Here is a 237,315-nt window from a genome sequence, read left to right as displayed (position 1 = left end):
ATTAATGACATCATTTTCATTTTTGGGTGAACTAACCCTTTAATGTTTTGAAGCGATGAGAATACATTTTGTGCTCAAAAACAAAACAAAAATAAGGACTTTATTCTACAATATCTTCTCTTCCCTGTCATTATCCATACACAGGTGACGCAGTAAGCACAGTGAAGGCCTCCGTGTTTACGTCTGAATGCCGGCTCAGTATTGGTCAAAGCTGATCAGGTGAGCGCATGTGTGTGATGCTGACGCAAGAGCCGGCCAATAATGAGTCAGCGTTCTGACATAGAACCTGTGTTCTGAAGATAAACGAAGGACTTACGGGTGTAGAACAACATCAGGGTGAGTAATTAATGACAGAATTTTTATTTTTGGGTGAACTAACCCTTTAATGCTCAGTTGTGATGATGACTTTACATGTAGTGATTCAGGTTTTGGGACACAGAGTCACTGGAATTGAATTTGCCCTTGGAATATTTGGGATGGAATATGAGATGCATCATGTCTGGAATAAAAAGAATGAAAAGAATTAGGGAAAAATGCAATGAAGAGATAAAGAGAGAAGCCAAAATATCACCAGTACACATACTTGTTCAGTGGAAGTTGCTGCCTGTGTGTGAACACGGCTTCATGGGTCATTAAATATGAATACTGTCCTTGTAATTTGAGGCCAAAAGAATTACGGCGGTACGGTAGCTGTAGGAACGACCCGTTTCTCTGAGATTGCCATTATTAAACGTGTTTGTGCATCTTAAATTCTGCGTAAGCCGCCTGCCGTGCAACATGTCCCTCACATCTGCATGGTAATGAGTTTCTGAAGAGCGCAAAAGGAAGAGAAATACAGCTAATGACCCTGAACCGTTAACACAGAACAAATTTAGCACTAAAGACCCCATTAGATGCTAACCAGAATTTAAATAAGAGTAAAAAACATCCCTCCGTTTAACTTTCAACTAAATGCAATGTATTTACTACTGCATTGTGCTATATATAACTTCAAAAACACAATGGACAGTGAACATGAGATGTGTTCATGAAATGTGTGTACAGAGGTCAATTTCACAAAGGTATAAAGGTGAGTTCACATTCTGATCATGAAGATGGCTTCAAATTCTGTGATAGCTGTTGATATAGGTATTCAATGATAACATCAAACATTCTTTGTTTTTACTCAAAATATAGAACAGACGGGTCTGCTATGGGCAATGGATGTAATGCTACAGTTTTAGAGCAGAAATGAGTAACAGCAGACATACTACATACTACATACTACATACTTAGGCAGCTCCCTAAACTTGCCTGAAATGTAAACCAACTTGTTGGTGCAGCCCATGTGTGTCCTTTAATATGACACAAATGTTTAGAGGATTAGAGCATTGTTCCACTGGTATAAATGTACCAGTAATAAAGTAATACAAATAAATGAATAAAATGTATTTATATTAGTTGTGTGTGTGCGTGTACTTGTTTTGACTATACTTGTGAGGACCAAATGTCTTAATTATATTGTGGAATACTTTCACAAGCCACTAGTGAGGACATTGACTGGTCCTCACTATTTTAAAAGACTTATAAATCAACCAGAAGATGTTTTTATTTAAATCTAGTGATGGTTACATGCTTCTGTAAAATCAATGGAAGTCTATGGAATGTCCTCACTAAGATAGCAAAACAAACCTGTGTGTGTGTGTGTGTGTGTGTGTGTGTGTGTGTGTGTGTGTGTTCTTGTTTATATTACATTGTGTGGACCAAATGGCCCCACAATGTAATAAAAACCTGAGATCACCTACATTGTGGGGTCCAGCCAGCGGTCCCCACGAGGGAAATGGATTAATAAACATACTAAAAGATGTTTTTTTGAAAATGTAAAAATGCAGAATGTTTCCTGTGATGGTTAGGTTTAGGGATAGGGGTAGGGTAGGGGGATAGGAAGTACGGTTTGTACAGTATAAAAACCATTACGCCTATGGAGAGACCCCACTAAGATAGGTGCGCCTGTTTGTGTGTGTGTGTGTGTGCAAATTGTTTTGCAGAGCCTTTTTTCTGTACACAAATCTGAACTTTTATCAGCTATTGTTAAACATAAAGGGTAGGTTGGGTTAAGATGTCCCCAGGGGCAAGATGACCCGCCTTATTTTTTTCTCTCTTGACCATAGATGGCACAAAATTTCATCACAGCACTTTTTATAACTGGCTACGCTATTTGTAATTTCATCTGAATATCAACATTTGTGAGATTTAGATTTTAGGTTGACTGATCTAATTTTGTGTCTCTGGAAAATAGTGATCTATGACGTATTATGTTGGATATCACAGTTTTGTTGTGTCTATTTGAAGACTTCAGATGCAAAAGCCTCTAAGCCACCTGATGTCACCTGATGGAGTTTGGGTTCCTTGCCGCTGTCGCCTTTGGCTTGCTTAGTTGGGGACACTTGACATTTGATATTCAATAGTATTCTTGACATTTATTCAACAGTGCTTCTGATCTGCCTGCATTGACACTATTATTTAAGAGCTGCTGTGCAGCCAAATTATGTACCAGTTATCAATGTAAAGCTGCTTTGACACAATCTGCATTGTAAAAAGCGCTATATAAATAAAGGTGACTTGACTTGACTTGACTAAGTGCCATCTGAATTTTTCTTCTAAAATGAGCATTTTTATCAAGCTCATATGTTTAGGTTCTGTAATTTAACTTTAATGGCAATTAATAGTCCTTTTCATTGCCATTAAAGTGAAATAACTGAACATAAACATACAAGCTTGATAAAAATGCTTATATTAGAAGAAAATTTCAGATGGCACTTAGAGGCTTTTGCATCTGAACTCTTCATTTGTTAATGAGGGATTTGTGGGCACATTCATGTTTTTAGATTTGTGGAGTAAAATTTATAGTTTTTAAGTAAAAAGATAAAATTAGACCCCTCCCATTTACATACAGACATCTTTGTACATTTCAGACATATTTGCTTTTAATAAAACCTAGTAGAGTGAAATAATTAAATTTGCATTCACAGTGTTGCTATTATGACATACCTTCAATTAAAATATGGGGAATTAAATAAGTAAATATTCATATGCCCAGTGTTGGGGAGTAAGTAGCAAAATCCCCAGAGTTAAATCAACTCTGCTCAGAGAACATATGGCCCCTCTCTACATAGAGGTAAAATAACACTGAAGCAGAGTTAATGTTAATGAGATAATATGCTGTTTGTGTATTTGTTTATTCAGAGCTTGAAAGATTTAATGTCTTTTATCTTCAGTTGATTTCATCTAAGACTGTGGCTGGAAGTCATTTGTAGTTATTGTGTTTCTATTCAGTGATTCTGCTTGTTAACAGCAGGTGTTCATCACTAATGCTCAATCATAACTTAATTAATCACTTATTATTTCATTAACTTTAACTCTGCTTCAGTGTTACTTTAACACTATATAGAGAGGGACCATCTGTAATCTGAGCAGAGTTGATTTAACTCTGGGGATTTTGCTGTGTACATGTAATGGCGTTGTGTAATTTAATTACAAAATAAATGTAAATGTAATCCACTGAGAAAAAAAATGTGTCATTAAATTACAGTTACTTATGAAAATGAACGATTACAAAGGGGGTTACATCTGAATATTTTCTGTAAAAAGCTAGGATATGTTGAATAATATTAATTTGCTGCTTTTAATTTGCTGTATTTAACCTCAGAACGATCTTAAAGTAAAAAGAGGTGCTAAAGTCTGATTTTGTTGTGGCTGTGCTTTAAAATTAAATAATTATAATCTTAATTCAAGTGATGAAGGATTTTAGTGTTAAGGTTAACCCTGCCTACATGTTTGAAAATGATTAACAGTTGAAAACATTCCTTAGAAATTTAGAAAAGTAATCAAAAAATAATCAAATGTAATCAGTTACATTACTTTAAGTAACTGAAATAGATACACTACGTATTACATTTTAAATATGGTAACTTGTAATCTGTAACCTTCCCAACACGGCATATGCATGTATAAGTTATAGAATAATTTTACCTTTCAGATTAATCTTTTTTACTGGTTTTCTGCTTTGTCTGTCATCAGTTATTCAATTATTATTATCTAAATTGTCAAAATAAAATTTTAAACACAAGTTTATTTAGTATTTTTACATTATTGACACTTTAAAAATATATAAATATTAATAAGAATTAATTTATCCAGGAAGGGGGCCAACTTACCTCTGTTTTAATACTTGACATTTTGTGCTATAACTAAATTAGCAAATGTGTGTATTTCCTATAATAACACATTGGCTGATGCATCATCATCCTACATATGCTAAACTTATATCTAAATATGTTACAATTTAAAAGAAAATCCACATTGTTCCTAAGGTGGGCATCTTCCCCATCCTACCCTATTTTGTTTTTTTCTATTTTGGTAGTACTTTACATTATTGAGTCATGTTGTCTCAAAAAGGCAAGTTGTGTTAAATGAATCTTTTTACTTGGCAATAATGTTGTTTTATTGTCTATATAGTAATAATGTTAATGTTCATTGTGTAAGTGATTAATGTTTGTTAATGTTATTAAAGAAAGTTTATACTAATGTTTTAGGTCAATTCCCGAATATAAGACTTTCATCATCAAAGCCCCATTCAGTCATTTCTATAGAAATGACACAACTAAAGCGACATGTTGTTGAAAGTGAAAGTTTCCCATATTGCGACAACAGAAAATTAAACTTTTTATATCCTGATGTTTGCAGTTTTGTCAGTATTTTTAGTTCTAAACAACAGAAATCATTATTAAAATGATAAACATTATAATAGGTCTAATAAACTGTTGGAATATCACCTCCAAATTTCCTACAGATTTTAATTTAATTTGTAGCAAATAAATTTATATTGAAGTTTGAGACATTTTAATATGCTTTTCACCCCTGAATCTAAATAAAACTACAGTAACATGGCATTTCGTTAGAAACTAGGTTACTAAAGTACACTTTTCGTAAGGCAGAAGCCTACGGAATTTCAGACGTCCACTGACAGTGCGCATGCGCAGTGCAACTTTTCCGCATTGGGCTCCTTCACGCTTCCTCATTGACAGCGCCTAAAGGAAGAAAGCAGCGTTCCCCTGTTTCATTTGCAGTTTTATATCGCTTTTACGTACTTTTGACATTTTAAATAACTCAGAAGATTTCTTTAAAAGTCTTGGAAAGTTCAGAAATGTCAAAGCCTCCCCCCAAACCAGCTAAACCAGGTAAGAGGTGCGCGTGGAGGAAAAAGCCTCGCAAACCTACTAAAGTTTCATTATACATTCACATATTTTTGCATTGTTTCGTTGCCTAATAGCTGTACAAACACGCGGATATTCGATGTCATGCAATGAAATGTATATAAGAGCATGCAATTCCGTGTCTTAGTGAACTTTCTACTGCGGGTGGAGTTTGGCGTTTCTCCAGCGCAGCGCAGCGCAACTTTCTTTGCGCTTTTGGAGCTTTTCAAACGATTGTTCTCGGTTAACATGCGTAAAACGATCAAATCTTGGCTTCAGTGTTCAACAGATAAAATAAAACGATTGAAACGCCTTGCCATAGACGGCAGGATTGGGTTTGGAAAGAGAAATATCACTCAAGCAAGCCACTGGCTGTGTTTCAGAACCTAGTGAGAAGCCTAGCTAGACAGCGCGAGTGGTCAACGTAGACGCACAAACCATTTTTGGAAACCGCATTTCAGTTGCTGTTCGCGCCCTTGATGCCCAAAATGCTGTTTAGTTAGAAATCTCAACGGTTTTAAGTCACTACCCTTGTTCGAGTAACCAGTTACTTCCCTAAATGAAAGAGCAGCTTCACTGTGCTTAGTGTACAAAAAAACACATGACATTTGGACTGGACTGGTTGTGCACAGTCAAAGATATGTGCTGGAGGGACAGGTCAACCAATATTGTTTGTTCACAAATGATTTTTGACACAACTAAATCTTTAGATTACAAAACTAAAGCATAAGGTTCATTATGACTATATTCTTTTTATTATAATAATGCAGTTATTGTATGCAAAATCATTTGAATGGTCCAAGTAGTCGCAAATTGGTTGAAGAACCAATTAAGTTGAAAACAGAATATTTAAATGCTTATTGATCTCTAGTCATACACTAGGATGACCTCTTAGTACAGTTTACTCAGAATGTGGGTCTGCGATGTCCACCAGGCAAATGTTACAATTTGCGTAGGATGGAATGTTTGGAATATTTAACATGTAATGTTTAGAATTGGCCAAGACCAGAGTGTTTCCATTTCACAGTCTGATATGTGTAGGACGTTTGGGAGGAGCCTGTTGGATCCCACTTGGCAGGGCTTATTTGGTTGTTACAGGCCACATGGAAATACCTTTGCAGTCAGGAAATACCCTTTGTTGTGCTTATAATGGTTTGTTTATTTATATATTTTGACCTCAGGCCTTGGGTTCCTGTGGCCTTGAGGCTTACACACTTTTGTCATGTGGTTCGCTACGTTTAGTTCTGATGTGATGGTGTTTTGCATATAGATGGGCTGATAGGTGAAGATAAGGGTTTAACAGGTGAAGTCTGTTTTGCCTCTAAACAGGCAACACTGGACCTAAAAATGTGTATAAAATGCTTTGGATTTCCTGTAAATGATCCTTTGAAACATGTAAGTAACATCCATATGTTTTAAACAGGTCAGGTCAAGGTGTACAGGGCTTTATTCACCTTTGACCCAAGGACGGTGAGTTTCATTCTTACAAGTTCCCTTTTGTTTAGATATTGTTTTAGCTCGACAGGAGTGAGCTCATCATGTATGTTTTCCTCTTTTTCAGCCAGATGAACTGTACTTTGAGGAAGGAGACATTCTGTACATCTCAGATACTGTACGTTTATGATCTCTCTTGGTACTGCTTAGAAGTACTGATACTTCCTCCTGTGATTATGTTGATATTCATGATTTCCATGATTTTCTAGTGATTGCTGGGTTTGTTTTCAGAGTGACAGTAACTGGTGGAAAGGGACATGCAGGGGAAGGACTGGTCTTATTCCCAGTAATTACGGTAAGGAAAGCAAGTGGCAAACTAGAACCTACAAACAATCAAACCTTATAGTACACCTTCAGTGACTTTTTGGCTTTTGTAAAACGTTAACGAAATGTGTATATAAATGTGACGTTTAAAGACTTTTATGATGTCGGGAAAGTTTTATTAGAGATGTAACTGTTACTATTGCGCATATACTTTAGGGTTAGGGAACGAATCCCAGCCTTAATTATAAGCAAACTTTTCTGCATATCTTTTCATGTGCTATTATTGTTTATAAGTGAACAGACTTCTGCTTGGCAGAAAATAAAATGAGTGAAAATAGCATTGCCGTTGGTATACATTAGGGATGCACCAATATGAAAACTTTGGCCTATACCGATAATTCTTTATATTTGAAAGCCGATAACCGATATATTGGCCGATAAATCTAAATCCGCATTTTTATATAATTTTTGAGAGCTTGTTTACAAAAACAAAAGTCTCCCCATTAAAAGCCATGTCCAAAGCACACAATTACAATGTTCTCATTATAGTATTATGTAGCATATATGATAGACTTGTGCTCCACACGTTCAACTTAACTGTATTTTCCTTTTTGAAGTGATTTCAATCATATTTCAAGCAATTCAAAACCATCATGGTGAACATTGCGCATCTGAAGTGTCTGAAGCCATTATTTATCAGCTTTAATATATATCGGCCAAACTTTCTTAATATTTTTATTTTATATATCGGCTGATACCGATATGGTGGCTGATATATCGTGCATCCATAGTATACATACATCTTTCAGAGTGTCATTCTTAAGTTGGTGTGATTTGTCTTTTTCCAGTGGCTGAACAAGCAGAGTCCATAGACAACCCCATGCATGAAGCGGCCAAGCGAGGTACTCAAATTCAGACCCATTTAGCATTTTGTTTGTTTGTAAAAGTGGTGAAACAATCAGATGTTTTGTGGGAATGCAGGTAATCTGAGCTGGCTCAGAGAGTGTTTGGATAATAAGGTTGGCATCAACGGACTGGACAAAGCAGGGAACACCGCTCTCTACTGGGCCTGTCACGGAGGGCATAAAGGTAAAAGATGCACACATCGGTAAAAACACATACTTGGACTGTTTACAATTGCTAATATCTGAGGCGCAGCAGTAGCGCACAAGCTTGCCACCAATAGGAATTCAATTTTGTCTATTAACGGCACAGAAAAAAGCACCATAAATGAATTTTATGCAAACAGATGAGTAAAATAAATCGTTTGTTCTTAGATGTGGTGGAGATTCTGCTGAGTCAGCCAAACTGTGAGCTCAATCAGCAGGTACGTCTAATGTTGGTTAAAATGTTTTTGATGAATCAATGTTCTGGAGATCAAATGCATTTTATGAACATTGAGATGGTGTGTATGCAAAAGTGACAAAGTGATTGCAAAATTATAGATTTTTCAGGAAACGGTTCTTTATATTTGACTCAGTGTATCAAATGACGTGCGTTCATTTCCACAACAGAATAAACTGGGAGACACGGCTCTACATGCAGCTGCCTGGAAGGGTTATTCAGATATAGTTGAGATGTTGCTCAATAAAAGTAAGTAAATACATTTTTCCTCTCATTAAAGGATTAGTTCACGTTCAAATACATTTTTCCTGATAATTTACTCACCCCCATGTCATTCAAGATGTTCATGTCTTTCTTTCTTCAGTCGAAAGGTAATTAAGGTTTTTGATGAAAACATTCCAGGATTATTCTCCTTATAGTGGACTTCAATGGCCTCCAAATGGTTGAAGATCAAAATTATAGTTTCAGTGCAGCTTCAAAGGGCTTTTTAAATGATACCAGATGAGAAATAAGGAGTCTTATCTAGTGAAACGAACGAACACAGCGCCAGTTCCATTTTTTCCGTAAGTAGAATAGGGAAGGCGTAGGACAAACAGCGTAAGCTTTTTGAAGAATAAGAAAGTGCGGTTTTGGCGGAAGCACTTGGTAGGCGATCATTTGTGTTTATAAAGCATATACATTTACTTTTTTTCGAAAATGACCGATGGTTTCTCTAGATAAGACCCTTATTCCTCGTCTGGTATCGTTTAAAGCTCTTTGAAGCTGCACTGAAACTGTCATTTTGACCTTCAAACCGTTTGGGCGGTTCCATTGAAGTCCACTATAAGGAGAATAATCCTGGAATGTTTTCATCAAAAACCTTAATTTCTTTTTGACTGAAGAAAGAAAGACATGAACATCTTGGATGACATGGGGGTGAGTAAATTATCAGGAAAATGTCATTTGAAAGTGAATTTATCCTTTAAACGCATTCATTTTCTTACACACATTCTGTGATACAAGGATGGGGTAAAAATATTGATGAACTAATTAAGTTTCATCTTAAAATATCCAATATTTGTTCTTTGTTACGTTTATTAGTAGTGTTTTAGTAAACGTCAAGGTTTTTTAGGGCTTATATTTAATCCAAAGGGATATTTTCACCAAAAATGAAAATGATCCCATGATTTACTCAGCATCAAGCCTTCCTAGGTGTATATGACTTTCTTCTTTCAGCCGAACACAAAACTTTATAAACTATTATCACTGGCTTCCGACAACAGCCGTACGCGCATTTGCAAGAGAGTCAAGTTCCTGTGGAAGGGTGACCTCTGACCCAACGTATGGCGTAGGAAGCTTAGGTGAGAATCGCCGCCTCTCACAAAAACCATGCAACTCGCTAGTGAATACCAGTGGAAGCCAGTGATTATAGTTTATAAAGTTTTAAATATGGATATTTTTCTTAAAAAAAAAACACATTGCGTCGCTTCAGAAGGCCTTTATTAACCCACTGGAGTCGTATGGATTACTTTTATGATGGATGGATATGCTTTGAAGCTTGGAAGAGCCAGGATATTATTTAATATAACTCTGATTGTGTTTGGCTGAAAGAAGATAGTCATATACACCTAGGATGGCTTGAGGTTGAGTAAATCATGGGATAATTTTCATTTTTGGGTGAACTATTCCTTTAAACCATTAATATTTTAGTAATGCATGGAATTATTCATAAAGAATTTCTTTAATATCAAAGCAAAGTTAATATTGTAACTGGATTATTCTTAATTAAAACTGGAAGCGACCAATGGCAATCTTTATCATGCCAAAACAGAACTTGAAGCTTGACTTTAGCAAAAGTCAAATAAAAGCTAATGTTAAAAATTAACTTCACATGGATTATATGAAAATAGTGAAATCATTTTACACAAAATGGGCCTCATGAAACATGAGCAGGTTCGTAAAATGATTCTTATGCAAAGTCATATTATGCGCGATGTCTTTGTAATAAATCAAGTACCAATGTGTGATATTTTTTTTTATCTGTATCTGCATCTTTTTTCATTGCTTATATCGCGTATTTGTGTTTATATCGTAGATGCCAGGACAGACATCCTCAACAATGAGAAGAAGACAGCTCTGGATATGGCCACCAACGCACAAAGTGCCTCTCTGCTAAAGAGGAAACTGGGAGGAGGTGAGTCAAAAGGCATCTCCTTTCAGTTACCTCCTTCAGATGTCACTTCCTGTGACATTCACATAAATAACTGTGTCTGTTGAATTTACAGTGATTCTGCGCACCCACAGTAATGCCGAGGAGTATCTCGATGATGAAGACTCTGACTGAGAGAAGAGCAGCACTAATGAAGTCCATTCATTCCTACACTCATTCCAGCACAAACCATTATATGTATATAGATCTGATATCTGTGCGAGAAACATTACTTACAAAGGTTGGGAGGATTGCCACTGGTTGCCGCTGTCTGATAGTCTCAGCTTTCTTCTTTATTCCAGTTCATTGTAAAAGTATTGCAGTACTTGTCTGTTCAGTACATGTTTAGGATGGACACAGTGAACATTTGTTCTTCTATTTGCTGCTCCTCTCTTAACTGTATTTATTCTGTAAAATTGTCTTTTTGGTTTTAAAGTGCCTTCTTTAATAGGAAGATCGCCCAGGCAAAACGTCTCAGAGCCCTGGGTCTTTTTATTCCAATAGTTTTATGCACATGTATGTGGGGAAGCGTGTGTGTACACTCCTGAGCATTTTACATTTTTGATTGTGTTTGTGTGTATGTGCATGTGTACGAGATGTTCTTGATGATAGAATTGCATGTAAATCCAAACATTACAACTATGCAAATAAATCAGTGGCATTTGCTTGATATGCAAGACTCAAGCTTGGAGCTTGAATGCATGGGTATTTTAAAGTGTACTCTTTAGGGCCCAAGCGAAAATTCGCGCAGGGCCCTCTTGTTCTTCTAAGGATTATTATTATTTTTTTTTTTTTTTTTTTTTTTTATTTTTTTTCCGTCTTCCGGGGCTTTTTGGGGGCCTTAACATGCTCAAAAACTCTTGAAAATTGGCACACACATTGGAATCCGCGGCCATTAGGACGCCGGAGAGGCTGGTACCCGGGCGTGGCAGGGGGGCTCGACAGCGCCCCCTTGAAAAAAGTCTGAAAATTTGGTCCATATATTAAACACGCTTGCACGTATTAGTATGAAACTCAGTACACATATAGACCTCATCGGGCCGAACAACTTTCGTGCTCTAAGTTAAACACCACGCCAACAGGAAGTCAGCTATTAAGGGTTGTTTGAAAAACGCATGCTCTGGAATTTGATATACTCCTCCTAGACGATTAATCCGATCGCCACCAAACTCGGTCAGCATGAAGTCAAGACACTGATGATTAAAAATTGCCAGGGGATTTTTGATATCTCGAACGGTTTGGCCGTGGCGAGGCAACGAATTTATGGCGAGAAAAAGGAAACAGGAAATGTGTTATAACGTCTGCATACATATATTGATCTTTATGAAACTTCACGAGTGTGTTCGTTATAGGAGTCTGATCACATGGATGTGACTATTGTGAGTCAAAGTTATAGCGCCACCAACTGGCAGCAGGAAGTGTATCACTTTTTGAAATGTTTTGAGATCACCCTCTTATTTTTACCTGATTTGCTTCAAACTTCATCAGTGTAATGTCAATACACAGCAGATGTAGACCTATGACAGGATTTTTGATATTTGAAATATTGTTGCCATGGCAACAGGTCAAACTGTAATAATATTCTTGAGTGTTTTTGAGGCTCTTAACATGCTTCAAATTGCATGAAACTCGACACACACATCAATATTGTCAACCAGTAGACATGGACAAAGCCATAGAAATGGGCGTGGTGGAGGGGCTCAGTAGCGCCACCTTTTGACAAAAGTGGGGGGTTAGTTTTTCCTACAATCACCAAACTCGGTACACATATTGTTCTCATCAAGCCGGACAATTTTCTAATTACATTCATTAGCTCCGACCAACAGGAAGTCAGCTATTTTGGTTTGAATGTTAATTTTTTGAAAAAACAGGCTATGAATTTTATACTACTGCTCCTACAGGGTTTATCCAATTTACACCAAACTTTTTTTAACTTGTTGCTAACACATTGAAGTTGTTTAATTGCAAACGGATTTTGGATATCTCAAACGGTTTGGCCGTGGCGAGGCAACGAATTTATGGCAAGAAAAGGGAAACAAAGTGTTATAACTTCTGCATACATTAATTGATTTTGATGAAACTTCGGCTTAGTCTTCGTTGTACAAGGCTGATCACATGGATGTGACTATTGTGATTCAAAGTAATAGCGCCACCAACTGGAAGCAGAAAATGTGTCACTTTCAGCATACATTGAGATCACCCTCTTATTTTTACCTGATTTGCTTCAAAATTCATCAGAATAATGTTAAAACTTGGCACATGTAATCCTTTGAAAATGGGCAGGGAGGAGGGGCTCTATAGTGGCACCTTGTAGTGCAGTAAATGTGGAGTGAATTTGACATAGTCCTTTGATGTTTAACCGTTTTAAGTGCCTATTGCCCGCTGTGCACAGTTGCCCTGAAGCCACCGGGGTGGCGGTGCCACCGGGCTTGGGCCCGCCATCGCTGCTCGCAGCTATATTTTTACCTTGTATGCATTAATTTAGCCTTATTTTCTTAGGTTAAAAAAAGGGTAGTTGACTTAAAAGGCTAGTTCACCCAAAAATGAAATTTCTGTCATTAATTACTCACCCCCATGTCGTTCCAAACCCGTAAGACAAGGAACACAAATTAAGGTATTTTTGATGAAATCCAAAAGGTTTTTATCTCCCATAGAAAGCAACATAATTATAATTAAATAATAATTAATTATAATGAATCATTTAAGGTCCAGAAAAGTAGTAATTGTTAAAATAGTTAACTGCTCATGTGTTACAGCGTCAGCCAATACTGAGTCGGCGTTCTGACGTAAAACCTGGAAATGCTGTACGTAAACAGTGTAGCAGTAAGGCAGGTGAGAGAAGATATTGTTGAATAGTTGTTTTTGTTTTGTTTTTGAGCACAAAAAGTATTCTCAACGCTTCATAACCTCAAGGTTGATCCACTGTAGTCACGTTGACTAGTTTAACAATGTTTTTACTACTTTTCTGGAACTTGAATGATGGTAATTACGTTGCTTGCTATGGGAGATAAAAATAAAAAAACCTCGGATTTCATCAAAAATATCTTAATTTGTGTTCCGAAAGTGAACGAAGGTCTAATGGGTGTGGAACGACAGTCATAGGGACAGAAATTTCATTTTTGGGTGCATTATCACTTTAAGGACAAGCTTATTTATTTATTTATTTAATCATTTATTGGCGTCTTGTGATGGTTTTTATGAATGTTGGCTTTGAGAGCAGCAGATTAATGCCAAAGAAATTTAATTTTACAATTGCTCTAGGTCTTAGTTTATTAATCCAGCTTAATGTGGCTAAACTCCATCTTAATTTAATGTTATTAATCAATTTACTTCAATAATTTTTGAAAAGAAATTGATAAAATTTGTCGTGAAAAGACTTACCTCAGAAACTCGCGCCGCTTGCTGGAGCTAAGCGCGCGCATTTAATATTAATTACCAATTTAATAAAATAAAATAATTAGGAAATGTTGAAAATAACCTAGCCATAAAATAGATTTTTTTGAAAAGAAATAGATACATTTTGTCGTGAAAAGACTTACCTCAGAAACTCGCGCCATTACTGTCAGGAAACGCTTGCTGGAGCTAAGTGCGCGCATTTAATATTAATTACCAATTTAATAAAATAATTAGGAAGTGTTGAAAATAACCTAACTATAAAATTGAACAACCCAACTCTCACCGAAAATTAAATTTAAAATCTTCGGATATGCATGAAGCATTGAACTTGACTAACACAATTTGCTTGCTTGAATTTCTTTACAAAACTATTTTCTTTTTAAATAGAGGAGTTCGAGTGGATAGTAAATTAAGAAAAACCACCAGCAACATATGCATTCCCAGGGTGTTTTTTTTTTTTTTTTTACTGGTTATTACATAATTCCATTTACACTGGTGTTATTTCTTAGTTTTGATGTCTTAACTATTATTCTATGAATATGCAAGATAATAGCAGGGCTCTCAAGTGTCACGCATTGAGCGTGACAGTCACTCATTTCGGTCTTTTGTCACGCACTCACGCCACACATTGTATTTCTCACGCAGAAAAACTATTTATCATATATTTAATATGCCGCAGCGCCCAAAATGTATCTGGCCGCGCCGCTCTCTATGGAACCGGACAGGAATCAAGCGCGTCTCGAACCTGCCACTTATCAGCCAATCAAAAAAAAAGAAAGAGGCTACACAATAGCCAATCAGAAAATAGCACTATTGTATCTGGGTAAGATTTAACGCAACAACCAATGAAAAAAAAGCATATCCTGGAATTGTTCACCATCATCCTCGTTCACCCACAGAGGAAACCACTGGAGCTCTGAGCATCACTTTGAGCACAAAGTCATGATCTCCTGTTTTAATGTTACAACAAATTCACAACTTGTTTGACACAAACAATGACAACTTGACTGCTGTTAGATAATCAGATAATCAGCATCAGTTTTTCATCAGTGTCTGTAACTTAGACAACAGTTTTACAGCCTGTTCACTGACAACACCTGCTCAGAACAAGTAGTCTAGGCCTAGTTATATTTTCCTATCACACGATGACTGACATTTTGTTACATTAAACATCTCTCTCTCTCCAAATAGTTTTAATAATTTTATTAGCACTAAATAAATTAAAGTGTATTGCATCGTCAATGTTATAGGTCACTTTTTAAATCATGTCACATTTTATATCCAGGCCATGGATCAGTGTTTCCCATACATTGACTAGACTGTAGCAGCCCGCCACATTCTAATTGGTCCCGCCACAGTCTCAAAATATGAATACGGATATGACGCGATATTTAAATTACCGTCTGATAATTGCGCTCCTTTAGATGGCAAAAGTGGGAGTCATAGAGCAAAATAAGTAGACTAGTACCAATTAAGTTTTCGTGCATTATATTCAAAGTCATCTGAAGCCATTCCATAGCTTTTTTTTTTTCTTCCAAGAATTAGGCTAGAATACTTTTTGCTGCTGAATTATATACTCACCTAGTTTACTTATTTATTTATTGGTCAGCTTATGATTATATATTTTTATTCATTTTTTATTTGTATCTATAATGAAGTGGTGTGTTTAGTGTATTCTGGATTGGTTAACAAATCAAAGAGTGACCATTAGTTCCACAAATACAGACACAGGCTCCCACTAATACATTAATTCAACAAAGGTAACCTCTTTTGCTACATATTTTTAATGGTTTAAATGTGTACTCTACATGTTTGACCACTTACGAACTCTCAATTAGCCTACTATATGTTGTGTACATGACTAATGTGCCCAACCATCAGCAATAAATAAATTACTTTTAGAGCACAAAATTGTTTACAATAGAACAAATTTCTTCATTGATCTAGTCACTTAATTTTGCTCTTAGAATGCACTAGATTCATGCATTTAAATTTAAAATGTACAAAATTTTCCTCCGGGAGGGCATGCCCCCGGACCCCCCTAGAGGAACCGATGTCCACCCACTACAGTCTCACGAAATCCTGTGGGAAACACTGTGGATTCATTAATCAAAGGTGTCAGGTAAAAGGCAACTAATAAGCATCATCTCATTCACCCTGGATGCTAGCCCAGAGAAGGTGGCGAAAGTTTTTTTATTTTCCTGCTAACCTGGAAAATAATTCAACATAACTGCATTTAGTGACCTCTTGTTACATTTTACCAATTCAACAACAAAAAAAAGTTCTTAATTTGCAGACTTTCCTTTTTGTTCTGCCAGTCTCAACTGACGAAAGTGCATTTTAGATTACGATACTGAATACACTAACGACGACACAATATCAAGTTAATCATTTTAGTGTGTGATGTATTCAAGATGTGAATTTTTGTATTAATTATAACCACAGGCCTGAGCTCAGACATACTGAATACATATTGAACACATATGAACAACAAATTCTGTCATAAGGTGGCGCTACAGAGCCAGACAACAGACAGTTGCACTTAAAATTTAATTAAAATTTAGTTAAATTTAAAATTTGATATCTGAATGTATTCTGTAAGCCTAGAAGCATGAGTCTTACTCAAAAAAAAGCTCTTTAGCATACTATAAAAAGCTATTTTGGATATTTTAGTGTATCTGTGATGGGAAGCATTGAAATTTATGCATTTGGCAGATGCCTTTTGATGCATCGGTTCATGCATTCCCTGGGAATGGAATTCATAAGTTATGAATTTATACACAACATGACTTTAATACTGATAGAAAACATTACATTTTATCAGCTGTTAATGGGACTTCAATGCAAATACATCGCATAAAATAAAGAAGCATAAATCAGTAAATGAGATCCTGGTATTTATTCAATGCCTTGTACAATCCATTTAGACCCCATGTTTTAAATACAATGTGCATGTCATAATTCAATTTAGAATAAAATATGACATCACTCTGAAGAAGAAAATCTTTAAATTACTAAAATGGGGAAAAAAAGTTGTGTAAAGCTTTTGCCATCAATTATAATTCATAAGACTTTAATATATTTACTTGCATACAGTAGGAAATCATATGTATGGAAAAGGGGAAAAATGCATATCACAAAATTATTAAAACTTATTACATACAAGAACTTAAGACAACAATCATGTAAGTAAATCGCACATTTTGCCCGGTGGCAATAGGCACAATGTGGAACGCCACAAACTCAACGAAATGGGCATCTGAGCCCAAACTGGTATCTTTAAGAAGGCTTTTCATAAGAATGAAATAAGTATTATAACAGCAGAAGTGATTCTGTTCCACAGTCAAACTCTCATAAAGGCATAAGGATGGAAGCTCAAACCACTCCAGCCATCCAGATAAACAGAAACCTCCCATGAATATAAAAATAGAAACAATCATCAAAAAAAAAAAAAAAGAAAGAGCACACTTTATAAAGTGATCAGACAGAGAAATGCATGCACCATAAGATCAGGGCTGACAAAACTCTTGAGTACCAAAAATTATAAAAATATACAGAATATGGCATTGAGATTTTGATGATACCAAGCAGTTATTGCACCTTTGAGAAAACCTGATGTGGCCAATGGAAGAAAGAAGCAAAATAAAATAGCAGAGTGTGTCGTTACCCTAGAAAGCAGCAAGAACAGGGTTTTAGTCTGAAATGTGCAAAGAGATGTGTATGTTCAAGTTAAGCTCAATGTGTGTGTAACAAGTACAAAAATAGATCTTGATTTGTCCAATGCAGTCGATCATATCCAAAATAGCTCCACGCAATTTAAAGACCTAGTCTGATAACATCTGGATCTTTAAAAAGGCTGTTAAAAATCATAATGGCCTCCCTGAAGATCTACACTTGTCTGACAGTGCTTTGGCACAGGAACAAGCTGGTGTAATGCTCACTATCACCACAAGATGACACAATTTTAAAACTCGACCCTCGGGACTGATATTGGCGCACGTGCTCAAACACACACTTTTAACACTATCAGATTCTAGCTGAAGAGCTTGACAAAGCAGCTTTGGCAGTAGGGTTTGTCATTCTGCTCTTTGAATGTGCCTTTGTTCAGCTGTTTAAGGCAGAAGGCGCAGACGAAATGCTCGGGGTGAAACTTCTTGCCCATGGCAGTGATGCAGCGGCCGGTAATGGGTTTCTGACAGCCGGAGCAGAGGGAGCCGCGGCGCTCGTGGTAATGAGCCTCACAGTAGGGCTGCCCTTCATGCTCGAAGAAACTGCCGTTCACAAATGGAGTGAAACACTCCTGTGGAGGAGAGAGAAAACAGAAATCAGTCAGTTATATACAAATGATGCTACAAATAAAACAACACAGCAATATAGACATCTGATATCGAAATGAGCTCGTGTATAAATCCAGAACACACAGATAGCATCATGAACACCACAATTATTCCAAAACTGATACTAATATCTAGAGAACAGCATGGCTGATGGTTGATAATGTGTATATGAATGAAGATCCTGAGTATTTACTTATAGATCTTGAATATACACCAATCAGGCATAACATAACATCTTCCTAATATTGTATTGGTCCCCCTTTTGCTGCCAAAACAGCCCTGACTTGTCGAGGCATGGACTCAACTAAACCCTGCCCTGAAGGTGTGCTGTGGTATCTGACACCAAGATGTTAGCAGCAGATCCTTTCAGTCCTGTAAGTTGCGAGGTGGAGCCTCCATGGATCGGACTTGTTTGTTCAGCACATCCCACAGATGCTCGATTGGACTGAGATCTGGGGAATTTGGAGGCCAAGTCAACACCTCAAACTTGTCGTTGTGCTCCTCAAACCATTCCTGAACCATTTGGGTTTTGTGTCAGGGCGCATTATCCTGCTGAAAGAGGCCAAAGCCACCAGGGAATACCGTTTCCATGAAAGGGTGACCATGGTCTGCAACATCGCTTAGGTAGGTGGTACGTGTCAAAGTAACATCCACATGGATGGCAGGACCAAAGGTTTCCCAGCAGAACATTGCCCAAAGCATCACACTGTCTCCGTCGGCTTGCCTTCTTCCTATAGTGCATCCTGGTGCCATGTGTTCCCCAGGTAAGCGACGCACACGCACCCGGCCATCCACGTGATGTAAAAGAAAACGTGATTCATCAGACCAGACCACCTTCTTCCATTGCTCCGTGGTCCAGTTCTGATGCTCACGTGTCCACTGTTGGCTCTTTCGGCGGTGGACAGGGGTCAGCATGGGCACCCTGACTGATCTGCAGCTATGCAGCTCCATACGCAACAAACTGCGATGCACTGTGTATTCTGACACCTTTCTATCAGAACAAGCATTAACTTCTTGAGCAGTTTGAGCTTCAGTAGCTCGTCTGTTGGATCGGACCACACGGGCCAGCCTTCGCTCCTCACATGCATCAATGAGTCTTGGCCACCCATGACCCTGTCGCCGGTTCACCACTGTTCCTTCTTTGGAGCACTTTTAAATATTGGGATATTAATATGCATAGCTGATATATCAGTCAATCACATACTGTACACACACCCCTACATCAATGCATTCTTACACAGACAAACACACACATACTGACCCTGCAGACAAAACACTCTGGGTGCCAGAGAGAGTTGAGGGCTGAAATGTAGTTCTCCAGGATGGCACGGGCACAGCCGCCACATTTAGGGGCAAACATGTCAAAGTAGTCCTTCCTACAGTATGCCTTTCCCTCCTTCTCATGGAAACCTGCAGGAAATAGAGGTTGCCAAAGGCTTAAAACCTTTTAAAGAAAAAATAGCTTGGTAAAAAAAGAAAGAAATAGTAAAGGCCAGCTAAAGAGAAGAAAAGAGGCTGAGAAGAGTGGAAGCTGCTTACCCTCAGGCCCAAAGAATGACCCGCACTGGGCACAAAAGAAATGCTCTGGATGCCAGGTCCTGTCTAATGCGGTCACCACCCTCTGCAGGATGAAATAAAGGCAAATGTACAATTCATGACAATGAACTGATGGCAAAACTAGAACAGAAAGCACAATTTAAATGTCAATGAATGAATTCAAAATTAAGATATCCAAAACAAAGAATAAGACAATTACTAACCATTATTGGTAATAGTGTTCATTTCCCATTCCAGAAGTCATGTTTCAATCACATACTTCCTCCATTCAGACAGAATTGAGTGATTCAGGTAGTCAGGAATGGTATTTTAGCCTTTAGTTAAATATGCTTGTTATTTTTTTTCTTATGCATATGTTGTGAATGTGATTATTTTATGATCATTTCAATTCATTTTCTATGTAAAGCACTTTGAATTACCATTGTGTATGAAATGTGCTATATAAATAAACTTGCCTTGCCTTACATAATTCTGGTTTAGCAATGTAAACTACTCCAATCCTTACTATATACTAAACAAAACAAAATATATGCTTTTTTTGCGATATACACTACTGCTCAAAAGTTTGGGATCGGTAAGTTTTTTAATGTTTTTAAAAAGTTTCGTCTGCTCACCAAGGCTTAATTTATTTAATTAAAAATACAGTAAAAACCGTAATATTCTAAAAAATTATTACAATTTAAAATAACTGTTTTCTATTTGAATATATTTTACAAAGTAATTTATTCTTGTGTTGGCAAAGCTGAATTTTCAGCATCATTACTCCAGTCTTCAGTGTCACATGATCCTTCAGACATTATTCTAATATGATTATTAGCTCCTCAAGAAATATTTGTTATTATTATCAATGTTGAAAACAGTTGTGTACTTTTTTTTTTTCAGGATTCCTTGATGAATAGAAAGTTCAAAAGAACAGCATTTATCTGAAATACAAAGCTTCTGTAGCATTATACACTACCGTTCAAAAGTTTGGGGTCAGTAAGAATTTTTTTTTTTATTTTTTTTTTAAAGAAATTAAAGAAATTAATACTTTTATTCAGCAAGGATGCATTAAATCAATCAAAAGTGACAGTAAAGACATTTATAATGTTACAAAAGATTAGATTCACTGTTCTTTTGAACTTTCTATTCATCAAAGAATCCTGAAAAAAATATTGTACACAAATACTTTGTACAATTTGCAGCAAATCATCATATTAGAATGATTTCTGAAGGATCATGTGACACTGAAGACTGGAATAATGATGCAGAAAATTCAGCTTTGCCAACACAAGAATAAATTATATTTTCAAATATTTTCAAATAGAAAACAGTTATTTTAAATTGTAATAATATTTCACAATATTACTGTTTTTACTGTATTTTTAATTAAGTAAATGCAGCCTTGGTGAGCAGAAGAGACTTCTTTTAAAAACATTAAAAATCTTACCGATCCCAAACTTTTGAGCGGTAGTGTACATCTATGGAAAACAAAATTCCATTATGGAAAATCTTGTGTTAATGTGTATATTTATCTATATTTATCATATAGTGTAAACGTACAGTCATAAGTAAGTCAACATTTCTCTTTAAAAAATCTTGCTTTAGGCTTCTAATTAGTGACCAGTGATTTGGAAGACTCAGGATATTTTTAAATATATCTCTGATTGTGTTTATCTAAAAGAAGATAGTCATATACACCTAGGATGGCTTGGTGGTGAGTAAATCATGGGATAATTTTCATTTTTGGGTGAACTATCCATGTAAAATGATTTATTTACATTCTCAGCAGACTCTATCTATATGCATGTGTTGAGTTCGATGGCAAAGACCTATTTAGACTGTATTTAAGTGACTGTTTATGTTTACAGGAAACCTGAAGCCAGAGGTAAAGTGTGAGCAGCTATAGTAAGCACCATCACTATTGGGTGGTGACATACGAGACACACACAAACACAGGCCTGTGAATGCCCTGTCTGTGACCGCTTAAGGTGGTGATAGGAAGCATAATCCTTACGTCCAGAATGGGTCCGTTGCAGTAGTAACAGCGTGGAGAGAAGAGGCTGTGGTAGTCCTTTTCACAGTACGGCTGGCCGTCTCGCTCAAAGAAGTTTTTGGAGCCTATTTCCTCCTGACAGTGAGTACACACGAAATGTTCCGGATGCCACGTCCGACCCATTGCTGTCACCACCTGAATGAATCAAAGAAAACGAGGATGGAAGTGTACAGCTATACTTAAAGTAGTAAACAACAAAAGTAATAACTGAATATCAGTGTCTTGAGATGCTATTCAAGCTACGAAAGTTTGGAATTATTACAATTTTTGAATGTTTTTAAAAGTCTATATTTATTTGATCAAAAATACAGTGAAAACGGTAATATTATGAAATTAAAAATAACTGATTTATGTGTGGAAACCAATACATTTTTTTTCTTACATGAATAAAAAGTTATCAACATCAATAATAAGAAATCAGCAAATCAGCATATTAGAATGATTTCTGGAGCATCATGTGACACTGAAGACCACAGGAATAAATTACATTTTACAATATATTCAAATAGAATAGAGTTATTTTAAATTGTAATAATATTTCACAACATAATGCAGTTTTGATAATAAATGCAGGTTTAGTGAGCATAAGTGACAAAAACAATAAAAAAAAAAAAAAATTTGAAACGCACAAAATTTATATTCACACACACAGACATGAAAATATTCTTTGGTGGCTTTTTGGTTTGCTTTGGAACAGAGCTTCCGCTCTAGGGCATAATATCCTAAAAATCCAAATGGAATGTAGGTCAGGATAATGATTTGGGCATTAAATGAGATCATCTCTTACCTGGCCAGCGATTGGTTTCTTGCAGGCTCCACAAACACCTTTGGCTACAGTCTGGACACCCAGGCGGTTGAGGTCTGACTGCAGGCTGCCCAACATGTTATCCAGTTTATTCCCCTGCTTCGGGACGCTGGTGGGGGAACTCTTGCCCTGAGCCATAATCTACAGAAAAAGGAAAAGAATTTTCATGTTTTAAAGTCTGTCTGCGAAGAAAATGTGGATGCAAATCCCACTCTGCACACGCAGATACAAAACAAGCAGCTTTGTTTATGATAAACACTTTCCACTTGGTACACATAACTAATATTACTACCAATTAGTCATTTAGCAGATGCATTTATCCAAAGTGACTTTCAATACACTTTTTACCAGGTCAGTCTTCCTGGAGTAACATGGGGTTTAATGCCTTGATCAATGGCACAATGTTGATAATTCATGGCGAAACACATGCAGGATTTGAAGCCACACCATCCACTGATACTTGACTTGTTTTGGAGAACTCAACACTGAGAAGTCAATATAAATGTACCCCTAATATGGAGTGTAGTTATTTAGATATTTTGGTGTGCTTCACTTTGTACCATGACTATGTTCAATCAACTTTATTTTTTTAAGTCAAAAATTTCCCAATATAACCATCACCACGTGAAAAGGGTATTTTCAAACTCCTAATCAATCAGCATGTACATCAAGAGCTTTTTCCTTCAAACAAACAGAACTGGAGATGTTGAAGTGCACACATTTAATTGCATCATTTATTAGCCAATCCATTACAGGATGTTAGTGGTTTTTAAACTACACTAGTAGTTCTCAGCTTCGCAAAAATACTCCATCACTTATTTGGAATCAATTGAATTACCATGCATTGCTATGGCAATGGAAATGTTTACTGCATTTGTCTCATTTCACAGCCTTAAAAGCAAACAGCAATCAACAGCCAGCAGAGATACATGATCCTGCACAAACAAGAAATAGGCAGCAAATCTGGTTAGATTTTATGCAACATTTGCAATTCTATATTTCAGTTTATTTCACATAAATGGAAAGGCTTTTGAATCATGTCTGCTTTATTAATCTAAGGAAACCAATCTCATGCTCTCTGCGTACCCTTCCTTAAATACAACAGGACCAAGAAGGTGCTAAATACATAATCAGATGACAGACCAAGCAAGGCCAAGAGTCAAAAAGTGCTGGTGTAACAGTATCCCCATCTCTGTTCTCACAATTCAAAGAACTGTGACACAGAAGCATTATTCACAAATCAAAAATAGCAACCTACACATCCTCTGTTATTTCTGCTTATGATCTCACACTTAAACAAGCTACTTCTGAAGTACTCCAGCGCAGCCTGACTATTAACTTGCAGCATTAAGCCTGGTTCATTCTGCAGCATTTTACACAATTTTTGCAGACTTGTTTCAGAGTCGAAAATCTACCAAAAAAACAGGAAGAACACAAGTGTAGATGGTAACAAATGTAATAAAACTCTTATGGAGTAGATTACATACAAAGTCAATGCAAAGACGCAAAAAGACGTGAATTGGGCAACACGATTTGCCACGAATGCACGATATTCGCCTCAAAAGATTTCAACTCGAGTAATTGATAACCAATTTAGTTGGCAACAGAATTTGCTCACGTTCCAGGAATCTAGAGGAAAAACAAGGGAAAACAGACTGTCTTCATGGGACATGTTGGCACCAGCAAAATATGTAATAAATGCTGAGACACTCCTAGTGCGAGCGCTGTTTGGAGGTCAAACACATAACTGTGTGCACTCAATAAGCAACATGCTAGAAACCATGAAAGAATGGATGGAAAAGGCACAGGGTCTATCTGACCAATGAATTTTCAAAATATTTTTCATGATATTTTGTGATTACTGGATAGGAATCATTCACTTTTACATTCACATTCAAATTCAGAATGATTCACTATAGATTCATTCAGACTGATCAATTCAACAGATTCACTTGAAAGCAATCCACTCATTCAATGATCATTCCTTTAGGTCTCTCCCAAGGTTTTTTCCACTACAGTCACCTGGTGGAGATTGCTTTCTCAGTTTGGGTTTAAAAGACAATTAAAAGGTGCCCAAGAACATGTTTTCAAAAGATGTAATATAAGTCTTAGGTGTCCCCTGAATGTGTCTGTGAAGTTTCAGCTCAAAATACCCCATAGTTTTTTTTTTTTTATAAATTTTTTTAACTGCCTATTTTGGGGCATCATTATAAACGCGCCGATTTATGCAGCGCGGCCCCTTTAAATCTCGTGCTCTCCGCCCACGGAGCACGTGCTTGCCTTAAACAGCATAAACAAAGTTCACACAGCTAATATAACCCTCAAAATGGATCTTTACAAAGTGTTCGTCATGCAGCATGTCTAATCGCGTAAGTATGGTATTTATTTGGATGTTTACATTTGATTCTGAATGAGTTTGATTGTGCTCCATGGCTAAAGCTAACATTACACACTGTTGGAGAGATTTATAAAGAATGAAGTTGTGTTTATGAATTATACAGACTGCAAGTGTTTAAAAAATGAAAATAACGACAGTCATGTCTCCGTGAATACAGTAAGAAATGATGGTAACTTTAACCACATTTAACAGTACATTAGCAACATGCTAACGAAACATTTAGAAAGACAATTTACAAATATCACTAAAAATATCATGTTATCATGGATCATGTCAGTTATTATTGCTCCATCTGCCATTTTTCGCTATGGTTCTTGCTTGCTTACCTAGTCTGATGATTCAGCTGTGCACAGATCCAGACGTTAATACTGGCTGCCCTTGTCTAATGCTTGAACATGGGCTGGCATATGCAAATATTGGGGGCGTGCATATTAATGATCCCGACTGTTACGTAACAGTCGGTGTTATGTTGAGATTCGCCTGTTCTTCGGAGGTCTTTTAACCAAAAGAGATTTATATAAGGAGGAGGAAACAATGGAGTTTGAGACTCACTGTATGTCATTTCCATGTACTGAACTCTAATTATTCAACTATGCTGAGGTAAATTCAATTTTTGAATCTAGGGCACCTTTAATATAAAGATGGTAAAGTCTTATACACTTGTGGCAATCATTTTGCTCCAGACTGCCTCACAAACAAGGGTCTTTTCAAAGAATCTGGTTTGAACATATAAGGCTGAACACCGCTACTGACAGTTTCTGACATTTTCAGTGCGTGAGATTGTCCTGTTTTGTTGTTTCCAGTGTTCAGGCAATCTGTCCTACACTGGTATGCTGGAGCATGAGCTCTTGGAGCCCTGCCCTCTTCTTGAAAGAAGCTCAATTGCATTTAAAGGGGTGGGCACACAAAAATGGTGCATTTGTACTCACCCCCCAAAAATGGCAATTTTAACATGCTATAAAAATGACCTGTGGGGTATTTTGAGCTAAAAATTCACATACACACTCTGGGGACATCAGATACTTATTTTACATCTTGTAAAAAGGGGCATAATAGGTCTCCTTTAACTAAAAAAGCACTACATTTGCAACATCTACACTGTTATTGAACTGAACTGAATTGAGCTAAATAATGACACTATTGTCTTTTTAGAACTCCTTTACACCTGAAATTGAATTGGTTTCATAATTGATGACTTCTGTATCATTTACATTTTCCTGTTTATCAATGTGAGATCAGGTAAGATCTTACAGATTTATGAATGAACTGCTCTAGGGTTGGGCGATGTCCCCTAAATTGGCAGTTGACGATGTTTACAGTAAAACATCGCGATGGACGATGATATCGTCGGGCGGGGGTGGGGGGAGGATAATGTACATTTGAATGTACATTACATTCAAATGTACATGTGTGCTTTGGCTGGCGCTAAACCAGAGACAGACGCGCGCAGCAAATATGCAGCAAGTATAGACGGACGCGCGCAACAAATATGCAGTCTTTTCAACCACATAATGTTTATTTTAGGTTTCGGATGTTTAAATACATATAAATACAAACAAAACAATACATTTAGAGTTTGTAAAATACACATTGATGTATATAGAAGCGGCAATAACAATTCTTTCCATTATAAATTAGAGGACACGTTTTATTCATATCAGATACACATTGTGTAAGTAACTTTAAAGTTTACTCTATTCTATCGGAATATCAGATATTTCATGTTATAGTTAACACATTTGTGAATATTTTGAATAAAAAAGGAAAACTGAAATAAAAGCAGATTATCAGTCATACAGCGCTGCAGGGTGACATGACAAACAATGACGCGTCACCATGGAAACAATAAAGTGATACGTTCTAAATAACGGTCGCCAGAATATTTTAAACTTACGTGCGAAAGGGTTATTTTATTTCCCAACTAATGACTCATACGGGCTTTCCAATAGGTATGCCTGACATGGTATTTTCACAGACTAACACACGTCTCTGGCATAAACTACAGTATTTAAAATAGCATATATGCATTAGTTATATTCTCTATTTAATTTACAGAGCAATTCCTGCAAAGATTTTAGGTTAAGTATAGTCTATTGAAGAGACCAGGATTAGTGTGTCGACTCGCAAGACTCGCAGCGGAGCGGGACGGGGGCGGGGGCGTGGCATCACGATGGTGTCTCTCCATCGTGATTTCGGTCAGCCATCACGATGGACGATGATATCGTCCATCGGCACAACCCTAAACTGCTCAAAATCTTCCTGGTCTACTGACATTTGTTATGACATCCGCTTCAAACATTACAATGCTCATGATAACTTTCGATAACTAACTCTACAATAAGTAAATCCACTTCACAAGCTAATTACTCTTTGACAGCGATGCCATAGAAATACAGAGCTAAAGCAAGGTCAAACACAAAATTCTAAAGATAGCAGCACATAAATAAATGTGACTTGACTTGAATGACTCACTATGGCTTGTGAACTAGTTTTACTCTACACTATCCCAACATACAACCAGACTTTTCCAGGCCTATCAAATTCCCTGATATTTCCATGCTTTCCATGACCGTGCAAACCCCTATGACAAAGATGCAAGCTCGGATCAGATGCAGATAAACAGAGAGCAAGTTCATGCCTGTACCGGTGGAAAAAGAGGTTCGTATTCCGTTTGGCAGCCCACAGATGATAAAACCTTTGGTGGAGGGGGTGGGGTCACAGGTTTGGGTGGAGGGGATGGAGGAGGGGTGGGGTCTTTAAGTGGAGGTGGGGCTGGAACTGGAGGAGCGGGAGGAGGAGGAGGAGGAGGAGGAGGAGGAGGAGGAGGAGGAGGAGGAGGAGGAGAGGGCTCCCTAGGAGGTGGAGGTGGTGGGGGGAGAGGAGGTGGCATCTGTACCACAGGCACTGGCTTTTTTGGGGCAGGATTGGTTAGGACTTTTTTCGGAGGACTGGGTGAGTCTGGAGGAATGATGATCTGATGGACAAAGAAATGTAAAACACATAATAGGAAGTGAAATTGGCACAACACGCATAATATTGTGCAACAGTCAGGTTCCAGAAGTAAAAAAAATAATCACATTCATTTTCGCCATAGGAAGATTGGGTTTTTTTTTTTAACGATAACCGAGGTTGAGGTTGTTAAAGAATGGTATATACTTTTGCTGAAGTCATCAGCTTACATTATTTCAAATTACAATATTATATAATAATATAATATATTGTAAATACTTAAACATTTGTATATTTTTGCATATTTGCAATAAACTTAAAATATATTTTTTCTATATATAAAAAAGGCAACTTTAAATGAATAATTTAATAGTTCTCCATAGTTTTTCATTCAATTGCCATTATGTTCATGGGATTGTAGCCTTTGTCATTTTGTCTTGTGTCTGTCTTTTTGTTTGATTTTAAAATACTTTTTTGCTTCAAATAAAAGTTTGTGATGTTGTGATTCATGTTGGTTCATGGCTTATAACACTTTATGACTTTTTTTAAAAGTGCTCTATGGGACAAATGAATGGAAAAGATTCTTCCAGAACTAACGCCATTGAAAAAGTGGACACGCATTGTTGCACTCTATTTCAAAACATTTTATAAAGGTTAAAAAGCCAGTTTTTTTATATAACAAACCAATTCAAAAAACGGTTGTCGTGCAAGCTTTTTGTTAGTTCCACCAGTAATCTTGTGACTTACGCTACCTTATCAACCGTTGGTGATACACCACCTTCCTCTCTTAAGCGCTGTGGGTTGGAACAGACAATGACCCCTTCCGTAAGCCAATCATCTGGCCGTTTTCGTGGCCGCTCAGTGCGACCAATTCCCAGTTTCCCTTGCAGCTCTTCAATGAGTAGATCTTGTGAATTACTCTTGTTGAGAATGAGTGGGCCCATTTTTCTGCGCATGTGGCCATCACGAAACATTGGGTGAACGTTGGACGTTTCCTTTGTGCGTCTGATGACCGATTTAAGCTGCGGAGAAGCAGCATTAATGAAGTCACCACTTTAAATTTTTAGATCATGCAATGCTTTCTTTGCAAATGCCATTCAAGAACTCAGAGTCCAAAGGCCTCTAAAAAGCAGGCAGCATGATACAAATCAGTACTGTAACCTCACACCTATCAAAGCTGGGCCAATGTAATGCATAGCCTAAAGCTTCCTTATAGTGACTCACAGAAGGAACATCTCTAACCTTTAACAAACAATCTGAAATGATGCAAGAGTGGGTATAAAGACCATGAAGCCAACACAACATGCCAAAGCAATGCAAAGCAAAATTGTCAACTGACCCTTCGTCGGGAGTTTGATTGACAAACGATCTAACCAATCAGAACGCCGAATTTGCCATTTTGTCCGACAAAGCAGTCAGGAGTTAGAAGATTAACCTCGGTGGACTTAAACTTGAACAATGGTGTGTATTGACGTCTTTCCGCGTTTGAAACAACTTTCCTTCTCATGTTCATTCATGTTTATTTGATGCTATAAATGAACTAGTAGGAAGAGATGATTGGTTTACGAGCCTCTTGAGCTGAGGCGCTACAGCGATCTGTCACGACACATTAAAGAGAGACAAAAAACGTTTTTTATTGTTTGAATTTCTTAAAATAAACTACACAGTTTGAAAGCTGGGACTTTGTTTAATATCATAAGTAACCTGCTCTGTCTTGTCTGTCGACGTGTTGTCAGTATCCTCTTTGCTCTGCGATGTATTTTCCACTGCGTGTGGCTTGACAGCGCCACAGCTTGTCAGACAAAGCAACAGTAACTAAGGGGGCGGGTCTTTGCAAAGGGTAAATTGGACTAAAAAGCAATTGAAATCACTACTAAAAATGCAAACTTTGGGCTGTAATGATATCAGGCGTTTAGAAGCCTCAGACTGCTGAATCGATATTATATTTAGCATTTTAAATTAGTTACTGGTGAACACAATTTATGATTTAAAAGTTATATTTCAAGATTGATTTTCATTTTTATTTTACCTTTATTTTACCAGGCAAATTATTAAGAACATGTTCTTATTTTCAATAAAGGCCTGTAATGCATAATAATGCTTCGAGAAAATGACTGAACGGTTACACCTTTTGACTTCACACATCAAATTTAGCAACTGCAAATAATTTTCATCATGCAAGAATATGGGACCACAGTAAATAACCACTAAAAAGCATCATGTGCACTGAAGAAAGAAAGAAGTGAAGATGGAATGCAATTGCACAATGAAACTCCACTGCAAAACTACAAAGAAACAAGCAAGCCTAGCCTTGTTGTTCATTTAGCGGCATACACCTCTTTGAGGAAGCACGTCAGGGCATGCATTTGAACATCCCAAAGACTCCTTCCACAGAATATTATCCATTTCATGCACCACACATACTTTGGATTCCTCATTCCTCCACCTTTCCAACATGATACAAAGCAATGCAACTGAATAGAGCAGTTACAAACCAAATGAAATGACTAGCCCTCCAATTTTAGGAGCACTAAGTGACATTTGTGCTTGTGTATCAGGTTTTTGAGAGGCATATTTAACTTGCTAATGGTTGGTGCTTCTATCTGAGCAGGATGGAAAGGTTCAGATTGGATATCAACAGGCCCCTTGACCCAAGGATCAGGCTCATGTATTTGAGAAAGCATAAACAGCCGTACGTGGTTCAGCATGCTTCTCGATCATGCTCGCTAAATTTAGGGGTGCAAATTGGAGACAGTCTGACAGAGTTGGTGCGCCTCATACTTGTCCAGAAGCGGAGAGCCTTTCAACCGCAGATGGCTGAAGAAGTGGAAGGTCCAGAGAAACATCTGACGCTCCAGGGTTAAAGGGGTCGTCTGTCCAACTGATCTCAGTAAAGGGGATTTGTGTGTCTTTATAGCCACCCCGTGGCGTCGATTGATGAAGAAGTGCCAGAATGTCATCGTTCATTTCCGGTGAGGCAGGATATCCTTCAAGCAGTTTCACTGGCTCTGGTTGGGAAAGACTGGACGTCAACAGCTTGTCCAGAGCTTCCTCCAGAAGAGGCTTGGGGCAAGGAAGACTTATTCCCAATATGCCAGGTTCAGAGGTCTCAGGTTTCTCTTTGGAAGGCTTGGGAGTTAATGTTAGGGTTGAAACTGGAGGAGCGGGTAGTGTAATGAGATTTGGCACTGGACTCTTGCTAGTAATCCCTGGCTCGGGACTTGGGCTCTTGGCAAGGACTCCAGGGACTGGACTTTTGGTTGCTTTAACAGCTGTAATGGGGCTTGGGCTCTTTCTTACCACAACTGGACTAGAGGTTTTAGCAATTGTTCCAGGACTAGGACTTTTCACATCGACAATTCGATTTGAGCTCTTCATAACCTCTGGTGGACTGGGGCTTTTAGCCACTGGGCTAGAAATCCTTCGAATGGTAACTGGTGAGGAGGCCTTTGCTACCACAGGTGGACTGTTTTTGGAAACCAAAACTGGACTTGAGGATTTTAGATGGACGGTCTTGGGTGAACTGATTTCACGTTTGTTTAAACTTGATGCCGGAAGGCTTGAAGTTTTTGCAGATGGTTCTGGTGATGAACGAGACTCAGGGGCTGGACTCTTTGCACTAGAAACTTCCAGTGGTTTATCCGAATCGGTCTTGGAGGAAGTGCAGATCACCGTGGAGCTGGACATTTGAGCTACAGTTGTTGATTCCTCAACAATGTGGAGCTCTAGCAGAAGTGGTGCACAATTAGAGGAAGGAGAGCTGTGTTCAGAAACCTCTGCTTCTGGGACAGAAGGGACTGTGAGGCTCTTAGTCACCACAAGATTGGGAAGTTCTGACCCTTTAGTGGATAATGAGTCCTCTTGAACCGACACAGAGCCAGACTAGACAACCAACAGTAAGACAACAATAATCAAAAAGAAAGGGAGGAAAGCATTTGAGTAGAATCATGAAGGCATGCTGGGAATGATCCATTATCTTATTTTCAAATAAAAAATTATGCATGAAAGCCAGTGGCATAATGCAGCGAGTTATGTAATATCTCAAAAAGCTTGAATCATTTGGTCAATAAAAATGTATTCTAAGAATGCAACAAAGTACAAGTCGGATATTTGGTTTACCAACCTGAAAGCAAATATGATCACCAGAATTTCCAGATATAACATGACACCACAACCACAACATTCCAGATTCTTTTTGACCGCAGCGTGGCTCACGTCCAAGACAGATATGTTAACAAGACCTTCATAATGGCATGCCCTCATCAAGCATATAACCCTTTATTCATTTCAAAGGCCTTGACTGATAATCTACTACTGTTTACTATCTGATTATCATTATCAGCACTCACAGACATGCATATAATAAATCACAACATTAAAACATAAAACCAATGACAACTCATTCAAAAAGCCTTTGTAATGCTATAGGCCAGATTAAAAATTAAAAACGTGTCTATTTCTATTAATAATTTCTAAACACAATCTATTCCATCAGAGCGGCTTTCAAAAATAAAAACTTTTTGGAATAAGACTTATATTCTACTGTGTGGTAAAGCAATGGATCATAGTTTAGGGAACATTCATAGAAAATGTAAAAAAATAACAGGTAATGTCATTCGTCTCTCTTGCTCCACGACTTACATTGCTCTGAACTTTGAAGTCAGACAGTGAAGCCATGAGTTCGTCGAGTTCTCGCGTGGCTGAGGAGGCTGAGATTCTGGCCTGCTGCTGGGTGGGGGTCTCTTCCTGAACTTCTCTCAATTCAGGAACCATCGGCACTGATGGGGCGGGTCTATGAATTTTACAATATTAAAAATGGGATGTAAGAAAAGGTCTAGCACACAGAACATCAATGTTAACGACAGTGGAGTACAAATGACCACAAAGAAAATCTGGGATTCAAAGTCTAATTCTCAAAAAGGATGAATTTAATTTAAACAACATATTAGAGGTGGGCAATACGACCAAAATCTTATTGCACAATATGAGAAATTTTATTTCATAATAATGATATACAATATAACACTGATATTTTTAACGTAATGTACGTCCCGCTCTTTATTTTTTCATTCATGCATGTCTCTTTATCATTCTATTTCTATTTCATTTCTATTTCGTGTCAATATCTTTAAGTAGTACTGTGCTATGCGAATATATTTACATATTGATATAGCAAAATCTCTAACGATAGACACTTTATATCATTGCCATGATGTATATCATCACACCGCCCAGCCCTACAACATATGATCAACTTTTGTCATTATTACGAAAAAATAAAATAATATTTTGTTTCTACTCACTAAAGGTTGTAAAAAAAAATAAATAAATAAAAAAAAAAAAATATATATATATATATATATATATATATATATATATATATATATATATATTTTAGAACATAAAAATCTTAAATGTTATATAATAATAATAATAAAAAAATAATTAAATGTTTTCAGCAGTGTGTAAGCTTACGCAGGGGCCGGCACGGAGCTCTCCAACTCGTTTAACAGGCTCTCCACACTGGGTCTGACATCTTCTATCCCCCGACCAGGTGCACTGCGTTTGGGTTTGTCCATCTTAGGAGGAGGTGCTTTTACTCCTGATGAAACACCATTTTCTGGGACATAGCGCTGGGCGTTGCTGGCTGGTTTGGGTGGGTAGGTCTCTGTGAAATATAAAATGGAAAAACATTCACATTTTAAAAACTGTGAAAAACAGCATCTGATGTTTGTAGTGCTTTAACAACCCTGACTTTTGAAGGGCTCACCTTCAGTAGCGAAGGAGGGTGTGCTGTGCTGTACGGCGTTGAGCTCCAGCAGCAGACGGTCCAGCTCTGACAGGTTACTGCCCAGTGATGAGCTCATGACGGCAGTGGGGGAGTCAGTAGTCTTCTGCTTGTTGGGGAAACTATAGACGTGCTCTTCGTCGGTCTGTGACACACGAGGACTGGCGCTTTTCGGAGCCGAGCTGAAAGACTTGAGGAAAGAAAATATAGTTGTTTAACATTTAAGCACTTTTACTTTATAGATGGGAGAAGAAATAGCAAAAATATCACATTAAAAAAATAACGATACACCTGGGGTCTCAAAGAACCACTTAATGTTAACAAGACACTTAGCTCAAAAGACGAGACAAGACACGAGATTGGGCTCATGAGAACGAGACGAGATTTTTGCATAGTATTTTTAAGAAATCCGCCACTCATGACTGGAAAAATAGTGTGCAGGTGCATTTTTAAACGTTTTAACTAATCATCTTGTAATGAATGTCATTTTAGTTCTACTTTCTGAGTATGAATTATCATATGCATTCAAAGACAACAATATAATGCTGTATTTTCAGTTCTACATTCTGAGTATAAATTATCATATTCATTGAAACAACAATAATACAAAAATATACAAGCACTGAAAAAGTGAAATGAATTATGAGCTTCCAGAACTTCTGATTGAAGCTGTGTGTGACCTCCTAATTTAACTCCTTTCCACAAATTGGAACAGAGAAATAAAAACCGTATAAACAACAAAAATAACAGTTTTAAGTACAAACAATAACCGCAACCATAATCAAAGTACTCCCACAAAATTCAAACTGCAAACAGAGACCAGAGTAAGAGGTGGTTACAATTACACAGCCCAGCCTAAGATAGGTTTGATATTGGGAGACAGGCTACTGTATGTAGCCTAATTTGCGCGCATCAGGGGAGTTCGCATTATACTTTCACTTTTGAATTCGCAATCGCACATACTCTGTGTATAGGGAGTGGTAGTGCCTAGTGCACATACAAGACAAGTCATTTATCTGTCGCTTAGGCTCTGTTGCACAACGAATCCTCAACCATGGTCTTGTCAGTCGTCTCACCTTATTCTCGTCACATGATCAGTGAACTGTAGGGAACTAAAATGTGACGAGATTTCTCGTCGAGGCGAAAAGTAGTCTCGTGATGTTGCCATGACAGAGTGTTAGGATGATTAGGAAAGAATATGCCACCGCTACGTTTACATTACGCCTCCACTGTCATTTTGCTTTGTATTTAAATAAAAAACATTTAATTCAGTTGGATAACGGTCGCAGACACTCCATATTTACAGAGTACGCACGATCGTGAAAGTGAAAGTAAACGCGAGCGCGCATTCAAACGCGATTTCAATACCCCGCATTTTGAAAGCGGCTCCCTGATGAATGCAGATATCTCTCAATATGAAAGCTATTTTAGGCTGGGCAGTGTAGTTGTAACCATCTCTTAGCTCTGTATCAAAGAAAAATTTGGTCTTATTTGCACTTTGAACATTGAGAGAGTGCGATTATGGTTGCACGTGTTGTAAAGTGTTACCATAAAAAGCAGTTTTCTCTTAATCTTATTAAGCACAAACAGTAAGGTTTCATTTGTTAACATTAGTTAATGCACTGTGAACTATCATGAACTAACAATGAATAACATAAAACATAAACAAAGATTAATAAATACTGTAGCACATATATTGCTCATTGTTAGTTGATGTTGGTTAATACATTAATGTTAATAAATGAGACCTTATTGTAAAGTGTTAACATTTTTATTCATACTGTTTTATTTCTATGATCAGTTTGTGGAAAGGAGTTCAGTTAGGAGGTCAAAAGTTGTAGAAGCTCATAAATCATGTACAGTAAGAGACTGAAATCATACAGGAGAGAAGCCAGTCAGTTGAGTTTGTAGCAAAACCTTTTACAGTGTTTGAGTATTGTTGTCTTTTACTGCATATGATAATTCACACTCAGAAAGCAGAACTGAAATGACATTCATTACAAGATGATTAGTTAAAACATTTCAAATACACCTGCAGAATATTTTTTCTAGTCATGTATTTCGCCATTGAAGATTTCTTAAAAATAGTGTGTAAAAATCTTGTCTCGTCTCGTTCTCGTGAACTCAAATAGAAATCAAAAATAAGAATAACATATATTTAAAAACAGTCAATCAATAAAAAAATACATAGTGCACAATTTTGACGAAAGCAAGTTTAAACAAGTGAGTTGTTAACTGCTTTTTAAAAATGTCCACAGAGTCCACAGATCAGACAGCATTCCACTCCCATTCCACTTGGGAGCAACTACCTCAAAAGCACAGTCATCTTTAGGCTAATCTAGAATGAGGGACGAGCTAACAAGATCTGTTTGGAGGATCTCAGATTCCTGCTGGAGTTATAAGGTTGCAACAACTCTAATATAAACAGGAGCTTGACTATGCAATACTCTAAACACATGCACAAGTATATTAAATTTAATACCAAATTTGACTGGGAGCCAATGTAGGGAAGTTAAAATTGGTGTTACGTGTGATCTCTTTGATGAATTTGGGGGCAGCATTTTGAACCACTTGTAACAGTTTAAGGGATGAATTACTAAGACGAGTAAAAAGAGAATTGCAATGATCATGATCTCTTTGATGACTTAGTTAAAAGCTTGGCGGCAGCATTTTGAACCACTTATAACCTTTTAAGGGATGAATTAGACAAGTAAAAAGAGAATTGCAATAATCAAGGCGGGAGGAAATAAAAGCATGTATAATCATCTCCATGTCCACTGTGGACACAACTGTCCTTAGTTTTGCAATGTTTCTCAACTGACAAAAACAATTGCAAACCAGAAAATGTATATGTTGATCAAGACTAAAAGCCTGACCCATATAAGCACCTAAATTACAAAGGGTAGGTTTAAAAGAATGAGATAAGGAGTCAAAACTGTCCATCACCTTTGGGAGAACACCAGCAAGAGCAGAGATAAGTACTTTTTTTTTTTCAATATTTAACTGCAAGTAATTGTTTGCCAATCATTTATAGAGTTAATACAGTTTAAAAGAATAGACAATTTTGTGATTTTGTGGGTTTTAAAAGAAATATATAATTGAATATCATCTGCATGGCAATTGTAGCAAATATCCTCAAAAGTACTTATCAGTTGTCCTACAGACAGCAAATACAATGCAAAAAGCAATGGGGCCAAAACAGAACCCTGGGGAACACCACAGGACAGATGTGCTATCATGCCCAAAAGGCTGAAAACGGGCACTTAAACATCCAAACGTAGTCTATGCGACATCCATCAAAAACATTTGATGTCCAGAACATTTACTGAAACTAAGCTACAAATACAGCTCCAAACTGTGAGCTCATTAACATATGACCACCTGCATTTACATAACAACTAGTGATGCACCGACATTTCGTCAACCGAAAATTTTCAGCCGAAACAGCAACTTTTGGTTTCGGTTGAAATTGTTTTGGAAGGATAAAATTGTTGACCAAAACAGTGATGTTTCAGAGCAATAAGATTTGTGCTTTGTTACCTTTAACATGAAGTCTCAGCTTTCAAATTCTGACAATTTTATCATACAAATAACAATAAATGTTGTTTGATGCACTTGAATAAAACTGCTTGTAAACAATGTCACATTATGTTATATTTAACTCGGGGGACGCCTTTGAACGTCCATAAACTCAGTAGTCTGCTAGAAAAATAACTCTAGAGAGGAGCATTTTGTTAAATATATATGCACTACATAACATATTTATTATATTTTTACTTAATCTGTTCTAAAGCTTCATTATTTAATGTATGTTAGAATAATGAAAATAATATTTTTATTACAGCCACTGTTTAAATGTTTATATTTCATCAACAAATTGGAGTACAAATATAATTCTGTGATAAAGCTGATATAAAAACTGGCCTCATGTACAAATTTAAATGTTTGCAAAACTCAGTTTTTATTTGAGTGTTGATTATTAAATACATCTGATAAATTAATTGATTATTTCATAAACTATTTGGCTAAATTAAAACTTTTTTTTGTGCATCAGTAATATCAATACATATTCATTACTGTCTTAAAGGTACAGCAGCATAAAAAGTCAGATTAATTCTTAGGATCATTCAGAGGGTGGAAAATGTCCATGAAAGTTTTTACTTTTTTGGTCCAAGAAAGCTTGACTAACATTATAAGCGAATTTAAAAAAAACAAAATGCTACAAATATGTAGAATATGGCCCCATTAAAGAAACCCTGAACCTGCTTAATGGCGCAAGTTTCTGGAGCAACTGAAGATGAAGAAGTGCTTTGCTCGAGGGCACGACAGGCAGAAAGTGGAACAGGACGGCATCTGGTATTTGCTGTAAGGTTAAAGGATAACCAAGTTGACTCATATAAAGACCAACAAAAACCCTGCCGAATAAAGAAACCCCTTCAGGAAGTAATGGTGCATTTTACCTGGGTTGATGAGTGCTTTGATTCTGGCTTTTCTACCCAAGATCCATTCAGTGTTTCAGCAGGAGGGGAAGTTACTCGAGGTGGGGAAGACACGTCCTGATAAGAGTCACTTCCTGTGGGGCAGGAATATGGCGTCTCTTCTGGCAGAAAAACAGCTTGTTTGGAAATGTGGGAGGTTGTGGACTCCAAATCCGCAAGAAGAGCATCTGTAAAAAAGAAAAAAAAAAAAAAAAAAAAGAAAAAATTCATTCTCAGGGAACATGTACTGATAAAACTTTGGATAATGGTGTATATCAAATACATAAAGTAAATGTAAAAATCTGAAGCTATGGATTCGAAGGTCTGTTCAAATCCATAACCTCAAGTATTCACATATACGCATCAGATTCACATTCCCTGGAGTTGTTCCGCGCATAATTAAATATGTCAGAAATCAAACGGGTTGTTGTTGAAAATAACCCTGATTCAACGTGACTTTGTCAAGTCTGTCCAAAACACGGCTCTCTCGGCTGGATCGGATCCTGGAGCGGTTATTATGAATCACATGACCGGGATGGTGAAATCACTGCAGGCTTCACTCATATGGGGTGTGGCGGAATGACAACCTCACATGTCAAGACTGCTCTAAAACTGCTTGCCTACAGGGATAGATTCAGCAGGAAGTAAAGCGCAAAATGCATGTGCATAAATGGACACACCTCTTAATGCACACATAAATCAATATTCAAAAGCCATACGCTCAGGAATAGAACAGAAAGCACTTCCACAAACTACTAAGTAAGCTTGTAAAACATGCTCTTAAGGTGACTATAAACACTTTTCCGACCATCACTGGTTTAAAAGTCCTTCACATAACAATTACTTCGGCGATAAGGCACCTTTAGATCTCGGTTGCATCACCATCCTTTCTACCAAGCGTGTTACGTCGGTCGTGTCTACACAGGAAGTGATTAATGTCACATTGCAGCATGACAGCTCGAGGTTCTTGATACTTAAAGCAGCATATCATCGCAATTTGTTTGTCAGATAGAACCAGTTGAGCTGAGCTGTAAGCCCAATGGTAAACTATGAGAAATGTGTTAAAAACATTTCTGAATAATGGAAATCTATCAGTATAAAAATGGACTAAAATACTCATATATTTAAAAGTATATATATATATATATATATATATATATATATATATATATATATATATATATATATTTAAAAGTATATATATATATATATATATATATATATATATATATATATATTTAAAAGTATATATATATATATATATATATATATATATATATAAAAAGTGAGCCATAAACATGGTCAGAGGATATTTAAATACAAAACATATAAAGTTTAAAGCATATTAATTGGAAAATATATTACATATAAAAATTCAGAGCAAACTAATATTATAAATATAAATATTTATCTCATAAAATCCAGAGTAAATTCATTCATAAATACATAATGCAAAATATTCAGAGCATATTAATTCAAAAATATATCAATCATAGCAAAGTAATTCATAAACATATAATTAATCAAATTCAGAGAGAATTAATTCTTGAATATACAACATATAAAATTCAGAGCATAATAATTCAAAATATATAATGCATATTATTTAGTGCAAGTTAATTCAAACATTTAATCAAATTCTGATGAAATTAATTAATGACAATATACTAAATTCAAAGCATATTATTTAAATAAATAAATAAATATATAAAGTATAAAAAACAGAGCAATTAATTCATACATTAATCAAAACTATAAATAAAGTAATTTTATTCCAGACAAATGGGAAAAATGAATACAGCTAGAGTAGCCATGCAGTATATAAATAATATAAACGGGGTGTCCGTCAAATGAAGCTTCAGTTGTCAGTGTTTGTGATTTATGAGTGATTTAGTTTTGATGCTTCTCAAGCCGCTAATGTTGGGTGTCGACGCCTAGATCTATTACCATTCATGTTATACAATCTAAAACTCACACAAGACACACGAGTGCAACAAAACATCAAACTTCACCAATTTCTGTAAGCCGAAGACACATTTTTTTCAGTTCAGAAACACACAACACTCTGTTAATCACACAATATCAACCACCAATAACTGAAGAAGCCAAAAATCACCATTACAGGCACAAACACAGTCCCAAAGACACTTTCCCAAGAGACAACCAACTAAAGGCAAATAACAGCAACAGAGTGAAGCTGGTTACTTACACTGTGAGAGGGACAGACAGTAACGCCCTGCTGATCTGTGTGTCTTTACCTTCGCACTTTATCTCAGACGGGAGGAGCTACAACAAGGAGTGGGAAAAAACAGATAGGATAAGAGTGGAATATGAAAGAGAGAGAGAAAGATCTAGAAAGAAGAAACAGAAGGAAAATGTACTTCAAGACAGGACAAGAATCATAAAGCGGCAGCGTTCAGTAGCAGTGACTGTGGAGTGAGTCGTCCGAGGGGAGGGCGAGCTGTTTTTCGGCAGGTGCTAACTTTAACTACCCCTCCACATACCAGATACTAAAAAGGTTGCGGTATATGACCTGTCTGCAAATGTGTGTACAGGTCACTAATCTGAGTGAGAGAAAAACACTGCTACCATTAGACAAACAGATTAACTTTCTAGATATTCACTCAATAATGCTTTAGCATCACAATTATGTCATTTGCACAATAAATGTGAATATTAGTAGAGAAAGGAAAGCAAGCAGGAAGACTTTGAGACTTGTATCTGATCGTATCTCGACTGTTTGTTCAGCACTCGGCCTGATGAGGGAGTGGCAAAGGAAACATTAACCCATATTTCTCTCTGCTGTTTCTTCATCTACATCCATTATATTGATAATAGAAATCACTCTGCTGCATGTTGAAATTAAGCATCTCTTTGGCCTAATATCAAATAATTTGACCAACAAAAAGGGATGTATCACACTCTTAAACCAAAAAAAAAATATATATATATATAATAAAATTCAAATAAAACACCACTTTATAGAGATTGCACTAAAAAAATAGCAATTACTAGTCACTGAAACATAACTAGAGTAAATACTCTATATTTTCCAGTTGCATGGTTGGAAATCACAATTTATAAATTCCCTTATTTTTCCAGGTTTTCATGACTGTGGGAACCCTGGTAATTTTGTGCACAAACATCTGATAAACATGTTAAAATGAGTGGATTGTAAATAATAAACACTACTCTCACATCCACAAGTGGATGTTTAAGTGACGTTCTGGTTCCTAAAATTACACGGTCTAAATGAAAAACACATTGAATGGACACTGCAGTGGACATGGAGTAAATAAACTTCCCCAATAAGATGCTGAGATGTGCAAAACTACAGGTGCTGGTCATATAATTAGAATATCATCAAAAAGTTGATTTATTTCACCAATTCCATTCAAAAAGTGAAACTTGTATATAGGGTTGCACGGTGTACCGGTACTACGGTAGTATCGCGATACTAAAGCTTCAAAATACTGGCGATGCCATTGTATTTTTTAAACGGTAGTATCGTCAGTACTGTAAGGAATGTTGTATGTGCGGCAGATACACTTCAGTTGAACGTGTGCCTGCAAAAACATTACAAGAGACTGCCGTTGACTGTCTGCTGTGCCCTGTGTAGTAAATGCTCTGTAGATTTAGCGCCTTATTGTTTCCTGATGCTTCAGTTAATTTTGCAATGAGATAAAGTTGCACTTGCACGTTGTTGTTCACAGTGCATTTTAACTGGAGAAAGGGTCTGAAATTCACTCAGTTAACATCATAAAATCTTTATATAAGAATGAATTCTCACAGTTTTTACGTTGCTCATTTGACCACTTCTGGAAAAGATTAAATAGTTTGTTTCTAGAAACATCTTTGCGAACACGATTCAGAAAAATGCGATTCCATTCATCAATAAGCTATAGCGGGTTTGCACTCGGTTCTTATCAATCATACCAATCGTGATTTTATAAATCTATTATATGTTTTAATATACATACTGCTCTCCAGTCAGGGTTAGATATTTCAAGATAGGCTGGCAAAAATGCTCCTGATAGTTCGTGACACGAGCAAGAGCGCTGTTTTTGTTTCGTTTCTAAATGAATCTGTTTTTGAACAAATTGGACGAGTCACTGACTCACTAATCCATTCATTAAGATCATTCCTGAATGAATCAGCCGTTTTGAACGAATCGGTTGAATGATTCATTGACTTAATCATTAACACTTGCTGCCACCTATTGGCGACTTTAGTCTCCCATCTAAAAGTATGCCTATTCTATCATTTTTTTACCATCTAAAAGTAGGTCTATTCTATCATTTTTTTTCCGCCAACATTTTTATTTCTATATTCAAATTTTTATATTTGAACCATTAATATCATAACATTATTTATGCAATTGTAATTGAAGTGTAAATGCATAAATGCTACATCGTAATGTCAGTTCATACAGCTTCTGTGCAGTGCTAAGATGAATTTTGTTTACAATGATTCATTTGATTGGTAATAAAAGCCTGTTATTCATTCTCATTAATGAAATATTCAGAGAAAAATCTGGTCTGTTTTCATGTTTTTATGAAAGTTTGGTTCATTTTGTAGACTGCATGGTATCGCGATACTACTTGGTATCGTGATACTTCAGCTGGTATAGTATCGTAAGACATGTTTATGGTATCGTGACAACCCTACTTGTATATTATATTCATTCATTACACACATACTGATATATTTCAAATGTTTATTTCTTTTAATTTTGATGATTATAACTGACGACTAAGGAAAATCCCAAATCCCAAATTCAGTATCTCAGAAAATTAGAATATTGTGAAAAGGTTCAATATTGAAGACACCTGGTGCCACACTCTAATCAGCTAATTAACTCAAAACACCTGCAAAGGCCTTTAAATGGTCTCTCAGTCTAGTTCTGTAGGCTACACAATCATGGGGAAGACTGCTGACTTGACAGTTGTCCAAAAGACGACCATTGACACCTTGCACAAGGAGGGCAAGACACAAAAGGTCATTGCAAAAGAGGCTGGCTGTTCACAGAGCTCTGTGTCCAAGCACATTAATAGAGAGGTGAAGGGAAGGAAAAGATGTGGTAGAAAAAAGTGTACAAGCAATAGGGATAACCGCACCCTGGAGAGGATTGTGAAACAAAACCCATTCAAAAATGTGTGGGAGATTCACAAAGAGTGGACTGCAGCTGGAGTCAGTGCTTCAAGAACCACTACGCACAGACGTATGCAAGACATGGGTTTCAGCTGTCACATTCCTTGTGTCAAGCTACTCTTGAACAACAGACAGCATCAGAAGCGTCTAAAGACAAAAAGTACTGGACTGCTGCTCAGTGGTCCAAAGTTATGTTCTCTGATGAAAGTCAATTTTGCATTTCCTTTGGAAATCAGGGTCCCAGAGTCTGGAGGAAGAGAGGAGAGGCACACAATTCACGTTGCTTGAGGTCCAGTGTAAAGTTTCCACAGTCAGTGATGGTTTGGGGTGCCATGTCATCTGCTGGTGTTGGTCCACTGTGTTTTCTGAGGTCCAAGGTCAACGCAGTCGTATACCAGGAAGTTTTAGAGCACTTCATGCTTCCTGCTGCTGACCAACTTTATGGAGATGCAGATTTCATTTTCCAACAGGACTTGGCACCTGCACGCAGTGCCAAAGCTACCAGTACCTGGTTTAAGGACCATGGTATCCCTGTTCTTAATTGGCCAGCAAACTCGCCTGACCTTAACCCCATAGAAAATCTATGGGGTATTGTGAAGAGGAAGATGCGATATGCCAGACCCAACAATGCAGAAGAGCTGAAGGCCACTATCAGAGCAACCTGGGCTCTCATAACACCTGAGCAGTGCCACAGACTGATCGACTCCATGCCACGCCGCATTGCTGCAGTAATTCAGGCAAAAGGAGCCCCAACTAAGTAATGAGTGCTGTGCATGCTCATACTTTTCATGTTCATACTTTTCAGTTGGCCAAGATTTCTAAAAATCCTTTCTTTGTATTGGTCTTAAGTAATATTCTAATTTTCTGAGATAATGAATTTGGGATTTTCCTTGTTGTCAGTTATAATCATCAAAATTAAAAGAAATAAACATTTGAAATATATCAGTCTGTGTGTAATGAATGAATATAATATACAAGTTTCACTTTTTGAATGGAATTAGTGAAATAAATCAACTATTTGATGATATTCTAATTATATGACCAGCACCTGTACATATCCTATATGGAAACATGCCAAAACATATTACCAAAGCATGCTAACATCATCTCTAAATCTATATTCATCCCCTTTAAATCGCTTATATTAAAAATATTAAGGCTGATACAAAAAGAAACAAACAAAAAGAAGAAGTCCTGATAGTCAACCACACTTGGGGGTTGGGTTGTAAACATTTGTATCTGCTGCTGTATATTATAAACAGTATATGTTTTTTGGTGCATTAGCTGTCTGCTGCCAAACTGGACCACAAGTTACTGCTGTATATGATTAACAAATATAAATGCACATATCTAAATGTGTAACTGTGCAAACGAACAAAAAAGGAAGCATAACTGCAAGTATAACTGCATTTATGCTTCCTTTTTTCACACTGCTCTACTTGATGCCACTAATCAGACATTGAAAATGCTAAATCGGGATGCACTGATCAAGATTTTACAATCAAATAGGCCGATTCCGATACCAGTTGCCTTTTTTGTCGCCATTATTTCAGAGGATCTGTTTACAGACGTTGTTATATTTCCAAACAAATAACACTTTGGGAAATGATTGCAATGCAAGTCCTCAACAGAGACCGGCCAAATGAAAACAAAAAAATGATGGATGGCCAATCGACCGATGCGTCTACAATGCTAAACTTTGATTGGTGTGAAATGTCTGAAAGCTAAAAGAAACCTCAGGTCATATAATCATTGCATTTTCACAATCAATCTGGGTTCGTTTCCTGAAAGCATTGTTAGCCAACTATAAATGCAAGTTCCGTCATTATCAGTATCAAGTCTGTTTCCTGAAACAATAGTTCCAGCAAACAACATTCGCAACAACAGTGTTTAGAAGTATAGTTTCTTGTTTTTATGTGGATTTCTTTTATGACTTGTGAAATCCTTGAGCTAAATAAGCAAGCTGGCATTGAGTATTTTTTTGTCAAGAGATTTAAAGCACCCTTTTTGAAGAATGCACATGTGCGTATGTGCTCTCGTATGTAAGAATGAGCCAATGACTGAATCTGGAAATAAACCAAAATAGCAGAGAAAAATGAGAAATAGTCCTCAGATGGCAAAATCTACTGATTCGTTCTGAAACATTAAAGACCCACTGAAGTGCCTTGAAATGCCAGCATTACTTAATGTGGTGAAGTAGTTTCCACTGAAACAGGAAGACAGGGCAGAACATATCGAACAGCTCCTTCCTTTTTTTTAAAATAACCAACAGTGTTTTGTTTATACCACAGCTCGGTCAGAGTAGTTGAGTTTGATAAAACCTCAATTTCCTTCTAATCTCTAACCGTTTCTCCTCCTAATCTCCTCTACATTGCTTTAAAATACAGCATTCTGTGCAGAATTCAAATGGGTCCGATACGTTTTGTGGTCTGCGCCACCTTGCGCATATGATCCGCTCTGTGCTATCATGCCTCTGGACCGGAGCAGACTGTGTGTGCGTGACTAACATGAAACCAGACTTCATTCGCCTCAATGGAAAGCATATTTACACTGTCTTAATCTGCCCTGTGTGGTATTGACCATGTAGAAAATAGCAAATGTGTGAACAAGTGACCAATTTCAGCTGCAGCTTCAGCGTCTATTTATAATGTAGGGGGCGTGATGCTTTAGATTCTAGAGAGCATTTGATTGGGTGGAAGTGGAAGTGGTATTGGTGGAAGTGAGAGACTAAGTTTTGAACGCTTTTATCTACTACAGTAGGTGGACAACCAAAATGGGTATTACCGCCGCGCATACCGCCGCCGCAGGGCTGTTGCGTTAACTGAAATTCAGTCGCGTGTAAAAAACTACCGCCAGGTGGCGCAAAGGGACGGATTGGAAAGTGACTGTAATAATAAAATGTTGGTTTGTAAACGATGAAAGGACGAAGTAAAACAACAATAACATTATTATATAACATTTTAACATCCTTAAAAACCATTAGAAAATTTTAAGTGAGAGTTAATTTCAAAACGTGGGATAGTCTACAGTCTATGCATCAAAAATTAAAAGAAAGACCTTTACACAAAGCGGACATGCTATTGTCATTAAACAGTCATTACTAGGCATATATTATTTGTCTAGAAGGGAACCTTATATAGCCTAGCCTATACGCAAATTTGTGTCTAACTTAGAATTTAGACCACCTAAAATATATTGTTAGACCAAAACATCTTATCAATTAATTAAGTAATAAAGGCATATATTTAAGAAATTTAATAAAAACAGGAAGACGTCTATTGCTTCAGCTTTATTCAAAGGCCGCGGAAACATGAGTTCGTTTGTTACGCACTTCAATCCATTCCACACCCGACGGTCATGGTTTTCTTCCTAATTATTAATAATTGGTTGATGAAACATTGATTGAAATTAAGATACAATTTCTACAAAACGAAATTCGTTTTAAAGAAAGACTTACTATAAAACAAAACTTAATGAAGTGGTCGAACACATGTCTAACCCGCTGCATTTGTCTCCCAACATTGCGCATCCGTCATGCTATTCACTTTTCATAATCAACATTGGTGACATATTAAAAAAAATTATATTAGGCTATAGCCCAATATTTAAATATAAATATGAAACTAAATTGGCCACATTTTATCCCTCTGGCCGACGAATGCGCTGGCGCGTTCTGATGGATTTTCTCCTCATGACAGCTGAAACAACTTAAAACAGGCCTTCCGTCATTTTTGGCGATAGCCTACAGATTAGTGCAAGACTAAAATGGTCTACTTTTATTTGTGTACGCTCACAATAACAACAAAACCTTGTACTTTTGAAAAATAAAATAAAATAAAATAAAATAAAAAACAGGGTGCGCTTTCAGCTGTCTCTCTGCGAGAATCTGAAACGTCTCAAAAGTGAACTTAAACTCAGCGAATAATTGTACCTAAAAAGAAAGAAATATCTCAATTCGATAATAAATTCGTAGGTCTGTGTTAAATAAGAGGCGATCTATCCGCTGGAATGTGTTGTTTCTGAATTTTATATTTGATATTTGATATTTTAAGGAATAGAATACACTCCTGCATTTTTATGACGTTTTATTAATTCGTCCATTCTTTTTAGTTTCAATGATTTAGCTAAATCGTGCCTTAATAATGGGAGCGAAATTATTCAGTGACTCACGTTTTACTAAAATAAAGGATATAATTCATGAAACACGAAACAATTTCTTAATCAGTGTCCAAACAGATAGGCTATATTTTTCCTAAGTAGTTATCTGTCAAATAAAGGACAGGTAACAAATAACAAAGTATGTGCGTGTCAAAAATCCATGCTGTTTTATTAAAGGAGTTTAAAATATAAATAAAAAATGTATTTGTGATAAATATAGGCCTAATATGTGAGAAAATTAACATTTTGCATAAAGATAAATGTGCTTTAATGCATTGGTTGGATAACATGTGGTTAAAACGCCACTCAGCGGTCAAAAGCTGCAAATGCACTTTGCGACGCGGCGGTGGCACGCGCGGCGGTAGAAACACCGTTTTGGATGGCCACCTACTGTAAATAGAGATGCACCGATTGACCAGCAAGGGATCGGACGATTTTTTGCATGATCGGCCCGGATCAGTGACCAGCCAGTCAGTCTCATGTCTTTTCAATTGACCCTTCACCAGGAGTTTGATTGACAGGCAATCTAACCAATCATAATGCCGAATCTGCCATTTTATCTGACAAAGCAGTCAGGAGTTAGAAGATTAACCTCGGTGGACTTGAACTTAAAAAAATGGTGTGTACTGACGTCTTTCCGCGTTTTAAACAACATTTCTTCTCATGTTCATTCATGTTTATTTGATGCTATAAATGTAAGAACAGATGATCAGTTCACGAGCCGCTTAAGCTGAGGCGCTATAGCAATCTGTCACAAAATATTAAAGAGCCACAAAACATTTTTTATTGTTCGAATTTCTTAAAAAATACAATGGGACTTTGTTTAATATCATAAGTAACCATGCTCTGTCTTGTCTGTCGATGTGTTTGTCAGTGTCATCTTTGCTCCGTGATGTATTTTTCACTGTGTGTGGAGTGACAGCGCCACGGCTTGTTGGACAAAGCAACAGTAACTAAGGGAGGCGGGTCTTTGCGAAGAGTCAATTCCGAGCCGATCCGTTTTGTTGCCAGCAGCGCAAGCATTAATGTCAGCTGCAAGTTCTTGCTCTCTTCTGTCCTACGGCGAAGTGACACACACCCTTCTCCTCTCAGTCGCTCGTCTCATTCACTCCGGTAAAACGGGCTTGTATTGCACATCATTTTAGTAATTCCCGCAGGTTTCGCACTCACACCAAAAGCTCGCGCACCACTGATCTGTACAAGGAGCACACAATCTTCTTCTCAGTCTCAAACAGAATGTGAGTTGCAAGTACCAAAATGAGTGGCTTACTGCGCTTAAACGGTCAAATACACACAAAATTATGCCAAAATGCCCATATAGTTGAGTATCCAGTTAAACACAGTCAGTTTTGGAACATTAAACATGCAAAATGGGTCCCTGCATAAACTCTTAGGGTGCTTTCACCCTTGGTTCGATTGCCTGGACGGAACCAGAGTTCGATTGCTCCCCCCTCCCACTGGACTGTGTTCACATTATATTATTTGGGTCCGAACTGCGGTTCGTTTGCGTCATCAAACCAGCAGCTGTTTACTACATTGCTTAGTAACGATGGCGCAGGAGAAGGTGGCAAAATGGATAACGTTGCTCTCCTCACTTTTATATTTTTGTTTTTGAACCGTTGATTTTGTTCATAACGGCAAGTGCATCGATCTGCCGCAAATGTAGAACGCTGAACCAGTGTTATTTTACATGATTACTTTATTTCTGTAGTATTAGCTTAAGTATCTTAGCTTAATAATAACTTACTGTAAGTCCCAAATGAAAAATTAGTTTTTGTTTGTATATGCTGTCAACTATACTTCTTAGAAAGAAAATCGGTACTGGCAGGTCACACTTACAAAAAAAAAAAATCAGAAAACAGAATTGGCCATTAAAAAATTGCAATTGGTGCATCTCTACTTCTAAATACGAATTTTGTCAGTGTTTTGGAGCACACTAGCTTATAGATAACAGTAAGGCTAACATATTCATAGTAAAAGCAAAAAAAAACTTCAATTTTGATTACATGGTGACTTTAAAATAAGTTATAAGTTACCTGAGTGACATCATTAACCAACGTGGTTAAACGACAAATTTGCAACAATACGTTTCGGGAAATTTCATGATTAGCGAGTTGATTTTTTCAACGATGCATCGTACTATGGTAGTTAAGCAGCGAGTTACGTCATTGTTAGGGAAACGCACCACTGAATAGTCAGGTACTTGTGCCCATCCTCATCGCAGATGAGCAAAAACTCACATATCAATCAGACTGATTTGCAAGCACATGTAGGTTTTTGGCAAATAAATATGCACATTAACTTAACTGCACAGTGTCAAGAAAATAATAGCCAATCCTACCTCTCCCTGTCACCCAATCTGCATCTGGGATCATGTACGTCCCGTCTGAATCAGACATGCTGGTCGATTGAACGGCAGAACCTGACAATGACTCTCCAGCATGTGCTCCTTTAGTTTCCAGAGCTGTGTGTGTCTCTGATGCCTCCATGTGTGCTGAATCTGGGGCTGAATGTGGGTCAGGAGCGGATGTTAATGATGGAGCGACTGAATCCACCTCTAAAGTTGAAACTGATACAGACTCAGCAGCTAAATCAGAAATAGTCTCCTTTTCTAACATATCTTCAGTGGCATCTGTCACAGAAGTGGAAACAGGTATGAAATCATCAACCACGGTTAAATCTGGTGACGTCTTCTCTGGTAAAGTTGATATATTGGTCTCGGAGACCTCAGTTCCTTCAGACTGTCCCGCTTCTGGTGTGAAATCCTGCATGTCGAATTCTGATAAAACCTTTTCGAACTCCTCAACGGCAAATGCTGATGCCGTTTCTTCATCCATCGGGGAACAAATAAGGAACCACACCCGAAGGAATCGAGCAGAGGATCCGGAAAAGTCTGGACTCGAGAGTGGGATGAGGAAAGGAAGGGTCGTTCCTGTTCCAAAGCATTCAAAACATTCCACAGGGCTCGATTATGTATACAGCCGGCAGTTCGCTAGATAACGGTTACTCTCAGGGGGATTTGCTTACATAAGCTATAGACACTACACAAACCCATATATGACCACGTTTTAGGGTGTACAAAAATGTACTACGGGGAAAAAAATTCCCAGACGTTATCTAGAAAGAAAGTTATTCCGAAAATCCCTAGAAAACCCTGCAAGAGCCAGAACCTTCATTCCTTTGAATGACTATACAGGATGCCACTTATTTAAACATCGTTTATCACTGACAATTTGTCGGACAATCTCTGCTCAGCTTCAAAAGGGGGACAGTCCACTCAAAATCAGTTATCAGCATAACAATCAGGTCTAACTGTCCCTCCATAGAATCCTATTCCCTTCTCAATGCATGCTTAAAGGGATAAATTAAAATTTTGTCATCATTTACTCACCCTCAAGTTATTCCAAACTTGTGTGAGTTTCTTACGTCTGCTGAACACAAAGGAAGATATTTGGAAGAAACTTTGTAACCAGGCTGCCATTGACTTCCATAGAAGAAAAAAAAAATATGGAAGTCAATGGTGCCCCAGAACTGTTCAGTTTCCCTTAATCTTCAAAATATCTTCCTTTATGTTCATCAGAAGAAAGAAATGTATACAGGTTTGGAACAACTTGAGGGTGAGTAAATGACAGAATTTCCAATTTTGGGTGAACTATCCCTTTAAAGTCCACATGAAACGGACGTTGTGATATATAGTCTTTTCTTCCCCATTTGTGACGTATATGAGTGAAATGGCTTCTCGAACATGAACAAATGTAGGGCGGGACTTGATTTTGTCCATCAGGATTAATTGAATGGTTATGGTTTGCTATTGGAGGATCATTAGAGAAGAGAGAAGAGATGCCGTTGCAACAGTGAGGAGAAGTTATTTTGATTTAAGATTATGAGAATGCATGAATGATGTGCATAGATAAATCATTTATAATAAACACTGCAATATTTCATAAAAAAAAAAAACAAGAACTGTAAATTTTGATTTCATGGCATGTTATCAAGATATCTTGTTCTAGTTGGGCTGGATGATTATGGCCTAAAATAAAAACCTCGATTAATTGAACATTTTACCTAGCTGACAAGGTTTATACTGTAAATATGATTGACTATTAAAATTGAGATTGCGTGTGTAAATTAGTCAAATAGTTACTTCAAAAGTAGAAAAACATATGCTATAATAAGTTTTGAATTTCTAAGCTATTTTAGTGATAAATCACAGGACAGCGCTGACAATGAGTTCATCTTCATTGCACGATCTTCACGTTTTGTGCAGCTACTGTTTGTATGAGTGTTTGTGCCACAATGCAGCTGCACGAGCACGGTAGCTCGATATAATATACATCCGATCGTCTAAAATCGCTTGAATGTCCAAACTGGCAAACCTTAAAACAAATACAACTGACAAAGTTTAGTGAAGATGCAAGGCTCACCGCTCGTGCCATCACTATGTGTTGAACCCCTCCTTGTTACTTTTATGCCACTGACTGGACGGGGTGGAGTCACGTGGCTACACACGCGGTAGTATGTTTTTAAGGGGGAAGTATTAACAGGATTAAAAAACGATTTAACGATGAAATACAGGGCTGCATGATTAATCAAAATAAAACTAAATTTGCAATATGTCTTAGTGCTATTATCAAATTGCAAAGGCTGTGATTTAATCAAATAAATATATGCGCTACTTGTTTCAGAGTGAAGCATGGCACTGTGTTCTTAAACTAATGCCTAGTTTACACTACAGGAATTTTAAGTCGTCTATGGGAAGCAGCAATAACAATCGATTCAAATATAATTTGCCGACGTTTATTCCTATCAGATACACATTGTGTAAGTAAATATAAAGCTCACTCACTCTATTGTTCTCCCAGTTCAGCGGCCACATGTATTTCAGGACAAATGGAGGAATTCATGTTATATATTAAAGGGGTCATGACATGAGAAATCAAATTTTCCTTGAGCTTTTGACAAGGGTTGCCACCTTCAATACAGAAAAATAAGGGACGCCAGCCTGTAGCAGGGGCCACACCCCTCAGGGCCACGATGACCACAGTCCCAATGGCGTGCCAGTGGTGTTAGTCATAACTTAAAAGCATATTTTCATAAAAATATTAAGATTGATACCAATGGACATTAGAATAAGATTCTGCTGTTAAATCAGCTGTGAACATATGCAGTCTCAGGTGTCACAACTTGAAGTGGTCATATTGAATACACAGCTATGACAATAATAAACATAGGCCAACAAAGTGTGACTGAGACCCAAAAAAATAAGCTTTTGGAGGAACTTGTGAGATGTGAACCATATTTTATTAACTGCCTATTAAATTGGGGCATCCATTAACTTATGCACCGATATATAAGGTTGCAGCCCAAATTGTAAATTGTCATTTGTTCCCCCGCCCCAAAGAGCTTGCGCTAAAATATTTGTCATTGTTTGCAGTAACAGCCATCCAAACAAAGTGAAACACACCCTAATATAACCCTCAAAATGGATCTATCTACAAACATGTTCGTCATTGCATGCTAAAACACTTAACATACATTTTTATTCATTAGTGAGTAAATGTATTTATGTTGGATGTATTACATTTTTATATTGTCTGAATTGTTAATTCTATAGTATCCGTGGCTAATGATGCTAATTATTTACACACTGGTTGGAGAGATTTATAACAGAATGAAGTTGTGTTTATGCATTATTCACATAGGTACTGCATAGTGTTTGATTAAATATGTATTAAATATAGCGACGGCTCTTGTCTCTGTGAATTAACAGTAAGGAACTTATGTGTCTGACTTGTAACCAACATTTAACAGTACATTAAACAACATGCTAACCGATAACATGATTAATGTACTTTATTAGACATTATTTCACTTAATAGGCAGCATATGAAATATCATGTTATCATGGATCAAAACTTGCCAGGTTAATTAATCGCTCCATCTGCCATTTTACACTATCTGCCTCTTGCTTGTTACCGGCGAGGCGGCGTTCCGCCCTCCTCTGACTCTGATTGGCCGTGACGTTCACGGCCCTTGTGTAACCTGAAACAAACCAATCAAACCATGATGGCAGCGAATATTACCCAATCATTGGGGGCAGTACACCCAGGACGTGTCTTCACGTAATGCGGGTGGGGTGATTTGCATGGGATGCTGCATAATATGGACCGTATGTAAAATACGGGACAAATCGCGTCCTTTTAAACTGTAAATACGGGACGATTCCGTATTTCACGGGACAGGTGGCAACCCTGGACTTTTGAACACTCATAAGTAGGTCATTTCCATACTATAAGAATATCCTGTAAGTTATTCAACTATGCCAAGATAAATTAAATTTTTAATTCTAGGGCACCATTAATTGACACCAGACCCAGAAAACGACAGGATTTACAAAGTGGGGATCTTTGACGTCAAAGGGCAGCAAGCACCAGCCTCCGCAGAAGAAGATCAACGGCCTACTTCATCCCTGCCTGTTTAGCCCCTGCCCACCGAATCGTGCACATAAGTAACATATGTGGTGCTAAACCAGACTAAGCTACTAAGTAATAAACATGCTGTTGAGGATTACAAAATATTGTGCAGTGTCTGGACTTGACAGTAACGCAACAACATGTGAGTAACAGTGTTGATTCTAATGCCTGATCTGATATTAATGATTCATGTATAGTCAGATGATCTTTGTCTGTGTGTCAGTAAATCACACCTGTGACTAAATGTCACCTTGCATTGTTTCTCTTAGTAGGATGAAAATAATCAGTTATTTAACAGTGATTAAATTATATAAAGAAAGCTCAAAGAAAGCCCCCTTTGTAATCGTTGGAGCTGTCAATCAAACAGCGTGAGTTTATCAGTGACTGACGCGCAAAATTCCCGTTTTGTTCAACGAATCTTTTAGTTATATCGCGTTTGCACTGTTAGAAGATGAAAGATGAAAGCATTTGTTAGTGTACAGAAATTGAGTTGATATGACAAGATCACTGCTTTCATGCGCTCAACAACATGTCTGTGATCTGCTACAATGTTCATCTCTGCAACCTTTCATGCCACTATCTAAATATAATGCAACACTTTTCACGATTCGTTAACCTTAGAGCTGTAACAGTAAAAACGCGCTAAAAGAGAGAGTAATACTTGGACATTTTCATATGCAAAGATGTTAGCCAAATCACAGCAGTGGGCGTTTACACTGAAGTCTCACAGCAGACACGCCCCTTAAAATGGAGCGTTTCAAATCAGAGGCTAAAATCAGGGTAGGAAAAATGCCTTTTATTCATGAATTATGACAATTTTGGATGTAAAAAGCATACTAACATTATAAGTGCACCCCAGGAAACATTATAAGACAATAAAACAACGCAGTTCATGACCCCTTTAAGATTAAGGTCATTATGAAGGTTTTTAAATGACAAAACACTCACTTGTACATATTTGAGATTTAGAATATTAGATAGTTGATGGCATGGTTAGAAAAGCAATACATCTGTCATATAGTGTGGCCAGCTGGCCGCGGTGTGTCATGTGACAATCATGACACGTCCTCATGGAAACAATAAAAGGAAACCGTCTAAAATAACAGTCGCCTTAACTCTGGGATGTCAGCCAGAATGTTTTAAACTTATGTGTGAAAGGGTTATTTTAATTTTAATTAAGTTGAATTTAGGGCTGTCAAACGATTAATCGCGATTAATCGCATACAAAATAAAAGTTTGAGTTTGCCTAATATATGTGGGTGTACTGTGTGTAATTATTATGTATATATGAATACAAACACATTCATGTATATATTTGAGAAATATTTACAAGTATATGTATTTATTTATATTTTTATATAATTTATATTATATATAAATAAAAATATTTTGTACATAAATAACATATTTCTCTTAAATATATACATTAATTTGTGTATTTATATATACATAATAATTACACACAGTACACCCACATATACTATGCAAACTCAAACTTTTATTTTGTATACGATTAATCGCGATTAATCGTTTGACAGCCCTAGTTGAATTCAAAATGTAATCTAATTTCCTCCCAACATCTATTTTCAAATAAAGTCTTTGGGTGACAGCTGTCGTCAGCTCGTGTAGTGTGTAACCTCCTGTTGCGGATCATACAGGTAGTGTCTAGGGTTGCAAAATTCCGGGAATTTTCAAAGCTGGAAACTTTCCATGGGAATTAACGGGAATAAATGGGAATTAACGGGAATATATGGGAATTAACGGGAATTAATGGGAATAAACAGAGAATTTGCAAAATTACAGGTTAGCCTATAACAGGGTACTTAAATGTAGTTGAAAAGAACATCTTGCTGCATAGTTTTGGTTAAACAACCATATTTAATGCAATTTTAGTTACATTTTTACCCTGCACATTCCTCAATCACAGTCACATGACTTATTGCAGGGCTATTGAGGCCACGCCCCCTGCATGCTCTGTGCATTCCCCCAGTCCATAACATGCACATTTGATCAGAAATACATAAAAAAACAGTAATATTGTGAAACATCAATACAATTTAAAATAATGGTTTTCTATTTTGATATACATAAAAATATAATTTATTCCTGTGATAAAGCTGATTTCAGCATCATTACTCCAGTCTTCAGTGTCACATGATCCTTCAGTTATCAATGTTTGAAACAGTTGTGCTGCTTAATATTTTTTATAACCTGTGATACTTTTTCAGGATTCTATAAAAATTTAAAGAACAGAATTTTTTAATAGAAATCTTTTGTTACAATATACACTACCATTCAAAATTTGGGGGGTCAGTTGATTACTTTTATTCAAGGATGTGTCAGATTGATAAACAAAAAGTGATATTAAAGTGATATTGTTAGAAAAAATTTTGAATAAATTAATAACTTTTTGTTAATCAGTGAATCCTGAAAATAGTATTACAGGTTCCAAAAAATATTCAGCAGCACGACTGTTTCCAACAATGTTAAAAACTGAGTATCAGATCAGAATATTAGAATGATTTCTGAAGAATCATGTGATACTGAAATAAATAACACATAACAATTGCTGCAATAAAAATATATTTATTTTACATATTTACTAAATTAGAATTAATTGAATGCGAAAAATAAATAACTGTTATTTCATGTTATGACCAAACAAAATTAAACATTTTTTTATTTGTTTTTATATGATACTTTTTATATAAATATTATAAATTTAAATAAATTTCCCAAAATTCCCATAAATTCCCATAAATTCCCATAAATTCCTGTAAAGTTTCCAAATTGGAATATTTCCAAAATTCCCCAGCTTAAGTTTCCGTGGAAAGTTTCCGGAAATTTACCGCAAATTTACCGGAAACTTTCCGCCCCTTTGCAACCCTAGTAGTGTCACACAGTGTAAACATCACAACAACTTCAAGACTTCACAGCAAGTCACGTAGTCTGAACAGCACAGTCCTGTAGTGTAAACTTGGCTTAAGGCAGCTCATGATTACAGCGTTTCGGTTCACTGTAAGTTTGGAACGCAACATGCACCAACCTTCCTCCCAAACTTGTAATGAGAAGCATTTATCAAAAAAAGAGAATCTTTAAAGAAATTTCTGTCATTAATTACTCACCCTCATGTCGTTCCAAACCCACAAAACCTTTGTTCATCTTTGGAACACAAATTAAGATATCTTTGATGAAGTCCGAGAGCTTCTGACCTCCCTATACACAGTAATGCCATAACAAATTTCAAGGCCCAGAAAGGTAGTAAAGACATTGCTAAAAAAGTTAATGTGACTATAGTGATTCAACCTTAATTTTATGAAGCGACGAGAATACTTTTTGTGCGCAAAAACAAAACAAAAATAATGACTTTATTCAACAATCCTTCTGTGTTTTTCTTTTACGCTGTTTATGTCCAGTGTTTCCAGGTTCTACGTCAGAACGGCGAATCATTATTGGCTCCTGTGTCAGCATCACACGCATGTCGTGCTGCTCATGTGAACAGTGTCGGCCAATACTGAGCCGGCATTCGGACGTAGAACCTGGAAGCACTGGACTGTGTTTACAACGTTAACAGCGTCGGAGACTGACAGGGAAGAAAAGAAATTGTTCAATAAAGTCGTTATTTTCGTTTTGTTTTTGCACACAAAAAGTATTCTCGTCACTTCATAAAATTAACGGTTGAACCACTGCAGTCACATTAACCCTTAAATGCATGACTGTTTCACCAATCATTCTTACATATTCGGGTCTTTATCGACCCAGATCTATATCTAACACGGAAGGATCTCTACCTGTCGTGATAATATAAAACTCTTCTGATTATAGAGTAACAATTACAGAAGAATAAAATAAAGCATATTTTGTTAACCTTTTTGGAGCTTGAAAGGGCTCCGTTTGAGCAGATGTTTTATGCCATCATCACTGTCCTTCGTCAGAGCTCATTTCCCAGTAAATTCAGCAAATAATGGGCTAGTTTTATGTTTGAGGTCACAAATATGAGCCCATTCGCGATCTAAAACGTATTCTCAAAACTATATAATTTTCAACATCTTCAAAATCAATATTTCGATCGCTAACAGCTTCTCCAGATCCATCCAGCAACAGTTACAGTCATATTTGATTGCGTTCAGTACTTGCTCTGCAGTAAATCGCTGAGCCATTTCATGTTTTTCTTATTATTTAGTTTTCTGTCTGAATGAGTCGTCACTTCAGCATTGTGTTTCAGACATTGCCACCTTGTGGAATAAAGGTGAATTGCACTTATTCCGTCATCTAAGATTCAATTTTTGTTGTGCAGAAAAAATATACTTCCACTCATACACACCTCGGGTCGTTAGCGACCCTATACAATTTTTACAAAAAATGAATACAAAAATAGGCATTCTTTTAAAATTTTATGATTTTTTTCTTGTTATATTTTTTATAATGAATTGATTGAGGAATATCAAGAAGGTTGATGTCTAACTTTAAAAAATGAACGAGGAGGAGGGTAGTGAATGGCGTCCCGGGTCACTAAAGACCCGAGGTATGCATTTAGGGTTAACTATTTTAACAATGTCTTTACTACCTTTCTGCGCTTTGAATGTGGTAATAACGTTGCAGTCTTTCGGCAGTCAGAAGCTCTCAGATTTTATCAAAAATATCATAATTTGTGTTCCGAAGATGAACGAAGATCTTGCAAGTGTGGAACGACATGACAGAAATTTCATTTTTGGGTGAACTAACCCAAACTAACAACTAATGAAGACTTTATAACAGCGATACATATCAGTGTTGTAATTTCACAGTTGTAATGAGAATTTAAGAAGTTTTTCTGAAATACTATGTTTTGTATTTCATTACATGAGATTTTGGTAATATCGCCCACCCCTAACTTGATGTAATTGAAAAGACAGGAAACAAATAACATTAAATATTTTCATGATTAAGAATAAATATTTCATGTATTTTAGTTAGCTACACTGCAAATATACAGCCAATGCAAACATAACTTTACGCTGACATAACCTCAGTGTTAGGAAAGTGCTTGTGCAAAATTCAACGACTAGGATTATTAGTGGATCACACTGATTATGTATCGTAAAAATGTTGAAAAATAGAAAGTATTTCATAACACTCAATTTCACAATGCACCACGTTTATATGCTGTAGGTCAGTAAATCTAATTCTGAGATGTCATTCATGATGGGAGTAAACAAAGCTGGAAATACACATCTAGACTGCCAAGGCCTGTTATCTCTTTGCCTTAAAGGCCTGTTGTTATTGCCATTTTTATAATCCATTCACATGTATACTTGTACGCCCCCATCTGGTAAATGAGTGGAAATGCAGATAACATTTTCTACACCTAAAGAGACAATAAAACTTGAGCTGAGAAACAAGTCTTTAAAATGACTCCAACTATTTACTCCAGTCTTAATTGCAGGAAACTCAATCTACACAGACAGATCAAACCTGAGCGATTAAGTGTCTAAATTTGGCCAACTGACATTTTGGCCACAAGAAGACTCATTTATGACAGTAAAATATAGATGTTCTCAACTCCGAAGTCCTTCCTAAGATCTGACCTTCTGAGATTTGAGACCACCAGGGTGGTCAGCCAAGGAGGGAGACCCAAGACCCCTGTGCTAAAATAAGAAGCCTCCAGTCCTAAACCTGCCACAGAGAGACGATGAAATACATCCCATGCTATAAAACCTGATAGATTCGAGAGAGTAAAGCATTAATAACCCTGAATTCTTGAGCATTCGGTTCTTGACATGTGACACAGATGTCAAACCAGCAAGAATGAGGGAGAGTATCGCTATTACACATTAAGGAAATGAGACAATCTGTTTTTCCACAACAAGAGAGGCGACTAAGTGTACATATACATACATATAAACACACACACACTTATAAGAAAATTAAAACTGATACTTTTCATGTTTGATTGATACTGTTATCATTTATCAGCAGCAGTAAATTCTATGGTTCACACATTTTTAAAATTATTTATTGCATTTTATTGATTAACATTATAATGAAAGTTAATAAAAACCAATTATATTAGTAAAAAACTATTTCTCAAGATATATCAAAACGACAGTGTATTGCTCCACTTATAATATGTGACAGTTTACATAAGCAAACATTCAACCTAGGCTTGTTAGTTACTTTAAAATCTACAGAAAGAGAGAGAAAGACAAGAGAAAGTGATGTTCCTCGGTGGAGATTGTGTCCTTTGGCTCCTCTATATTTAAGGCTGTGTGTTTTTTAATTATTATTCTGTCAGAGTGACGCCATGTGGGACCAATTACCAGCTCTGAGTGAAACACACAGACAGAAAGAGAGAGAGAGTGAGAGTCCAGTATCATTATCAAAACTGCTATTTATACCAGTGGACCAACTCATTAATAACCTGAGAATTATAAGTTATATTTAATTTAAAATGATAGCCTTCTCATGAAGAGAATCTGTTGCTGTACAATATATTTGTGTAACATGGTCAAGATCTTGAAATTAACCATAAGGCAATGATGAAGCAATGCAGAAGTGGAGGAATATGGAGGAAGTGAAGACACATAGATGGACAGTTATTATGAGCTGAAGCACAAATGATCCATCCTGAACGTTGCCAGACAACAACAGTTATTATAACTCAAAAATAATCTCAAAAATATGACTGTGGTGTTACCGGCCCCTATGATTGTGATTTTGACTCTGAACATGGAAAGGCATTCACAGGCTATTTTACCTAAAATAAATGATATAAAAAAAAATTTAAAAAATGGAAAAATAAAATTTAAGAAAAAATCAAATGAAATATAAAATGAAAAATAATTAAAAATATATATAAAAAATAAAACAAAAAATATGAAAAAAAATAATAAAATAGGAAGTTAAAATAGTGAAGTTCTCATTAAATGGAAAGACAAAGTACTCATTAAGTAGTTTTTGTTCCAGCTGCCATCTACAGGTCTATCTGAGTGAACACAAGAGCAAAGGCCCAAACTATCTCAGTCGACACCGCCTGCAAAAACTGAAAGCCATAAAAGTGGTTAAGCATATTCATTTTTTAACCTACCCAATCTTGGCCTATTCAAACAGATAAACAAGATACGTGCAGGCCTGACCTGACCTGAGAGTCATTGTACTTTCAATAAAAAAAAGCACAAAGGAACACAAGATAAATGTGCAAGTCTCTACTTAACATTCCTGCATCCAGCCGTTCTCCCATGAGCTCTTTCACCCTCCCAATCCCTCCGTCTCCCTATCTGATGGGCAGAAAGGTGTGCTGGGAATTCCTCAAATGTTTCAGCCTGTTTAGACTCGTGCAGAACGTCTCTGAACGTCCTGCCAAAAGCATCACTTAGATTAAGATGGAGAAAATGCAAGGCTAATTCTGGGAATAGAAAGACTTCACGGACTCGTCTAGTGATTATCCTTACAGTAGAACTTGTCAGAGGCGTTAAATTTATCTAATTAGGTTATACAAGACATCTAACCTTTACATGTCAGTTATGCTGTAATTTTACTTTGGGTGATGAGATGCATTTAAAAAGACATTAATTGTTCCTTTCTTTTTAAACAATTTGAATGATGCAATTTAAAAGATGAATGACTAACAAATGTGATCACTTGGCCAGCTGGAAAAACCAACTACTGGAAAAAACAGGGACATTTGTTCTCCAATGAAAGAGCTCCCAATTACATTCTGCACAGACCAGAGCACAAACCACATGGCATCTGTCTAAACAATATGTTTATTGATCACAGTAAAAAATAAATATAATATTTAAAGGAGAAAAAATAAATATAATCCAGTGTATTTAAGAAGAAAAAAAATTATATATATATATATATATATATATATATATATATATATATATATATATATATATATATATATACACACACACACAATATTGCCCAAAGTTTTGGGACGCCTGCCTTTACGTGCACATGTACTTTAATGACATCCCATTCTTAATCCGTAGGGTTTAATATGGAGTCAGGCAAGTACCGTTCTCCTGGCAACCGCCAAACTCAGACTCGTCCATCGGATTGCCAGACAGAGAAGCGTGATTCGTCACTCCAGAGAACACGTCTCTGCTGCTCTAGAGTCCAGTGACGGTGTGCTTTACACCACTGCATCTGACGCTTTGCATCGCACTTTGTGATGTAAGGCTTGGATGCAGCTGCTTGGCCATGGAAACCCATTCCATGAAGCTCTCTACGCACAGCTCTCACGCCACAGGCAGTTTGGAGGTCTGTAGCTATTGACTCTGAAGAAAGTTGGCAACTTCTGCGCACTGTGTGCCTCAGCATGTGCTGACCCCGCTCTGTGATTTTACGTGGCCTACCACTTCATGGCTGAGTTGCTGTTGTTCCCAATTGCTTCCAATTTGTTATGATACCACTAATAGTTGACCGTGGAATATTTAGTAGTGAGGAAAATTTCACAAATGGACTTATTGCACAGGTGGCAACCTATCACAGTACCATGCTTTCTTTCACAAATGTTTGTAGAAGCAGTCTGCATGCCTGGGTGCTTGGTCACGCCCACTGAGTGGCAAAAGACTGAGCGGCAGCATTGGTTTTCAGCGTGAATGCTGTGAAATACACACAAAACGGGAAGGAGCTTTGTGACTGACTGTACAAATAGATTTGACACAAAACCTGAGGTATATATTTAAAGACTGCCGAAAGCTACAGAAAAAAAGCAACAAACAGATCAGTGCAATTCACAGAAACAGCTGGACTCCAGGCAGAGAAACATGGATTAGCAGTTATTATTTTGTGCAAAAATTGTTGGATTTTGAGGTAAAATCATACCGTATATATTGTGTTGACAAATCATCAATTAAATATTTACCATCTTATATTCTGCATAATTTGGTGTTTTAAAATAAACACTGACAAAACTATACAAGTTTTAGGGCTGGACGATATAACAATATATATATATATATAACACTGATATAGTGATTACTCGGATTTAAACCTACCTATATTGCTGTTATATAAAATATTGCAGGCAGATTTGCTTTATGTATTTCCCCGGCGTCAAAATCAGACACAAATAAATAACAGGAAACACGACTCCAGGCTGCATGTCAATATCCATGGATTAGGTTTATTTGACAAGTTGCAAGAAAAACTTTCAAGTCCAACCTTTAGTGAAATTCGTTAGTTTTACTCGCGTTTTCGCAGTTTCCCCTATTAAATCCAGTCACGCAGCAGGTTCTTTTGCCACTCAGTCCAGCTGAGGGAGCGCATTCCGGCGGGAAATTGACGTCGATGCATACCCTCTACTTTACTTTTCGCAATATAGTGTATATTTTAATATAGTGTATATCGCAATATAGTGTATATCGCTAAAAGCCACCTCCGTCAAAAATGCTTTCCGCACATAGTATACGTTCATCAAATACCTTCGCTTCAAATCCGCTAAATCCTAGCGTCAGTACATTTAGAAATACCAGTTCGTTGGCAGAAACCTCTAAATGCCACTTTCTTTTGTCAGCAAAAGTCTCTAAGTCCACAGAAGACACGAATCGAATCATATGATTTCAAGATGAATAATAGTGGGCGAAGCTTCGAAGCTTTACAAATCTTGTTTCTCTTTTTTTATTAGTGCAAGACAATGAGACATACAGTGAAAACATAACACAAAAAAATAGACATTAACAGTGCAGTACAAATAAACTGAAGATTAACATAAGTACACAACAAAAACACTATTTACATGTAATTATGTGAAGGGTATGAGTTACGTATATGTATGTATAATATACCTCTCTATTGAGAGAAATAGGTAGGAAAGAAAAAATAATAAATAAATAAATAATAATAATAATGATATTGAATATTCAATATTATTATTAAATCTTTTGTTTCTAATCAGTGGTTCTGAGTGCGTATCAAACTGCCAAAGTCTTGTGATTTCAGTAAACGAGGCTTCGTTACGTCATACGCGTTTCGAAATTTCAATGGTTCACCACGGGGGTTTGGCAGTTTGATAAAAGTTTCGTAAATGCAGAAACACACCAAGCCGACGCCGACAAACTAGTGGTGACGAAAGCAGACTGCGGGGTCGGCTCACGTCGGCAGCCGACGGCCAAGTAGCACGTCCGTTCTGCGCTTGCGTAAGATGAAATGCCTTTCCGAACCAGCAGGTTAAAATAGCTGCCAATCAGCCAATCAGAATGATCAGATGGCCTGACAGACCGACAGCGATTCAACATGTCGAATTGGCCGAAAAAAAGCAGACGAGGACCTACTTCAGCCAACAGTGAGGAACACACTGAGAAAACTTAAATCACCCGACAAACAAAAACTGGCCGACGGCTGACCATCGGCTTGGTGTGTTCCTGCCTTAAAGCTTCATGAAGCAGTGTTTTGAAATCGCCCATCACTAGATATTGTTGAATAAAGTCGTTATTTTGTTTTTTTGGAGCACAAAGGTATTCTCGTCGCTTCATAACATTAAAGGTGCCATCGAACGTTTTTTTACAAGATGTAATATAAGTCTAAGGTGTTCCCTGAATGTGTCTGAAGTTTCAGCTCAAAATACCCCATAGATTTTTTTTAATTAATTTTTTTAACTGCCTATTTTGGGCCATCATTAAATATGCGCCGATTCAGGCTGCGGCCCCTTTAAATCTCGCACTCCCCAGCCCACGGAGCTCGCGCTTGCCTTTAGCAGCATTTACAAAGTTTACACAGCTAATATAACCCTCAAAATGGATCTTTACAAAGTGTTCGTCATGCATGCTGCATGCATACATTGGATTATGTAAGTATTGTATACTGTTATATTGTTTACATTTGATTCTGAATGAGTTTGATAGTGCTCCGTGGCTAACGGCTAATGCTACACTGTTGGAGAGATTTATAAAGAATGAAGTTGTGTTTATGATTTATACAGACTGCAAGTGTTTAATAATGAAAATAGCGACGGCTCCTGTCTCCGTGAATACAGTAAGAAACGATGGTAACTTTAACCACATTTAACAGTACATTAGCAACATGCTAACGAAACATTTAGAAAGACAATTTACAAATATCACTAAAAATATCATGTAATCATGGATCATGTCAGTTATTATTGCTCCATCTGCTATTTTTCGCTATTGTTCTTGCTTGCTTACCTAGTCTGATGATTCAGCTGTACACATCCAGACGTTCTGCCCTTGTGTAATGGCTTGATCACGGGCTGGCATATGCAAATATTGGGGGCGTACATATTAATGATCCCGACTGTTACGTAACAGTCGGTGTTATGTTGAGATTCGCCTGTTCTTCGGAGGTCTTTTAAACAAATGAGATTTATATAAGAAGGAGGAAACAATGGGGTTTGAGACTCACTGTATGTCATTTCCATGTACTGAACTCTTGTTATTCAACTATGCCAAGATAAATTCAATTTTTAATTCTAGGGCACCTTTAAGATTGAACCACTGTAGTCACATGAACTGTTTTAAATATGTCTTTAGTAGCTTTCTGAGCGTTTGAAAGTGTTAATTATCTTGCTGGCAATGGAAAAATATCTTAATTTGTGTTCCAAAGATAAACGAAGGTCTTACAGGTGTGGAACGACATGAGGGTGAGTAATAAAAGACAGAATTTTCATTTTTGGGTGAACTAACCCTTTAAGACATGCCTTCACAAGCGCCCGTTGGAGCTTGAGTTGGGGGAGGTGAGATATGTGAACCATGCATTTGCAAGGTTGTTTCAAAACATGCCGCAGAGACTAAATACTTCACTTTTAAGGAAAAAAATATAATATTAAAAAATGTCAAAGTCCTGATCATTCTTACTTTACAATAATGAATGTACATTATTTTTTTCTATAATCTACCTACCTTGCAACATTACTTAAAATAATAATAAATATTGTGTTAATACTTACAGTAACTTAATTGTATTGTATCTCAAACACAAAACCTATTGTTGATTATAACAGCATAGTATGTGGTATCCTAAAGATAGATAAGATAAGCATTCAGCCGTGAGAAACATTAGGCCTATATGTTGTCTGTATCTGCAGTGCAAATATGTGATTCTGTTGATAAATTCAAGATAACCTGAATGTGAAAGTCAGTTATTGACCGTTATAAAACAGAACATGCATAAACATAAGTTAAACAAGATAAGCTGTACGTAAAATCTCAAAAAGTTTAATTAAGTGTTACTTGCTGTTTCTTTGTAATTATTTGTAAAATTTACTAGCAATTTCTGAGTGAAAATTGTTTCTTCTACACCAAATTTATTTTAGTGTAAATTCAATTTCATAGACACAGGCTTTTTTTGCTTTTTCTCACCATAATGCATACAAACATGTCACAGTTTGAGCATGTACATTTCACCATAAAGCCTGTGTATGTGTGTGTGTGTGTGTGTTGAGGTTGGAGCGTTTCACCATTCACCAAACACTCTGTGTTTACACATCACAACCAAACGCTCTTTCCCAGAAAAGGAACCGGTGCAAGAGCATTTGCTATGTGACTAAGAATCATGAAGGGGAGTTTATACAGTCATTTTTACTCATCCAGACAGATCAGTGTTAGTCTACTTTAAAAGAGTAGTTCTCCCCAAGATAAGATTAATTAGTAAGATTAGAAAAATTATTCACATAACACAATGAAAACAAATGGTGAATCATATATACACGCCATGGCCACACACCAAAAAGTACAAAAAAGGCATTATAAAAGTACTTCTTTTAACTTGTACACTGTTTATATGAACTTTCTGAAGTCATACAACAGCTTTGTGAGTGAAATTTAAAGGGATAGTTCACCCAAAAATGAAAGCTCTGTCATTATTTATATTGATGTACCGATATGAAAATTTTGGCTGATACCGATAACCGATAATACTTTATATTTGAAAGCCGATAACCGATATATTGGCCGATAAATCTAAATCCAAATTTTTATATCATTTTTGAGAGCTTGATTACAAAAAAAACAAAGTCTCACTATTAAAAGCCATGTCCCAAACACACAGTTCTCATTATAAGATTATGTAGCTTATATGACAGACTTGCACTGTATGTTGTACTTAACTGTATTTTCCTTTTTGAAGTGATTTCAAACATATTTCAATGGGGGTCTTATGGTAATAAAGGCCTTCCGAAGCGATGCGTTTGTGTAAGAAAAATATCCATATTTAACTAGTTATAAATTAAAATAATGTAGCTTCCGCTAGAACACCTTTCATATTCAACTTATGAAGAAAGTGTAATGCTTCTCACAGTTCAAAAGGCTTACGCTACGACCTACGCCTTCCCTATTCAACTTACGGAAAAGCTTAAAGAGTTAGTTCACCCAAAAATGAAAATTATGTCATTAATGACTCACCCTCATGTCGTTCCAAACCCGTAAGACCTCCGTTCATCTTCGAAACACAGTTTAAGATATTCTAGATTTAGTCCGAGAGCTTTCTGTCCCTCCACTGAAAATGTATGTACGGTATACTGTCCATGTCCAGAAAGGTAATAAAAACATCATCAAAGTAGTCCATGTGACATCAGTGGGTTAGTTAGAAGTTTTTGAAGCATCGAAAATACATTTTGGTCCAAAAATAACAAAAACTACGACTTTATTCAGCACTGTATTCTCTTCCGGGTCTGTTGTATATCCGCTTTCACTCCACAGTGATGCTGCTGATTCCTGTTTTACAGCGGTTGGCATCCAGCTTATTGGTGCATTACCGCCCCCTTCTGCTCCGGACAGTGACGCTGCTGACGTGTTATGTAGTGCGCCCGAGCTTCGTTTACAGTCTGAGGGAGACGCACGCTGTATTCAAGCTATTCTACATTGTTTGTATTTTGATATTGCTATATTTTTTAAAATGGTGCGTAGGTGTGCATGTCGCGGATGTCCTAATCGCGCCACTGTCCGGAGCAGCAGGGGGCGGTAATGCACCAATAAGCTGGATGCCAACCGCCGTAAAACAGGAAAGAAGCAGCAGCAGCAGCGTCACTGTGGTGTGAAAGCGGATATACAACAGACCCAGAAGAGAATACAATGCTGAATAAAGTCGTAGTTTTTGTTATTTTTGGACCAAAATGTATTTTCGATGCTTCAAAAACTTCTAACTAACCCACTGATGTCACATGGACTACTTTGATGATGTTTTTATTACCTTTCTGGACATGGACAGTATACCGTACATACACTTTCAATGGAGGGACAGAAAGCTCTCGGACTAAATCTAAAATATCTTAAACTGTGAGGTCTTACGGGTTTGGAACGACATGAGGTTGAGTCATTAATGACATAATTTTCATTTTTGGATGAACTAACCTTTTAACTGACAACACCATCAGTTGAATATAGAAGGCAGTCTGGCGGAAGCTAGATATTTTACTTCGTAACTTCTTAAATATTTATATTTTTCTTACACAAATGCATTTGCTTCAGAAGGCCTTTATTAACCCCCCAGAGCCGAGTACGTTTATGATGGATGGATGTAGATGGAGGCACTTTCTTCAGCTCATACTCGTTGGTCCCGTTCACTGCCATTATAAAGCTCGGATGCATCAGGATATTTATTACTGTATTTCTCTGATTGTGTTCATCAGAAAGAAGAAAGTCATATACACCTAGGATGGCTTGAGGGAGAGTAAAGCTTGGGCTAATTTTCATTTTAAAGTGAACTAATCCTTTAATATAATTGGCCAAATTTTCTTATCAGGTCGATAACAATAACATTAAAAATCAACATATTTTATTAATGAATTTGAACTCAGTAATATTTTTTCCTATATTTTCCTTGTGACAATTTTATGATTGGTTTATGTACTACAAACACTTGTGCATTAAAGGGATAGTTCATCCAAAAATGAAAAATTCTGTCAACATTTACTCACCCTCAAGTTGTTCCAAACCTGTGTGAATTTCTTTCTTCTGCTGAACACAAAAGAAGATATTTTGAAGAGTGCCGATAACCAAACATGTCCTGGTCCCCATTGAGTTCCCTAGTATTTTTTTCCATACTATGGAAGTCAATGGGGTCCATCAACTGTTTGGTTACCCATATTCTTCATGATATCTTCTTTTGTGTTCAGCAGAAGAAAGACAACTTGAGGGTGAGTAAATGAGGAACTTTCATTTTTGGGTGAGCTATCCCTTTAACTCACAGATATCAGATCATCAAACCACAGTGTTGCATTTTAATGCATGCAACAAACAACAGTTTAAGTGCTAATATCTTCACATATCATGTGTTTTTGAGACAACCACAACTTCACACTTATACACAACAGAATAGAGCAGCAAACATCAGCAAACTCACAAGATGGTTTAGGTCAGACACAAAATAAAGCTTAATTACACACAGTCACCGTAATTCAGATAAATGTCATCTTGAGCACACATGGGCGGCCAGGTTAAACATCGCAGGCCTTGATCATACAGACTATCATCATCAAGCTTGGACTAAATGACAGGTCACTCTTTAACCCGGGTGACAGGACGATTACAAATTCAGTGTACGAGAAAAGACGATACATTAGGATAAATACTGTGTTATAGTTCATGAAAGGGCCGGGTAATGTATTTAATATACTGGTAAGATTTTAATGTTTTTGAAAATAAGAAGTTCTGCTCACCAAGGCTGCATTTATTTGATCAAAAATACATTTATTTGATTTAAAAAGTATTTTCTTTTTGAATATTGTAAAATGTAATTTATTCCTGTGATCAAAGCTGAATTTTCAGCATCATTACTCCAGTCTTCAGTGTCACATGATCCTTCAGAAATCATTCTAATATGCTGATTTGCTGCTCAAGAAACATTTCTGATTATTATCAATGTTGAAAGCAGTTGTGCTGCATCATATTTTGTTGGAAAACATGATACATTTTATGATTTTTGATGAATAGAAAGTTCAAAAGAAGCATTTATTTGAAGTAGAATTTTTTTGTAATATTATAAATGGCTTAATTCAATATTATTCTGTTGCCGAAATGAAATTAGGCTACAATCAATGTGGTGTGGTGGTGATTTTAATACATTTTTTAATAGTGGCGATTACAATTCCTAAAGACATAATTTAGCTATAACACTAAACCAAACAAACTCAAAAATAAAAATCATTTTAATTTCCAGTCATAAATATATGAAATTGACTTATCTATGTCCAACTAAATTTTACATTACATACAATATACAGTATACAATCAATATTAATGATCAGTCCAAATTTCACCACACAAATAACATTGTGATAAACTCTGTTTCTTATTGTCATTTTTAATATTTAACAAATGAATAGCATTTTAGTAAAGATGCACTCAATTGATCAAAAGTGACAGTAAAGACATTTACAAGATTTCTATTTCAAATAAATTCTGTTCTTTTGAGCTTTCTATTTATCAAAGAATCCTGAATAAAATGCAACACGGTTTCCACAAAAATATGAAGCAGCACAACTGTTTTCAACACTGATAATAATCATAAATGTTCCTTTTGCAGCAAATCATCATATTAGAATGATTTCTGAAGGATCATGTAACACTGAAGACTGGAGTAATGATGCTGAAAATTCTGATTTGCATCACAAGAATCATAATATTACTTGTAACTAGTGTTGTCAAAAGTACTGATTTCGGTACAGAGTCAGTACTGATTTTTTAAAAATGTGGCAATACCAGCATTTCCCCCTAGCATTTTGAGCACTGTTGAGCGGATTCTTAAACACCTCTGATTGGCCGTTGTGTTCACGCATTCAACAGATATGTCTGTAATTGGCTACAATGTTCAATGCTTCAAAAAAATGTTGTAATATAGACATCTCTAATCACAGAGTGCTTACACAGAAACAAATGGGAGCGTTTGTAAGCAGATCTATCATCAGATCCCCAATAGCTGATAGACACCTGCTTTCTTTTTACAACATGTTTTTCAAGCGTTATCACAGACATATCTGTTGAGCGTGTGAACACAATGGCCAATCAGAGGTGTTTAAGAACCCTCAAAATGATAGGGGAAATGCTGCTGGTATCATCACATTTTTAAAATTTCACTACTTGACACTACTTGTTACTGTATTTTTGATCAAATAAATGCAGCCACTGGTTAGCAAAACCCTTACTGACCCCAACTGGTAGTCTAATCCTTTACTGAACGAACCGATTTGCTAAAATGAATCAGACTTCTCTTCTTTAAGAGACATACATTGACATATTTGTTACATCAACAGTCACAATACACCATCACTGAAAAGGAAGCTGACGTACAGGTTTATTAGGTTCAAACAGTCCTCCACGGCCCACAATGCAGGTTTACGGTTACAGAAGAATGGCCTGGCAAAAAGAAACGCTCACACCTGCGATCTCAATGTTCGCCTCGATCTATGCTCCACTGCTGAGGATAAAGCGACACTGTTTGTGTGCCATTTAGGACACATCGACGTGGGCCTGATGAAAACAGGTGAAAGTGCACTCAAGTCAACATGAGCATATTTACATTCTTCATGCACGCTCTTGGTCTTATTGTGCACAGAACTCAATAATAAAGATTCACTGAATAATTGTGCAGAGACGCAGTGAAATCAGATTGTGATGCTGCCACTGCAAACAGCATTTTCAAGTGCACTTTAAGCTTTTTCTAGAGGCCTGTTTCTCATTGAAAATGTCTCATCATTACAAAAAATGTGTTTATGTATATACATTCTGTTTATGTATATATGGTATTCAATATACAGTACCAGTCAAAAGTTTGGACACACTTTCCATTTGTGGGAAGTGAACTATAATATAAACGTAAAGAATATCGGCTGATATATCGATATCAAACTTGTTTTTACTTCCTAATATTGGCATTGGCCCCCAAAAACCCATATCGGTCGGGCTCTAGTGCAAACCAAAGTTCACTTTAAGATTTTTCTAGAGCCATGTTTCTCACTAAAAATTTCTCAACATCACACTAATATTTATCACAAATCTTTGTGTTATGGAAGCTTATTTCCAACATGGAATAAAAAAATAAAAAAAGGTAATTGCAACTTTATATCATGCAATTCTGACTTTATATCACTCAATTCTGACTTTTTAACTTGCAATTCTGCAATTCTGTCGCAATTCTGATAACTCGCAATTCTGACTTTATATCACGCAATTCTGACTTTATATCACTCAATTCTGACTTTATATCTCGCAATTCTGACTTTATATCACTCAATTCTGACTTTATATCTCGCAATTCTGACTTTATATCACGCAATTCTGCAATTCTGACTTTATATCACTCAATTCTGACTTTATATCACTCAATTCTGACTTTATATCTCGCAATTCTGACTTTATAACTCGCAATTCTGACTTTATATACTCAATTCTGACAATTCGCAATTCTGACTTTTATCGCAATTCTGACATCTCGCAATTCTGACTTTATATCGCAATTCTGACTTTATATCACTCAATTCTGACTTTATATCACTCAATTCTGACTTTATAACTCGCAATTCTGACTTTATATCACGCAATTCTGACTTTATATCAATTCTGACTTTATATCACTCAATTCTGACTTTATATCTCGCAATTCTGACTTTATAACTCAATTCTGACTTTATATCACTCAATTCTGACTCGCAATTCTGACTTTGTAACTCGCAATTCTGACTTTATATCACGCAATTCTGACTTTATATCTCGCAATTCTGACTTTTTATCTCGCAATTCTGACTTTTATACTCAATTCTGACTTTATATCACTCAATTCTGACTTTATATCTCGCAATTCTGACTTTATATCTCGCAATTCTGACTTTATATCACGCAATTCTGACTTTATATCACTCAATTCTGACTTTATATCTCGCAATTCTGACTTTATATCACTCAATTCTGACTTTATATCTCGCAATTCTGACTTTATACGCAATTCTGCAATTCTGACTTTATATCACTCAATTCTGACTTATATCACTCAATTCTGACTTTATATCACGCAATTCTGACTTTATATCTCGCAATTCTGACTTTATAACTCGCAATTCTGACTTTATATCACTCGCAATTCTGACTTTTATCACTCGCAATTCTGACTCGCAATTCTGACAATTCTGACTATCTCGCAATTCTGACTTTATATCACGCAATTCTGACTTTATATCTCGCAATTCTGACTTTATATCACTCGCAATTCTGACTTTATATCACTCAATTCTGACTTTATATCTCGCAATTCTGACTTTATATCACTCAATTCTGACTTTATATCTCGCAATTCTGACTTTATATCACTCAATTCTGACTTTATATCACTCAATTCTGACTTTATATCGCAATTCTGACTTTGTAACTCGCAATTCTGACTTTATATCACGCAATTCTGACTTTATATCTCGCAATTCTGACTTTATATCACTCAATTCTGACTTTATATCACTCAATTCTGACTTTATAACTCGCAATTCTGACTTTATATCACTCAATTCTGACTTTATAACTCGCAATTCTGACTTTGTCTCGCAATTTGTAACTCGCAATTCTGACTTTATATCATTCGCAATTCTGACTTTATAACTCGCAATTCTGACTTTATATCACTCAATTCTGACTTTATATCACTCAATTCTGACTTTATAACTCGCAATTCTGACTTTGTATCACTCGCAATTCTGACTTTATATCTCGCAATTCTGACTTTATATCACGCAATTCTGACTTTATAACTCGCAAATCTGATTTTATCTCACAATTCTGACTTTATATCATGCAATTATGACTTTATATCTCGCAATTCTGACTTTGTATCTCGCAATTCTGACTATATATCTCGCAATTCTGACAATTCTGACTATATATCTCGCAATTCTGACTATATATCTCGCAATTCTGACTATATATCTCGCAATTCTGACTATATATCTCGCAATTCTGACTTTATATCTCGCAATTCTGACTATATATCTCGCAATTCTGACTATATATCTCGCAATTCTGACTTTACATCACGCAATTCTGACTTTACATCTCGCAATTCTGACTTTACATCACGCAATTCTGACTATATATCACGCAATTCTGACTATATATCACGCAATTCTGACTTTACATCTCGCAATTCTGACTTTACATCACGCAATTCTGACTTTACATCTCGCAATTCTGACTTTACATCACGCAATTCTGACTTTATATCACGCAATTCTGACTTTATATCACGCAATTCTGACTTTATATCACTCAATTCTGACTTTATAACTCGCCAATTCTGACTTTATATCTCACAATTCTGACTTTATATCTAATTCTGACTTTATATCTCACAATTCTGACTTTATATCACGCAATTCTGACTTTATATCACGCAATTCTGACTTTATATCACGCAATTCTGACTTTATAACTCGCAATTCTGACTTTATATCACACAATTCTGACTTTATATCACGCAATTCTGACTTTATATCACGCAATTCTCACTTTATAACTCGCAATTCTCACTTTATATCACACAATTCTGACTTTGTATCACTCAATTCTGACTTTAATAAACGTAATTTTGAGTTTATGTCATGCAATTCTGACTTTATAACTCACAATTGTGAGTTTATATCTCACAATTCTAAGGAAAAAAGTCAGAATTGTGAGAAACAGTCGCAATTACCTTTTTATTTATTTTATTTATTAACAAGCGTCCGTACTTTGTGACATTTGTGCAAAAGCACGCTCTTTAAATAGACCACCCACCAAATCGCTTATTATCATACATGACAATCTGTGTCAAATTATCAAATTGCCAGCAGACAACGTCAATGGAGCAAAAGCATAATTAAGTTTCAGAAAAGTCGTGCAATGAAAAGACACTTAAGACGCCCCATTTATGCCAAAATCTACATTACAGAGTTTAAACTGTGCCTGTGATCAGTAAGCGAACAGATCTTTAAAACAGGACAGATAAGTGTGACGGACACTAAAGCGCTGTCAGGATGATACTGCTGTACCCCTGCTAAAAATAGGTTTGTGTGTTTGAAAGACTGAGGCTTTGCACAGCATCTTGAGTCATTCGGTGAACTTTTTTTTCTGTATAGAATCACATGACGATTAGCTCATGCAAGACTCTTTGGTTGCAATACGACACCCAAAGCAGTTTAGTACTTTAATTTGGGCATTTTAGTCCCCAGTCCTGGTTAATTTCTGACCTTTGCAGCACATTAATGTCTAAACTCTCTGAGCCAAACAAATGCTTGTGGTTCTTTGTCACAGGTGAGCGCAAATAACATTACTAAACAACATGTCACTCATGAAGACTCAACAGCCTCAAGGCACTAATATTGAGACTAGTTAGATTAGGCAGTGCTGCTCTTTTTCTCATTGCCCTGGGCAACAAGTCAACAAGTTACAACATCAAGCTGTAGTTTATGGGATCAACTGTCTTACAGTAAGCGAACACAGTTAATTGGCAACAACAACTACCAGTTTTGCTGCTGATTTTAAAACATAAGTGTCTTGGCAACCCATGTGTCTCGATTCCTCCATTAAAGCCAATGCAATCAACTGCACACTATCAAGACCAACAGCAAGTTTTGGTCAATATTTGTGAAGTTTGGAGGTCGGCTGCGAAATGACACATTGTTGTTTTGTTGACACATTGCAGAAACTGTACTGAAAACTAACCAGACAGGAACTATACATGCACATAAATCAGCAAAAAAGTATTTTCTACACTTCTGCATTTAGGGACAAATATAAAGCTGGTTTTGCACTAGTAAGGGTCTAATATTAATCACATACCGTAGTGCTGCAAGAGCTGCAGCTGTAAAGACTGAATCAATTTGACTCTTGCAACACTGCAGCATCAACGCAGAACACCAAACACCTTAAGATACACGAATATAACGTGTAAAACCAGCTTTAAATAGCCATTCAGACGCGCGAGCATGTGTTTTTCAGCATGTTGCTGCAGTCGAGCATCGGCGCGCGCTGACGTTGGCAACAGCACCGCGCTCCATCCGCTTCTACAGTGTCAATTCAGCGGTCTAGCGTCGCGTCAAACTTCTCCTCTCGCGATTATCCGATGTCAAACGTCACAGCAGCTCGTACTTACCTAAATCGTCCATGTTTTGAGGTGGTTTTGATTCGGCAGCGGGAGCAGGAGCCCGTGATTTACCGCACGATTCTGTTTCGGGTCTCGTGTGCGCTCCGCAATCGCACGCGGAGAAGTTTTCAACTCAAGTGCACGAGCTGCGCGAGCCCGTGATGAGTCAAGCACACGCCGCGCCCGCTCACCGTCCTGTTGACCGAAAGCGGTTCAGAAACGCGTCTAAAACAATATATTAATAATAATAATAATAAAGATTATAGAATTAATAAAAACAAAAAATATACAAAATAACGCAAATAAATATAGTGGGTGCAAATATTTACATATATATAAAACTCAAGAAATATTACAAATAATAATAGCTGGTTATAATATTCAAACAATACATTTTAATAATAATAATAAAAATATTACAAATAACAATGGGTGCTACTTTTCAAACAAATACATTTTTAATAAAACAATATACCTATAAAATATAATAATATAACAATTATATATAAAATACTACAATTTAACATTAATACAAATAATTATAATGGGTGCAAATATTTACTAAAATAATAGAATTATTCAAACAATAAATGTTAATAAAATGATAATATATAATAATTAAAAAATATTTATATTATTATATAATATATATATATATATATATATATATATATATATATATATCATATAATTTTAAAAATATTACAAATAATAATAATAATGGGTGCTAATATTCAAACAAATAATATACCTATAATATATAATAATATAACATTTAAAAAATTCTACAATTTAATAATAATTAAATGAACAATAATGGGTGTTAATATTTAATTTAATAATTAAAATTATTAAATACATAATTAAACAATACATACAATATATAATATAAAAACAAAATATAATAATATATTCTAATATTTAAATATAAAATAACATAACATATCAATGTATATAGAAAAATATATGAACTAATATTAAGGACAACTAGTAAAATAAAATTTAAAATAATAAAATAAATAAAACATTTAATTAGATAGTGTACAGACTATTAAAATACTTATAAATATCTAATAAGTCTAAATTTAGCATTTTTTCATTACAAATCAGAAACACAATTTGATTTGTTAAGTTATGCATATATGTACAGTATCTGCATTAATTCATAGGAATCACGTGATAAATTTGCTGATGCAGGTGTCTGAAGCTGTCTTTCCTTCACTTTTCCCCAGGTGTTTAACTCATTTGGACAGCAGTAATCACCCACAGATGAAATGTCACTCCACATCGTTCATGCCATACCATGTCAACTTATACATTACATAGTGATCAAGTCATCAGAGCATTGCACAACAGCTTCAACATGTTGTTATGGATTCTGCAGTGCAGAATTCCAGTAATGACAACAGATATGCAATGAATTTCAGTGGTAGATGTCTCACTGGTCTTTGTTTAATGAGAAGAAATCTTTTTATCATCTTTAGTCCTTTCTGTTATGAGGGGGAGGTTGTGTGTGTTGGTGTGCGGGCCCGTAGCTCTTGGCTATCATTAGACACTGGGATATCCCATGTTTCAACAGCTGTGAACGGGCTGCTGAAAGCTTCAGGATCTTTGGGAATCTACTGAACACACTCTAAATTCACACGTTCATTTCCATGTCTGAAGTGAGCGGCGGTCACAGCTGTACTATTCCTGCATTTTAATACTGTATTAAGACAGAATTTCCTACTTATTGCATAACTGTAACTACTCATTTTATCAAACATCTAAGAAATATCATATATTTGTAACAATAATAAATGTGCAATATGTGCTGTACACTACCATTTAAAAGTTTTTTGTTTCTTGAGCAGCAAATCATCATATTAGAATGATTTATGAAGGATCATGTGACACTGAAGACTGGAGTAATGATGCTGAAAATTCAGCTGTGATCACAGAAATAAATTATATTTTAAAATATGTTTACATAGAAAACAGTTTGGTTAAATTGCAATAATATTTCGCAAAATTACTGTTTTTACTGTATTTTTATAAATGCAGCCTTAGTGAGCAGAAGAGACTTCTTTCAAAAATATGCAGAATGCAAATTAAATACCTGGATGAGCTGCTACAAATGCCAAAATGTAACATAATATTTAATATATTTATTTGCTAAAATTTAATCCATAATATTTAATTACATAATAGACCGTGTTGATTGGTTTCCAGTGTGAAGGAATCAGACTACCATAAAATTAGATTAAAAATGCAAAATTAAAAAAGAAAGAAAGAATAAGCACTAGATATGCATGCTGTTTTCAGAACAGAAAAGGCCCGAGTACAAAGCAGAGGAAACTATCTTATGACATCACATTGTGTGTAATGATTTGAAATGCCAGGAAATCTCATAATTTCACAACTGCCGAAGCCAACTGGATGAGTAACAAAACATTCTGAGCAACAGAGCACATCTAACTTTACCAAAAAAACACACAATGACCTGGATCACACTGAACCTTCTCAGACCGAAAAAAAAAAAAGAAACATACAAATGAAAAATGAAAGAATAGGGTTATTGAAGGCTCTTGGGGAAACATGTCAAAAAAATCAATTGATTCTAAAATAGAATCCTTGTCTGAAAATACAACATGTTTCTGTTCTTCTGCTGTTTTTAGCAACTGCAGTCAGTTCCACGGAAACTCTTCTTCCTCTCAAAACCAGCAACTGAGCCGACACGGGCTAGAAAGAAAGCGTTTATTTAAAAACTCATTTGAATAAATGTCAAACATCTGTTCTCTTTTACACGGAGGTTGTTTGCGGCACCATCTCAAACCATTGCAGAGAGAAAATAACGTTCTCAGTCATTTACAAGATAATACATCATAATAGAAAGCTGGAAAATGTGGATTTTTAATTAAAAATCTTTCCAGAAGAGGGCGGAGCTTTAAAGGTGCTAAAGAGGATCTTTTCGTCGACTGAGAAACCAAAGACTGTTAGTGAGTTTTTGAAATGAGCGCATGCGTAAGATCAACCCCCCTCCTTCACAGATCGTTTCGAGGGAACGCCTCCCAAAACTCGTGCACGAGTATTGGAACACGAGTGTTTACCACCGGCATTCGCTGTGTCGTGTTAGTGGATTCATTATGTCGGACTCACCGCAGTAACTCATAATCTGCAGTTGTTACTCCTGTCTCCTGACAAAAACATTGCATGCGGCGCCTGTAGAGTGTGGAAAGTTACTGGAGCGCGCAGCCGCGCTCGTCTCTCACAAGGAACGTCACGGCAGTGATTGACAAGCCAGAGGGCCAATCGTTTACGCGATGATCGCGTAAACGATTGGCTGATGTTTTTAAGGCCCTACCTCGTGCACAGATGATGTATATTAATATTATTCCTTTCAGTGCACCAAATAAATAGTCTTTTATCAGTTAGTAAAGACAGTTTCAAGTAATATTGCAAAAATGTATAAAACAAAACATCCTCTTTAGCACCTTTAACAGCTCGAGCTTCGGTTGCTCAACAACAACAAAGCTGGAGAATCTCACGCAGCCAAAATGTCGACACTGATGGAGAGACTCAGGAAGAAGTTACAACTTTTAGAATGAATCTGGATGTTTCTGAACGGTTAGTGGATAAATTTATGTAGTTGCTGTGGAGTTGATTCAACTCATCGACTAGCATGTGCCGTCATGTTCATCTTTTGTGTTGAATCGACCCTCGTTTGTGAAGCAGTCCAGCGTAAAATGACGGCATGACAACAACACTCTACTACAACAACTCTTCCTCTTCTCTAAAGCAGCCCAACATGGCCCCGCCCCCTTTGTTGTGTGTTCTCGGGGCGGGGTTTATGTACATTTTGGGGTTTGTGATGTCACTAACCTGGGAAGAAACTCGTTGTAGTCCCTACCAGCCATTTGTTGTAGTCCTTAAACAGAGAATTCTGTAAAAGAAAATATCTCCCTTTGCATTGAACTTTGTTCTTTACAGACATTGTTTATGCTAAAAGGGCAACATTATACACTAACTAAAGTTAAAAACGTGAAATCATAATCAACCACCCCTTTAAAATTAGGCAAAAACAACCTCAACACATGACATATTGCACTGTGTCATTATTTATTTAACAAAATCTAGGCCAAATTGGACAAGCCATAGGTGACAAGCACCCTTCCTGATTCTATAGGAATTAAGAGGGTAAGTAATAGTCAGACACTGCTAATCTAATGCCTTTGATCATCAGCAAGCATGACCAATTCTATAAAAGCAGAAGTTTTGGCAGTGTACTGGTCTGGAGGCTTCAGGTGTGTGTTAACACAATGCCAAGGAGGAAAGACATCAGCAATGATCTTAGAGAATCGATTGTTGCTGCCAACAATCTGAGAAAGGTTATACGACTATTTCCAAACAATTTCAAAGTCCATCATTCTACAGTGAAGAAGATTATTCACAAGTGGAAAACATTCAAGACAGTCGCCAATCTTCCCAGGAGTGACATAATGCTCAGAGAAATCGCAAAACACCCAAGAACGACATCTCAGACTCTACAGGCCTCAGTTAACATGTTAAATGTTAAAAGTTCATGACAGTACAATTAGAAAAAGGGGGGAAAAGAATGGCAAGTTTGGAAGGGTTTCCAGGAGAAAGCCTCTTCTCTCTAAAAAACAACAACATGGCAGCACGGCTTGCAAAGTTGCATCTGAACAAACCACAAGTCCCACTTCTGGAACAAATTCCTAGTTTTGACAGACGAGACCAAAATAGAGATGTTTGGCTATAATGCACAGAAAACCAAACACAGCATATCAGCACAAACACCTCAACTGTCCATCACAGTGGTGAAGTGGTAATGATTTGGGCTTGTTTTGCAGTCACAGGACCTGGGTATCTTCAGTCATTGAGTCGATCATGAACTCTCTATAGCAAAGTATTCTAGAGTCAAATGTAAGGCGATCTGTCCAACAGCTAAAGCTTGGCTCATATTGGGCCATGCAACAGGACAATGATCCAATGATCAAGGTGTTTCAATGGCCCAGACAAAGTCCAGACCTCAATCTGACTGAAATGCTGTGGCAGGACCTTCAGAGAGCCGTGCATAAACAAATGCCTGCAAACCTCGATAAACCGAAGCAATGTTGTTACAGTTTACACAATGGCTTGCAAAATATTTAGTTCAACAAGAGTCTCATCTGCTTTTTACTACCAAAATCCGCCTGTACTAGTAGTTTGGCAAGGTGTAGAGAGGCCTAGTCTGGTTTGGTAACCTCATAGGTATGCCATGGATAGGCAGTTTGGACCGGCAGTGGAAGCTTGCCATATTTTTTTTCATCATCAGCTCTGATATCGATGCCAAACCATGCCAAGCCCTGGCCTGGCCACACCAGACTGGAGTTATTTCATTAGTAGTCATTTTTGGAGGCTGCCATGCTTTGTTCTCCGTTCACATGACTCAGCTGAACTCCTGCCAAGAGCCAGTGACTTACAAAGAGACAGGAAAGACATAAAGATGATGAAAGGAAATAAAGGAAAAATACACACACATGCACACCAAAATGGACAATAGCTGGCCTATTCATTGACTTTAGAAATATAGACATGAAGCCAACATGAAAAGCCATTCGCAACTCGTTTTACTTCCATAATCAGAAACAAGGTATTAAAAAGGGATTTTCTGGCTACGTATACCACAGTGGAGGTGATTGAAGCAAACAGGGTTAAAGTTATTTCAGAAGTACAGCAAGTTAGGTCAGGTCAGTTTTCATTTCATGTGGACTTAAAGGGATAGTTCACCCAAAAACGAAAATTTTGTCACCATTTACTCACCCTGTTGTTCCAAACCTTTATGAATTTCTTTCTTCTGTTGAACAGAATTGCTTGATTAGAATTGCGTGATATAAAGTCACAATTGCATGTTATAAATTCAGAATTGTGAGATACACCGATCAGGCATAACATTATGACCACCTTCCTAATATTGTGTTGGACCCCTTTTGCTGCCAAAACAGCCCTGACCCATTGAGGCATGGACTCCACTAGACTCCTGAAGGTGTGCTGTGGTATCTGCACCAAGATGTTAGCAGCAGATCCTTTCAGTCCTGTAAATTGTGAGGTGGAGCCTCCATGGATCGGACTTGTTTGTTCGGCACATCCCACAGATGCTCGATTGGATTGAGATGTGGGGAATTTGGAGGCCAAGTCAACACCTCAAACTCGTTGTTGTGCTCCTCAAACCATTCCTGAACCATTTTTGCTTTGTGACAGGAGCATTATCCTGCTGAAAGAGCCACAGCCACCAGGGAATATCGTTTCCATGAAGGGATGTACATGGTCTGCAACAATGCTTAGGTCATACATGTCAAAGTAACATTCACATGGATGGCAGGACCAAAGGTTTCCCAGCAGAACATTGGCCAAAGCATCACACTGCCTCCGCCGGCTTGCCTTCTTCCCATAGTGCATCATGGTGCCATGTGTTCCCCAGGTAAGCGACGCACGCGCACCCGGCCATCCACGTGATGTAAAAGAAAACGTGATTCATCAGACCAGACCACCTTCTTCCATTGCTCCGTGGTCCAGTTCTGATGCTTATGTGTCCACTGTTGGTGCTTTCGGCGGTGGACAGGGGTCAGCATGGGCACCCTGACTGATCTGCAGCTATGCAGCTCCATACGCAACAAACTGTGATGCACTGTGTATTCTGACACCTTTATCAGAACCAGCATTAACTTCTTGAGCAATTTGAGCTTCAGTAGCTCGTCTGTTGGATCGGACCACACGGGCCAGCCTTCGCTCCTCATGTGCATCAATGAGTCTTGGCCGCCCATGACCCTGTCGCCGGTTCACCACTGTTCCTTCCTTGGAGCACTTTTGATAGATACTGACCACTGCAGACCGGGAACACCCCACAAGAGCTGCAGTTTTGGAGATGCTCTGACCCAGTCGTCTAGCCATCACAATTTGGCCCTTGTCAAACTCATTCAAATTCTTATGCTTGCCCATTTTTCCTGCTTCTAACACATCAACTTTGAGGACAAAATGTTCACTTGCTGCCTAATATATCCCACCCAATAACAGGTTCTGTGATGAAGAGATCTCATGACCTGTCAGTCGTCAAAAAGTCGCAATTACCTTTTTTATTTTGTGGCAGAAACAAGCTTCATGCATAAGAGACTTCTTTCAAAAACGTCTTTTTAAAAAGATCTACTTGTGAACAGTAGTGCATTATCAGTCTAGCAGAGCAAATGAAAGCAGACACGAGCCAAAGGTCAGAGATCAAACCATGGGGCCGAGGCCTTTATTTCCAATGATAGACACACAAGAGGCAAGGCAGTCACTTTTGCTTTCGAGCTTTCTTCGCGGCCCTCTGAGCAGGTGCAGGGCAGAGGTCATCGGCGACGGGGCGGGCCGCCCTCCTTCAGCTGCTGGCAGGCGTGGTGGTTGGGGCAGGAGGAGCGGGATTGGGGGCTGGATTGGGCGCGGGATTGGGGTTAGGATTGGGGTTTGGATTGGGGTTGGGATTGGGTTTGGGAGCTGGGTCGGGGACGGGGACAGGGACAGGGACAGGGAAGCAGCCCCGTTTGTGCCACTGCATGTCGCGTACACGTCGGACGGACTGCAGCTGTGGTTCTGTGGCTCCCCATTCGTTCCAGTGTTTGTAGTCACCATGTTCAAACACGAACTGACGGCCGCGGTAGCCAGGGTACATGTAGCCCACCCACCTGAGAAAAGAGATCGGAGTGATACTTGAGTTTGCAAACCAATCTGGGATCTGCCGTGCTGATCCGGTCTTCAGTGCAATACCAGAAAAAAAGGAAATTAAATAGCAAAAAGAGGAAATAAACTGTGATGCACAGTAATGGCATGGAAGATGGAAGACATTTGTGGTTCCCCAAAAACATTTAAATCAACATTTCTGAAAATATCCACTTTTTTCTTAGTGTGAAGAATATTTTAATTATCTAAAGAAATTTTTTCCACTATAAAGTTTTTACATGACGTCAAAGCGGGTACTGGAAATTTTAAAAATGTGACAATACCAGCATTTCCCCCTAGCATTTTGAGGGTTGTTGAGCAGACACCTCTGATTGGTCACTGTGTTCACGCGCTCAACAGATATGTCTGTGATTGGCTACAATGATCAACACACGGAAGTGTTTGAAAGCGTTTGAAGCATGCTCCTGTGTGTATCTGTGTCAGCACTCGGTGAAGAGCATCAAAGATGTCTATTTACAGCATGTTTTTGAAGAGTTGATCAATCAGAGGTGTTTAAGAATCTGCTCAACAGCGTTCAAAATGCTAGGAGGAAATGCTGGTAATGTCGCAATGTGCAGTTTCTCCTTAAGTGTTTTTCCATAGAAAACCATTATAAAGAAAACACTTAACCATTTAACACATTGCGTTCATATTCTGGGCTCATGTAGACTAGTATTCAGCATCAATAAGGAGTATACTGAATTTGGTGTTTTAATATAACTGTTTTAGTACATTAAGGCACATTAAGTGTTTTTTACAGTGAGCATTTTAGAACATCTCGCTGTTTTTAGTGATTGAAATACTGCAGCAGGTGCTGGACTCACAAGTGCCTAAAACTTGCATTTTATTCACATTTTTCTTCTTTTTTAGATGGAAAATTGACAGGCCTATAATGCAGTTCTATGGATGTTTTGCCCAACCGGTCATATCATGTGACTGAAAACTATTCCGAATGTTAATGTTAAAGTGGTTTCATGAATGTTCTTCATGGAAAAACTGATGCCAATAAAGAACCTTTTTATGAGTGTATTTAAAATTGACAAACGTTTAAGTAACAAATTATTTCAGGCTATCTCTATATGAACAAAAATGAAGAAACTGATTGCTTGGTGAAGAGATAATGTCAAAACCCGGAAAACTCATTCACCACTGGTTCCCTTGAGATTTTCCTATGGAGTTTTTCAATTTATGAGTAAAATAAAGCCTGTGGTAAACATAATTGATGAAACTTGAATGTTTTGTTCTACAACGTAAATGACACACATCCATATCAAAAACATGAATTTTGAAACTGTTATGTTTATTTAAAAAAAAAAAACATATGTTTCTAATAAGTTACTAGATAAGCGCATTGAGTGTTTGTAATCTTCGTTGTATATATTGTAAATATTGTAAATATCGGAGTATCATCAATTTATGTTTACAACAGACCTTATTTTACTCATCAATTGAAAAACCCCATTATAAAACCCCATAGGAAAATCTCAAGGGAACCAGGGTGAATTAGTTTTCCGGGTTTTGACGTCATCCCTGCAACCCACTCTATTTGTTTTGTCTTGTGAAACAGGATATTTAACAAGAAAATCACAAGACTTCATTTTATGATTGAATGAAGTGGGCATTTCATATAAGAATGGAGTCAGATTTGAGTTTGCTGTGGATTGTGGGGAACTAGCGGCGCCCGCTTTATCTAACATTTCTTTATCAAATCTATCCTTGTTTGTTATTATTGCTGTAATCTTTATTAGATTAACATTAATCAACAAATTACTCTTTTGAAAGGTCGCAACCTCAGCCTTCCTGTGGGTCAAACAATGTAAAACATGGTGCTAAGAAGAGGTTGGGTTTTTGAAAGTCTCTTCTGCTCACCAAGGCTGCATTTATTTGATCAAAAATACAGTAAAATTAGTAATATTGTGAAATATTTTTCAATTTAAAATAGCCATTTTTCTATTGTAATACAGCTTAAAATGTAATTTATTTCTGTGATCAAAGTTGAATTTTCAGCATCATTACTCCAGTCTTCAGTGTCACATGATCCTTCAGAAATCATTCTAATATGCTGATTTGATGCTCAAGAAACATTCATATTTTTTGTGGAAAAAATGATACATTTTTTTTCAGGATTATTTGATGATTAAAATGTTCAAAAGAACAGAATTTGCATCCTTACTGAATAAAAGTTTTTGTTTTTAATTTACTGAATGCAAAATTAATCTTACTAACCCAAAAATGAAAACTCAAGGCCATCTTCAAAAAAAATGAAAGGTTCATAAGTCAATGGACTTTGGATAACAACTCACGTTCCATTGACAACTTTTGCACTGGCCACACGGTCCTGGAAGCCGTGAACCCACAAGCTGGGAATGTCATCATCCACGATTTCCATCTTTCTTCCAGCAAAGCCGCTGTTCTCAAACAGATGTAGTTTGTGGTCGGCACTGTCCTGGTAATGGAGCATAAACACAAGACTCAATGGACCGTGACAGCAGATCAGACCCTTAATAGCGCGTGCGGTGTGAACGAGTCTCTCACCACTCTCAGGGGTCTAATGGACAGGAGGCAGTTGCTGCTCTGGCTGTTGGTCCAGGTGGTCCAGCGAGGATATTCTCCTTTCTCCAAAACAAACTGCTCTCCCAAAAAGCCTTTCTGCTCAAAGGCGACCCATCTAAGACAAGAACACATTCACAGGCAAGCTCATTATATCATGATGGATAAATGGATGATTGCTTTTGATTAAAGCAGGGATTCCCAAACTTTTTTTGTCAGATGCATTCACTAGAAGATTAACTGAGATTTTCAGTATAATAATTTAATAATGACTTCACATTCACAATTCATATGACATGCAAGTATTATTCATATACTGTACTACTATAGTTTTTCTTTAATATTTTAAATAAGATTTTTATATTTTCTGCTTTCGTTTTAATTTTAGTTAAAGTTTTAGTAATTTTGTTGTGTGTTGTATGTCTGGAGTATATATTATGTTCACGTTTTTTCACTGCAAAAATGTTGTTTTTTCTCAGTATTTTTGTCTTATTTTCCAGTTCAAATATCTAAACATTCTTAAATCAAGATACATTTACTTCAGAAGCAAAATGACTTAAGATAATACATCTTGTTTTCTAAAAAAATGCATCTAAATTAAGTAAGATTTTGCTGAAAACAAGAAATAATTTCTGCCAGCGGGGTCAGAAAAGTAAACTTAGTTCAAAGGGAAAACAAGATTATTTTTTCTGTCCCCAGTGGCAGATATTTGTTCTTGTTGTAAGCATGTCACTTCATTTTTTGATGTATTTCGATGCATTTTTCATTAAACTAGACTTAATATCTTAAGTCATTTTGCTTCTCAAGTAAATGTATCTTGATTTAAGAATATTTAGATATTTGTACTGGAAAACAACAAAAATACTGAGGAGGAATATCATTTTTGCAATGTAGTTATTTAGTACTTTATTTTAAAAGAAAATGAGAAATATTGTCTTGGAAACCAGCTGAAATAAAATAATTTTACGTTTTTTTTTTTTTTATTTCAGTTAATGTTTATTTTATTTCAAGTAATGAAAATGTTTTTAGTTTTAATCTTAGATTTAGTTAAAGACTAACTGTCAGTCAAAAAAATAACTCTTTGAACGAACATAAAAAAAAATCATGGAAAGGATTTCCACATGATTAAGTTGCTTTATTTCAGCATTATGCAATTCTGTTATTCCAATTTAATGTACTTACGTTGGGTCAACTTAATTTATTAAGGTTGATTCAACTTATTTACTATGGTTGGGCACAGCTTAATTTAATAGTGTCAGCCCAACTAATTTGCAATGTTTTGGACCAACTCATTTACTTAAGTTGATCCAATCTATGCAATTTAAGTTAGCCTAACAAGAGTGCTTAATGCTGAAAGAAAGCCTTTTAATCACACGGAAATCCTTTCCATGATTTAATTACATTAATTCAAAGAATAGCTTTTGAGTGTACACTAAAACCACTAATATAGTCCACTTGAAGGAGTGAATGAAAATATAATAATATCTTGAACTCTGTCATGGAAACTAGCATGTATAAACCTTAATAAACAATTTAATAATCAATTAAAATGGAATTTATACCTATATGATATTATGATGTACCCACATCGGACCAGCGGTTTAGAAAATGAATGGATGATTCAGTTGTGGGTGGCATCTATTGGCGAGACGCGGGAATTCATTCTGCGCAACCATCACAGTGCATTATGGGTATTCTCTAGCCGTTGCGTGTACATCAGTTGTACACTCGTTATTGCGGTGCATTACGGGATTGAATGAGAGCACTAGATAACATCAACTATATTTTCGGACAGCACTACAAATGGCTGTCCCCTCAAACAGTGCCCTATTTCAGTGTATAGATTAGCTTGTTTAAGTGCGTTTGATCAGGGTTGCAGCAATACTTTGCAGGAAAGCGGATCTCGAGAGAACGTGTACTCACGGGCAAGACTCAACTATGACTGATCCAACTTTTTCCAAGTTCTTCTCAATCAAGTCCTTGCATTCTGCTGACAGCTCGACCTTTTTTCCTCTGAAGTTCTCGAATTCATACAGTGAGACCTGTTAAGATAATTCAATACATTTTAAGTCATAAACTGTTTGGGTTCAGCATTTACATGTAAATAATTTAGAAAACCATTTATGGAAATTGTCAGAATCACTTCAATAAAGAAATGTGTCCTTCTCTTGTTTCATGAATTGCCTCAGTTCAATATTTTAGAGTATGTGAGCAGACCAATAGATCACAGATCTGATAAAATCTGAAATATTTGCATCATCTTCCTAAACATTGCTGTATTAGATTGGTAATACTTTACAATAACGTTCCATTTGTTAACCACATTACTTAAAGGATTAGTTCACTTCAGAATTGAAATTTCCTTTCTTTCTTCAGTCGAAAAGAAATTAAGTTTTTTGAGGAAAGCATGCAGGATTTTTCTCCATATAGTGGACTTCACTGGGGTTCAACAGGTTGAAGGTCCAAATGTCAGTTTCAGTGCAGCTTCAAAGCTTGACATAGGTGGAAGTCCCGCGGTAGAGCAAAAAACTCCATCTCATTTTCTCCTCCAACTTCAAAATCGTCCGACATAGTTGTTTTATCTTTTTTTGTAAAGGCTGTTTGACTTAGTCTTTGCACGTTCACTTTGTAGAAACTGGATCGGTACTTCCGCCTGACCTTTCCAACATGATTATGTAATGTGTGGTGCATCACAGAGCAGTGCAAGATGAGCATTTTTGGTTAAAAAGTATATATATTAAGAATTTATATATATATATATATATATATATATATCATATATATCAGGACTAGCGAGCTGGCAGTGGTGACGGACGCAAGAGCGCGTGAGTGTTTTGCTTAATATCTGTTCTGAGTCAGTTGCTTCGTTTATTCTTTGCTGCTAGGAAGGATTTAATTCGTATCTGTGTTTGTCCTATTTCCTACCTCGACTATATAGAATTGTATTTTAATTGTACTTGTTTAGAATAACAGCTGCGTTTGCAGACTTTATTGGTGTTATTGCCCGCACTTAAGCTTTAGTTAGTTTCGGTTTTCAGCCATTCACGGGTTTAGGCTTTTGCACTGCTGATTTGCAAGGCGGGCCTAGCTCGTTTCAATCACGTGTTAATAAGCAGTATATTAATTGTGTGTGCGCGCTGTCGCGGAAGCGTCAGCGGGAGCGTTCGGCCTCCTCGTGTGAAGACCGACTCGGGTAAAGACCTGCGACTCTACCTGCGCGACTCCACCGAGCAACGAAACCGGTAGGCACTTAAGTTTCTTCCCTCCTCTCACACTTTTCCTTCTTCCTCAGCATGTGCTTTCAACTCATTCCTGTTGTCTCTCGGCAACGCTCCACTAACCCACGTAAAAGGCAGCGCAATGTTTCTAACCTGCGTCCTGTTTACTCCTCTTCTAACACTAATACTCCTCTCTCTGTCTCTGTGGGTCTATGGAATTGTCAGTCAGCAGTTAACAAAGCTGACTTCATTCCAGCCTTTGCTACTAATTCTTCTCTTAATATCTTGGGCTTGACTGAGACCTGGATTCGTCCAGAGGACTCAGCAACTCCTGCTGCTCTCTCCAACAACTTCACTTTCTCTCATACCCCTCGCCAATCTGGTAGGGGTGGGGGCACAGGTCTTCTCATTTCTGACAATTGGAAATACTCGACTCATTCCTCTCTTTGCAACTACAGTTCATCTGAGTTTCATGCTATTACAATCGCAATTCCTGTCAAAATTCATATCGTAGTAATTTATCGCCCCCCAGGCCAACTGGGTACCTTTGTAGAGGAACTGGACATGCTGCTGTCCTCATTCCCAGAGGATGGTAGCCCACTTGTAGTTTTTGGCGATTTCAACATTCATCTAGAGAAGCCTTATGCTTCAGACTTCCACTCTCTTCTAGCCTCATTCGATCTTAATCGGCTCATTTCCACAAGTACACACAAATCTGGCAACCAGCTTGATCTCATTTACACACGCAACTGCATCACCGACAACATTCTTGTAAAACCTCTGCACATTTCCGATCATTTCTTCATTACTTTTAATCTACAACTCCCCATTTGTTCACCACCAACCCCGCTACCAGTTACCTTCAGACGAAACCTGCGCTCTCTTTCTCCACTGTATCTTTCTGATCTTTCCTCCACTGTATCATCCTCTCTTCCCTCACCCTCACAATTCGCATCTCTAGATGTGAATACAGCAACAGACACTTTATGTTCCACATTAACTTCTTCTCTAGATAGTATCTGTCCTCTGTCATCCAGGCCTGCACGTGCCACTCCCTCTAATCCCTGGTTATCTGATGTTCTTCGTGAACATCGGACCAAACTCAGGGCTGCAGAGAGAAAGTGGCACAAATCAAAAGACCAATTTGACCTAAGTAGCTATCAATCTCTGCTCTCATCCTTTTCTGCTGAAATTCATGCTGCTAAATCTTCCTATTTCCACAACAAAATCAACAGCGCTCCAAACACACGCACACTTTTCAAAACATTCAACTCTCTCCTCTGCCCCCCTCCACCACCACCCACCTCATCCCTTACTGCTGATAATTTTGCTACATTTTTCACTGATAAAACATCTACCATCAGCAGTCAGTTCTCCGCTCCACACACACAGGAACTCAGACCAACCACACACACAGCCACACACCTCCTCTCTTCATTCTCCCCCCTCACTGAGACAGAAGTATCCAAACTTCTCCTCTCCAGCCATCCCACCACCTGCCCTCTAGATCCCATCCCCACACACCTTCTACAAGCCATCGCTCCCACACTTTTACCAGCACTGACACACATCATCAACACATCTCTCCACACTGGCACTTTCCCTAACACATTCAAGCAGGCTCGGGTAACCCCACTGCTTAAGAAACCCACATTAAACACGTCTATTGTAGACAGCTACAGACCTGTTTCTCTCCTACCATTCATAGGAAAAACACTTGAACGAGTTGTTTTCAACCAGGTGTCATCTTTCCTCTCACAGAGCAACCAATTGGATGTCAATCAATCCGGTTTCAAGAGTGGCCACTCGACTGAGACTGCACTGCTGTCGGTCACTGAATCCCTGCGGATTGCAAAGGCTGATTCCAAATCATCAGTTCTCATTCTGCTCGATCTATCTGCTGCCTTTGACACGGTGAATCATCAGATCCTCCTGTCCACCCTCTCATCACTGGGCATCACAGGTACTCCGCTTCTCTGGTTTGAATCCTATCTCACAGGAAGGTCTTTCAGGGTTGCCTGGAGAGGGGAGGTATCCAAAGCTCATCAACTAACCACGGGTGTTCCTCAGGGTTCAGTTCTTGGACCCCTCCTCTTCTCCATTTACACTACATCACTTGGTCCCATCATTCAGGCACATGGTTTCTCCTACCATTGCTATGCTGATGACACACAACTCTTCCTTTCATTCCAACCAGATGATCCCACAGTAGCTGCACGAATCTCAAGCTGTCTGGCGGGCATCTCGGCATGGATGAAAGAACATCATCTACAGCTCAACCTGGCTAAGACTGAGCTTCTCGTCTTCCCTGCCAATCCGACTCTAAATCACGATTTCAGCATCCAGATAGGTACATCCTCAATTACCCCGTCAAATTCGGCCAGAAATCTTGGAGTAATCCTTGATGACCAACTGTCCTTCAAAGACCACATTGCAAAGACAGCTCGGTCATGCAGATTTGCACTATACGACATCAGGAAAATCAGGCCCTTTCTAACAGAACATGCAACACAACTTCTGGTCCAGGCCCTGGTCATTTCTAGGCTTGATTACTGCAATGCTCTTCTGGCTGGACTGCCATCATGCACAATCAAGCCTCTACAAATGATTCAGAACGCTGCAGCACGTCTCGTCTTCAACGAGCCCAAAAGAGCCCACGTCACGCCTCTCTTCATCTCTCTTCACTGGCTACCACTTGCTGCTCGTATCAAATTCAAGGCGTTGACGCTTGCTTACAGATCTGCCACAGGCTCAGCACCCTCCTACTTCCACTCACTCTTACGAGTCTACACTCCTACCAGAAACCTGCGCTCATTAAAGGAGCGAAGGCTTGTGGTACCATCACAGAGAGGCACAAAATCACTTTCCAGAACGTTCTCGTTCACTGTTCCTTGCTGGTGGAACGATCTTCCTGCCTCCATCCGGAATGCGGAATCCCTGGCAATATTCAAAAGACAGCTGAAAACCCATCTCTTTCGTGAGCACTTAACCTCATCTTAAAAAAAAAAAAAAAACTTCTTACTCCTATCCTTTCACTTCCTCTAATCCCTCTCTATTGTAGCTTAGGATAATCTGAGCACTGCCTATAACTTGTATTATGAGCACTTCTTGTCTATTTGCCTTGTCATGACGACTCGCTTGTTGTATTCCTCACTTGTAAGTCGCTTTGGATAAAAGCGTCTGCCAAATGAATAAATGTAAATGTAAATGTAAATATATATATATATATATATATATATATATATATATATATTAAGAAAATGACCGATTGCTTCTCTAGATAAAAGCCTTATTCCTCGTCTGGGATCACGTAGAGCTCTTTGAAGCTGCACTGAAAATGTAATTTGGACCTTCAACCCGTTGGTAACTGTTGAAGTCCACTATATGGAGAAAAACCTTGTTTTCTTTTTGACTGAAGAAAGAAACATCTTGGATGACATGGAGGTGAGTAAATTATCAGGAAATTTTAATTCTGAAGTGAACTAATCCTTTAAGTCACCTCAAAAAGTAATCTCACAAGATCTCAATAATTCGCTCAGATTTTCCACTGTCAAAGTGTGCAACCAATCAAAATTCAAAGATCTCAATATGAACTCAAACATTTCTCATCAAATTCAAATGATGCTCCAAATTCATTTATAGCTCAATAATCTTACTAACTATTGACCCATTGTATCTATTTATGCATGTGAAGTTGAAGTTGATACATAATACAAACTGAGGCTTTCCTCTGTGAATAATAACTGTATAAATTAGCATATCTGTACCTTGTAAACTGCTCCTGCTCCTCCTTGGCTCTTCCCAGCGACTTGCTGATCTGGGACTCCCTGCTGATCCGACATCTCTGTCAAACACATGTTAGAGATGATTGAGAAAGAACCGTTCTGAATCACGTCATACAACAATTATCACAGCATACGCATGAGCACTGAAAGTAAATCAATCCAAAGGTTAAACAGAGAGAATATATGAGATCTGATCTACAGTGGGCAACTCTATTTGGACACTTTTAAATACTGGAATGGCACTGCGTTAGATAACAAAATATCAGAACAAGTGCCATTTATTTTGAAGAAAGATAAGCACTGCATATGCATGCTTTTAATGCAAAAATAAATTCAAATTGATATGAACATATATTTTTTATAAAACACATCTCCTTTTGCCTAACATTAAATACGTAAACATTTTTCTAGACCAGCAATTTACACAGCTGAGGTTTAATAAACATTGAAAAATTACTGAAAAATATCAAAAAGGAACACAATTTAAACACAGATAATTTTGTTCATTGCACGGATTTATGTTTGCAAAAAGTGTTCTTGGCAAAACAAAACAAAACAAAACAAAGTTGATAAAAATATCTAAACAAGTGGCATTTATTTTGAACAAAGATGCATAAGCTGAGGTTTAACAAACGTTGAAAAATGACTGAAAAACTTCCAAAAGGAAGACAATTAAACTTTAAAATTAAACTTTGTTCATCACACGGATGTTTGCGAAAGAGTTCTTGACAAAACAAAACAAAACAAAAAACATTGAAAGATGACAAAACATCAAAACAAGTGCCATTTATTTTGAACAAAGATGCATTAGCTGAGGTTTAATAAACAACTACACAACTAAACCAAACTAAACAAAATAAAACAGTATCAAAAGATGATAAAACATCAAAACAAGTGCCATTTATTTTGAAGAAAGTTGCATACGCATGCTTTTAATGCAAAACTTTCAGGAAAAAAAAGAGGTTTGCTTGGTTTTAAACTATGAAATATAAATTCAAATTGAAATTTAAAAAATTGCTTTATTGGCATGACCTTAAATAATACAATATTGCCAAGCATATATACATAAAACAAAAAATAAAAACATCTGTATAATAGAAGAAAATATTATCAAATGTTATAACATAATTTAAACTTACAGAACAAACTTATTTGTTACAGAGTAACAAATTAGAACATTTGATGCCACAGTGTATCTAGTGTTGAAAATGAAGACCAAAAGGATTTTGGATCAAGAAGATCAAAAATCAACGGATCATGAATTTTACTACCATAATTTCTATATTAAATTACAGAACAATTCATTAGATATTCAAACAATAAAACCTAAGAATTGATCAGCATACGTGTGAAAATCAAGACTTTAAATGCATCTTTACCTGTTTCTCTTGTCAGTTCTTCTCACACCTCCACTCTGTCTCAGTGCGAGTGTGTGTGAGTGTGTGAGTGTGTGAGTGTGTGTGCAGGTGAGGGTGTGCCGGGCGAGTGGAGGGGACCTGGGGGGTATTTATGGTTTAATTCCGTCCACAGCAGCAGAAATGGGTTGGCCGTTGATTGCTGTTGATGCAGCAAGTCTGTCGTTCGCATTTGTGTCCGTCAGACTGCCTCTCAATAGGCCGCGAGTTGGCAGGAGTTGCCCGCAGCCACCAGCCTGCTCTGCTGCCAGCGTGGGTACAGCGGGCACCGACAGGGCGCGAGCCAAGAGGATTCAGACAGGATCAGCTGCTGTCATCACAACCCTGCTCACTGTCCTCTCTCTCTCTCTCTCTCTCTCTCTCTCTCTCTCTCTGGTCACTGCAGTCCCGTGAGCTGCCTCTGTGTGCCTTAACACACTCCACACATTTGGGTCATTGATCCTTATTGATGGATTCTCGAACTTTGTGATTGTTTTCTGTATACTGTAAGTGTTTGCCCAAGAAACACATGAATGGAAAAAAAAATTAGTTACTACACTCTAAAAAAATGATGGGTTAAAAACAACCCAAGTTGGGATGAAAATGGACAAATCCAGCAAATGGGTTGCTTTAACCCAGTGATTGAGTTAAATGTTTGACCAACCTGCTGGGTTTTATTTAACTCAACTATTGTTTAAAAATGACTATATGTCTGGCTTAAAATCAACCCAAAATATGTTGGAAATGAACATGTATTAATATGTTTAATAAACCAACATTTATTAATAAGTTTAATGAATAATAATTAAATAATACACATTTATTAAATTGCTTATTAATAAATGTTCACCTTTTGATTATTATTGTTGTCTCTAGTAATTATGTGTCTGATTTTTAATTTCCAACCTATTTTGGTTCATTTTAAGCCAGACATATAGTCATTTTTAAAAACATGTTGGTCAAACATTTAACTCAATCGCTGGATTTGTCCATTTTCAACCCAACTTGGGTTGTTTTTAACCCAGCATTTTTTAGAGTGTAATTCATTAAAAATTAAATATAAATCACTTTTCAAATGGACAAATACATAGAAAAAAGGTTGTTTTTTAATGTAGTTAAATTTAACAAATGATTGTTATAAATTTGCATTACAAAATATTTGGTATTTTACATTTTTTTTTTTTTTTTACTCAAATTAATAAGGAATCATTTTATTTTTGAAGTGGCACGCCTGTTCGTAAGTTTGGAATTGATACTTTTATTCTGCAAGGACAGGTTAAATTGATCAAAAGAGACAGTATAGACATTTATAATACTACAAAAGATTTCTGTTTCAAATAAATGCTGTTCTTTTGAACTGTCTATTCATCAAAAAAAAAAAAAAAAATACTGAAAAAAATGTATCAGTTTCCACAATATATGAAGCAGCACAACTGTTTTCAACATTGATAATAGTTTAAGAAATGTTTCTTGATCATCAATTCAGCATATTAGAATGATTTCTCAAGGATCATGTGACACTGAAGACTGTAATGTAATCACAGGAGTAAATTACATTTTACTATAGAAAACATTTAAATTGTAATAGTATTTAACAATATTAATCTTTTACTGCATTTTTGATAAAAAAAAAAATGCAGCCTTGGTGAGCATAACAAAGCTTTTCTTTCAAAAACATCAAAAAAAAAAAAAAAAAAATCTTGCCGAACCCAAACTTTTGAAAGGCAGTACTTCATAATAATGGTCCAGATTAGTTAGAAATAAAAAAAGCTGCCACTGTAAATTCACCCTGACAAATTTGTTTACACAAACAAAAGTCATTTTTATGTGTTAGATCAAGTATGATCTTGAGGTAACAATAAACTTTTTCAGTGAATTACTAGTACTTATACTTGTTCAAAGCAAATAAAACAAATTAAACTGTACATTATGGAACTTTTGGACCTCTAGGATTTAAAAAAGCATCCATTTTGCGGAAGAACATTGTTTTGGTTGTGCTTCGACACCGCGTGACTGTGCGGATGAATATGGTTATCCTACTGCTCAAAAACATCTGAAGCTGACTAGCTGAAGACATTACTGGAGCTTTACCCATTAATAGACATTATTTCAATGAAAATAAATTCCTGTACAGTACAGCGCTACAACAACCATAATGAAATGAGCCTTCACGATAGGTATTGCTTTACAATGAACTCTGTTAGAGAGCTACATATGGCGATTTATCTGTTCAATAAAATACCTTACTCACCATGTCAACCTTTCTCGCTCGTTCTGACAACTAACCTCTGCCATCCCCACAACATACATGTGTCAAAGCAGCCGGAGCAAATTTTCTCTATTTACGGATATGAGGAGACACGCACGGGCGAGTGACGTATTTACGCGATTTCCCGCGAAAACAACCCCGTCCAGTCTAAAATATATACACTTATAATAGTCTTACCACAGTGAATCAGGGTAAGACAAAAACATGTTTTGGAAGAAGGATTGATAATGTATTGACTCATAATTTAATGTTTTTTTTGTTTTTTTTAATTTTGAACAAAAAAAGCTATAGTGTACCTATAAAAAAATAAAAATGAATATCAATAAACTGCACAGATCTTTACAGAACTGTTTAACAACATCTAACCCTCCTGCTTTTTCAGTTTAAATTAAACGCTGAAGTTTGTGCCAAAACAGTAGCTATGTATGATTCAAGCAATGCACATTAAAATAAAGACATCTTACAGCTCACTGCAACTACTGAGCAAGTGTCTAAGACATAAATATGTAATTCAGAAACTTTTTATACAGCCATTTTCCACAATGAAAATCAATGAATAGACTCTAAACAATGGCCTATGACTTCCCACTCTTCACCTGATTCTACTGTGACTGCATTTTCCAAACACAAACCTCTCTTTCTATCACTGACCTACTGTAAATTCACATTTAGAAAGGTTTTTTACACCTCTGTGCTTGTATCCACTGATATCTCAGTCCTGGCACACAATCAAGTACATACAAAGACAAACTTGCTTCCCATTTAGAAAAAATATTTAATGAAGATCCCTTGATTGTAAATCATAATTCATTTTTTTTTATAAAACAAAACAACAGTTTCCCAACATTAAACAGGTAAACATTTTCCTCGAGCAGCAATTTACACAGCTGAAGTCAATAAACTAACATGACTGAAAAACATTCAAAAGGAACACAGTTACAAACACAACTTATTATACATTATTATAACTCTGATTTGTGTTTTGTAAAAGTGTTCTTGGCAGGACCGGAAGGATATGGGCAACAATGCAAAATAAAACATTGTAAATGATAATCAGCCCAATTAAAGCACATTAGCTTATGCTTCTCTGCTCACTAGATTTAAAAATACAGAGAATAAAAGAATTTAAGAATGATAATAAAAGCAAACAAGATCAAATTACCATCCAGTGATGTTTATAACATGTTGAACAAAAACTATTAAGAGAAAGAAAATGGATGCAAATCAAATGCAAAATAATGCCTAAGGCACCTTTCCCAGTGGTCTGACTCATTTAAAGTGCATTGTAGCATGAAGCTATACTGATATCTGCTTTTCCCATCATGGACTTCTTAAGAATTGCTTGTTTTATCATCCATCCTCACGTAGGATAACAACATCTACTAAATGAATAAATGTAAACAGAATTAAACTGGTCCAAGACTGATAGTAAACAGCTCATGCTTTTCAAAGACACCATCTTGTGCTGATTATGATTCGGCATTATGACAGACTTTCGTGTGAAAGTAAAAAGGTGCATAACAGGACATCATCTTGGCAAAGCCTACAAACATTTTAGTCCAGGACACATACTAGAAAAAATATCTGATAATCAGTCGGTATGAGAATGAAAGGCTCATTGCACTTCTCATTTATGCAAGTCGGTTCCTTTGGCATCTTTGTGGCATCACACAGAGGATTTCCTCTCAACAAACTGCATCAGACCTGTGAGGAGAAACAGCAGGGTAAACGCCCTTCGAAAACTGGAACAACATTTGCAACCAAATGACAAAAAAGTCAAAGTGATCTAAAAGTGGATTTTGTCACCCTCTGCTGGGGATGAAGGGAGCAACACACGCAAATATTCCACAGTAGAGGGTTCTATATAGAATCTTACAGTTCTTGACACAATTTTAAATAACCTTTTACGCCAAAAAGGTTCTATATAAGGAGAAATCTCTTAAATGATTGCATAATACTTTCATTTTAACAGATTATTTCAATTTGTTTCTAGTGATAAAGTTTGTTTAATTCAAAAAATTTAAAGATCCCATGATAGGAACCCCTAAAAGGTATATACGAAGTGCCTGACAGAACCCTTTAAGATTATGTACTCTAATCATAATGAACATTGAAGCAAAAATTATGTGATGAGATTTCAGGAAAACCCTCATCAAAAATTCAAGACACTTCATTATTCCTGGGGGGAATCAGAGAACTGGACGGCGTGATTTCTGGAAACACACTCACCTGAGCTTCACAGACTTTATGCTTCACTTTCAGGTTGACTCGTTCGCTTCTTGGATTTGAGCTCAAGCAGCCATGAGGGTGAAGAGCCGGACCTGGATTTAAATCACAGTTAAAACAAGTAACTTTATTGTTATAACAGAATGCACTTTTTTTCAATGTATATTGAAATGTGTATGCTGTTCAATGTATGTGTCCCTCACATCTGCACTGCGTTCTATTAAAAATAATTATGAATTATGTAAAGTCACCATGAAATCAAAATGGTCAATTCTTATATTTTAATGGAATACTGCAGTGTTTATTATAAATGCAAACCACAACCATCCAATCAATTCCCCATGGACAAAATCAAGCCCCGTCCTACATTTGTTCTTGTTCGAGGAGCCTTTTCACTCAGATATACGTCACAATCAGGGCTTGACATTAACTTTTTTGCTCACCTGCCACTGTGGCTAGTGGTTTTCCAAAGTTACTAGCCATTCAGCATTTTCACTGGCCACAATTTTGATGTTGGTAAATGACATTTTATATGATTAAAGTTTACTTTGTTATGCTTAAATTACTTTATTTTGAGTCATTTTACTTGATTTAGAAGATTTAAAACCCTTTCAAACTTTTAAATGCAGATTGACCCAAATCAAGACTACATTGTATATCAGCTGATATGTACAGGTGGGCAAGAGGTGGACAATATGAGCATGGGCTATTTTAAATTTTATAAGTTATTTGTGTAGGCTATATAAAAGAACAAAGAAGCAAATTACAAAAACAATAGTAAATTAAAAATAATCTTTTTTCAGATACAGTAGGTTTATTTAACATATAGCCTACATTTATTTAACATCTTTTGTTTGATTAACATTAATGACAGACAGGTAGGCCTATTTAATTGGGCTGCTGAATGCATGGACGTAACTGACGCATATTCAGTTATTACCCACCTGTTTACGTCCACTTAAGCCATAACCGACTGTATTCACGCGAGGTACTCCACACGATGGACATTTAGACTTCTGTGTGCACGAGTATTTGACTATTCAGGCGCGAGGAGAACTGATTGCGCGCGCGAGAGAGCGCTTCTGTTGTGTGTTATTCAGCGCAATTCCGCCTATCCCTCCTTCACTAACTGCACGTAAATAACGAATTGTGTGATTGGATTGTAATCTTGTGCTACGACGATCTTCGACGATCATTTGGCTGTAAACTGAAATTATATTCAACCCGCCAAAGTGGCTAGTGGGAGTGGCTGTCTTACCCGCCACAGCTGAAATCTACCCGCATTTGGCGGGTTGGCAGGTTGGCGGGTGTTAATGTCAAGCCCTGGTCACAATAGAGCAGAAAAGACTCACCCACTGTCCTTGGCGTCAACAGGGGGCAGCACTCTGGGGCCGAGGGCCATGGTGGGAGTGCGGGGAGAGCGTGTGGGAACAGACGGAGGCGTCTGTGCTTCTGGTGGACTGTCTGCTTCCACGACTCCACTTCTCCGCTTGAGCTGTGCCTGAAGAGAAAGAATACATGAAGAAAAGCATGACTTGGACTCATTTTGAGAGACAACCTTGTTGAAACGACTGAGATGGAAATGAATGATTTATGCTAGTTTATGCTGGTTAGTGCTAGTTTGAAGCAGGTTTACTACCAAAGCCACAAACCAATATTAAAAATATTGGTAACAATTTACAATAAGGTCTCATTTGTTAACATTAGTTAATGAATTAGCTAACATGTACAGTGGCATGAAAAAGTATGTGAACCCCTTGCAGAATCTGTGAAAATGAGAATTATTAATAAATTATTATAAATGCTTGAAAACTGATGAATCTGCAGGAGCTGGAGGATTTTTCTGAAGAACAGAGCTCAGTTTAACTGCTCAGGACAAACAAGAGACTCATGAACCACCATCACAAAACATAAAAACAGTCGTGGATCATCAGGTGACCACACACAGTATTGAGAATCAATGGTTCACATACTTATGAATGGGGTTATTTTAATAAATTCAGCTATTGTTTTGTCTTGTGAACTAAATGCAAATATCTTTTATGTAAAATATCTTACTCAGGACAGTACTAAACAAAAAATAACATGCATTTTTTATTATCCCTCTTATTTTATTAAAATAATTCTCATTTTCACAGATTCTGCAAGGGGTTCACATACTTTTTCATGCCACTGTATTAACAATAAGCAATATGTTTAGCAATGTGTTAATACTATTGTTCAATGTTTGTTCATGCTGGTTCACAGTGCATTAAGTAATGTATTCATTTAATTTTAAAATGTATTAGTAAATGTTGAAACTAACAATAACAAAGATTATTAAATGCTTTAGATGTATTTTTCATAACCATATTATATTATAAGTGTTACCAAAATATTATATTCCAGCAACATTAAAAAGAAAATAATAATAAAAATATCTGTTATTTTATTTTCAAATAATAGCATTTTTCAACTAAAAGACTATACATAGGTTGCTTTAGTATAGCGAAATCATTTTAAACAGTTGGTACTACTAAAATTACACTAAAAATGGGTGTAAACAAAACGATCACAAAAATATGAAGCAGCACAACTGTTTTTCAACACTGATAATATGAAGAATTGTTTCTTGAGCAGCAAATCAGCATATTAGAATGATTTCTGAAGGATCATGTGACACTGAAGACTGGAGTAATGATGCTGAAAATTCAGCTTTGATCACAGGAATAAATTACATTTTAAAATATATTACAAAAAACATTTATTTTAAGTTGTGATAATATTTCACAATATTACTGTTTTTACTGTATTTTTGATCAAATAAATGCAGCCTTGGTGAGCAGAAGAGACTTTGTAAATTTGTAAAGTTGTAAATGTGTCCTTTGCCATTGTACATGTACAATGTACATGCTGGATTTAGTAGAAGCTTGTTGAAGAGTAAGGTCTTTCCAGTGAACCAAGCCTAAACCTAATGCTTGCTGGTTAAGACAAGAATCCTAATGGAGACCCCAGCATCTAAAACCTGACATATACAATACCAGCAATACTGGTCTCATCAACAGGCACATAAAGTGTTAAAGATCCATGTGATGCTCTACCATGAGGGCTGAAGGGTTCATCCCAGGAAACATAGGGACTCTCTTCGGCTGGCTGGGGGCTGGAGGGGACGTGACGTCCCGGGACGGCTCCTCGTCTGATTCTGAGTCCCCTCCATTGGAACACTGATCTTTTGCATCTATAATAGATTGACAAGTTTGGGGTTGGTAAGATTTTTTAAAAGAAATTAATACTGTTATTTAGCAAGGACACAACAAAAGTGACAGTAAAGACATTTATAATGTAACAAAAGATTTTTATTTCAAATAAATGCTGCTTTTTTTAACTTTTTATTCAAAGATTAAAAAAAAAAAAATCACGATTTCCACAAAAATATGAAGCTGCACTATTGTTTTCAACTTTGATAATAATAAGAAATGTTGCTTGAGCAGCAAATCAGAATATTAGAACGATTTCTGAAGGATCATGTGACACTGAAGACTGGAGTAATGATGAAAACATTTATTTTAAATTATAAAAATATTTCACAATATTACTGTAATCTTGATCAAATAAATGCAGCATTGGTGAGCAGAAGAGACTTCTTTAAAAACACGTGAATGGTAGTGTATATAATGAGCCCACCTGTGGAGTCGCAGAACCTCCAGTCAGGGTTCGTTCCCTCGGTCAGCGCGGGCAGGGCGTCTCTCTGTCGGACGGCACGTGTCGGCCTGGAACGCTTTATGCTACGCTTCTTTGCCAGATCAACCTTCGAACGGAAAACGCTGGAGTCCAGCAGTGGAGCTGCAGACTGATCCAGCATTTAACATGCAGACATATACACAAATACACAATGAGACAGGTGCACAAGGAACACTTTTATATCATATCATATAATACAATACTATACAATACATACAGTGCATACGAATGCACTGTATGCAATACATGCAATACAGTGCAATACATACGAAAGCCATCACACCCTGTGAAAATCTTTACCTTTTGTCACATTATACCCTGGAAAATAAAATAAATTAAGTCTAACTTTTTTTTAAGCTGTATGTACACATTCTGACCCTCATCATCAAAGTGAAAATAAAATTTTAAAACATTCTGGAGGATTAAATAAGAATTATTTAGTGAAATACCTGGTTTTGTATGTAACCAGGTACCATTATAAACTTCCAGATCAAACACCATGCTAATTGCCCCACCTGACATTGATTACTTCAGAATAAAACCAGCTGTTTTTTGAAGATTTCACTGTTAGTAGCGCACAGTACTGCAAAGCATACACCATGGTTGGGAAAGTGCTTTCAAAAGGCTAAAGTTGTAGAAAGGCACAAGTTAGGAGAAGGGCACAAAAACATTTCGAAGGCTTTAGCTATCCCTCTGAGTCCCATTCAGAGCATCATTATAGGTGCTAAAGAGGATGTTTTGTTTTATACATTTTTGCAATATTACTTGAAACTGTCTTTACTAACTGATAAAAGACTATTTTTTAGGTGCACTGAAAGGAATAATATTAATATACATCATCTGTGCATGAGGTAGGGCCTTAAAAACATCAGCCAATCGTTTACCCGATCATCGCGTAAACGATTGGCCCTCTGGCTTGTCAATCACTGGCATTACGTTCCTTGTGAGAGACGTGCGCGGCTGCGCGCTCCAGTAACTTTCCACACTCCACAGGCGCCGCATGCAATGTTTTTGTCAGGAGACAGGAGTAACAACTGCAGATTATGAGTTACCTGCGGTGAGTCCGACATAATGAATCCACTAACACGACACAGCGAATGCCGGCGGTAAACACTCGTGTTCCAATACTCATGCATGAGTTTTAGGAGGCGTTCCCTCGAAACGATCTGTGAAGGAGGGGGGTTGTTCTTACGCATGCGCTCATTTCAAAAACTCACTAACAGTCTTTGGTTTCTCAGTCGACGAAAAGATCCTCTTTAGCACCTTTAAGACGTGGAAAGTGTATCACACTACAAACACATCAACTAGATCAGGCCGTCCATCCATGGATGACCGAGTCAGGAGGACATTGATCAGAGAAGCTACCAAGAGGCCAAAAGCAACTTTGAAGGACTTACAAGGCTTTATGGCTGTGACCGGTCAGTCTGTGCATTTGACAACTATCTCACAAGCTTCACAGGAAGCTGGCCTGTATGGCAGAGTAGCAAGAAAGAAGCCTTTCCTGAAAAGTGTCACACTCAATCTCGTTTGCACTATGCAAAAACACACCTGGGAGACTCTGGTGCCATCTGGCAAAAGGTGCTATGGTCTGATAAGACCAACATTGACCTTTTCGGACTGAACTCCAAGCGCTATGTCTGACGAAAAGCAAACACGGCACACCACCCAAAACACACCATACCTACTGTGAAGCTTGGTGGTGGCAGCATTATGATGTGGTGGTGTTTCTCTTCAATGGGGACTGGGCGACTGGTCAGGATTAAAGGGAAAATGGATGCTCAAGTACATACATATTCTTGAGGAAAACCTGCGTTTAGACTTCTAATTTGGGACCGGTGTTTTGTTATGCTCTCTCCTATGTGTTTCTACGTTCGCTGTTACGTCATAAGTCGGGTCAGGGGTTACTCTTCCACCGTTACTCGGCCGTCTGCCAGAAGCTAGTTATTCGCTTTGCTTCAGAAGGCCTTTATCAACCCCCTGGAGCTGTATGGATTACTTTTATGATGGATGAATGCATTTTTTTGGGTCTCAAAATCCCCCTATCTAGGTGTGCAAAGCAGACATATCCAAAAAGATTAATCGCTGTAATTAAAGCAAAAGGTGGCTCTATGAAGTGTTAAATCAGGGAACTGATGACTTTTTTCAACCCTGTTATTCTAGTTTTTCAGTTTTTAAAAAAAAATACATTTTCAGAACTGTTGCTTTTTTTTAAAATAAATGAAGTAAATAAAGTAACTATTTCAAAGGGGTATGATGATTTTCTATGTAGGCACTGTATTAAAGGGTTAGTTCACCCAAAAATGAAAATTCTGTCATTTATTACTTACCCTCGTGCCGTTCCACACTCGTAAGACATTCGTTAATCTTCGGAACACAAATTAAGATATTTTAGTTGAAATCCGATGGCTCAGTAGGCCTCCATAGGGAGCAATGACATTTCCTCTCTCAAGATCCATAAAGGTACTAAAAACATATTTAAATCGGTTCATGTGAGTACAGTGGTTCAATATTAATATTATAAAGCGACGAGAATATTTTTGGTGCGCCAAAAAACAAAATAACGACTTATTTAGTGATGGCCGATTTCAAAACACTGCTTCAGGAAGATTCGGAGCATAAATGAATCAGTGTATCGAATCATGATTCAGATCGCATGTCAAACTGCCAACGGCTGAAATCACGTGACTTTGGCGCTCCGAACATCAGATTCGATACACTGATTCATTTGTGCTCCGAATCTTCCTGAAGCATAGTTTTGAAATCGACCATCACTAAATAAGGCGTTATTTTGTTTTTTTGGCGCACCAAAAATATTCTCGTCGCTTTATAATATTAATATTGAACCACTGTACTCACATGAACTGATTTAAATACGTTTTTAGTACCTTTATGGATCTTGAGAGAGGAAATGTCATTGCTCCCTATAAAGGCCTCACGGAGCCATCGGATTTCAACTAAAATATCTTAATTTGTGTTCCGAAGATTAACGAAGGTGTTACGGGTGTGGAACGGCATGAGGGTAAGTAATAAATGACATTATTTTCATTTTTGCGTTTACTAACCCTTTAAACTATATTAGGTAATGTAAAATTCAAATGCACCTCAAGAACAGGTAGGGGTTCGGGCTCCTCCTCAGCCGGGACGTCTGGCCTTTCTGAATCAGTAGATGTGTTTTGCTGTCTAACCCGAGTCAGCCTCTGTAGGGCTAGATTGATTCTGCTCCCTGTGCCAGCACTGAACAGATACAAACATATGAAAACAATCCACACATAACAGTGAGAGAACTAAACTTTGATGCACTTCATGACCACTAGGGGGCAGTCTGAGCAAAACTTGCATCCATAAAACTTAAATGAGCAACCAGTGACATGAATTTTGAGTGAATATACACTACCATTCAAAAGTTACTTTTTTAAATGTTATTGTAAGAGTCTCTTTTGCTCACCAATGCTGCATTTTATTTGATTAAAACTGCAGTAAAATAATATAATATTGTGAAATATTATTGCAATTTAAAAGAACTGTTTTCTATGTGAATATATTGTAAAATGTCATTAATTCCTGTGATCAAAGCTGAATTTTCAGCATCATTACTCCAGTCTTCAGTGTCACATGATCCTTCAGAAATCATTCTAATATGCTGATTTGCTGCTCAAGATTAAACAGTTGTTCCTCATATTGCTGAGGAAACCGTTTTCAGGATTATTTGATGACTAGTAAAAAGTTCAAAAGAACAGAATTTATTTAAAATAGAAATATTGTAACATTATAAATGTCTTTACTGTCACTTTTGATCAATTTAATGCATCCTTGTTAAATAAAAGTATTACTTTCTTTTTCTTAATTTTCTTAATTTCTAATTTAAAAACCCCAAATTTTGAACAGTAGTGAAATGGTTAATCTGAAGGTAACTTTAATGCAGTGTTGGTGACACTAAACTCAGTCAAGCTACATTACAAGCTCCTAAAAAAACCATAACAACTAACTATATTATAACTTTAAAGTTATGCAATGACTTTGTGGACCCCCATTAAGTTGACCACGTCAAACTTGAACGTACATTTACCACTGGTGTCAAAAGTATTCACATTCAATACTCAAGTAGAAGTATAGATACTAGGGTTTAAAAATACTTCTGTAAAAGTTAAAGTATCAACTCAAGCTTTTTACTCAAGTAAAAGTGTAAAAGTACTGGTTTCAAAACTACTTAAAGTATAAAAGTAAAAGTAATGTAAGGAAAAAAAATGCCATTAAGGACAAAAGCTTAGGTCGCGTCACAGGGGTCTATTGTGCACTCCACCTCCTCAAAATGTCATCAATAACCTTTATTGGAATGTAAATGTACATCCAAGCTTAACTGCAGGAATCTGTGAGGGCAGCGGACAAGAAAAATGTGGGTAGTTTTGGTGTACCCAGGGCAGGCTTAGTAACAATCAGGGCTTGACATTAACACCCGCCAACCCGCCAAAGTTTTCAGCTGTTTCAGTTCACACCGCACCGACAAACGCCAACAAACTCATCTGTTGGAGTTTGTTGGATAGGTGTTGGCATTGGTTGGAGTCTGTTTTTACCAGACTGAACATGTTTAATCTGCGTTTGTTTGGTCGTCTGAGCATCCAACAAACGGCAACAAACTCTCGGTGCGTTACAAATGGGATATATCGCCCTCCGAAGGGCACTTCGGAGTGAAAACAATCATGGCCGCCATATTGAAGGGTCGTTCCAAACCGAAGTGTTCAAAACTGGCCACTTTAAAGGAATGAAGGATTTCGAAGGGTATAACTGATGGACACTTCGGACCCCCATGATCCTTTGCACAGTGAAGTTGTTTGTCGTCACAGAATGGGTACAGGAGGCTCGGAGTTCGATTTTACCTATACATGTATGTATAGTATTTTTCTATACTACTGTAATATTTATACAAGTTAGATTTAGTACATTATTATGGTCAAAACGACATTGTACTTCAACAAAAATACTTTACAGCTCCCTTTATCAGTCCATTCAAATGTTTCAAATACATAGACACAATATACATTATGGTGCGATAAACCAAAAATAAATAAATAAGCTAACGTTAAACAAAGGGCGCACCTTGCGCAATCTATCCTCCTTGATTGTCTCGTTAAGATGACGCAGAAGTCCGTTCCAAAAAAGGAGTATTTTTGACCTCTACACCCTTCATCCTTCGAAGCTCTCACTCTGGAGGGTAAACACTTTGAAGGGATTAGGGCATAGGGATGAGCCCTTCCAAATGGAACGCAGGGCCTGACGTAATCTGACCTGGCCACGAACCGTTGCCATGACGATGAGGCAAGTCCCCTGCAAAGACAGCTGTTTGATCGCGCCCGCGCCTCACGCGCACACAACAAAGCACTGGAAACGTGACATCGTAGCTTGTTCGTTATAAGAAATAAAATACAGTTAAAAAAAAAAAAAAAAAAAAAACATATAAAAGGAACAATAGTCCATAGTGCAATCCGTGCCATTCAGCAAGAGCACTGCTCCACTCCACCGAAAGAGAGAGGTAACGTACACCATGAGAGCAACGCAGGTTTACCTTCAGTTTCGTTGTATATTAATTAGTTTTGGCTTGTTTAGCTACATGGTTGTATATGACTATGGGTCACATAAATAAAAAGGGTCGCGCTAAAAAAAAAGTTTAAAACCCGGTGTATACGCTAATTTATTCAAACATCTCTCTACCGAACTACCTAGCTTAATTTGCAGAGGACGAAGAGAAAGCGCCCGTTTGATAGCCTAAATGAGCCAGTAGTAGAGAAATAATAACTTTTAAGAAATAATCTTTTTCGAGTAACGACCCCCAGCACTGTCGTCCTTGCTGGGGTGTGATGTGATTTGTGATTTGACGTGATTTGTGACGTGCAGGTGCGCTGGATCACGTACAACCCAATAGGGTGTCAGAATTGTATATGTTTATTCTCATCCAACCACAATCAAATTCACTCTATCCAGATGGCACGATTTATCTGGATAGTTTTTTTTTTTTCAAGCCGGAATGAAAACAAGGCGAAATGAAATAGGAGTAACGAGGCTATTTTTAAAATGTAAGGAGTAGAAAGTACAGATAATTGCGTGAAAATGTAAGGAGTAGAAGTAAAAAGTCGTCTGAAAAATAATAACTCCAGTAAAGTATAGATACCCGAAATTTCTACTTAAGTAAGGTAACGAAGTATTTGTACTTCGTTACTTGACACCTCTGACATTTACGCTATAACTATAAAAGGCTAATTTATGTCATTTAAATGTAAGCATGTAGATAAACAGCAGCATTTAACAAAATATGATATATGAATTACTACTGAATGATTACTCAGTGAATCCATTTTTTATATTGAAATGAATCAATCATCTAAACTAAACAATTTGCAGAAATGTTAGTTGAGGGCATTTCAGAAGACTTTGATTATTTTTACCTCAATAACTCGTTCGACCGTAAGACTTTGTACACCATATGTAAAAACGCAGACATTTTGTCACCCGACACCAGTGGAAATGAAAATAGCTTGTTACCGGAAAAGCAACATTGTTTTGAAAACAGCCGAGACTCTGACAATGTAAGTAGCATTGCTACTTTTAGTTTGGTACGTCACCAGAACTACTCTAATGCTGAAAACGTGGCATATGATAGACTCTGTTTGCAATCCTCAGATGTTCAAAAGACAACTGAAGGTTTGTTGCTGCAGTGAAGGTGATGAGATGAGTCATGTTATGGAAATGTCTTACTCATCAACTGTGTCGTTGTTTTCAGTCTGTTCGCCGGTTTCATCGATCAGATTCTCTGTGTCCAGTTCTGAAACTCCATCTTCCTCGGGTTCGCAGTCCTTCAACTGACCCTGAGAGCAAACAAAGACAGAAGTACTTCAGAATACAGTAAAGTTCTGCCAAAGACCAGCTTGTTGTCACATCACATGTTTAGTTGTGGATGCCGGTGTACCCACCAGGCTTTCTTAACTAGCTTAACCAGATCCACCAACTGATGAACAGCATGCCAAAACCAGAGCTGGTCTTCTCAAACCAGACTTAATTTAGTATTATGTATATACTATTATAGTTTTCAATAATATTCTGAATTAGCTTTTATTTTTATATTTTCAGTTTTCATTTTATTTTATTTTTTTATTAATGTAATGTTATGTATCTTTTTTAGTTTTGGTTTAAAAAAAAAATTCTTTAGGTTTAATCTATTTTTATTTCAGTTTTAGTTTTTATTGATTCCCAATTAATAATTTTAGTGCTTAAACTTGCAAATTTCAGTTTACGTTTTCATCTAATATTTTTATTTTGCTTTATTTAAGCTGTATTTCAATTAACCAACTTAAAAAAAAAATGTTTTAGTTAACGATAATAATCCTATCTCAAACGAGAGTTCATTTATATGAAGGACTTGTAAAGATACGGTACTATGAGGACATGTTTATTATCTTAAGCTGGATGATAAGACAAAATGAACAAACGAAGCACCAAATGAGTAAAGATTCCGTTTGGCAAGTAAAATGGTCAGCTGACTGGTGCAGTATTTTGAAATCGCAACACAACACATAGTTAAATCACATTTTAGGAATGATCAACCAAAAGCTACCTGAGCAATTCCAATCAAACATCCTATTAAAGAAGAATATCAGTGACCAAAATAAAAGTTTAAACAAAACACACACTAAATTTATTTACTAAAATAAAACTATTTTATTTATGTGCATGCTATGTGATTATTAACAGACATCAGAGAACCACAAACCTTTGATTGTGTTGTTAAATTATTGAAATATTATCTTAAAATCTCTAGATCAAAGCAGTTCAGCTGACAAAGAACTTTGAATTCAGAGGTCCAGATAAGAAGCCAAAAATCTAATTTGCTGTCATTTCAAAATTCCTGAACATTTACGGCATGACACATTCCTGGAAACAAGCCACCGAAATGAAACTGTGTACAACAAAACAATTGTAGCTCTCAATGTTATGATAGATGTCATTTTAGCAACTGGCTAGAATTTACATATATTGAAAACATACTGCGGCAAGTAAAAGAACAGAAAATGTCATTTTAATTACATAATGGAAATTTCTGGCTATATATATATATATATATATATATATATATATATATATATATATATATATGGCCAGAAATTTTTCAATTCACAGTCTATTGGCAGGAATGACAAATAGTTAACCTATAATTGTGTATCATGCAAAAGTGATTATTACAATGCAATACTCACAGTCAGCTAATACACACACACACACAGTTGTAAACATAAAAGTACTAACAACAATTCAAGCATACATGTTTTAATGAGCTGACAGGGTCACAGGGTCGAAACTGTCCTTTACGAACACAACAAACACAGAACAGATACTTTGAATTTTATGTCACTCTGCAGCTCAAAACATGTCAGCGTAAAACAATCGTTACTAGGAAACAAAACATTTCCTTGTAAACAGATTCTGTGTGAGCAAATGTCCATCACGAGACAATCCAGTACATATATGGTATAAATGACTTCTGGACTATATCTCTGATCAGAATATACAGATCTGATTCAATTCTCTTCTATACTGACCAGAGATGGATGCTCTTAAAGGTTCTGTGTGTAATGTTTTTAAAGGGATAGTTCACCCAAAAATGAAAATGATCCCATGGTTTACTCGCCCTCAAGCCATCCTTGGTGTATATATCTTCTTTCAGTCGAACACAATCGGAGTTATCTTAAAAAATATTCTGGCTTTTCCAAGCTTTATAATGGGAGTGAATTAAGCGTTGTATTTTGAAGTTAAAAAAAGTGCATCCATCCATCCATCCATCCATCCATCATAAAAGTTATCCATATGACTCCAGGGGGTTCTGAAGTGAAGCGATGCGTTATAAATATCTATATTTATAACTTCATAAACTAGAATCACTGGCTTGCGTATGTGAGTCGATTCCAGTGGAAGAAGCATAGAGGATATAGCAACACAAAACACCGGTCACGAATTATAAGTCTAAAATGAAAATTTTTAAAGACAAATGTGGGAGGAGCTTGAGTTTGGTACCCAGCCATATTTGTTTGAGGCGTCGACTCTCACCTAAGCTTACGCTATATGCCTACATCCTACGTCAGGGTCCCTGAGTGATCCCATTGGTTCAACAGACTTTTAATTTGTAGTATTTTTAGCGCCTGATTAGAATTCCTGCAAAATCACATTATGATTTATATTGTTTAAAATGTGTTATAATGACCATTAATGTCTTTTAAATTACATTATTCATATACTAGTATATAACTGAAGCTATAGGTTGTGAAATCAAACATTTCTCATTTTTACTTTTTTATTTTGCAATACATAGGCATTCATTTCATATTTCAAGCATGTTGTTTGTTCACTTGATGTAAACATCATACAATAGTGAAATAGGTTATAATAAGTCAAGACATCACAATAACAACTTTTGAATTACCGAAAGCTGGTGATTAAAGTTTATACAGTTATAAATATGGATATTTTTCCATCATTTCGCTTCAGAAGGCCTTTATTAACCTCCTGGAGTTGTATGGATTGCTTTTATGATGGATGGATGCACTTTTTTGGGCTTCAAAATATTGATTACTATTCACTCCCATTATAGAGCTTGGAAGAGCCAGGATATTTTTTTTTTTAATATAACTCTCATTGTGTTTGCCTGAAAGAAGATAATCATATACACCTAGAATGGCTTGAGGGTGAGTAAATCATGGGGTAAATTTCATTTTTGGGTGGACTATTCCTTTAATGTTTGAAGTAATGGAAACTGGGGGCAATTGTTTTACATTTTACTACAAATTCACCTATCATGCTTTGGTTTAAGAAACATATGTGCCAAAAGTGTCAAAGTATAATGACAAAGACTCTATCAAAATATAAATAACAGGGAATGGGGCCAATCGTACAACACTTGAAAAATAAGTGCTATTAATTCTTTTTATATAAATTTAGAGGCAATGATATAACAGCTTGAATACTTATTAATATTACTAGACAGTTTCATATGGTACCATTATTGGTACAACTGCATTGGACATCAGCCAAGGAAATAGCTTACCGTTTCAGCAGTCATCATTCATGTTAACACTTATCTAAAAAAAACCTAAAGATGAAATAGAAATTTGCTTGGATTAAAACAAGGCATCAAATCATCTGAATCATCTGAAAACAGTAAAAAGTTTTCAGCTTCTGCTTGAACCAATGAGTGGATTAGATTTAAAGGAGTACAGAAATGAATCGGCCAATGAACATGAAAATCTGATTAATATTGGAATTTGGTCATATTCCAATTACGTACCTCTATTAAAGTCACCACGAAATCAAAATTGACTATTCTTATTTTTTTATGGAATATTGTAGTGTTTATGAACGATTTATCCACATAATTTTCTTTAATTAATGTGCACTCATAATCTTTAATCAAAACATCTTCCCCTCCCTCTAGCAGCGTCATCTCTTCTCTTCTCTGATGATGTGTTTACTGACATGAGGGCGGGGCAACCTGTCACTCACATGAGATCCACCAATAGCAAACCACAACCATCCAATCAACAAAATCAAGTCCCGCCCTGCATTTTTTCTTGTTTGAGAAGCCATTTCACTCAGATATACGTCACAATAGGGAAGAAAAGACTATCGCAACTTCCATTTCATGCTGACTTTAAACACAATAAACCGTGTGCTGGTTTTTAGGAATCCAAATAAGACAACTGGAATTAACTAGAAAATTTTATCATGTAAAAACCTTATTTGTTATATTCTTAAAGGGGTGGTTGATTATGATTTCACTTTTTTAACTTTAGTTAGTGTGTAGACGCTCAAAGTTCAATGCAAAGAGGGATATTTTCTTTTAAAGAAATCGCTTTTTCAGGACTACAACAAACGGCTGGTAAGGACTACAACAAGCTTCTTCCTACAATAAGCTGACATAACTAACCCTAAAATTTACATAAACCCTGCCCCCAAGAACATACAACAAAGGGGGTGAGGCCATTGCAATGCATGTTATAAAAGCAAGACGGCAACATAAGTTATAACCGTAATTAAACTAAACTATACCTGTTCTATTGGAGCTGCTAACATGAGCTCTTGAAACTCCGCCCTCTTCTGGAAGCAGCTCATTTGCATTTAAAGTGATACACAAAAACAACAAATTTAACATGCTATAAAAATGATCTGTGGGGTATTTTGAGCTAAAAATTGACATACACACTTTGGGGACATCAGAGACTTGTTTTACGTCTTGTAAAAGAGACATTATATGACCCCTTTAAGCAATGAGATATTAATTTATATAAACTCATGTCCAAACACAAATGAACAGAAAAAAACGTCAAGAAATAGATTAATTTAGTTGACTACAATACTGTGCAGAATAAATGTTGCATACTGTATATGGCTTAAGAAGAATTTGCAAGTGCATCAGAAAAAGATGTGCATGTGAACAAGGTCAATGTGCAGCTTTAATGTGTGTATTTACTCACTAGGGAGAGGACTACATTTCTGCTCTACTGTTCTAGGAGCACTATTAGAGTCATCCTGTGATATTTTAGTAACAATCCATGAGTCATGCAGCAACTAATGACCTAAAACACACCATCAAAACCTCTTTCCAGAAATAACACAAACATTAAAAGATATAAAGCCATCTGCTAACATACTCATAGAGGCCTTACAATACCGTTCAAAAGTTTGAGGCCAGTTTGATTTTTTTTTTTATTTAAATATTTTTATTCAGCAAGGAAGCATTAAATTGATCAAAAAGACATTTATAATGTGTCAAAAGATTTCTATTTCAAATAAATGCTGGTCTTCTTTTGAACTTTATATTCAGTTTCCACACAAATATGAAGCAGCACAACTGTTTTCAATGTTGATAATAGTAAGAAATGTTTCTTGAACAGCAAATCAGCATATTAGAATGATTTCTGAAGGATCATGTGACACTGAAGACTGGAGAAATGATCACAGGAATAAATTACATTTTAAAATATAATCAAACACAAAACATGTACTTTACAAATTGTACAAATATTTCACAAAAATGACTGTTTTTACTGTATTTTTGATCAAAACACAGTCTTGGTGAGCAAAAGAGTCTTCTTTTAAAAACATTTAAAAATCTTATCAACCCCAAACTTTTGAATGGTAGTGTATGTCATCTAAAACCTCTATATATACACATGAGCACATCTGGATGGGTGCCAAATTAAGGTGGTCTGATTGAATTTTGTGAGTTTTGGGTGCACGGATCAAGACCTGTCATCATGACTGATAGAGATGCATGTAGAAGAACAGAAGACGCAGCATGAAAGGAAATTAAAAAAAGAGCAAATTAACAAGTGAGTAAAAACAAGCCTAGACAGCTCGAGATTCCGAGCAAAAATATTTCAAAACGCCTCACATCCTGTTTAAGAGTATTTGATGTGAACACACTGACTCATGCTTGTGCACTTTGCGCAATTTGCCCCTATTTGGGTGTGAGCAAAAACACAGCATTTTTGTGTGTGTCCCTTTAAATGCAAATGAGCTGCTGCTCCCGGCCCACTTTCCAGAAGAGCTTTAACAGCTCACGCTTCAGTTGCTCAACAACAACAAAGCTGGAGAATCTCACGCAGCCAAAATGAGGATTGTCAGTAACGGTGTTAGCATGTGCCCTCATGTTAATCTTTTGCACAAAATCCGTATGGACGCCCACTATACATAGCGTACCTGTTTGCCAAACAGAGCCATACATACCAGGCTAAAGTTTATGATTGCTATCAAATGCTGTGAATGGTCTAATATTTTTTCCAAAATATCGTTGGGACAGAAACGCTCCTTTTTTAGCATTGAGCTTGCCAGGGTCAACTTGCAGGCTATCCAAGCTAATGAGACTCTAAATAGTGTTCAGTGCTCGTCTGTGCAGCCAACGACAGAACAGTTAGCATGCTTTACTCCAACTTTTGCCATGGCGTTAGAATTGGCACACCGTTTTTGCTTGTGAAAACAAAATGGCGGCGCAGTGGGTGGGAATGTGCAGATTAAGGGTGGGTAATATTATAATAAAATCCCCTTTATAATGGCAGCCAGTCCCCGCTAAGAGGCTAAGTAGTCGGAATACATCCATGACATGTTTCGATGCAAACTCAAGAGGTTTTTAATTACAATATTGAAATTAACAGCAACATGTTGAATGAAGACGGTAAGATAACCAAATAAACCAAATAAAATGAAACAAACAAAACGAAACGCGTCATGGATGTATTCCCACTACTTAGCCTCTTAGCGGGTACTGGCTGCTGCTGCTATAATTTAGGTTGACCATATGTGCCATTTTCCCAGGACGTGTCCTGTCCAGGATTTGTAAATTGCCTAAAATGGCTTGAGCCTTTGCCTCTTTAATCGTGAAAGTGGTCATATCGATGTGCCCCCTGAACGCGATTTCTAAACGGAGGTCTGTGCAAGCCACTGTTCTTATTGACAGTCTTCATGCAGTGCATTAAAATGTTGTCCTATTTGCAATGCTTTGACTGTTCTCTGTAGATCTAGCCTTCTCACAAGCCACGATTGGTCGATTATGTATAATGCACGCTATTGGTAAAATAATTTTTTAATCATCACCTTCCGCAAATATGAAAACAAAACCAAAACTACATTTTATGCAATTTAGTAATCCTGGACAGGACGTGTCCTGGGAAAACTATGGCACATATGGTCACCCTACTATAATTAGTCAACAGAAAGTGAGCGTCCCAGCTACTCACCCCCTTCCTCCATGCTATCCACATGCAAACTAACAGGTAATATGCACCTATACAAAGTGACGTAACAAACTGGAAGTGACAATTTCAAAATAAAAGACATCAAACCGTATCTGGCACCTACACCCTTCCTACGTCACAAGGGGAGTGAAATATAAACGACTCGTTTTTTCACGTGCTTGCAAAGAAAGGCTTACCAAAACAAAGTTACTGGGTTGTCCTTTTTCACATTTTCTGGGTTGGTAGATGCACCAGGAACTACGGAAGAGGATTGGGGCCAAGCAATAATAAAAAAAATAAAACCATCTCAAGATTAAAGTTGTTAAATTTTGAGAAAAAACCTCATTAAATTTCGAGAAAAAAGTCGTTAAATTACGAGAAAACTTTTTTCTCTTAATTTAATGACTTTATTCTCATAATTTAATGAGTTTATTCTCAACATTTTATCTCGACTTTTTTCTTGAAATTTAACGACATTTTTCTCATAATTTAACGAATTTGTTCTCGTAATTTAACAACTTTTTTCTCTTAATTTAATGACTTTATTCTCAACATTTTATCTCGACTTTTTTCTCGAAATTTAACAACATTTGTCCTCATAATTTAACAAATTTGTTCTCATAATTTAACGACTTTTTTTCTCGAAATTTAACGAGTTTATTCTTAACATTTTATCTCGACTTTTTTCTTGAAATTTAACGAGTTTTTTCTCGTAATTTAACGAGTTTATTCTCAACATTTTATCTCGACTTTTTTCTCGAAATTTAACGAGTTTTTTCTCGTAATTTAACGAGTTTATTCTCAACATTTTATCTCGACTTTTTTCTTGAAATTTAATGAGTTTTTTCTCGTAATTTAACGAGTTTATTCTCAACATTTTATCTCGACTTTTCTTGAAATTTAACGAGTTTTTTCTCGTAATTTAATGAGTTTATTCTCAACATTTTATTTCGACTTTTTTCTCGAAATTTAACGAGTTTATTCTCAACATTTTATTTCGACTTTTTTCTCGAAATTTAACGATATTTTTCTCATAATTTAACGAATTTATTCTCAACATTTTATCTCGACTTTTTTCTTGAAATTTAACGACATTTTTCTCATAATTTATCGAATTTGTTCTCGTAATTTAACGACTTTTTTCTCGTAATTTAATGACTCTATTCTCAACATTTTATTTCGACTTTTTTCTCGAAATTTAACGAGTTTATTCTTAACATTTTATCTCGACTTTTTTCTTGAAATTTAACGAGTTTTTTCTCGAAATTTAAAAACTTTAATCTCGAGATGGTTTTATTTTTTTATTATTGCTTGGCCCTAATCCTCTTCCGTAGGAACCCGATTGTAGCATTTAAACACGGAAAAAGTTAGATTTTCATGATAATAATAATTTAATTTAATAAGAATAATTAAATTATTTTAAATTGCAATAATAATTAATATTAATAATTATAATAATAAAAAAATCATCATTTTGGCCTCAAGATCAAAACTTTCACAAAGAAAATTGCAACAGTGACTTTGCAAATAACCTTGAGCATGCAGTAAAAAAAAAAAAAAATCATGAATGTGTTGGAGACCTGTCACAATACCTTAAAAATACATTGGCTCATAAAGCAAGAGGGAGAAAGAGCAGGAGCAGAGTACACACACTCTTACATTATTCGAGTTTGAAGTCGTAGTGCGTTTGCGCAGGGAAAAACGCTGCCGGCTTTGCTGAGACAGATTCCGAAGGGACTGTCGACCACGAGAAGCAAAACTTCTCAGCGGTGAGATGGCCCTCTCAAACCTTCCCACTTGTTCTTCATCCTCTTCTACATCTATTACTCCGTCACGCTCCAGAGTGCCTGACATCAACTCCACCGCCTCTTGCAACGAGCGACGCATGTTGCCCATCCAACCCGACACTTGTGTCTGCACCTCGGAGAGTTTATTACCCAGGAACTGCATCTTGTTTTACCCCAAATGACAAAGTATGTTGGGAAAGTCAGTGGTATCTGGTGGAACGCGACTCTATCAGTGGGAATAAATCCCAGACATGAGGTCTAGGGGGCGTTATAGCCAAAACACACTGGCATCTCTGTAGGCATCTTGACCTGTAAACCAAACTGAGTTTATGCCGATCACAGAAAGCGCCTCAGGTTGTCTATCAATCCTTAACGCCCTTCCAGAACGTTCCTCCACAAAGCACACGTGTCAATCCATTCTGCGGTTGATCTCCTGTGAAATCTTCCTGTTTGGATGCAGTAGAAACACAAATGAGGGGAAAAAGTCTTCAGACATCCAATATTGAACTCCAGTGAGCACTTGTTCTTGTGCACTTCTCCCAGATCCCAATGGAAAAACATAGCAGTACTCCGGCAAACCCACCTCTTATGCTTGTTCCGCTGCAGGTATGAACAGGTACCGGAAACAGGCACAGCCCTCAAATGAGTGACAACATCCCAGCTCACAGAAACAGAGAGAAAGGGGGAAGGGAAAGTGGGAAAGCTGATCGAGGAAAATCATGTGTCACTGTATTTATAAATAATAAAATATAGAAGGACAGAAAGAGAATACAGGAAAGAGTTTTATGGGAACCTTTCTGTACCTGTGAACTTTGGAAGAGAAATACTAAACCACAGAATCCTTATGCAAACTACGGCTGAATCAGGTGCTTTGTACTTCACTGTGCATTAGTTTGACTATTTGTCATGACTAACAGGCTGTGTTTGTCTTATATAACCCATTACTTGTGTGTGCTGTACACACTAAAAATGCTGGGTAAAAAACAACCTAAGTTGGGTTTAAAATTGACAAACCCAGCAGTTGGGTTAAATGTTTGCCCAACGTGCTGGGCAGTTTTATTTAATACAACTATTGTTTAAAAATGACAATATGGCTGGCTTAAAATAAACCCAAAATAGGTTGGAAATTAAAAATCAGACACATAATTACTAGAGGCAACGATAATAATCAAAAGGCGAACATTCATTAATAAGCAAATAATAAATGTTTATTGTTTCATTATTATTCAGTAAACTTATTAATACATTTGAGCGCTGGGTTAAAACAACCCAATCGCTGGGTTTTTCAATTTTCAACCCAACTTGGGTTGTTTTTAACCCAGCATTTTTAGAGTAATACATGCTATCCATGGTTGGGACTTGGGAGATATCATTATGAAGCATGGTGTAAGTTTTCACTGTTACACTGATGATATTCAGCTCTATATTTTTTCACGCCCTGATGAAACATGAAATACACAAAATTAATGGAATGCATAGTTGATTTAAAAAACTGGATAATTAGAAATTTCCTGCTACTAATTCTGAAAAGAAAAAAAAAACAGAAGACCAAAGACATCTGCACATTATAAACTAGATTACTGTCTAACACTTGATGGATGTTCTGTCAAGTCTTTGTCTTCAGCTAGAACCCTGGATGTGCTCTTTGATACCAATCCTTCATTTGAAAGCCACATTTCTAGCATCTGTAAAACCGCATTTTTCAATCTTAAAAATATATATAAACTACGACATATGCTCTCACTGACAAATGCCGAGCAGTTCATGTGTTCATGACCCCAAGGACTTGTAATGCTTATTGTAATGATTATTGTAATGCTCTACTGGGTGGTTGTCCTGCACGCTTAATAAACAAACTACAGCTGGTCCAAAACGCAGCAGCTAGAGTTCTTACTAGAACCAGGAAGAATGATAATATTAGCCTGGTTCTGTCAACACTGCATTGGTTACCTATTAAACATTGCATACATTTTAAAATCTTGCTAATTTCTTATAAAGCACTAAATGGTTTAGCTCCCCAGTACTTGAGCGAGCTCTTAATGCATTATAGTCCTTCACGTCTATTACGATCTCAGAATTCAGGCCAGTTGATAATACCTAGAATATCAAAATCAACCGCAGACGGTAGATCCTTTTCCTATTTAGCAGCTAAACTCTGGAACAATTTTTAAATTTTTAAAAAACATTTTTAAACTGAATAAATGAGGTCAACCGGAACTGGGAACACTTCCCATAACATCTAATGTACTTGTTACATTGTAAGAAGAATGGCATCTACGCTAGTCTGTCTCTCTCGTCCTTTATCCTGAAGTTACTGTAGTCAGCCGGATCTGTGTCGCATCCAGATCAGATGGTGGACCTGCACCTGACCACATTTAACCACCAACCAATCACATAGGAATACACTAAACACTCAGGACAGCTAAAATAGTGTCAGTTTTGATTTCATGGCAACTTCAACATTTAAACTATAAACCCTTACGCTCAAAGTAATTAATTAGTTTGATTAGGACAAACTCAGATTAAACAAATTAGTTCAATCAAATGAACTTTTATGAGTATTTTGAATTTTTTTTTTTCTTTTGAGTTCACGGAACTGACATTCTAAGTAATCTGAATTGTTTCACTGTTTTGAACTTGTTTCTTTTAATTTAGACAAACTTAAATTTACCTAAAACTGGGCTATTTCCCAGCATGCTTTGCCATGGCACTGGAAAGGGAGAATAAATGCTAAAATTTTTGCGAGATTGATGTTAAGTTGGAGACTTAGTAGTGTTTCATGCTTTGCTATGCTAATTAAGAAAAGTACCCGAATCCTAGTATTCTACAACAAAAACAACACTCACCAGTCACACTACACTGAAGCATACTAAAGGATAGAATAGAAGAGTTCAGTAGTACAGCACAGGTAACTACAACACATCCTGACTCTAGGTAAACTGAACACTGTTCAACAGAAGTGAAATATAGACGTTTCCTCAGGCGAATAAAAACTTCTACAGAAACAGATTCACTTGACATTACTGAGAATCATACTTCATAACCATTTACTGCTGAACTGCTGAATGGCTTCTTTAGAATGGCATTTGATTAAATCCTTTCACAACAGCTTAAGAGGTGGAAAGTTAAAGTATACCACACTGAATTTCAAAGCAATCAAGGCCAGGAAGCAGGAAAACATCCTCTTATGTTTTAATATTACTTCACTAAGGAACTAATTTTCACCTGGCAGATGATAAAACAGTCAAATAAAATCCTATCAACCCTTGAAGAACTTAATAATATTCAGAATGCTTAATTAGCCAGAACACCCTAGGAACTGAACATTCTTATTTTTAAAAGAACAGATTTATTAAACAGTTAACAAGAGTAAATACACCAAAGGAGGAGATGGAGGTAAGTCAAAATTTCCATACATGCACACATTTTCTCTCCTTTTCCTTTTGTAAACCATTGCATGAACACTCAGTAAGACCCGAGCGAGTCTTAGAATACATTTACACGACAACGATGTACTAAAACGGAAAAGTTTTTTTCCGCGAAAATTACTTAAAACGCTGTATTCTGCTGCCAGGCCAGTAGTTGGCGATATCATTTGGTAAAGAAACACCAGGCACCACACATGAGGTCACCATTTTCACAAATTTGCATTTTTTACACTACAAACTTGCACTCTGAAAGCTGTTTTAAAAAGTTAACATTTTCAGGCCCCCAAAACACTGTTGTCGTGTAAATGAATGGCCAAAACACATAAAAAGTTTACAGTTTTTAGTTGAAAAAGGCCCCATATTAGATTCAAAGTGGCAAAATAAAATATTTAAATCATTCTGCATCACTGCAAATTTGCTATTTGTTTCAAACATTTTGAAGATTAAACTTCAGGATTATTTTTGACATGTTTTGCATATGAAAGGAATAAACGTCATGTAAATGATGCAAATCATTTACATGAAGATCGGAGAAGAAAAAATCCCCTGCCTGTAACCAAACATTTCACAATAATCAAATGCAAGTTCAACTCCCTAAACCATAATTAGTGCCGCTTACTAAACTCAAATTATAGCTCAAATCCAGTGTATCTCCAGGTGAAAGTAATGGCAACATTACTTTAAGGAAGTGATTATGTTGCTGTGATTAGATTGGTGCGGATGTAAACAGAATATTGTGAATGATGCAATTCTGATATAATTAGAGTAATCATAATCACAGTTAAACATGTGGAGTACTGCGGTTTGATTGCACTATACAGTGAGGCAAGTATACAATTTAATCACCAGGCAATATTTTGCATTTGAAGCAGCAACAAACAGGCCTACTGCATTTGAATTGAACATTTTGTGTTGCTGTGTACAAGAGAATAGCGACAAAATGACTGTAAAACAACTATATTTCTTAGTGAATAATTAGAATAATGACATGTAAACATAATTGAAGGGGTTCCCCATGTCATATAGACATCCTAATAATAATAAAATATGGATTAATTGCAATAATCAATCATAACATATTGGTGTACTGTACATATAATCAAAGCCAATGTCTGTATAATCTGATGCAAAATGTTACTGTACAGTTTGACAGTGGATAGGTGTCGTTTGAAAATTCCATAAGCCTGACTCAAAGACAAACGTCATGTAAGAATAAACACATCTATACCCACACACACACACACACCCAACACAAAACCATCGACTGCGGTGACATCACTCTATGCCGTCATAAGACACCATTGGGAAATTCCAACATGACAATCAATGGAAACAAAGGCCCTGCCCTGAAGAAGCTGGTCAACCCCACAAGAGGAACAGCAACAGAGCAAGCTTTCTATTACCCTGCCTGTAAACTCAGTGCAGATTATAGGCCAGATTTACTAAACAGGGCAAATAAGCGTGAGAGCGCAGTTCCAAAAAAAGCACAGATGTGAGTGAAAACTTCTGCTCGTGATCTACTGAGGACGCGCAAATTAAAGAACGCAGATGCAGCCGGATCATTTCAATAATGACCAACGCAATCAAGAGCAGCCCAAACTAGCGCCTGGTTTTTGGGGTGATAAATAATGCCGCAAATACCAGTAAATTGACTAGCGCAAACCTTAGTAAATCACCCTGCATGATTCATTTAAAGACCCCCTGTGGTGAAAATCAAGTTTTTAATGTTGTTTATATGTCTATGTGGTGTTTTTAATATGATTTAAGACAAACCATGTGCAAATTCATAAGTCAACACCATTGCTGAGTATTTTCTCTTTAAAACGGCAGTTATGTAAAGATGCTTTGAAATCACTGGCAACCAAACTACCTTGTAACCAATCACGTCAACGTATCAGCGGGCTTTAGCATATCATTAACTATGAGCGCTCTGAAGCAGGAGAGTCTCAAGAGAATATATCCTGGTATATTTTTCTATTGATATAAAAAATCGGCAAGATTTAGCAATATAACGGGTGTATGATGTATGTTAAGATATTACGATTAACTATATGTCTCTCTCCACTGATGTTAATGTGTTCAAATCGTTTCTAAGGATACTGATTGCTAGAAGGCAGCTGTCTTGACTCGCGAACGGGAACATGGTTTGTGTAACATTAGCAACACATTATTAGCAGCTGTTTGATAAAGTAGTCAAGCAAAAGACTAATCATATTAATTACCGTCATGTGTCCGACGTTGTAAAGCGTGATACCATTGTGCAGCGCTTACCTCGGTAAGTTGACCGAGTGGATCTCTTGAACTTGTGCGAGTGAGTAGAGGCGGGGCTAATTAGCATATTCATAGATCCACGTATATTAAATGAGGCAAGGGTGTAGGGTTACATTCAAGCTATTTTAAGGCATGAAGATTTTTTTTCAACGTTTTTTTAAATATGTCATTTTGGTGATCAAAGATGAGTTTTAAAGGTCCTGTTTTTCGTGGTTTTTTGAAGCTTTGATTGTGTTTATAGTGTGCAATATAACATGTGTTCATGTTTCGCGTGTAAAAAAACACAGTATTTTTCACATAATTTACTTATCTGTATACCGCTGTTTCCACTGTCATAAAAACGGGCTGATGACTTCCTTGTTCTATGAAGTCCCTCCTTCAGAAATACGTAACGAGTTCTGATTGTGCCAGCGGTTCCTGTGTTGTGATTCGACAGCAGCTTAGCGCATCTTGCCCGGAAAGTCACGCCTCTTACCATAACGTGGAGATGCACGCGCTCAGTGTTATTGTAAACATGTCTTTAATTTTACCCTATCAATTTGAGCCGGAATCAGACCCGGTGATTGGACTGCGGGATGAAAATAACAGCGTTTCGACGACATGGCGACAAACACACTCTACAAACGCAACTCTTGTGTATTCCTGTGGGCGGAGGTTAGTCAAAAAAACTGTTTTAGTGACGTCATTAAAGAAGGAAGTAGAGGGATGTAGTCCAAACTGGCCGTTCGATGTAGGCGACTTCTGTTAAATAAAATATCTCGCTTGGCATTGAACTTTGAGCTTTAACATTTTACAGATTTTATTTATACTCTAACAACAACATTACACACTAACTAAAGTTTGAAACATGGGATCACGAAGAACGGGACCTTTAAGGGATAAAAATTATTGACTACAGGGGGACTTTAAATACTCTCCTCCCATAAATTTAGCATCTGAAAGGGAAACTCCTACAAATGCATATGCAATAAGGTCAGCCGCAAAAATAACTCCTGCCGACACCTTTTCAGCAATAAATTTTCATTGCGTTTCTTTAGTAAATCCTGACAGTAGTTTTTAAGTGTTTGCACTGGCGCAAGCTGTTAGTAAATGTTTGTTTACTTTTATATTACATTATTTTCTATTATAAATTTTATTTTTTAAATATTTTCCATTATATACTTTTTATATTTTTAATATATTATGATGTGCCTTACTAGACCATAAATACTCTTATTATTATTCATAAATACAAACATCTTGACAAGTTTTTTTTATTTTATGCATTGGACATTGAACATCTTGAAAATTGGAGTATTTTATAATATTGATCTTGGCACCATTTGATAAAAGCAATAAGTCATGCATTACAGTGATTATGGTTAAGGGAGTTTAGACCTCTTCTGTTTTACCTCTTCACCCTTTTACCTAAGGTAAAATCAATGTAATGTACAATGAATATATAAGGAACCGCTATTGGTCTCACCTCGTCAGAATGTGTTTCAGGCACCAGCAGATCCTCTGGTTTGGTTTCCTCCTCAGATAAAGACGTCTGCTCTCTGCTCTCTGTGTGTTTATAGGAGTTCTGTGGACTGGAAGCTTCAGGTTCAAGCCCGATCAGGTCATCCACATTTACCTGATCTCCATGTGGTTCTTGGGATCCAGGATCATTGGACTTTGATTCTGGCTGTAGACTGTGGTCAGGAGCAGCGAGAGGTTCTCTGGATGGAGACGGTGTTGAGGAACGTCTCGTCCCGGTTCCCCATCTTCGTGGTTTCACTGAAAAGTCGTCGTAAAGCACTTCGGTGAGTTGAGGTGAGACGGCGGAGACGAGAGTCGGAGACGCTGCCGGTTCCTCCGCGTTAAATGATATTAAATCATAACTCGTAGGAACTTCCTCCTGCAGTCTCTCTACTGATTTAGACGCTTCCATCTCCATCTGTTTCTTCAGTCTTTCTTCTTCTTCTCTCTGTCTCTGTTCTTCCATTCTTTTTCTTTCTTCAGTTTCTCTCTCTTTCCTTATTCTCTCCATTTCTCTTTCTTTTCTCAGTCTTTCTTCCTCTTTCTGTCTCTCCATCTCCTGAATTCTTCGTCTCTCTTCTTCCATTTCTCTCTCTTTCTTTAACCGCTCTTCTTTTTCTCGTTCCTGTTTCAATCTTTCCTCCTCCTTCAGTCTCTCTTCTTCTATTTCTTTCTTTATTCTCTCCATTTCTCGCTCTTTTCTCAGTCTTTCTTCCTCTTTCTGTCTCTCCATCTCCTGAATTCTTCGTCTCTCTTCTTCCATTTCTCTCTCTTTCTTTAATCGCTCTTCTTTTTCTCGTTCCTGTCTAAGTTTTTCCTCTTTTTTCTGTCTCTCCATTTCCTGAATTCTTTGTCTTTCTTCTTCCATTTCTTTTTCTTTCCTTATTCTCTCCATTTCTCGCTCTTTTCTCAGTCTTTCTTCCTCTTTCTGTCTCTCCATCTCCTGAATTCTTCGTCTCTCTTCTTCCATTTCTCTCTCTTTCTTTAACCGCTCTTCTTTTTCTTGTTCCTGTTTCAATCTTTCCTCCTCCTTCAGTCTCTCTTCTTCCATTTCTTTTTCTTTCCTTATTCTCTCCATTTCTCTTTCTTTTCTCAGTCTTTCTTCCTCTTTCTGTCTCTCTAACTCCTGAATTCTTCTTCTCTCTTCTTCCATTTCTCTCTCTTTCTTTAACCGCTCTTCTTTTTCTCGTTCCTGTCTCAATCTTTCCTCCTCTTTCAATCTCTCTTCTTCTATTTCTTTCTTTATTCTCTCCATTTCTCTTTCTTTTCTCAGTCTTTCTTCCTCTTTCTGTCTCTCCATCTCCTGAATTCTTCTTTTCTCTTCTTCAATTTCTCTCTCTTTCTTTAACCGCTCTTCTTTTTCTCGTTCCTGTCTCAATCTTTCCTCCTCTTTCAATCTCTCTTCTTCTATTTCTTTCTTTATTCTCTCCATTTCTCTATCTTTTCTCAGTCTTTCTTCCTCTTTCTGTCTCTCCATCTCCTGAATTCTTCTTTTCTCTTCTTCAATTTCTCTCTCTTTCTTTAACCGCTCTTCTTTTTCTCGTTCCTGTCTCAATCTTTCCTCCTCCTTCAGTCTCTCTTCTTCCATTTCTTTTTCTTTCCTTATTCTCTCCATTTCTTGCTCTTTTCTCAGTCTTTCTTCTTCTTTCTGTCTCTCCATCTCCTGAACTCTTCGTCTCTCTTCTTCCATTTCTCTCTCTTTCTTTAATCGCTCTTCTTTTTCTCGTTCCTGTCTCAATCTTTCCTCCTCCTTCAGTCTCTCTTCTTCCATTTCTTTTTCTTTCCTTATTCTCTCCATTTCTTGCTCTTTTCTCAGTCTTTCCTCCTCTTTCTGTCTCTCCATCTCCTGAATTCTTCTCCTCTCTTCTTCCATTTCTTTTTCTTTCCTTATTCTCTCCATTTCTTGTTCTTTTCTCATTCTTTCTTCCTCTTTCTCTCTCCCCAACTCCTGAATTATTCTTCTCTCTTCTTCCATTTCTTTCTCTTTCTTTAGTTTCTCCTGTCTCAGTCGTTCCTCCTCCATCTGTCTCTCTTTTTCTTCTTCAGTCCTCCTTTTCTCCTCTTCGATCTGTCTCTCTCTTTCCAACCTCTCTTGCTCTCGTTGTCTCTCCTTTTCCTTTTCGGCCTGTCTCCTCCTCTCCTCCTCTTTTCTTTCTTCTTCAAGTCTTCTCTTCCATTCTTCCTCTTGCTTTTTTCTTTCTTCCATCTGCCTTTGTTTTTCCTCTTCTTGTTTTCTCTCTTCCTCTTGCTGTTTCTGGATTTCTTTTGCCTTCCTCTCCTCCTCCAAAAGTCTTTCCTTTTCCTGCTGCTGTCGTTCTTTCTCTAACTGCTCATCTTTTCTCTGTTTTTCTTCTTCTTCCTTTCGCTTTTTCTCCGCATCTATGCTTATCCCAACCCTTCGGTAAACAGGAACATCGACATTGTTCTCTTTGTCCTCTTCAACTCCATCATCTTCCTTTTCTTCTGCAATCTCCACACCAGAGTTCTTGATTTCTGTTGTATTTGGTGGTTTCTCTGTTGCTGAATCTGCAGGTCTTTCAGATGATCTCTCATTCATCTTCTCAAATGGTGGACTGCAAATATAAGAGTTTGGAAATATGTTACAGCTTTGAAAGTAAGGTCAGAAACAGATGTAAGTATGCATACTTAACATTACTGCCAACATTTTCATTGCCCCACTACAAAATGCTAAAAAATAATGAGTATTCAACAATATCTGTGTTAGACAGTGTAGAAAACTTCACATGTAAACATAGCAGAAAACCAAACGTTTGAGTTTGCAAAATAGCTACACGATTCCAGATAAACTGCAAATCACTTTTTATGCTTAGAATAGAGATGACAAATGTAAATGTTAGGCTACTAAATGAAATAACATGTAATTTACTAGCAGTTCTGACAAAATGTTCTTTGCTTCAGACTGTTTTAAACACTTAAACAAAAAGTTGGAAGTATGTGAAACAAAATATGGAAATATGCATGGAAAAATGTAAATTGACATTGTGTCAATTATTTATTTAAAAGTTTTAAAGCATTAGCATTTTTGAATGAATATATTGGTATATACAGTGCTTATCAAAAGTATTAGACCACCTGTCATTATAAAGTGAAAACTAGGAATCTGTCAAAAAGTTGTTTAAAACTAAAAAATGTATTGCCATTTATTAGGCAAATAACAAACTGAAACAACTAAATAGTCTTTATTCATACATAACAATAAAAAAATATATTTATTTTATTTTTATTTTGTATGGCCTCCTTTGGCCTTGCATTCTTGCTGGCACTGTTTTAATGTACTACAGTCCACAGTCTATGTGGTTATTGACTTCCAAGTAGTTTCTATTTCTATATAAAGACTTGCTTTTGATGAAACTCTTGTGCAATCTATCTTTGAATCCATTAAAGGTGCCATCGAATTGAAAATTGAATTTACCTCAGCATAGTTGAATAACAAGAGTTCAGTACATGGAAATGACATACAGTGAGTTTCAAACTCCATTGTTTCCTCCTTATATAAATCTCATTTGTTTAAAAGACCTCCGAAGAACAGGCGAATCTCAACATAACAGTCGGGATCATTAATATGTACGCCCCCAATATTTGCATATGCCAGCCCATGATTGAGGCATTACACAAGGGCAGTCAGTATTAACGTCTGGATGTGCACAGCTGAATCATCAGACTAGGTAAGCAAACAAGAACAATAGCAAAAAATGGCAGATGGAGCAATAATAACTGATATGATCCATGATTACATGATATTTTTAGTGATATTTGTAAATTGTCTTTCTAAATGTTTCGTTAGCATGTTGCTAATGTACTGTTAAATGTGGTTAAAGTTACCATCGTTTTTTACTGTATTCACGGAGACAAGAGCCGTTGCTATTTTCATTATTAAACACTTGCAGTCTGTATAATTCATAAACACAACTTCATTCTTTATAAATCTCTCCAACAGTGTGTAATGTTAGCTTTAGCCACGGAGCACTATCAAATTCATTCAGAATCAAACGTAAACATCCAAATAAACACTATACTTACACGATTAGACATGCTGCATGATGAACACTTTGTAAAGATCCATTTTGAGGGTTATATTAGCTGTGTGAACTTTGTTTATGCAATGATAGAGTCGAGAGCTCAGGAGGGGGCAGAGAGCGCGAGCAATTAAAGGGGCCGCAGCCTGAATCGGCGCATTTCTAATTATGCCTCAAAATAGGCAGTTAAAAAAATTAATTAAAAAAAATCTATGGGGTATTTTGAGCTGAAACTTCACAGACACATTCAGGGGACACCTTAGACTTATATTACATCTTGTAAAAAAACGTTCGATGGCACCTTTAAATCCCAACAATAATTATATTTTAGCATTATAAACATGTGACTTACCCATACTGGTGTGGATTAACCATTACAGAAACATGAAAAATTATTTTGGTAATAACCAATATTGTTAGTTTAGGGCAGCAGTGGCACACACCTTATATACTGTATATATCCACATACATACAGTACACTCACTTACAGTGATATAAACTATACAGCAAATCTCAGCTGCCTGATTTTTTTTTATTTCATTGAAAAATGTAACTATATTATTGCCCAGCTCTATGAAGTTGGATAAGCATGTCCAACTTTTTGAAGGAGAAAAGAGAGAATGCAGGCTAACCTTTTAGGAGCACCAGTGGACGTCAAGCTCAGATTCTGGATTCTCTGTTTAATGTCAATAGATATTTCAGCAGGTGTGATGTCTGTTTTGGTGAAGTTGTCCCTGCGCTGAGATGCTGCAGATCGATCGAAGAGGAGGCTGATCCGTCTTTTAATGCTGCCTCCACCAACCTCCTCATCTCCTTCCTCTTCTTTCTCCACCGGAGGCTTTGAAGGCATGGACACTGCTGAAGGAGAATGTGGCGGCCCTTCTTTCTCTGTCTTGCTCTTCACAGTGTTAACCTCCTGCTGGGGCTGAGACGGTGACTCGAACTTGGAGGTCAGCTGCATGGAGAGACGATTTCGAGCTGGCCAGCATCGTGAAGGCACTTTGACGTCTGCCTCAGTGTTGTCGGCTTCTCCTTGTGACTTCTGGTTGAGATTCTTTTGATCTTGAGAACCCAAGGATTTTGCTCTGCTCCTGTGCTGAACTTTCTTTATATCTTCAGCGGTTACGTCAGGCTTTGAGTTTGGACCAGTTATGTCAGGACTCTTAGTAAGTTCTGGTTTAGGCTTAGCCTGTAAGTCAGGTTTTGGGCTGAGTGGGACGGGTTTAGGAGCTGCACTTCGATCAGACCCATTTACAGTGCCATTTGAGTCTGATGTTTCTAGACCACCAGCATCCAACAGAGTATCTGTGGTATTCAAAAAGGTTTCAGAAGAGGCGGCTCGATTGAGCTGTCTGTTGAAGTTGGTTTTTGGGGCCCGGATCGGGCGGACAGTTGCATTCCTCTGCAGGGAAAATGGTTTGGGTATGAGGTGGGGTTTTGGGCCAAACGCTGGCTTCTCTGTGTCTCCTGGGAGTGCCGAGGCTGAATCTGAAGGTTTGTCTGGGTTAATGAGCGATTGGCCCATTTCCCTTGTGGTCGCCTCCACCCATGCAGCCATGGCTACTCACTGCACCTGGATGGGAAAACAAAAGAGAAACACCCCTGTGGGATCTCAGTGGTATAAACATACATCTTTAGGATGTTACTATAAACATGCTTGTAAGAGATTGACATGTTTAAAAATACCATGACAAAAATATATCTGAGTGAATCAGTTGGGTGGACCAATGATTCAACGATCCATTCATAAAGAGAGCCATTAGTAATACATGTGCAGTGTTGGTGCTAACACATTACAAGTAACTTCAGTTATGTAATCAGATTACTTTTTTCAAGTAACTAGTAAAGTAATGCATTACTTTTAAATTTGCAAAAAAATATCTGAGTTCTGATAAGTAATGCACGTTGTTTTCCCATGTATTGACTAACAGCTCTCCTGTCCCCATGTTGGGGGAAATCATGAGTAAGTGCAGAGGCATTGTGTGTGAACACATTTACATTTAGTTCTAGACTAAATGTGAGCATTTACTCATTTTGCTTGCACAAAAACAGAGTCTGTATTCCTCAAAATGAATAAAAAACAGTGAAATGCAAACTCAGAATATTGCACAAACCTGCAATAATTAAATATATTAAATTAAACAAGTATACTTTATGTATTTAAACTTACTTTATTACCAATGTCTTTGCTGCTGACCTTCAATGATCCAATTCAACCATACTAATAAGCAAATATTACTTTAGAAAAACATCACATTTCCTTCAGCCTGAAGTTTATCCATTTCACTTTTGGTGTGAAAGGGCTTTTACTTTGGCCAAAAATAGAACCTTTTTTTGTTGTTATTAAAAAACAAACAAGCAAGCCCAGCCTAGGTGAGAATAAGTAAAGCAAAAGTAACTAACGCAGTTATTTACTTTTTTAGAGAGTAACGTAGTATTGTAATGGATTACATTTAAAAGTAACTTTCTTCAACACTGTACACGATTAATTGTAAATAAACAGAGTTTTCATTTTTGGGAGAATTATCCCCAAAATTATTATCAAATATTCAATTCGAACACACCTATTACTTAATTCCTGAATGAATCAGCCGTTTTAGCTAATCGAATGAATGAATGACTCAATGACTTACCCGTTTAGACATTTACTGCCACCTACTGGCATTTAGAGTACTATTTACCTACTATTTAGAGTATAATTTCATTAAAAAAAAAAAAATTCATATTTTGGGAATAGTTTGGCCAAAAATGAAACTTCTCTCGTGTCAATTCAAACCTGTATGACTTTCTTTCTTTTGCTGAACATAAAAGAAGATATTTTGAAGAATTTGTAACCAAACTGTTTTTGTCTGTAAATATATCGAAATACCAACTTAGATGCAGATTCTGAATAAAATCATGGCCATTGTAGTCATTGTATAAATTCTATGTTGAATCAAATAAAATATGTATTTCTAAAACTACTTTTTTGTAATATCTATTTGTTACTTTTCTCATTTAACACAATAATGACTTTAAATGATCTTTTGGGGGTAATTTCTCAGCTGAATTTGATGTGTGATTAATTTACGATGAATTATCATGTAACTGCACACGTTGAGAATCCAGTGGAAATTGCGTACCATCCATGGTACCATGGTGTATTATTTTTTGGATACCCTAAAGGATTTACTTGAAAATTTTAGGCAAGTGTGTAACAGGATTGTCATGAAAATCTGTAGGTTAAATGCCAGCCATAAGAAAAGTTTGTTAATAATTATTAGATAGGGATGTCTGTTCCCTTTTCAAATTAGGTGGTATTGCATTTATGTTTCCTCCTAAAGCTTCTTTTTCCCAAACATTGTGTTTGATCACTTCAGTGGCTAGCTAAGAAAAAAAAGCCAAGAACTATGAGGAAACGTCTGAACATCAATATAAATGCTGTACAAGTCAGATAAGGAAAGTGTTATGTAATGCCCATGAAGTGGTCGAAGGTTTTTGGCTTGTTTAATCAATGTGCACTCTGGAAAGATTTGTTTGTATGTTCTCTGTCTGCTGTTCTGATTTAGAAAGTAAATAAAGTTACTTAGCAGACAATTTAATGCGTCATGCAGCATTTTTGCTTTCAGTACGCTTATGCTGTAATCTTGTCGCATCGCACCTGGTTTGGACTTTAGATTAGCTGGTTAGTTTTACCAGTTAGTTAGTATTGGTGGATGCAGATACAAAATAATAAGAAAAATATTATAAATAATATTAATTAATAAATTAATTTAATACAAGATATTTTCTCTGAAAAAAAATCTTATTACATCATCCAAATTTGCTTCTCAAGTAAATTAACATTTTGTGCTAAGAATGTTAAACAAGACAAAATGTTGATTAAGAAAATTAGTTTTTACAGCATAAAGGACCATTCACACACTATAACTATAAAGATAACTATATTAGCGTTCACACCAGTCAGTGGATGATATTGTTCTTTTTATTATAAACACGCGCTGCAGATTTGTCGTCTGCTACTTTAAATGCTTGAGCTCTGAAAGCAGGATGGATTCTGATTGGCTGTCAAAAATAGTATTGAAAGTGATTCCAACTATCTTGTTTCTCTGTGCTGTTACCGTCATAGTTGTGGTGTGGACTCTGCTATTCTCTTTTATTTAGAACGATTTTTAGAACTACATCATTATCATTATCAATTTTGTTGTAGTTATTGCTCTTGGTGTGAACAGGCCTTAAAGGGTTAGTTCACCCAAAAATGAAAATTCTGTCATTAATTACTTGTGTCATTTCAAACCTGTAAGACCTTCATTCATCTTTGGAACACAAACTGCCAAAGTCACGCCCCCCAGTGGTGAACAATTGAAATTTTGAAATGTTTCGAAACACTTGTTTACTGAAATCACGTGACTTTGAAACTTCATGAAGCAGTGTTTTGAAATCACCCATCACTAGATATTGTTGAATAAAGTCGTTATTTAGTTTTTTTGGCGCACAAAAAATAGTCTCGTCACTTCGTAACATTAAAGGAACACTCCACTTTTTTTGAAAGTAGGCTCATTTTCCAACTCCCCTAGAGTTAAACAGTTGAGTTTTACCATTTTCGAATCCATTCAGCCAATCTCCGGGAATGGCGGTACCACTTTTAGCATAGCTTAGCATAGTTCATTGAATCTGATTAGACCGTTAGCATCTCGCTCAAAAATGACCAAAGAGTTTCAATATTTTTCCTATTTAAAACTTGACTCTTCTGTAGTTACATCGTGTACTAAGACCGATGGAAAATGAAAAGTTGTGATTTTCTAGGCCGATATGGCTTGGAACTATACTGTCATTCCGGCGTAATAATCGAGGAACTTTGCTGCCGTACCATGAGTGCAGCAGGCGCAATGATATTATGCAGCGCCTATGACCCCCTATTTGCACAAAGAGTGTGCCTTGCAACCATGGAGACATTTGTGAGAGACTCTGCGTAATTTCATTGCGCCTGCTGCACCCATGGTACGGCAACAAATTTCCTTGATTATTACTCCGGAATGAAAGTATAGTTCCTAGCCATATCGGCCTAGAAAATCAGCAACTTTTCATTTTCCGTCGGTCTTAGCACACGATGTAACTACAGAAGAGTCGAGTTTTAAATAGGAAAAATATCAAAACTCTTTAGTCATTTTTGAGCGAGACGCTAACGGTCTAATCAGATTCAATGAACTATGCTAAGCTATGCTAAAAGTGGTACCGCCAGACCCAGAGATCGTCTGAATGGATTCGAAAACGGTAAAACTCAACTGTTTAAGTGTAAAAAGTGGAGTGTTCCTTTAAGGTTGAACCACTGTAGTCACATGAACTGTTTTAAATATGTCTTTAGCCCCTTTCTGGGCACTGAAAGTGTTAACTATCTCACTGAGCCATCGGATTTTATCAAAAATATCTTAATTTGTGTTCCGAAGATGAACGAAGGTCTTACGGGTGTGGAACGACATGAGGGTGAGTAATTAATGACAGAATTTTCATTTTTGCTGAACTAACCCTTTAAAGGGATAGTTCACCTAATCATCATTTACTCACCCTCAAGTTGTTCAAAATCTGTGTAAACAAAGGAAGATATTTTGAAGAAAGTTTAACCAGGCCGCTTTGGGGTGCCATTAACTTCCATAGTAGGAAAAAAAAATTCTATGGATATCAGTAGTGCCCCAGACATGTTCAGTTTTCCACATTCTTCAAAATATCTTCCTTTGTGTTCAGCAGAACAGAGAAATTTATACAGGTTTGAACCAACTTCAGGGTGATTAAATGATGACAGAATTTTAATTTTGGGTACTTTTGAACTATCCCTTTAAATAGAAGAAAAATCATTATATTTGTAGTATGTTTTTCACCAGTGCAACTTCCCAATAAAGCAAAGATGGCAGCATGCAGGTTGTATTTCTGTTGCTGTATGTGCCAGTGGAAATGCTATTCCTGCTAACAGAGATCTGAATGAATGAATGAACACTTCAAAGCAGCCATAAACACATGAAATCAGTGCACTCTGGGAAAGGCCAATCCAGTTGGTTTAGCTCTGTGAGGCCATGTTACTCTGGTTGGGCTAGATTTTTAAGTTTCTCCATCTAACTAGAGTTACTGGAACATGAAGCGACTAGACGTTTCTCTGCAGGCTATTTGTTACACACCCTGTGTGACCCACAATAAATGACCAGCATCACTCCCTCCTGATGTTTGACACTGATATCATCAGTCTGCATGCAGACAAACACCATCCACATGGAGAAATTTCTCACTTACAACAAGCTGCAATAGCCTGAAGTGAACTGGAGCAATCTGAATGTTGACATTTCGAAATCGTTGCCAATATTCTCTTATCATTGTGCAAAACTCACAGTGCAAAACAAGTGGTTTAGAGCCTGGCTTGTTGTAAGTGTTTAGGACAAAATCCCTCCTAAGACTGGAAACCAAGTTAGGCAAAGATGAGTTATCTTCCTGTTCTTTCAGACTCTTATAAAGAAAATCCTTCAGGTCAAAACACTGAAACATTATCCACAGGTGGAAGAAAATGCTCACTTCTCATATTTTGGCTTGGCATAAATCTGTCTTGGTTGAACAAACCGGTCCAACAGCAAGTCAGTACTGTCAGATGAGATGTATAGCCGGACAAAATATGTGATACTCAAAATATATTGTAATGCTAATGGATGACAGATGGAGTCAGCAGCAAAGCCAGGTTATCAGACAATCCCTTATTGGTATCAATTGGAATTATGCAAGATGTTTAGAATAATAGCTGCTAAATTCTTGTGGAAAATCAGAACAAGAATGTCCATCTCTTGCGGAGACACTAAATAAATTAGATTATTAATTATTAGATTAGATTATCCAGTCATTTTGACACTAATAAAATGAAGACCTTGTATACGGTCAAAAAAGTAAGCAGGTTCACAACATGTAGATCTGCAGAGTTTACACTCACCAAGAACATATGCAAATTATTATGCACAGATTTGCATGCTGAGCTTATTACATCCCAATGGACAGTGCATGTCCGGAAAGGAGCAATATAACTTTCTTTTGTTCATCAGTCAGGACAGGTTAAATATTACTTATTTACATGTCATGCTTTCCTGAATTTAAAATATATGCACAGTTCAAAGTAACTTTTTAGTTAATCTTTTCTAATAATCTTTACATATATGAATGTAGCTAAATGAGCTCTTGATTATATAACTTAATACGTTGTAATTATATAAAGTTATTGACTTATTAATGATTTTACATATATTAAAAAATAAAAATAAAAGCTTATATAACAGGGGCACAGTAACCTGCACCTGTTGGTAATAAGTAACTTATAAATAAGTGTCTCTTACAATGAACCATCTGTCTTTGAACCCTGTATAATTTCCAGCGGTGGAAAATACACACTTTTGTTGCAGTTTATACAGAATAATTAACAAAAATAAAGTAACAACATACTATTTGTTTACATTGGAGACAGAATGAATGTTATCATTAGCATACATAAATACGCAAATAAACAAGTTCAAACTATGTACATTTACCTGTATAGTGATAAAATTATTCCATAAGACTGTACATATAGATTCCAAGCTCAAATACACGTCCTTTTGGGTTATAGGTGTGCGCAAACTTTAAAGAAAGGAGGGCGGGTGGCAAATTTACAAATTCTACGGCGACTGCTTATCTCATGAATATTAATTTAACGTTACCTTCCGGGAGTGTCCACTCACGCAACCTGATTAATATTCATAACCAAGACAGCGACTGAGTATGATTCGTTTATTTTAGAACTGCACTGACTTTCAGCCAATCAGCTGAGCAAACGACACGTTACGTAATTAATATTCATGAGACAGGCCGGGAGGGACGTTTCCTGTCAACAGCACACGCAGCTGCGGTCTCGAGGTGTTGCGCGGGGCCACTCCTCTCATAAACGTGTTTCAACCGGAAAAACCAGTAGAGCTGAATGGAAGAATAAAGACACGGGTGTGTATAAAACACTGTATATGGTAGGAGACACAAATATAGCTACATGTTCAATTAAAACGCGTGGGATCTGATTGATTGGCTTGACGACAGCATACTGTTGTACAAACTTTCATTCAAAAGTTTCCGCCAAACTTTAACACCAATTAATTTTTTCTAAATGATTGGACAAACCATTTTTCCCATGGGGGGAAATCAGATATCCCCCAATCCCTTTCATTGAAAGGTCTGTACATTGTAGCATTTTAAAATTTAAGGTAGTGTTTTGTCAGCCAACATAAATGTTTGGCTTTATAAAGTATAGTTATTGTTTTCATCTACTGTTTTGCTGATTTCAGATGAAATATGGCTTGACATCTGTCCATATTCCTAATCTACCCATATTTCAATGAGAGTAGACAATATTAAAGGATTAGTTCACTTTCAAATTAAAATTTCCTGATAATTTACTCACCCCCATGTCATCCAAGATGTTCATGTCTTTCTTTCTTCAGTCGAAAAGAAATGAAGGTTTTTGATGAAAACATTCCAGGATTTTTCTCCTTATAGTGGACTTCAATGGCCTCCAAATGGTTGAAGGTCAAAATTACAGTTTCAGTGCAGCTTCAAAGAGCTTTAAACGATACCAGGCGAGGAATAAGGGTCTTATCTAGAGAAACCATTACTCATTTTCTAAAAAAAATTAAATTTTATACATTTTAACCATAAATGCTCATCTTGAACTAGCTCTCTTCCTCTTCTTCTCTATTAGAATTCCAGCAGTGTAGACACTGCAAAGTTTTAACTAAATTGTCATATACAATATGCTAGTGCAAGTATATAACAATTAGTTCAAACTTTGACCTGTGGAGGGCAGTAATACAAATTCCTTTTCGACTGAAGAGAGAAAAAATTTACTTAATTTCTTTTCGACTGAAGAGAGAAGGACATCTTGGATGACATGGGGGTGAGTAAATTATCAGGAAATTTTAATTTGAAAGTGAACTAATCCTTTAATTTTATCTGTATTTTTTTATTGTTATATTTGGTGAACCATACGCAAAGGACATCAGCAGCATTGTTGTTAATTTAACTAAGCATCTATGTTGTGAACATCTACATTTGCTGTGACAACATTTAGATAGTTAGACTTTGGTCAAATGTAAACTTTGTATAGGTTTGCAGTATAATATCTTACTAGAGTACAACGATTATGAATATCTATACTGTTAACAATAACAGTTGGCACATTGAGCAACAAAATCTGTATCTGGGCCAAAGGGAATTATATGATTTATATGCAACCCAGTGAACCTGACTAATTTAAAACTATAGGCCTATGAAACTATCACAAATTCATGTTTATAGTACAGTCAGTGCATGTTCAATATATTTACCCCTTTATTGCTGCTGTGTATAAATTGACAGATGATTTTTCCCCTTGGTGACAGGGAAGTCAGGGAAATGAAACAAATAACAAACCAAGAATGTATACAGGAAACACAAAGGGACTAGTGCACTAGATGCATCAAATAAATGTAGCACTTGCATGTCAACCTATAGATTCATGATCGGTGGGTATGCATGTGAGTTAAAGGATTAGTCCACTTTCAAATAAAATTTGAAAAAATTATGTATGTCCTAAGCCAAGTTCGGTCCTAGAGAGCCGCTGTCCTGCTGAGTTTAGCTTCAACCTCAATCAAACACACCTGAACAAGCTATTCAAGCTCTTCAGGATTACTAAGGCTATAGGCAGCTGAAGGTTTTTTTTCAGGGTTGGAGCTAAACTCTGCAGGACAGCGGCTCTCTAGGACCGAACTTGCCTGGCTTAGGACATACAGCGTAAGCTTTTTGAAGAATACAGAAAGCGGAAGCATGTGCAAGGCGATCATTTGTGTTTATAAACCATATACAGTTGTATTTTTTTCCGAAAATGACCGATTGTTTCGCTATAAGACCCTTATTCCTCGTCTGGTATCGTTTAAAGCCCTTTGAAGCTGCACTGAAATTGTAATTTTGACCTTCAACCGCTTGGAGGCCATTGAACTCCACTATAAGGACAATAATCCTGGAATGTTTTCATCAAAAACCTTAATTTCTTTTCAAATGATGAAAGAAAGACATGGACATCTTGGATGACATGGGGATGAGTAAATTATCAGGAAAATTTTATTTGAAAGTGAACTAATCCTTTAAAGGCACAATATTTAAGATTTTTTGGATAAAAATATTCAAAAACCACTAGACCAGTGTTATATATTTTGTTGACTTGTGTACATACATTATCCCAAATGTTTCCAGAAATGTTTAAATCCAGAGAAGTAAGCTATTTTAACCAGGACACGGACCATGTCCGTGCGTCGCCTATCAATGACATCATACCCACGTTACCCTCGATTTCCGGTTTTATTGTAGAAACAATGGAAACACCAAAGACGCTTTAATATATTATATCTTTTATTAGACAAGTGAACAACTGTTTGCATACATTTATAGACAGAAAACACTCATGTTATATAACTCAACACGTTTAGTCTTATTGTTTGAATCTCGTTTTCTTGATTACACTAATATGATATTCTAATATTGATCTAGTTTACTACAGTGTGCAACAAGTGTCTCATAGCAGTCGCTGAGTAATCGCACAGAGTAAAGGCCCTTTCACACCGAATGCGAAACGATTGTTCATCTTCTACTAATTCACGCCTGCACACTAGGTGGCGCCAACCAACAATGCATTTGTCCTCATGTATGTGTCTCGTATATGGCTTTAACATTGTTCGCTGCATAATATACAGCGTTAAATTAAGATCAATAAAGTTTGGTACTACATTAGAAACCCAAACTATGTAATGCTTACAAAAATACATTTTAAAATATAATTAGAGGTACAATTAGCATCAAGCTACATTTCAAAATGTATGATTATTAATGTCTTTGCTCAAAATGCACTTTAAACCATCATCGAGTTATTGTAATAACCTCTGATTATGATCTAAAGTGGGTTTTGATTCAATAATGGCTTTTTGCTTTCTTTGTACGTTTAAGAATGGACTGAACGCTAAATCTGCTTATCATTTGTCATAAAAATCCTTTATTATTGTTATAAAAATACCATGAGCTGCATAAAAAACAGAAAACATGTCGTCATAATCATATTATGCTTATTAATCTCAAAAAAAGTTGTCCATATGACTTTTGTGCTTTATCAAAGGTATTCTAAAGTAATATGATAGATTTGTATGAGGAACGGAATGTAATTTAAGTCATTATCTACTGAAGATCTTCTCCTCCATCACAGTTTTTAAATCTCATTAGTGCTCAGTTAATTTTAAGTATTTTAGTATCCACCGTTCCCAGGTTTAACGTGTGTTAATCACACCCACTGAACCGAATACAGGAGAGAAACACTCTTTGCTTTGTTTGAAGAGAAACACATTCTGGTAAATCACTTGTTTTCACAACAACAGGATGATAATACCGTCAGGACTTCCTCTTTTTACACCTCCCAGACAGTTTCAGATACCAAGAGTGCCATAAACACTGAGTGATAATGTACAATGGGGCTAAAGGCTCCCTGGGGTAAAATTTTATTTTATTTTCCTCTAAACCACTAGATGGCACAAAAACTTTCTGTGGCATTTTCCAAAACATCCGCTTTTCAAGATGCTTCGGCTGATCCCTGACGCGATCGCTGGCAGCAATGCAAAGTTGATTCTGTGCTAATTTGATCTAATATTGTATGTTTTTTTAAAAAATGTTGTATATTTAAGTACCAAATGAGAATCACTAAAATTATTGAATATATTTTGAGACAAAGGTCTTCTTAATGATTTTCAGTTTTGTTCAAGCAACAGTTTTTCAATAACGGAAGAATATGTGGCATTAGGGGCCCAATAATTAACCTGATGATAAACAGCTGGTTGACTTTTCCATTTGTTGACATGACATGGTTAGATTCAGATGGTAAATATCATATATTAAGTTGGGTTTCCACCTTAGAGATAATCACCATATTTATAATGAAACCATCCTATTTAAAAATATGATACATATCATATAATGAAATAAAATTAATTGTTACTACTGTAAATCTATGTTAAATATTATGGACTCTCCTTCAATGCTTTCAGAATCTTTACTTTCTAAAAATAATTTTGTTTCTGTATTTTTTAAACATATTTTTATATTAACATTTTAATGACAGTGAATTTATGGAACAAAAATGAATTTTTTTATTTAGCAAAATAAACAGAAAATAGTACAAACTTTACGAAAGTGATTGTTTTGAACAAGTATTTACTTAGACATTATTAAAAACATTATTTTAGTGAAAGTATTTGTATACCTTTTGCCCCATACTGGTTTTGCCCCATGTTTCTGTGGTAAAAGGCCCCCCTCATCACCTCATACATTTATACAATTTTTAAACAAAATAAACCACTTTTATGATTTATTTTCACTAGGGCTGTCAAAATAACGCATTCATTTAGATTAATTAATCTGAGAAAAAATAACGTGTTAAAAAAAATAACGCAGAGTAATCTATTCCGTATGGACCTTTGAACCTGGAGCTGTTCTAGCCACCATTCGACTGTAAAATGAAGGAGGGAGACGACTGCTGCGCTGACGGACAGAACGAGCATAGCTCCTCCCTCGTGCGCGTGAGCTCTCTCTGTCTTCAAAGTAAGCACCGTCTTTGCACTCTCTCTACCTCACACATAATAATCTAAATCAACTGACACAATTCTAAAAGTTCGGAAGACTGAATCCATGTTTCATGAGGCGCATTCGGAGAATGTTTTTCCTGAATAACCGCTGGGTGTGAATAGTGCTCAAAAGAACGTCACCTCATCTTCTCTGACAGGCGCCCTGCACGTGCAGCTGACATAAACCACACTTTCAGTAAACAAAAAGAAAATCCTATCCAGTGGTGAAGTGTTTTCTGTGTTGACAAATCTTTTGCGATGTCCTAATAACAGTCGCGATTCGCACGCAACGCGTCAACGTCCGCTAATGTCCGATTCACGACCTAATGACTCATTTGAACAGATTCATTTTAATGAATCATGACAACAACTGATCTGTCCACACGGTCTATAATGAATAATTTACTCGAACAACTCTGAAATGAGAACATAAGTGTGCTTACCCCATTTAGCAAGAGTGGTTAGTAAAATCCACAATATTTTCAGGTTATTTAAATGACAGTGTGTAGTAAATTAGGCCTACCTATAAAATCAGTTAGTTTAGACTGGAGTGAGGTGAAACCAGAACAAAGCAAGTTGTTGTTAGCTAGGTGCATTCAGTTGTTTATGGTAGAAAATTATATCATTAGTTAATATAACTTCTAAATGCTACTTTTTAATACTTTTTTCAGGTTTAGCAAAAAAGCATCTAAGCTATAAAATCACTTTTTTTTTTTTTTTTTTGCAAAAAGGGCAAGAAAGAATTACAGTGAGAGTGACGGGTACTTTATTGTCAGTATCGGGCTCGCAGATCACGTGGGTAGTAGGGCACTTTTTACTGTTTGTGTGGATGACCATGTCTGTCACCACTGAAGACCATTTTTGACCCAGGAAAAACCCTGCATTGATTCATTTGAATTGAAATATTTAATACTTTCACAGCAAAAATTATGTATGCGATTAATTTAGATTAATTAATCAAAGAGTATGTAATTAATTAGATTAAAATTTTTAATCGATTGACAGCCCTAATTTTCACACAAAATCTGTTGCTCCATAAATTTTCAAAACAAACATATTTTTTCTGCAGTCATATATGGGAGAAAGAATAGTGAAAAGCACATTGTATCCTATAACAAATCAAAATAATTCCACTTCCTGTCAAGAGGGTTATTATCATATTATTATCATAATCACATACTTAGTATTATCACATAAACATAGAAAGTGAACGTGACTCGGCCTATGAAATCACATTTCAGGAGCAGTTTCGCCGCGTCCCAATTCAGAGGCTGCATCCTTCAAAGGCCAATTGCATCACCACTGTTCAACGAAGGCTGTCCCAATTCAAAGGTTCCTCCAAATGTGTCTTTCATTTCCCACACAATGAAGGATACAACAGATGGATCCTTCGGGGCCTTGCGTACCCCAAATTGTATTGCACGTCCAGTACAAACATTACTGCCACTCATCAACGGCAGCTGTCACAGTTGCTAGTCGAAAAGAGCAATCCTCCGTAGGCTAGACCGTCCCATTTAACAACGCTCGGTCCGACCTTCTCTGCCTTCCAAGGATGCAGCCTCTGAATTGGGACACAGCTTATGTGTGGGGTTAAATGAGGTTATGGACTTCACTGCCTTTTTCTTCTTCTGATTTCTTTGTTATGCTTGCTGACATCTGGTGGAAAGTGTTTGCTACTGCGGTTGAGTTTTCCTCTACAGATCCCTTAGTCTTAGTGGATGGAAACAAAGCAGGATCCCGTTAAACATAAAACAAAGGACTTGAATTTAAGCCTGGCCTATAATATCATGTGTATAGTACCATAACCTTAGTCGTATATTTACGTACCTTTTGATGCTTAACATATTGCAAAGCCATTAAAATAATAATTATTGGTGTGCAGAGCCATGTAAACTTGTATATTTTATTTTACTGAATACATTTAGTGTAGGATGACAGAATTTTAACTTTAATCTTAACTTTTTCTTTAGTTGTAATTTACGTAATGTATTTTCATTTCATAGACTTTTTTCAAAATAGTTGAGCTTAAACATTTATTGGCAAACACACAATTTGTGACCTCTGATTTAAGCTTTTGACATGGTTTGATATTTTATGTCAGGTTGCATGATTTTGTTTTTTGGATGGCAGCATAATTAGGTGCGATAGGTGCGGTTTCCTCCCCGTGCTCGTGTTACCTGTACGCCACACCCAGTGATCACAACTGATAGCCTCCATTATTTGTTTGATCAATTTTTTTTATGACATCCTGACAAAGGTCAGATGGGTGGAGTGGAGCCTTTCGATCCGTGACAGGGCATGTGCTTTCTGTTTTACTGTTGCTTTTGTGCGGATCTCATCGCCCTATTAATGTGTGCTAGTCCACTGCTGATATAAATAAATTAGGCATTGTTTGGATAACAGTACACTCTAAAAATGCTGGGTTAAAAACAACTCAAGTTGGGTTAAATATGGACAAACCCAGCGATTGAGTTAAATGTTTTACCCAACCTGCTGGCCAGTTTTATTTAACCCATTTATTGTTTAAAAATGACTTTACGGTTGGCTTAAAATTAACCCAAAATAGGTTGGAAATGAAAAATCAGACACATAATTACTAGAGGCAACAATAATAATCAAAAGGTGAACATTAATAAGCAATTTAATGTTTATTATTGAATTATTGTTTATTATACTTATTAATAAATGTTAATTTCCAACCTATTTTGCGTTCATTTTAAGTGAGCAATACAGTAATTTTTAAACAATAGTTGAGTTAAATAAAACTACCCAGCAGGTTGGGTCAAACATTTAACCCAACAGGGTTAAAAGAACCCAGTCGCTACACTCTAAAAAATAGCTGTAAAAAACAACAAGTTTACACAGTAAAATACCGTTTTCATTGAAACAGTAATATATAAAACCATGCATTCTGGGCAATTTTATTTGTCGTTTTTTTGTTGTTAAAATGACAAATATTACTCAATGCATTGTTTTTATGGTATATTACTTCTGTATATTACAATGCATTCTGGGTAACATTATTTGTCGTCAAATAGTACCCAGGATGCATTGTTTTTACAGTATATTACTGTTTCATTGGAAAACAGTATTTTACTGTGTAAATTCATTTTGGTTTTTTTTACAGCTTTTTTTTTTTTTAAGTGTGAGTTTGTCCATTTTTAACCCAACTTGGGTTATTTTTAACCCAGCATTTTTAGAGTGTATATATAGAGCATAATAACTATAATCGCTGAGAATGGCTGAAATGTTATTTTTAAATAATTCATTTATATACATTTTTTTTACATTTTCTGAAGAACTTGTGAGTGATGCTTGCCTTTGTGAAATTCAGGGTGTTGTCAGCCAGGGTATTACTATGTGGACGAAAAGGTATTGTAAGTGGTTGCTAGGGTATTCTGGATGGTTGCTAGGAGGTTGAAGAGCCCACTCTACACACCAAAATCATTTTACTACATGGCAGGTTAGAAAAAGATCCCTGTCCTTTGGATAAAAGCATCTGTACATGTGGCTGGAGCACATTCTGTTTGTGTTCAAAAGAGGGCGCCAGAGGAGAAGAGACTCCATTCAACTCAGTAGCTCCATCCATTGATTCCTCTGTGAATTTATCCAAATTTCATAAGTAAATTTAAGATACACGCGTTATAAATATGAGTTAACCCTAACATAATCTGAAAACCATAAATAGAACAGTTTATTGAACCTTTAGTCAAAATCTAAAAAAAAGTTGCATGTGTTTTTGTTGAATATCATATTTGATGCATCAGGCTCATATTGTTTGATATAGTGAGTATATGGAAAAAACATGAAAAAAATGCTCAATTTTATTTAGAGGCCCAAACTGAAAAATATGCAATTTGCTGCAGATGCTGATATTTATATAGCCAGAAAGTAAGAAGAAATTCTGATGCTTTGTAATGGAAAACAGTGAGATCTTTATACATATAATGCATATAAATATCACTCTATATCTCCCAATAATGTATTAATGCTTTGCTTTATGATCAAAGCTCTGTAGTTTTTATTGAGGGGGCAAAACATATAATGGCATTGAGAGATGAACAAATAAACGTCCCTCATGATCATATTTGATATTCACATTTTAACATGACTTTTCTAAATAATGATGTATGGATAGTCAAGTAAACCTAAGTTGCTTCAGTCCAGTAAGTGTATATCTTGAAATATTACTAACAATATAAAAGTTATTCTTATGTTTACTTTATAAAATCAGTAAAGATTTCACAGCAAAAAGGCCTTTTACTTGCTAAAAAAACTATAAACTATCAGTCAGACGACAGAAGACGTGTAGTAAATTGTGTGCAACATGTTTTTCAGCAAAGTTTTGTTCCTTTTGATAATTTAATTTAAGCCTTAGGAGTTGGTGAATCAAATATGATAGGCATTATAGCGTTCAAAAACCAAATTAAGTCAAAATTAGAGTCAAAAAATGATTCTGGTTATGCATTCCATTAGTAAATATTTCTGTGCAAACCCTCCCTGTTCTCAGAAGGCTTCTAAATCACTCATTCATCCTGCGGTGATCCCGTCTTTATGTTAACAATTCATCCTGTCTTCCTCTTCCCTATTCTCCCGTTTCTCTCTCGGCACCTTTGCGCCCCTCCCTCGCTCCGTCGTTGTGTTTTTCTTCCTTTCTTCCACTCTCACCAGGTAACCAGACCTCCTGTGGGGGGTGTTGAGTTTCCACTTTCCCAGAGAAGGAGACAATTTGAGCCTCACAAAGCCCACAAAAGCTGTTCGGCACCGTCCCTCCTCTCTCGCTCTCGGCCCTTTCTCCCTCCAATTCGCCACTGTCCGTGTGCCTTCCTCGCTGTTCCCTTGACATTTTATTTCTTTGCACTCTTTCTCTCTCTGTCTGTCTCTTTCTTTCGGTTTGAATCAGATAAACAGACAAAAAGTAATTGCAGGCCAACTGTGAAACACATCCACACATTCACGAAAATCACATCAGAACTCAGTTGCTCACAAGAGACTGAAAAGAAATCGAATTAAAATAAACAATGATTGGGATCTTCTCTGCTGAGCTGTCTTGCTTCGCTCAATACAAAACACTCATGTGTATGTGTGTGTATATGTGTGTGTGCAGCTGGTCAGCAAAGAACAAGTGTAACTGAGTCGATGTGGCAGGCGGGAGGGAGAGATCTATATGAGTGTTGGTTTACAGTGTGCTATGATGACAGCAGTGGCACCGTGAGAGACGAGCCGAGATTCACCCTGTGACCCCTCATGCTGTCATTCACAGAGAAAAACACCGCGTCATTATAGCCATTTGCTGCTGCTAAAGGAGTAATTCACTCAGAAACGAAACATCAGAGATTTTTTGTAGCATGTTTGAGCTGCACTTTTCTGTACAATGAAGGCGTTCTGTGAAAGTGAAATACTTTAATTTTGGTCTGTGACTCACAAAAGCTATATCTTAAGACTTAAAAGTGCAATAGTCTCCTCATATCCTGAATCACTTGGTTGAGTGGTCTAAATGTATTTTTATAAATATATATTAGTGCTGGGCGGTGTGACCAAAAATCTGTATCACGTTTTTTTTTAAAGATTCTGGCGATTTCACGGTATGTCACGTTTTTTTTTGGCATATTTTAGTGTCAGGAGTACAGGGAATATATTATATAAACACTGTAAGGACAAATAAAAATGCTTTTAAAAATGTAACCAAATCTACGGACGAGGATTAGGGCCAAGCAATAATTAAAAAATAAAACCATCTCGAGATTAAAGTTGTTAAATTTTTGAGAAAAAAGTCGAAATAAAATGTTGAGAATAAAGTCATTAAATTACGAGAAAAAAGTCATTAAATTTCAAGAAAAAAAGTCTAGATAAAATGTTGAGAATAAAGTCATTAAATTACGAGAAAAAAGTCGTTAAATTATGAGAACAAATTCGTAGTTCTCGTAATTTAACGACCTTTTTCTCGAAATTTAACGAGTTTTTTCTCGTAATTTAACGAGTTTATTCTCAACATTTTATCTCGACTTTTTTCTCGTAATTTAATGAGTTTATTCTCAACATTTTATTTAGACTTTTTTCTCGAAATTTAACAACTGCTCCTAATCCTCTTCTGTACAAATCAGTTCATAAAGCTAACAATTTAGTTTAAAACGTAATCAAATTAATTTAATTAAATAATATTAATAAGTAGGCTACATTTTTACAGTGCAATATCTCTAATTTCAATGAAGACCTTTGAGTTTGTGTTTTAATTAACGGTGTTATTATTATTATTATTAGGCTAGTATCTCTATTAATCGAAGTACACTCGGTATTACAATAGTATATTTCTTTTTTTTTCAAGTTATACCGAACTTTTATTTTGACAAGATTGTGAAGATGTTTGACTTCCTGTGTATATGATATGACAAATGTTGATTGTTTTATCAAATTAAACGGTGAAATGTTCATAAAATAACTCTAAGAGCAGCTCTGCAGATGAAATTCATGTATAGTGAGTGAGACAGCAGCAGACACTGAAATCATCACGAGCGCTTCAGTATGTGTAGTAGTAGAGGAAAATGTGGCACTCATTCAAACAGACTTTAGATTTCAATACTAGTCATTTTTAGCTTTAATATTCACAGACGCTTGTCTGTATCGATATCCGATTCATTGTACAGCCCGACTTTTGATTTATTCATCCAAAAATGGCTAAATTCTGTGGTTTTATGCTTTATACGGTAAGTTCTATTTGTGACTGGATTCTGTGATTTCATCCATGTTTTTTGCATCGTGGAAATCATTTGGCTCTGCATGGTATGCGCAGTATTAAAGAGAGTTAGTTTTATGAGTTATTTATTGTTGTGTAATAAAGTTGTTTCCAATAGTGTAAGAAGGGTATGCAGTTAATAGAAGTCCGCTCTCTATACACTCTACAAAGCGCTTCATGGCCATTGAATAGATACAGCAGCTGTTCCAGCTACGCACCGGTATGGCGTTTTTTGAAAAATTCATATCGGTCTCGAAATTGAAACCGGTATACCGCCCAGCACTAATATTGTGTGTGGAAGGCGTAGTGGAATCAAACAATCAGGCACACTGGGAACTAGGTCACAAAGGAAACACAATGAAAAAATGAGAACTCTGACATAAAATGTTCGTTCAATCATTGCATTCAGTCCAAACGAAATGATAGCATGTGTTTTCTGTCGGTCAATGGCTACATCTGAAAACTTACAAATGCTGCCTTCTAGGGCTGGGCGATATATCGCATGCGATTGTCACGCGCATTTCGTCAGTAAAGCCGGTTCCCTGATTACCGCTAAATCGCCATCACCTGCTTTCAAATGGAGCGGTGTTTAATAGACAGAGCCGTAGTTCACTGACAAGCTACGCAATATCGCGTTCATTATCAAAGGCGATCTGCGATAATGAACGCAATATTGCGTAGCTTGTCAGTGAACTACGGCTCTGTCTATTAAATGCCGCTCCTTCGGAGGACACATTCCAAGGTAGGAAGGCATAAAGGCATGTCCGAATCCCATGTTAGCTTCACTTCCTTTCTCCTGAGATACCTTCATCTGATTGATTTTTGAAGGCAGCATAAGCCTTGTTTCCACCAAAATTACCTGGAACAATTTGTCCCAAGAACTTTTTTTCCCCCCAGACCTGTCGCTGTCTGCATTTCCATCATGGTCTAAAGTACCGTGAAGATGACATAGGACTGCGTGTGACTTTCCAGTTCCCACTGGATTTCATCCTCTGCATATAAGCTTAATAAAGCCTAAATCTCATCATCTGTCCATCTTTTGTATTTTATAAACTCCATTGTTAGCCCCGTTTCCAATGCAGGAACTTTCCTCAGGCACTAGGGACTTTGGGGTGGTTCTCAATGTGTTTCGACTGCAGGTACCAGGGTCTAAAGTCTAAAGTTCCGGTAAAAATTTCCCTCCCAGAAAGTCCCTGCTCGCGAGGTAGTACTTTTTCAAAGTTCAGGAACTTTCGGGGGTGGGACTTGGGACTTTTGATTGGTTGACTCCACGCAGCATTTTATTTCAACCACCATTTTCAAGTCTGTGGTGCATGCAGTAAGAGCTGTTTGCTATTCGAATCAACATTGGAGTTTAAAAATATGACCGATGGACTGATGACGAGCTTCAGGCTTTATTAAGCTTATATGCGGAGGACGAATTCCTCGGAAAAATGTTCTTGGGATAAATTGTTCCGGGGAAATTCGGTGGAAATGAGGCTGTTGATTCGAATAGCAAACAACTTACCACACGCACTGCAACAGACTTTTAAAAATGGTGGTTGAGCTAAAATGCTGCGTGGAGTCAACCAATCAGTGTGTTCAGCGCTCAAGTCCCATCCCCGAAATTTAAAAAAAGTACTACCTTCTGAGCAGGGACTTTTTGAGGGGGTAATTTTTACCTGGAACTTCATTTAGACCCTGGTTTCTGCGGTCAGAACACACCGAGTATCACCCCAAAGTCCCTAGTTCCTGGGGAAAATTCCTGCGGTGTAAATGGGGCTAAAGATGTATCATTTGCTGCCTTTGATATCCTACAATCCTATACATTCCATTTGGTGACAGTTGAGCTAGAAAAAGAAAGATTCCGTCTGAAAGATGGGGTTTATGGTCAGTTTTTGTGTAATTTTTGACCAATGTTTTCCACTTTTGATGTAATTTCTAGCGAGAAATTACTACTGTAGCAATGAAATATTTGTTTAGTTATCACCAAAGCTTGCACTATTTTGCTGTAGATCATTAAACTGTTATGCTGCCTCAGAAGTCTCTCCAAAATCAGTTTTGTGAGGTAAATCAGCGTATTAGAATGATTTCTGAAGGATCATGTGACACTGAAGACTGGAGTAATGATGCTGAAAATTCAGTTTTGATCACAGGAATAAATTACATTTTAACATACACCAATCAGGCATAATATTATGAGCACTGACAGGTGAAGTGAATAACACTGATCATCTCTTCATCATGGCACATGTTAGTGGGTGGGATATATTACATTTTGTCCTCAAAGTTGATGTGTTAGAAGCAGGATAAATGGGCAAGCATAAGGATTTGAGCAAGTTTGACAAGGGCCAAATTGCAATGGCTAGAGGAGCATCTCCAAAACTGCAGCTCTTGTGGGGTGTTCCCAGTCTGCAGTGGTCAGTGTCTATCAAAATACCACCAAAAGCTCTAACGGTGGACACGTGAGCATCAGAACTGGACCACGGAGCAATGGAAGAAGGTGGCCTGGTCTGATGAATCACGTTTTCTTTTACATCACGTGGATGGCCGGGTGTGTGTCCATCGCTTACCTGGGGAACACATGGCACCAGGCACTGTGGCTCTTTCAGCAGGATAATGCTCCTGCCACAAAGCAAAAATGGTTCAGGAATGGTTTGAGGAGCACAACGACGAGTTTGAGGTGTTGACTTGGCCTCCAAATTCCCCAGATCTCAATCCAATCGAGCATCTGTGGGATGTGCTGAACAAACAAGTCCGATCCATGGAGGCTCCACCTCACATGACTTAAAGGATCTGCTGCTAACATCTTGGTGTCAGATACCACAGCACACCTTCAGGGGTCTAGAGGAGTCCATGCCTCGACGGATCAGGGCTGTTTTGGCAGCAAAAGCGGGACCAACACAATATTAGGAAGGTGGCCATAAATGTTATACCTGATCGGTGTATATTCACATAAAAACAGCTATTTTACATTGTAATAATAATATAATAATATTTCTTTCAGAAACCCCAAACTTTTGAACGGTATTGATCTTTTTTTCTTTTTAAGATGTTACTTCTTTGAAGTGTTTTTTGCAGCTCAACAGCCCCTCATCATTCTATGATTTCACTGTATGGAGAAAAAAAACCCCAGACATTCTGCCTGTGTCCTTTTGTGTTCCATGGAAGAAAGAACATGAAGGTGAGTAATTGATGAAAGAATACTAAACAATCTATTTAGAGTTTGAGTTGTGGTTGATGTAAAAGTGTATTGAGAGTCTGTGTTGCAGTGGTGGTTTTTCAGAAATAAAAAGGGGAAAAATTTTGCAGTGCGTTTAGTTTTGGCTGAATAAGTCTGGGCTTTTTCAGCAGCCAAAATGGCAAAAATCAAAGGAAAAGACAAGTCTGTTAAAACAGTCTCTCTCTAGATGAAGGGCACAAATGCTTTGTGCAGGTTTAGAACAACTTGACGAAACTGGTAAAGTATGCATATTCAGGTTCAAATAATTATCAAGTTTTCTGAAGGGTAGATATGGATAGATGAATGGTGCGTCCCAATGCAAAACTCACTACCACAGTAGGGTGAACGGTTGCCAAGGCATTACTTCATGGTTGGTTGGATGTTATTTTGATATGATATTTTGGTCTAGATATGAGTCAGCTCCCTCCTTCATGGTAAGTCTGTAGGATTTTTTGTGTATCTAGAAGCATTTGTGTTTACATATTTACATAGATACATTTTGGGCCTTGGAATGAGCAATAGTGATTTTCAAACATTAGCTGAGAAGGGCTAAAACAGGACAAATCTCAATAGTTTTTGTTGTACTAAAGATGGAAGAAAGTGCCCGTATTATAACCTCTCCGCGTCAATCATTTCTTAAAATTATGGAAGATATCTTTTTAATATTATTGAAAATTGTTGTTTGATATATTTTGTATGATTTTTTTTCCCCCAAGTCTTCTTAAGTCATGTAAGGAAGTATATTTGTTATTCATCAGAATGTGTCTGTGAAGTTTCGGCTCAAAATACTCCACAGATCATTTATTATAGATTGTCAAATTTGCCCCTATTTGGGTGTGAGCAAAAACACGCCGTTTTTGTGTGTGTCCCTTTAAATGCAAATGAGCTGCTGCTCCCGGCCCCCTTTCCAGAAGAGGGCAGAGCTTTAACAGCTCACGCTTCGGTTGCTCAACAACAACAAAGCTGGAGAATCTCACGCAGCCAAAATGAGGATTGTCAGTAACGGTGTTCAGCCTTACATTGTTCAAACCGGAGTCGACTCTGATGGAGAGACTCAGGAAGAAGTTACAACTTTTAGAATGAAACTGAACGTTTCTGAATGGTTAGTGGATAAATTTATGTAGTTGCTGTGGAGTTGATTCAACTCATGGACTAGCAATCTGTTAATCTTTTGTGCAAATCCAGTGTTGAATTGACCCTCGTTTGTGAAGCAGTCCGGCATAAAATGAGCGGCATGGCAACAACACTCTACTACAACAACTCTTCCTCTTCTCTAAAGCAGACCAACATGGCCTCACCCCCTTTGTTGCGTGTTCTCGGGGACAGAGTTTATGTAAATTTTAGGCTTAGTGATGTCACTAACCCGGGAAGAAGCTCGTTGTAGTCCCTACCAGCCATTTGTTGTAGTCCTTAAACAGAGAATTCTTTAAAAGAAAATATCTCCCTTTGCATTGAACTTTAAGCGTCGTAACTTTGCAGATGTTGTTTATGCTCAAAGAGCAACATTACACACTAACTAAAGTTAAAAAAGAGAAACCATAATCAAGCTTTCATTATATGGAAAAGAGCTGCTTGTACATTCTGCCTAACATATGTCTTTATGTTCCACAGATGAAAGAAAGTAATCTGGGTTTGCAACAAGTAAGCAAGCAAGCAATGCCAGAATGTTCATTTCTGGGTGAACTATCCCTTTAAGAGCACACCAAACCGATCCACCTGATCGGACGGATGTTAAACAAATAAAAAAGTAAAAATAAATGTGCCCTGGTCAGTAGGGGGTTCCCATGTCCTCCGTCTTGACCCCCGCCAAAGCCTTTCACTAACCCATTCACTGACCAGGCAGGGTGACGCTCCAAACGAAACCCCCCTTCATCCCCACAGAGAGAGGGAACGCTATGACCCTATAAATAGAGAAGAGGAATGGTGGTGATATGTTGAAGGAAGGAGGGGGGCATGGAAAAAGGATTAAGAGAGACATTCGGCTGGTGGTCGGGCTGTTCCCGCAGTCCTCGGATCTTTGACTCAGGTAATCCGGATAGGAGAGATATCACATCTCCCATGTGCGATCTTGATGATGGTAATATTAGCGTTGATGCGCTTGTTCTCTCTTTCTGTTTACCTCTTGACAGTAGTGCTGCGCCTTCCCCTGAGGATGGGAAGTGTTTTCATTACTGGAGGTAAAGGTGTGATGACAGAAGAGAAGACTGTGCATCGTGTTCAGGTGCTTATGTCCTGATTGGAAGTAGCCTTACTTCCTGATTGCCTCATTGGATGCTTTTATCCAATCAGAATTTGTTCAAGTTCACCCCTTGGCAACTTAATTTCTTTTGACATGAAATTTACAGGTAGCATAGATTTAAACTGAACCTTTTGTGCTGTAACTATCACTACTGCAATCACTCATACAAACAGACACGATCAACTGTCTGAGGCAGCTAAGGTTTACTGGCATGATTGTAAACATTTATTTATAAAGCATTTACACTCTGAAAAATGCTGGGTTATTTTTTTTTACCCAAATGTTGGGTTTAGCCAGTAGGTTGCTGGATCATTTTTACTGTCAAAACAAATGATGAACCCCCCTCACATACCTACCCAATGCTGGGTAAATGAAACCCAATGTTGTGTAGTCTGTGCCGAGCCGGTGCTTTACCCAGCTTTAAGCTTTACCCAGTGCTAGGTTGCCAAATAACCCAAATTGGGTCATTTTTAACCCAGCATTTTAAGAGTACAGACTTCTTGAGCAGCAAATCAGCATATCAGAATGATTTCTGAAGGATCATGTGACACTGAAGACTGGAGTAATGATGCTGAAAATTCAGCTTTGATCACAGGAATAAACTACATTTTAAAATAAATTAAGAATAGAAAACAGTTATATTAATATCTAATAATATTTCACATATATTTTACTGTTTTTTTTCCTGTAATTTGGTGAGCATAAGAGACTTCTTCTTTCAAAAATATTAAAAAATCTTTCAGATTGCAAACTTTTGAACAGTAGCATATATTTCTATAGCCAGAATAATGACTTCTCTCTCTTTCGTTTTTTGCACTTTGTCAAAGTTGACAAGGGAGGAAAAGACAAAGAGGCCAAAAGTCACTCCTTATACTTCACAGAATGAGAGAGCAGATCTCAGGCTTGACCGAGGTTAGAGAGCAACAATAGCATGCGAGACTCTCGGTCAAAAGAGCCACAGGAGTGATGAATGACCAAGAAAATCACACTAGTTTTGTGTCTCTTCAAGTTTAGGGAAAGAAAAAGTGGGGAGAAATAGAGCATTTCGTGATCATGTTTCAAAGGACTATTTTATGATATATTAAACTTTTATAATGCAATGCTAAATCAATCAACATAAATTTGAGGAAAAAAGCTTGTGGCGCTCCAATAAATATTTCTCAGGGTTATTTTATTTCTGAAAGTTTCTTTTCATTTAACACACATCACATGTTTGTCACACTATATATGGGGTAAGTTGTCACATTGGGTTGTATGATATAGCTAATAATATAAAAGGCAAAATGTATAGTGTTTTAGCCAAGAGAAGTTTTAATTAATAAGTTATATAAAATTACAACATTTGCAAAACACATTTCAGCCTTCATTATACACTAAAAAGGCTGGGTTAAAAACAACCCAAGTTGGGTTAAATATGGACAAACCCAGTAGCTGGGTTAAATGTTTAACCAACCTGCTGGCCAGTTTTATTTAACTCAACTATTGTTTAAAAATGACTATATGGCTGACTTAAAATGAACCCAAAATGGGTTGGAAATTAAAAATCAGACACATAATTACTAGACGCAACAATAATAATCAAAAGTTGAACATTTATTAAGCAATTTAATGTTTATTGTTTAATTATTATTCAAGAAACTTATTGATAAATGTTCATTTATTAAACATATTAATAAATGTTCATTTCCATCATACTTTTGGTTCATTTTAAGCAAGCAATACAGTCATATTTAAACAATAGTTGAGTTCAATAAAACTACCCAGCAGATTTGGCAAACATTTAACCCAACCGCTAGGTTAAAACAACCCAGACTGCTGGGTTTTTCCATTTTCAACCCAACTTGGATTGTTTTTAACCCAGTATTATACTTTCCTCTGCTCTGAATGTCAGTGTGTCTTTTTAATGTTTACTTGTTAAACAAAAGCTACAGCAAAAACTTGACATACAAAAGCACTGATGGATAAAACAAACATTTGTGTAACTTCTAGTCATTTCTGTCCCTGTGACAACTAGCCCCGTTCCCCCTAAAAATGGCTGTTTATCAATGGCTCTGTTCCAGTACCTGCTTCATTAACCAACTTCAGTGTTTGAGATGCCAAAAGAATAAAAGTTGCACATAAAAACAAATAAACGCCACTGTTCTGCCTTTCAGGTACTTTTCCTGCGCACTTCTCATAATGAGGCTCCCTAGTCCTGATTCGTCATAAATGCATCTTGTCTCATCTTTTCTCTCATTCTGTTTTCAACCTCTTCTTAACCCCCTTTCAAACTAATTCCTTCCCCTCCCCCTCTCTCTCTTTCTCTTTATTCAAAGCCATTGATCATGCATGCAGAAATTTAGCACGCCCATAGCTCCAGTCGGGAGCGCTGGGGCGCTGTCCTACATACTGCTTCTCCACACACACACACACACACACACACACACACACACACTCATCCTGAGACCACAATCAAATACACACACACACATACACACATACACACAGGGCAACCGCGCTGACAAACCCTTGAGCCGTGATACATAAGCACGCAAATTTTTTACAAATTGTGGCATGTGTTCATATACCAGTTCGGCCTATGAACTCATCTCAAAACTTTTGGTGCAGAAGTTTTATTTTAGATCTGATATTTCAAATTTTTGCTTCAACTTGCATCATTTTATTTTTTTTCTGCTAAAATGTCACTCTTCTTATATCTGTGTTGTAGTAGTTTCCTTTAGCAGGTGCACTTCTGCTCTAGGTTTTTTTTTTTTTTTTTTTTCATAATAATTGCTTCCTTCCCCCCAAGTTTCTTTGGATAAAAGTGTTTGCTGTGTTACATAATTCAATATAAATCTAGTACAGATGCATGTTTTTTTGTTTTGTTTTTTTCATACAGTTATCCAAATGCTTTTTAACACAAAAAATTGTGATCATCTTTTAAATTCTATTTCAAGGCCAGAATAATATGCTGATCTTTATCTTTTGAAACAGGCTTTAATATCCCAAATTATTAGACTATTTTTCAAGCCTGGCAACTGAATGTGGGTATTTACTCTCATGCATCTTTTTAACAAATCACTACATAACAAAACATAAAAATGACAACAATACCACGTGAGATGCTGTTGTTTACAAGGAACAATGCACACCTCCCTGAGGACTGTGAATGTTGTGGTCAGTCTGTCAGCCCCACCCACACATGCAAACCACCAATCACCTGGTCTTGACATCGTGCCAGTTCAGACCGACTGGAATCCAGACTACCAATCACCAAACTCACCCGGCTGCTGTATGATTCTGACTGCTGCTTCACTGTAGACACAACTGATGATACAAACAATAGACCAAGTGCTATCTATCTATCTATCTATCTATCTATCTATCTATCTATCTATCTATCTATCTATCTATCTATCAATTTGTTTGGTTTGTTCGTTCAATCGTTCTATGTATTTATCTATGTATCTATCTATCTATGTATGTATCTATCTATGTATCTATCTATCTATGTATGTATCTATCTATCTATTGTTCTATCTATCTATCATTTGTTCATTCAATCATTCTATCTATCATTCTATATCATTTATCTATCATTCTATCTATCATTCTATCTATTCTATCGTTTGTTCATTTGTTTGTTCTATATATATATATATATATATATATATATATATATATATTGTTCTGTCTATCATTCTATCTATTCTATCGTTTGTTCATTCGTTCTATCTATATATATATTGTTCTGTCTATCTATTGTTCTATGTATCGCTCTATCTATAGTTCTATTGTTCGTTCATTAGTTCAATCTATCTATCGTTTGTTCGTTCAGTCATGCTATCATTCTATCTATCGTTTATCGTTTGTTCATTCATTCTATCTATATATCTATCATTCTATCGTTCTATCTATTGTTCTATCGTTTGTTCATTCGTTCTATCTATATATATATATTGATCTATCTATCGTTCTATCTATCATTCTATCTATCGTTCTATCTATTGTTCTATCGTTTGTTCATTCGTTCTATCTATATATATATTGTTCTATCTATCTATCTATCTATCTATCTATCTATCTATCTATCTATCTATCTATCTATCTATCATTCTATCTATATATTGTTCTATCGTTCGTTCATCTACAAACCCGATTCCAAAAAAGTTGGGACACTGTACAAATTGTGAATAAAAACAGAATGCAATGATGTGGAAGTTTGAAATTTCAGTATTTTATTCAGAATACAACATAGATGACATATCAAATGTTTAAACTGAGAAAATATATCATTTTAAGGCAAAAATAAGTTGATTTTAAATTTCATGGCATCAACACATCTCAAAAAAGTTGGGACAAGGCCATGTTTACCACTGTGTGGCATCCCCTCTTCTTTTTATAACAGTCTGCAAACGTCTGGGGACTGAGGAAACAAGTTGCTCAAGTTTAGGAATAGGAATGTTGTCCCATTCTTGTCTAATACAGGCTTCTAGTTGCTCAACTGTCTTAGGTCTTCTTTGTCGCATCTTCCTCTTTATGATGCGCCGAATGTTTTCTATGGGTGAAAGATCTGGACTGCAGGCTGGCCATTTCAGTACCCGGATCTTTCTTCTACACAGCCATGATGTTGTAATTGATGCAGTATGTGGTCTGGCATTGTCATGTTGGAAAATGCAAGGTCTTCCCTGAAAGAGACGACGTCTGGATGGGAGCATATGTTGTTCTAGAACTTGGATATACCTTTCAGCATTGATGGTGCCTTTCCAGATGTGTAAGCTGCCCATGCCACACGCACTCGTGCAACCCCATACCATCAGAGATGCAGGCTTCTGAACTGAGCGCTGATAACAACTTGGGTTGTCCTTGTCCTCTTTAGTCCGGATGACATGGTGTCCCAGTTTTCCAAAAAGAACTTCAAATTTTGATTTGTCTGACCACAGAACAGTTTTCCACTTTGCCACAGTCCATTTTAAATGAGCCTTGACCCAGAGAAAACGCCTGCACTTCTGGATCATGTTTAGATATGGCTTCTTTTTTGACCTATAGAGTTTTAGCCGTCAACAGCGAATGGCACGGTGGATTGTGTTCACCGACAATGTTTTCTGGAAGTATTCGTGAGCCCATGTTGTGATTTCCATTACAGTAGCATTCCTGTATGTGATGCAGTGCCGTCTAAGGGCCCGAAGATCACGGGCATCCAGTATGGTTTTCCAGCCTTGACCCTTACGCACAGAGATTGTTCCAGATTCTCTGAATCTTTGGATGATATTATGCACTGTAGATTGTTAACTTCAAACTCTTTGCAATTTTTCTCTGAGAAACTCCTTTCTGATATTGCTCCACTATTTTTCGCCGCAGCATTGGGGGAATTGGTGATCCTCTGCCCATCTTGACTTCTGAGAGACACTGCCACTCTGAGAGGCTCTTTTTATACCCAATCATGTTGCCAATTGACCTGATAAGTTGCAAATTGGTCCTCCAGCTGTTCCTTATATGTACATTTAACTTTTCTGGCCTCTTATTGCTACCTGTCCCAACTTTTTTGGAATGTGTTGCTCTCATGAAATCCAAAATGAGCCAATATTTGGCATGACATTTCAAAATGTCTCACTTTCAACATTTGATATGTTATCTATATTCTATTGTGAATAAAATATAAGTTTATGATATTTGTAAATTATTGCATTTCTTTTTTATTCACAATTTGTACAGTGTCCCAACTTTTTTGGAATTGGGTTTGTATCTATTTATCTATCTATCTATCTAGTGTTTTATCTGTCGTTCTATCTATTGTTCTATCGTTTGTTCATTCGTTTGTTCTATCCATATATATATTGTTCTGTCTATCTATCCATCCATCCATTGTTCTATCTATCTATCTATCTATCTATCTATCTATCTATCTATCTATCTATCTATCTATCTATCTATCTATTGTTTTATCTATTGTTCTATCTATATATATTGTTCTATCGTTCATCTATCTATCTATCTATCTATCTATCTATCTATCTATCTATCTATCTATCCATTGTTCTATCTGTATCCATCTATCTATGTATCCATCTGTCATTCTATCTATATATTGTTCTATCGTTCTTTCATTAGTTCTATATCTATCATCTATCTATCTATTGTTTTATCTGTTGTTCTATCTATATATATTGTTCTATCGTTCATTCGTCTATCTATCTATCTATCTATCTATCTATCTATCTATCTATCGTCTGTCTGTTTTTCTCTTTCTTCAGACTGACCACGTTTCGACTCTGCTACTGTACAGCTGCTGATGAAAGCGGGCGGGGGCGGGGTCAGGGAGAGAGAGAGGGCGGAGCAGACGACGAGAGTCCGGGAAAAGTCAAACGGGAGGCGGTGCCTCCGTGTGTGCGCAAACCACGCTTGGCCCGTCCTCCTCCAGACGGGTCCCTCCCTCCCCCACCCCCTCGGGCCACCCGCTCTTGAGTTGGAGACTCCTGGCTCCCGTTCGGCTCACAGTCCGGGCAACAGAGGGACACGGGAATGGACACAGAAGGGAGTCAGAGCAGCCTGTCGTCCTCCACGCAGGACTCCCCGCACGACCCCTGGTAAAGCCTCCTTTCTGCGCGCTCCGTTTGACTTTTCCTTGCGAACGGGGGACATCTGTAGAAATAAACCTGAGAGTTTTGGGACCAGGAGAGAAGAGACCACCGGAGACAAAAGACAGAAGCGCGGGTCTCTTTACGAAAGAGCGAAAATGGAAACAATGTAACAGCCAGGAGCTTCAGTGTTACATTGTTTCCATGTTCCCTCTGTCCAGGACGCGCGCGGTTACATTGTTTCCATCTGTTACATTCGGAAGTGTTACATTGTTTCCAGCACGTTATATTTTTACATTCCGTTTCGCCCTTTCAAAAGGGGATGATCGAACTTGTTACTTTTTAGAGGAGATGAAATCATTAATTCTGCGATTCATTGGAAATAACGGCACCCATCCATCCATCATGGCCGAATTTCACTTTTCCACTTGATTTATTGTTATTTTGTGGGGTTGATTGCTGTATTTACACGTGCATCAGTAATCAATAGCGTTTCAGGAGACTTTCAGATGTCTGATCTGGCTCTCTTTTTCACCTTTCAGCAAAATGTTCATCGGCGGGCTGAGCTGGCAGACGACACAAGGTGAGACACGCGTGATCCTCTGTCCTGCGTGCTACTTCCACAAAAACTCCCGTGCACGGGTTGCTCTGAGCATATAGGAGCATGTTTTCTTTCTATATGTTTGTTTGGCTAGAGACAGAAAGCAAATAGTTCACGCTCCGTGAAATCAAAGCGTGCATTCAACGCACGAGCCGTAACGTGCTACACAGAGGAAGATTTATAGATCAATTCTTGACATGTTTAGTGATAAAACTTCTCTGGAAATACTTCTTCGAAAGCTACAGACGAGCTATAGGGTATGATGAGCTCGTGGTGATTTGAGGTGAACGCAAGGGCGCTAGCGAGGAAGAGCACTGATGTGGCTGAATAAATGCAACACGCAGAGTGGAAAATCTCTACACTGTGTATGCCTGCCTTGTTATTCAAATAGCCAGCTTAACTTCGAACATTATAATAAGAATGCTTACCAGAGCTTTCTAATGAGCACTATTGTCGAGATGCAAAGTGCTCACAGATGGGCAGTCTGACAACACTGAACTAGTAGCAGCAAATCTTTTTGTTTAAGGTCCATCAAACATGATTTGTGTCACTAAACTTGTGTTATCGAGTAAATGCATTGTGTTTTTCTTTCTCCAGAGGGACTGAAGGAATACTTTTGTAAATTCGGCGAGGTGAAGGAGTGTATGGTGATGCGGGATCCGGTTACGAAGCGGTCGAGGTGAGGGGGAGGCGCGCGCACATCCACTGCTGACTTGTTTGTGTGTTTGTAACTTAATTCTTATGCGTAATGTGTGTGCATGCGCTGCTTTTGCGCAGGGGGTTTGGATTTGTCACCTATGTAGACCAGACCGGAGTGGATAAAGTTTTGGCCCAAAACAGACACGAGTTGGATTCAAAAACAGTGAGTTTATCATTTTTATTATGCTGTATAGCAGTTCATTTACTATAAATGCTCACACATTGCATGCTTTTTTCTTCTAAAATGATCCAGAATTCTGCAGTGTGGCCTAGTACTATGTTCTGTGAGGGTCAGGGTTTCATCCCACCTTGCGTCAGTTACTGACTTTTGAAGCAGTTCGCCTCATATTCTTTAGTTTATTCCCTTGCAAGACTTGAGCACTTCAATGGGATGAATGCTTGGCGGTGGTTTTCGTTTCCTAAGATCATTTTAACTCCACATGCACGAGGCGCGAGGTCCGTTCCAGCAGGTCTGTCTGGCGCAGAGCGCGCCACATGAAAGCGTTCTTTCTCGCTTTTCATCGTCATGGCAACCAGGGGAGCGAAACGGGGCAGAATCAAACTTTTCTAAATCTTCTAGGATTCGATCAACATTCCAAAAGTGTTGTGCAGACACATAAGAACCGCTGTAAATCGCCGAGAGTTAAGTTTTGTTATTACTAAACGTATTATAGAACTTTACCATGCTAAGATGGTATTATTTGAAGTACCATTTCACTATTATGGTATCTTTCAAAATAACACAGTATTATTATCATTAAACCACTGCCACAGAATCAGAATCCTTTTTTATCCGTTTGTACTTGTGATGTATAATTCACTGTAGTCACATTTCACGCTGTTCGTAAGTGTATTTTTCTTTTATTTATACACTAAAGAGATTTAGATAGCCACAATGTAGAAAATTTGTGAATTTAATTTGCATCAGCATCACATAATTTACATCACTTGTACCAAAATTGTTCATTGTTCAAAAATGTTATTAAAAATGATTTCATCAGTAAGTCAAGACAACTTATATTTTTGCATTACTTTAACTTGCAAAAACAATTTAATTTTTTTGTAAGTTATGTGAGATTCAACATGATTTTTCAAAAGTCAGTTTAATGTAAGTTTGAAATGACTTGTACAGACAATTTGATAACACTTAAAAATGTAAGGCAACAACTGAACTTAAGTTTTTAAGTTGAAATAGGTTGAAATATATTAAATGAACTGGATAGGTAGAACAATATGCAATAAACAATGCATAAACCACAGGAGAAGTGATTTACCAGCCAAACACATTGCTAAAAGTTATATATTAGTATTAATAGCCATATTACCTATTGACAGGCAAATTAATTGTGAAGTTTGATTGGACAAACAGCCTTTGACATCAAATGTAGAGCTTTTCCTCATCCATTTTAACAGTTTAGCTTGTAAATTTTGCTATTATGTTGACTATGCATGTTTGCATTTTATTATATTCGTTTATTGTTTTATCCCTGATGTCTGTGACCCGATCAGAACAGATGTGTACCTCTTTTTTGGGATGCAACCCACCAGTTGAGATCCTTGACTACACTGGTAATGGCATGGTATATGGCATCAAAATATATATATATATTTTAAAATACTATACACTCTTAAAAAATAAATGTTCTAAACATGGGTGTTTTCACAGTGCAGAACCATTTTTGGTTCCCCAAAGAACCTTTTAAAAGAGCCATTATTTTTCTTACATTTTAATAACCCAAAGAAACTTTGTCCACTATAAAGAACCTTTTGTGGAATGCAAAGGTTCCGTAAATGTTAAAGGTTCTTTATGGAACCATCAATCAATGCCAATAAAGAACCTTTACTTTAGTGATGAATGTAGTGATGGTTTTAAATGACATGGAAGCGACCTATAATACTATGAAACCAAATACATTTTGAATTCGCTCCAGCACTTTTTGTCCACTTTTGACCACATTGCACAGAGTATCGTGCTAGCCAGTAGCTCTATTTGAATAAGCACCCAGGTCGTGTTTGAATATGTGAGTCCTGGGACGTCATTGATGGTCTTTGTCAGAACTGTGTGGGTGTGTCAGCAGACAAAACCAGCCAGAGCTTTACTATAGAGATGGCACAGACAGACCACTTACAAGGTGTGTGTGTAAATGGGGTTGTGTTTGTTTGTTGTCAAATGTGGGCTGTGTTGTGGCCTGTTCCTAGTCTTTTCTCATTAAAGAATGAGGCTAGCTGAATCATGTTTAGACGCATTTATTTGCAGCCAGAGTATTTACAACTATTAATGGTGACTCTGCGCAGAGAGACTCAGCCTGGCAACACTCCAGTCTCTTGGGTTTGGTCGCCATGTGGGACTATCATCACCATAACAACTTTGTTGGTTATATCCGAGAGTGTCACACACTTAACCACAGCCATTAACCACCGTGACCCTGTATAAAAGCCCTGATATACTCACAGCGAAGTTATTTTCGTTCCTTGCTTAAGGGGTAAAAAGAAGTTTGAAATACCGGCGTTTAATGAAAATGTAAATATGTGCTGCGCTCTTTCCTGTCAATAACAAAGTAAACACACCACTAAAATGACAGCAGTGAAAAAGCATGTGATCATAGAGATGAGGATGTTTGCACCAGCTCTGAGATTCAGCACTCCAGTCAAATCACGTCACGTTTATTTACATAGCACTTTATACAGTAGGTTGCATTTAAAGCAAAGCAGCATGAAAAAGTGTCAGTCTCACTTTCAGTTGGAAATGCAACTTCACTGTCCACTATAAATTAGAGATGCACCGATATATCGGCCAATAATCGGTATCGGCCGATAAAAGCAAATTTTCACACGATTGGCTATCGGCTGATAATTTGAAAACGGGGCCAATAGTCAGGGCCGATACAACCTGTCAATCAACAGAGGGCAGGAAAATGCACTAAATTAGTGCTTTGTGTAAAGAAAATGCTAAGAAACCAGTTTGATGTTCAATATTAATAGTAATTATATGAATTAATAACAGTCAGAAAGTTAAGAAATATTAATTTAATCTTCAGAATTTAGTTAATGTGTGTTAATATTAATTTGAGGAATGTGTTTGTTTATAACTGATAGCAGTTACTCTGAAACAAGTTGATGAAATGGAGAGAATAAAGTATTTATTTGCATTTCTTTCAAAATATTAATGATTAATTATAATGAAATTATTATTAATTTAGAAGAAGGTATAAAAGGCAGAAGAAAAATACTGGTATTAGTACACTCTGAATAATCGGTGGAGAAATGTAGTATCGGTGCATCTCTACTATAAAGCAGCTCTCCTGTGTTCGTGTTTGTTTTCGCGTCTGACCTCGACAGACTGAACTGAAGAAATGAACCGATTTCCACAGCAAAGAAGGTGGAGCCTCGGAGCCACGCCTACTTATTACATAATCAATTAGCTTGAAGTATATCTGGGCCTTAAAGGGATAGTTCACCCAAAATTAAAATTCTGTCAGTTTCTCACCCTCAAGTTGTTCCAAACCTGTATGAGTTTCTTTATTCTTCTGAACACAAAAGATATTTTGAAGAATGTTGGCAACCAAAGTAATCAGTTGTTGATCCCCCATTGACTTCCGTTTTATGAAAAAAAAAAAAACATTTTTACAATGGAATTCTCTGGGGACCAGAAACTGTTTGTTTACCAACATTCTTCAAAATATCTTCTTTTGTGTTCAGCTGAAGAAGTAAAGAAATTTGTACAGGCTTAGAACAACTTGAGGGTGAGTAAATGATGAAAGAATTTTCATTTTTTGGGTGAACTATCCCTTTAAGAGATGCACTTAATGGTGTAATGTATATTAATCTCTTTATTTTCTGTTTTGAAAAATGGATGGCATCATAGTTGCATCATATCGAGCAAATATATGTTGTGAAGTCTGAAGTATATTTTTTGTTTTAATTCAGTAAGGAATAAGGACAGATTGACACATAACGCTCAAGAGCAATGTTGTCTAGAATATAATACTCTGTGGCTACTTAAAGTCGACCTGAAGAGACGTTTTTTTCAGAACGTGATGTACTGACCAGTGAAACAGAATATTCAGTGGGAGAAAATATAGGCCAGGACTTATCCTTTGATAGAACTTACAACTAGGAAAAAAATTGTCTAAAAGAGTGATTCATTTTTATGAAGACATTTTTTCCCCCCTGTGGTATAACATTAATGTTAATCACATATCATTTATCTTCTGAAATGAGCAGTTGTTCATATTTTAGGCAACAACTAGAGGAAGTTTGTATGCAAACTTAAACTACTGTTCAGAAGTTTGGGGTCAGTGAGACTTTTTAAAAAAGAAATTATTGTTTTTTTAAGTAAGGATGCATTCACTTGATCAAAAATGTCATTTATAATGTTACAAATGATTTCTATTTCAAATAAATGTTGTTCTTTTGAACATCAAAGAATCCTGAAAAAAAAAAATGCTATCACGGTTTTCACAAAAATATGAAGCAGCACAACTGTTTTCAACATTGATAATAATAAGAAATGAGCTGCAAATCAGCATATTAATATGATTTCTGCAGGATATTGTGACACTGAAGACTGGAGTAATGATGCTGAAAATTCAGCTCTGCAATCACAGAAATAAATTGCATTTAAAAAAGCAGTTCTTTTAAATTGCAATAATATTTCACATGCTTTTACTGTATTTGTGATCAAATAAATGCAGCCTTGGTGATGAGCATAAGAGACTTCTTCTAAACCGACCCGACCTTTTGAACGTCAGGACATAAAAACACTGGGATTCTGATAGCTGTGATCATGTAAATCTCCATTACAGGTATAGCCTAGTAAGTAAAGCTTGATTTCTGTGTGCTGTGATGCAAAGGCTAACCAGTGAGGTAATTGCGTATTGACGGTTTGAATGACCCTTTCGCATGGTATTTGAGCCTGTGTTGTGGTAATGTTTTGGTGGGGTCGCTGGGGGGGATGCTGTGGGTTATTAGGTCACTCCAGTGGGGTCTGAAAGGCTGCGTGGGGAGGGATCCACAATAACAGGAAGCAATTTTGATAGATAAGACTATTGTGAAAACAGCTCCTCGTCCACTTTCAGCTGCGTTTTGAGATTCCAGAGGAACTGCAGAAGAATCGGCAGCAGTCTGTAACACAGATGGCAGTATGTGCCGTTTTTATTCGATATTTGATGTGGTGCTTGTGTAGAGAACTGTAAAGTTTTGCATGTAACAGTAAAGCGTTTCCATGCCGTCCTTCCTTATTTAACATTTTTCATCTTTCTCTCGAGTGTTTTCCTGTTTCTTGCTTTTGCCATCCACGCAAGGAAATGAAAAGAAGATATTGTGAGCGACGCAGAGAGTCTGTGTTGAAAACAGAAAGAATGTGCCATGCTGAGAGTGTTTTTTCATGCTATCGGCCCTCAGAAGAAAGAATGAAAGAGGATAGGTTGGTAGAGGGGTGTCTGAGTTCTGGAAACGAGAGGTCATATGGTCAAATCTCATAAAAATAAGGCTAAATTAAAACAGACATGACAGAATGTGAATTTCAACCGAGTTAAGCAACAACGACCGTGTGAAAAATATGTGGGAGTTTTATTTTTGTGTGTTTGTGTAAATCTTTTTTTGGACATCAATGTTGCACATTGTCTTGAAATGTGTAATATTGATTTTTAACTTTAGTTTTTAAAATGCTTGCCTGTCCAAAACCTGATGCTATATGATATATGGTTGGCTAAGGCATTCTACAGTTCCAAATGACACACTATGTACTTAAGCTCTATGTCTGGTGTATGAATTTAATAAGGTTATTTTGTCATTCAGAATTAGAGTCTGATTGCTTCCCGCTACGTAATTAAAGCTGCGACAGTCGAGTGCATGAAGTGTTCAACATTCCACATTTTTTTTCGGTTAATTAAGTGCATCATCTGGGTATTTAAAGTACCTCTAGTGAAAAATAAATATACCAAAATGTGTTTGAAATACAATACAAGTATACTACAAATACATTTACATATTTATGTGCTAAATAAAAATACCCTGCAATTGTTCTTTTGGTATACTAAACTGGTATACGTAAAGTCTGCTAAACTGAAACAACTAATTTTGTACTTAATGCACTTTAATTGTGTGGAAGTAGAGCTGAGGTCCAACTAAACAGTGTATCTGATTGTGTTAAAGTGTAACCATTGCAAGTATACTTCAGGTAATATCTTGCATTTAAAGACTGATTTTATACAAAGATCATACAATCCTTATTAACAGTGATATTAAAATATATTTTAGGTATAATATTAAGAAATGTGCATTATGCAATAAAGAAATACTCCAAATAAAGTTTAATTATAATTTTATGTAAGTAAGTCTTAAGTGATATGTCAATAAATATATTAATGGATTTGAAGTATACTTAGTATGAAATGCGTTTTAAATAGATTTTGGTATAGATTTTTTTTTTTACTAGGGTACCAGCCAAGAGATTCCACTCTTTCTGTGATATTCTGGCTTCTTGGATATTGCTAGAGTTCCTCCTTCAGTGTAAGTGTGGATTTTTTTTTTCAGCTGTTTAGTCACCTGTTTTACATTTCTCAGCAGTTTGCACAATTTGATGCATCATTCATGTCTGTAGCACAAATGGTGTAGAATGAGTTACACAGCTAATTTTAATATTTAGTGTTTGGGGTTTGTTCAAATCAGGACCATAACCACCATAGGCATGGAGGGGGACAAGTCCCCCTCAATAATTGGAAATGTCCAAATTGTCCCCCTCAATATTTTATATTTCTTAATGCTGCTCTTCATTACGCACTGGTCTGTTTGTTAGGATGACAGACAGTTTAAAAAGTTACATTTTTATGCTGGTCTGCCTCAGCGGTCTAACAGCGTTCATCAATGTCAAAATGATGTCCAATCAGATCAAAGAAGGCGGGACTTACTATTCACGGAAGACGAGTGTGAATTCCGACGCGACTCTTTTAGTTTTTACAGTGAAAGCAAAAAACAACAAAAACAACGACTTTATTCAACAATTTCTTCTCTTCTCTGATGTAGTGAACGCAGTGCAGCACTTTCAGATTCTACATCAGAACATATATATTTTGATCTGCGTTTGTCAAATGAGGTTAGTTTGGTTCAATATTTGAACTTCAATTAAACTTATTTGTGTAGCAAAAGATATATATATATATATATATATATATATATATATATATATATATATATATATATATATTGTATGTTCAGATATTCATACAACTAAATATTCTAGTTTTGTGAAATTGTTCGAAAATGCTGGTGCTGGCTAGAAACAGTTAAAAATGCTGCTTAATAAACATCCAGTTTTGCAATAAACAAATAGGAAATTTGTTTGTTCATTCATTCCTGAAATTGCTTTTTCAAGTTTATTGCACATTCAGCTCAGATATGCTTGTTTAGCCATGTACTATAAGAAGTATTGATAATACAGTGATCAAATCTTCTAGACTCAGTGGCGTTTGGTGGAAATGAACTGCTATTTTTCTAGCAATAGACTCAAAAATGAAAGCATAGTAAAAAAAATGTGTGCCTCTTTATAGCTTGTGGCTTGATGTGTTTATACATTTACCTCTGAGCTTATCGTGTAATGATGAAGACTTTTTTCCTGGAATTTCAGCTTTTGAAAAACGTTGAAGTTCGCAATTCAAGACTAGGGACATTCCTGTGTAGTGTATTGTGCAGAACTGGTACAAGGACACTTGAAATGATTTGGATGAGAGTCCCGTTGGAGGCCTTGAGTGCGTCATTGACGTGTAAGAGTGTGTATGGCGGTTTAGCGGTAGATTCTGGAGATTAGCTCTCAAATGCTAAAGGCATGAGGAGGTTCGGGCCGCGGGACAGAGGGGAGAGAGAGAGAGAGAGAGAATTCCCTGTCCGTAATTAGTATGGATCGCCAAAGCAACTAATCGGATTGAGGGAAACAAACTGGATTGCATTTCCGAGGTAGATTCATGGCTGAAGCCAAAGCCTCTCCTGAGATTTTGCATGGTGTCAGCACACACACACTCTCACCTCTGTTCCATCTTGGTCACGGTGTGGGGTTGTTGAGCCTCATTAACGAGCATCGTTAGCTAATTGCTTTGCCATTGTTCACTCATGCACAGTGACCTTGATGGCCCAGTCCCATATACAGCAGCAGTTCTCCTCCACCAGCAGATATTCAAACACCTTAATGCAGTCTGTATGTTAATGATGCACTGATATAGAAATATTGGCCTATTTATGTAAGTATTGCATATTATGGTTTACAGGATTAGTTCACTTTCAAATAAAATTTTCCTGATAATTTACTCACCCCCATGTCATCCAAGATGTTCATGTCTTTCTTTATTCATTCGAAAAGAAATTAAGGTTTTTGATGGAAAAAACTAAACTGGCGCTGCGTTCGTTCCGCAAGTAGAATAGGGAAGGTTTAGGACATACAGCTTTTTGAAGAATACGAAAGTGCAGTTTTGGCAGAAGCACTTGGATTCGTTTATATAAAGCATATACAATTACATTTTTTTCGAAAATGACTGATCGTTTCTATGTCTAGATAAGACCCTTATTCCTCGTCTGGTATCGTTTAAAGCTCTTTGAAGCTGCACTGAAACTGTAATTTTGACCTTCAACCGTTTGGATTCCATTGAAGTCCACTATAAGGAGAAAAATCCTGGAATGTTTTCATCAAAAACTTTAATTTCTTTTCAACTGATGAAAGAAAGACATGAACATCTTGGATGACATGGGGGTGAGTAAATTATCAGGAAAATTGTATTTGAAAGTGAACTAATCCTTTAAATATGTGCCTGCTTGAGCATGAGGGATCCATCCATCCATCCATCCATCCTTTATGTAATCATATATAATAATATTATTATAATATAAATATGTAGCATTCCTATAGGTATACACTCTTTGCAGAAAAGGTTCAGTTCAGTGAGGTTCAATATGCTGGGTTAAAAATAACCCAAGTTGGGTTTAAAATGGACAAACCCATTGATTGGGTTGTTTTAACTCAGTGTTTGGGTTAAATGTTTGCCCAACCTGGGCAGTTTTATTTAACTTGGCTAATGTTTAAAAATTACTGTATTGCTTGTTAAAAATGAACCCAAAGTATGTTGGAAATTAACATTTATCAATAAGTTTCATGAATAATAATTAAACAATAAACATTTCTTAAATTGCTTATTAATAAATGTTCATGTTTTGATTATTATTGTTGCCTCTAGTAATTATGTGTCTGATTTTTAATTTCCAACCTATTTTGGGTTCATTTTAAGCCAGACATATAGTCATTTTTAAACAATAGTTGGGTTAAATAAAACTGCCCAGCATGTTGGGCAAACATTTAACCCAACCGCTGTGTTTATCTATATTTAACCCAACTTGGGTTTTTTTTTTTTTAACCCAGCATTTTTTTTAGAGTGTAGAAATATAAAGAACTAAAGAATGCCAAAAATATTCCAAATAAGGAGAAATGTCTTAAATGATTGCATAATACTTTCATGTTTAATGTGTTATTTCATTTTTTCCCCCACTGATAAAGTATGTTTACAAGCCATTTAATTCATAAAATGTTATGAAAATTAAAAATGAATGAAAGCAAAATTAATTAAAACTAAATCCATAAAATGATCCCATGCTGAGAACCTCTAAAAGGTTCAATATATATGAAGCACCTGAAGGAACCCTTTGAGGTTCTATATAGAACTTTTCCTTTAAGACTGTAATATTACAATTCTGACATTTTCCCTTGTAATTATGTTTTTTAGTGTACTTATGATATTTTAAGTCCATTAAAGGGTTTAGCAAAGTAACAGCACACCTTGAGAACTCATTAATGTCTGTAGCACAATTTTAGTACTCGTTAAGAGGTTTGTTCAAATCACTGATACTAACACTAACTCTATGAGTGATGATAGTGATGGTAACTTTGCATGAAGGAACTTTAAAGAGTGAATATAAGCTCTTGTGTGTGTGTGAAATGAGGTAGAAGCTGATAAAAGAGTGAACAGGAAGTATACTTGTGTAGTTTGGTTTGATTTGTTGATGATTGTGTGGAGTGAAAGGCGAGCTGTGCGTGCGTGTGTGTTTGTGTGTGTGTGTGTGTGTGTGTGTGTGCGCGCACTCATGAGGGGGTGGACCTCTCTCCGTCCCATCTGTTTGGGGTTCATCTTTGTCCTTATAATTAATGAAAGCAGAGGGGGCTTCATGACACACACACACACACACACACACACACACACACACACACACACACACACACAATCAGCACCCTGAGCTTTTCACTAGCAGGTTTTGTTTTAGCTGAATTGCTCCCTCTCTTTCTTCCTTCTCTTTTGTTGTTTTCATTCACTTTTTTTTTTTTTTTGTTTTTGCTGTTTCGTGCTGATTAATTTGCCCTCACCCCCTTCCTGCCTCTCTCTCTCTATCTGTTTTCTCCGTATCTCCTCCCTCTCAGCTCCGAGCAGAGATTGGATGGTGGGATAGGCTTTGCCTGCCCTCAGGCCTGAAAAGAGGATTGTTTGGAAACAGATCTGTTCCAGTAACCTGTAAAAGGAGTAGCCTTCGTCAACACACACACACTCTTGTGTTTCTATCAGTTTGTTCTTTCTGTCTGATAGCAAAACTGTCATTTCTGACCTCATTTTGGATTCTGTAAAGCTTTGGTAATCCACGGATGTTAAGATGTGTTTGAAGGAAACAGGATGATAGCTAGAACCGTATGGTCAGATATTTTTAAAGACAGAACTATACGATTTTTAGTACATTTTTACAAACCCCTAACCCTACACTCTTAAAAATAAAGGTTCTTTTTTGGCATTTATGGTTCCATGGAACCCTTCTATTACACTAAAGATTCTTTATACTGAAAAAAGCTTACTAAGAAAAAAAACAAATAGTGGTTCTTTGGGGAACCAAAAATGGTTCTTCTATGGCATCGCTGTGAATACACCCTTCTGGAAACTTTATTTTTAAGAGTGTAAACATGTTCACCATTATGAATGACTCCTCAAATCATGCTGCTTGTGCTATTGAAATGACTGACATTGCACTAAAAACATCCAAAACATCTTTGGCCCTGTTTCCACCTGGCACAAGTGGATGGTGCTAAATACAGGTGTAAACAGGGTTTAAAATATTTTGACCTCTTTTGACCACTTCCAGAGGTAGTTGAAAACACACTGTTTTAGTAGTGTAGATGCTCAAGTGGTCGAATGCATTCGAACAGCCTTAAAAGACCTTCTACTCTCCGCCTAGTGACCTAATGCGTAATCATTATGGGAAGCGCGTTAGCCTGACGGGATTTAAACTTTGTTGGCTGAAGACCCAAGTTTGGTTTGAAGAGGACAAACATACCAAGCACAATGTTCTCTCACCAATCCTGATTTCTAACAACCACTCGCAGCGTTTGGCCGGTCTTGCGGCTGTCAGAGCAGAAACGAAAGCTGCTGCTCTCCATGTTTTTCTGTCATCTCTGGTTGCGTTCATACGTACATCGAAAGATATGAAAAAGCCCATAAATTTACCCACCCATAGACACTTCCCTCGAAGAAATCAGGACAGAAGTTGAAAGTGGACAAAAGAGGTGGATTAAAACGCAGGTGTAAACGGGAATGTGTCTCCTTTGTCTACTTGTGAGCCGATTGACCAAAATGAATCTTAATACCAGGTGGAAACAGTATGTATCAGGGGATATTTTTGTTTTCTTCAGTAAATGTTAAAATCTAGTTGTTTAGTACTATTGTGATCAAACTTGATTGTAAAGACATTTATAATGTTGCAAAAGACTGTACAGTAGTGTACATAAAACATAACTATTAGAAGCTAAATTGACTAGTACACTGTAAAAAATTATTGTCATGATTTATCACATTTTTTCTTTTGTCAGATCAACTTCAATAATTAATGTGGTTCAGATAACAGAATATTTTGAGTTTCTATTGATTAAACCAATCGCCTTCATTGTATTAACTCAAATTTTTAATTTCAATGAACTCAAAATCAACTTTTTTATGTTAAACCAACAGTGTAGTTTTGCACATGAAAAATCAGTCCTGTAGATTATCAATGCTTTACAGAATACTACAAAATGAGGTTAAAATGATGCTGGTCTACGAGTGGCGTTTTCATTTGGTTAAACTGATTCACACTCATATATCTGACGTGACTTAACATTATGTTTTTGTCTGTTTGGTATTTCTCGTGCACAGGTTGGGACGAGGTTTGGGATCAGAAGGTGACTATGAGTGTAGTCTAGAGATTCTGAGCTGAAATCATAGTACTAAAACTGTAGACACTGGCAAGACCAACATCCTAGAGTCTTGCTGGACCGCACTAATAGAACGCTACTGTATGCTACACGTATGTGAATCTAGTTGGTGTAGACGGTCATTTAGATCAAAGGCAGTGCATAACAGCATGGCATGGGGTGGCTAGAGATGGTTTCTAGAATTAGGATGGAGATCGTCTTGTCTAGTGGGGTTAGTGGTGCTCATGGGAATCAAATTTATGATGCTGATTTTTGTTGATTGGTTCATAAAGCGGAATTAACAAATCTAGGATACGCTCTGAAAAATGCTGGGTTAAAAACAACCCAAGTTGGGTTGAAAATGGACAAACCAAGCGATTGGGTTGTTTTAACCCAGTGGTTGGGTTAAATGTTTGCTGGGCAGTTTTATTTAACCCAGCTATTTTTTAAAAATGACTATATGGCTGGCTTAAAATGAACCCAAAATGGGTTGGAAATTAAAAATCAGACACATAATTACTAGAGGGAACAATAATAATCAAAAGGTGAACATTTATTAATAAGCAATTTAAATAAATGTTTATTGTTTAATTATTCATTAAACTTAATAATAAATAATGTTAATTTACAACATATTTTGGGTTCATTTTAAGCAAGCAATACAGTCATTTTTAAACAATAGTTGAGTTCAATAAAACTATCCAGAAGGTTTGGCAAACATTTAAAACAACCCAATCGCTGGGTTTGTCCATTTTCAACCCAACTTGGGTTGTTTTAAACCCAGCATTTTTAGAGTGTACCTTCTAGATTGCCAGGATACTGATCTATATTTTACTTTACAGGGTTTATTCTCATACAGCTGCTGTCAAGCATCTGGTCAAATATGGTTTACTAATCAACTAGTCTGTAACTTTAATTAAAAAAAAGCTTTTTTTTTCTATTTATTTTTAAGATATATATTTAGGAATCCATATGAATATAACTTGCTCCAGTCTGCATTTTATTGAATCAAATTCTTGTCTTTTTCTTTTTGTTTCCCTGTCAGGGTTTCTAATTGATTTCATTGTGCACAAAGAGTTTTGCGTAGCAAACATTAAACCAACTGTTTCATATTACTGGTTCAAAAACCTGGCAGATTAAGCAATTTTAAAAATATATCCCAACAAATAGGAAGCATTAGTGCTCAAAAAATTAGAATTTCATTGTTTTCAAAATGTATTGATTGATTTTTCTTTCTTTAGTTTTGCAGGATAAAGCACCGGGAATGCCAGGTTGTGCTAACTTCGGCTAATGCTGGTGCTAACCTGTTCATAGTAATGTAAAACTCATAGCTAGAATCAAGTAACAGATGCATATGTTCATCACTTACCAGGTAGTCCAACTTTCTCGCTTACTTTTCTCCTTTTTTGTCCGGTCTCGGTATAAGTTGTGTTGTCAAACCGGACGTGTCAATAAGTTCTTTGTTGATTGGCTTGCACAACTTCGTGTCATGCAAATTTCACATGCAAAGATGCAATTGAGGAAAATATTGTGCGTTCGCAGCAATCGCATCACCCAATTCGCCTCATTTGCGTCGCCCAGATTCACGTGAATTTGTGTCTTTGCATTTGTATGTAATCTACTGGTGCAAATAATTAAATCTGCATTTAGTGGGCACACACCATTAGAGTATGTCTTTTAAAGGAACCAAAAATACTGTTTTTCTTTTGTAAAATGTCTGTAGTATCACCAAATAATGTGCTCTTGGTATTGGGGCGTTTTTTGACATTTTCAAACATCATGTAAATTTCTATAAATAAATCTTAAACGTACCCCAAACTTTCGAATGATACAAATATTAAATATTAATATCACAATATTACTTTTTTTACTGTATTTTTTAATTAAATAAATGCAGTCTTGGTGAACATCTCATCTTCTTTCTTTTTTTAATTTTGCAGGATATTTAGAGAGTAAATTTTTTCTGGGATCACCGGTATCAACTTCTTTAAAATAACAAAATAAATATAAGCTTAATACATTTATTTGACATAATAGATATTTTAAAACATGGACAAGTGAAAGCTTTAAGCATAAGCTGTAAAGAAGTTTTCTTTCAGTTTTTCTTGTATTTCTCACATGACTTGCAATGGTCAGATGATTCCACACCGGCCGGAAACATGGTGGGAATTTTCTGTAATTCCTCTTGAAATATTTCAGAGGATTTGTCTGTTGTGAAAGCTTTCATTTTCTGCCAGGTTCTGCTTGCAAGACTTTGTGAATATTGTTCAAGTAAAACAGTTTGTTGAAATATCTGATGCGTTAAATTGTGTTTTATGGCATCAACAAAATAAAATCATTAATAAATTAAATAAATGTAATAACTTACATTTTCATGGTGTAGATTACTTAAAGAAAACACTGACAGAGATTAAACTGTAGAAAGTACTTAATCTGGTTTTATTTAATGGGGTTTTTTTTCATATAATGATCTCATTATGTTAGAAGTGTTAACATCAGTAAATCTTTGGGAAACACTGACCGGTCTGTTTGTTGAACAGCTGTGAGCGGATTTTGAGAATATTTATGAACTACTATCCTTGTCTCTCAAATGGATAACTGGCTGTCTTTTCCATAAATACATGATGTTTCTTCACACTCATGCCTCTTATTCCCTCTTAAGATTCAAAGAAGCTTAATTCACATGCTAAACAAATCTCTCTTTCTCTCTCTCGTTCTGTCTCAGATTGACCCTAAGGTGGCCTTCCCACGTAGAGCTCAGCCGAAGGTGAGTGCTAAGTCTCAGTTCAGGTTAACATCACAGGTGTTGTGATGTCACACGTCACTTCTCATTAAGGACATGTATGTTCTGTTCTAAAACCTAGTGAGTGTTTTAAAGCATCATAGGTGTTTTCTCCATGTGACAGCTCTTCCAAACTGCAGGCAGCTACCTCCTTTTTGACCATTTTGCATAGAAGTGTCTTGAAACATGGGCATCCTGTTAATTTTTTCAAAACAAAACCTTTAGAATGACAAGTAAAAAGACCTTAAAGGGGATAATATTAGTCTCTGGTGTCCCCAGAATGTGTCTGTGAAGTTTCAGCTCAAAATACCCCACAGATCATTTATTATAGCTTGTCAAATTTGCCCCTATTTGGGTGTGAGCAAAAACACGCTGTTTTTGTGTGTGTCCCTTTAAATGCAAATGAGCTGCTGCTTTCCAGAAGAGGGCGGAGCTTTAACAGCTCAACAGCAACAAAGCTGGAGAATCTCACGCAGCCAAAATGAGGATTGTCAGTAACGGTGTTCAGCCTTACATTGTTCAAACCGGAGTCGACACTGATGGAGAGACTCAGGGAGAAGTTACAACTTTTAGAACAAAAAGTTCTACAACACTCTACTACAACAACTCTTCCTCTTCTCTAAAGCAGCCCAACATGGCCTCGCCCCCTTTGTTGCATGTTCTCAGGGGCGGGGTTTATGTAAATCTTAGAGTTAGTGATGCCACTAACCCAGGAAGAAGCTTGTTGTAGTTCCAACCAGCCGTTTGTTGTAGTACGTAAAAAGCGATTTCTGTAAAAGAAAATATCTCCCTTCGCATTGAACTTTGAGCGTCGTTAACAACTATAATAATAACTTTTTCTATTTGAATATATTTTAAAATGTAATTTATTCCTGTGATCAAAGCTGAATTTTCAGCATCGTTACTCCAGTCTTCAGTGTCACATGATCCTTCAGAAATCATTCTAATATGCTGATTTGCTGCTCAAGAAACACTTCTGATTATTATCAACAGTTACCTTAATACTTAAAACATCATATTTAAGTGTACGTTGTGATGCATCTTTTTCCAGGATTGGTTAAAAATAATAACTTTTGTAACATTATGAATGTCATCACTGTCACTTTTGATCAATTTATTGCATCCTTGCTGAATAAAAGTATTAATTTCTTTTGGAAAAATCCAAACTTTTGAATTGTAGTAAAGTATATATCCTTCAAAGATAAGGTAAGCCCAGAATGCATTGCGATTTCACCCAAGATGGCGTTCAAAAAATAGTCAAATTAAAATAAAACAAAATTAACACTTTTCCTGTCTACACTCGACTGTCCTATAAAACGAATGGCAAATAAAGCCACCAAAAATCAATCAAAATTTGTGCTGTGTATTTTTATGCTTACTAGTGTATTGCATTGTTAGCTTGAAATCAAGTCTCCCCTGTGTGTCACATGATGAAAAGTGTTAGTTGTGTAACTGGCAGAGTTTCTCCCTATGGAACATTCCAATTCAAGTTCCATTTATGAGGTTCCATTTTTAGTTATTATGTTCCCTTAGAAGGCAGCTGTGTAGACAGTAAAGTAGCTCACTAGGTTTTAGTCATACATTACTCCTACTTTTTTTTTAAATAGCTGTGACTAACTCTTGTATATTTTACCGGTAACAATTTACAATTAATTCTACAGCATTTATCAATCTTAGTTAATGTTAATTTCAACATTTACTAATACATCATGGAAATCAAATGTTGTATTTGTTAACATTAGTTAATGCATGGTGAACTAATGCAGCCTAGTGCCACCCTTGCTTTCTTCTAGAAAGTTCGGTAGTTTTACTTGATCATTTCTTTGTCTCATTATTTGTCTTTTCTCTGGTGTTTTCAGCTGGTAACAAGAACAAAGAAGATCTTTGTTGGAGGGCTGTCTGTCAACACCACCATCGAAGATGTGAAACAGTATTTCGATCAGTTCGGAAAGGTGAGTTCAAGGGCCAAATTCTACTCTCTTATTTCTGTCATAATGTAGTTTCGTTTTCATGAGCATTTTCCAAGCCTCTCTCTGATCCTTAGGCTGTGTTTAGCACTGTAATGTAAGACTTCTGTATGACAGTAATACTTTTGTTCATCAGGGCAGGTCAGGCTGCTTAATACCACACAGGTGTTAAAGGGATAGTTCACCCAAAAATGTAAATTCTGTCATCATTTACTCACCCTCAAGTTGTTCCAAACCTGTACGAGCTTCTGTCTTCTGCTGAACACAAAAGAAGATATTTTGAAGAATATGGGTAACCAAACAAATACTATGGAAGTCAATGGGGCCCATCAGCTGTTTGGTTACAGACATTCCTATGTTATGTAAATAGAGGCGGTGATATGTTAATGAGCTTGTGGTTGTGATATCATGAACAAGCATGATGATTTGCATCTTAGTTTCTATAAATGATTGCAAATATTAGAGCATGACTACCAGGAAAAAATACTGTTTTTCTGTATCACCGAATAATTTACTCTTGATATTGGTGCTTTCATTGACATTTTGAATTCCAAAAAAGGTCACGTAAATGTGTCTCTGTTCTGATGCACACAAAACACATGATATCTATTTTATGCTCCATCTGTCTCCACTTGTTCCATTTGTTACTGTCATATTCGGTGTCAGTGGTAAAGAATTGGTGTCCCAGTTGGAGATGGAGTCCTTGGAGTGTAGCTGCTTTTTCTTTCGTGCGAGAGCGGCACGCTGAGTTGAATAGTGGACAAACAGGGTCTAAAGAAAGAGAAGAGCGTATGAGTAGATGCAGGAGACGAGTGAGGGAGGCGGCGTCACCTCCTGTGGGTCGAGAGCACGAGAAGAGGACGCCTCTGAAAAGAGGAGAAAGAGTAAGACACGCACTACTAATGGAAGCTTAAAAGTGGGCGTCCTAGAAAATTGTCCTAAACTAGCCAGAACTATTAGAACAACTATTGGGACCCTAAATAGATACAAAACAACTGGCCATGGCCATGTTTAAATGTAAACTACCCTTCAAAAGTTTATGGTTAGTACGTTTTTTTGAATGTTTTTGAAAGAAGTCTCTTCTGCAAGCCAAGGCTGCGTTTATCTAATTAAAATGCAGTTAAAACAGTGAATATTTTTACACATTTTTACACTGTTTTCTATCTGAATATGTTGTAAAATGTAATTTATTCCTGTGATCAAAGCTGAATTTTCAGCATCATTACTCCAGTCTTCAGTGTCACACGATCCTTCAGAAATCATTCTAATAAAGTAAAACCGTGTATTCAATGAGAAAAGTTGAGGCAGGACTTGATTGTAAGCATTAAAAACTGTCTGGTTTGTAAAACACGTATTACTCTAAAAAAGAACGGTAAAAAAATCAAAACAGTAAAATACCGTTTTCCATTGAAACAGTAATATACCATAAAAACAATGCATTCTGGGTAATATTATTTGTCAGTTCTGAGACAGTAACCTATAGGATACTTTCTCGAAAATGAGAGATATTACCCAGAATGCATTGTTTTTATGGTATATTACTGTTTCAATAGAAAATGGTATTTTACTGTTTCGATTTTTTACAGTTTTTTTTGTAGAGTGAGGTGTCAGGTGATTGGAAAGGAAGGCCAAGAACATTGTATGTGGTGTATAGATAAATAGGGTTAAGTTTGTGATGTCACCTTTGAGAAAAATAGTTTTTTGTTCATGTTTTATTGATCATTTTGACTTTATAAAAATACCAAAATCCACTTGCGAGTTTACCATGACCATAATTCGATTGGTAATGTTTATGTGAAACATACTTATATAAAGTCACTCTTATATAAAGTGACACTCACTGCAGTAAATGCTGTGAAGGTAGGACCGGGAGAACGGAGAGACAGAAAGAGAGCGAGGGTGTGAAGGTGCTGTTGGTAAAAGGGGGAGGGTCTCAGAATCTTAACTAATCTGATGCAACAGCTGCTGCCCCCCCCCACCCTCTCAAGCTTGTTTCCACGGTGACCTGCTGGGCCTATTGTCTCCGCACACATCTCACTGTGACACCGGGTGCATGTGGGCTCTTTTTTTTTTTCAAATATGTAAATGCACGTGTGGATTCAGTGGTGTACGCTCTCACAAACGCTTATTAGTGGGTGTCAGCAGCTCTTGCACCTGTTGGGCTGCTAGGAAAGACTTAATAAGGCACTGCTAAAAGTTTAAAGACAACATGAAATCAGTTTTGCCCCATATTTACTATTCAAAAGTTTGGAATAATTACCATGTTTTAATGTTTTTAAAGAAGTCTCTTATGCTCACCAAGGCTGCATTTATTTGATCAAAGCACATTAAAACAATATATGAAAAATTTATATTATTACATTTACAAAAATTATTTTCTATTGTAATATATTTTAAAATGTAATTTTTTCCTCTGATGCAAAGCTGGATTTTCAGCATCCAGTCTTCAGTGTCACAAGATCCTTTAGAAATCATTCTAAAATGCTGATTTGCTGCTCAAAAAACATTTCAGAATGTTCAAAATCAATGTGTGATTTAAAACAGTCACGCAAAACTGAATGATACAATCCTAGCTAACAAAATATGTTTATACAATCTTAAAAATGCTGGGTTAAAAACAACCCAAGTTGGGTTGATTGGGTTGTTTTGACCAGTGTGCTGGGCAGTTTTATTTAACCAAATTATTGTTTAAAAATGACTAGGCCTCTATGGCTGACTTAAAATGAACCCAAAATGAGTTGGAAATTAAAAATCAGACACATAATTAGAGGCAACAATAATAATGAAAAGGTGAACATTTATTAATAAGCAATTTAATAAATGTTTATTGTTTAATTATTATTCATTAAAATGATTAAAATGTTCATTTATTAAACATATGAATAAATGTTAATTTCCAACATACTTTGGGCTCATTTTAAGAAAGCAATACAGTAATTTTTAAACAATAGTTAAGATAAATAAAACTACTCAGCACGTTGGTCAAATATTTAACCCAACCGCTGGGTTTGTCCGTTTTCATCCCAACTTGGGTTGTTTTTAACACTGCATTTTTAGAGTGTATTAAGTTATGAAATGTTATTTCTGAAAGTTCTCTGAATGTTCAAAACATTCAGACTTTTAAATGTTTTGCGAACGTTAGGGAAACATTCCATTTTATCATTCTGCAGACATTATGAGTTACTTTTGAATGTTCTCTGAACATTCCGAAACATTAAAAAAAAACGTTAAATGTCCAGCTAAAACATTTCAGAAAAACGTGTTCCATGAACAATAAAAAATTTTTTTTTGTGCAAACATTTATTAAAGAACATTATTAAAGACCAGGTAACTTGAAGTTTCTTTCAAAAACATTACATAATCTTAATTATTCCAAACGTTTGACTGGTAGTGTAAAATCAAGTCCTTCCCTACATAATTATGTCCCACTGGATATTTTGTTTCTCTGATAAATATAACAATATACAGAAGCTAAATGTGTTGCGAATTCCATTTTGGGCATTCAAGCTAGGTATGCACGATATATCTGCCACCATACCGGTATCGGCCGATATATGTTCATTTTTAATGTTAAATAAATTAAATAATTAAATATATAATTTATCGGCTCTCAAATAAGAAATAAGAAAGCACCAACGAATAAGAATAATCAGTTATCGGCCAAAATTTCATATCACTGCATCCCTAATTCAAGCACAGAGAAAGTTTGTGAAAGCAATTTTGATTCATCTTCATTCAAGGTTAAAGTTTACAAAGAAGGGATTTTTTTTTTACATTTAATCTGTGTAAATATTGTGCTTTTCCTCTACACTCCTCTCACTCAGCGGTTGGATCCATATCAAAAACACGGTGCACATGCACTAGCGTATGTATCTGTTCGCAGTATTTGGTGGGAGAAGCCCTTGTTGCTGTGAACACAATCTGGCCGCCCGAGCCCGTCCGGGAAAACTCACTGCCCTCCATTGTCCTGATCTGTTAGGCACAATCCAAAATGGTTGGAATATGATCAGCCTCACAAAAGCGAAGTACAGTGAGAGTCCAAGCGCTCCGACCCACAACAATGGATATAATGAAACATTGAGAGGGAGAGGGCCAGTGGAACGGACAGACTGGAAAAGTTAGTCTCCAGTCAGCCATGAGAGGTGTCGATTAGAGAGCTTCACTGGACCTTTTGTCCGCTGGCCTGTTTAAAGGGAAAACGAGTGATGAGGAAGGCATAAAAATCTAGTTTTATCTGGAGATCTTACATCTTCTGCTTGTTTAATAAAACAGAAATGTGACACTTGGCGTTACATCCCGGATCATTTTTTTTAGAGAGGACAGAGAGTGTGTGTTTTATTGTCTGAGGTAACTATATAGACTAAATAACGCAGTTCATTTTATGTGCTCATCCATGACAGTGTAAACAAACATGCCTCCAGAAATCCCTAACTTTTCTTTTGGAGTTTGTCTCAAACCTGTAAAATGATTTTAGGTTGTGTTTGGACAATGTAGCCATTATCTTTGAAGCACTTCCTTCTTAAACTTTTACATTTCATTATTTATTTATTTAAAGAGGACCTATTATGCAAAATTTTGAACACAAATGTGTGAGAACAACCAGCCTAGAATGGTAAAAATCCACTCACTCATTTTTTTTTATAATTCCCATAAATCAAAAGTGGTCTCTTCAAACAAGCTGATCCCTATGATGACATTATCGTAAAGAGAAGCCCCGCCCACAGCCAGTGACGATCTGCCCTATTTGCATAGACACCGCCCTGAGTGAGAAGCACAGGTTCCGCCATTTCTGGATGTACCAGTGCATATAAGAGTCTCCATAAGCTTCCTCCATCTGAGTCACTGAGGACACCGTGGTTAAATTTCATTTTCAAAGAAAATCGGTAAAGTCTTATGCGTTTGCGCCAATCATTTTGTGCTGGACTGCTTCACAATTGAGGGTCTTTTCAAGGACTCCGGTTCGAACATATAAGGCTGAACACCATTAATGAAAATTTCTGACATTTTCAGTGCGTGAGATTGTCCTGTTTTGTTGTTGCCTGTGTTCAGGCAATCTGTCCTACACAGGTATGCCGGAGCATGAGCTCTTGAAGCTCCGCCTTCCTCTTGAAAGGGGGCTGGGAGCAGCAGCTCATTTGCATTTAAAGGGACACACACAAAAACGTTGTGTTTTTGCTCACACCCAAAAAGTTTGAGCAAAATTTAACAAGCTGTAATAAATGATCTGTGGGGTATTTTGAGCTGAAACTTCACAGACACATTCTGGAGACACCAGAGACTTATTTTACATCTTGTAAAAAGGGGCATAATAGGCCTCCTTTAAATATATATACACACACATACACATATATATATATAATTATTATTATTATTATTTGTCAGTTCTGAAACCTTTTATTATCTTTAGGGATGCAATATCTTTGACCATATCTTCTTTTATTAGCAGTTTTCTAGATTTTTGGCTTCAGTCTGATTAGACTGATTTTGTAATCATATAATGTCAGGGTTTATTTTTTTATGATTAAGATAAACTAGCTAATTATAATAAAGTAAACTTTTTTTTTTACATGCCAGTTTACAAAAGTACACAACAACTAAATATTTACTTCTTCAATAAGCAAACATAAGTGTTTGTGTAAAACCCACTGTAAAAAAGTTTAAAGTTTAGGGAAGAAGGAGGCGGAAACCAGTGAAAGTTCAACGTAAAACTTAAATCATAAAATACATAAACAACAAAACGGAAATAAAGCGACAGCCCCCACGGATGACTTCCGCATATAAACATAATAAAACAACAACATAAAATCCAGGCCTGTTCCTCACTGTCTTTCACTGTCATCACTCCTTCTTTTAACCTACCGGAGCTCCTCCGTGGGGACGCAATAACATTCACCCTCGCTCCGTTCCCACGGCTCTCGGCCCCACCCTGCTTGCCACACTCACCACCGTGGTGCTGATGAGTAGTGGGTGGTTGCTATGCAGTTGTTAGGGTATTCTGGGTTCTTTCTTGCTGGTCCAAATCTAAAGAACCTCAATGAAGATATTCTTGTCTCTATATGTGGCTCAGGTCACTCTTCAATCTAAATCCATGGGATTTGTCAGTCGTTTTATCATCTGCCAGGTATATTCCATTGCTTAGTAAAGTAACAACACGCCTCTACTCAACAAGCCTCACAATTTGCGGTATGATTCATGTTCATAGAACAAATGGTGCATGATTGTTTGTGTGCCAAAGAGTAATACTCATGGTTAGGGGTGTGTTTAAATCACTAACCCTAAGTGTGATCAATAATAATAGGCGTGGTTTCACTTGGAGCATGTCAAATTCTAGTTCGGCGCTCTAGTGTGATTTTTTTGTGGGAACAAAAACATCTGAATCATCCAAAAAGTCGACTGTCAGTATTGTTTATCTCTAATTAATCGTTAATGGGTGAGTAAAACAAGTTTTCCATCTCTTTCATGTATTTTTACATGGTCGGTAACTCATAAACAAGCATCACATTGGTCATTTTTCACATCGGACATCATGCTAATGCTCACAGCAGCTGTCGGTCCGACTTTGCAGTGTCATTGGATTTGGAAGATGGGGAGGGGGTGTTTGTGGGATTGAGTCAATGAAGGGAAGGGTACGACCAGGTTTCAATAGGAGGGGGGGCAGGAGAGGGTTATAGTTAAATGTCAAGTCTAAGAGTGTGTGTTTGACAGCGACCCGTCCGGGCTAAGAGTGTTTGACCTTTCCCATGGTCATTTAACCAGGTGGCACTGAAAAGCGCCACTCGGTCACATAAATGTTGGCGTGCCATGTGACTCTCGAGCTCCTCGGCTGGTGCCGTCCTGCCGACAGCTCTCACACAGACTGAATTGACAGTATAATCCTGAAGAAGAGGCCATCAGTCAGTAAATAACGAGGCCTCAGATTTGGAAAGTTAACAGTTAACGGTTGCTTCACGATGCTCATGTTACAGGTTGTGTAGAGTTTCATCAAACGCTTGAAAGCAGGATATAAATGAACAGATTCACACAGTCATTGTCAACTCGCTGTAACTCTGTGTTGAACAGAAGCAAGGATTTTACCACGGTTAAGGTGTGGTGTTAGGGTACATGCAAAGACATCAGTATTGAGTTACAAATCATATTGATATTACTATAATTAATATTAATGCTATAATAATGTTTGGGTTAGATAATGTATTTTTAATTTATTAAAATTGTATGTTTATCTAACCCAAACATTATTATGTTATTAATATACATTTTTAATATTAATATTACCTTAAAATAATGTAGTTATAATTATTATTGTATATTATAAATATGTATTTTATTGAAATAATGAAATAAAATATTATTAAAATTAATAATTAATTAATTCATTTTAATCATATTTTATATATATATATATATATATATATATATATATATATATATATATATATATATATATATATATATATATATATATATATATATATATATATATATATATATATATATATATATATATATAATATATATATATATATAATATATATAATTGTTATTAAATATATATATATATATATATATATATATTAATATTTTAAATTAATTAATTTTTAAATAATATTTTATTTAATCAATATTATATATGTGTGTGTGTGTGTGTGTGTGTGTGTGTATATATATATATATATATATATATATATATATATATATATATATATATATAGAAATTTGAATAAAGCATATCAATTAATTCTAAATAATTTATTCTATATAATTGTTATATATATGTGTGTGTGTGCATATATTTTTTTAATTTTAATAATAATATAGATTATATAAATTATAAATTATTTAGAATTAATTAATATATATTTTATTCAAATAATCATTCATTGTTATAAATTAAATTTCAAATCAAATAATTTACTTAATTTAAATAACAACTATAATTACATTATCTAACTCAAAGCTTCAGTACAGTAGGCCTAATACTAATGATTGATGCCAATAAACAACATTATGATCAAAGATTATTCTGTAAACGAATGTCTGAAGCAGTAATCTATAATTTCATTGATGTCAGGTGATCCATTTTATAATGGCTTTAAAAACAGCCCATCCAAACAGATTTGAAATCTATTCATAACTGTTTTTAACGTCTAAATGGTTCTGTCTACACATATGTTATTATGTGTTAGATGATATTGTGCCTGTTGATGGGTTGGAGACAGATTGAATAGTAAAGTTCTCTTTTCATTTGTTGTAATATTTTTACCCTGATCGTTGCTTCATCACTGAAAACATATTCCTCTCTCTTGTCAAAGTTTATTTTTCCAGCACTATTCATAACAGCCATTATCCAGCTCCTCGTCTCTCTCTCTCTCTGTTCTATTCATGAAAGGAGAAGCAAGGGAGGGGGTCAATTCTTCTAATTGAAATTCTTTGCGGAGTCTCCATGGGAATAGTAAACTTTGGAGAGGGTTTGAAGAGAAAGGGGGAACAGGACAGAGAGAGTTATTGAAAAGATTTACCCCCACAAACTGGAGAGATGCAGGGAATCAGGCTGTTGGTGTGGACACGGATGTCTGTTTAATGAGAGAGAGAGACGTGTGTTTGCACCTTCGCTTTGTGTCTCTGTTTATTCTCCACAAACAGTTTCTAGGGTTACTGCAGTCATGAAAAAGAAATGTCATGGAATTTTAAAACATGGAAAAATCATATTGCGAATATTAATTTGGCAAGTTATACTTCACTCTAAAATATTGGTAACACTTTACAATAAGGTTTAAACTACTTTAGTTAACATGAACTAAGAATGAACAATACCTCTACAGCATTTATTAATCTTAGTTCATGTTATTTACGAATACATTATGGAAATCAAAGTTGTATTTGTTAACATTAATGCACTATGAACTAACATGAACAAACAATGATCAACAGTATTTTTATTAATAACTAATGTTAACAAAGATTAATAAATACTGTAACAAATGATTATGTTAGTTAATATGTTAACAAATGAGACCTTATTGTAAAGTGTTACCACAATATTTCAGCTTGAGTTGCTTTTTAGTGAACAATTATTTCTAAAAATTCTTATTAAATTAGATTTTTAAAAATGTAATCACACACAACAGGATATCAGGGAATTTTAAGACCTGGAAAAGTCATGGAAATTTTTAAAGTCAATATAAATTTGTTTTGTTATATAATATTTTATTAGCCTGAATTGCTTCTTGTGTGCAATATGTAAAATGATTTTAAAACTCTTTATATAATCCCATAAAACAGGATTTGGGGAAATTTTAAGACTTGGAAAAGTCATGGAAATGTTTATATATATATATATATATATATATATATATATATATATATACATTTGTCTAGTTATATTTCATTGTAAAACATTTTATCAGCTTGAATTGTTTCTGGTGTGTACAATCTGTAAATTGATCTTAAAAAATCCTTATAAATCCCACAAAACAGGATTTTGGGGAATTTTAAGACCTGGAAAAGTCATTTTTATAGTCAATATAAATTTATCTGGCTATATTTCACTCTAAAATATTTTATCAGCCTTAATTGCTTCTTGTGTGTGCAATATGTAAAACGATCTTAAAAAATCCCACAAAACAGGATTTTGGGGAATCTTAAGACCTGGAAAAGTCATTTTTATATTCAATATAAATTTATCTAGTTATATTTCACTCCTAAATAATTGCTTCTTGTGTGTGCAATATGTAAAATGATCTTAAAAAATCCCACAAAACAGGATTTTGAGGAATTTTAATATATATTTGTCTAGTTATATTTTAGTCTAAAATATTTTATCAGCTTGAATTGCTTCTTGTATGTGTAAAATGATTTTTAAAAAAATCATATAATCATGCAGGTGCGCAACATGAAAATCATTTAAATTAATTGGATAAAATGACCCTGAATTTGGACTTCAGCACTAGATTCCTTCAGCATTAAAAATGAAGGTGCAAATTAAATTAAGCATTAAGAATAAGCACCATAGGAGAAACTCTGAAGTTCCACAAAGAAGTTTGCCAGTTGATGTCCAGTGTAACATCTGGGTTGTGAAGTGCTGATCTTGTAGAAAAATGGCTGTAGATACAAACAGGGTTGTTTGCTGAACCAAAGGTGCTTCAAAGTGTCCATGCTCCATCGGTTTCCCCTCTTTTATTTCACCCCCTTTCTTTTTCTTCCATCCATATTGTCTTTCTTCTCTTTCTCTCTGTCCATCTCTCTGTTCCCCCTCCCCGCTCGGCCCCTCCATCTGCTGCCCCTCTCTGTTTCTCCAGAGCTTCACAATAGAGCCTCATGCTGGGTAATGGCTTAGAGTGTCTCATCCCTCTCTTTTGTGTGTGTGTGTGTTTTGTCTGCAGGTTGATGACGCGATGCTAATGTTTGACAAAACCACCAACAGGCACAGAGGTAAGACGGCATTCAGGCACGCACACACGCAAATGCACACGCTCGCATTCAAAGCCTCGTTGAGTCATATAATTATACAACAACAGTCAAGTGTGTACATGCTTCCACAGTCCTTCAGCCTTCTCTTGTCTTCTCGTATCGTATTGTATCATATATCGTATCGTATTTGAGGAATATTTTACTGCTCAAAAGTTGCTTATTTACAACTCAGGAGATGTAATGGGGTTCTCATTTATACTTATGCTTCAGTATCAACTTCATCTCAGATTTTTCGAGAATTAAAAATAAAAGATGGAACAAATATTCTTACTAAAGGAGAATTTATTTGCTCTTTCATAGCTCATAGTTCAGGAGATTTAATTAAGTTATGTTCCAATTATATTTTAAGTATCAACTTTGTCTCAGATGCTTCTTCTAAACTTGGAATTAACTAGAAAAACTCATTTGTGATTGTGTATTTTAATGCTCAAAAGTTGCTCGACTCGAGAGACTTAATAAAGTTATGCTTCATTTGACCCTCTGGTGCTGTTCGGTCATTTTTGACCGAAAAATGTTACGTTTTGGTTTTTATTTCATCAGAATGGTACGAAACTTGGTAAAGGTTTTAGCACTTGCTGTGTGAACACACACACAAAATAATGGACATGATTCGAAAAGGATAAATGGTCCTGAAAAAAATAGTCACAACAAAAATTACTACACTGGAAATGAATGGGAAACAAATTTCATCTAGTGGAAGCGTTTGGTACTGCGCCCAAACTTAATCTTACTGAAAGCTCATTTTTTGAGATATCAACCTCAAATTTGGAGCACAACTTGTTTTATCACAGTTTTAGAGTAAAATATGTTTTGGAAAATATATATTTATTTCATATAAAATTTTAAAATAGGATTTTTGTGCAAGTTTCACATTTTGCTCCAAAGCATTCAAGATTTATGACAGTTTAACTCTCTGGTGCTCTTCGCGTGATGGTCAAAAATGACCTAATTTTTTAATTATTATTTCAGTGAAATGAACATACTATATTTTAGTTTGATAATGTTTTCTTATTTAATATTTTGCATTTTTAGGGGATTTTATGGTACTAAATTTTATTTACGCTGTAGTTTTATGTACATTTATTCACTTTTTGAGCATGGACCTGAAAATGAAATTTCCAACTTAAACTGTCATAAACTTTGAATGCTTTGGAGCACAGACTTAATTTTGGTCTCTTTTTTAAAGATGACACTTGGAAGATTATTGCTGAAGTGAAAAAGTTTTAAAAAGTTAACTTAAAAGTTACAGAATTTTATGTTTTTGTTATGAAAAATGCACAAAAATACTATTTTCAATTTTTATATGAAATATATATTTTCAAAAACACATTTTACTCTAAAACTGCAATAAAACCAAAGCCATAAATCTAAACAAGTTGTGCTCCAAAGTTGATATCTCAAAAAATGAGCTTTCAGTAAGATTTTGTTTTGCCGGAGTACCAAAAGTTTTCAATAGATAAAATTAGTTTTCCATTCATTTCCAATGCGCTCAATTTTGACCACGAGGAGCACAAGTGTGACTATTTTTTCCAGGACCATTTAACCTTTTCAAATCATGTCCATGATTTGTGTGTGTGTGTGTGTGTGTGTGTGTGTGTGTGAGAGTGTGTGTTCACACAGCAAGTGCCAAAACCTTTACCAAGTTTTGTACCATTCTGATGAAGTAAAAAATTCAAAAAAAAACAAAACGTAACATTTTTCAGTCAAAAATGAGCGAAAAGCACCAGAGGGATAAGTTGCAAATTTTATTTTTAGGTCTATGCTCAAAAAGTATTAACAGGTAATAAATGGATAATAACTATTCTATAAGTATAATTTAGTATCGTAAAATCCCCTAAAAATACAAAATATTAAATAAAAACATTATCGAACTAAAATATAGTACATTCATTTCACTGAAATAAAAATAAATGAAAAAATTCTGTCATGCAAGGAGCTTAAGCTTTCTTTAGGAGAAATAAAAATAAAGACAGATAAAACAGTTGGTCTTTCATAACTTTGAGATCTTTTTTCTTTTTGTCTCTTCTCTTCTCGTCATTGTCTCATCTTGTCTATTCGTTCAGAGGCACTGCTAAAGATCATGTAGGGTAATAAGGGTTTACTGTGCTGGTTAGTAGTTCAGAGGTTAAACCGTCATCCACCTGGGAAAGGAATAATCTAATAGACAGCAGGTGGGCGGAGTCTGTGATTTTGTCTAAGTGTGAGTGACAGATGAGTGGGCGGGACGGAGTAGGACAGGTAAGTGCAGCAGGTGAGGAGGTAATCTGTGGAGAGAATGGGCTGAATATATGAACAGATGTAAACAGAACAAAAGAGAGTTAAAGGGAATGAGAATGTAAAGGGAAAAGTGATGCCAGGATTGGATTGGACACAACTGGGCAAAATAAACATGCTCTATGTTTAGATTCTGTGAAAGCAGCATCATGTTTGTGATTCGTAAAGAGTGTGTACTTGCTCTGCAGGTTTTGGCTTTGTGACCTTTGAGAACGAAGACGTGGTGGAAAAGGTCTGCGAGATCCACTTTCATGAGATCAACAACAAGATGGTGAGTGTGTCCTGCTATGAAAGACTGGGTGTTCAAAACACCTTTTTGATGAAGGTTTAAAGTTCATATTCAGTAATAATATCAATTTGACTACACTGACACTATCAGATGAGAACAAAACTTGAACTGATAATGACGCTGCTGCTGCTTATAGCTGAAATTGAGCTCATTTCATAAGCGATGAACTTTACGCAGTTACTGAACCAACACCGAACTGAATTGTGCTGAATAATCACACTATAATCAGCTTTACAGCTAAATTTGAATCTGTCTGTATAACAATCTGTATTGTATAAAGCACTATAGAAATAAAATAGGCTTGAGTGTAAGGATTGTCTTCGGTTCTGTTTGAAGGTGGAGTGCAAAAAGGCTCAGCCGAAGGAAGTGATGTCACCGACAGGTACGGCGCGAGGCCGCTCCAGAGTGATGCCCTACGGGATGGACGCCTTCATGCTGGGTATCGGCATGCTGGGTGAGTTGAAATCGGTGTTGCCACGGAATTGGGCGACTTTTAAGTTGTTGCCGTGGGTAAAAAATTTTCCGCAGGTTGATTTCCATCCCCGCTCCAACACCCTCAAAACACCCCCAGACATACAAATTCAGTGAAGAATTTGACCACCTGATGGAAAAAATCGCATTGGGCTGTTTTTGGGCTACTTTTGTTGCACAGACTTGGCAACCCTGGTTGAAAGCTGGAAAAGGCAAATAATTTGAGTGAACTCACACACACGAGTAAATCCAGCGTCAGTGGAGCGGTTCAGTCCTGTCTGATGAGAGTTTGGCTCTACCTGCTGTTTACAATAGGGAACTGCACCGTGCCACAAATCAGAGCAACAAAAGTCGTATTATGCAAGAAAAGAGAGATTTTTTTTAAAAAATATTCTTTATTTTATAAATAAAGCTACAGTTTTGATTATATGTGAGCTGGGTGAATTTACAAAATAAAGATTGCGAAATACATCAAAACGGTTTTCGTTCAGAACATTCATTCACGGTTAATTTAGCAGACGCGAAAACAAGTAGAAAGCACTGCAAGTTTCTTACAATTGGAAAAGAAATGATAAAAAGTAATTAATTGAGTTTAATTGTAAATTAAATTCTTAATTAGTGAGAAGTATTGTAGTACATATATGAAACTAATTTAACGCATCCACTAAAAACACTACTTGATTAAAAGACAAATGACTTTTTTAACTGAGCAAGAAATGATAATCTATTCTTCTCTTTTCTTCTTATTTGTTTGTAATACATTTTATTCTTATTTTTACTTTATGATTTTTATTTCTTACATCTGTTATGATTATTTTTAAATCCTTTCTATGGAAAGCACTTTACCACTGTATATGAAATGTGCTGGTAACACTTTACAATAAGGTCCAAATAACTAACAAAGAGCAATACATTTGTTACAGATTTTATTAATCTTTGTTAAAGTTTAACTTAACTGTTGATTTTGATAATGTATAAGTAAATGTTGAAATTAACATCAACCAAGATTAATAAATGCTATAGAAGTATTAGTTCATGTAGTTGACTAGTTACCATAAATAATCTTGCCTTGCATTAAATAGATGCTGTCTCTATTGATTTTCAGGTTACCCAGGGTTCCAAGCGGCCACCTACGCCAGTCGTGGCTACACAGGAATCACACCAGGATACACATACCAGTTTCCAGGTGAGTCCGACTTCCCTTGTTTCCATCTATAAAGAACTTTCACAGAGCCAGTCATCGACTGCAATGTCAAAATACAAAATTTAATACATTACAAACCCTGATAAATGAACGTAAATGATAAAACACACTCACAAACAGTAGTTCTTGAAGCTGCCTCTGGGTTTCAGTGGCAGATGATGCTTTTTGACCCTGTTTACACCTGATATTAAGATATCGTTTTGGTTGATCGGATCACAAGTAGACGAGGGAGACACATTCTCATTCACACCTGGTGTTTTTGTCCACTTTCAACCACTTCTGTCCTGATTTCTTAGAGAGGAGAGTCTATAGGTGGGTAAATATATGTGCTTTTTAAGATCTTTTGATCTAATGGACAAAATAAGCTCAAGCAATTTACATATAAACGCGACCGGAGACGACAGAAAAACACAGAGAGCAGCAGCTTTAAATTTAGCTCTTACAGCTGCAAGACCACGCCGAACACGGTGAGTGTGTGTTAGAAATCAGGAATGGTGAGAGAACACTGCTTGATATGTTTTTGTCTTCAAACCAAACTTGGGTCTTCATCCGACAAAGTTTAAATCCCGTCTAGCTTCCCATAATGTTCACGCTTTAGGTCAGTAGGCAGAGAGTAGACGGTCTTTTGTGGCTGTTCAAATACATTCGACCACATGAGCGTCTACACTACTAAAGCAATCCGGTCGAATGCGTTTTCAACTTCCTCTGGAAGTGGTTGAAAGTGGACAAGCTCAAAATATTTTAGACCCTGTTTACACCTGATCCGATTGACCAAAACGCATCTTAATACCAGGTGGAAACAGCACCTTTGCCATGCTATACCATGAGGCATTTCAGAGAGAAAGAAATATTTCCCTTTGTCCTCCTCAGCACTAATGGGACTATAACTGTTTAATCAATGTGACATCAGTAAAACAACATTTGCATATTTCCTCTGCGCTAAAACTCGAATAGCAGTTAAATCACAGGGTGCAAGAGAGAAATAGAAATCACACCTGATCAGTAACATGACCTTTTTCCAAAATGGCATTGATAATAGTTGACATTGTGTCGCTACCTGTCGCTGCCAATAAAATGATGCTTTTTGTTGGTGTGTATTTATATACCAACCAACAAAATATTGATAACTGATTATGTTGTAGTTAATGTATGCTTTTTCCTGTGAGCTTTTAGTTTTTTTTTTATTGCATAGTAAAATAAAACCTGTAGATGTTTGCTTTTTTTTGCAGAATAATTTATATATAAGTATATAAAAATATATAAATATCCCCTCCAGACATGACTTTTGGCCACTACTCTATATAATCCAGTGAACATCTCATAACAAATGAATGATCAGTCTGAGATTGCAAAATGAATCAAAAGACTCAAAACAGTCAAATGAATATGATACACCAATGATAACTTTGACATTGCACCTGTAAACAACTACACTTATCCTTTAATAACTCATCAACTTATGTGGGATGCGTCCCTCTCTGTGTTATCTTGTATTTTTAGTCACTTTCACATGTAAATATCCGTGCAACTGGTTCTTCCTCTGTATCGTTGCATGATACCGTCACACTGCCCAGCACTAGTACTAACCTTTGTGTGTTACCTTCAAGTTTTCGCTCCATGTCTAACACTCCATACCTTAAGATCAGCGATCTAATGACGTCCTCCCGTTTCTCTCTCTTCCCTGTGCTTTTTGTCCCTCGTGTCCTTCTGCACCTCAATCTGTTCCCTTCCTTTCCTCCTGTGTAGCAGCTACACCTGGCTGTAAGTCGCTTCCCTGCGTGTGTTTCTGTGTGCATAGACGTGTCTCTCCTCTGCCCTCAGGGCGCTTGAAAGCCTCCTTTCATGGTGTACGTCAGTGTGTTTGCGTAGATAGGACTACATGTGCACTGCAAAAAATGTTCTACCTCGGTATTTTTATCTTGTTTTCCAGTGCAAATATCTAAACATTCTTAAATCAAGATACATTTACTTGAGAAGAAAAATGAAATAAGTCTCATCCAGTTTGAAATGTTGACTACAAACATCGTTTTTTACGATTTTCTGTCTCGGCGTTCTCTCCATTTGAATGATTCTTTACAGTCTTCAGCCGCGCACTGGAAACCAAAAGTAACTCACTCCCGCATTTACTCTTTCAATTCTTGCACCCGGGAACAATACAAGTCGACACCATATTAACAAAAGTTTGCTAAGAAGTATTTCCTACTAAAGCAAGGCAGTATTTGACTGGTGAGTTTATCTATAGCAGACTGGTGGGAGTGGCCTTGGGCAGCAACATGCCCAGTGCATTATGGGTGTTGGAGTTTTACTACCTATTTGGCGAAAAAAAAGACAACAGCTTTTTATCTGGTTTCTCTAGTTAGGTAGAACCGATTAAAAAAAAAAAAAAATTGCCTTTCTGCTGTATAGGCAGCCAAGTTTTATTGAAAGCCCATTTTGCCACAGGTGAATTACCCATTTAATTTTAGAAATGTTTTTTTCAGAAAACGAGACTTGGGCCCTATTTTAACGATCTAAGCTCATGATCTGAAGCGTTTGGCTCAGCTGCACTTAGGGCGTGTCCGAATACACTTTTGCTTGTTTAACGACAGGAAAAAATGGTCGGCACGCCAGGCACATGGTCCAAAAGGGTTGTACCCGGTCTCTTAATGAGTCATGGGTGTGTTTTGGGCGTAACGTGCAATAAACCAATCTCATCTCCCCTTCCCTTTAAAAGCCATTTGCTCTTGCACCATGGCGGAATTTGCATTCTTAACACTTCTCCAGAGAGGAAACATTTTATTTTTAATATTTGTAATGTTTGTGTGCTGCTGCACATCCCTGTGTGTGTAATAAGCAGAGTGTAGCGCGTTGTGCGCCCACCTATAGGTGCATATTACTAACGCACTCTTTAAATAACAAAAAATACTGCTCCATTGACTTTAGAGCAGGTTTTTGTTGGTCAATGGCGCAGTCGTTTTCAGTTGCCTCAAAATAGCAACACGCCAACAATGCACCTGAACACACCTCGTTTTCAGACCAACATGCCCATGGGCGAACAGATGGGCGCGAGTGCATTTGCTATTTAAACAGCGCGGGGCTGGGCATGAAAATGATAACTGCGTTGGGCTGAAACTAGCAAAAAACACTTGCGTTGCACCTGGCATCGCATTGCGCCGAGTGTATGATAGGGCCCATAATGTCATTTTGCATCTGAAGTAACTGTATCTTGATTTAAGAATGTTTATATATTTATACTTGAAAACACAAAAATACTAAATAAGAAAGACTTTTTTTTTTGCAGTGTGTGTGTTGCGTGTGTTGGTGTTTTAGCTCGGAACTTGTTTATGCTCATTTTATTCACAAACCACTCTTTTGCCGTTTCTGTTCTAGAATTCCATTTAGAGCGGACACCCCTTCTGACTTCCTCTCACCCGCAAGAGATCACAGGTTAGTTCTCATCTGGCTTTACAAACAGCTCTCTGTGCACACACACACACACACACACACAAAACACACATGCTGCACTGATTTTCCTGCAGACGGCTCGTGTTCCCCTTCGTTTCAATTAAAGATTGTCACCAGCAGCCCCAGACAGAGCTGCAGTGTGCCTCTTCTGCACTGCCACCCAATCAGGCATAAATAATGCGTGTTTTCACACAAGTTTCCCCAAACTAACGTCATTGGTTGAGCCAGAAGTTATGTCGGAATGCCTAAACAGAGTAATATTTGAAAGTGTTACAGTCTTTCTATTCATCAAAGAATTCTGAAAAAAAAAAAGATTTACGGTTTCCGCAAAATATGAAGCAGCATAATTGTTTTTGACTGATAATAAGAAGAAATGTTCTTGAGCAGCAAATCAGCATATCAGAATGATTTCTGAAGGATCATGTGACACTGAAGACTGGAGTAATGATGCTGAAAATTCAACTTTGATCACATTACATTTTAAAATATATTCAAATAGAAAACAGTTCATAATATTTCACAGTGTAATAATATTATCAACTTCTGTAATGTGACACTTCTGAGTGAAACTGAATATTCAGTGATTCGTAATACATAATGTTCGGCAGGAATTGTTTTTAGCCATTGGGGTTATATTTTTATTAGTTCCTGTCCATGTGACATTGGTTCATCAGCAGAATAGTCAGAAATGGAGTAAGTTATTACATATTGATGTATTTCTAAGGGTATTGAAGTAGGGTGGGACTTGAAAGTTTTGAACTGACCTAAACCTGCATGTGTTTGTGTGACTTCCTGTCATCTGAAGGAAGTGTCTCTCTCTGTCCCGCAGCCATTCCACTGACTGCCTACGGACCAATGGCAGCGGCCGCAGCTGCAGCGGTGGTCAGAGGTGCCCAAAATCATGTTTATTTTGGTTGTTTGAAATGGAAAATGATTTAAGAACTTTTATTGTCAGATTTTGAGATATATTCTACTTGAACACCTGTCCTTTGCTCTAGGTTCCACCCCGTCACGTACCGCTGGCTTCCTGGGCACCAGCAGTCCTGGGCCAATGGCAGAGCTTTATGCAGCAGCCAATCAGGATTCAGCAGTCAGCAGCTATATCAGCGCGGCAAGCCCCGCCCCCAGCACAGGGTTCGGACATGGACTCGGGGTAGGTACAATCAGACATACAGGCACATACACGAATATTTATGAATGTAACTTTATTGTCAAAAAGGACACAAGCACAAGGACTACCGCTGAAAGTGCGTTACTATTTATTTTGACAACTATTACACTGCAAAAAATTATTTTCTTACTTAGATTTGTTGTCTTGTTTCTAGTCCAAATATCTAAAAATTCTTAAATCAAGAAGCATTTTCTAGACAAGTAAAAACTGTCTTGTTTTCAGAAAAAAAAAATGTCAAAATTAAGTGAGTTTTTGCTTAAAACAAGCAAAATAATCTGCCATTGGGGTAAGCAAAATCTCACTTCATTTTGACTTATTTTTTTCAGAAACCAAGACAATAATTTTTACTTGTCTAGAAAATGCTTCTTAAGATTTTTTTTTTATATTTTTCAATTAATATTTTAATTTTTAGTTTAAAGTTTTAGTCATTCTAAATGTGCTTTTGTCCTTTTTATATCATTATATCATTTAATAATAAAATTATTAATATTACAAATATTATAATATTTCTATTTAGCATTATTTTATTTTATTTCAGTAAGTAATTTTGTTACTTGAAAGAAAATAAATGTTAACTGAAATAAAATAAAATATTAAAAAATACATGGTTATTTTATTTCAGCTAGTTGCAAGGAAACATTTTTCATTTTCATTTAGTTTAGCTTGATGTACTAAAATAACTAAAACTGAAATAAATTGCATAAAAAAAGTATATTAACATATTTAAAAAAAAAAGAAACTAATGAAAATGACAAAAACACAACAAAACTACTAAAATTTTAATTAAAATTGTGTTATGAAGTCAGAATTGCAAGCCAATTGCAAGTTTATATCACACAATTCTGACTTAATAACTAGCGCTTATGAGTTTCTATCACGCAGTTGTGAAAAAAAGAGATAAAAAGTCATCTTTTATTTAGTGGCGGAAACGAGCTTCCATACTCAACCCAGCATTTGGGTTGAACGAAATAGCCGTGATTTTTTTAGACTGTACTGTAAACACGATTTTTGCTTGTTTTTACAAACTGAAGGGATGACTTGTACTGACCCCAGAACATTCCTTCAAAATCCCTCTTTCTCTCTCCTAGGGCCCTTTGATTGCAACTGCCTTTACCAATGGCTACCACTGAGGGGCGTCCTATCAGCATCCAGCACGGGATGAAGACACTCACGAGCTTGTGAACCTCGAACGCTGCTGACCACGTGACGTGCTTATGGGACGAACCCCACGGGCGGCTGCGCTCCCTCCTGACTCCACTCTGGAGTTTCCATCTTTTCTTTCTCTCCATTCTCTACTAACATCACTTTTTGTTTTCCCCATCCCGTATTTTCTTCCTGACGTATCCTGTTTATCAGCGACTCGTGTATGATATGCTGCCGTCTGTCTTTTGAAAGAAAAAAAAAATGAAGAAAAAAAAAAAAACAATATTGTTTGATTGTACATGCGGAAACACGCAAGGAATTCCGTTTCTCCGGATTTTATTTGACACGTTTTTTCTGCATTTGTTACGATGTTTCTGCTGACTGTGTTTTTATGTTTTTACTGTACTCATGCTGTAACAGATGATGTCGAGAAAGACAGAGAGAGAGAGAGAGAGAGAGAGAAAGAAGGAGCAACGAAACTGGAAAAAAGTTCAGGATTTGTTTTCTTTGATGTTTACTAAGCATTACGGTTTCAAACAAATCCAAACGAACGCCGAACAAATACATGAGAATGAATCAAATTCACAAAAACAAAACGACAGGACAAAAATGTATATTTTGGTAGTTTTTACACAGCATTTATAATGCTGTGAGCTGAATCGGTTTGATATTTTTTCCTCAAAATTGGTTTTTATATGAGAATCAATGGGCCTCGTTTATGAATTTCCCGCGTGAATCGTTCGTTAAATCGTTCGACATTTTTAGATTCACACAGAAATTCGCTCTGCTCGTGCTGAGGCTCGTTGTTCAGCTTCTTTTTGTAGATACTGTATATATTGCATGGATTTTGGGGGGGTTCAGATTGAACGACGGACTGGGGGGCGCGGGAGGGTGAGGGTCCTTTACGGTTTTTTAACATGCAAACGTCTTTCTTCACATTGAATCTTGTATTTCTGAGACTAGTATCATGACCAAGTTGGACTGATGTGGGTCTTTGGTTGTGCTTCTCTCACTTCCTACTCCATTTTTACTGCAAACTTCTCTAAGATAAATGTTTTGATGCTCTTTCGGAACAAAATTTTCAGTCGGAGCTTTCGGTCGCACAAAGCGCTTGAGGTTTCGGACACCACCTTTTCGATGTTTGCCGTCACGTATTGGCCGTCAAACCACATTAGATTGCATTTTCCAAAAAGAGCAAATGATTTGGTCCCATTTTAGGGAAGAGGAAAGGCGGTCTTAACCGGTTTAGTAGCCTCATTTGGAAGGGCACGGCTGCTAGGCTTTCTTCATGCTGTTTTTGGAAATATATATTATATATATGATTTTGTTGCGCAGTGTACTTCTTTCAGTGTACTTTCCCTCTCCTTTTCCTTTGTTTTTGATGGTACACTGCTGTTTTTAAAGAAATGAAGGACACATTTACAAAGCAAAGGAGTCTGAGCGCTGTTACATCTCCGTTTCTATCCTGTCGTGTTTTTTTTCTGGTTGTGCGTGGATGTGCGTGTGTGACGGAGAGAGTGTAAGTTGATGTGCACAGCGTAGACTGAAGTATGGATGTACACGTAGCTAGTTTACATGCATTCAACTGCCACCTTTAAAACTGTCTCGTCTCTGCCGGTAATGGAGGAGGCCGTCTGTGACATCACGGCTCTAATGGAGGCCTTCTGGGAAAATGAAATTGCAGTCGATTAATAATACGCATCCAGAGTGATTTAAGTCGGCAACATTGATGATTTGATAATTGATTTCTACTTATTTGCGTTAATATTCAGTCTTCCGTTTGACACGTGTAGCCTCTTTTTGGAGCAGTGGTCACTGTGACGACCAAAACTCCAGCTGACAGGGACGCCTCACAAAACTACTGCACGGCACACACTGTAACTATTTAACCAACGAAAAGCAATAAGTTATTTTTAAACTCAAGTAATAACGAACGCCGTTAGCGGTGGTACGAATACGACGGCGATTATGTGGCATTAAGAATTATTTTTCAGAAAAAAGCTATATTTTTCAAGATCCGTTTTAACCCCTTGAAAGTTTCTGAGATTTTTACAGTACATGTTACGATGCCTGTTTGTTTGGATGATTTGTAAAAGGGGCGGGGCTTGGGGATCAGCAGCAGAACTGGAAAGCATCAGTGGGCGTGGCTCCGTCCCGTTGCTGCGGAGCTGTATGTCAACACTGTGACCTGATGCTCAAATACGCTGGTCCGCTGTCCCTTTACTGTATTTTTTTAATTTTCACCTCTGGAAATTTTCAAATAAAAAGATCCTAATAAATTATTTTAAAACATTCCATTTGATGGCCTCTGTATTCATGTTTTTCTTTGTGGATTTGCAGAGAGTATTGGCAGAGATTGTCATGTTTCGGTCATATGCAGAATGGATTGTGCTCTTACGAATCACACACTTTGTCATCTAATTGTAATCTTTAGTAAATCTAAAATATCATGTTTACAGTTGAATTGTGTATATAGATTTTCACAACACCCATATAATATTAGGTTTATTCTACAATATTGTAAACCCTGGCCTGAACATTGAAATATTTCATAAATAAAAATAGAATATAAAATTGTTATAATAATACTAATACTATTATTAATTATTATTATTATATTTATTATTATTAAATTTAGGAATTATTAAAAAAAAAAAAAAAAAACATTGTTGGCAATTTTCCTTAACAATCCAATCCAATTCCATTTCAGAAACCCAAAATAAATAAATAAATAGTGTTGTATATATTTTTTAAATATAATATAATATAATATAATATAAATATTATATAATAATATGTAATAAATATTTAAAAAATATATTTAGGTTGTAATATTAACAGAACATGAATGTGAATGTGAAATGTGTTCACAGCCACAAGCAACATTATACATCATTTTATATATATATATAATATTGGCTGTTTTTTTCTAATTACTAGTTTAATTCAATTTGATTCCATTTTATATATATATATAATAATATATATATATATATATATATATATATATATATATATATATATATGTATATATATGTGTGTGTGTGTGTGTGTGTGTGTGAGTGTGTGTCTAAACCTTTGAGTTCCATAAATTATAAATGCCTTTAAAATTTGTTGTGAATATTACATTTCTATATAGCTTTTGATTTTTTTTATACAAATTGACAGGAACATTAAATGTTTCATGCCACATTTTTATGGTGTTTGTGGTGTACTCATTTTCCATGAAAAATAGAAATTTAGATATTTTACATTACCAAAATGCTCTGTAACTTGTTAGCCAAAATGTGAATGGGGTATCAGATCTAAATACTCAACTTTTTCAGTTCTAGCTCAAGTCGTTGTCCATGAAGCTAGCAGCAGTTCAGTTTGTCAAGTTAACAAACAAGTGAGACGTCATCCAAAATTTCGAGGCATGGGAACAGACGTGGTTGACCTGCCGCCTCCTGCTCTGCTATGTCCATCTCTGCCCCATATCACACACCTGATACCCTGTGACCCCAATACCACACACCCACCCAAGTGGAACTACACACACATATGAACACACACACACACACACAAACACACACACCAGTTTCCTCGCCATTTCTGCATTTGACCCTATTATTAGTTTCGCTTGACGAGACCATAGTGTCATTTTACAGTTTGATACATTTGCTAAACTATTAGACAGAAATGGCAGAACAACCGCTGAAAATCAGAGAACAACATAGGCCTACACACAAATTTTGGTGCATTGGAATCTGTCCATGGGAAAGTGTTGCCCATATTTTTGTCTCATCTCCCCGACGATCCCATTACTCACAGGCTCTTCTTGCCCAAGCACCCTCCCACCCAAAACACTCTTCATTTCATCTTGATTCTTGACAGCCCACACAACTCTGCTGGATATATTCATCTCTATTTACTCCGTTTTTAACTGCTTTTTCTCCAAAGTTGTTTTCTGGAGAACATTTGCCAGTTATCAGGAGTGTTTGTCTGCCATCATGGCACCGGGAGGCTCACAGACGGATGTGAAAGACTCTCTGAATGGGAGTATGGATTTCTATCGCAGCTGGTTCGGTTCTACGACCCCACGACCTCCTCTGCGAAATTACCTGGTCCTGACCATCCTCACCTGTTTCTGTCCTGCCTACCCTGTCAATATTTTAGCCCTGGTGTTCTCGATAATGGTGAGTTAACGATCATATCTGGCTGGACTCTATTCTGAAAGCATTTACTAAAACTGGAAAAAGCCTGATTTTATCTGCCTTCATATTAATGTCATGAAAGCAATGGCTTATTTTGATAGTTCAGTCAAGGATCACTATCATTATTGATCATAACTTCAATCAGTAATGACTCTAAATAATAAACTTCAACTCATCTGTTTGAGTTATTATTCCTTAAATGGTTAGAGTTTGTTAAGGAGAAGTTTGCTTGTTGGTTAGTTGTTTAAGGAATCAGACGATTCTAACCGAGCAGTTGATAAAATAGGACTCAAAAAAACAACAACCCAAATATTTATATTTAAAAGGAGCCACCCATATCTAGATACCCGAATATCACAGAGATTTAAGGGTGGCTCTTCTGACTTTCTCTAGTAAACAACCCCTTAGAACTCCTAAGCAACTGTCTGGCAACCACCTAGAACTCCTTAGAAGCTACAATACCTTAGAATCTGAGTAGCAACCACCTAGAACTCCTCAACAAATGCCTAGTGACCACCTACAATACCTTAGAATCTGAGTAGCAACCACCTAGGACTCCTTAGCAACTCCCTAGAGTAAACAGTTAAAAACAAAGAATTCGGGGTTGTGAGAAGTCAAGTTCTTATTAATACTCAAAATAACAGAAAATAACTCCAGTGGGGCTCTCTGCCTTGCACAACAAGCAAAACACAAATAATCTGTCCAGGTGGGAAAAAGTCTCTCTCTCCCCTTCCCAGATCTGCAGGGTGCTTATATCCCATCTCTCCACCAGTTACTGGAATTAGAGACAGGTGTTAGTCATCATTCACTTAACCAACTTATTACCGCTAGTCTCTGCACTTGCTTTCCCTCAGCAGGCTTTGCTTTACTATGCCCCCTTGCCACATTCCCCCACCGCCCAGACTCAGGCCGGGGAGCCATCCAGCCTGCAGCCTCCCATTTTTAGAGAGGATGCCAGCTACAGCCATCTGCGCCCCCCGGCCTGTGGACGACCATCAACTTAAAAGGCTGTAAAGCTAGATACCAATGGGTGATCCGTGCATTGGTATCCTTTATATGGAGAAGCCACTAGAGGGGTGCGTGGTCCAAAAAGAGAGTGAATAACCCGTCCCAGGAGGTAATAACGGAGGGTAAGAATGGCCTAACGAATGGCTAAAACCTCTTTTTCAATGATGCTGTATCTAGTCTCTCTGTTTGAGAGCTTTAGACTCAGATACAGCACCGACCGCTCCTCTCCTCTCACCACCTGGGACAAGACTGCCCTCAGCCCCTGTCTGACACGTCGGTCTGCAAAAAAAAAGGGAGATTAAAATTAGGAGAGTGTAAGAGCGGCCTACCGCACAGGGAAGCCTTTACCTTGGTTAGTGCATGTTGGCACAATTCCGTCCACTGGACTGGATCTGGTGCTTCCTTTTTAGTGAGATCAGTCAGTGGGCTGGTGATCTCCGAAAAATTAGGTATACATCTTCTATAATATCCCGCCAGACCCAGGAACTTTCTCACCTCTTTTTGGTCTTGGGACTTGAGCAGGCTGAAATCGCAGTGGTCTTATCAATTTGGGGACACAACAGCCCATGTCGCAAGTGGAAGTCCAGATACTGTACATTCACACGCCCAATTGCACTCTTCCGGGGGTTCACCGTGAATCCAGCCACCCTTAGCGATCTCAGGACAGCGAATGTCAGTCCTAGAGAGCCACAGTCCTGCAGAGTTTTACTTCAACCCTAATCAAATACACCTGAACAGGCTAATCAAGGTCTGAAGGGTTACTAGAAAGCTACAGGCAGGTGAGTTTTTGTCAGGGTTGGAGCTGAAATCTGCAGGACTGTGTCACTCCAGGACTGGAGTCTGCCACTCCTGACATAGATGTTCCAGATGCCGCTGTCAATTATTACTGTAGATAATGATGTTATCCAGTGTAATAAATTTGTGTAATCCGCATGGCGTTGAGAAGGCTGTTTTTTCTTTGGATAATGGCGATAAGGGGATCTGTCAATACCCTTATCGAGAAGCTTGAATGGGGAAAACCCAGTGGAGGCTTGTGGAACCTCCCACACCACAAACAGGGGGCTCGAGCTATTGATCCCAATTTTTGGCATTCTCTTTTATGAATTTATGAACCATGAGTTTTAACGTGCGAATAAATTGTTCCACCAGGCCGTCTGTTTGTGGGTGATAGATGCTGGTGCAAATCAATTTAATGCCCAAAGGTATGTAAAATTTGCATAATGTATGTGACATAAATGCTGTGCCTTGATCAGTGAGAATCTCTTTGGGGATTCCCACTCTGGAGATGATGCAAAATGCATCTGCCACACTCTTTGCAGAAATGGTGCGTAATGGCACTGTTTCCTTACATAGTCCACTAGAACTAATGCAAAATGATGTCTGAGCGTTCTAATGTCCGATGAAGTCCATACAATTCTCTCGAAGGGGACCTTTACCAGTGGTAATGGGTGCAATGGCACTTTTGAAACTGCCGGAAGATTAACCAGCTGACATTCACAAGCCACACACCACCAGCGAACATTTTCGTGAATGCCTGGCCAACAAAATCGGGCCATGAGATGTTCTAGTGTCTTTGCTTCCCCTAAGTGACCTGCTGTTGGACTACATTGAACTGCCTGAAAAAGCATTTCCCGGCAGCTTTTTGGTACTAGTTGTATCTAGTTGAGTTTTTTGTATCTAGTTTGAGTTGTTTAATTGAGTTGTATCTTCTTTTGTCTGGGTGTCTTGAGCCACCCGATACAACATATCTTTATAATGGAAAAATAGGGATAGGAGAAGAGCTGATCAGGCTGAATGGAGAATACTTCACACCTTAACCTTGCGGGTCATATCCAATACCCCTTGCTGCATCAGGCTTTGATGAATGGAGGTTTGGTTACAGACTGAATCCACCAAAGCCTGATATATATCCCTTTAATATAGGTATGTGGTACTGTCGGGCTTGATCAGGTGCACCCCACGGGGAGTCGGGGCCCTGGATCAATGCTCCCACCTCCATCTCTGGACACCTGTCCTGGAAATGACCTGGGTCCCCGCATCTCCAGCAGGCCAGCCCAGTCCTTCTCGCTGCTTTGGTGGCAGAAAGTTGGCCAAGAGACTGGCGAAAAGAGGGGAGAGGTGAATATGGAGCGGATGCTCCAGTGCTCTTCGACATGCCCCATTGTGTCCCAGATCTATCCCCCTGAAAAAACTCTGAGGCCAGAAAGCTTCTCTGGGGCTTGAGGGGACGCGTTGCTCCACAACCTGGGAATGGGGATAGGGCGAGAGACAGAGGGAAGAGAGGGAGATGGGTTAAAGAGAGAGAGGTTAGTGAGGGGCTCCGGATGACCCATCTGTCTTCTTCCTTCGCTTGGACCAACCTCAATCCTGAGGTTCATTAGCGCCTGGTGTTGAGTCTGGTGAAGACCGGTGAGTGACTTGACAAGCTCCGCAAGCAGCGTTGGTTGGGCTGGCTGCATGGCAGCATGCCGCCATCTTCACCGCGGGTTTCTGGCACCAGTGCAAACAGTTCAAAATAAGAAGGAAGAAATAGTCAGGGTGGCGAGAAGTCCAAGCTAGGCATGTGCACGAAGCCGAATACCATATTCAGAAAGGAAATGATGTGTACTACGGAACCCCTAAAGGGAATACACATGAGATGGGAGGAAAAATATATTTCAGTGCTTTCTCTGGCAATTATATAGTTGAGTAATTATAATGTAAATAATTTGCCAGCATCAGGAAGCTGCTGTTAATATGCGGAGTATTGAATCGCTTTTGAATGCGCGCTCAATTTTACTTTCACTTTCAAGATTCGGAATCACATGTGCTGTGAAGTGTATATTAGGGAGCGTCAGTACTTATTACACATTATACATGATTAGATATTTGTCAGTGACGCTCAGGAACTGCAAACCATTCACTATTGTCCTATCAGCCATCTCTCCTTACACTCTTTATGTGGTAAGTGAAATCTGTTGTACTACAAAGTAACAGGCTCCTGCTAGCAAACGACTAACCATGTCCCTTTTGGGGCTCTGTAGACTACGTTTTGTTTTTTTGTGCCTTTCCGAATACGGATTTAGGCTTCGGGCACACCCCTAGTCCAAGCCTTAGCAACTGTCTAGCAACCACCTAGAACACCTTAGCAACTGTCTAACAACCACCTAGAACTCCTTAACAACTGCCTAGCAACCACCTACAATACATTAGAATCTGAGTAGCAACCACCTAGAACTCCTTATCAACTCCCTAGTGTAAACAATTCAAAATAAGGAGGGTAAAGAAGTCAGGGTGGTAAGAAGCTCCTCCAGTTACTGGAATTAGAGACAGGTGTTAGTCATCATTCACTTGACACACTTATTACCGCTCATCTCTGTACTTGCTCTCCCTCTGCAGACTTTACTTTATCACACCCCCTCGCCACTTAGAACACATTAGAAGCTTCCTAATAGCCACATAGATTTCCTAAGCAGCTGCCTATCAACCCCTGGCAACTCCTTAGAATTTGCCTAGCAACCACCAAGAAAGTACCAGCAACCTCATAGAACACATTAGCAACTGCCTAACAACCACCTAGAACACCTTAGAAGCTGAATAGCAACCACCTATGAAATCATTAGCAACTCCCTAGCAACCACCAGGAACACCTTAGAAGTTGCCTAGCAACTACTTAGAACTCCTAATAAACTGTCCAGCAGCCACCTATAACTTCTTAACAACTCCCTAGCAACCACCTACAACACCTTAGTTGCTGCCTAGCAACCACCTAGAACTCCTTAGCAACTCCCTAACAATCACCTAGAGCACCTTAGAAGAGGCCTATCAACCACATAGAACTCATTAGAAGCTGCCTAGCAACCACCTAGAACTCCTGAGCAACTCCATAGCAAACACCTAGAATGCCTTAGAAGCTGCCTAGCGACCACCTATAACTCCTAAGCAACTGCCTAGTGACCACCTAGAACACCTTAGAAGGTGCCTAGCAACCATATAGAACTACTTAGCAACTGTCTAGCAACCACCTAGAATACAGTAGAAGCTGCCTTTGGGACTAGAACTCCAAAGACGGTACCTAGAAACCACCTGGAACTCCCTAGCAAATGCCTAGCAACCACCTAGAATAGTATTTCCCAACCCTGGGGGGTATACAGAGTATTTATCTGAGACATAAAATATGCTTCAGGACCTGTGTTGAGAAACACAACCTGCCTAGCAACACCTAGAAATGATTCAAAACACTTTAGCAATGCATTAGCAAATACTGCTGAAGTTGTTAGGCCAGCTGCATTTCATGATGGTGAGCAAGTTCAGATTTTCTAAAGGAGAGGCTATAGTTTTGTTCTTCCAGTCTGAATGTTTTTTTGTTTTTTTAATATTATTGAATATTAATATTATCAATAATATTAAAATTCAGATATTGTCAAAAATTAATATTGTAGTAAACTGTGTGTGTGTGTGTGTGTGTGTGTGTGTGTGTACATAAGACTACAGACTAGAGCAAGGATAATTGTTGGTTTGACTGCAGCTGTTAGTTTGGCAGGATGAGCTGGCAAAGCACTTGAAAACATACAAATCACAAAGTGGAAAATGTGTGGCTCTTGCATCTCTATATTATCCTAATTATAATATATCTTCTTTCTTTTATAGTCCAGAAACAGTTATGACCAGGGAGATTATGATGGTTCTAGGCGTTTAGGGAAGATGGCGCTCTATGTGTCGATCGCCTCCATCATCATTGGCATCCTCATCATCACTATCTTCTGCGCTGTGCATTTCAGCACGGTAACGTACAATTAATACTATACATACTGTTATGTATATATGAAAAGCTGACCCTCCATCAATGAAAAGAAAATGAAAAGCTACACACTCCATCAATTAGGGCTAGAAGAACTGTTCCCAAACATAAAACATGCTAGAACATAATAATCACAGCAATAATGATCCAACCATTGACTCTTAAGCATTTACCTTTAAATCCAAACAGCAACATTTTTGGGGGGCGGGCAGTGTATATATTTACAAACTTTTATGTTAGATATATATATATATATATATATATATATATATATATATATATATATATATATATATATATATATATACACAGGTCCTTCTCAAAAAATTAGCATATTGTGATAAAAGTTCATTATTTTCCATAATGTAATGATAAAAATTAAACTTTCATATATTTTAGATTCATTGCACACCAACTGAAATATTTCAGGTCTTTTATTGTTTTAATACTGATGATTTTGGCATACAGCTCATGAAAACCCCAAATTCCTATCTCAAAAAATTAGCATATCATGAAAAGGTTCTCTAAACAAGCTATTAACCTAATCATCTGAATCAACTAATTAACTCTAAACACCTGCAAAAGATTCCTGAGGCTTTTAAAACTCCCAGCCTGGTTCATTACTCAAAACCGCAATCATGGGTAAGACTGCCGACCTGACTGCTGTCCAGAAGGCCATCATTGACACCCTCAAGCGAGAGGGTAAGACACAGAAAGAAATTTCTGAATGAATAGGCTGTTCCCAGAGTGCTGTATCAAGGCACCTCAGTGGGAAGTCTGTGGGAAGGAAAAAGTGTGGCAAAAAACGCTGCACAACGAGAAGAGGTGACCGGACCCTGAGGAAGATTGTGGAGAAGGACCGATTCCAGACCTTGGGGGACCTGCAGAAGCAGTGGACTGAGTCTGGAGTAGAAACATCCAGAGCCACCGTGCACAGGCGTGTGCAGGAAATGGGCTACAGGTGCCGCATTCCCCAGGTCAAGCCACTTTTGAACCAGAAACAGCGGCAGAAGCGCCTGACCTGGGCTACAGAGAAGCAGCACTGGACTGTTGCTCAGTTTTGCATGTCATTCGGAAATCAAGGTGCCAGAGTCTGGAGGAAGACTGGGGAGAAGGAAATGCCAAAATGCCTGAAGTCCAGTGTCAAGTACCCACAGTCAGTGATGGTCTGGGGTGCCATGTCAGCTGCTGGTGTTGGTCCACTGTGTTTTATCAAGGGCAGGGTCAATGCAGCTAGCTATCAGGAGATTTTGGAGCACTTCATGCTTCCATCTGCTGAAAAGCTTTATGGAGATGAAGATTTCGTTTTTCAGCACGACCTGGCACCTGCTCACAGTGCCAAAACCACTGGTAAATGGTTTACTGACCATGGTATTACTGTGCTCAATTGGCCTGCCAACTCTCCTGACCTGAACCCCATAGAGAATCTGTGGGATATTGTGAAGAGAAAGTTGAGAGACGCAAGACCCAACACTCTGGATGAGCTTAAGGCCGCTATCGAAGCATCCTGGGCCTCCATAACACCTCAGCAGTGCCACAGGCTGATCGCCTCCATGCCACGCCGCATTGAAGCAGTCATTTCTGCAAAAGGATTCCCGACCAAGTATTGAGTGCATAACTGAACATAATTATTTGAAGGTTGACTTTTTTTGTATTAAAAACACTTTTCTTTTATTGGTCGGATGAAATATGCTAATTTTTTGAGATAGGAATTTTGGGTTTTCATGAGCTGTATGCCAAAATCATCAGTATTAAAACAATAAAAGACCTGAAATATTTCAGTTGGTGTGCAATGAATCTAAAATATATGAAAGTTTAATTTTTATCATTACATTATGGAAAATAATGAACTTTTATCACAATATGCTAATTTTTTGAGAAGGACCTGTATAGTGCTGTAAAAATGATTAATCACGATTAATCGCATCTAACATAAAAGTTTGTAAATATATATGTCTGTGTGTGTGTACATACATACATACATATATATATATATATATATATATATATATATATATATATACACACACACACACACACACACATATACTTACAAACTTTTATTTTAGATGTGATAATCAATTTGACATCATATATATACATGTCAAACAATGAGCCTGTATACTACAGGAACAGATTTTAAAAATCATTCTTTTTTGACTCTTTGTTTGTTTAGAAAGATGTTTAAGACGACGGTATTTCTGTCCTGCTGTCCTCTGGAGGAAGGACGTCCACTCGGTCAGAGGTTTAATGTGAAACCAAGACCAGGACTGATTCAGACATCAGTTCTCCTCCGTCTGTAATCAACCTCTGCATGAACATGCTTATACAATACAAAAGAGAGAGGTAGTTGGCGGGGCTTGAGAAGTTATGCCATTTTTGTCAGGCAACGTTTTGCAGACAATCACATTCAATGTATGCACCTTTAAATCACTTAATATCATGCACCCATGCACATGCTGAATATGTAAATAATTTTGTAACCCATGCACGCCTGTTCTTTTTCAAAATATGTTTTGTGCCAATCCTATGTTGAAATATATAACTACAAAGATTTCAGGGCTAAATGTTACAACAAAAATGGCTAATAATGACCCTAACTAGTAAATATCATTACAGTACATCACACTGTTTACAGTCTTCAAGTCTTAACAGTTCCTAAAAATTCTGTAAAAAAAAAAAAAAATCAGTGGACATGGACATCCTGAACATGTAAATATTAATAATGCTTGGCGCTTAGTGTTTTCCACTAGATCATGAAAACAATGACAAGGGTCTTAATTTTTATAATAACTTTTGGAGTTTTTTTTTTTTTTTTTTAAATAGTGATAATATGTATTTGAGTTTATTGTTTATTCATGGATTAGTTCATTGTGAGTCTATGTTTATGTGTTGTCAAATGTTTTATAAATCAAAGGACACTAATTTGCAATTAAATGTTTTGATGAACTTGTCCTAATTAAATAATAAACTTCATTTATAAAGCACCATTCATTCAATAGCTCAATGTGCTTTCAAAGGCTTTAAATCTGAAATATGTCACTTTTGCACCAACAGCACCACCAAACAGGCCTGCAAAACTAATATTTTTACCAATACCAATATTTTTCCACCCCCCAATTTGAGTAATCATAATAATAATGCCAATGCAAATACTTCCAAACAAACAACAGCAGCATCGCTGCACATCTCAGAATAACACATAGGTTTATGTCCAAAATAGCCTCTTGAGTAGGTACTTATATGGAATAAATAGTACTTTGTGAGCTCTAAAAAAGTATATCAAAAAAGTATTTCTATAGCCTGAAGTATGAATGAAGTCTGGACGTACTACATCCGCCATCATGTCGCTTCACAAATCCTCTCCCGTAGGCTCATGGGATAGTAAAGTGTCCATCGTATGCACACTTTAGAATCTTGTAGTAGGTCATCTGGGTAGGTCATCTTTTTGCCTACTCTTTTATGAGTAGGGGAGAGTGGGGTAAGATGAGCCATAAAAAAGTGTTCCTCTGGCTCAATTTACCCCAGGTTAGGGGTAAGTTGATCCGAGTCAGTAGGTGGGTGATTACTGACCATCTAACTGAATCTGAATCAAACCCATGTGAAATTTTAAAGATAAATGTACCTATTTAAAAAAATAATTTAATAATCAAATTTCCTTTTACAAGTGTTATATTTCTTTTTTAAGCTAAATTAAACAACACAAAACCAACCAAATGAAGTTGAAATTTCAGTATCTTTAATTGTTTGCATTGCTGAAACAAAATGTTGAACATCAAAATTTTAACCTTCCCAAAAACAGACTAAACAGAGAGTTTGTTGAGTAAAATGAAAAAGGATTTGGTGTACTTGTACATTATTCCTATCAAATAAACTCAAAAATAAACTAAAACAGTTGCGTAATATTACATTGAAATGACACCAGTTTATAATTCAGATTTAACTTAAATTCAGTGCCTTATGGTGGGGTAAGTTAAAACGCTGGCTCAATTTACCCCACAGCATTTGGCTCACTTTGCTCCATAGCTGCCATTTTAGGAAAAGCTAGCTAGCTTACCAATTCAGAATAATATTTAGCTAAATGACTTGCATGGTTTCATACATTGCTAAATCACCAATATGCATCATAAATAGTTTTAGACCTGGACAAATTTGCTTTGATGAAACAGCCATTACATCTGTTTTGTTCAAATTTTACTTTGACAAGCCGAAAAGTAAAAGCGACTTTATTAAAGTAAATAAGCGACTTCCACTCCGCCCACGTGCTTCTCCTTTTCACAGTCTGGCAGAAATGATGGGTGGTTCTAAGATATATGGTCACATGACAATAAAATGGCACGGTTGCCAAGATACAGGGGTGGGTCAACTTACACACTGACTCATCTTACCCCACTATCCCCTACTGTGAATTAGCACATACTTTTGTCACGTAGCCTACCGTTTTTTACCTAATGTATAGTAGGGAAGTATGAGATTTTGGATGCTGCCATATGCTGAATTCAGATCTTCATACTAGTATACTACTCTTGATACTATTACAATATCTTAGAGTAGGATGCTAGTTTGCGGCTCTGAATTCACCAATAGTATTTCACTTCTGAATGAATCAACAGGTGTGTTTGGCTTGAAGCTTCATAGACTGATTGGTGTATAATATCAAAGCACTGCAAGAGCGATTAGAGAGCAGATGCTCTGTATGTTTGATGTTGTACACCAATGGGCCTGTGCAGTGCCACTTCAAGTCAAACACACCTAACATTTTTGAACTAACGAGTTGTGATTCAGTGACTCACTTGTTGCTGAATGAATCAGAGTATAAGCATGATGTATTGTGTTTTGAATTACTGTTTTGAACGAATCGGTTGAGTGAATCATTCAATGAATAAAAAGAGTTACTTGTCGCCACCTACTGGCGGAACTATGTAACCTGCAGAAAGAAAAACAACATTTTAATGGTAAATGCAATAAATTATTTTAGTAAACACAAAAAAGAATTGAGCAAGAAATTTAAAGTTACCATTAAAAAATTAAATAAAACCCTATTGATGTTTTTAATGCATGTTACTGGTCTTTTTTCATCACTCCAACCAAGTCCAACCATATATTTTTTGTAAACTTGATTGTTTATGGAAATAAAATGAGTTTTACATTGACTTTTAAAGTTTTTCCAGTATCAGGCTTATACTTATGTAGACCAAATAAGATGCAGGTAAGTTGTAAATTATAGAGAGATATTGAGATAAAGCTCATTTATTTTTCTCAGTCCCCGACCCCCTTAATCTTCAGGCCAGAGAGATGGTGTATTTGGATATGTATCTTCAGCACTCATTCGTGCTATATATAGCGTTGGGTCTCAATCCCACGGTGGTGTCAGGGGCCTCTTGTTATACCAGTGTGTTCCGGCCAGCAGGGTCACATGACACAGGATAGCTGGTTCAGCACTGCCTGTACTGAAAAACACATGCAGGTCTCCACGCTCCAGAAAACTACATCATGCTTATACAAGGAAAGACTTCAGCACAGTAAACAGACAGAGTTAGAACAGAAGTGAAATGTGTTATGGGACATGAGTCGAACACTCAATATTGGGTATAATAATTAACAGTAAATAAATCTGACACTATTTTCAAAACAAAACAAAAAAAATAAATGAAATAGCGCAATGGTTATTTTAAAATGAAATTAAATAAATTCAGTACAATAAAAACTATCATGATGATTTCTGACTGTACATAATGCTTTTTCAATGTTGTAAATAAAAAGATTATTGGAGTGTGTTTACAAGACAATACTATTTCAGTCTTTCTACATCAAAATTTCATTTTTAATGCAGTGTGTTGCTTGCTATTTATTTGAAATAAAATTAAAGTTGTTTCGATGTAAATCCTACAACATTTTTTTCTCATCATGCTTGACACAGTCCACTACATTTGATCTGGTTGCTTTTTTGTTTCATGTAACACTCTTGGGAAAAAAGGTGGGGGTCTATATAGAAACCTAGGATTCTTGATTATGATTTGACTTTTTTAACTTTAGTTAGTGTGTAATGTTGCTGTTTGAGCATAAACAACATCTGCAAAGTTACGACGGTCAAAGTTCAATGCAAAGGGAGATATTTTCTTTTACAGAAATCGCTTTTTAAAGGTGCCCTCGAATGAAAAATTGAATTTACCTTGGCATAGTTAAATAACAAGAGTTCAGTACATGGAAATGACATACAGTGAGTCTCAAACTCCATTGTTTCCTCCTTCTTATATAAATTTCATTTGTTTAAAAGACCTCCGAAGAACAGGCGAATCTCAACATAACACCGACTGTTACGTAACAGTCGGGGTGTACGCCCCCAATATTTGCATATGCCAGCCCACATTTCCAACATTATAAAAGGCATTAGACAAGGGCAGCCAGTATTAACGTCTGGATCTGTGCACAACCAAATCATCAGACTAGGTAAGCAAGCAAGAACAATAGCGAAAAATGGCAGATGGAGCAATAATAACTGACATGATCCATGATAACATGATATTTTTATTGATATTTGTAAACTGTCTTTCTAAATGTTTCGTTAGCATGTTGCTAATGTACTGTTAAATGTGGTTAAAGTTACCATCGGTTATTACTGTATTCACGGAGACAAGAGCCGTCGCTATTTTCATTTTTAAACACTTGCAGTCTGTATGATGCATAAACACAACTTAGTTCTTTATAAATCTCTCCAACAGTGTAGCATTAGCCGTTAGCCACGGAGCACTATCAAACTCATTCAAAATCAGAAGTAAACAATATAACAGTATACAATACTCACATAATCCGATGCATGCATGACGAACACTTTGTAAAGATCCATTTTGAGGGTTATATTAGCTGTGTGAACTTTGTTAAGGCACTGTTCAAGGCAAGCGCGAGCTCTGTGGGCGTGGACCACGGGATTTAAAGGGGCCGCAACATAAAATCAAAATAGGCAGTTAAAAAAATTTATAAAAAAAAATCAATGGGGTATTTTGATCTGAAACTTCACAGACACATTCAGGGACACCTTAGACTTATATTACATCTTTTAAAAACATAATCTAGGGCACCTTTAAGGACTACAACAAACAGCTGGTAGGGACTACAGCAGGCTTCTTCCCGGGTTGGTGACATCACTAACCCTAAAATGTACATAAACCCCGCCCCCGAGAACACACAACAAAGGGGGTGAGGCCATGTTGGGCTGCTTTAGAGAAGAGGAAGAGTTGTTGTAGTAGAGTGTTGTTGTCATGCCGTCATTTTACGCCGGACTGCTTCACAAACGAGGATCAATTCAACGCTGGATTTACACAAAAGATTAACATGACGGCACATGCTAGTGGATGAGTTGAATGAACTCCACAGAAACTACATAAATTTATCCACTAACCATTCAGAAACGTCCAGTTTCATTCTAAAACTTGTAACTTCTTCCTGAGTCTCTCCATCAGAGTCGACTCCGGTTTGAACAATGTAAGACTGAACACCGTTACTGACAATCCTCATTTTGGCTGCGTGAGATTCTCCAGCTTTGTTGTTGTTGAGCTGTTAAAGCTCCGCCCTCTTCTGGAAAGGGGGTCGGGAGCAGCAGCTCATTTGCATTTAAAGGGACACACACAAAAACGGTGTGTTTTTGCTCACACCCAAATAGAGGCAAATTTGACAAGCTATAATAAATGATCTGTGGGGTATTTTGAGCTGAAACTTCACAGACACATTCTGGGGACACCAGAGACTTATATTACATCTTGTAAAAGGGGCATTATAAGTCCTCTTTAAAGAGAGAATTAATAATATCTATCATTTTTGCATAATATTTTCATGTTTAATGGGCAATAAAAAAATTTTTTCTAGTTATAAAATAAGTTTACGAGCTTCCTAATCATTAAAATGAATTGAAATCAAAAACATATTTAATTAATTATTTAATTAATATTAAATTTATGAATTAAAACTAAATCCAAAAAATGATTCAATTGGGAACCCATACAAGGTTCTGTATGAAGCACCTGAATGCTATATTACCTTTTCTCCTAAGAGTGTAGAATTTGCATGTTTGGATCTCAGAAAGCTGGTGCAGATGAAAGGTCAGCTTTTACCAGCTGCTGTCAGCGAACAACTACCAATAATCATCTCAACTTCTCATGCACATTTGCCTTGAGGGAAGAGCAACGTGATCTAGTTGAACAGTCTTGGGGTCAGATGGCATGTTGTGAACAGGTCACCTGATGATGCAGGTGTTCTTTAGATGGACAGACGGATGTTTCCTTTTCATCCTTCAGTAAACAGAAAGACACCTGAGACCTTTAGAGCTGCCAGACCTCTGCCTGACCAAAAAGTGTTTCAAAGGATGGTCAGCAATGATTTACATTTATGCATCTGGCAAATGTTTTTTATTTAAAACATGCATACACTGCATTCAAGGTATACATTCATTAGTTCATTCAATTGAACACATGACCTTGGTGATCCTAGTGCCAAGCATTAATCTAACAAAAAAAAAAAAAAAAAAAATCTAAGGTCATGTTGTGTGTTGTAGGGTTCATTCTGAAGTTTTCAAATGCTTTTGAATGTCTCCCTCTGGTGGCGATGCATTAAACAACAATCCAATGACGTCAGAGTTGCATGATATTACTCATAAAAGAAAGGCAATCAATACAACAATTTTAGATTTTAAATTATCATTGTTTATTTTTGTTAAATGAACAATAATAATAATTACAGTCATTAAAGACTGTCTTGATCTTCAATTTTTCAATATTGTTTTTCTGATTGTCATTGTAGTATCCTGATGTTCTCCAGAGTGTGGTGAAGCTTCAGGGTTGACAAAGTGCACTGTAAAAAATGAATGTGATTTTAACGATAAAATATTGTAAAACCCCTACAGAAAAAAATTAGGTTAACAGTAAGTTCCCGTATTATATACAGGGGAAAAACTGTAAAAGCTCTAACCAGAAATTTACACAGTTACACAAAATGCTGTAAATTTTACAATTTTTATAAGTAAAAAAGACAAAATCAATGTATAATTTACAGTCAAAATCTGTAAACTGATGTTCCCACAATTCCCTGTATGACACTCCATATTTAAAAGTATTTTGTTTAAATAATCATGTTCCTTAATAGTTTTTATTATCAGTTATGCACATCAGGGTTTTATGTTACATCTTCTGTTGTTTAATGAATGTTTATTGAATTATGTAAGTATTGTGGGATACCATGATGGTGTTTTGTATTTGCGTGGATGACTCTGTGCACCTTCTTTATATTAGTATATACTTAAGCTCATGGAAAAGCTACTTGTGATGAACTCTGATTCTTCATGTGGCTTTCTCTTTTACCACCTGCATTCTTATGGTGGTTGTCAGTATATGTTAAAGGTACAAAACAGATTTTAGTAGTAGTGTGCATTGTTGAAATTATTGGTTTACATTCAAATTTTCTTAAATTACAGTTGTATACTGTAAAATTTACTGTTTGTTCTGTAAATGTGTTTACAGTTTTTCTGTATTTTTTACAAAATTATTCTGGCAACCACAGTTTTTTTTTTTTTTTTTTTACAGTTAATATATATTATTATTATTATTATTTTTTAAGAAAATGACTGATCGTTGCACTAGAAAAGACTCTTATTCCTCGTCTGGGATCATGTAGAGCTCTTTGGATCTGCACTGAAACTGACATTTGGACCTTCAACCCGTTGGTAACCGTTCCACTATATGAAGAAAAATCCTGGAATGTTTTCCTTAAAAACTTTCATTTCTTTTCGACTGAAGAAAGACATGAACATCTTGGATGACATGGGGGTGATTAAATTATCAGAACATTTTAATTCTGAACTGAACTAATCCTTTAACTATAATGACTAACCACTGATTGTCATCCATATTTTTATTGTCATCAATATTTATCAAAATACTGTATATTGAAGGCCATGGCTAACATATATGTAGTGTATTACTGAAGTCCTAACCTGCAGAAGGCTTCTAAGCCGAAGCAAAAGCAGCGCAAGCAGGTACGACAACATTCCCCAAACCGGCCACAGCAAATCTTCCATGAAGCTATTGTCTGGTCTGTCTGATGACACTGACATTTACATTCATCAGTGCAATTCTCCTTGCAGTTCTCACACGGTTTTCTGCAGCACCAACCGCAGTCCATTCTTTATTAACTCTGTAAAAGCCTGACATATGAAATAATTGTCAGAAAATCAAAGTTTTTAAAATGGAACCATTTACTGATAAGATTGCATGTGTGTCTTTAGTTGAGTATCATATTCGGCTCATATGATACGGCGAGAATATGGAACTCATATGCAAAAATATGGTGCAGTTGCCAAAAAGTAAGATGAAATTCTTATAGCTTAATCAATGTAATGTAAATCAATGAGTATAACAGAATAGTAGACTAATCGTCAGTCTATATCTCCCAATAATTGATCTTTTTAAGGTGATTTTTAATTGCTTCGATTAATGATCAAAGCTCTGTAGTTTTTATTGTAGGGACGAACATATAATGAATAAAATGATGATTGAGAGATGAACAAATAAACATTCCTCAAAATCCTCATGGTCAAATTTGAGACTCACATTTTAACATGACTTTTCTAAATAATGATGTATGGCTAGTCAAGTAAACCTATAGTACAGTAAGGTGATGATACACGGGGCAACTTTTTGAGCAATGTTGCTGGGCAATGTTGCCGTCAACGTGCAACCTGATGAGACACAGGGCAACTAATTAGGGCAACAGACAGTTGGCAGCAACTAATCAGAGAGGAGCAAATCTATTGCCAACTCAATAAATACTTTATTATAAACACTTGTTAGGCACTTTATTTCAACTTTTCAAATATTTTCTTCATTTTTATTAAAAATAAATGCCTTTCCGATCTGATTTGTGACAGGAAAAGGGAGAAGAGTGAGTTCGGCAAAAGGCGGATTCGAACCCGCGTCGATCGCATCAAAAGCTATTCAAATGTCAAACGCCCTACAACCTACGCTACTACAGACGTTGAAAAATCTCATCTTTTTAGTATTTAACTGAAATCATTGAATAGCTTCATTACAGCATACACACATTACTTTCGGACAGTTGTTGGTATTTTAAGCAATATATGAGGTAAATTCCCTGTTTTGGGTTGACGCATGACAACTTACTAGCGTAAAAAGATAAAAGTTCACACTCCTTTTCTCCGCTCCACTGCCGCTGAGAGGCCGCCATCTTGTTTGAATTTTTTCTGAAATCTCCGAACCGGTCACGTGATCGGCTGCTAACATTCTGATTGGAGGATCTCAAAAAATTGCCCACGACCGATCTAACGTATCCAGATATATATTTGTTGCTCATTCTCAGTGGGAAAGTGCCCAAGCAACGTTGCTCGGCAACATTGCTCAAAAAGTTGCCCCGTGTATCATCACCTTAATAATAAGTGTTCATCTTGAAATATTACTAACAACATAAAAATTATTCTTATGTTTACTTTATAAAAAAAATCAGTAAAGATTTCACAGCAAAAAGACACGTGAAGCATGAGCTGAAGGGGAATGTTTTTACAATGACACTAAAAGGACTTTTACTTACTAAAAAATTATAAAATATCAGTCAGACAAGAAGGAATGTAGTAGATTGTGTACAACAGGTTTTTCAGCAAAGTTTTGATCATGTTGACAGTTTAGAGGCCTTAGATATGTAAATATTAAATATGATACAGTAGACTTAATAATGACAATAAGCAGAAAATGATTAGTCAATTTTTAAGTTTCATCTCATTATAAACAAAGTTGGACAGATGTGTAATAAAAATGCTAATATTCAGTTTTGAAAAGAATATCAAAGTATAAAGTTAGACAATTATTATGGTAGTAATAATCTACTAGACTAATGTAGAAAGAAAAAAAGCATTAAAAGAAAGTATAATTCAGGAAAAGTCTACCTTGTGTAGAAAGGGATGTCAGCTGCACAGAAATTTTTACTTCCAGTTTTACTTTATAATCTTTAGAGGTGGTCATTAGAAGAGGTGTGGTTACTTATTTCTGTCTGGGTGCTGTAGAGATGCGCATGACAAAGAATACATAATAATCTTTATTGTAATTCACAAAACCGAAACACAGGAGATCGTTGGAGATTATAGTAAACACAATCACACCTTAAAAAATGCTGGGTTAAAAACAAGCCAAGTTGGGTTGAAAATGGACAAAGCCAGCGGATGGGTTAAATGTTTGAACAACCTGCTGGGCAGTTTTATTTAACTCAACTATTGTTTAAAATGAAAACAAAAAGTAACGCTGAAGCAGAGTTAAAGTTAAGTGATTAAGTTATGATTGAGCATTAGTGATGAACACCTGCTGTTAACAAGCAGAATCAATGAAGAGAAACACAATAACTACAAATGACTTCCAGCCACAGCCTTAGATGAAATCAAATGAAGATAAAAGACATTAAATCTCTCAAGATCTGAATAAACAACTCCACAAACAGCATATTATCTCATTAACTTTAACTCTGCTTCAGTGTTATTTTACCTCTATGTAGAGAGGGACCATATGTTCTCTGAGCAGAGTTGATTTAACTCTGGGGATTTTGCTGTGTAATTACTAGAGGCAACAATAATAATCAAAAGGTGAACATTTATTAATAATCAATTTATTAATAAATGTTTTAACAATATAGCAAGCATTTTTAAACAATAGTTGGGTTAAATAAAACTACCCAGCACATTGGTCAAACATTTAACCCAAACGCTAGGTTAAAACAACCCAATCGCTGCGTTTGTCCATTTTCAACCCAACTTGGGTAGTTTTTAACCCAGAATTTTTTAGAGTGCACTAAACAATACCAGACAAAGAATCAAACTCAGGGCTTATTCTGCCTAGATATTTTACTTCATAACTTAAATATGGCTGTTTTTCTTACACAAACGCATCGCTTTGCTTTAGAAGGCCTTTATTAACCCCCTGGAGCCGTGTGCAGTATGTTTATGATGGATGGAGGCACTTTCTTGAGCTCATACTCGTTGGTCTCATTCACTGCCGTTATTAAGCTCGGATGCGTTAATATATTTATTAAAGTGCCCCTATTATGGATTTTTGAAAATGACCTTTCATGCAATGTGTAACATAGCTCTAAGTGAATGAAAACATCCTGAAAAATTTTAAATCTGAAAGTGCACCGTATATAAAGTTATTGTCTCTCAAAAGTAAATGTCGACTCTGAGTCAATTAAACGAGTCGTTTGTAAAACGAATCCCAAGCCGTTTCGTTGTGATGTCACAACGAAACATTAGTATACGCCCACATATTGCGCGTGCAAACGCCAGGGAAAATGAATTTTTTCAACAATACCACAGCAGTACAATCTTTTGTTGTGTTCCCGTCATTTTACTGACGACTGCTTCTCAAACCTCTTGGAGTTTAACGCAGGATTCACAAAACGCTTGGTCTTAAAATATGGATCAATGCACAGTTTCTTTGGACCAGCTTGCTTCTCTGAATCTCAACCTGTATGATTAATAATTGATGTTTATATTTTCTAGCGATTGTTCAAAATCCGTAGTTTTTATATGTGTAACGTACACCAGTCTGCCTCCTGCTAACTGGCTAACTCACGTTTCTGTAGTTCTGCTATTCAGATGTGGGTCCAATATTGTCTAAAAATGTGTCGATTGATTCAGCTTGTCTGTCTTATTACTTGGGGTAATGATCAAGGATGGAGCACGACTTTTGTTTACAGAGTGTAATGCATTATCAGCTATTCACATTTGTGCTCGGCTAACGTGGGAGTTTACAACATAACTGTGGGCTCGGTTTGCTTACATAACTGTAAAACAAGCTGTTTTTTTCCTCTGCTTTTTTATTATTACAGTAGAGTGGGGCTCTATGTGTATTGTAATAGGATGTTAAGATGCTAGTCCACGCTAACTAGTTGAAGTATTCTCTAACACCTCTTGTAATGTCAAACGATGATATAGCCATTTTTTTCTTTGTTAATACTGTGTGTACACATCTGGCCTATATGTTTATCTTATATTAAAGTTTTTTTTAGTTTTGCTTGGCATTCTGATACAGTTCCCACAGGTGCACCTACATAAAGTATAACAGTGACACTACTATCACGTCTTATAAATAACTAAGGTGACACTTACCATATAGAAACGTCGTACTCCAGTCATGATTGCGAATCAGTTTATGGTTGATCGACTAGACGTTTCATCATCGGACTCGGGCTCGGATTGATACGATAAAATCGATGCTATCTTTTCTGTCCATACATTGTATACAGTGTCTTGCGAATTGATAGTTGTCATTTATATAGCAATGGGCATGCGGTGCGCGCAGTAGACCAATCACAAAGGATTGGGCCATCTGACCAACCAGAGCAGTGTAGGCTCACGAAAAGGAGGGGTTTAGAGAGACTGATTCATTGAACTGCTTCAAACAAATCGTTTACCAATCTTTGGTGAACTGAAGTGAAATTAAAGGGTTAGTTCACCCAAAAATGAAAATTCTGTCATTAATTACTCACCCTCATGCCGTTCCACACCCGTACGACCTTCGTTAATCTTCAGAACACAAATTAAGATATTTTTGTTGAAATCCAATGGCTCCGTGAGGCCTGCATAGGGAGCAATGACATTTCCTCTGTCAAGATCCATTAATGCACTATTTAAATCAGTTCATGTGAGTACAGTTGTTCAATATTAATATTATAAAGCGACGAGAATATTTTTGGTGCACCAAAAAAACCCAAAATAATGACTTATTTAGTGATGGCTGATTTCAAAACACTGCTTCAGGAAGCATCGGAGCACAAATGAATCAGTGTGTCGAATCAACTGTTCGGAGCGCCAAAGTCACGTGATTTCAGCAGTTTGGTGGTTTGACACGCGATCCGAATCATGATTTGACACAGAAGAATCATAACACTCCTAAGCTTCCTGAAGCAGTGTTTTGAAATTGGCCGTCAGTAAATAAGTCGTTATTTAGTTTTTTTGGTGCACCAAAAATATTGTCGTCACCTTATAATAGTAATATTGAACCACTGTACTCACATGAACTGATTTAAATATGTTTTTAGTACCTTTATGGATCTTGAGAGAGGAAATGTCATTGCTCCCTATGCAGGCCTCACTGAGCCATCGGATTTCAACAAAAATATCTTAATTTGTGTTCTGAAGATCAACAAAGGTCTTATGGGTGTGGAAAGGCATGAGGGTGAGTAATAAATGACAGAATTTTCATTTTTGGGGTGAACTAACCCTTTAAATGTATATTATGAGAAAATGAAAGTGTTTTCGACCTTGCATGCATGTAAACCTGTTGTAGGAGACTCCCAAAACAATATTAGGAACCTTAAAAAAGGCATAAAAGGGGCATTTTAATACATCTCCGATTGTGTTCATCTGAAAGAAGAAACTCATATACACCTGCTTGAGGGTGAGTAAAGCTTGGGGTAATTTTTATTTGAAAGTGAACTAATCCTTTAAATGATCACAGTTGAAATGCAACACTTAAAACTGCAAAAATACAGCAGTACCATGGTACTTTTTTGTCAGTGAAAGACGGATTAGGTGATGTGTGTGTATGTGGTTATCAGAAGAGATTAGGTAGCTATCTGTCCATGTCATTAAGAGTTTATTTGAGGTCAGGTGACTCGAAATGGTAAACAACACATGCTGGATGTTTTCTTTTGCCATGCAAGTTAATTAAAGATACACAGTGTTGTGTCGTTATCAAAGAAAAACATCTAATACTTACCCTTTCAAATAATTTTATACAACATTTATGAGTCATATCTGAACATGGGTCATTTGGAATAGCTATAATATAAACACATCTTTAATTTGCTGAGTTTTTGTTGTTGTCCAGTTTAGACCAAAGATAGGCAGCTTAGGCCTATTTATGGAAAAGAAAGGAATGTGCCAATATTTACCTCCTGCTGAAACACGTGGGGAGAAAGATTACCGCACTGACGTCATAAAAATAGAATAAGTAGGGAGAATGGCAGAACAGTGAAACGGGGGGCGGGGCGTAGAGTCCCGCAAGCTGCATCTGATTGGTCCATTTATTTGAAGTAAAATGTCTTTTAATTATTTTCAGTGTCACATTTAAATTAGGCCTCTCTGTATGGCTAAATTTATATTCATTATTTAGCGTATTCCCATTTTTATGCAATATAAATACTTAAATAAATAAATAGCCGTGTGATCTGAATGAAATTCAATGGAGGTGTCGGTTGTATGAGCCACTGAGCGCCCCCTGGAGGAAATAAAGTTAATGTCTTCTAAGAAAAGGAGATCAGCGAGCATTAGCCACTCAAACACACCCACAAAAGTGTTGTCAACAAACGCAGAGGACTGTTAAACACGGACAAAAAAGTCGCCAGGAGCTGAAGTCAGTGCATCTCCTCCTGAACTCTGTCCCATCATGGCTCTGTCAGGATCTCAAACACCGGACGATGCTTTGCACGGTAAGACAATGTTTCCATAACACTGCTTCATTGTTATAACCTGCGATACAGAGATATGTGATATGTATAACCTTCGACATATAGGCTATATATGTTATATAGATATTTAAATATTTAAATTATGTTGCTATAATTTGATTTCATACACATAGTATATAATTATACATACATTATTTACAAATAAATTACACAATTATTATAATTTTAATAGAAAAAAATAACATTCGAATGAATGCATTCGAATACGATTTAAAAGACATTTTAAACTTAATTATAAAAAAAAAATAACCGCGATGAAATTACAATTAATTTAAAGTATATCTAACTTACTATGAATTTCTATTTTATTTTTGTTCAAAGTGTGTGGCTACTAAGGATGGTGTTACAATGCACATATATAACCTTAGACTATCTGTGTGTTTTTATTTTGCTGTGCCATTGTTTTGTCTGTATTGTTATGTAAATAGATTCCATGACTCGCCTGTTCTAAGCCAATTACTGTGAAGAGGGTTAACAACTCATAATTTGATCAGTGGCTTAAACTGTCCGCAGGGGAAAATGTGAGAACAATAGTGTTTGCAGAACACAAGTTCTTCATAAAACCGAATCCCTCTCAGGGAATACATTATCATTCATAAAACACACAAATACATGCGCATTCCCTCATTCATGCACACACTCACAGCTTGATATTAGGCTTGGCACACGTAACACACGGCCCTCGTCTGTGGTTATGTCACAATTCCACATGCTGAGGAATCTGGGGCAATGGCACAGTCTCTCCTCCCTCCACTGCAAAACTCCTGTGTCTGGAAAATAACCACAAAATGAGCAGGAAATGCGGAAAGAGAAGATGCTTGACACATGAGGAAAGATGACGAAGGTCAGGATTAGAAGGAAGGAAGAGATGGAGAGAGAGAGAGAGAGAGAGAGAGAGAGAGAGAGAGAGATTGAGATTTTACACAAACTTTATTAGAACAGTTATAAAAAAACAACAAACATCAAATAATTAAAATCACATTAAATCAACACACTCTTGAAAATTAAATTATTCTCTACAACAGAGCAGAGCACATCTTTATAACACCATATATTGGAAAACTTTTCCAAATCATTCATCAAACTGTAGTAATTAAAATCTATTTTTAAGCGAGCCTTCAACATTTTGACAAAAACAAAAACAGCATCATCATCTGCAGAACCTTCTATCTTATTTCGTCTACTCATATATACAGCCATCTTTGCTCTTCCCAAAATAAAATTAAAGAGTTGACACTGCTCCCTCTTTTTTTGGGAATACCTATAACCCAAAATAAACAATTGTCTAGAAAAAGCTAGACCAAACAATTTAAAAAGATCTTCCAACATAGAAAACAGTGGCAAAAGACGACAACAATCCATAAAACAGTGAAAAACTGTCTCACGAAGAGTACAAAAAGGACAGTCATGATTAATATCAGAGTTCAAAACAGAAATAAAAGCATTAACAGCCACGGCTGTATGTAAAACCCTCCATTGCAAATCAACAACTTTCTTCAACAATGGTGGTTTATACAACGCCCTCCATTCAGGTCCAACACCATCATTCAAACCTAAGTGAGCTCTCCATGGAGTATCAATTTTACCATTTAATTTATCTTTATTCAAAATTTTAACAATCAATCTGTATAATAATTTCTTATCAGCATCATGCACAGATACACAAGCATTATTAGTTTCTAAAAAAAAACCTGTACAGTCCTTAAAATCTGGGAGAACCTTCAGCACAGGAAAAATATCATCAACACTTGGTTGAACAAATCCATCACAATAAGATTGCAACAATGTAAGTTCAGAATCTGTTAAAACTTCTTTCCATTTTTTAAGCAACAAGGAAATTATACGAACAGAGTGAACCTTTAAATGAGAGGCAAGGAGAAGAGCATTGTCCATGTTTGCACCTGTAAACTTAATTATATGTCCCAAAGTCACTACATTAGTCGTACAGAACTGTCTGAGAAAACTGGGACTTATTTGCCAGGTTGCACTCAACCGTGTTCCATACACGACTGGCTCTTGAAGAAGCCAATACAGTGAACTATGATGTTCTGCCCTCTCCACTTTAAACAAATTCCAGACTTTGAACAGTCCACGATAAAAACTTGGTAGTCCACTAGTGTTGAGTTGTTTTAAATCCATCAGAAACAATGTTCTGTCCAGACCAAGACCACCTAATCGGTTCAAAATGGTACAAGCCAGTGGTCTCCACACCAAGTCTGTTGGACCACACAGAAACCTCTGCACAAACTGGAAACGAAAAGTTGCCCCTCTACTGTTCAAATGGATTAAGCCTTGTCCTCCTTCATCTTTTGGTAAAAATAATACACTTTGGGGAATCCAATGTAAGCGGTCCCAAAAGAAATCAACAATAAGTGCCTGAATCTTTGACAGCAAATCTGAAGGAGGATCAACACATAAAAGGCGATGCCATAAAGTGGATAAAATAAGATTGTTAATAACAAGAACTCTGCCTCTATAAGACATTTTTGGTAGAATCCACTTCCATTTAGCAATACGACCTTTAATTCTCTCAAGAACATTATCCCAATTTTTAAGGACAAAAGGTTCATCACCCAAAAACACACCTAGGTATTTTAAACCCCCATCTGCCTTCCAATTCAATCCTACAGGCAATTTAAAATCTTTTTCAAACAATCCCCCTATGCTGAGAGCTTCACTTTTACTCCAATTTACTCTGGCTGAAGAAATTATACCATACTGATCTATAACATTTGTTAACATGTCAATGTCTTGCTGATTATCAACTATCAAAACTAAGTCATCTGCATACGCAGACAACTTTAAAGGTACACTGCACCCTGGTAAAATCACACCTTGTAAAACAGTTCTAAGTTTATGTAATAAAGGTTCAAAAGCCAGAGAATATAACATTCCAGACAGGGCACAGCCCTGTCTAATTCCACGTTGGACCTGAAAAGGAGCGCTCAAAACACCATTGATTTTCAAAACACTCTGAACATCACAATACAAAGTCTTGATTTTATTGATAAAACCAGGAGTAAAACCAAAAGCAATCATTGTTTGCCATAAATATTTATGTTCAACACGATCGAAAGCTTTTTCCTGATCAATAGAAACAATTCCCATTTTGAGACCAAAAAGCTTAGAGATTTCTAACAAGTCTCGAATGAGAACAATATTATCAGAAATCAGCCTACCAGGAACACAATAGGTCTGATCAGGATAAATAACTTGTTCCATCACTTTACTAAGTCTACTTGCCAATACTTTGGAAAGGAGCTTATAATCAGTACAAAGCAGGGACACGGGTCTCCAGTTTTTTATGAGCTGCAGGTCACCCTTTTTAGGCAGAAGGGTAAGAACTGCCCTTCTGCAACTTAAAGGCAAACGTTCACTGGTTATGCTATCATTCAGCACTGCCAAAAGATCTTCTCCAATTACAGACCAAAAAAATTGGTAAAAATCAACAGGCAGGCCATCTAACCCAGGAGATTTTCTGCTCTGCATGCTTTGCAAAGCTGCATACAGTTCACCCAGGGAAATATCTGCTTCCAACACTGCATTACTCTCTTGTTTAACCTGGGGAAGACCAGTATAAAAACTTTGGGCTATTACCTGCTCTTCTTGGTGCTCACATTTATACAAATTTCTGTAAAAGTTAACAGCATGTTTACGAATATCAGCATGATCAGACAACACATGTCCTGAGTCAGACTTTATACTATGAATCAATCTTTTTTGACCATTTTTTCGCTCCAATCCAAAAAAAAAGTGTGATGGAACATCCATTTCCACTACATTTTTAAAACGGGACCTAATCAGAGCCCCTTGTGCTGAAACCCCAAGCAAATTAGTCAACACAGATTTTTTAACTTCAAGAGCTTCCAAATAGCGTTGATCTTTTGTAGCTTCAGCTAAACCCTGGAGTTCTTCCATTTCAGATTCCAAGTCTTTTACAGACTTCATCAAAACTTTGGTAACATTGCAATGATATTGTTGACACAACTGCTTTACTTTAACTTTTCCGAAGTCCCACCACTGTTGTAAAGACATAAAATCATTTTTTGTATTTTGATGATTTTTCCAAAAAGATACAAAAATGTCTTTAAAATTTTTATCTTCTAGTAAAGCTGTATTAAAGTGCCAATATGCACTACTAGGCTTTACACATTTCAAAAAGACACAAATCACAACAAGTGAGTGATCAGAAAACCCAACAGGGCTAATAAAGCAGTTTTTAACAACATTAAAATGATATTTAAAACAATAAAAACGATCAAGTCTGGCCATGGACAATAAATTATCTTTACAATGAGTCCAGGTATATTGTCTCTGATTACCATGTAACCTTCTCCACACATCAAATAACTCATGGGTCTCTAATAATTGAATCAAACGAGTGCGAGAAGCAGGATGAGGCTCTACATGATTTCTATCAAGTCTATTTTCAGTGCAATTCCAGTCTCCACCTATAAATAAAAAATCTTTATCATTACAATCTCTAATAACATCATTCACAGCCTCCAAAAAAGTCAATCTCTCTAAACCAACAGCTGGAGCATATACAGTGATAAATACAAATTGCACATTTTCATATATTACTCTAACTTTTAACAAACGACCTTTAATAACTTCTTCACATTCAACAGATTGAGGATTAAAACTTTTAGAAAAAAGAACACCCACTCCACAACTATTACTTGTTTTGTGACTTAAAAAAACATCACCCTCCCATTCTCTCTTCCAGTCAACTTCGTTATCAGCAGTACTATGAGTCTCTTGTACAAAGATAACGTCCAATTTTTTAAGGGAGCACAGTCTAAAAAATGAAGCTCTTTTTCTTTCATCTCTGGCTCCATTTAAGTTTAGACTGCCTATTTTTAACTCACTCATAAAACAAAAGAAAACAAAAGAAAAACAGAAAAAAAACAAATTAGAAGATTTACTAAACATATTCACCATCTTCTAATTGTCTTTTGGCTTTCAAAACAAGTTTTTTTAAGCGATAAATCTCTTGGTCAGTGAAAACTTTCTCTCCTGCGCTTTCAGAGCTTTTTTGAAAGGTCTTAACTGAATCAATGAAAAGTTGTAAATCAGGAAACACATTCTCAATTTTCACATTCCTGGCTCCTTTAGTACTCTTAAGAAACTTCTTGATACTCAACATAGAGTAGCCACTAAATTTCAGGGGCAAGGACTGTGAAGAAGCTAAAGAATCAACATCAGAGTCCACCTCAACATCACTGTCAAAAGTCTGAGAACAATCACGCAGAGGAACATTTTTCATTTTATCAGGAAGTTGATAAACATCTCCAATTTTTCTTTTCTTATCATTAGAGTTGTCATCCACAACCATCTCATTTTCTTCATCCAAAGAACCTCCTACTTCCTCCACTTCCTTCTGCAAATTACTACTGGCCTCTTCTTCCAAATCAATATCACAGTGTTGACTGTTCTCAACAGAGTTCTCTCGAACAACTGAATCTGGCCTTTGAAATCTGTGTGATTGTTTCAATTTTAATCTGTCTGATTCATTCTGTTTTTGTCCTTGACATTCATTTAATCCATTTTGCTTTTGTCTCTGAGATTCATTTAGTTCAAACTGTTTTTGTTCTTGTGACTCACTTAATTCAAACTGATTTTGTCCCTGAGAATCATTTAGTTCATACAGCTTTTGTCTTTGAGATTTATTTGAATCATCCAATTCATGTCCCCGAGTTTCATTTGATTCGCTCTGTTTTTGACCCTGAGATTCATTTAACTCATTTTGTTTTTTCTCTTGAGATTTGACTGTTTTGTCCGATTTCTGTCCCTGAGGTTCATTTGATCCATTTTTCTTTTGTTTCTGAGATTTATTTGACTCACCCTGTTCTACAGTTTCAATATTAATCTCAGCAGCAGTTTTTTCTGGGCAAGAACGAATGAGATGGCCCTCCACTCCACATCCAAAACATTTCATTTTTTCTGAGGATACATAAACGTTGTAGTCATAATCATCCACTCTGAATTTAAACACTAAGTTTAATTCTTCATTGTTGTTTTTTAAGATCATAAAGACTTGCCTTCTAAAAGAAACAACATGTCTCAATTGTGGAGATTTACAGCCGAGAGAAATCGATCTAATCGGCGACATTAGTTGTCCATGTCGTGAAAGTTCTCTTTCTAACATCTCATTACTAATGAACGGAGGGACTTGCGACAAAACGATCTTTTTTGCCGGATTAACAAGCGGCACCGCTTGAACGAGGACATCTTTAATTGCTACGCCTTGTTCAACAATTGTTGCAACTTTATCAAAACTATCCACAAAAATCACAACACCATTGTTCATTCTAGACGCGGATTTAACGCTGTCATAACCAACAATCCCCCCGACTGCCAAAGCGCAATCTTCTACAGAACAGTCTATAGTCGGACAAAGTTTAAAAGCATGTCGGCGTGTGAGCATTTCCAGACCCACACTGCCAACTCCGCGAACCGGCATGATTCCCGGTTACACGGACTGTCACTACCACCAAACCACTAAACCACTTAAACTATACCACTAACAATAAACAAAACTCTTAAATAAACCTAAAAAAAAAAAAAAAAAAAAAAAAAAAAAAAAAAAAAAAAAAAAACATAAGAAAAAAGAGAGAAAAAGAGAGGAAAAAACACTCACGCAAAACCACGCTCCCAGTCTCGCATCCACTCATTCAACTTCCGCTCAGAGAGAGAGAGAGAGAGAGAGAGAGAGAGAGGTGACTGGCTAATCTCTGACAGAAATAAAATGCTTATGTAAGCAATCTCTTGTGTTCATGTCAACAATCAGAGATAGAACAATAAAATGATAGACAGACAGAGACAGGCAGACAGATAGATAGATAGATAGATAGATAGATAGATAGATAGATAGATAGATAGATAGATAGATAGATAGATAGATAGATAGATAGATAGAATGATAATACAAAAAATAGATGATAGATAGACAATGATAAAACGATAGAATGATAAAGTGAAAAATAGATAGATGATAGATAGAGAGAATGATAGAACAATAAATAAAATGATAGATAGAATGATAAAACAAAAATAGATAGATAGATAGATAGATAATAAAAAATAGAAAGATAGAATGATAAAACAAAAAATAGATAGATGATAGATAGATAAAATGAAAATTAGATAGATGATAGAATGATAGATACTGTAGATAGAATGATAAAACAAAAAATAGAGAATAGACAGAATGATAGATAGATAGATAGATAGATAGATAGATAGATAGATAGATAGATAGATAGATAAAATGAAAATTGGATAGATGATAGGCAGAATGATAGAACAATAGAACGATAGAACGATAGATAGATAGATAGATAAAACAAAAAATAGATGATAGATAGATAGAGAGATAGATAGATAATAGACAGAATGATAGATAGATAGATAGAACAAAAATAGATAATAGACAGAATGATAGATAGATAGATAGATAAAACAAAAAATAGATGATAGATAGATAGATAGGCAGAATGATAGAATGATAGATAGATAGATAGATAGATAGATAGATAGATAGATAGAACAAAAATAGATAATAGACAGAATGATAGATAGATAGATAGATAGATAGATAAAACAAAAAATAGATGATAGATAGATAGGCAGAATGATAGAATGATAGATAGATAGATAGATAGATAGATAGATAGATAGATAGATAGATAGATAGATAAAACAAAAAAATAGATAATAGACAGAATGATAGATAGATAGATAGATAGATAGATAGATAAAACAAAAAATAGATGATAGATAGATAGATAGATAGAATGATAGATAGATAGATAGATAGATAGATAGATGATAGATAGATAGATAATAGACAGAATGATAGATAGATAGATAGATAGATAGATAGATAGATAGATAGATAGATAGATAGATAGATAAAACAAAAATAGATGATAGATAGATAGATAGATAGATAGATAGATAGATAGATAGATAGATAGATAGATAGATAAAACAAAAAATAGATGATAGAACGATAGAACGATAGATAGATAGATAGATAGATAGATAGATAGATAGATAGATAAAACAAAAAATAGATAATAGACAGAATGATAGATAGATAGATAGATAGATAGATAGATAGATAGATAGATAGATAAAACAAAAAATAGATAATAGACAGAATGATAGATAGATAGATAGATAGATAGATAGATAAAACAAAAAATAGATGATAGATAGAATGATAGAACGATAGATAGATAAAACAAAAAATAGATAATAGACAGATGATAGATAGATAGATAGATAGATAGATAGATAGATAGATAGATAGATAAAACAAAAAATAGATGATAGAACGATAGAATGATAGATAGATGGATAGATAGATAGATAAAACAAAAAATAGATAATAGACAGAATGATAGATAGATAGATAGATGGATAGATAGATAGATAAAACAAAAAATAGATAATAGACAGAATGATAGAAAGATAGATAGATAGATAGATAGATAAAACAAAAAATAGATAATAGACAGAATGATAGATAGATAGATAGATAGATAGATAGATAGATAGATAAAACAAAAAATAGATAATAGATAGATAGAATGATAGAACGATAGATAGATAAAACAAAAAATAGATAATAGACAGAATGATAGATAGATAGATAGATAGATAAAACAAAAAATAGATGATAGAACGATAGAATGATAGATAGATGGATAGATAGATAAAACAAAAAATAGATAATAGACAGAATGATAGATAGATAGATAGATAGATAGATGGATAGATAGATAAAACAAAAAATAGATAATAGACAGAATGATAGATAGATAGATAGATAGATAGATAGATAGATAGATAGATAGATAGATAGATAGATAGATAGATAGATAGATAGATAAAACAAAAAATAGATGATAGAACGATGGAACGATAGATAGATAGATAGATAGATAGATAGATAGATAGATAGATAGATAGATAGATAGATAGATAGATAGATAGATAGATAGATCCTGACTGAATCCATTTTATTGATCTAAAAGTATCCTGAAGTCCATGTGGTTCATTTGTCCGTCAGGTTCTTGGGTGGAGCTGGAGGGTCTGGTGGCATCTGCAAGTCAAACAGAAGGAGAAGTAGGAGCACAGGGCACCACAGCCTCCTTCCTGCAGGGGGAGCTGGAGAGGATTCTGCTGGAAGCTCAGCTGGAGTGTGAGAGGAGTAGTCAAACAGAAAGGTGTGTACCTGAAAGGCCTATTTAAGCTTTTCTTTGGGAATTATGAATATTGAGAGTTCACTTGGAAGTAAATGAATCTGCCTTGAGATCTCTTTATTTTTTCAAGCAGTATGTTTACATACACCTTACACTGACTAGCTTGACACTCAAATCATTGCTGTTTTGCACATGATACATATTGAAATGCATCATTGCAAACATGTTTGTAGTGATTTTAGTAAAGTGTTGGGCTTGCAGTGTTTTATTTCAATCAGTTTTCAACATGTTTAGTGATTGATGAGTGATTACATACTTTTTATGCAGTTTGGCCGGTTATTTACACGACAACAGTGTTTTGGGGGCCTGAAAACGCAAATGTTTGGAAACGACTTTAAAAGTGCACGTTTTTGAAAACAATACTATTATACCATGTCCATGTAAACCACAAAACGCAAATTTGTGATAACGATGAGGTCATGCGCATGTGTATTACGTGTTCAGTCTATAGGCGCGTAGTTTATTTACAAAGTGACATCGCCATCTACTGGCCTGGCAGCAGAATACAACGTTTTTGGTTGTTTCTTCATTCTTTTCGAAAGATGGATAAAAAGGTGCACAAAAACAAAAACTTTGAAAAATTTTATATGACCCTGCCAAATCACAGAGATGCCGATTCACACAGGACTAATATTATCACAGGACCTCAGTGTTCGGCAAAATATGGTAGGTCATTTGTGGGGAATTTTTACTTTACAAATTACAGACATGGCCAGTTCGCACAGAATTGAGATCACAGACAACCTCTGCAATTATTACAAGCGACTAGAGGTCCCCAGATGATACTAATCCCGTGCAAATAGGGCTTAAGACATCTCTGGTGAAACATCTGAGAAGTTATGTTGATACTTAACTGAGAAACACAACTGAGAAGTCTCATGAACATTCAAAAGATCTGAGTGTGTATGTGTGAAGGGGTGGAATTCCAAAGCATCCAGTCTCCATTAATCATTTTGTAACAAACAACAGCTACAAAAAACAGTCGGCATGCTGTAAAACAAGTTTCCTCTCTGATGTCAGTCCTCCGCAGGTCGTGACCCCGAGAACATCTGGATCTCCCAAACCAGCCAGTGAGGGCAGCAGCAGCACAGATTGTGTTACTATACAGGTAACATGTTCAGTCTATGTCAGCTCACACGACAACATTGCCAGTAAATTGAGTTCTTTTTATAGTTACAACCAGAAGTTACCTGAAGTTATGATGATAACAGTCATAACAGTACTTTTATTATGACAGATTGAGACCCTTTATGTGTCTCATTTATATGGCTGTAACAATTTACACACAAACATTGAATGCAATGCGACTGCAGTCTTTATCTCTGTTATATTTACAATGTTATCTCATAGTCCATAAATAATAGTCTATAAATGCATTCTAAAGGCAGGAACACACCAAGCCGACGGTCGGCCGTCGGGCAGTTTTTGTTCGTCGGCCGACTAAGTTTTCTCAGTGTGTTCCGCACCGTCGACTGAAGTTGGTCCTCGTCGGCTTTTTTTCGGCCAATTCGACATGTTGAATTGCCGTCGGGCCATCTGATCATTCTGATTGGCTGTTCAGCTACTGCCACCTGCTGGTTCGGAAAGGCATTTCATCTTACGCAGGCGTAG

The 237,315-nt window shown here is 36.6% G+C and overlaps 7 protein-coding genes and 2 long non-coding RNA genes across 17 annotated transcripts in view; 5 read left to right on the top strand and 4 right to left on the bottom strand.

The window, feature by feature from the left end:
- The first annotated feature begins 4,986 nt into the window (after window positions 1–4,986).
- On the top strand, window positions 4,987–11,196 carry ostf1 (osteoclast stimulating factor 1). The gene is made up of 10 exons (XM_048188060.1): window positions 4,987–5,219; window positions 6,658–6,704; window positions 6,796–6,846; window positions 6,960–7,023; window positions 7,841–7,894; window positions 7,974–8,081; window positions 8,270–8,319; window positions 8,507–8,585; window positions 10,411–10,509; window positions 10,601–11,196. Exons 1-10 carry the CDS (start codon window positions 5,186–5,188, stop codon window positions 10,657–10,659), a joined length of 645 nt encoding a protein of 214 aa, XP_048044017.1. The 5' UTR covers window positions 4,987–5,185; the 3' UTR covers window positions 10,660–11,196.
- A 5,608-nt stretch (window positions 11,197–16,804) lies between these two features.
- Window positions 16,805–76,298, bottom strand: pxna (paxillin a). Of its 4 annotated transcripts, XM_048188058.1 has the most exons (14): window positions 76,106–76,298; window positions 40,477–40,553; window positions 38,250–38,455; window positions 33,772–33,979; window positions 33,477–33,669; window positions 32,643–32,793; window positions 30,783–31,883; window positions 28,754–29,023; window positions 27,697–28,026; window positions 22,637–22,795; window positions 21,811–21,984; window positions 19,797–19,878; window positions 19,519–19,667; window positions 16,805–18,220 (listed from the first exon to the last, which is right to left on the bottom strand). In XM_048188058.1, exons 4-14 carry the CDS (start codon window positions 33,866–33,868, stop codon window positions 17,954–17,956), a joined length of 2,973 nt encoding a protein of 990 aa, XP_048044015.1. In that variant the 5' UTR covers window positions 33,869–33,979; window positions 38,250–38,455; window positions 40,477–40,553; window positions 76,106–76,298; the 3' UTR covers window positions 16,805–17,953. The 4 variants fall into 4 exon arrangements, with proteins under 4 accessions (XP_048044015.1, XP_048044014.1, XP_048044013.1 ...); XM_048188057.1 differs by lacking the exon at window positions 40,477–40,553 and having other exon boundaries at window positions 76,106–76,296; XM_048188056.1 differs by lacking the exons at window positions 40,477–40,553; window positions 76,106–76,298 and adding an exon at window positions 49,918–50,447.
- Window positions 76,299–83,347: 7,049 nt separating this feature from the next.
- Window positions 83,348–97,677, bottom strand: crybb3 (crystallin, beta B3). 2 transcript variants are annotated; one of them, XM_048188055.1, is made up of 7 exons: window positions 97,026–97,677; window positions 94,760–95,278; window positions 93,363–93,439; window positions 88,301–88,419; window positions 86,363–86,495; window positions 86,131–86,273; window positions 83,348–83,793 (listed from the first exon to the last, which is right to left on the bottom strand). In XM_048188055.1, the coding sequence occupies exons 3-7, from the start codon at window positions 93,435–93,437 to the stop codon at window positions 83,490–83,492; spliced, it is 774 nt and encodes a 257-aa protein (XP_048044012.1). In that variant the 5' UTR covers window positions 93,438–93,439; window positions 94,760–95,278; window positions 97,026–97,677; the 3' UTR covers window positions 83,348–83,489. The 2 variants fall into 2 exon arrangements, with proteins under 2 accessions (XP_048044012.1, XP_048044011.1); XM_048188054.1 differs by lacking the exon at window positions 94,760–95,278.
- A 121-nt stretch (window positions 97,678–97,798) lies between these two features.
- tnks1bp1 (tankyrase 1 binding protein 1) lies at window positions 97,799–137,469 on the bottom strand. Its single transcript, XM_048188053.1, has 10 exons — window positions 137,314–137,469; window positions 130,414–131,354; window positions 125,710–128,317; window positions 109,737–109,846; window positions 106,091–106,223; window positions 102,933–103,098; window positions 102,350–102,486; window positions 100,622–100,770; window positions 99,273–99,364; window positions 97,799–98,747 (listed from the first exon to the last, which is right to left on the bottom strand). Exons 2-9 carry the CDS (start codon window positions 131,337–131,339, stop codon window positions 99,289–99,291), a joined length of 4,305 nt encoding a protein of 1,434 aa, XP_048044010.1. The 5' UTR covers window positions 131,340–131,354; window positions 137,314–137,469; the 3' UTR covers window positions 97,799–98,747; window positions 99,273–99,288.
- Window positions 137,470–137,605: 136 nt separating this feature from the next.
- LOC125266921 lies at window positions 137,606–155,154 on the top strand. The gene is made up of 4 exons (XR_007184581.1): window positions 137,606–137,758; window positions 152,240–152,342; window positions 153,993–154,407; window positions 154,511–155,154. It is a non-coding gene; the product is annotated as an uncharacterized LOC125266921 (long non-coding RNA).
- Window positions 155,155–160,883: 5,729 nt separating this feature from the next.
- LOC125266920 (RNA-binding protein Musashi homolog 1) lies at window positions 160,884–202,230 on the top strand. Of its 4 annotated transcripts, none has more exons than XM_048188048.1 (16): window positions 160,884–161,186; window positions 161,720–161,760; window positions 162,376–162,457; window positions 162,556–162,640; window positions 172,931–173,021; window positions 174,684–174,709; window positions 177,447–177,488; window positions 179,363–179,455; window positions 189,850–189,898; window positions 192,400–192,482; window positions 192,837–192,954; window positions 194,077–194,157; window positions 197,545–197,601; window positions 198,425–198,508; window positions 198,618–198,772; window positions 199,879–202,230. In XM_048188048.1, exons 1-16 carry the CDS (start codon window positions 161,122–161,124, stop codon window positions 199,918–199,920), a joined length of 1,194 nt encoding a protein of 397 aa, XP_048044005.1. In that variant the 5' UTR covers window positions 160,884–161,121; the 3' UTR covers window positions 199,921–202,230. The 4 variants fall into 4 exon arrangements, with proteins under 4 accessions (XP_048044005.1, XP_048044006.1, XP_048044007.1 ...); XM_048188049.1 differs by having other exon boundaries at window positions 160,891–161,186; window positions 198,449–198,508; XM_048188050.1 differs by lacking the exons at window positions 172,931–173,021; window positions 174,684–174,709 and having other exon boundaries at window positions 160,904–161,186.
- A 1,510-nt stretch (window positions 202,231–203,740) lies between these two features.
- Window positions 203,741–215,792, top strand: LOC125266918 (transmembrane protein 233-like). The gene is made up of 3 exons (XM_048188047.1): window positions 203,741–204,108; window positions 209,764–209,898; window positions 212,091–215,792. Exons 1-3 carry the CDS (start codon window positions 203,923–203,925, stop codon window positions 212,100–212,102), a joined length of 333 nt encoding a protein of 110 aa, XP_048044004.1. The 5' UTR covers window positions 203,741–203,922; the 3' UTR covers window positions 212,103–215,792.
- Window positions 215,793–218,297: 2,505 nt separating this feature from the next.
- LOC125266091 lies at window positions 218,298–222,160 on the bottom strand. Of its 2 annotated transcripts, none has more exons than XR_007184430.1 (3): window positions 221,859–222,160; window positions 219,897–220,106; window positions 218,298–218,758 (listed from the first exon to the last, which is right to left on the bottom strand). It is a non-coding gene; the product is annotated as an uncharacterized LOC125266091 (long non-coding RNA). The 2 variants fall into 2 exon arrangements; XR_007184431.1 differs by lacking the exon at window positions 221,859–222,160 and adding an exon at window positions 221,083–221,142.
- A 3,861-nt stretch (window positions 222,161–226,021) lies between these two features.
- Window positions 226,022–237,315, top strand: part of zgc:73226 (uncharacterized protein LOC402792 homolog) — a 21,181-nt gene continuing 9,887 nt past the window's right edge. The window contains exons 1-3 of the mRNA XM_048188046.1: window positions 226,022–226,390; window positions 235,512–235,668; window positions 236,725–236,812. Coding sequence (XP_048044003.1) covers window positions 226,348–226,390; window positions 235,512–235,668; window positions 236,725–236,812 — 288 coding nt within the window. The 5' untranslated portion in view covers window positions 226,022–226,347. The remainder of the gene's footprint in view (window positions 226,391–235,511; window positions 235,669–236,724; window positions 236,813–237,315) is intronic.

Source organism: Megalobrama amblycephala, linkage group LG4, assembly GCF_018812025.1.
Source record: "Megalobrama amblycephala isolate DHTTF-2021 linkage group LG4, ASM1881202v1, whole genome shotgun sequence".
NCBI classification, from domain to species: Eukaryota; Metazoa; Chordata; class Actinopteri; order Cypriniformes; family Xenocyprididae; genus Megalobrama; species Megalobrama amblycephala.
This window is presented reverse-complemented; position numbering and strand designations above follow the sequence as displayed.

Coding starts and splice junctions, on each gene's coding strand:
- LOC125266918 (XM_048188047.1), top strand. CDS start 203,923: ATGGCACCGGGAGGCTCACAGACGGATGTGAAAGACTCTCTGAATGGG. Junction 204,109..209,763: donor CCCTGGTGTTCTCGATAATG/GTGAGTTAACGA, acceptor TTTCTTTTATAG/TCCAGAAACAGTTATGACCA.
- LOC125266920 (XM_048188048.1), top strand. CDS start 161,122: ATGGACACAGAAGGGAGTCAGAGCAGCCTGTCGTCCTCCACGCAGGAC. Junction 161,187..161,719: donor GACTCCCCGCACGACCCCTG/GTAAAGCCTCCT, acceptor TTCACCTTTCAG/CAAAATGTTCATCGGCGGGC. Junction 174,710..177,446: donor ACGAGGTTTGGGATCAGAAG/GTGACTATGAGT, acceptor GTTCTGTCTCAG/ATTGACCCTAAGGTGGCCTT.
- ostf1 (XM_048188060.1), top strand. CDS start 5,186: ATGTCAAAGCCTCCCCCCAAACCAGCTAAACCAG. Junction 6,705..6,795: donor TCACCTTTGACCCAAGGACG/GTGAGTTTCATT, acceptor CCTCTTTTTCAG/CCAGATGAACTGTACTTTGA. Junction 8,320..8,506: donor ACTGTGAGCTCAATCAGCAG/GTACGTCTAATG, acceptor TTTCCACAACAG/AATAAACTGGGAGACACGGC.
- tnks1bp1 (XM_048188053.1), bottom strand. CDS start 131,339: ATGGCTGCATGGGTGGAGGCGACCACAAGGGAAATGGGCCAATCGCTC. Junction 102,487..102,932: donor GAGGTTCTGCGACTCCACAG/GTGGGCTCATTA, acceptor AATCTATTATAG/ATGCAAAAGATCAGTGTTCC. Junction 99,365..100,621: donor GTTGACGCCAAGGACAGTGG/GTGAGTCTTTTC, acceptor ATTTAAATCCAG/GTCCGGCTCTTCACCCTCAT.
- crybb3 (XM_048188055.1), bottom strand. CDS start 93,437: ATGTCGGATCAGCAGGGAGTCCCAGATCAGCAAGTCGCTGGGAAGAGC. Junction 88,420..93,362: donor GAGCAGGAGCAGTTTACAAG/GTACAGATATGC, acceptor TTATCTTAACAG/GTCTCACTGTATGAATTCGA. Junction 86,496..88,300: donor GTCATAGTTGAGTCTTGCCC/GTGAGTACACGT, acceptor TTCTTGTCTTAG/ATGGGTCGCCTTTGAGCAGA.
- pxna (XM_048188056.1), bottom strand. CDS start 50,413: ATGGATGAAGAAACGGCATCAGCATTTGCCGTTGAGGAGTTCGAAAAG. Junction 33,980..38,249: donor CAAAGCACTCATCAACCCAG/GTAAAATGCACC, acceptor TCTTTCCTCAAG/TCTTTCAGCTCGGCTCCGAA. Junction 18,221..19,518: donor CAGAGTGTTTTGTCTGCAGG/GTCAGTATGTGT, acceptor TCTCCTCCACAG/GAGTGTTTCACTCCATTTGT.